The following is a 288,358-nucleotide window of genomic DNA, read 5'->3' on the forward strand; positions in this document are numbered from 1 at the left end:
ACAGTATGTACTAATGAGAAAAGCATGGATGTTAGGGAACTTGGGGAAATAAATATTGATGTCTTGAGGAGTGTACATATTACAGAGAAGGAGGTGCTGGAAGTCTTAAAGCGCATCGAGGTAGATAAATCTGCGGGACCTGATGAGGTATATCCCAGGACATTGTGGGAGGCTAGGGAGGAAATTGCGTGTCCCCGAGCCGAGATATTTGAATCATTGAAAGTCACGGGTGAGGTGCCTGAAGATTGGAGAGTGGCAAATGTTGTGCCTTTGTTTAAAAAGGGCTGCAGGGAAAAGCCTGGGAACTACAGGCCAGTGAGCCTCACAGCTGTGGTGGGTAAATTGTTGGAAGGTATTTTGAGTGACAGGATCTACTGGCGTTTAGAGATGCAAGGACTGATTAGGGACAATCAGCATGGCTTTGTGAGTGGAAAATCTTGTCTCACAAATTTAATTGAGTTTTTTGAAGGGGTAACCAAGAAGGTAGATGAGGGCAATGCAGTTGATGTTGTCTACATGGACTTTAGCAAGGCTTTTGACAAGGTACCGCATGGTAGGTTGTTGCATAAAGTTAAATCTCACGGGATCCAGGGTGAGGTATCTAAATGGATACAAAATTGGCTTCTTGACAGAAGCCAGAGGGTGGTTGTAGAGAGTTGTTTTTCAAACTGGAGGCCTGTGACCAGCGGTGTGTCTCAGGGATCAGTGCTGGGCCCACTGTTATTTGTCATTTATATTAATGATTTGGATGAGAATATAGGAGGCATGGTTAGTAAGTTTGCAGATGACACCAAGATTGGTGGCATGGTGGACAGTGAGGAAGGTTATCTCCAATTGCAGCGGGATCTTGATCAATTGGGCCAGTGGGCTGATGAATGGCAGATGGAATTTAATTTAGACAAATGCGAGGTAATGCATTTTGATAGATTGAACCAGGGCAGGACTTACTCAGTTAATGGTAGGGTGTTGGGGAGAGTTACAGAACAAAGAGATTTAGGGGTACATGTTCATAGCTCCTTGAAAGTGGAGTCACAGGTGGACAGAGTGGTGAAGAAGGCATTCGGCATGCTTGGTTTCATCGGTCAGAACATTGAATACAGGGGTTGGGACATTTTGTTAAAGTTGAACAAGACATTGGTAAGGCCACACTTGGAATACTGTGTGCAATTCTGGTCACCCTATTATAGAAAGGATATTATTAAACTAGAAAAAGTGCAGAAAAGATTTACTAGGATGTTACCGGGACTTGATGGATTGAGTTATAAGGAGAGGCTGAATAGACTGGGACTTTTTTCGCTGCAGCGTAGAGGCTGAGGGGTGACCTTATAGAGGTCTATAAAATAATGAGGGGCACAGACCAGCTAGATAGTCAATATCTTTCCCCAAAGGTAGGGGAGTCTAAAACTAGAGGGCATAGGTTTAAGGTGAGCAGGGAGAGATACAAAAGTGTCCAGAGGGGCAATTTTTTCACACAGAGGGTGGTGAGTGTCTGGAACAAGCTGCCAGAGTAGTAGAGGCGGGTACAATTTTATCTTTTAAAAAGCATTTAGATAGCTACATGGGTACGATGGGTATAGACGGATATGGGCCAAATGCGGGCAATTGGGATTAGTTTTGGGGTTTTAAGAAAAAAGGGCGGCATGGACAAGTTGGGCCGAAGGGCCTGTTTCCATGCTGTAAACCTCTATGACTCTATGACTCTATGAGACTGAATCCCATGTCAGGGGTGAGCGTGGAGACGGAGAGTGCTTCCCATTTTCTCTGGCCCTGACCTCCTTAATTATGCATCCGGATATTTTGTGCTGTCTTCCGTGGTGGAGTGGGCTTGGTATTGTGTATCCCACCATCATATCCAGGTTCTATATTTAAAAGGTGCTCAGAGGCAGTAGTGTAGTGATATCATCACTGGACTAACAATCCACAGGCTCCCACCATGGCAGATGGTGAAATTTGAATTCAATAAAATATCTGGAATTAAAAGTCTAATGATGACTATGGAACCATTGTCGATTGTTATTTTAAAAACCCCATCTGATTCACTGATGTTGTTTAGGGAAGGAAATCTGCCGTCCTTACCTCGTCTGGCCTACATGTGAATCCAGACCCACAGCAATGTGGTTCACTCATGAATGCCCCCTAAAATGGAGGGATGTTAGGATGGGCAATAAATGCTGGCCCAGCCAGCGATACTCACATCCTGCAGAAATGAATTTTTAAAAAATCCCTACAGTAACCACTCATCGAAAGAAGGTGAATTTTTAATGCCCAAATTTAAGTAATGCCTCACCTACCTCCACCCTCACTCCTTCCCCCCACTGAACTATCTTTCACCTGCCTCCAACAAAATATGAAGCCACACTTGCATCCTTCACCCCAGCTGCCTCTTCCTAAATCCAAATGCCTTCACCCCTTTGAATTCCCTTTCACAAACCCCCAGTTTCACCCTTCTGACACCTTCACCACTCCCCCCCCCCACCTCCCAGCTCCACAACCATGACAACTTAATTCACTCCTTCTAATTACACCCCCCTGCAAGACATTCATCTCCCATCCACATCAAACCTTCCTTCCCACCGACCCCCTCTCCTCCTTCACCATATCCTAATCAGCACTTGGCAATGGCCCTGAAGTTCTGAAGCAAATCCAATGGCAGTGAAGTCAAAATCGCTGTGTGGAGACCTGTCACCTATAGAGAGACACCATGAACATGAGGATTCACCCTCTATTCCAGGCGATATGTTCCTCCTGAGTCCGATAGTTGCAGGCCTTTCATCTTCTCCTTAGATGTCCATGATGTGAGCAAGTCCCTCAAGGTAAGTCCAACTTTTTCATGCTACATTGGTCCAGATGTGAACTGGACTTAGTATGGTGTTCTCTCCATACCTTTCACCCTGTACCGTAAATACGTACATAGTTCATAATAAAGACTTCTTTGTAGCTTCAGAAAAAACTACCTCATGGTATCCAGTCTGTACGCATAACGGGTAGCCTGCTGGCATTATGGAGAACTAGACGTGCTGGGAAGATTCTGGTTGGCCCTTCGTTTGTAACCCATTAGCAGGATGCAAAATGGTCTCTTGCCAGTGTCCAGCAGGATTCCTGACCTGCCACGTCGGGCACCACTAAAAAAGCCTTTGGGAAATTCACAGCTGCGTAAAACTGATCTTTGGGCTTCCTGCCAAATCGTCACCCCTGTCCAGCCTGCCACTGAACCCGCCAGGAGGGGCATGGAAGAATTCTGCCCAAACAGTGCAAAATTTGATGTTGCGCACTTGGGATGCCACACGATGAGGGGGTGCCAAGTCAGAGTTCAGGCTTGTGACGAAATGCACAACGGAGTTTCTGCCTGACCGGTTTTTGAAAGAAAAGGCTGACAAAACTGGCTTGTTTGGAGCTTATCTCACCCTGCTGCCTGCTGGCTCTGTTTTGTTGAAGCTGATCTTCCACAGAGATTCAGTGGAGACATTTGTTGAGCTTAAATTTTGTTTTTTTTCTGCTGCTAGGCTCTTGTGACTCTGGAGGTTTTTGGATGAGTTTTCTCAACGTCTTGCTCCTGGAGTGAAGTCGTTTCAGGGTCGAATCATTGCTGGCATCCTTCTCTTGAGCGCTCTTCAGACAGGATGTGAATTTCAATCTCCTGCTGCTACCATGATCTGTTCTTTTGTTGCTACCAGTTACGTGTACAGCTTGGACACCATGAAGTAGTTTTTTCTGAAGTTACAAAGAAGTCTTTATTAATTGTACTGAATTATGTACATATTTACAGCACAGGGTGAAAGATATGAAGAGTTCACCATGCTAAGTCCTTCCTTGCTGCTACCTATCTCTAGACTTGCCTTAACCCTTGGTCATTTGCCTTCTTACATCATTATATGGATGCTACTCTATTCAGTCCCATGTTAACCCTTTAGGGACCAGATTCTTCTCCTACATGGCAGAAGGCAAATTTCCATGATTACACTATCTGCAGCACAATCATCATATCAGGGAGCAGGAGAAGGGTGAGTTAGGAATTGAATATTAAGTATAAATAAGGAATATGCCATGATGCTCATTGTTCTCAGGTATGCCCATTGCCAAGGCACATAGCTGTCCCCCAACATAGAGAACAATCTCCTCCATTAGGCAAAGGAGATGTAGGCATCCTTGTCTCCTGTCAGTACTGCTCTGCTACTTTCAATCATGTACCACCATTCTGTAAGGGAGAAGGAAGACTGTCAATGATTGTGTCACGCTGTGTTTGGATGATGTGCCTGCCACAGCTGAACAGCCGGAAGTTTGTGGCAACAGCAGAAACTCGATATGAAGCTGGAATCATCGGAAAGTTTGTGAGGTATCCAGATGTTTAGGTATAAGATATGAATGGCAAGGCTTCTGGTAGGTAAGTGGTGGGGTGTGGTGCATTGAACAGCATGGGAGGCTGATGAAGTGAGGGATAGGAGATGTCATATGTATATTCATTTACTGACCTTGACCACTCACATGAGGTCATTAGACTTCTTGTGACACTGCAAGATAAACAGGTCGGTTTTCTCTCCAGATCTTACAACAATCTGCAAAAATAAATCAAGGGGGGTGGGGTGTTCCACACCGTCATGTAGAGGGCCGGGGCCTTAACATGCCGGCAAAGCCCAGCTGCACTGAGATCAGGGCGCCATCTTTAAAGGGCACTCTGATCAGAACAGCAATAAGCCTCCCCCCAGTCCACCAGGAAGGTCTCAGAGGCTGCCCTCCACCTCCCCCCCCACCCACCCCACCCCTCCCAAGACCGAAGCCAACATTCACTTTGACCACCACCCACCATGGTCATCGGCCCCTCTACAACCAACTCCCTCCCCACCACCCCCAGGCCACTGCCTGGCCATGTCCCTCTCCCCTGGGGGCTATATTGACCTTGACATCCCCAGGGGATCCCCACGACAGATTCAGGTCAGGGAGAACCTGTTGTAAGCTGCGCTGATGTGGCATGATGTCAGCGTGGTTTGAAAACACGGGGTTGAGGGGGGTCAATAACTGGCGGGGGAGGAGCATGTTGATCACATTGAATGTATTGAAATATATGTATATATGTAAATCAGGATTACTCCCATTATAGACATGAACCTGATGATATTGCTGGCAAAATAGAAACATAGAAAAACTACAGCACAATACAGGCCCTTCAAAGTTGTGCCGAACATGTCCCTACCTTAGCAATTACTAGGCTTATCCATAACCCTCTATCTTACTAAGTTCCATGTACTTATCTAAAAGTCTCTTAAAAGACCCCATCGAATCCGCCGCCACCACCGTTGCCGGCAGCCCATTCCACGCACCCACCACCCTCTGAGTGAAAAACTTACCCCTGACATCTCCTCTGTACCTACTCCCCAGCACCTTAAACCTGTGCCCTCTTGTGGCAACCATTTCAGCCCTAGGAAAAAGCCTCTGACTGTCCACTCGATCAATACCTCTCAACATCTTATACACCTCTATCAGGTAACCCCTCATTCTTCGTCTCTCCAAGGAGAAAAGGCCAAGCTCACACAACCTATCCTCATAAGGCATGCTCCCCAACCCAAGCAACATCCTTGTAAATCTCCTCTGCACCCTTTCTATGGCTTCCACATCCTTCCTGTAATGAGGCGACCAGAACTGAGCACAGTCCTCCAAGTGGGTTCTGACCAGGGTCTTATATAGCTGCAACATTATCTCACGGCTCCTAAACTCAATTCCTCGATTGATGAAAGCCAGTACATCATACGCCTTCTTAACCACAGCCTCAACCTGCACAGCTGCTTTGAGCATCCTATGAACTTGGACCCCAAGATCCTTCTGATCTTCCACACTGCCAAGAGTCCTCCCATCAATATTATATTCTGCCATCCTATTTGACCTGCCAAAATGAACCACCTCACACTTATCTGGGTTGAACTCCATCTGCTACTTCTCCGCCCAGTCTTGCATCCTATCAATGTCTCGCTGCAACTTCTGACATCCCTCCACACTATCCACCTTTGTGTCATCAGCAAACTTACCAACCCATCCCTCCACTTCCTCATCCAGGTCATTTATAAAAATCACAAAGAGTAAGGATCCCAGAACAGATCCCTGGGGCACTCCACTGGTGACCGACCTCCATGCAGAATATGACCCATCTATAACCACTCTTTGCCTTCTGTGGGCAAGCCAGTTCTGGATCCACAAAGCAATGTCCCCTTGGATCCCATGCCCCCTCACTTTCTCAATAAGCCTTGCATGGGGCACCTTATCAAATGCCTTGCTGAAGTGCATATATATCTACTGCTCTTCCTTCATCAATGTGTTTAGTCACATCCTCAAAAAATTCAATCAGGCTCGTCAGGCATGATCTGCCTTTGACAAAGCCATGCTGACTATTCTTAATCATATTATACCTCTCCAAATGTTCATAAATCCTGCCTCACAGGATCTTCTCCATCAACTTACCAACCACTGAGGTTAGACTCACTGGTCTATAATTTCCATGACTATCTCTACTCCCTTTCTTGAATAAAGGAACAACATCCGCAATCCTCCAATCCTCCAGAACCTCTCCCGTCTCCATTGATGATGCAAAGATCATCGCCAGAGGCTCAGCAATCTCCTCCCTCGCCTCCCACAGTAGCCTGGGGTACATCTCATCCGGTCCTGGCGACTTATCTAACTTGATGCTTTTCAAAAGCTCCAACACATCCTCTTTCTTAATATCTACATGCTCAAGCTTTTCAGTCCGCTGCAAGTCTGCACTACAACCACCAAGATTCTTTTCCATAGTGAATACTGAAGTAAAGTATTTATTGAGTACCTCTGCTATTTCTTCCGGTTCCATACAAATTTTCCCACCATCACACTTGATAGGTCCTATTCTTTCGCGTCTTATCCTCTTGCTCTTCACATACTTGTAGAATGCCTTGGGGTTTTCCTTAATCCTGCCTGCCAAGGCCTTCTCATGACCCCTTCTCCCTCTCCTAATTTCCTTCTTAAGATCCTTCCTGTTAGCCGTATACTCTTCTAGATCTCTAACATTACCTGGCTCCCTGAACCTTTTGTAAGCTTTTCTTTTCTTCTTGACTAGATTCATTACAGCCTTTGTATACCACGATTCCTGTAACCTACCATAACTTCCCTGTCTCATTGGAACGTTGCTATGCAGAGCTCCAGACAAATATTCCCTGCAAATTTGCCACATTTCTTCCGTACATTTCCCTGAGAATATCTCTTTCCAATTTAAACCTCCAATTTCCTGCCTGATAGCCTCATAATTCCCCTTACTCCAATTAAACACTTTTCTAACTTGTCTGATCCTATCTCTCTCCAATGCTATTGTAAAGGAGATAGAATTATGATCACTATCTCCAAAATGCTCTCCCACTGAGAGATCTGACACCTAACCAGGTTCATTTCCCAATACCAAATCAAGTACAGCCTCTCCTCTTGTAGGCTTATCTACATACTGTGTCAAGAAACCCTCCTGAACACACCTTACAAACTCCTCCTCATCCACATCCTTTACTCTAGGGAGATTCCAATCAATATTTGGGAAAATAAAATCTCCCATCACGACAACTCTGTTATTATTACACCTTTCCAGGATCTGTTTCCCTATCTGCTCCTCAACATCCCTGTTACTATTGGGCGGCCTATAGAAAACACCCAGTAAAGTTATTGACCCCTTCCTGTTCCTCACATCTTCCCACAGAGACTCCGGAGACAATCCCTCCATGGTGTCCATCTTTTCTGCAGCCGTGACACTATCTCTGATCAACAGTGCCACTCCCCCACCTCTTTTGCCTCCCTCCCTGTCCCTTCTGAAACATCTGAAACCCGGCACTTGAAGTAACCAGTCCTGTCCCTGAGTCATCCAAGTCTCTGTAATGGCCACCACATCATATTTCCAAGTAGTGATCCATGCTCTCAGCTCATTCACTTTGTTCACAACACTCCTTGCATTAAAATAGACACATCTCCAACCTTCGGTCTGAATGCTCCCCTTCTCTATCACCTGCCTATCCTCCCTCTCACACTGTCGGCAAGCTTTCTCTATTTGTGAGCTAACGTCCTCTCTCCCAGTCACTTCAATTTGATTCCCACCCCCCAACCATACTAGTTTAAACTCTCCCCAGTACCTTAGCAAACCTCCCCGCCAGGATATTGGTCCCCCTGGGATTCAAGTGCAACCCGTCCTTATTGTACAGGTCACACCTGCCCCAAAAGAGGTCCCAATGATCCAGAAACCTGAATCCCTGCCCCCTGCTCCAATCCCTCAGCCACGCATTTATCCTCCACCTCATTCCATTCCTACTCTCACTGTCGCGTGGCACAGGCAGCAATCCCGAGATGACTACCTTTGCGGTCCTTCTTCTCAACTCCCTTCCCAACTCCCTATATTCTCCTTTCAGGACCTCTTCCTTTTTCCTACCTATGCCATTGGTACCAGTATGTACCACGACATCTGGCTCGTCTCCCTCCCACTTCAGGATATCTTGGATGTGATCAGAAACATCCCAGATCCTGGCACCAGGGAGGCAAACTACCATCCGAGTTTCTTGTCTGCGTCCACAGAATCGCCTGTCCAACCCGCTCACTATAGAGTCCCCTATTACGACTGCCTTCCCCCTCCTTTCCCTACCCTTCTGAGCTACAGGGCCGGACTCTGTGCCGGAGGCACGGCCACTGTTACTTCCCCAACGTAGGCTGTCCCCCCCAACAGCGCTCGAACAGGAGTACTTATTGTTAAGGGGCACAGCCACTGGGGTACTCTCTAGTACCTGACCTTTCCCCTTCCCCTTCCTAACCGTGACCCACTTGTCTGCCTCCCGTGGCCCCGGTGTGACCACCTGCCTGTAACTCCTCTCTATCACCTCCTCATTCTCCCTGACCAGACGAAGGTCATCGAGCTGCAGCTCCAGTTCCCTAACGTGATCCCTTAGGAGCTGCAGCTCGATGCACCTGGCATAGATATGGACGTCCGGGAGGCTAGGAGACTCCAGGACCTCCCACATCCGACACCGAGAACAACAAACCGGCCTCACACTCATAATTCCCCCTTTCTTCAAATAACACAGGAAACAACTAAGAACTAAACCTACCCTGCCTCGCCCATTTCCGCCTAAGCCCCTTGAGCCAAAGCCCTTCAGCCTTCACTCTGCTGCCTGCTCACTCTGCTGCCTGCTAACGACGCTGCCCGCTGGATAGTGCGGCCTGCTTTTTAAACCTCACGCGCACTACTGGCTGACTTCAGGCACCTGCGCAGTCTAAAAAAAACCCTTCCCAGACTACTCCGCCTCCCCCTTCCGGATTACAGTTTAAAAAAACAAAAAACTCCACAAAAAAGAAAGGTAAAAACCAAGAATAAATCTCTTACCCTCAGCACTCCTGCCACGAATCACTCCCTCTCTGCCTTGCTCCGGTCGAACAATGAGGTAGATCTTCCCAGGTAAGTGACTTTTAAAGGAAAAAAAAGAAAAAACTCTTCCCAGACTACTCTGCGGCCCCCTTCTGGATTACAGTTTTTTTTTAAACTCTGCAAAAAAGAAAGGTAAAACCAAGAATAAATCCCTTACCCTGCCACGAATCACTCCCTCTCTGCCTTGCTCCGGTCGAACATGGGGCGAGAAGATCCGAAATCGCCATTTCGTCAGTGGGATCTGCAACTTCTGGATCATGAGCCCCCGCCAACATTCCCACAGGCAATGGGAGTGGGCTCAAGATTGCCCCCTATGTTACAATAAGGTAAATGAGGAAGCAGCCTTAAATTTGAAGGCTTCCTGGTCAGGAATTGAGACCTCCTTGTCCAAAAAGCAGTGTGGGCCAAATTCTAACCAGATGTTTAGACCATTGTCTGTTCTTCATAACGTACAAACGTCTCGTTTCTTTGGATTATACTGAAATTCATTCAAATTAAAGTTGGGACTGAGATTTAAATGATAATTTAAAAAATCAACATTAAATTAACCTACACTGAGCTGTAAGTACAACTATATTAATGTATCAGTTCTAACTGGTTTTCTGTTTTACAAGTGCCTTTTCTGATTTAGGATTCTTAATATTTGTAATTAGCCAAATTATTTTCTCCAATTTGTCCTCATTACACACAAGACTGAGGTAATCAGAATGTACTGCATTTTAAATGTTCATTGTAAACACAAGTGTTCGCATGCACGCTTTTGTAATGTTTCATTTTTCATTCATTCCCACATATCTTTCTTGTAATTAGAAAAATAAATGTGCACCACAAAAATGTTGATACTATTGCTGCTTGAAATGCAGTCATATAAGTAAGCAGGAAAATGAGACAGGGCAAAAACCAAGCCACATTTTGGAAATGAATGCCTGCAATCTTACTCATAGGTCAGACATGAACCCCAACTTTAACATCCTCCACGCCCAGCAAGAACAGACATGCTGATGTTCAAATTCTCACAGCAATGTATTAACCTGATCCCTTCTGACCTCGCACACGACATTCAATGGCATTACCATTGCTGAATCCCCAGCTGTTAACATTGACTAGAAATTGAACTGGACTAACCATGTAAATATAAATACTGTGGCTGCATGAGAAGATCAGAGGCTTGGGATCCAGCAGCAAGTAACTCAGCTCCTGACTCCCCAAAGCCTGTCCACCATTTACAAGGCACAAGTCAGGAGTGTAATGCAATACTTTCCACTTGCCGAGATGAATGCTGCTCCAACAGCACTCAAGAAGCTCAGCACCATCCAGGACAAAGCAGCCCACTTGATTGTCACCAATTCCACAAACATTTCCTCCCTCCACCACCGGTGCACAGTGGCAGCAGTATGTACCATCTACAAGATGCACCACAGGAACTCAACAAAACTCATTAGATAGCATCTTCCAAACCCATGACCTCTACCATCTACAAGGGCACTCATGGATTGAAATTTTACCGCCCGCCCGCCATGGGAATCGGAGTGGGCGAGGGGTGGACCATGGAAAAGTCCGTTGACCTCAGGCATGATTTTCTGGTTTTGGGACAAGTGAGGCCAGAAAATCCTGCCCATGGGATCTCCACTACCTGGAAGTTCCACTCCAAATCACTCACCAAGCAGATTTGGAAATATATCGCCGTTTCTTCATTGTCCTTACCTCTAAGTCCTGGACCTTCCTCCCTAATGCACTGTGAATGCTCCGTCACCACAGGAACTGCAGCGGTTCAAGGAGGCAGCTCATCACCACCTTCTCAAGGACAATTCGGGATGGGCAATAAACGCTAGCTGAACCAACGATGCTCACATCTCATGAGATGAATTTTTTTAAAAAGCTTTTGATCTGCTAGGATTATCTTTAGACCATGAAGATGAGGCCTTCACTCAAATTTAAATCTGGATCTAAAAATCAAATGATGCTTGAACTCTGGATAATCTCATATGGCACCTCGTGTCAGCAAGGTGACAGGGTGCAAGGGTACCAAAATGAGCAAAATAAATAAGTAAAATACCGTGGAAGCTAGAAATCTGAACTAGAAACAGAAAATGTTGGAAATGTTTTGCAGGGCAGGCCAATAACAGTTGTGACAAAAGGTTGTCTACCTGAAAATGTATCTCTGTTTCACTCTCGACTGTCTGACCTGCTGAGTATTTTCAGCTTTTAAAAAATATTTCCTTTCAAACCAGGGGACCAGGAATGATCTTTGGGCAGCACAAAAAACTGGGCCCAAGGCCTCCTCCCACTGACTACATTTGGGACAAATTGGTTCACCAATTGTTCAACTGGAGAGAGTTCTGATTCCAGTTTGATACCTGATGGACAGTTTAAAAACTGCCCTGCCTTCTGACAAGTCAACTGGTAGCTGTTAAATGAAGGTGGAAATTAAAATATCCCAGCTGGGATCTTACTACCATTCACACCGGCGGGATTTTCCCATCCCATCGCGGTGAATGGGGATTTGGCTGGCTGCCAAATTCTCCGACTTCACTGTAGCGGGAGCATGGCGTGAACGGCAGGTAAGCTCGCGCTCCAGGTGTCTCGTTTTTTGAGAGAGAGTGGGTTACTTCCTGACTGAAGTCAATCTTGCCAATTGCAATGGGCCCACAGTTAGAATCAAGGCCTGAACTTTTGGGAGAAGTCAAGATGAAGCCTATTGCCAAGGAATTGCCAGAGGTTATGACAATCAGACTTTTAGGCTTGTGAGCTTCCAGCCAAACCTGACAAATATGGCCCTAATTTAGCCAATTATATATCACCAAGGGAGGACATTTCTATGAATCGCCAGCTTTGGAGAATTCAGAAGTAAATCTCCTGAAAAATATATTACACTACTCGCTTGTCTATAGCTTTATCAAATCTCCAGGACAACTTGAAACAATTCACAGTCAATGAGTTACATTTTGAATTGTCATATAGACAATGCACACCTCAAGGTCACACACTTTTGAAATGAATGAGCAGTTAATCTATTTTTGTGATGTCAGTTGAGGAAAGAATGTTGGTCAGGATACCAGGAGAATTCCATGTTTGACTTTAAATAGTACTCTGAGATCTTGTATATCCATTTGAACAGGCAGACGCTAACAATTCAAGCCTTCCTTCAGTTCTGCACCATGTGTTCAGCCTAGCTTTTGTGTCCAAGTCTTGGGAGTGGGAACTGAACCTTCTGTAATGTGGTCCCTAAAGAGTGAGGCCCAAAGTGAAAATGCAAAGCAGAATTTTGAGTGGAATAGCAATCTATCCCTGGAGGAACTGGATGAAGTGCGAACATTTCTCTAAAATAGAATGGCCCATCCTCAAAATACTGCACTCCAAATCATAGACAGAGTCAGTGGCATCCTGAAATAATTGACAGCCTGATAAATACCAAACTCCCCCAAACTTAAACGAAGCAAAACCAAAAGCTTTGGTGGACTATATTGAAGTAACATATAAATCATTCAAATACACTCAAGTTTTGGTTTCAAGGTGCTTTAAAGACACTGTCAAAGTTATCTGACAGAAACGCTGAGTGACATTCACGTTTTGGGTCCCAGGGGAGAAGATAGGAATGTCTCTTACATATCATAAACTGGTTCATATGAATCTTGTATGGAGTCTATTTATGAAAGGACAATATTATGACAAATAAATTCTTCCCTGAAATTGCTAAAAGATTACCTTAGACCAGTTCCATATGAAGGATTAAATTCAGGTACAATCAAATTCAAGAACACATTCAACTTTCAAAAGCTGTGTTTAATATTCTGACAGCCCAGGGGAATGTGGATATTGGAAGAGAGGGCTAACTTTCTGTTAGGATTTTTAAAAATGCAGATGCAAATACAGAAATAGCAGATGCAGTCTTTTCAGATATATTGCAAAATAAATAAGGCCAGAATTTTCACAGTCATGCCTATTATTCTATAATCTCTGGCTGCAATGATGTCAGAATAATAGGGCAAAACCCATGTGTCCCTGTAAATAGATATGGGGGTCACAATGTGCATTTAACCTGTGCCCATTGCTTCTGATGCAGGCAGTGTACAAATCCCATTCACCTGTTAGAAGGCAGATGAATTCTAGCTTCAGTGGGTTCTGGAAATGACTGAGGACCAGTGTCTGTCCCGCAGGAAGAGCGAATGTGCTACAACCGAACAGAAAGCGTGCTCCAAGGTTCTGTGGTGCAACACTGGAGGTGTGTTGGATGAGATGGACAGAAGGAAAGACAGGGGTCAGTAGGCCATTCAAGACAAACATTGCGAATGCTCTGGGATGAGATAAATAAATAAAAACAGCATAGCCCCCAGGGTCTGGATGCAATGCCAGCAAAATTTCAATGATCTCACCCAAGTGGTCAAGTTCAACTTCAAATTCACATCTCCTTATAACTGACATCTGTCCTCACAAAATGACTCCCAGGCTGGAATTTTCCGACCATTCATGCCCTGCCGCCGCTGCAAGCGAAATCGCAGAATTTGGCGCTCAGCCAAATCTCCGTTCACCGCAGCAGAATCAGAGAATCCCGCCAGCATGAACGGCTGGAAAATTCCAGCCCCGCACTGCTCAATTCGCCACACCCACTTCACTCACACACCAAACTATAAGTACCATGACTCATTCTTTACATTCATAGCTTTGCGTTGCCCTCACACACTTGGCATTCTTGCAAGCCTTACACCTACCTCTCAAAACTTGCAAACATTGCAAATTACTTAACTGTGACAGCCACATCAATCAAATATATTGCACCACATTCACTGACACATTTCCCTTTTTCTTTCAGGACTAGGTAATATACAACCGAAGGCACCAGAGACCAGCCAGCAGGCTTCCTGCATACTCTCAGCCCAATGGATCAGCTTATGCTGGCCATCTTTGGACCCAGTTGCAGGGCTGAAACCATTGAAGATGATGGTTTATTTATGCTCAATCCCTCTTCTTATATCCCCATTGTCCTCTGCTGGCAATCTCTTCGCACTCAGAAACTGCAGGAGACCTAAGAATGCACATTTTGCTTCCCTTTCCTTCCGTCACCGTAACCTTCCACTTCTGCCTCGCTCCTTCCAGGTACAAGAGAACTGCAACCAGACCAGGCAATGATACAGGAGCAAGACATGTAGCGGAAGAAGGTATTGATGGTGAAAAACCATTATTTGCTTTGATACTGGCAGCAAATAGCACAGATACTGACACTGACGTAGCCGGAGAGGTTCTCCCACACAGGGTCCCACTGCCTGATACGATGGGACGGCCGGGTGCGTTGGCCTTGTGTATCTTCGGGAGGCAGTAGAGATCTCCAACGCAGGGAGTACATGGAATGAGAGCACTACCGAAGATACAGACACCGACCGATGCTGAAAGACGCCCTCGTAAGAACAGAATATGAGGCTCGACGCATCGATTGACAGTTCCAATGCGCCACAGCGAAAAACCGTACCGACCTCCTCAGAAGACAGGACACAGCAGACTGAGTACCCTTCGTCGTCCAGTAATTCCCCGGAGCGGAGAAGCTATGACATCTTCTCCGGAGCCTCCAACATGTCATCGATGAAGACGAACATCACCACACCTCCACTACTTGCCTTCAAACAACCGTGCAACCTCAAACAGACCATTGTACACAGCAAACTACCCAGCCTTCAGGAGAACAGTGACCACGGCACCACACAACCCTGCCACAGCAACCTCTGCAAGACGTGTCGGATCATCGACACAGATGCCATCATCTCACGTGAGAACACCATCCACCAGGTACCCAGCACATACTCTTGCGACTCGGCCAACGTTGTCTACCTGATACGCAGTAAGAAGTGTCACAACACCAGGTTAAAGTCCAACAGGTTTATTTGGTAGCAAATACCATAAGCTTTCGGAGCGCTGCTCCTTCTTACTGTGTTCACCCCAGTCCAACGCCGGCATCCCCACATCATGACTACCTGATACGCTGCAGGAAAGGATGTCCCAAGGCATGGTACATTGGCGAGACCATGCAGAGGCTATGACAACGGATGAATGGACACCGCTCGACGATCATCAGACAGGAGCGTTCCCTTCCTGTCGGGGAACACTTCAGCAGTCAAGGGCATTCAGCCTCTGATCTTTGAGTAAGCATTCTCCAAGGTGGCCTTCAAGACACATGACAACGCAGAATCGCCGAGCAGAAACTGATAGTCAAGTTCCGTACACATGCGGACGGTCTCAACCGGGATCTTGGGTTCATGTCACACAATCTGTAACCCCCACGATTTGCCTGGGCTTGCAAAATCTCACCAACTGTCCTGTCTTGAGACAATTCACACCTCTTTAACCTGTGATTAAATCTCTCTCCACTCGCATTGGCTGTACCTGTAAAGACTTGATTACCTGTTAGGACTCGCATTCCATCCATTATCTTGTAATTGAGTTTGTGTCTATCTATGCCCTGTTTGTGAACCCAACTCCCACTCACCTGATGAAGGAACAGTGCTCCGAAAGCTTGTGCTATCAAATAAACCTGTTGGACTTTAACCTGGTGTTGTGAGACTTCTTACTGTACAAAGCATTGGTGAGACCACACTTAGAATATTGTGTACAGTTTTGGTCCCCTTATTTGAGGAGGGATGTAGTTGCATTGGAGGCGGTTCAGAGGAGGTTCACTCAAGTGATTCCAGAGATGAGGGGGTTTGTTTTACGAAGAGAGATTGGGCAGCTTAGGTCTATACTCCCTGGAGTTTAGAAGAATAAAGGGAGATCTAATTGAGCTGTACAAGATAATAAGGCGGATTGACAAAGTAGGTGTGGAGAAGATGTTTCCTCTTGTAGGGCAATCTAGAACAAGAACTCATAGTTCTAGGATAAGGGTTGGCAGATGGGCGGCATGGTGACATAATGGTTAGCACTGTTGCCTCACAGCTCGAGGGACCTGGGTTCAATTCCGGGTGACTGTCTATGTAGAGTCTGCACGTCCTCCTTGTGCCCGTGTGGGTTTCCTCCGGGTGCTCCGGTTTCTCCCGCAGACCAAAGATATACAGGTTAGGTTGATTGGTCATGCTAAATTGCCCCTTAGTGTCCCAAGAAGTGTAGGTGAGGGAGATTAGCCATGGGAAATGTGTGAGGTTATGGGGATAGGGTGGGAAGAGGGCCTAGGTAAGACGCTCTGTCAGAGAGTCGGTGCAGACTCAATGGGCCTAATGACCTCTTCTGCACTGTAGGCATTCTATGAGATTTGAAACAGAGATGAGGATAAATTACTTCTCTCAGAGAGTCATTAGTCTGTGGAACTCACTACCCCAGAGCATGGTGGATGTCGGGTCATTGAGTAAATTTAAAGAGGTAGATAGATTTTTAATTAGTAAGGGTTTGAAGGGCTATGTTGAATGGGCAGGAAAGTGGAGTTAAGGCTGAAATGAGATAGAACATAGAACATTACAGCGCAGTACAGGCCCTTCGGCCCTCGATTTTGCGCCGACCAGTGAAACCAATCTAAAGCTCATCTAACCTACACTATTCCAATATCATCCATATGTTTATCCAATTGCTGATACTCCCATGATCAGCATGATTGTATTGAATGGTCGAGCAGCTCGAGGGGCTAAATTACCTACCCTGCTCTTAGTTCTTATGTTATGTTCAAACAAATCCAGAGCTTCCTGTATGACAAAGGAGTTAGAAATTAAGAAATCAAGAGCCCGATTTTACCAAAACTTCGTGCCCGTTTTCGGGTGCAAAATCGCAGTAAAGTTGGGCATCGGGCCTATACTGCGATTTGCACCCGATTCTGAGCAGATCGCAGCTTTACTGACACCCGATTGACCCGCGCCCAAATCGGGCGGCCCGACGATTTAAATGCATTTGCATGCATTAAAATTGACTTAATGAACCGCGCGCTCAACTCGACCGCCAAATCCCACTTTACCGTCTTCTGGTCCGAGGTGGATCCGGGCTCTAATGGACCTGCCGAATAAAAGTCCGAAGTCGCCGCTGCAGCCTCCGAAGAGCGGGGTCAGAGACTGCAACGGCTCTCTGACCCAGCTCCTCCTCTGGGTGGGGGAGGGTGGGGGGAGGAGGAGAGGGGGTGTGACCGATCATCCCCTGGAGGCCGGGGGGGGGGGAGGGTGGATGGGAGGGGGTGGTGTGACCGATCATCCCCTGGGGGGGGGGGGGGGGGGGGGGTAGGAGGAGGGGGTGTGACATATCATCCTCTGGTGGGGGGGGGGGGAGGGCGCTGCCACTCTGTGGCCGATCAGTGGGGAGGGAGGGGGCAGGGGGTTCCGCTGCCACTCTGCGACCGATCCCACCTCCCCACCGGAGGAACAAATTCCTCCTCTCCGGAGTGGCCGCATACTTCAAACACCACGACTGTCATTATTCACTTCAGCGTTCCGCTGAGGTGAATAATGGGAGGGATCGGCCGCAGAGTGGCAGCGGAACCCCCCGCCCACCCCCCCAGAGGATGATACGTCACACCCCCTCTCATCCCACCCCCCACCCCCCAGGGGATGATCGGTCACCCCCCTCCCCGCCCCCCCCCACTCCCCGCCCCCCCCCCCCTCCCGCCCGCCCCCCCAGGTGGTCTGTGTCAGAGAGCCGCTCTCTCTGCTTTTTTCTTTCGCGCCCGGGCGCGCTGCTTCAGATTGTTTTCAAACTGCGCATGCGCAGTTCAGAGCTCCCATCGTTCTGGCAGCGCTAAGCCCCGCCCACAGCGCAAATCGGACCGGAGCAGGCAAAAGCATATGGGAGCGCTGGAAAGAGGATTCCGGGCTCAGATCTATTTGACGCCCAGATTCGGCACTTAGACTCAAAATGGTAAAATCAGGCCCCAAGTGTCAGGTAGAAACGACAATTGAGAACTAGACTGAACATGGGAGGTACAGAAGTGGGTCAAGAAAGACTTACAATTAATGACTATGAAGACTTCTTTAGATCTACCAAACTGGAGCCAACACCCTGAAATAGTGGTCAGCTGAGGAACCTTGTCAGAAATCATCATCTGATATCTCAAGCTGAAATGCTGATGGCGGAATGGACTGGTACAAAATAATGAATGCTGTAGGAATACTGAGCACTGATAAGCATAGTGTACCTCAATATGGTCACACACCAGCTACATACTGAGTGGAGTGGAGACCTTTGTATTTGCAGCATGCCTCTGAATTTAGATATAGCACCTGCAAAGCAATGTGTGTGCAGTCAATGGCACCATGCACCACAGCAAAATCCACTATCCATAGCTATGTGCACACTCTGTGTGTTTATCTCTGGAAAGAGATTATGCAATGTACTCCCTTCTCTTTGCATACAGTGCTTCAGCCATTTCCTGATATGGGCAGTGAACTGCGAGATGTTTCTTGGAAGAAGCTCAAGTGAAGAAGTTCATTGTCGTGGTCACCTTTAAAGCTACTGGCTGTGTTGTCCTCACTCAGCTCCTAGGCCTGCAACAGGTGGAAGATTTCAGTGAGCTCATCCTTTGTGAAATTGAAATGTCACACACACTGGGCCCTATTTTACCATTTTGATTCTAAGTGCTGGGCGGACTTGAAACGGGGAGTGTTTCAGATCCAACTTTTAGACCTGTTTTGAGGCGCCCCCATACACACTCTGCCTGAAAAAATATCAGCAATTCTGAATCGTGTTGTTGAAGCCTGTGGGCGGGGCTTAACGCGCCCGAAATCCTGCTGTTCTGATCGGCGCCTCCAACTGCGTATGCGTAGAAAGAAAATGAGAGAATGCTGCTCTCCTGCCACATCGCTCTTGGGCCGGATAATGCCTCCCCCCTGGCCCCCACAGACTTTGTCCCACCCCCACATTACTGACCCCCTTATCCCTCCACACGCTTCGCCACCCAGAGCAATCATGGGCCCGTCCCCCCTTTCCCTCCACCAATCTCAGGCAGAGTGGCAGCGGACCCCTCCTTCCCCCTCACTGGTCTTAAACAGAGAGCCATCGGGTCCACCTTGCCTCCCCCCACCCCACCGATCTCAAGCAGAGAACCGTCGGATGCTCAGCACTTACCTCCTCACTAACTGGAGTGCCCAAATCGGAATTTTGTAGACCATGTCTGTTTCGCGCCAAATCTGGATGGGCGAACGCGGTGGTTGTGGTGAACCATAGATGGTTACCACTATGGGTACTGAACCATAGATGGTTAGCACTATGGGTACTTGTACATATGTTACTGTTGTTACTGTTGGGGTTAGGGTTGGGGTGTTCTACCTGTTGGTATTGTTCTGTGGTACACTCCGGTTGGCTCCGCCTACCTGTAGGAGTATAAAGGTCACTGCACTGCCTAGTGACCCTTTAGTCTGGGATTGTATTGTTAAGCAGTATGCTCCATTCTTGTTACTAATAAAAGCCTTTATTTCCCGGGTACGATCCAGCCTCCCGAGTGATTTAATCGCGCATCAGTGGTAAAGGGGGAAGTGCCGGTAAGATTGGGCGTGCAGCCCATTATGTAAATTTAAATACAATGATGATAAAGTCAGGCCCATTATTCCTGGCTTAGGTTGAGGTAAGAGAATTTCTCTTTTAAAAGCATCGGTAGATATGGCCTCCCACCGAGCGCCATTCTCCCCGTCCTCCCTCTTCAAACAGCTGTCCTCCTTAGTGTTGCTTCTGATTATCCCTATCATTCTGCAGGCTGAGGGAGATAGGAACTCGAAGACCCATAACTTACAGCAAGTCGTCTGAGAATCCTTGAAGTGGAATCAAGGCCTTCACCACCTGGCATTCCACTCCCTGTAGACTTTACCAACTTAAGATAAAAGTACAATACATTAAACACTTCAACTAGCTCAGTAACAGCAAGCAGAAATCAATCACAACTAATCTGAAAGTAATTGATGATCTCTTTAAAATGCACTGATGGGGATTCTACCTGGTGGGGAATGCAGCAAGAACTAAGTCACAATTCGCCTGCACTGCATATTTACAAGGCATGTTCCCAGTGCTCATGCTAACAACTTCATCAAATTGGCATCTGGGCTGGCCCACAGCAGAAGGATACATGCACAGAATGGACAGCTTTCTGAACCCAAAACATCGTATGTGTCTCCAAAAGTAGTTGCTGAGCTTCGGATTCTCACAGCCAATTAATTTATAAATTGTTGCATATCTGAGCTTTATGTATAAACATATCTGAAAAATGAGGATCTCTCACAAATACTCTACCTCTTATTTATTTTGACCTCTCAGCTGCATTGCAGGAACATAGGAGGATAGAATACACACTAGATGGAAATCTCCAATGGACAGTAATTGTCACACATCAATACATAAGTTAGGGAAATGTCTACAAGAAATGAATTGTTTTAGGGAAGTTCACTCCATAAATCCTGGGAGATTACAATCTTTATTTAATCCAGACTGTTTTCTTCAGGGTTAAACTACAAATGAATCTAGATGTACTGTCCATGATAAATCCATTTTTTTTTTCAAAGGAGTTTAGTCTTGGAACAAATATACAGACAGAAATTTTCATACTAAACAGCAGTGTATAAATAACACAAGACAAAACTCAGTTGACCGCTTAAATCAAATGCTGTCGCAAAGATCACACTGAACTCTGGTGATCTTATCACAGATGAGTAGTGTGGGATTAACAAGCTTTATTTCATAGGTCGGATTGTGTGTTAAAAATAACTCTATTGGTTATCGGCACTCACCATTATTAAAGTGCAAATCGGGCTGCAATTCCAGGAAGTGTACATGTGTAGAACACGTGGCATGGGCCATTTGGCTCTGCTGCTATTTGATGAAATCATGGCTAATTTGTGACCCAGCTCATGGAAAGCGTGGAAATCAGGAAGTTGCCCTGCTCCTCAAGAAGCTTTCCTTTGCCCGTATTTTGGCAAAACATTTGCAACAACACACATTTGCAGTACTTATGTTGGACAATAGATACTGTAGTAAAATCAAAGGTGACTCTTTGTGGCTTCAACAATGAATGATTTATTTTTAATACAATGAATATAAATACAAGATAAGGGTCTGACAGAGCTAATACTCAGGTCTACTCTCTTCTCCTCCCTGGCTCCAACTGTGGTTCCTATCTGTCCCAGGATGCGCGACATTGCTCCTGATTGCCTTGGCTTTGCGCATAGCCTCTCCATATGGTTTGGCCTGATCATATGGCCCTCAAAGGATTGCCCCTTTAAAGAGGCCACATTACCACTGATATAAGGGGCTAGCACAGTGGCACAGTGGTTAGCACTGCTGCCTCACAGCGCCAGGGACCTGGTTTGGGTCACTGTACGTGTGGAGTCTGCATGTTTTCCTTGTGTCTGTGTGGGTTTCCTCTGGGTGCTCCAGTTTCCTCTCACAGTCCAAAGGACATGCTGGTTAGGTGCGTTGGCCATGCTAAATTCCCCCTCAGTGTACCCGAACAGGTGCTGGAGTGTGGTGACTAGGAGATTTTCACAGTAACTTCATTGCAGTGTTGATGCAACACTGCAATGTTGCATCTAATAAATAAACATTATATACTAAACTCACCAGAAATATTGGGACATGTCCATTCCAATAATATTTTTATTCCATTATAAATCCTAAGTGCTGCTAAACCACCTCTCTGACACTGAAAATTAACTTTTCCAAGTGTGGAGCTCTGTTCCTTCAAATTTTAATTATTACTGGAGACTTAAAATAAAAATTCTTAATGAAAATGTTTTAAAATGTTTTATTTCTGTCTCTTTTATCTCTCTCTAAATTCTTTAATTTTTTTCCCTCTCTATTTTATTTTCTGTAAATGATTTTCTGTAAATTGAATTAAGTATTATCATTTGCATTTCTTTGTTCAGACTCTGCACTAGTCAGTGGATGAAATGGTGGTGTGGTGGTAATGTCACTGAGCTAGTAACCCAGAACCCAGGCTAATACTCTGGGAACAAGGGTTCAAACCTCACTACAGCAACTCATGGAATTAGAGTTAATAATCTGGAGTTGTGAAGCTAGGTTTAACAGAGGTGACCATGAAACCATTATTGAGTGTTGCAAGTTTATTTATAAGATGTCCACTGTGGCTTAGTGCCTCTGAGTCAGATGGTTGTGTGTGCATGCTCACACCCCACTTCAAAGGTTTGCAAACATGACCTCGGTTGATGTTTGAAAGGAACAGGCACGAGCCATTTAGCTCTTCTGCTATTTGATGAAATCATGGCCAACTTGTGACCCAACTCGATGTATCTTTACCCCATGTCTCTTAATATCTTTAGCTAAAACTCAGGTGGGGCGGGGGTAGCGGGAGGAGAAGGGGGAACAGGACGTGCTGCAGCCAAAAACAATGGTCTCCCCCCCCCCCCCCCCCCGCCCCCCCACCTACCAACAAAGCCCCCTAACTCAATGGGCCTGATGCCCCATTTATCTGATGCAAGGGCAGCATGCTGTCCTGGCGTCCTCCCTGCTGGTGCCATCCCTGCAACGGCCACTGCTCCTGATGGCACTGTTCAGACTGAAGTGCAGTCAGTCCTGGGACAGGATGGGAGTCACTGATAACAGTCAATTAATTGCTGGGCAAACAGAAAATGCAGCTGGCTTCCTGCGAAGAGCCGAGTTGAGACTACCCCTGACTTTCAGGCCAGTCATCCCTGCCCCCCCACCCCCGCCCCCCTCAACAGCTTGTACAAAATTCTGTCTCTTGAGTGCAAACCCCCACAAAAAGGCAATGGCCAAGTGTAAGGATTCAGTGGTTTGTTTCCACTGACTATAAAATAAGGCCATGGATTTACAAATATAGATACGTTGTTAAAATTCAGTTTGTTAGCCTTATGGCCTAATGACACCTCCTTTCTCCATACTTTGTCTCCTAAGGTATTATTACCTTGTGGGGGGATGGGGGGAGGGGGGGGATGCCCCAGTAGTCCTCAAGTTCCTCACCAAGTTACTGGCATTTATTTGTGATGCTGGACAGCAAATTAGTTGACTAATCAGGTCACACATCTTAACTCAGCTTCTCACCAACTATCCCACACGCCCAACTGACATCATTGGGCTGCTCAAAAGGAGAGGGAATGTTTGTCTCTCTCATTCAAAGGCACTAAAATCAATTGTAACCTCTTAAATTTCAGCGAACTCAGCTCAGACATGGATCGGGGTGGTCACCTTCCCAGTGCAACTGAACTACTCGATGAATTTTCTGAGGCAGCAGAAGTGCCAGTTACAGTGGTGTGGGGAGAAACAATACAAACAGAATATGTACCTCTGTGGATATAGCAAATGATGCTTGCAGAATTACTGGTTTATGTGTAGCACATTGTCAGATAGAAATGCTCTATTCGGGGCAGCACGGTAGCACAGTAGTTAGCACTGCTGCTTCACAGCTCCAGGGACCTGGGTTCGATTCCCGGCTCGGGTCACTGTCTGTGTGGAGTTTGCACATTCTCCCCGTGTCTGCGTGGGTTTCCTCCGGGTGCTCTGGTTTCTTCCCACAGTCCAAAGATGTGTGGGTTAGGTTGATTGGCCAAGCTAAATTGCCCCTTAGTGTCCCGGGATGCGTGGATTAGCGGGTAAATATGAGAGTTAGAGGGATTAGCGGGTAAATATGTAGGGATACAGGGATAGGGCCTGGGTGGGATTGTTGTTGGTGCAGACTCGATGGGCCGAAAGGCCTCTTTCTGCACTGTCGGGTTTCTATGGATGTCTATAGAACACTTCCATATATTTTAAAGGAATAATTTGTCAGGTCGAGTATAATTTTTTCAGTGTATCACCATCCCCTAACGTTTTCCTTACACATTGTTTTCATGGATGATGAGGCACGTTGGTATTCTAATTCAACACAAAAGGGGCCTCTTTATATAATTTTTACATGCATTCCAAACAGCAGCTTTAGCAGATGTCTGGAGGTATGTCAACTGCCTAACCCCTCAGCTGAAAAGTACTGTGAACTAATGGACATATGGAGAAAAATACTTGAAAACATAAGAAAATTGAAGAATTGGAAAAAAAAGTAATAAATGGTTGGATTGACAATTTGACTGCAAGGTTGCCTGAAAGAGCATACTATAGATATCAATGTATTCCTTTCTTTAATCTTCCAAAATGTTTTCAAGAGCCAGTCCTTCATAAAGTAAAACTGTTTATGGCGCAAATAAATTACTTGGAACAACACCCAGAGAGAAAAACTTCCCAACCATTATTTTTCTGATTGTTGCTAGGCTGTGCGTGTGTGCAGCAATTATTCAGTCTGTGCTTTGTTCTCCAGTGAATGATTGAGCCAGAGCGTGCTTTTACTTTTACAACAGAGTTCATTTATGTCTACAGTCAGTTCTGGCCATTGAGTGAAGCAAAGAGTAAGGACCTACACTAACCTTTACGGAGCCCTAGCAACAAATATTCCTTCACTGTGTCTGAGCCAAAACAAGTCCGAATAATGTGAAAATGGACCGATTGCCTTCTTTTTAAGAAGTGTGAAATGTTTTCAAAAACATTTTTCTTAGATTGAATGCATATTTCATCAGGCCACCTTGATAGGATCCATTCACCTTGATAGAACCATTTTTACGAAGTATATGTGGATATCCATACATACATAATCTATTATCATTTTAAATCTTACACACAGAATGCATGGATGTAAAGGGCTCCTATCTCCAATGGCTCCATGAGGAACCATAGTAAACAATATGGTGCTGAACAATTACTAAACAAAACAGATCTTGGGTGTATCGCCGGCCTGATTAGTTCTTCAATCTTAGCCAATCTGGACATATTCTACTCTAAAACAGTCTTGGTGGTCTCTGGTGCAAACAAAGGTGCATCTGAAAGCCAGGTGGAGACAAGGCCAGGCTCAGCTGAGGGCTCCACTCAGGTGTCCCACAATTTCCTCCTACCCAAAGAAGAGTAAAAGTCATCATAGTCCCAGATGACCACAGGCTGCTCTCCCCTTTGAGAGGGACAGCTGACTGGTGGTGATTTAACCTGCGGATCATCACATGCCATGCGAGGGGCAAGGTTAAGAAGGCGGGACATTCATGGTACACAAAAACGCTAGCGAAGAAAGATTGCTTGGTGATCTTCTCCGTAAAATCATAACCCAGCCTGAATTAGTGCCCAATAGAGAGGCACAAATACAAAAATTGGAAGGGGGAGAAGGAGAAAACATATTATTTATCCAGTGTTTTGTAAGGTTGAGTTTCAAATAGCAAAGTCACCTATGGATTTCCATGGTCATTTCAAAATAAAAAGAACAGGAGTATGACCAAATCATATTCATTTCAACCGATACCTATCTGCTTCCTTTTTGATCTGTCTTCAGCATTCTTCCCCTCTTTTTCTCTTCAGCAGTTTGCTGCTCTGCCTTCTGTCATTTGTAGTGTATGTTTTTTGCACCTTCTTCACCTCCTTCCTTAAGTATGGTAGCTTTCCATCTCTTCTTTTACCATTTATGTTTACTGTATGTTTTTTTGTATTCCCTTCTTGTTCCTACAGTTTTCAGTTTATTTTTTGCATTCTTTGCCCCTCCCACCTCTCAGCAATCTAATGAGCGCTCCCTTCTTCACCTTCTCCAGTTTCTGTCTCCCTCTTGAGTTGCTCAGTTGGTTGCGCTCTTACCTCTGAATCAGAAAATTATGGGTTCAATTCCCATTCTAAGACTTGAACACAAAGGTCAAGACTGACGTCCCAGTGCGATATTGAAGGCATGTTGTCTTTTGGATGAAGGCCTTGACTTCCATCTAAGGTGGGTATAAAAGATCCCAAGGCACTGTAAAGAACATGAGAGCATGCCCTGGGTCAATACTTTGTTTTATTCATTCATGGGACATGGACATTGCTGGCTGGCCAACATTTATTGCCCATTGTGGTGAACCATAGATGGTTACCACTATGGGTACTGAACCATAGATGGTTATCACTATAGGTACTTGTACATATGTTACTCTTGTTACTGTTGGGGTTAGGGTTGGGGTGTTCCACCTGTTGGCATTGTTCTGTGGTACACTCCGGTTGGCTCCGCCTTCCTATAAGAGTATAAAGGTCACTGCACTTCCTAGTGACCCTTTAGTCTGGGATTGTATTGTTAAGCAGTATGCTCTATTCTTGTTGCTAATAAAAGCCTTTATTTCCCGGGTACGATCCAGCCTCCTGAGTGAATTAATCGTGCATCAATTTTATTAGCAACAATTTTTGTTTTGAAAAAAAAACAACATGGAGCAGATGTTAAAACCCAATCGGCTAACCTTAGATCCGCATGCCGCTGGAGCGTCGAACACTTTCGACCATTGGTTGAAGTGTTTCCAGGATTATATCGACGCCTCAACAACAGTCCAAAATGATGCCGACAGATTGCGGGTCCTCCACGCAAGGGTACGCGACACTGTGTATGCAACAATCCGTGATTCCCAAGACTACAAAGAGGCCATCGAATTACTCAAGAAGCTGTACCATAAACCGCCAAACGAGATTCATGCTCGTCACCTACTAGCCACTCAACGGCGGCAGCCTGGCGAAACGACGGGACAGTACCTGCGTGAACTTCAGCAGCTAGCCAGAGCCTGCAATTGCAAGCCAGTGTCGGCTACTCAATACACTAACGATCTGATCCGAGATGCGTTCGTGGCGGGAATCGGCTCATCCTATATTCGCCTGCGGCTGCTAGAGCAAGGTAACTTGGACCTAGCTAAGACGGTGGAATTGGCTGATGCGATGGAAACGGCCTCCAGAAGTCTTGAAACTTACCCCACTGACCACGTGGGAACATCGTGGCAAGTACAGCCACCGACTCAACTCTACCCAGCGGCTCCTAGGAACTCATAGAAATCATAGAAACCCTACAGTGCAGATGGAGGCCATTCGGCCCATCGAGTCTGCACCGACCACAATCCCACCCTACCCCCACATATCTACCCGCTAATCCCTCTAATCTACGCATTTTAGGATTCTAAGGGGCAATTTTTAACCGGGCCAATCAACCTAACCCGCACATCTTTGGACTGTGGGAGGAAACCGGAGCACCCGGAGGAAACCCACGCAGACACGAGGAGAATGTGCAAACTCCACACAGACAGTGACCCGAGCCAGGAATCGAACCCGGGACCCTGGAGCTGTGAAGCAGCAGTGCTAACCACTGCGCTACCGTGCCTAGCACTGCGCGATCGTGCTTTAAACCTCGGACCTGACGGCTGCGGCAGCTCCAGGAGGCCAACGGTGCTATTTCTGTGGATTGGCGAAGCACCCTCGCCAGAGATGTCCGGCCAGGACAGTATTTTGCTCCACTTGTGGAAAGAAAGGGCACTATGCTAAAGTGTGCCGAGCGAAGCCCCCTTCGAAGCCAAGCAGTGCTGCGTGTGACTCCCCAGGATCCGTCTCCTCGTCTCTAGCTTCGTCGAGGTCTTCAGCCACATGCGATTCACGGGCGCTGCCATTCCTGATGACGACGACGCAAGACACGTGCGACCTGCGGGTGCCGCCACTTTCAACGCCATCGACCACGTGCGATCCATGGGCGCAGCCATTTTGGTCGACACCGGCCACAGACGACCAGCAGGGGTCCTCATCATCGACCATCTCAGCTGCCTGCAGTTGCACTCGGGATCCAACAGTGGCGTCAATCATCCTGGACCAGACCAAGCCTCACAGACTCGACAAGTCCATGATGGACATAGAGGTAAACGGACGCCTGATACATTGTCTGTTTGACAGCAGGAGCACGGAGAGTTTCATTCATCCAGATACCGTGAAACGGTGCGCTCTCCGAGTACAAACTGTCAGGCAGACAATCTCTATGGCGTCGAGGTCCCGATCTGTTACCGTTCTTGGGAGCTGCGTGGTAAATCTAACGGTGCGGGGCACAGTTTATGAGAACTTCAGGCTCCTCGTGTTACCGCACCTTTGCACTCCGGTACTCATGGGACTAGACTTTATGGTCCACCTGAGGAGTGTGACCCTGCAGTACGATGGGCCACTCCCTCCACTTTCAGTGGGAGAACAGCAGCCTCCAAATTGCCCAGCGCGCTCCACGTGCAGTCTTTTGACACTCAAAATTACCCCGCCTTCTTTATTTGAAAATCTCATGCCAGGCTGCAAGCCCATCGCAACTAAGAGCAGGCATTACAGCGCTGAGGATCGGATCTTTATTCGATCTGAGTTTCAACCTAGCACTAGCCCATGGAGAGCGCAAGTCGTGGTGGTTAAGACTGGAGACAAGCCCCGGATGGTCATAGACTATAGTCAGACCATTAATAGGTACACGCAGCTGGACGCGTACCCTCTCCCGCGCATATCTGACATGGTCAACCAGATTGCGCAGTACCGGGTGTTCTCCACCATCGACTTGAAGTCAGCCTACCAACAGCTCCCCATTTGCCCAGAGGACCGAAAATACACGGCCTTTGAGGCGGATGGCCGTCTCTACCACTTCTTAAGGGTCCCTTTTGGCGTCACTAATGGGGTCTCGGTCTTCCAGCGTGAGAGGGACCGAATGGTGGACCAAAACGGGCTACGGACTACCTTCCCGTAACTGGACAACGTCACTATCTGCGGCCATGACCAGCAGGACCGCGACGCCAAACTCCTGAAGTTTTTACGCACTGCGTCTCGCCTGAATCTGACCTATAACAGGGAGAAGTGTGAATTCAGCAAGCACCGCCTAGCAATCCTCGGATACGTGGTGGAAAACGGGGTCATCGGCCCCGATCCAGACCGTATGCGTCCCCTCCTTGAACTTCCCCTACCCACTAGCATCAAAGCACTGAGAAGATGCTTAGGCTTCTTCTCGTATTACGCACAGTGGGTTCCCAATTATGCGGACAAAGCCCGTCCGCTCATAAAATCTACCTCTTTTCCCCTGACAGCAGAGGCTCGCTTAGCCTTTGAAGGGATAAAAGCTGACATCGCGAAAGCCACGATGCACACTGTCGATGAGTCCATCCCCTTCCAGGTGGAGAGTGATGCATCTGATTTCATGCTTCGCCTTCCTATAAGAGTATAAAGGTCACTGCACTTCCTAGTGACCCTTTAGTCTGGGATTGTATTGTTAAGCAGTATGCTCTATTCTTGTTGCTAATAAAAGCCTTTATTTCCCGGGTACGATCCAGCCTCCCGAGTGAATTAATCGCGCATCACCCATCCCTAGTTGCCCGAGGGCAGTTGAGAGTCAATCACATGTAGGCCAGACCAGATAAGGATGGCAGATTTCCTTCCCTAAAGGACATTAGTGAACCAGATGGGTTTTTCTGACAATTGACAATGGTTTCATAGTCATCAATAGATTCCTAATTCCAGATTTTTAAAATATTGAATTCAAATTCCACCATCTGCCGTGATGGGATTCGAACCCAGGTTCCCCAGAACATTAGCTGAGTTTCTGGATTGATAGTCTAATGATTATACCACTCAGCCATCGCCTCCCCAGTATCCCTCAATCAGCTTCCTAAAAACAGATAAAGTAGATTGCTGTTTTTGGAACTTGCTGTGTGTACCTTAATTTGTTTCCCAAATTACAAGAGTACTCTTTGGAAGGACTTATTTGGCTGTAAAATGTTTCGGCTCATCCTGTACGATACAAATGCATCATTTAAAATCAATTTGATTTTGAGGACTGTGGGAAAACGTTTGGGGTTGGGGTGAGATACATAGAATCATAATCACTGAATCATATATTGCAGAAGAGGCCCTTCAGCCCATCGAGTCTGCACCAACAGGCTAGAAACACCTGACCTCCCACCTAATCCCATTTTCCAGCACTTGGTCCATTGCCTCAAATGTTATGACCTGTCAAGTGCTCATCCAGGTACTTTTTAAAGGATGTGAGGCAACTCGACTCTACCATCCTCCCAGGCAATGCAATCCAGATCATCATCGCCCTCTGGGTAAAAAGGTTTTTTCTCACATCTCCCCTAAAGCTACTGTCCCTCACCTTGAAATAATGTCCCCTTGTGACTGACCCTTCTACTAAGGGGAATGGCTGCTCCTTATGCACTCTGTCCATGCCCCTCATAATCTTGTACACCTCGATCTGGTCACCCCTCAGTCTTCTCTGCTCCAATTAAAGCAACCCAAGCCTATCCAACCTCTCTTCATAACTTAAATGTTCCATACGGTCAGGACTCAGGGCACAAGTCAGAAGAGGAACCTGAAAAACCTAAGATCAGCTCAAAGCAAGCAGACAGGGAACATAGCTGGCTGATGCATGGTGAAGTTGGGGGTAACACTGGTTGGTGGTGCGGTTGAGGAAGTATCAACATTGGGGAAGAAAAGCTCAGGATTGAGACTCAAACCAGAAACAACAGCTCGAGGTTGATTAAACTTGTTATAGTGCAGGGAACTGGGTTTGGACTGGCACTTTCCAAACCCATGATCCCTACTGCCTAGAAGAACAAGAGCAGGAGGCACATGGGAACGACCCCAGCCACAAGTTTACCTCCAAGTTACACACCATTCTGATTTGCATTGAGTCAAAATCCCCCGTTAATACCACACCACATGGTTCAAGAAGGTGATTCACCACGACTTTCTCAGGGGCAATAGGGATGGGTAATAAATACTGGCCTTGCCAGCGATATTTACATCCCATGAACAAATAAATAAAATATTGAGTCTCCCCACAAAGGACAAAATCAATTCCAGAATATGGGCCACCCCCATTGCCTCACTTTGTTTTGTTTTATGGCTATGGGACATTAATAGAAAGAAATGGCATCAAAAGAATCAGTCAACTTGCGTCGCAAGTGCTAATTTCTATTTTTATCCTTGTGTTGGCAAGACAGAGTGCTGCTGACATTCCATGGAGAAGATTAGTTCTTTTAAAACCATTAACAAATGATACGTTCATTACAGAGGGCAAGAGAGATGAAAAGCATGATAGAATACGTTGTACTTGTGCAGACTAGCCTCAGTAATGAAATGGTGATAGTAAAGCTTAATCGATAAAGATGTCTCGTGTAAAGTTCCTGTCCCAATATAGTGCCACAGTAAGTACGCAGTTATTATTGCTCATGCCTAACGCCACAGTGATAGCCACACTAAATAAATCTTCAATTTCAGTCCTCATTACTTTTACATGAAACTCCAAAGTGAGCCGGACTGACAGCAACCAGACTGAAATATTCCTCACCTGTCAGCTTCATATATTTGCTTTCAGTGGATAGACAGGTATGACATACGAGTGCTGGCAGTACTATCCATTACAACATAGGCACCTGAGGGCAAATCTCTACTGAAGTTCTCAGCATTTTACCATTAATACAGGGAATCTGTTCCTGACAAATTTCATTTAAAATTTAGAGCAGTACCTATATATTTGCTAATGTTGGCTCTGAAGAACCTTTTAAGTGGATGATATTATACCAATAACTGCATGTGACCAGATTACTGGAGAATCTGTCACATACTAACAGTGAGATGCAATGTTTTATGACCAAGTTCTTGGGAGTGGCAGGGGAGAGGGGAGGTGTTGGATGTGTTGGTGTAAATGCCCACACAGAGGTTATTAAACATTATTTCTCATTGTGAGCCAATCTGATATCTCAACATGAAGGAATAAATGCATACAAGACAAATTCTTTCCTTGTCAACACTGATAAAACAGTAACTCTTCATTGTTGGGTTGACAGTCAATTCAAATGCTCAAATTTAGAATGTAAACAATCATTTTCTCATCATTCCGTGCACCATGCAACATACTTCTTCATGTACTTCAAAAATGATTAAATATTGAATACAACAAGTCCCACACTATCGGGTGGCACGGTGGCCCAGAGGTTAGCACTGCTGCCTCACAGTGCCAGGGACCCGGGTTCAATTCCAGACTCAGGTTACCGTCTTCCCTATGTCTGCGTGGGTTTCCTCCGGGTGCTCCGGTTACCTCCCACAGTCCAGTGATGTGTGATTGGCCAAGCAAAACTGACCTTTAGTGTTAGGGGGACTAGCAGGGTAAAAGCATGGGCTCGCAGGGATAAGGCCTGGGTGAGTTTGCTGTCAGTGCAGGCTCAATGGGCTGAATGGCCTCCTTCTGCACTGTAGGGACTCTATGATTCTATTGACTGAAATGGCTTTGGGAAATCTAATATATAGGAAGGAAAAATTGCATTAAGCCCAAAAACTGGCATGGAGATCGTGCATTGCGATGCATTTGTTGTGATACAGTCAGCACCTAAACTTCATGTTGCCTGTTCAGTGAAATGAAGCCTGGCACTAACCACTCTGCTAAATGGTTGCCTGCCTCAGCAAGTGGTCCAAAATTGTGTGGGGCAAGCAACATTTAAGACTCAGCCTGCTTCTTGAAGAGTGGAGGTGCATTCTGGTGCAGCAGGTGCTGAAACTGGGTGGGGAAGTGTGTCTGACCTGCAAAGAGTGCAGATGGAACTAACACAGGGCAAGGAGCATGCCCAAAGCTCTCTGATACAGCACTGATGATCTTGGTGCAGGAGATAGAAAAGTGGAGAGACATCCTCTGCCCACTCAAGTCAGGAGACCCATCCCACAGACACTGAAAAAGCAGGGAGAGCAGTCAAACCCCAAGGACATAGACGTGGTGCACAGAATGAGTTCAATGACCTTACATCCGGAGTCAATGTCAGTGACTGCACTATTAAATGTCACATTTTTGCAAATGTATGCCTAGACTCACACACTGCTCAACTCACCACCAAGTTTTGCACTCACCTACAAACATTCTCTATCAGGTATGAATATATTCATAGCTTCAACTCACCTTCACATGTATGGCAGCATGCAAGCCTCACACACTGCCAGCTATCCAGTGGTGACAGGACATCACCTAAATATATTGCGCCACACTCACTGATGCACATTCCCACTCTCTTTTAGGACAAGATAATGCATAACTGTAGGCAGCAGCACCCAATCATCAGGGAGCCAATACCTTGATGGGGAGACTGGACTGGCCAGCATTGGAGCAGCCATGATTGAGACTATAGCCATTTGCAAGACTGAAAGAATTGAAGAAGATGGCATGTTCGTACCAAATCCACCTTTACACATTCCACTCTCTTTTTGTCCCACAATATCTTCTAATATATGAGCTGCCAATGGTCTGTGCAGCACCTCTACCTTCCCTTGCTTCCCTCACTGTAACCCAACTGTTGGCTCTTTTTTTCACTTCAAGTACTCAAGAATTGCCACCCAGATAAGCACTCAGGAGTATGAAGTCAACAAGGATCAAAACACCTATGAACACCTTCAATCAATCTGGCTGTAGTGGAAGTTAGACAGAGACGATGAAATACCTGCTTGCTGCCATGAAGGCTCAGATTGCTGGCAGAATGGGCAGTGGATTCAAGTGCTCAAAAGGGCTTTCCAGAGTCTCACAATAATTGAGCAATCTGTCTTCCAGATTACCAGGATTGCTGAGGCACTGCCCCAAGAAAAATGTCCACAAACCTGTTATCCTCTCTTAAGATGGTATCATCCACCCTCCCAGTGCTTTCATACTGCCAGTTGCCTTGCTGCTGTCTGTTATTCAGCTAACCCTGACTGCAGCCATCTATGCCAAGGTGGAGTACTTCGAAGCCAAACATTTAAGGCTTAGAGCTGCTTAAGGTCATCCTGCATGTCCATCTGCAGTCTTCCCCTTCCACCAGCCAAGCTGCAACTCCTGCTGGGGTTTCTTCTGGATCGTTTGTTTGAGAAACTTTATCTGGAATCTTTGTTTCATGATGGTGTTTATTTAAGTGTTGTGACCAAGAGAACCCTCTAATGCTCAGTGGATGAAGCAATGTAAAGTATGTGACTCTTGTAGGACATGGATTTGGGGCTAAATGGAACTGCTGTCAGATGAGGCGATCAGGAATAGGTCGACTGGAAAGGGAATATGTTTTTGCATTTTCTCCTCCTCCTCTTCTTCCTCCTGCTTCTGAGCTGCTTGCAGTAGCTCGGCCAGCAAGGGTTGTGCCCACATGATACTGAGCTTCTGCAGACACAGCAGACCACAATGAAACAGGACCCATGCTGGGACAATACTGCAGGACTTCTTCAGAGCAGTATATGTTAGGTGGACAAAGTGGACTGAAATATTGGCTGGAATTTTACCACCCTGCCCGCCACAGGCATCGGAATGGGTGAGGGGCGGAACATGGAAAGGTCCGTTGACCTCAGGCGGGATTTTACGGTTTTGGGACGAGCAAGGCCGTTAAATTCCACCCACTAAAGAAAAAGCAAAATACTGTGGATGCTGCAAATTAGAAATAAGAGAAAATGTTGGAAATATTTATCATATCCGGCAGCATCTCGAGAGAGAAACAGAGTTAATGTCTGGAATTCTCCAGTCTCAGGGTAGGACGGCACGGTGGCACAGTGGTTAGCACTGCTGCCTCACAGTGCCAGTGACATGGGTTCAATTCCCAGCTTGGGTGATTGTCTGTGTGGAGTGTGCACATTCTCCCCATGTCTGTGTGGGTTTCCTCCGGGTTCTCCGGTTTCCTCCCACAGAGTGAAAGACATGCTGGATAGGTGCATTGGCCGTACTAAATTCTCCCTCAGTGTGCCGGAGTGTGGCGACCAGGGGATTTTTACAGTAACTTCATTGCAGTGTTAATGTAAGCCTACTTGTGACATTAATAAATAAACTTTAAAACTTTAACTTCTCCACTACCGTTGCCAATACGAATGGAGAATTTGGCAGTCAGCCAAATCTCCATTCACAGTTGTGGGACCGGAGGATCCCAGCTGCGTGCGAAGTCAGAGATTTCCAGCCAATGTTTTGATCAGCTGTGACTGAAGAAGAGTCATATTTGACTAGAAATGTTAACTCTGGTTCTCTCTCCACAGGGGCTGCCAGACCTGCTGAGTATTTACAGCACTTTCTGTTTTTATAGACTGAAATGCTGCTGCTTGAGTATTGGCTCTGCCATGTATCATTTGGCTCTAATTATACACTTGGCTGGCTGCATGTCTTTGGATTGGGGAGAAAATCATGAGCCAAGTGTTAAGCAGACAGCCCTCACCACCCAACAGCCACCCTAGTGGTTTGTATTGAGGGAACAATGCACTGGGGCAGAATGAAAGGATCATCACTGCTGCCAGTGTAATGGACATTCATCTGCATGGTGTGTTGAGCATGGTCACGCAGCAACTGCACATTCTATGATGGACAGTGGCAGTGCATCTCAGCATTTCAAAACAGTGCCCATAAAACTTTGCGTGTGTAGCCAATAGTACCCTGCACCATGGGGAAGTCTGCTATCCTGGCAAAGCCACGTGTTCATTTTGCCTGCTTTTCTCTGGTTAGAGAGAATAAAACGTATTTCCATCTATAGAAACACAGAAGCTAGAAGCAGGAGTAGGCCATTTGGTTCTTCGAGCCTGCGCTGCTTTGATCATGGCTAATCTTCAAATTCAATATCCTGATCCAGCTTTCCCCTCATATCATGATCCCTTTAGCCCCAAGAGTTACATCTAAGCTCTCCTGACATAAAGAGCGTCAGTCACCTGCCTCATGTGGCACTGGATGGCCAATTGATAGATATTACAGATATGTCTGCCCTCGCCTGCAGGGATGTCAACCTGAAGAAATTCACAGTTCTGTCACCTTGATAGCTATTCTTGCCCTGCTCTGAAGTTACAGACCTGCCTGAAGAGGTGGCAGATTCCTGCGTGCAAAATGTTCAAAAATAGAAATGATTCACGTGTTGCAGCTGGCTTAGGTTGAGGTAAGAGCGATGCTTCCAGAAGAATCTGCCTGGACAAGGCCTTCTGCTGAGAGGCCTTTTCCCCCTCTCACCCTCTTCTCAACCAGTCTCTTTTCTTCTTTACTGCCTCTGCTTCATCTCCCTCTCATGCTGCAGCCTAAAAGTGATGTTAACTCTAATGCCCATAGCTGAGAGCGACAGAATCCTTAAAGACAGAACCAAGGCCTTTTCCACATAAACCAGGCAGCTATTTTTAAGTTAAGATCCACCTCTATTTGTATGGTTTGTCTCCCTTCCCCCTAATAATCATATACAGTTGAGTTTATCTGATAAAACAAAAATTTTATTTCAATACATTTAAAAAATATATACTTGGGTCACAACTTCTCAATAAGTTTATATCAAAGATGCATTTTGCTCTCTTTGCCAATGACCTGATAATCACGGATTTTGATACCATTGTGTCTGCCATTTTGGTATGTTTCCAGTCAACAACTTCAAACAAGTCTGGAAAGCATCAAGCGCTCCTACAAACTTCGAGAGATCCAACCAAAATTATTCAGCGACTAATGTGGGAATGTTAATGATCCCTATAAATAGTATTGGTTATAGATCCTTCCTGCAGCTGAATATATGTTCAGCTTCGCATGATGAAGAGGGGCGTTGGCTTGGACAATAAAATCAAAAATGGCACCACTGGAATCAAATCAGTGTATCCAGCGCACCTGTTAATGTCCTTCCCAAAATGGCTTCCCGTGTATTCCATGTTGAAAGTATGCATGTGCAGTCTGGATGTGTGTTTGGAACAAAAACATGCTCATAGTACCAAAATGGCAGACACTATGGAGCCAACATCTGTGATCATCAGATCATTGACAAAGAGAGAGCAAAATGCATCTTTGATATCAACTTAATGAGAAGTTATCACCCAACTACATTTTTAAAAATGTATTGGAATAAAATTTTTGTTTTACTGGATAAACTCAATTGTAAGGCAGAAACATTACCACCTCGCACCCCCCCCCCCACCCCCCTCCACTCCCCCCGCTCTCCCCCACCCCCCCCCCCCCCCCCCCACAGAATCAGCTTGGGCAAGTGTCCAACAACAGAAATCTCCATTTACCTCAGGCGGAAATTTCTGGTATCGCTCGAGTGAGGCGGTAAAATCCTGCCCGATATGATTATTGGGGGAGGGGTGGGAGACAAACCATACAAATAGCAGCGGATTTTAATTTACACAACTTGGAATTCATGGAATCAAGATTTTATTAACATTTCAAAATAACTGCCCGGTAAAGCAATTTCCAGGAATTTGCCATAGTGATTGTTAACGAAATATAGGATTGCAGAAGTGAAATTCTGCTGCTAAGCACTCTGAATGCACACATGAAACAGGAAACATCATGAATATTGCAATTTATCATTAAAATAAGGGCACAAAAAGTGTAAATAACTGTTTGGAATCCGTTCACAAATTAAACTGCAGAGAATCATATTACCGGAACATGAACCTCTAATATTGACCATAAATAGGAATTTAATACTACTTTGGTGGATTGATATTTTTGTCATGTTAAGGTAAAACTGAAGAGGAAAATATATCTTAATGCACTCAAGTAGAACTTTTTTTCAAAAGGTATTAACCTTTTGGGGGCGGCACAGTGGCACAGTGGTTAGCACTGCTGCCTCACAGCACTGGGGACCCGGGTTCAATTCCCTTCTTGGATCACTGTCTGTGTGGAGTTTGTACATTCTCTCCGTGTCTGCGTGAGTTTCCTCCGGGTGCTCCGGTTTCCTCCCACAGTGCAAAAGATGTGCTGGTTAGGTGGATTGGCCATCTTAAATTCTCCCTCAGTGTACCCGAACAGGTGCCGGAGTGTGGTGACTCGGGGATTTTCACAGTAACTTCATTGCAGTGTGATGCGCATCAATTGGACACGAGGCTCGAAGCTTCAGTAAAAGAAGGCTTTTATTAACTAACAATGGAGCTATCAGAACTTTAACACACTATCCCAGACTGAAGGGGTCCCGTCCGAGCAGGGAGTCTTATACCTCTCCCAGGAGGCAGAGCCCGACTGGGATGTGCCACAACAGTAACAAACACAGGTGTAACAATCCCACCCTAACCCAACAGCAACATTAGTACAATCCCACAGTAACCTATATACATTCCTGTAGTACTGGCCAGCCCTGGCTCAGTACTATCCAGTGGGAACCAACGATGGTTCACCACATTCACCCCTCCTTTGAGAACAAAGGCCGGCGGGGTACGAATACAGACTAAAATGTCAGCAGATTATAAGTTCAGACGGTCTGGAGGACCGCACCGTCGTTGTGACCTCCTCAATACCGGCAGTGACACCGGAGTAGGCACTTGCGGTGGCGTTCTCCCCAAAACGGCGTCCAGCTGTTCTCCCACGGACTCACAGGCCGGTTGACCCTGATGAGACGGTAGTGCAGGGGATCCTGACACATCCTGCGGTGGCGACCATCTTCGGGGCTCAGGCAAGCTGTGCATTGGAGTAAAACTGTTAAGCAATGGTCCCGATGCTGCCCGCGCTATGTCCGGGGAAGAAATAAGAGATAATGGATTCGTCACTGGGGGTATGGGAGCGGCAGGAGTTGCTACGTCCCCTGCAGGCGCCAGGTCTCGGATCAAAGCTGTGTCCTCTCGCCCGTCAGGATATGCCACATGGGCATACTGAGGGTTGGCGTGGAGGAGGTGGACCTGGTCGACCAAGGGGTCGGACTTGCGGGCCCTTACATGTCGCCGCAGGAGGACGGGTCCTGGGTACGTCAACCAGGCTGGTAAAGATATCCCCGAGGAAGACTTCCGAGGGAATGAGAACATCCTCTCGTGGGGAGTAGCATTGGTTGCCATACACAGGAGGGAGCGAATAGAGTGAAGCGCATCAGGGAGGATCTCCTGCCAACGGGAGACTGGAAGACCTTTGGATTTCAACGCCAATAGGTCAGCCTTCCAGACTGTAGCATTCTCTCGTTCCACCTGTCCATTACCCCTAGGGTTGTAACTCGTGGTCCTACTAGAGGCAATCTAGTAGGACCACGAGAGCAGGAATTGCCTCAAGTCATCGCTCATGAACGACGAGCCCCTGTCGCTATGGATATAGCTGGGGTACCCGAACAGGGTAAAAAGATCACGGAATGCCTTGATCACCGTGGCAGCTGATGTGTCCGAGCACGGGACAACAAACGGGAACCGGGAGTACTCATCGATTATGTTCAGAAAGTACACGTTCCGATCTGTTGAGGGAAGGGGACCCTTAAAATCAACACTCAGCCTCTCGAAGGGGCGAGTGGCCTTGACCAAATGTGCCCGGTCAGGTCGGTAAAAGTGCGGTTTGCATTCCGCGCAAATCCGACAGCTCCTTGTTACCGACCTGACGTCCTCCACCGAGTAAGGCAGGTTGCGGGCTTTGACGAAGTGGTAGAGCCGAGTGACCCAGGATGGCACAGATCATTATGGAGGGCGTTCAAGTGATCCTCCTGACTACTAGCGCATGTTCCGCGCGAGAGGGCATCCGAGGGCTCATTGAGTTTCCCTGGACGATACATGATATCGTAGTTATAGGTGGAGAGTTCAATTCTCCACCGCAAGATCTTGTCATTCTTGATCTTGCCCCTCTGCGAGTTGTTGAACATGAACGCCACGGACCGCTGGTCCGTGATCAGGGTGAACCGCTTTCCCGCCAGGTAATGGCGCCAGTGTCTGACGGCCTCCACAATGGCCTGGGCCTCCTTCTCCACCGCTGAATGCCGAATTTCGGGGCCTTGGAGGGTGCAGTGGCGAGATGCAGTGCGTAAGAAGTTATGGAGATTTGTGTCATGGTCCTGCTGATCATGGCCGCAGATGGTGACATTATCCAGGTACGGGAAGGTAGCCCGCAGCCTGATCTGGTCCACCATTCGGTCCATAGCACGCTGGACGACCGAGACCCCATTGGTGACACCAAATGGAACCCTAAGAAAATGATACAAACGACCATCCGCCTCAAAAGCCGTGTATTGTCGGTCCTCTGGGCGAATGGGGAGTTGGTGGTAGGCGGACTTGAGGTCTATGGTGGAGAACACCCGGTACTGCGCAATCTGATTGACCATATCAGATATGCGCGGGAGAGGATACGCATCCAGCTGCGTATATCGGTTAATGGTCTGACTGTAATCAATGACCATCCGGGGTTTGTTCCCGCTCTTGACCACCACAACCTGTGCTCTCCACGGACTAACACTGGGCTGTATGATCCCTTCTTTGAGGAGTCGCTGAACCTCAGATCTGATGAAGATCCGATCCTCAGTGCTGTAACGCCTACTTTTAGTAGCGATGGGCTTGCAGCCTGGTACCAGATTCTGAAATAAAGAGGGTGTGGTGATCTTTAACGTAGAAAGATTGCAGGCGGGGCGCGTTGGGCAATTTGGAGACTGCAGCTGTTCTCCCACTGCCAGCGAAGGGAGTGGCCCACCGTACTGTAGGATCACACTCCTCAAGTGGACCATGAAGTTTAGTCCGAGAAGAATTGGTGCGCAAAGATACGGCAACACAAGGAGCCTGAAATGCTCGTAAATTGTGCCTTGTACTTTCAAGGTTACCACACAACTTCCTAGCACAGCGACAGACCGGGACCTTGATGCCATAGAGATTGTCTGTTTGGCAGGTTGAATCTGGAGTCCACACCTCTTCACAGTGTCAGGGTGGATAAAGCTCTCAGTGCTCCCGCTGTCAAACAGACAATAAAGCACATGATTGTTTACCTGGATATCCATCATTGAACGATCAAGCCTGTGAGGCTTAGCCTGTTCCAGGATGATCGACGCCACCATTGGTCCATGAACGTCACTGCAGGCAGCTGAAGTCGATGCTGAGGACCCCTGCTGGTCGCTCGTGGTCATCGTCGACCAACATGGCCGCCCCCATGAATCGCACATGGGTGAGGGTGCCAAACTCAGCGACCCCTGGTGGTCATACTCCTCCGACTCCGTCGACAGTAATGGCGTCGTCCTGGACTCGCACGTGGACGAACCCCGCGAGGACTTCGACGACGATGGTGATGATCCCAGTTCCGAAGAGTCGCAGGCCGCACTGCCGTTCCTGGGCTTCGATCTGCACACCTTTGCATAATGCCCCTTTTTACCGCATGCGGTACAGATTACCGCTTTAGCGGGACACTTTTGTCGGGTATGTTTTGCACCTCCGCAGAAATAGCACCGCGGGCCGCATGGGGCTGCAGCCGTCGTCTGGCCCACATGGGAGCACGCCATAACACAGCACTTCAAGCCCGAGGGGCGAGGAGGATTTGCGACTGCTCCTGCCACGTTGTCTCCACGTGGTCCTCTGGATATAGGACTAAGCTCTTCGAAGCCGACTCGAGCATTTCAGCTAATTCCATGGCCTGGGTAAGATTGAGATTCCCCTTTTCTAGCAGTTTGAGACGGATGTATGAAGACCCGACCCCGGCCACAAACGCATCTCGGGCGAGGTCATACATGCTCTGCTCAGCCGACACAGCTTTGCAGTCACAGCCCCTGGCTAGCTGTAAGAGCTCATTGGCGTAGTCCTCCATGGTTTCGCCCGACTGCTGACGTCGTGTTGCGAGGAGGTAACGAGCGTGGATCTCGTTAGGAGGTTTCGTATAGCGCTTCTTTAGAAGCTCGAGGGCCCTAGGGTAAGTGGTGGCCACATGGATCGCGAGGTAGACTGTGTCGCTTACCCTCGCATGGAGGACCCGGAGTCTGTCATCATCTGTGGTGACCGCTGCGGAGGCTGCTAGGTAACCTTCAAAACACTTCAGCCAGTGGTCGAAGGTGTTAGAAGCGCCCACCGCACGTGGATCTAGCGTCAGACGTTCTGGCTTGAGGATTTGCTCCATACTCTCCTTTCTTTTTTTTTCCGTCGAGAGTTTAATTTAAGTTAATAAAATTGATGCGCATCAATTGGACACGAGGCTCGAAGCTTCAGTAAAAGAAGGCTTTTATTAACTAACAATGGAGCTATCAGAACTTTAACACACTATCCCAGACTGAAGGGGTCCCGTCCGAGCAGGGAGTCTTATACCTCTCCCAGGAGGCGGAGCCCGACTGGGATGTGCCACAACAGTAACAAACACAGGTGTAACAATCCCACCCTAACCCAACAGCAACATTAGTACAATCCCACAGTAACCTATATACATTCCTGTAGTACTGGCCAGCCCTGGCTCAGTACTATCCAGTGGGAACCAACGATGGTTCACCACACCGTGTTAATGTAAGCCTACTTGACTAATAAATAAATAAACTTAACTCACTTTTCTAATCATTGTGGAGAAATGTAATGCTACATAATACATAATTTGGTTAGAATTACATGCCTCCCCCATCTTTTTAATTAGAATCATAGAATCCCTACAGTGCAGAAGGAGGCTATTCGGCCCATTGCACCTGCTCCGACAACAATCCCATCTAGGCCCTATGCCTGTAACCCCACATATTTACCCTACTAATCCCCTGACACAAAGGGGCAATTTTGCATGGCTAATCAACCTAACCCGCAAATCTTTGCAGTGTAGGAGGAAACCGGATCATCCGGTGGAAACCCACGCAGACATCTTAGAAGAATCTTAGAAACCCTACAGCACAGAAAGAGGCCATTCGGCCCATCGAGTCTGCACCGACCACAATCCCACCCAGGCCCTACCCCCATATCCCCACATATTTTACCCGCTAATCCCTCTAATCTACGCATCCCAGGACACTAAGGGGCAATTTTATCATGGCTAATCAACCTAACCCGCACATCTTTGGACTGTGGGAGGAAACCGGAGCACCCGGAGGAAATCCACGCAGACACGAGGAGAATGTGCAAACTCCACACAGACAGTGACCCAAGCCGGGAATCGAACCCAGGTCCCTGGAGCTGACATGGGGAGAATATGCAAACTCCACACAGATAGCGATCCAAGCCCAAAGTTGAACCCAAGACTCCTGCATTGTGAGGCAGCAATGCTAACCACTGTGCCACCATGCCACCCTTTGACAAACATCCTTGCTGTAGAAGGAGATAATTGCTTTTTGTTTCCTGCCTTACAAATAGTCTCGCAGTGAGATCTCTGCTCCATCCTGACAGATCATATTCCAGAAGATTTTCCATGTCTTTAACCTGCTCTCACTGTTCCATTTAACATGTTGGTACGGTAAAACAATTCATAAACATAGGACAAAGTTTTGTTTTTATTTTTCTTCATCTATTCATGCATACACTAGCATAATCATAAATCAAATACTGAGTAGAATATGACAACTTAAATTTCAAACACTCATTTCTTCAGAGCAGAGACAAGAAGCAATTTTTCCAGCTATGTGCAAAATAAAGCTTTATTTTTTAGCTTTAAGAATCGACAGTTTGACTTTAAATTCTTCATCTCTTCTACCTTTGGCCCTTCCACAATTGCAGGCTTATTTTAGGGTATTTGCCTAAGTGGAATTTTACTCCAGCTTCAAGCAATCCTTGGTCTGAATCCCAACGGGCGACAAGTTGATCCTCCTTGGAGACTTCAATGGCAGAGTGGGAAAGGGCACAGTCCTCTGGGGAGGTGTAATCAGCAGTGAGGCAGTAGGGAAATCCAACACAACGGTACCCTTGCTTCTGACAAAATGCCTGGATCATGGCCTTATAACCAATACATTGTTCTGTCAGAGAGACAAAAACAAAGTCTCATGGCAACACCTTCACTCCAAACTTTGGCACCTGCTCGACATCGTCCAAATGAGGGATACGAGGACATGCGTATTTTTTTAAAGTTTATTATTTATTAATATCACAAGTAGGTTTACATTTTACAATGAAGTTACTGTGAAAATCCCCCAGTCGCCACACTCCGGCACCTGTTTGTGTACAATGAGGGAGAATCTAGCTTGGACAATGCACCTAACCAGCACGTCTTTCAGACTTTTGGAGGAAACTGGAGCACCCGAAGGAAACCCATGCAGACATGGGGAGAACCTGCAGACGGTTGAGTCACAGACAGTGACTCAAACCAGGAATTGAACCTGGGTCCCTGGTGCTGTGAGGCAGCATTGCTAACTACTGTGCCACCATGCCGCCCTATCACTCATGCCATGACAGCAACTAATGACGACTGGACAGACCACCATCAAATCCATTCTGTGATCAACATCAATGTATCCCAATGCAGTGACAGCAACAGAAACAATGCCACAGGAAAATCAATGCTGGGCCATTCAAAGAGATAAAAGAGCCCTATTCAACCAGTGCCTCACTGCCAACATGATGAATCCCAGTGACCCAGGGATGCAGAGTACTCACAGCACTTGCTCTGCCATCAAGGCCTCCATAATCGGCACTTGCGAAGAGACGCTTGGTCACTCAACCAGGAAACAGCAGCACTGGTTCAATGTGAATAATCTGAAGCTCCAGGAGCTAATAAATCTCAAGCACAAGGCTTTTCTGAACCTGAAACAGAAACCCAACTCGAGAGCAAAAAAGCAGCTCTACAGATAGCTAACGTCTGAGGTCTATCAAAAAAATCTGTGACCGAAGGAACAGATGGTGGGTGGAGAAAGCACAGGAGATCCAGCAGTTAGCCAATAACCATGATGCATGAGATCTTTTTAGCACAGTGAAGACCACTTAATGCCCTAGCAACCATGGCCCCAGCCCACATGCCGGTCAAGAACGGACAGATGCTCATGAAGAACAGAAAGGCAGTCACTACCCATTGGAAGGAATAATTCAAAGACCTGCTTAACAGAGACTCTGTCTTCAATATGAATGTCCTTGACTCCATCTTGCAGCATGCTACCCATCGCTATCTCAGCACAACCCAACCTGCTATGGGGTAGAAAGAGCCCTCTGACAGCTAAAGAACAACAAGGCATCTCGAGCAGATATAATCCCTGCCAAAGCACTAAAACATGCCAGAGAAACACTATTGGTGTCAATACATGACCTAATTTCCCTTATCTGCAAGGAGAAGAACATATCAAGAGAGCTCAGAGATGCCGTAACCATGACCATCTTCAAGGTGAGAAGTCCGACTGCAGAGGAATTTCTCTGCTGTCAGCCAAAGGAAAGGTCATTGCAAGACTCCTCCTCAGTTGCCTTCTCCCTGTGGCTGAAGAAATCTTCCCAGAGTCACAATGTGGATCTGTCCATGAAGATACACAACAGATAGGATCTTCGCCACAAGGTGGCTGCAGGGGGAATGCAAGGGTAGGCACCAATCCTTGTACATGGCCTTTTCCACCTCACAAACATCTTTAACACTGTCAACCGTGAGGAATTATGGAGCCTTCATTGTGCCAATGCAGCCTTCAGTTGCCTGAGGAAGAAAGTGTTTGAAGTCCAGGACCTCAGACCCAGCACCAAGCTCATGGTCTACAGATCATTACAGAATAATGATATCCACCCTCCTATATGGCTCAGAGACATGGATCATGTACAGCAGGTACCACAAAATCCTGGAAAAGTACCACCAGCGCTGCCTCTGCAAGATCCTGCAAAACCATTGGCAGGATAGACACATCAGCATCAGTGATCATGCTCAGGCCTACATCCCCAGCATTGAAACATTGACCAAACTCAATCAGCTCCACTGGGCAGGCCACATCATGCCTGCTTGACATGAGACAGGGACAGGGGGCATATGTCGACACTGTGCCTGGACAGGAAGGAGTTGTGATGAAGAGTGCCAGAGCGGTTTGAGGATGATGTTGGTGGGGGTGGGGGGAGGGGGGGATGGAGGGGAAGAATTGGTTGCTGGAAGGCTGCGGGGTGTCAGGGAGTGGATTGCTGTGGACATTCCAGATGTGACAGATGGGACTGATGCCACAGTGCGACAGATGGACACTAACCTTTGCAACTCGAATGAGATCATTCATTTCCTTGCAGCCTTGGGTGCCAGTCCTCAGTGTCAGGCCGTGGGCACTGACTACTGCAGCCACCACGTCCAAGGTTGCATTTGCTTCCCTGCTTCTACTTGGGGGTACAGGGTGGCCCACCTCTTCTCCACTGCATCCAGAAGTCTTCTGAGATCTGCCTTCATGAAGCATGGAGCTGCCCTTTGTGCTGCCGTGCTCCTGGCGTGGGTTGCTGTAAGTGCATAGGGATTGTTTAAACGTAGTTCCCCCTTGTTAACAGTGCACAGTTGTAAGCCAGTTCGGACGCGTCACACACCTGGGAACTCTGTACCGGCTTGTTTCACGTGGAGGTTCATTCAGTGCACTCAGTGTGGGATGATTACAGTCCGGTCCGTACCGGACAGACTGGCACGGATCATTCCGGTTTTCTCATCCTTATGACAGAGTCATTTTTTGGGAAAAGTCCACCCATTTTCTCAGCATCTACCCTGTCAATAAAGCCCCTTAAGAATTTTGTCTTTCAATTCAATCACTTCTTTTTCTAAACTCCAGAGAATGCATGGCTTGTCTAAGTAATCTCTCCTCATGTGACAATCCTCTCATTCCAGGAACTAGCCCAGTGAACCAAATTGCACTCCCTGAGAATGTCCTTCCTGTGATGAAGAGTTACACTTGTATTTCTTATCTAACAGATTATCCCAAATTTTGTGGGCCTCCACGTTGAATTAAGTCTAAATCAGAACAGAAAGCAACTTGAGACAAATTAAACATGCATTTATGCTTTATAGGGCCAGGTTTCTGAATGTATTATATTGGTGTGTGCCTCTCCAGGCAGCAGGTTCATATTGGAAAAGTCTGAGCGTGGTTACTTTGATTTCAGAGTTGTAAATGTTTACAGCAATTGATGTTGTTGGCATGTGATCAACCAGGTCTCTTTGCTACAGAAATCCAAATTTCATCCCACTGTCCTGTTTTCTCACCAGAAGCAAATATTCTCTGCTTCAAATATTTTTCTCAGGCCTCATCCACAGGAAGTAAAATTGTGAGAAGGCTGTGCATGATTGCCCAAGATGAACTCTTGGTTGTGGAAATCCCTTCCAGGAACAGAGGAAATCTGCTTCATATGGGGGTCCTCCCCGCCCCTGCAAAAAATACTCCATGGTCTGCCCACATGCAACTCAAAAGATCAAAGCTTTGATGCAACGACCATCCAGAGCTGTATTCATCTTTTTGTATTCCATGGAGTAAGTGCATCCAAGCCTATTTCACTCTTCTTTCCTGGCCACTTCCACAGTATTCCTTTCAATTAGGCAGTGGCTGCGAGAGATTTTCTCATTTAAATAGCTCAAGAAACAACATTTGGATGCTTTCTAGTGGTTTTGTCATTTGATTTGTATCCTGCAATTCATTCCTCCAGACCAGCAAATATATGCCCTGCTTATTTTACATTCTGCTGTGGGAATTCATAACATCCTGAATAGCTTACCCAAAAATATTGTTTATTCAGGGAAGTCAGAATTTCCTCTACTGTTTTCAATATATCCTTTCCTGACTTATGACCATTAGATTGCTATCTAAGCAATAACCAACATGGCCCATTTGTAGAAGCTATCCTACAATCTACTTCAAGATGCTGGGCAGCAGATAGGAGAAGAAGGATTATCCTTCAATCCTTTACAGGTGCTTATTGCCAGATACCATTTCAATTTATTAAATAGCTTTTAAGTCTGGGACTAGTAGAACATAATGAAATTCTGCCTTTCAAGTCAATTCGTCTCCTAAATTAAACAAAGATTTTTTGTTGTTGTCCCATGACACCCTTCAGATATACTCCATTCTAATTGATCGAAAGTTAATGGCTGAATTTTCAAGGTGGTGATGGAAAGATCGAGTTGGGCAACTTCCCAACCTGGCAGACACCTCTTCTTTAAAAAGGCCCTCACCCACCATATTTTCATGTCCAAGATGAGGGAGAAAAATGGAATCAAGCCGTCCACCCCTAGAAGAAGCCACCATGCAGCAAAGGGTTTGGGTAGATGGAGAAGCTGGAATGTGGAAAAGCCCTCTTCCATTTACTGGGACATTGACCCAGTTTTAACCTGAATGTCAGGCCCTCAAACCCTCTTCCCAGCCCATATTTGCCCTCCATGCAATCTCATATTCCCCATAATCCCATGCCTGAGTGTGTTTCCTCCGGGTGCTCTGGTTTCCTCCCACTGTCCAAAGATGTACAGGTTAGATGGATCAGCCATGCTAACTTGCCTCTTAATGTCTCACGGTGTGTAAGTTAGGGGGATTAGTGGGGTAAGTACGTGGGGTTACAGGGATAGGGCCTTGGCGCGATGTTCTGTTGAAGACCTAGTGCAGACTCGATGGGCCGAATGGCCTCCTTCTGCACTATAGGAATTCTATGTTTTGATCATTGTCTGATTTCCCAGAGCCTCTTCAAGATCCCCAATATTCCCCTGTCCTCTTCACAATCCACCATTTATCCTCTTTAGCCATTCACCCAGTATTCACTACAGGTAAACCTGAGGAGTTTTTATATATTTTCATTAATGGGATGTGGACAGTGTTGGCTGGACCAGAATTTATTTCCCATCCCTAATTTGCCTTGAGAAGATGGTGGTAAGCTACCTTCTTGAACCACTGTAATCCATGTAGTGATTTAACACCCACAGCCCTGTTAGGGAGGGAGTTCTCGAATTTAGAGCAATGAAGAAACGGTGATATATTTCCAAGTCAGAACAGTAAGCAACTCGGAGGGAAACTTGCAGGTGATAGTGTTCCCATGCATGTGCTGCTCTTGTCCTTCTAGATGGTAGAGGTCATGGGTTTGAAAAGTGCTGTTCAAGGAGGCTTGGCGAGTTGATGCAATGCATCTTGTAGATGGTACTGCACTACATTTTAATCCCTACGGTTCAGAAAGAAGTCATTCAGCCCATCAAGTTCGCACCGACTCTCCAAATGAGCATCCTACCCTGGCCCTCTCCTCTGCCCTATGCCCATAACCGCACATATTTACCATGGCTAATCCACCTAACCTAAACATCTTTGGACACCTGAAGTGCAATTTACTATGGCCAATCCAGCAGATTTGTTTTCCTGAAGGATATTAATGAACCAGATAGATTTTTACAACAATCAGCAATGGTTTTGTGGACACCATTTAACTTGCTTTTGGCTCTAGATTTATTAATTGAATTTAAAATCCACCAGGTTCTGTGGTGGGATTTGAACATTTGTCTCCAGAGCATTAGGCTGGGCATCTGGTTTACAAATCTGGTGACATTACCACTACATTACCATCTTTTCTGTGTTATATCTTTGAAATGGAGATGGACAAATATTAAACTTCTAACAAGCTTCCAGACCTCTCACTCAAACGCAATTCACCCTGAAAACAAACTCTCCTTCATAGAACCCATTCAAAAATGTAAATCCTCTCAAGTGGTCAATCTATTTTAAAAACAATCAAATATCTATTTCACTCATCACCTCAAAGGCAGGCGATCTTGTATTAACTTCTTAAATTGTTAAAATTTGAACACATACCCCTGCTAAGCTAAATGGTTCTGAACCTTTTGAAACTCAGCCAAGCATTCAGATTGAGTTCAGCTAGAATAACAAACCCTGGGAAATGGGAAAAGAATGGTGTCTATTGAAACTGAAAGATCAGGTGGCCTTTTCTTTCTCAGGTACGTGAGCTGCCCTTTAATTTAAAGCATTCCAAGAGGCTTTTTTCTCTATGTGAAAGCTACTAAAGGCTTTTTTTTTCATTTTCAAAGGACTCTGGGCATTTAAATCACTTCAGATTATTACACTAGTGGTATTAATTACTGTAGTAAAAATTATTAACTTACAATACAACATCTAACTATTGAAATGAAATAACTTTTTTGATGTATTTCAAAAACAAGTCAATGAAAGAATTAGTGTGGGTTATCTTAATTTTTAGTTCACCACTTGGGTCTAGGTTTTCCCCATGGCTAACATCTCCTCTGAGAGACTACAAAGCATGTTTATGTACTGGTCGGGCTCAAATCCACTAGAATTGCAGAGGAGAGGTTAAACTACCCACCTCCACAATGGAGCCAACAAGGACAGGGGTATTGAGTGTGGGCAGGCTACCTGCACCCTTATCCCTTGCTGGCAAAAATTCTCAAAAACAGGAATGGGGCGGGAATCCTAGAATCAGGTCAATCCTGCCATTTTACAGGGCTTCCAAGTTGTCCCAGCTCAGGAAAAATCAAGGCTCAAGTCTTTGTGACCTATCAAGTGCTTCCACATATGATATATTATTGATGTGTGGAAGTTAGACTTCTTACCTCTAACCTCAACCATAATCTTACATGGCAGCTTTGTCATTAGATAACTTAACATGTTATCTAGAAATGTTTGATTGAACTCTTTAACTTACATATAAATGATCGCATTGGCCTTCATTGGCAAATATACAAAATTTGCAGTGTATAATACATAAACATCAGAACATTTACAGGATAGAAGTTGGCCATTCAGCCCTTTATGTCTGCATCATCCAACGAACAATCATCCAGTAAACAGGTCTTTAACAGATTCAGCCTCATTCTGCAAACGTTTGTGAACATGGTTCTCTTACTAGTCACTCATACTCGCAGTCAATAATGTCAAGTTGTGCCAAATTAAATCTAGTGATTCAATTCTTTGTCTTGTGCAGTTTCAACTAGTTTATTGATAATCCAAAAATCGATGGTTCAGTTACTAAGAAATGTACTCTCATTCTTTTATCATTAAAGTTATTTGCTTTAAGCTAGTATTGAATTGGACCAATCCTCCCAAACTCCAGAAGCTCAGAATTTCTTCCACTTTATACTGCAGTTCTGGTACTGGTTCCTATGACAACTACTCACAGCATCAAGCTGTATAAACCTTGTCCTCAGCAACAGATTGTCATTCATCGAGACTCACTAATAATGAGTGCACAGCCTGAGGGTATGCACTAAATTTAAGTTTCAATGTGTACGGTAACATGAGCCAAATGTGCGGAAGAAACCAATTGAATAAATGATGTCATTGTAGGCACAATGCGTTGGTTTCTGCGATTAGTATGCATTCTCCAAATGGAACCTTTCTAATTCTAAATGATTTCATTTGTCATAGCTGCCCAGTACCGCCTTACAAATGTTCCTGTTAAACCATGCTGAATGCCTGAATGAAAGAATGCCTTCAACTAACAAGAAACTGCATTAGTATTGAGGTCATATTGATAATAAATTCTAGCCTAAAATTGGCATTTTCTGACAGTTAAGACAGCTTATTTTTTGTTCTTTCATGGGATCAGGGTGTCTCTGGCAAGGGCAGCATTTGTTGCTCATCTCTAATTAACCTTGAGGAGATGGTGGTGAGCCACCTTCTCGAACCATTGCAGTACTTCTGATGCAGGTATGCCCACAGTGCTTTTAAGAAGAGAGTTCAAGGAACTTGATCCTGCGGCAGTGAATGAATTCAAGGTATATGGCTTGAAGGGCAACTTGCAAGTGGTGGTGTTTCTGCTGCCCTTATCCTTCTAGGTGGTAGAGGTTGTTGGTTTAGAAGATGCTGTGGAAAGAGTCTTGGTGAACTGTTGCAGTGCAGTGGCAGTGATGGAGGCAATAGATGTTTAATTTTATGGGTGGGCAGCCATTCAAGTGGGCTGCTTTGTCCTGGATGGTATCAAGCCTCTTGAATGTTGTTGGATCTGTACATATCCAGGCAAGTGGAGAGTATTCCATCATATTCCTGACTTGTGTCTTGTAGATGGTGGATAGGCTTTGGCGGGTCAGAAGCTGAGTTACTCACCACATAATGGTACGGGAACCGTGGTGCACGAAGGTTGTGATGAACCTGGTGAATAAGAAAAGAGAGGCGTACAGAAGGTTCAGAGAGCTAGGAGGTGTTAAGGATTTAGAGGAGTATACGGGATGTAGGAAGGAGCTTAAGAAGGAAATTAGGAGAGCGAGAAGGGGTCATGAGAAGGCCTTGGCGGGTAAGATTAAGGAGAACCCCAAGGCTTTCTACAAATATGTCAAGAGTAAAAGGATGAGATGTGAAGGCATAGGACCCTTAAAAGGTGAAGGGGGAAAAGTTTGTGCGGAACCGTTAGAAATGGCGGAGCTGCTTAATGAATACTTTACCTCGGTATTCACGGTGGAAAGGGATCTGGGTGGTTGTACTGCTGGTTTGCGGTGGACAGAAAGGATCGAGCATGTGGACATAAAGAAAGAGGATGTGTTGGAACTATTGAATGGCATCAAGGTTGGTAAGTCGCCGGGACCGGATGGGATGTACCCCAGGTTACTGTGGGAGGCGAGGGAGGAGATTGCGGAGCCTTTGGCGATGATCTTTGCATCGTCGATGGAGACGGGAGAGGTTCCGGAGGATTGGAGGATTGCAGATGTGGTCCCTATATTCAAGAAAGGGAACAGGGACAGCCCGGGAAATTACCGACCGGTGAGTCTAACCTCAGTGGTTGGTAAGTTGATGGAGAGGATCCTGAGAGACAGGATTTATGATCATCTAGAGAAGTTTAGTATGATCAAAAGTAGTCAGCACGGCTTTGTCAAGGGCAGGTCGTGCCTTACGAGCCTGGTTGAGTTCTTTGAAAATGTGACCAAACACATTGACGAAGGAAGAGCGGTGGATGTGGTCTATATGGACTTCAGCAAGGCGTTCGATAAGGTCCCCCATGCAAGACTTCTTGAGAAAGTGAGAGGGCATGGGATCCAAGGGGCTGTTGCCTTGTGGATCCAGAACTGGCTTGCCTGCAGAAGGCAGAGAGTGGCTGTGGAGGGGTCTTTCTCTGCATGGCGGTCAGTGACCAGTGGAGTGCCCCAGGGATCTGTTCTGGGACCCTTGCTGTTTGTCATTTTCATAAATGACCTGGATGAGGAAGTGGAGGGATGGGTTGGTAAGTTTGCTGACGACACCAAGGTAGGTGGTGTTGTGGATAGTTTGGAGGGATGTCAGAAGTTGCAGCGAGACATAGATAGAATGCAAGACTGGGCGGAGAAGTGGCAGATGGACTTCAACCCGGATAAGTGTGTGGTGATCCATTTTGGCAGATCCAATGGGATGAAGCAGCAATATAATATGAAGGGTACCATTCTTAGCAGTGTAGAGGATCAGAAGGACCTTGGGGTCCGGGTCCATAGGACTCTTAAATCGGCCTCGCAGGTGGAGGATGCGGTCAAGAAGGCGTACGGCGTACTGGCCTTCATTAATCGAGGGATTGAGTTTAGGAGTCGGGAGATAATGCTGCAGCTTTATAGGACCCTGGTTAGACCCCACTTGGAGTACTGCGCGCAGTTCTGGTCACCTCATTACAGGAAAGATGTTGAAGCCATTGAAAGGGTGCAGAGGAGATTTACAAGGATGTTGCCTGGATTGGGGGGCATGCCTTATGAGGATAGGTTGAGGGAGCTTGGTCTCTTCTCCCTGGAGAGACGAAGGATGAGAGGTGACCTGATAGAGGTTTACAAGATGTTGAGAGGTCTGGATAGGGTAGACTCTCAGAGGCTATTTCCAAGGGCTGAAATGGTTGCTACGAGAGGACACAGGTTTAAGGTGCTGGGGGGTAGGTACAGAGGAGATGTCAGGGGTAAGTTTTTCACTCAGAGGGTGGTGGGTGAGTGGAATCGGCTGACGTCGGTGGTGGTGGAGGCAAACTCGTTGGGGTCTTTTAAGAGACTTCTGGATGAGTACATGGGATTTAATGGGATTGAGGGCTATAGATAGGCCTAGAGGTGGGGATGTGATCGGCGCAACCTGTGGGCCGAAGGGCCTGTTTGTGCTGTGGCTTTCTATGTTCTATGTTCTATAATCCCTGACCTCTGACCTGCTCTTATGTGGAAGTTTCAGTTCAGTTTCTGGTCAATGGTAATCTTCAGGATGTTGATAGTGGGGGATTCAGAAATGGTAATGACATTGAGTGTCATTCTGCTCTTGGTGGAGATGGTCATTGCTTGGCACTTGTCATACACAAATGTTACATGTCACTTGTCAGTCCAAGCCTGAATGTTGTCCAGGTTTTGCTGCATATGGACACAGAGTGCTTCAGTACCTGTGAAAGATTTGAACATCCCCACCTTATGATGGAAGGAAGGTCATTGATGGAGCAGTTGAAAATGATTGGGCCAAGGATATTACTCTGAGGAACTTCGATAGTGATGTCCTTGAACTGAGATGATTGAGTCCCAACGACTACAACCAATGTGTTGTATAACTAGGTTGTGGATATACCTCCAACTAATAGAGAGCTTTTCCCCGATTCCCATTTTGCTCTTTGATGCCACCTTGATATCAAGGGAAGTCACTCTTACCTCCTTTCTGGTTCAGAATTTTTGTCCATTGCTGTAATGAAGTCAGGAGGAGTATGACCCTGGCATAACCCAAACTAAGCACCAGTGAGTGGGTTTTTGTTGTGAAAATGCTGCATGTTAGTACTATCAATGACATCTTCCATCTCCTTGCTGAATGTAGACTGCTGGGGCAGTAATTGGCTGGACTTGATTTGTCCTGTATTTTGTATACAGGACATACCTGAATAATTTTCCACATTGTCACATAGATGCCAGTGTTGAAACTGGACTGAAAGAACTTGGTGAGGAGTGCAACTAGTTCTGGAACAAAGGTATGCAGTATTATTGCCAGGATCCAGCTACTTTGGAAAAAGAAATATTTTCCTTGTAATGCTTAGAGCCTGCTAAAAGTGTGCCTGCTGGGAAGGTACTGTACACCAGTGTGACAGGTACACCAAGCTGTCTCAGTTTGTGCTATTTTAATCAAAATTACCAAGTGTTTGGCATTATTCATGATTTCATAGATGTTAGACTGCAGTGGAACTGTAAGAGTTCTTTGCATTTTTTCTGCCATTTAATCAGATGAAACATTCAGTCTAATGAAAATGTCCTGATAAAATAAAGCGAAGACAGTGCTGCCTGAAGCAAATCCAGTAACATGTTTACAAGATGTTTCTTTCCACTTATTTCATGGAGATGATCTGAAACACTTATTAGTTTGCAATGATTTAATTGGGCAATTGGTGAATAGAAACACTCTAATTGACAACAAATAATAATACAAATGTTAATCTAAATGAGCTGCATCTCTCAGCAATTAATTAACCTTCATAATTTTTTTGAACAGTGGTGCAATAACATCAACAAGATTATTTAGCAGCAATTCCGTTGGGGCAGCTATATCCATACAGTCCATACAATCTGAATTCCAGTTACAAATCGCTGCAATGTTTCTGGTTATTGGTGTTTTCTTTGGTACCAACCTAATAAGGAATATGCTTTAGTCAATACATTATTAAATACTCTGCAGATGTAATATATAAATGCATTACATATATTGAAATTCCGGGTAGAATCATAGAATCCCTACAGTGCAGAAGAGGCCATTTGGCCCATTGAGTCTGCACTGACTCTCTACCAGAGTATCCCCCAAGCCCCACTCCCCCACCCTATCCCTGTAACCCCCCTCACAATTACCATGGCTAATCCATCTGAGCTGCACATCTTGGAACACTAAGGGGAAATTTAGCATGACCAATCCATCGAACCTGTATACCTTTGGACTGTGAGGGGAAACCAGAGCACCCCCGGAGGAAACCCACACAGACACAGGGAGAACATGCAAACTCGACACAGATACTCACCCAAGCTGGGATTGAACCCGGGTGGCTGGCACTGTGAGGCAGCAGTGCTAAACACTGTGCCATCATGCCTCCCGTAACTGAAAACATTCTATTAATATTAGGGGGAGGCGATGGCCTACTGGTATTATCGCTGATATTAATCCAGAAACTCAACTGATACTCTGTGGACCAGGTTCGAATCCCACCAGGGCAGATAGTGGAATTTGAATTCAATAAAAAATATCTGGAATTAAGAATCTACTGATGACCATGAAGCCATTGTTGATTGTCGGAAAAATCCATCTGGTTCACTAATGTCCTTTAGGGAAGGAAATCTGCTGTCCTCACCTGGTCTGGCCTATATGTGACTCCAGAGCCACAGCAGTGTGGTTGACTCTCAACTGCGCTCTGAAATGGCCTAGCAGGACACTCAGTTGTATTAATCGCTACACTGTCTCAACAAAGAAATGAAACCGGACGGACCACCTGGCATCGACCTAGGCAGCACATGGACTGCAGCGATTCAAGAAGGTGACTCACCAGTACCTTCTCAAGGGCAACTAGGGAGGGATAATAAATACTGGCCAGCCAGCGATGCCCATGTCCCACAAATGAATAAAAAAAAGATTAAAATTATATAATCGGACGATTAGCACTAACACTATTTCAGTGCACTGTGTTATCATATGATCCACACCTTGTCAAGTTATAATTTCATCCAATGAAATATTGGGAAGACTGAATCCATTGTATATGGCCCCTGCCACAAACTCCATTCTCTCACTAGCAGTTTATCCCACTCCTTATCTCAGGTCCAACCTGATCATTTGTGAACTCAGATCCTACTTACCAAGATGTGAGTTTCTGACACTATATCCTCTCCATCATAAAGACCAACCTATTTCCAGCTCTGCCTTAATCTTTCAATTGCTGATACTCTTATCAATATTCTTGTAATCTGCAGACTCAACGGTTCCAATACTCTCATTGCATGCCGTCACGTTCCAACTTCCATGAACCTGTCTTCATCCAAAACTCTATTATCTGCATCACATTTCATTCGCCCATCAGTCCCATGCTCACTCAATGACATTACTTTCAGGTCTACCTACAACTTTGTCTGGATTTTTGCGACGGCTCCAAGGACGTTCCAAAAGTGAGGCCCTGATCCTGAAGTCCTGTGACCATTTCTGATAGATGCCATTTTGGCCAGGGAGAAAAAGGGGGGAAGCATGGTTCACATATGAGGGAAATCCCAACACAGAAGGGCCATTTGAATTCAGTGCTGAATGCAAATAGATTCCATTTTAGTTGTGGCAGGGGCCTTAACTGGCAGTGTGGAGGTTATAAATTTTTTAAGTAGATGCAAATGCTCTTGAAGGGTGGAAAAGGTTGTAGAACTGTCAAGATGTAAAGTTATTTCAATCTCCAGCCCTTTAAAAAATAAAGAATAGACTGCCTGCGTCAGTGAGAGTTGTAAAAAATCTGTTCTTGCAGTCACAGTAGCTGTTTGATGACATTACTCCGAGGGTTATCCTTATGTCATTTTTAATGCTTGGCTGCTTTCTCCAACCTAATTATCTCAGCAAGGAGTTGTAAGTTGACAGTTTAATTGAAACCTCAAACTGGTTATTAAAGGATTATCCATCTTCGATGTGAGGTTCTGAATACAAGTTTTTTTTAATATGGGAGTAAATACTTGATGCGCTGCTCAAACACGAGGCCTGATACTCGGTAAATGAAAGGCTTTCATTTACTGTAATGAAGCAGCCAGTAATTATATACACTATCCCAGACTGAAGGGGTCCCGGCCAGAGCAGGGACTTTTATACCTCTCCCAGGAGGCGGAGCCCGACTGGGATGTGCCACAATACTACAGTACAAAGGTGTAACAACCCCACCCTAACCCCAACAGCAACAATAGCACAACCCAACAGTAACATATGTACATCCTTGTAGTACTGGCCAGACCCTGGCTCAGTACTATCCAGTGGGAACCAACGATGGTTCACCACAATACTTGAAGGACTTTCAAAAGTTATGAATCAACCGGTAGCTACTGCAAAGAGAAAAATAATGATGTGCCACGCTAGTGGGTTGTAGTAAAACACAATGCAGGTTTATTAAGAAGATGTTGCTTATTCCACGTCTAAGATGGAAGAGTCAAAAAAGCCCATGAATCTCTCTGCTTATGTCACGACAGATCAGGTAATGTTATATCAGAAGAGATGCAACCACTTCAAATCATAACAGTCTTCATAAATGGGAGTTGTTTCTATTATATTAAATATGGTAATAGATATTTATGCCTTTACTTTATGTCATCTCCACCTGACTCCAGAAGTATGCCTATGGGAGATATTGGGTAAATTGGCATGGAGGGTGTAAAGGCAAAGGGTGTTGGATGAGAGGCACAGATTGACATGACCTGGCATTAACTTGGCATGGGTTGGGGACAGATGATAGTATTAAATTGGCACGGGGCATGGGAAGTAGATGGGGATAATAGGCTGTGAAGGTTAAGGGAAAGAGGGCTTAGTATTAAAACAACTGGGATAAAGTACAAGAAAACAGAGGCAGGCCGTTTAAACAGCCCACCTCTTCATGAATCTGCCCCTGCAGCCACCCCTGATCTGCATGCAGATTTGGTGGGCCCGATTTCATCCTATGTCCACCCTCACTCTGTAGAAATGTTGTGTGGCCGGTCACGTTTTCCCCAAGGCAGCTGCAGGGAGCTGGGAAATTTCCTCACTTCGTTCCATCTGCCTCGGGAGCAAAAATCCAGCTCCTTAAGTAACATTTGTGATTGCTGATTACTTTTAGTTTTATTATTGTTTCTACAGCCCATTAAAATGACAGAATCATATTATAGACTTGTCCCTTCTTGGAGTCCAACCGGAGAGAAATTAAAGTTTGTGTACTTACTATTTTCATTAAATGCAATATGTCACCACTATTGCAGCAAATTCAATAAATCTTGGGTGATGCCAAGAATGACGAATCCTGGCAATATTCCTGCTTTGCAGTGATAAAACAAGAGTGAAATTTTCTTCAGCCAACTTACATTTTCCCTTTGAGAGAGAAAGAAAGGAAATGTTATTTAGAAGGTGCACAAATCATACGCTCTTGAAATAGAAAATAACCAGAATATAAATGTTACTTTCTCGAGGTGATAAGCTGTTCACATATCATGGACCATACAGAAAATTACAATTAATTACTTTCAGGAAAAATAATTAAATGTTAAGTATTTTAGATCAAGTTGTTGCTTCTCTTTTATTTTACAACTTAAGTTTAGGATTTACAAAGTCTCCAAACATTTTGGGCAGAATTGTCCCATCCCGCCTGCCACGGGAATCATAGTGGGTGGTGGGGGTGGACGGACCATGGGTGGGATTTTCCGGTCTTAACATGGCCAGAAAATCCCACCCTTCGACTGTGATGCCTCGAGGAGATAGGCTGGTGGTGGTTCTTATTATGAAGTCTGAACTTTGAGGGCAGCATTTTCTCGCATCCCCACCATGTATTTTCCAGCGATGGAGGCGGCCCACCATTGAGCAGCAGGCCCACCGCTGTTTACGGGGTTTTGCATCCTCTGCACCGTCCAGTGCTGGGAAACGCACTGTTGGGTGGGCACCATTGGTGAGAACGGAAGATCCCGCTGGCAGGAAGGGGCGGAAAATTTTGTCCTTAAATTTCTAATTCTCTCCCCATTTTAACTGCTTTCTAATTCTAATCACTTCTCATGTTAGAACATCTAATCAAGACATTCAACAATATCAGTACCTGATAGAAACCAACAGACATCTAAATAAAACTACAGGTAGCACAAAGCCTAAGTAAGAACATTCCTTCCAAACAAATCAGTCCTGATTTTAAAAAATGGATAATAATTTGCTCATCTACTTTGGCTCATGCCCCATTTACTTTTGAATGAGGAACTAAAGACTAAACCGTTATAAAGAGTACCTGAATATAAGCAAGATACCGGTGCAAACAAGCCAATAAGTCAGCAAGTGCACTTTGTTGACATGAAGCAGACACTTGTTACTTAATGAGTTGTATCCTTCTAAGCAGGAAAGCAAGTTACTGCTGGAGATTTAACACTCAGTGCTCCAGGCAATCTTGCAGAAAATCACAGCATAGGATTGATTAGTGCTATAAAATGACAGATGGCAAATGTCGCCTTTGTTTCCTTTAGTAAACAACAGTCCAGTAATACGGCTTTGAGAACAGGTTAATTATAATGTCGTGAAATTGCAAATAATTTTCAATGTTAATTTTTTTGTTTATTTTGTACTCCACAATTTCTGGCCATTCATTTTATGCGTTTCAATTCGTGGGGAGCAAGAGCTCATTGATGGGAATTATTCTGGACAAGAGAAGGAAGCATTGCTTATGAGTTCTACTGTTGAATGTGCATCTGAATGCTGAGCCCTGAGCCGGCACCTGGCCTCCAGCCTTACCATCATTGATCAAGTGAGCTGCGGACTCCTCTGACTGGCATCTCCAGGCAGCTTGCCAACAAATAGGAATGGGGCTGCTGCAAAGTCAACAGTGGCCCTCAGGTAAGTGGTTATTGGGGACTGCAAGGTGGGGAGGTGTAGATGGGATAGGGGGCGGCGGAGGAGAAGGGTGGTGACTGAGCTAAGATGGTAGATAAGGGGAAGGGGAACAGATGCCAGCAGTGGTCCACATGTTTTGAATGTGGGATGTTGAGGTGTTGTGGGGTGTTGCACTTCAAGTTCCACATTTATTAAGTACATTCTGAAATTTCTCTAAGTCATTGATTGAACATCAGAACATGATGCAATGCTTCGGTTTGTTTAATTATCTAAATTGAAGCTGAACTAAGATGTCGAGAGAAAATACACATTCAATGTTTTTTAAAGAGTATTAAATTTGCACAGAAATTGGTAAATTGGGGAAAACATTTATTATATCCAACAGATTCATTGTGGAATGGTGGAAGTGCAAAATGGGCAGGAGCATATTGGCCACACACACTGCCTGATATTCCTTTCCCCAATGTACTCGTGCCAATGATGAATTTTATCCCTACATTCCTGTTGTTAATTTAAACCAGGAACATCCTCGTCTCTTGAGACATGTATTTCATGCTGGCAGATTGTAGAGCTGTGTTAATGGTGATAGTAGTCACAGAGAAGTATACAATCTCATTAAATATCGTGTGATGGGAGGTAGAATGTTGTTACTCAGAAAAGGGGTGAGAGCAAGCAAGTTATTTACTCATTTTATTTACCTCAACTATTTAATCATGAAACTAATTCTGTTAAAGCAGCATTTAAACTTCACTGAAGTTGCACCAAAGCAAAAAGAAACAGATAGTAAAACAGAGTGGAAGAAATAGGAATTTTATTTTGTCCTGCAAATGGGTATCAAACAATTCTTCATCAATTGGCTTCAGAGTACTCCTGGTACTCTGTATTCATTAACTTTTGTTAATTTTTTTGGCGGCATGATGGCATAGTGGTTAGCACTGCTGCCTCACAGCGCCAGGGACCCAGATTCGATTACCGGCTTGGGTCACTGCCTGTGCGGAGTTTACACGTTCTCCCTGTGTCTGCATGGGTTTCCTCCGGGTGCTCCAGTTTCCTCCCACAGTCCAGAAAGACATGCTGGTTAGATGCATTGGCCATTCTAAATTCTCCCTCAGTATACCCGAACAGGTGCCGGAGTGTGGTGCCTAGGGGATTTTCACAGCAACTTCATTGCAATATTAATGTAAGCCTACTTGTGACACTAATAAATAAACTCTTAATCGTTTTGCCACTCTTTAAGGCACTAACTTCATGCTGGGGTAAGGTTATCTAACTTAGATGGTGACCCCAGTAATTAGCATTGGCAGGAGAATACAATCCTGTTTCACCTGATGACTGCACACACACTTCCTACGAGGCACAGACACTGGATAACCATCAGAAGTGGGAAGCTGAGTTGATTTCCCGCACCCAAAGCAAGGGACAGTGAGCTCACCTTGTAGTGTTACTCCTACCTCATCTATTGAGATTAACTAATGCAGCACAAGGCAAAAAATGATTCTGAAACTGTTGGGGCCTGCACAACTCACGTGTTTTTTAATCCAAAAGGGGGAAAGAAAATGAAATGGTCAAAACAGGCTAAATGATAGACACCAGTTAACCCCATTATTTTATAGATGCCTGGATTTTAAGTTTTCACTTTACTGAATATTCTTCTCAGGTATTCTTCTCATAGCACAACAAAGGAAATTCTACCCTGTCATTACTTAAAGCCAATGCTCTCATTCCCTGACACATGCAGTCAGCTTCCATCCTCCTTACAGGCAATCCTCAAATTCACTTAACATTTCATTTCAATTAGAAAATGGTATCAAAATTGATTCTACCTCAGCACAAAGCCAACAAGCCACAAAAGAAAACAGCTAGAGAACATTAAAGACTAAGTTAAGCAGAACTCAAACAATGAGTCCAATGATTTGAAAGTTGAGAAGACTATGGTTGCCTATATCATTTGGCATTGACACTTAGATGACGGTGACGAACTTCACTCATAGCTAACATAGAACATAGAACAGTACAGTACAGAACAGGCCCTTCGGCCCACGATGTTGTGCTGAGCTTTATCTGAAACCAAGATCAAGCTATCCCACTCCCTATCATCCTGGTGTGCTCCATGTGCCTATCCAATAACCGCTTAAATGTTCCTAAAGTGTCTGACTCCACTATCACTGCAGGCAGTCCATTCCACACCCCAACCACTCTCTGCGTAAAGAACCTACCTCTGATATCCTTCCTATATCTCCCACCATGAACCCTATAGTTATGCCCCCTTGTAATAGCTCCATCCACCCGAGGAAATAGTCTTTGAACATTCACTCTATTTATCCCCTTCATCATTTTATAAACCTCTATTAAGTCTCCCCTCAGCCTCCTCCGCTCCAGAGAGAACAGCCCTAGCTCCCTCAACCTTTCCTCATAAGACCTACCCTCCAAACCAGGCAGCATCCTGGTAAATCTCCTCTGCACTCTTTCCAGCGCTTCCACATCCTTCTTATAGTGAGGTGACCAGAACTGCACACAATGTTCCAAATGTGGTCTCACCAAGGTCCTGTACAGTTGCAGCATAACCCCACGGCTCTTAAACTCCAACCCCCTGTTAATAAAAGCTAACACACTATAGGCCTTCTTCACAGCTCTATCCACTTGAGTGGCAACCTTTAGAGATCTGTGGATATGGACCCCAAGATCTCTCTGTTCCTCCACAGTCTTCAGAACCCTACCTTTGACCCTGTAATCCACATTTAAATTTGTCCTACCAAAATGAATCACCTCACATTTATCAGGGTTAAATTCCATTTGCCATTTTTCAGCCCAGCTTTGCATCCTATCTGTGACTCTTTGCAGCCTACAACAGCCCTCCACCTCATCCACTACTCCACCAATCTTGGTGTCATCAGCAAATTTACTGATCCACCCTTCAGCCCCCTCCTCTAAGTCATTAATAAAAATCACAAAGAGCAGAGGACCAAGCACTGATCCCTGTGGCACTCCGCTAGCAACCTGCCTCCAGTCCGAAAATTTTCCATCCACCACCACCCTCTGTCTTCGATCAGATAGCCAGTTACCTATCCAATCAGCCAACTTTCCCTCTATCCCACACCTCCTTACTTTCATCATAAGCCGACCATGGGGGACCTTATCAAACGCCTTACTAAAATCCATGTATATGACATCAACTGCCCTACCTTCATCAACACACTTAGTTACCTCCTCAAAAAATTCAATCAAATTTGTGAGGCACGACTTACCCTTCACGAATCTGTGCTGACTATCCCGGATTAATCCGCATCTTTCTAAATGGTCGTAAATCCCATCCCTAAGGACCTTTTCCATCAATTTACCAACCACCGAAGTAAGACTAACCGGTCTATAATTACCAGGGTCATTTCTATTCCCTTTCTTAAACAGAGGAACAACATTCGCCACTCTCCAGTCCTCTGGCACCATCCCCGTGGACAGTGAGGACCCAAAGATCAAAGCCAAAGGCTCTGCAATCTCATCCCTTGCCTCCCAAAGAATCCTAGGATACATTTCATCAGGCCCAGGGGACTTATCGACCTTCAGTTTATTCAAAACTGCCAGTACATCCTCCCTCTGAACAACTATTTCCTCCAGCCTATTAGCCTGTAACACCTTCTCTTCCTCAAAAACATGGCCCCTCTCCTTGGTGAACACTGAAGAAAAGTATTCATTCATCACCTCGCCTATCTCTACTGACTCCATACACAAGTTCCCACTACTGTCCTTGACCGGCCCTAACCTCACCCTGGTCATTCTTTTATTCCTCACATAAGAGTAAAAAGCCTTGGGGTTTTCCTTGATCCGACCCGCCAAGGACTTCTCATGTCCCCTCCTAGCTCTCCTAAGCCCCTTTTTCAGCTCATTCCTTGCTAACTTGTAACCCTCAATCGAGCGAATAGTGAATTAACTTTTTTACCTGAATGAGAATTACACCAAAAGAAAACCCTCAATAAAACATTAGGGAAACAGATTATTTCTCTCCTTTCACTCCAAGGCAAAAAAGATTTTACTTTTATTATCTTAGAAATGCCCTCTTCACATTGGAGACATATCAAAGAGACAGATTCCATTGCTCCATCTGGCTGATTATCCACTCTGGTCACAGTGCTTACAGATCAGAACGCATTAGCACATTGTGTGCAAGAACACAGAAACCTGATGTGTTTAATTGCAAGGTCAGCTCATTTTAGTAATAATCATATGCACCCTGCACAAATGGGCTGATGTAGAGGAAATGTGCTCTGTGCTCTTCGCAGTAAATGCAGCAAGTTAGTTGATAAATGGGTTAGTTGGGTCCAATGTTAGAAATGCCTGGATAGTGGCCATAAAAGGGATACCTACATTCGTAGGTCTCGCAAATGGGTGTTCAATGCATGTTTTGGGAGGATTTGAGGGGATTGCCAATGTAACAGTGATTGCAATCTGCCTACCTTTTATGGCTGGTCTTAGGATAAATGCCAACAAGAGTTAAATTTCAACTTTGTGCAGCTTTACCATGTCAGAATGCAAAACATTCCTGGCATCCTTTCTGTTCCAACACATGTACCCACATGCCCAAGCTGTGGCAGGGCAGACATTGTTGCTGAAAAATACATAGAGTTATACAGCTCAGGAAAAGCCCTTTGGCTAATCAAGTCGCACTGACAATAACTACCACTAAAGTCATGCTAAACCATTTTCCAACACTTGTCCTCTATCCTTGAATGTTATGATATTTCAAGTGCTCATCCAAATACTTTTTAAAGGTTGTAAGGTTTCCGGCCTTCACTACCTTCCCAGGCAGTGCATTCCAGATTCGCAGTAGCTTATCCAGTCTCTACTTATAGCTCAAATGTTCCATCCGGGCAACATCCCAGTGAATCTCCTCTGTACCCCCTATAGTGTAATCACATCAATCCTATAGTGAGGTGACCAGAACTGCACACAGTACTCCAGCTGTGGCCGAACCAACATTCTGTACAACTCCCAACACAATTTCCTTGCGCTTATACTCTGTACCACGATTGATAAAAGCAAGTGTCCCATATGCCTTCTTAACTACCCTATTCACCTGCTCTGCTGCCTTCAGAGATCTGTAAATAATGACCCTAAGATCTATCTGTTCATCTGGGCTTCCTGCCATTCATTAAATACTCCCTTGCCTTGTTACTTCTTCCAAAGTGCATCAACTCACACTTATCAGGGTTAAATACCATCTGCCACTGCTCTGCCCATCTGACCAACCCATTTATATCTTCCTGCAACCTACAACCTTCTTCTTCACTATTAACAACTCTACCAATCTTCGTGTCATCTGCAAACTTACTTATCATTCCTGCCACATTCTCATCAATATCATTTATGACTTTAACAAACAGTAAAGGACCCAGTACTGAACCTTGTGGTACAGCACTGGACATCCGCCTCCTGTCTCTCAAGCAGCCTTCTACCACCACCCTTTGTGTCCTAATACTAAGCCAGGATCCTTCTTGCCAGGTTTCCCTGAATTTCATGTGCTTCAACCTTCTCAATCAGTCTTCCATGTGGCACCTTGTCAAAAGCTTTGCTAAAATCCATATAAACTACATCAACTGCACTTCCCTCATCCACACATTCAACCACCTTTTCAAAAAAATCTATCAAATTTGTTAGGCATGACCTCCCTCTGAAAGAGCTATGCCAGCTATCCCTTATCAACACATGCCTTGCCAAGTGGAGATTAAATTCTCTCCTTCAGAATTTTCTCCATTAGTTTCCGAACCACTGACGTGAGATTCACCAACCTGTAATTCCCTGGTTCTTCTTTACCACTCCTCTTGAAAAGTGAAACCATATCAGACATCTTCCAGGCCTCTGGAACTTCTCCCATGTCCAGAGAGGAATTAAAAATTTGCACCAGAGTCTCTGCAAATTCCTGCCTCACCTCCCACAGCAGCCTGGGATACAATTCATCTGGGCCTGGGATTTGTCCATTTTTAAGCTGGTCAAAGCATTCACTTCTTATATCAAACTGCTCAAGGTCTTCACAGTCCCTTTCCCTGAATTCCATACCTATGTTGTCATTTTCCTGAGTGAAGACCAATGAGAATTATTCAGTTAGTACCCTCCCAATGTGCTGCGACTTCACAAACAGATTGCCTCCTTGGTCTCTAATGGGGTCTACTCTTTCCCTGGTTAACCTCTTCCCCTTAATGTATTTATAGAATATATTAGGATTCTCCCAAATCTTGTTCGCAAGTCCTTTTTCACGTACCTTATTACTCTTTTAATTACTGTTCTAAGTTCCCTCTTGCGCTTCCTATATATTCCTCAAGGGCCGCAGCTGAATTGTTCCCTTTGGACTTGTTAAAAGCCTTTCTCTTCTTTCTTATCCAGTCCTGAATTGTCCTAGACATCCAGGGTTCCCTGAGCTTATTTCTCCTACATTTCTCCCTATAGGGGACATGTTGGACCTGTACTCTGCCTATTTCCATTTTGAATGCACCCACCTCCACTTCTCCACTGTAGATTTTCCCGCAAGGTGTTGTTTCCAGTCAACTTTGGCCAGATCCTGCCTTATTTTAACAACACAAGCAAATCCAATCCAAAGTCATCTTTTCCTTGTCCATAATAAACCTGAGCTGTACTGTGTTGTGGTCGCTATCACTAAAATGCTTCCCCACTGCCACATTGAACACCTGTCCAACTTTGTTCCCCAGAACCAGATCCAGCACTGCTCCATCCTTAGAATCATAGAATCCCTACAGTGCAGAAGGAAGCCATTCAGCCCATTGAGCCTGCACTGACCACAATCCCATTCAGGCCCTATCTCAGTGACCCCACATATTTACCCTGCTAGTCCCTCTGACCCTAAGGGGTAATTTTGCATGGCCAATCAGCCTAACCTGCACATCTTTGGAGGCCCTTGTTGGGCCTTCTCCATATTGATACATATTGACTCAGCAGCATGTATTGCTGAACACAAATGTGTCATGTTAGGAGTAAAAAACATACTCCAACACAAGCAACTTGCATGGTACGTATTGGCAGACTCAAACCAGGATCTGAATTTCCAGGCCCCCTCCCCAGTCAGAATGGAAGTGGGGTGTGCTCAAAAATAACAGCACCACACCTGTCATGTCAAATATCAAAATGCCCATTTTTCGGGAGGCAATTTCAAGCCCCAGCAAGGCCACTTGTCGCCATGAGGTGTGCAGACAATTAGGCTTGACAGGTGGCAAGAAGATTAACTGCCTGGAGCCAGGCACACAGCAGTAGGCTGCGTTTCAGCACTCCAGGCTAGACAGCAGACCCTCCCTGCCTGCTCAAGTGGGGGTACAGCCAAAGATTTCTCTGTAGCAGTTCTCTCCCCCTCCAAAATTACCCCCAAAATTACCCCCATTTTGATATTTGTTCGCGACTCATCAAAGCGGGTCCAGATAAAAGCTGGAATAAGGACACTTTGCCTGAATGCACGAAGCATTCGGAACAAGGTATATGAGTTGATGGTGCAAATCAGCACGAGTGGGTACGATCTAGTGGCCATTACAGAAACGTGGCTGAAAGGTGACCAGGACTGGGAGATGAATATCCAGGGGTATCAGGCGTTTAGGAAGAATAGACAGGAAGGAAAAGGTGGTGGGGTCGCGCTATTAATAAGAGATAATATCAGGGTAGTACTGAGGGATGACATAGGCTCTGAGGAACAAAACGTGGAATCGTTATGGGTAGAGATGAGGAATAGTAGAGGGAGAAAGACACTAGTAGGTGTGGTATATAGGCCCCCAAATAATAATGTTGAGGTGGGGAGGGCTATAAACAAGCAGATAAGGGATGCGTGTAAAAACGGAACGGCAATAATCATGGGGGACTTCAACATGCACATTGACTGGCAGACTCAAGTCGGTAAGGGTGGAATGGAGGAAGAGTTCTTAGAATGCTGTCGGGATAGTTTCCTTGAACAGCATGTTACGGAACCGACGAGGGAACGAGCTATTTTGGATCTGGTATTGTGTAACGAGGTAGGTAGAATTAAGGATCTTATTGTGAAGGACCCTCTTGGGTCTAGTGACCACAATATGGTCGAATTTCTGATTCAGATGGAAGAGGAGAAAGTTTGGTCCCAAACCAGTGTCCTCTGTTTGAACAGAGGGAAATATGATAGGATGAGGGATGAATTGGCTAAGGTAGACTGGGAGAGCAGGCTGGCAGGTAGGATAGCTGAGGAACAGTGGAGGATTTTTAAGGAGATCCTTTTCAGTTCTCAGCAAAAATATATTCCAGCAAAAAACAAGGATTGTAAGAAAAGGGAGAACCAGCCGTGGATAACGAAGGAAATAAAGGAGAGTATTAAAATAAAAACAGCTGCGTACAGAGTGGCCAAAAATAGTGGAGAAACAAGTGATTGGGAAAAATTTAAGAAACAACAAAGAGAGACTAAGAAAGCGATAAAGAAAGGAAGGATAGACTATGAAGCTAGGCTAGCAATTAATATAAAAAATGATAGTAAAAGTTTTTATAAATATATAAAAAGGAATAGAGTGGCTAGAGTGAATGTTGGACCCTTGGAGGACGAGAGGGGGGAGTTAATAGTGGGAAATGAGGATATGGCTGAGTCTTTAAATAAGTTTTTTGTGTCGGTCTTCACGGTGGAGGACACAAATAGTTTGCCAAATATTAACGATAGAGGGTTGGCAGCAGGAGAAATACTTAATACAATTAATGTTACCAGAGAGGCAGTGCTGGGTAGACTAATGGGACTGAAGGTGGATAAGTCCCCGGGTCCGGATGGAATGCATCCCAGGGTATTGAAAGAAATGTCAGAGGTAATAGTGGATGCGTTAGTGATTATTTATCAAAACTCGTTGCATTCTGGGGTAGTGCCGGTTGATTGGAAAACGGCTAATGTTACGCCGCTGTTTAAAAAAGGAAGGAGACAAAAGGCGGGTAACTATAGGCCGGTCAGCTTAACGTCTGTAGTAGGGAAAATGCTGGAATCCATTATTAAAGAGGAGATAGCAGGGCATCTGGATAGAAATGGTTCGATCAATCAGACGCAGCATGGATTCATGAGGGGAAAGTCGTGCTTGACGAACATGTTGGATTTTTATGAAGATGTGACTAGGGCGGTTGATGGAGGAGAACCGTTGGATGCGGTGTTTTTGGATTTCCAAAAGGCGTTTGATAAGGTGCCCCATAAAAGGCTACTGAAGAAGATTAGGGCACACGGAGTTGGGGGTAGTGTGTTAAAGTGGATTGGGGACTGGCTATCCGACAGGAAGCAAAGAGTCGGAATAAATGGGTGTTTTTCCGGTTGGAGGAAGGTAACTAGTGGCGTGCCGCAGGGATCGGTACTCGGGCCGCAACTATTTACCATTTATATAGATGATCTGGAGGAGGGGACGGAGTGTAGGGTAACGAAGTTTGCAGACGACACAAAGATAAGTGGAAAAGTGAATCGTGTGGAGGACGGAGAAGATCTGCAGAGAGATTTGGACAGGCTGAGTGAGTGGGCGAGGATATGGCAAATGGAGTATAACGTTGAGAAATGCGAGGTTATACACTTTGGAGGAAATAATAACAAATGGGATTACTATCTCAATGGAAACAAATTAAAACATGCTACCGTGCAAAGGGACCTGGGGGTCTTTGTGCATGAGACGCAAAAGCCCAGTCTGCAGGTACAACAGGTGATCAAGAAGGCAAATGGGATGTTGGCCTATATTGCGAAGGGGATAGAATATAAAAGCAGGGATGTCTTGATGCACCTGTACAGGGCATTGGTGAGGCCGCAGCTGGAATACTGTGTGCAGTATTGGTCCCCTTATATGAGGAAGGATATATTAGCATTGGAGGGAGTGCAGAGAAGGTTCACCAGGTTGATACCGGAGATGAGGGGTTTGGATTATGAGGAGAGGCTGAGGAGATTGGGTTTGTACTCGTTGGAGTTTAGAAGGATGAGGGGGGATCTTATGGAGACTTATAAGATAATGCGGGGGCTGGATAGGGTGGAGGCGGAGAGATTCTTTCCACTTAGTAAGGAAGTTAAAACTAGAGGACACAGCCTCAAAATAAAGGGGGGTCGGTTTAAGACAGAGTTGAGGAGGAACTTCTTCTCCCAGAGGGTGGTGAATCTCTGGAATTCTCTGCCCACTGAGGTGGTGGAGGCTACCTCGCTGAATATGTTTAAAGCGCGGATGGATGGATTCCTGATCGGTAAGGGAATTAAGGGTTATGGGGATCAGGCGGGTAAGTGGTACTGATCCATGTCAGATCAGCCATGATCTTATTGAATGGCGGGGCAGGCTCGAGGGGCTAGATGGCCTACTCCTGCTCCTATTTCTTATGTTCTTATGTTCTTAAATGTGCCCAAAACCCTCAACCCCCCAAGTCGGAAGGCCTCGACTTGGCCCCACAGTTTTGAGAGCCTACTGCCTGCCTTAATCAGACAGGAAACCAATCTATATGCCAATTAAGGGACCACTCACCTTATCTTTAATCAGCTACCCCACCCGTGAGGTGGGCGTCTGTCCCAAAGACAAACCGGGTTCCTCTTTCGTGCCTCCCTGGGGACATTTCAGTCCTTGCAGGGTGTCAGATATGCTGGTCACTTGGCTGGCGCTGCTTCTGCCCTTTCAGGTGGCGTTTGCAACATTCTTAAAGACATCTTAGATTTGATATAGCTGAATCCAAAAATTAGCTTCCAGATAAGAAAATTACATTTTCGAGATACATTTCCTCAAGGTATTTACATTTGGTTTTCAAGGCTCATTGATCATTTCAGCAAACTTTCAGTTTCCTTGCCAAGGTGCTGACATTGTAGGGTAAAATAATATTTAGATGCTCTTTACATGGTCCATTTCTATTTTGCTACAACTACTGACCTTGTTTTGCTATAAATGTTGCTGTCAATTCAATGTGAATGAAAGCATGACCATTCCGTTTAGATTTTTAACTGAAGAAGTATTACATAAACAAGGTTTGATGCTATCAGCATTTTGAACACTTTTCACTAAACTCAGAATGAAAGCTCCGAATACTGTGCGAATACTTTGTCCCACTACCAATGTGAATCTGATTGTTCTCCAACCTTACCATCTGCCACAGCCAGCCAGTCTATCTTTCCAGCAGTTTCAGACTATTTCTCCTCATAATTACCGAGGACGCCCATTCGAGCCATTTTTCCATCTGTAGCAATTTGTTTCCCTCACTGCTTGCGTGCATGCTTCTCTTTTGCAAAGAACACAACAATTTAGACATGCTGCGGACTAATTCACCATGCCTTTTCACCCAGATGTCTGCAAATATTCCTCTGTGATCATGCGATCAGGTGCAAAAAATGCAGCAGGCTCTTAATTTCACAGTCAAATATTCCTGAAAATCTGATTCGGAACAGTGGATGAGGTGATGTATTCCTGTGGGGGATGGTAGAAATTTATTTTGTCTATTTTTTTTCTCTAACTGTGAATGATGTGGAGGAGAGTCACAATTCCAATCGCAATGACGAGGTATATACATAGAATCCTACAGTGCAGAAGGAAACATTCGGCCCATCGAGTCTGCACCGATCACAATCTCACACAGGCCCAATCCACATAACCCCATGCATTTACCCTAACTAATCTCCCTGACACTAAGGGGCAATTTAGCATGGCCACTCAGCCTAACCCACACATCTTTGGACTGTGGGAGGAAACCGGAGCACCCGGAGGAAACCCACGCAGACACAGGGAGAATGTGGAAACCCACACAGACAGTGATCCAAGCCGGGAATCGAACCCTGGTCCCTGGCACTGTGAGGCAGCAGTGCTAACCACTGTGCCACCATGCCGCCCTTCTCAAGTATCTGCATGGTTGCACATTCCTTCATTTACCTTGGTCAGTCAAATCTTTCTGGCACTGAATAATGGTTTGTGGGATTGTAAAGTTGTCACTGACACCAGTGTCTTCTTTCCCTAGATTGCCTGCACATTTATTTTCTGAGGTAGAACTCCAGGCTGCTAAAAAATTTTGTCTGGTCCTTGCTTTAGGAAGATATGTTATGTATTACTTTATAATGTCATTGACTAGACATATCTACTAAACTTTTTTGAAAAGATACTTGTACTAAAGAAAGAACATTGGCCTCCAATAGCTACTACATTACACTTGTGAAGGTCACGAGCTGTTTCCTGGAGACACAGAGGCAATGGAGCGCTCAGAGACAAGATATAGGATATAAGCCCTGATTAAACCAGAGAAAGGTCACGTGGTCCATCTCTTTGGTAAAAATTTATTGGATTTGAACTAATCATCACAGAGACCACCACGGGGCAACAGCCGTACCTCAATCTCTCTTTTTTCTCTGAAGCCTCTCTCATCAAAGCTGATCTGTTTGTGATCTGAAAATCCATCAGAAGACCTCATTGCTGCAAACTGAGTGTCCTGAATCAACACCAGTGAAAAAAGGATCAATAAGAAATGACTACCTAAGAAGCCTAAGAGCCAGCAGCTACTGTGGAAAGTGACTCTTCAGCTTTAGACAAGAATCTAAGACTATCCATGATTGTTCCTGACTTTGCCTGTTACTTGGTCAAGTTTTAATATCTGATACTGTGCAGTTTTAATTCGTCTTGACGTCCTTCGGGAGCGGGGGTGGTGAGGTGGGGAGATGTTCTGTGAATGGTGTTTTTGTATTTGTGGGTAGTTGGACATATTTGCACATTTTAAACCTTTTGTTAATAACTGAATGAATTTTAGCAATAAAACTAACTCTTTAGTCCTGGGTCACTGACCGTGTGGAGTTTGTACATTCTCCTTGTGTCTAAGTGGGTTTCCTTCAGCTGCTCCGGTTTCCTCCCCCACACCAAAGATGGGCGTGTAAGGTTGATTGGCCATGGTAAATTGCCTCTCAGTGTCAGGGGGATTAGCAGGGTAAGTACGTGAGGTTACGGGGATAAGGCTTGGGTAGGATTGTGATCGGTGCAGACTCGATGGGCCAAATGGCCTCCTTATGCACAGTAGGGATTCTATGAATTTACTTGTTAAATGAAGAAAGCTGCCTGGCTTATTTCTTACACAGAGCTCTACACAGTTAAGTACATATTAAATTGGCAATTCTATCTTTTTTTTAAAACTCAAACTCTCTTATAACCAACCCTGGAGTGGGACAAAGGAAGGAGTCAGTTCATCCCTCTGAATCTGTTCCTAACACTTGTCAGCATTATTTCCATTGCAGCTTCTGAAAAGTTTGAGCATTGGTCATTTCGAATCTCTCAAGCCCCCGTTGCATTTTCACTGTTCAAGTGTTATTCCAGTGTGGTCTCTCTCTCTCCCAAGTGAACTGCTTTGCATTTGAGCACTTTAGCTGTAGCAGCCTTTTATCATCATTAATAACAATAATTTGCAATCATACAGCAGATAACTTTCGACTTAAATGGGGGAAGAGAGCTAACAGTATTAGATTGGCCAATTTGGTTTTCATTTCAATTGAAGTCAATGATAACGAAAGCTGGGCAAGGTGTAGAAGGATCCAGTCTTCCCATTTTCCCCTTGTATATTTTAAAGGCTATGCACACAGTTCTTCACAGAAACATGTTCCAAGATGTTCCACGTTGGTGTAATTATAAGCAGACGCTGAGCCAGAGAAGCATATTAGGAAGAGCGACCAGAGTTGAATTTTAAGAGTGGTTTTAAAGAAGGGAGTTGATGAGACCAAGGAGTTGAAAAATTACTGTAACTGCTGTCAGCTTGAGGGCACAGAACACATACAATAAATCTGAAGTCTGCTTAGCCTATCCATGTTTCAGTCACAGGCCCAGTTCAAGTCTGACTTTTGACGAGAGTTTTCACTGGCAACAGGCAGATATGGTGGTGGGGGGAATGAAAGCATGTCCCTGCCCCATTGGCCTCCTGCTCCAGTTGGAGAATAGCAACCAAATAGCATTTAGGCCTGAAAACAACCTGTGAATTTGGAAAAAAACACTCCTATCTTTGAAGCCATATTTAGCCTGCATTGTTTGCTAGATAGATTTTCGGTAGACAGGGATTTTTAGAGTTATAGAAACAAGGCAAGTAGACAGAAGAAGCAGAGTTAATATTTATCTCAAAGAGGGAAATTGCTCTGAGGGAGAAGCAAGGGAGTGGGACAAATTAGAATGCTCTTTCAAATAGCCAACACAACAATGATGGACTGAATGGCCTCCTCTGTGCTAAATCATTCTACAATTCATTAAAACATAGATTCATCTTTATCATTTGTTTTCATAGTCTAGTGATATTTAAAAGCAACCATTTGCAAAATCCCACAGGTTTAATCCTTAAGGTAAATGTTGACAAAGGAAAAGTATGAACTTGTTATTTAAATCACTAGGCTACTTCAAAAGCCTTAATAAAAACAAGATGTATTCTTTTCATTAGCTTTAGGGCATTGTCTGTATAGATAGAAACCGGAGACATCAAAACCATCTATAAATAATCAGTTATAGCAAGGCCTAAATGCCACAAATCTTCATGACAACTTAAACCATAGCATATTAAGCTGAACAAATACAAAGAGTGGAGTCAAAGATTGATATGCTACATTACATTGTCAAAGAGGAGGTGGGACTCTATTTTGTTCCCCAGGGTTCTATAACAACATTACATGATCCGTTAAGGACTTTATAGCACACACCTACACAGTTGATAGATGAACTGTGTGTTGTCTATCCATATAGAGGGGCTTGAATTTCAATGGTATTCTTGTACATTTACCAGCAATGTCAAACAACCTCGAAGGACAGCAGTGGATATCATGGCACTCATTAATACTGCAAGGATATAATAACAAGCATGGAGTGTTCCATTTCAGAGAAAAAGTATAAATCAGATGTGCATGTTGTGAAGAGCAGCAATTTTCAATATCTTCTCCAGAACACTACGAATTACACAATTAACACTGAAGCCCAAACTTTTGCTTGTGGATCTGATGTGCAGGGACGGGGGACCTCCTGGCTCCATGAGCCCAACCTCTAAAAATGTCTGCTTGAATTTCCCAATTTTCATGGAGATTGTCATGGTTGCTTCGTTGGAGATCTCCAGGGACTCTGAGCGCCGGTCTGTTAGTGAATCACTGTTAGCAGGTGATAAAGATGGTGCTGATATCACCTTGGCACATGGTGGTAATGGTGGAGGTCATACTGTCGCTTCATTGACCTCAATGGGATGAGAGGGAAGGCAAGGATGAGTTTGTGTCATACAGGCAGTGCGAGCATAGTTAAGGCAATTGTGTGCATCACTGAATGCTTTTGCAATGAGAAGAACTATGCCTAAGCAACTCCTTTTTGTGTCTCACACTGGTCCCAGCTCCCCTTCCTCACCACCATCACCACACCTCCCCCCCTCACCCTGCCCTCACCCCCACCTACCCCGAATAAATGGCCAAGCAGACAGCATCACAACAGACAAGCCCCGACTCCACTAACTCAGATATAACCACTTCAGAGGGATGTAGCACACAATTAGAATCGGTGACACAGGATGAAAGCCAATGCACCAGAGTGCAGGAGGAGGTATCAGAGTCCGAGTTCCTCTTGGAGGAGGGAGGAAAGTCACGTTGATGCTTCAGTGGACAGGAATGTGCGGGTTAGGTTGATTGGCCATGCTAAAATTGCCCTTAGTGTCCTGGGATGCGTGGATTAGTGGGTAAATGTGTAGGGGTAGGGCCTGGGTGGGATTGTGGTCGGTGCAGACTCGATGGGCCGAATGGCCTCTTTCTGTGCTGTAGGGTTTCTAAGATTTCTAAGGAATATGCAGCCTCAGGAGTCACCTTAAGGAACACACTATTTAGATCATCAGCAGCAATGTGTGGAACACTAGTTGAGTTCCCTGAGTTCTCTTATCCCATGTCTATTTAATTCTCTTTGTAAAGTGCTTAGAGACAAGTTTCAACGGGAGAAAGCATAATTATGGGTTGCTGTTAAAATGAACTCAATCTTTGCTGAAAATTGCTTGGAAAATATATCTATCAAGTATGCCAAATTCTAATGTAATTTACATCAAGAAAAATGCACTTCAGATGCATCAATTTAACATCAGTATGAAAACATGATGATGGATGGAGACCGTGCCTCTTGAACATTCATCTTTGCTCATTGAAGCTGAAGTTCAATTTCAGCTATAGGACCTTGGAGACAAAAGCCACAACTTAAATTCAAAAGAACCAGGACTTGTATACCTTCTAACCCATCCTACATGCAACAACACTGAGGTGGATTGATTCACTTCAAAATACTTCACTTTGTTGCAGGTTTGGTAATTTGCACGTCCAAACACTTTGATACAAGAATAAACTCTCTCACTGGTAATAGTCTTTATAATGAAACAATCATATTTTCCACAGCTTTCTATGTTACTGTCTGACAAAGATTCTTCTGATAAAGAGGCTTTCTAATGCTGCTTCATTTAATGTACAACAGACATACATCTGCTACTGTAAAGATTGGTGACACTGTTGAGGACAGTTGGGTAAACACAAGGGCAGGATTTTCCTGCTGCGCTCGCCCCAAAACAGGAAAATCTCGCCCGTGGTCATTGGACGTTTGCATGGTCTGCCCCGCCCCCCCCCCCCCCCCCCCCCCCGCCTGCTCCAATTCCTGTGGCAGGCAAGATGGGAAAATCCCCCCTAAGGAGTATATTTCTTCATTGGCGTCATAATCCACGAAATATATGCCTGAACTTTCGCTCTCCATCTACGTGAATATACCAGCAGGGACCTTAATGCGGAAGTCCAGTGCCAAAACCTGGACCTCACTATTTTCGAAATGAAGGCAGATTCTATAATGCACGTCTGTGGTTCCCAGAGGCAGCTTCAAAAACTAAATCAGCTCCCCTCCTGAAAATTTGGTGAGGTAGGTTTCTGAAATCTGAAGTGTGTGGATTAGATCTGGTAGGAGCAGGTCTGGAGCTTGTGAATTTGTTTGGATTGCCAGGGTACCATTTTGGAGAGGTCAGTAACCCCTTAGGAGATGGTGCTAGGACACTTTTGGGAGAGGCTAGGTGCCCTTTGGTATTGTTAAAAGTAGACATGAATGTGCCTAAAAGTGGATAACATAACTGGAACTGTGAAAGAACTGTCAAAGCTGTCAAAGAAGGTACTGCAGGAGTCCCCTGGGTCTATCTCCCTTTCTAACAGATTTCTCGTTATGGACACTGATGGGGGAGGTGGTTTCTCAGGGGAATGCAGCAACAGTCAGGTCCATGACACCATGAGTGGCTCAGCTGCACAAGGGAGGAGAAAAAAGAGCGCAAGAACAATAGTGATAGGGGATTCTATCATAAGGGGAAGAGATGGACGTTTCTGCAGCCGCAGATGTGACACCAGGATGGTATGTTGCCTCCCTGATGCTATGGCCAAGGAAGTCATTAAACAGGCTGCAGGACATTCTGAAGGGGAAGGGTGAACAGACAGAGGTTGTGGTCCATATTGGTATCAAAAACATAAGTAAGAAGGGGGATGAGTTCCTGAAGTCAGAATATAGGGAACTAGGGAATAAATTAAAAAGCAGAAAATCAAAGGTATCAATCTCAGGATTACTGCCAATGCCACAGGCTAATGTGAGCAGGAATAGGAGAATAAAACAGATGAATGGTGATAGATTGGGACATGTTGACGTATAAAGGGACCTCAGTATCCTTAAACACAGGTGACTAAAAGCAAGCATGCAGGTGCAGCAAGTAGTTAGGAAGGGAAATGGTATGTTGGCCTTCATTGCAAGTACAACAGCAAGGATGACTTATTGCATCTGTACAGGTCTTGGTGAGATCACATTTGAAGTATTGTGTGCTATTTATCTAAGAAAGGATATACTTGCCATAAGGGAGTATAGAGAAGACTCACCAGACTGATTTCTGGGATGGCAGGATGTCGTGTGAGGAGAGGTTAGATTGAGTAGGCCCGTATTCACTGGAATTTTGAAGTATGAGAGGGGATCTCTTTGAATTGTATAAAATCCTGCAAGGATGTTGTTTCTTCTCATGGGGGTGGGGAAGGGGGAGGGAGCAGGGGTCCACAATCTCAAGATACAGGGTAGGCCATTTAAACTGAGATGAGAAGAAACTTCTTCATTCAGAGGGTGGTGAATCTATGGATTTGTCTACCACAGAAGGCTTTGGAGGCCAAGTCGCTGAATATATTTAAGAAGGAAATAGATTTCTAGACCATAAAGGCATCAAGAGGTATAGGGGGAATGTGGGACTATGGTGTTGAAATAGGGGATCAGCCATGATCATATTAAATGGTGGAGGAGGCTCAAACCCAAATGGCCTACCTCTGCTCCTATTTTCTATGATTCAATGTAAGAACTGTCAAAACTATCAGGGGATTTAGCTCTACTGGGTCTTAAATTTGAACAAGTGTGTAGACTTTAAAAAATATCAGTTCTGGCTATTTCACTCTGTTGATATAAGCCGAATGGTTATCGTTATAGGATTTGTGCTGCATGACTGATTTTACCATCCATCATTGTCACAGTCGGGTCTTGCTATCATGATTGACAGTTCCAATATTTGATTTGATTTGATTTATTATTGTCACATCTATTTGTATACAGTGAAAAGTATTGTTTTTTTGCGCATTATACAAAGCATACCATACATAGGGAAGGAAAGGAGAGGATGCAGAATGTAGTGTTACAGTCGTAGCTAGCGTGTTGAGAAAGATTAACTTAATACAAGTTAGGTCATTTCAAAAGTTTGATGGCAGCAGGGAAGAAGCTGTTCTTGAGTCGGTTGGTATGTAACCCTCAGACTTTTGTATCGAGGATTGTTTTCATAAGAGTTTGTTGAAGAAATTTCAATATATTGCATTTTTTAAAAATCAATGGGAGGTTTTTATTTAAATAGTGACATCATCAATCGACACGCAACTCTATTTTATGTCAACCTGGTTCCTCAGCTTTGTTCCTGGTGGATGCTAGTTGAGTTGGAGTAGAGAGGGTAAGGGTTAGTGGTTGTAATTGGGGGGCATGGGCTGTCATGAGTTGGCATAAGTTGACATGGGGATATGGCGGGGTGGATACAGAGGCATAGGTTATGATGGAGCGTGTGGGAGTCCACGAGGTGTCATGAGTTGACATGGAAAGTATGTGGGGAGCTGGATTGAAGAGGGGTGTGGAGAGTAGAGTTGTTTGGATGCTCTTTGTTTTATTATTTTTGTTTCAAATCTTTCACACAGTGCCAGTGCTCAAAGGCAGGCCTTACGGCCAGCCTGCCTCTGTACCCAGCAGCTTCCACACTCATTCCAAAGGTGACAGGCCGACTTCTAACCAACCCATTCTCCCTGCCCACAGGGACAAAAATCCCAAATTCTGGGCCTTTTTTTCCCAGGTTGGGTTTGTAGAGCTAGGAAATGTCCTGAAAACGGAAAGCCAGGCCATAGCCTTCCACTCATTTTTGTCAAGGCACCAGTGAAATTCAGTGTAAAGAAGGGCAAACTTGGGCTTGCACCGTATGGTTCACATACTCAGTATGACCCAAAGCATTTCTCAAGCCAGTGTATTATTTTTTTAAGTGAAATCATAGGTAAATATAATGATCTAGTGTCAGACCTGTGGGTAGTACATTATAAAAGTATAATTCACAGAAAGATGGTTTTAACAACACTTTCCACAACAACAATTGTCAAATACAGATTGAAATAGGGTAAATTGATTAATCTGTGGAACTTTGACTGCAAAGTTTGTCCAAGAGCTGAAACAAAGATCAGAATTGTTTTAATTGGCTCACATGTCCAGTTAGTCTATAAAGAAATCAATATTCTTGGCTAGACAGCTGCACAAGGACACAACGAACATGAAGATAAGAGAAAATCTCATCAGAAGCCAACTACCAGCAATAGTTCACCTAGGTATGCATAGGTCACACTTCAAACAAACAGGCATACTTTGAACTGTTCTTTCAAGACTATCATCTGTTCACCTTTAATTATTCACTTCATTATTGCCTGAATAAAATCAGTCTGATGTTGCACCACTTTTCATCTATGGTACCGCTGTCTGCATTTAGTATCTAGATTCTCCTTTCAGGTTATTTTTACATGAAGCAGAATGCTTTTTGATAATAGAGCATCTGCAGTTCGTCGGAAATGAACAGAACATAGGAATGTGTCTTTGTCACCACTTTTAATTTCAATCCTTTTTTCAGAGAGGACTAGCATGTGGGAGGGGACCAAACAGCAGCTACATGTCAAAAGTACAGGTCCAAAAGCATAAACAGTTCTAAAATAATACTCTGAGGATCCAATTCTCTGAGAATGCATGATTCACTCATGTCCTTTCGGAAAGGAAATCTGCCGTCCTTACCTGGTCTAGCCGACATGTGACTCCAGAGCCACAGCAATGTGGTTGACTTTAAGCTGCCCTCGGGCAACTAAAGATGGGCAATAAATGCTGGCCAGCCAGCGACACCCACGTCCCACGAACAATATTTTAAAAAATTGGTTTCGAATTTGAATTTTGTCAAATGTTTTCTTGGAAGATTTTTGAAAATGTAAAATACCATTTTTTTTATGTCTTGTATTGACGCTTCCAAGTAGTGAGGAACACAAGGAACACATTCTCCTCGTGTCTGCGTGGGTTTCCTCCGGGTGCTCCGGTTTCCTCCCACAGTCCAAAGATGTGCGGGTTAGGTTGTGCAGGTTAAAAAAAAATTGCCCCTTAGAGTCCTGGGATGCGTAGGTTAGAGGGATTAGCAGGTAAAATATGTGGGGTGGGATTGTGGTCGGTGCAGACTCGATGGGCCGAATGGCCTCCTTCTGCACTGTAGGGTTTCTATGATTTCTATGATGAAGGTTATTGCCTAACACAAAACTAGGGCTGGATCTGTGTTGCTGCCAATGGCTCAAATCAACAGCAGATGACATGGGCAATGATTTTGTCAGCAGTTTAAGTCAAATAAAGTAAAGGCTGACAGCTGCTCATCTACGAAGCAGCATACTGCAAAAGTAACTGCAAATAGAAAGAGCGCTGTTAGGCAAGATTGTAGGATATTTATAACCATGCTTGAAGCCTATTCAGGAAAAACCAAAGCTGCGGCAAAGGTAGATCGTGAAGCCAGAAGGTAAATCCGGAAGATGGATCAGTGATTTGCAGTCATCTGCAAGGATGAGCACTTAAGTCAATTATGGTCAAGAGGGTTCTTCTAGTCCAATGCCAGTCAGTGAGTTTGTCTGTTACCCTCTTTCAATTCACAAGATGTGGGGACGCCAGTGTTGGACTGGCGTGGGCATAGTAAGAAGTCTCACAACACCAGGTTAAAGTCCAACAGGTTTATTTGGAATCATGAGCTTTCGGAGCACTGCTCCTTCATCAGGAGAGTATTTTGAATGGAGAAAGTGGACTCCACACTGCAGAGCCCAGTTAATCATAGCACAGCAAGTGTGACCAGCATTCATACTGATGCTTTTTACAGCTGCTGCACTCTCCACTCACCTGATGAAGGAGCAGTGCTCCAAAAGCTCGTGATTCCAAATAAACCTGTTGCACTTTAACCTGGTGTTGTGAGATTTCTTACTGTGCTCAATTCACAAGGGCATCCTTGAAGTCTGGTGAGCGAGGGTGCAGCAAGGATCTATCTGTGTGGGATGTGATGCACAGATTACAAACCTTGATGACTATTTTGAATGGAGAAAGTGGACTCCACAATGCAGAAAGCCCAGTTAATCATAGCACAGCAAGTGTGAACAGCATTCATGCTGATGTTTTTTACAGCTGCTGGAGGCAAGTGGGTGTGAATTTCTCAGCTTGTACTGGAGCCTCTTAAACACGATGAGGGATTTCTGCATGTGCCTGAACCTGACTGATTAAAAGGAATGACATTGACCCGAGATCATGTTAGACATTTCAGATTTGCATAGATATTTTTAAGGTTAATGGCATTGTTCAGTGCCATAAGCAGACCCTGTGTCGTGTGTTCTGGAGTTAACTCACGTTGCACAATATTTACTTATTCGAGAGTGAAACCTAGGGTGTTTGACAAAGTATCTGCCTTGGCATAAGAAATAGAAACCGTATCCTCGCGCATGCCTTTCATCAATCGTCTAGGAGCTGGAACTGATACACACCAGTGAAATGAGGTCAATATAAAATACAGAAACTGGTTTATTTTTTAGGACTGAGCAAGATATAATTTCAGAAGTTTTTAAAAACTTCTTGGGGGCAAAATTCGATAGCTTCTGAAAAATGGGCACAAGGATCATGATGTACAATTAACCCACTCCCTTTTCCAATGCAGGCAACACGCAATCTTTCCAAGAGGTTAGCTCAAGTTCAAGCTAGCCTGCACTACTTAAAGGGAAAAGGTATATTTTGACTGGAAAGGTGCTGCAAGTTACTGCGGCAGTGAGTTAACCTTGGAAAGAGACTGGAATAGCACAACATGACAGACAGCATGCTCTAAAGTTCTTTGAAGTATCATTAGGGGGTTCGGTGCAGAAGGTGGATAAGAGGTGGGTAAAAGGAGAGAGACCCACCAACCAAAGGGACCAGGAGGTCCACCAGGCATACATTGGGAAGACAGTGGGGAGCAGTGAGTGTCACAAAATGTAGTCCCAAGGACTTGGATGCAGTGCTGCAAAAATTGCGAAGACCTTGCACTGATGGTCAAGGTAAGTGAATTCACCTTCAAATACCATATCTTGCAAACTGCTCGACTAGCCCCATACACTGCTGAATCCATCAGTGCTTGCCCACCAACCACAAGTCATACTTCACATGCATAGTTTCACCTCACCCTCCTTGGGGACTGAAATGATGACTCATGACATGTATGTGATCCTCAGAGTGTCTCTGAAGGGAGATACAATGCATCTCATAGCTCAAGCAGATCTTTGGCACCCTGAAGATGCGCTTTGATATTTCAAACACTGAGGTGGGGCTCTGCACTACTTCCCACAAAGGGTTTCCTACATAATCATGGTCAATTGTCCTTCGCAACCTGGCACTTCCAGGGGGCATCTTTTGCCAGAGGGAGACATGGAGGAGACTGAGAGCTCTGGGGATGATGAGAAGTAAGAAGGGCAGGAAGGTAAAGAGGGAGATGAAGGTTAGCTTCCCTTCATCTCATCATTTCAGTCCCCAAGGAGGGTGAGGTGAAACTATGCATGTGAAGTATGACTTGTGGTTGGTGGGCAAGCAATGAGGGTTTGATGGATTCAGCAGTGTATGGGGCTAGTCGAGCAGTTTGCAAGATATGGTATTTGAAGGTGAATTCACTTACCTTGACCATCAGTGCAAGGTCTTCGCAATTTTTGCAGCACTGCATCCAAGTCCTTGGGACTACATTTTGTGACACTCACTGCTCCCCACTGTCTTCCCAATGTAAGGCTGGTGGACCTCCTGGTCCCTTTGCCTTGACCATAATTGCCCTCTGCGAGTGCAGCTGGAAACGTAAGGAAGCCACTGAAAAAGAATGATGCGCAAAATTGATAGCCTCAAGATTCCAGAAGGATTAAGGTGCAGGCACCGGAACACGGCCATATTCCTTCTGTCCCTCAGTGCCGTACCAGTGAACTACAAGAATTTTACAACCAATAATATCGAGAGCAAGTTCAACATTCGGACTTGCAACTTCAACCCTTATGATTCACCAGACTCTAGTCTCTGGAAAGGTCAGTGGACATCCATGTATCCGTGCACTCTGGGCAATGAAAGTTGTCGCAACAGCACAAACGCTCAGTCAACTTGATGAGTATTGACACTTTAATGAGAAAGTTTCAGCAGACATTGAGATGCCCGCATCATGGCCTCAAGACTAGTGTTTTGGCAGAGGCACAGTGAGGTTATGATGGAGATGTATAAGCCACTCATGAGGTGTTCTGGCTGCCACACTATGATTGCACTAGAAAAGGTGCAAAGGAGTTTCACCAGGATGTTACCTGGGCTGGAGCATTTCAGCTGTAAAGAAAGTCTAGTTAGGCTGGGATTGTTTCCCTTAGAGCAGAGAAGGCTGAAGCAGGACCTAATCAAAGTGTACAAAATTATGAGGGCCAGATAGGGTAGAAAGGAAGAAACTTTTCCCCTTAGTAAAGGGATAAATAACAAGGGGCATGGATTTAAGGTGAGGGGCATGAGATTTAGAGGGGATGTGAGGAAAAATATCTTCACCAGAGGGTGGTGGAAATCTGGAACTCACTGCCTGAAAGGGTGGTAGAGGCTGGAACCCTCACAACATTTAAGAAGCATTTAGATGAGCATTTGAAATGCCATAGCATACAAGGCCATGGGAAAAGTGCTGGAAAATGGGATTTGGATAGATAAAAGCAAATATCTGCAGATGCTGGAATCTGAAACAAAAACAGAAAATGCTGGAAAATCTCAGCAGATCTGACAGCATCTGTGGAGAGAGAACAGAGATGATGTTTCAAGTCTGAATGACTCTTCATCAAAGGATGGATAGGTGCTTGATGGCCAGTGCAGATACGATTAGCCGATGGACCTCTTTTTTTGTGCTGTAAAATCTCCATGGGCAGAATTTTCCTGTCCGCCCCCCCCCCCCCCCCCCCCATGGGAATCGTAGCAGGTGGAGGGTGGGGGGAGGTGCCATACAAAGGTACATTGATCTTGGGCGGGATTTTCTGGTCTTGGGGCGAGTGCAGCTGGAAACTCCTGCCCTATGAGCCTATGATGGTGACTGGCACTACCAATGTAGACAGCCATCTCATTCTGAAAAACAATTACAACTAAACCTCCAAGGCAATTGAGCATACCTAACTCTGTTCGGATCCCGGACCAGAAAGCCAAGTTACATTAGGACACCAGACGAGACCACAGTAAATTTTCAGTTTTGACAGAAATGTGAGGAAAGGATATTTCCTTCCATGAATGACTCTACTGACAAAGTAGGGATCTTTATAATGAAACAAACTTTATTTCATAATACTGTTTAAATATAAACCCTAACAAAGGAAGCAACTTCAGTATTAACAGTTGAACAATATTTAAAAATGTAAAGGAAACAAGCTTTCATTTCTAACTTATCACTTTTTCAGTTCCAAATAAGCAACATTCCTTTTACAGACTTAAATGCCACTTTAAATACAGTGAGCAATTATAAATATACTTGAACCTCAGAGTTCTAGAAGCCTGCAAAATCATTCTAACTTCAACCAGACTTCAGCTGCAAAAAAAACCTGCCTACTGCAAAAACTTTTTCTCTCTGCACATAAACCACATCATCACCTGACCCAGTCAATCACTCTAATTTGAAATCCCAGGAGAACTTCAGTGAACAAAGTCCATTAACTCTGCTTAACACAATCATTTGCAAGGTTAAAATTAGTAATTATCCTGCTCTCCCAAAATCTGAGCTGCATTCCCGCCAAACATACAGACTACTTGTAGAATAAAACTAATTTTTAAAAGATTCCTGTTAAACATTAAAAAAATATAAGAGACAATGACTTAGCAGGAGCATGGCTCACTCTCACAATAAGAGGTCACATAGATGCATATGCACAAAGCTTTCAAATGACGAGACCATTCTCATGAAGAGCAAATGTATTTACAAAGCTGGATGATCATACAGTGTTTGAACACCCAGAAGTGATCCATAAGTGATTCATGCCTGCTGTATGTGATGAACTCTTCCCAGTAAGGGCTGAGAATGGAGTCTGTAGAGCATGATAGAAGTGATGCTGGTGTTGCTCAATGTCCGTGATACCATCAGTGCTGATGATATTGAGTGAGATCCTCAAGCAGTGCAAACCTTTGAGTGCATGATGCTGTTATGAGAGTGTGGGATTGGAGTGAGCTGGAGCTTTACTTACGCTGGTGGAGCAGATGAGATAATGCACCCTCTGGCATTGGATGGCACCATTTGAGCTGTGCCCGACAAGCTGACCTCCCTTGTAACCACTTTGTGCATGATTTGCTGTAACTCCACCCAGCAGGATATGCAGTGTGAAACTCACCTGGTAAAAAATCGCCGAATGGACAATACCACCCTCTGTGTGGCAGAGTCAGTGACTCGCAGACTAGATTGATTACACTATGAGCATGGAGCCTGCATGCTTCACATAACGAAGCCCTTTATACATGGGCAGCACTGGTGGTAGCCTGTCCACTGAGATGCATCACCCAGTTCACACTCTGTGAGATAGGTTGGAAAAGTAGAGGGTTCACTTACCCTGGGAGCACAGATCAGATCATTTATCCCTTTCCTGCACTGCAAGGCTGTTCTTTGCTGTGTGCTGTTGGCACTGCCCACCTTGGCGATTGCCTCCCATGCAGAATTGGTGAGTCGGGTGGGCCTCCATCTTCTACCCCTGGAGTACAGGATGTTCCTCCTCTCCTCTACTGCATTCAGCCATACCTCCAGGGATATGTCAGTACATCTGGGTGCCGGTGCAGCTTGCTGCCTGTGGACTGTTGTTCAGATTCGGTGAGAGCAGCCTTGGTCTGTGTTCCTTTTAAATATGGCGCTCAGATATGACAGTGGGGCATACAAAATTCTGCATCAGGAAACCCCTAGCTGTATAAGTAATGAGGCCAGCATCGCACAATTTGGCCAGAGATTTTCAGTAACCCAGAACATTTTCCAACCTGTTTAATTCATCTTGTGACTGTTCACCCCACATTTAAATTCTCCATACAAAAAACAGTTCAGGCATTAAATAGCGGATTGCCATGTCTGAATAAAAGCTACCTCAACATCTTGTTCACTTTAAAGAAGTTTGAGATGAAAGAGCAGGAGAGATACTGGTGGGCTTAGAGGATCTTGACCTGCATGTTCTGATAGGAGACCTGATAGTTCTCTCTCTAAAGTGCTTATTGAGATGTAAGCAGGTTATGATCCCATCTGTTGTCAGACCACAATACTAACTTCCTCTATCTTCCTTATGTGTTCTGCTTAGATGCCCCCCTAAAGTAGATTAAAGAAACTTTTCAGATAGAAGATAAGCAATTTTCTTTCAATGCAGTGCCACTATAGTCTATGTATATATTTATGCTTGAGCCTGTGATCCCACGAGCAAATATACTCTTTTAATTACTCTTATGTGTAATGAGATGACAACCTATTTGGGGGTCTTATGCAGAAGGCATCTCCAAAGCATCATACCTGCTGGAAGCAGGTTTGAATGTCGTCTATATGGACTTTCGTAAAGCGTTTGACAAAGTCCCTCATGGTAGGTTGGTGCAAATGTTTGGATCTCATGGGATAAAGGGGGAGGTGGCTAGATGGGTGGAGAACTGGCTTGGTCACAGAAGACAGAGGGTGGTAGTGGAAGGGTCTTTTTCCGGCTGGAGGCCTGTGACTAGTGGTGTTCCGCAGGGCTCTGTATTGGGACCTCTGCTGTTTGTGATTTATAGAAACGATCTGGAAGAATGTGTAACTGGGGTGATCAGTAAGTTTGCGGACGACACGAAATTGGCTGGACTTGCAGATAGTGAGGAACATTGTCAGAGGCTACAGAATGATACAGATAGGCTGGAAATTTGGGCAAAGAAATGGCAGATGGAGTTCAATCCAGATAAATGCCAAGTGATGCATTTTGGTAGAACTAACGTACGGGGGAGCTATACGATAAATGGCAGAACCATAAAGGGTGTAGATACGCAGAGGGACCTGGGTGTGCAAGTCCACAGATCCTTGAAGGTGACATCACAGGTGGAGAAGGTAGTGAATAAGGCATATGGCATGCTTGCCTTTATAGGACAGGGCATCGAGTATAAAAGTTGGGGTCTGATGTTGCAGTTGTATAGAACGTTGGTTCAGCCGCATTTGGAATACTGCGCCCAGTTCTGGTCGCCACACTACCGGAAGGACGTGGAGGCTTTAGAGAGAGTGCAGAGGAGGTTTACCAGGATGTTGCCTGGTATGGAAGGGCTTAGTTATGAGGAGAGATTGGGTGAACTGGGGTTGTTCTCACTGGAAAAACGGAGGTTGAGGGGTGACCTAATAGAGGTGTATAAAATTATGAAAGGCATAGATAGGGTGAACGATGGGAAGCTTTTTCCCAGGTCAGTGGTGACGTTCACGAGGGGTCATAGGTTCAAGGTGAAGGGGGGGAGGATTAACACAGATATCAGAAGGACGTATTTTACGTGGAGGGTGGTGGGGGCCTGGAATGTGCTGCCGGGCAAGGTGGTGGAGGCGGACATACTGGGGACGTTTAAGACTTATCTAGAAAGCCACATGAACGGAGTGGGAATGGCGGGATACAAAAGAATGGTCTAGTTTGGACCAGGAAGCGGCGCGGGCTTGGAGGGCCGAAGGGCCTGTTCCTGTGCTGTATTGTTCTTTGTTCTTGATATTCACGATTGTGACCTCTGCACTGTGCAGAGTGTGGGAGATTCGAGTCTGAACTCCCACTGAGAAAACAATCATAGAACCATAGAAAATTACAGCTCAGAAACAGGCCTTTTGGCCCTTCTTGTCTGTGCTGAACCATTTTTTGCCTAGTCCCACTGACCTGCACTTGGACCATATCCCTCCACACCCCTCTCATCCATGAACCCGTCCAGGTTTTTCTTAAATGTTAAAAGTGACCCCGCATTTACCACTTTATCCGGCAGCTCATTCCACACTCCCACCACTCTCTGCGTGAAGAAGCCCCCCCTAATATTCCCTTTAAACTTTTCTCCTTTCACCCTTAACCCATGCCCTCTGGTTTCTTTCTCCCCTAGCCTCAGTGGAAAAAGCCTGCTTGCATTCACTCTATCTCTTCCCATCAAAATCTTATACACCTCTATCAAATCTCCCTTCAATCTTCTACGCTCCAGAGAATAAAGTCCCAACCTATTCAATCTCTCTCTGTAACTCAGCTTCTCAAGTCCCGGCAACATCCTTGTGAACCTTCTCTGCACTCTTTCAACTTTATTTACATCCTTCCTGTAACTAGGTGACCAAAACTGTACACAATACTCCAAATTCGGCCTCACCAATGCCTTATATAACCTTACCATAACACTCCTACTTTTATACTCGATACTCCGATTTATAAAGGCCAATGTACCAAAGGCACTCTTTACGACCCTATCCACCTGTGACATCACTTTTAGGGAATTCTGTACCTGTATTCCCAGATCCCTCTGTTCAACTGCACTCTTCAGAGTCCTACCATTTACCCTGTACGTTCTACTTTGGTTTGTCCTTCCAAAGTGCAATATCTCACACTTGTCTGCGTTAAATTCCATTTGCCATTTTTCAGCCCATTTTTCTAGTTGGTCCAAATCCCTCTGCAAGCTTTGAAAACCTTCCTCACTGTCCACTACACCTCCAATCTTTGCATCATCAGCAAACTTGCTGATCCAATTTACCACATTATCATCCAGATCATTGATATAGATGACAAACAACAATGGACCCAACACCGATCCCTGCGGCACACCACTAGTCACAGGCCTCCACTCAGAGAAGCAATCCTCCACAACCACTCTCTGGCTTCTTCCATTGAGCCAGTGTCTTATCCAATTTACTACCTCCCCATGTATACCTAGCGACTGAACCTTCCTAACTAACCTCCCATGAGGGACCTTGTCAAAGGCCTTGCTGAAATCCAGGTAGACAACATCCACCGCCTTCCCTTCATCCACTTTCCTGGTAACCTCCTCAAAAAACTCTAATAGATTGGTCAAACATGACCTACCACGCACAAAGCCATGTTGACTCTCCCTAATAAGTCCCTGTCTATCCAAATATTTGTAGATCCTATCCCTTATCACACCTTCCAATAACTTGCCCACCACCGACGTCAAACTTACTGGCCTATAATTTCCCGGATTTCTTTTGGAACCTTTTTTAAACAACGGAACAACATGAGCCACCCTCCAATCATCCGGCACCTCCCCCGTGAATACTGACATTTTAAATATGTCTGCCAGGGCCCCTGCAAGTTCAACACTAGCTTCCCTCAAGGTCCGTGGGAATACCCTGTCCGGTCCTGGGGATTTATCCACTCTGATTTGCCTCAAGACAGCGAGCACCTCCTCCCCTTTAATCTGTAAAGGTTCCATGACCTCCCTACCTGTTTGCCCTATTTCCGTAGACTCCATGCCCGTTTCCTCAGTAAATACGGATGCAAAAAAACCATTTAGTATCTCCCCCATCTCTTTTGGTTCCATACACAGTCTACCACTCTGGTCTTCAAGAGGACCAATTTTATCCCTCACTATCCTTTTGCTCCTAACATACCTATAGAAGCTCTTTGGATTTTCCTTCACTCTGTCTGCCAAAACAACCTCGTGTCTTCTTTTAGCCCTCCTGATCTCCCTCTTAAGTAGCTTCTTGTACTTTTTATACTCCTCGAGCATCTGATCTGTTCCTTGCTGCCTGTACATTTCATACAACTCTCTCTTCCTCTTAATCAGTGTTACAATCTCCCTCGAGAACCAAGGTTCCTTATTCCTATTTACTTTGCCTTTAATCCTGACAGGAACATACAAACTCTGCACTCTCAAAATTTCTCCTTTGAAGGCCTCCCACTTTCCATTTACATCCTTACCAGAGAACAGCCTGTGCCAATCCACACTTCCCAGATCCCTTCTCATTTCATCAAATTTGGCCTTTTTCCAGTTCAGAACTTCAACCCGAGGACCGGATCTATCCTTATCCACGATCAGGTTGAAACTAATGGCATTATGATCACTGGATCCAAAGTGTTCCCTCACACTCACATCCATCACCTGCCCTAACTCATTTCCCAATAGGAGATCCAATATCGCATCCTCTCTAGTTGGCACCTCTATATACTGATGTAGAAAATTCTCCTGAACACATTTTACAAACTCTACCCCATCTAAACCTTTAACAGTATGCGAGTCCCAATCTATATGTGGATTCACACTGGTTTTCCCACAAATTCAGCACTTCGAACTTTATTGGGAGAATCGCCCCTTATGATTGTATGAGTTGTCTCTGGGAAGCAGATGCACACCTGCAAGATGTGCTTTCGGTGAATGTATGCCAATAGGCAGATGGATAGGTCAGTCAATTCAATAAGCATTCAAAATACCCATGATCATTATATAATCATTGAAATCCGGAGTTTTATATACCTTTACAGCAATATACTTCCAAATGTAGCATTCAATCCAGTTAAACTTACTCATTTGTTTGGATCATGAATCTACATGCCTGGAGATAGTATTAAAATCTTAGCTTTAAAAAAATCCTGTTATTTTTAAGAAATAATTATCTGACCTGAAGAAATATTACATATTGAATTAATAATGCATGAAGTATTTTCTCTCAAATTTGCTGAACATTTGGGTTTTGCCAGAATGTTGTGTCAGGGGAACAAAACTAGGTTTAAAAATGTGACTTGTTTCAATTTAGCTTTTAGTTTGTATGTATTACAAAGGTTACTAGCCAACATCACAGAGCTACATAAAATCCAACAACTGCTTTTCAAAAACTACCAATTATACATAAAGAAGCCTGAAATTTCATAGTGGTTGTTGCTGTAATTTTACTGGGAGAACTGCAGAAGCTCTACGTAGATAATATCAAAGTCTTTTTTGGCTATTCTCAACAAAACACAAGTAAAATCCAAGAACTAAACAAATCAAGTAACAACTGAAGAACAAATAAACGTCTTAGGAGAGGATAATGAAACAGAAAGTTACTACTGGAGCATTATATTAGAAGTTGATGATCACCCCACATAATTCAAGCTAGACACTGGGGCAAGTGTTTCAGTGCTATTATTGAGAACAAAATCAATAAAACCTTGAACATTCTACTCAGATCCGGATGGAGACAAGGTACCAGCAACAAGTAGAAACTCTACCACCACCCAAGTGGAAGAAGTTCCAATTGAACGATCAGAGAGTGGAGTCCATCCTTAAGTCAGGACTCGATCAGAGAGATTGGTCAAGGCACACAGAGACTAACGCTGTGAAATAAGAGATGTTTTGGGAGAGATTTACCAAGTTGGGATAGAGACTTGAGGGGAGACGTAAAGCACCTGATACTGAATAACTGATGAGGTAACCATGATGTAGTGTTACATAACTAAGAGATTGCAAAGTGATGGGAAGCAGAAGTACAACCTTGTGTAGAGCACTGAGACGTACATAGATCATTAAACAATTTGTTTTTCAAATAACGGTCTTTGGTAGTATTCTGATGGTAGAGCCTGTCTCAACAAAATAGTTACAGAATAATAGGAGCTCATTTGGCCTTTATGTTTGTGCTGACGCTCCAAGGGAGCAATTCACCTAATGCCACTTCCCCATCTTCTCCCCATAGCCCACACAATCTTTCTTTTTGGATAACGATCTAATTCCAATCATCGAATTCCATATTGAATGGAATTTGACTGGATCTGTGAGAGAATGCATTCCAGGACCTCACCACTCACTGTGTGAAAAAACGTTTTATCATGTTGTCATTGTTTCTTTTGCCAATCACTTGAAATCTTTCGGCAAATGGGAAAATCTTTTGGCATCAACCCTGTCCAGACCCTTCATGATTTTTACTAACTCGATCAAATTTCCTCTCAATCTTGTCTTCTCCAAGTGAAACAGTCCCAACTTCTCCAATCTATCTACGTTATTGAAATTCTTCACTACAACCATTCTCGTGAATCTTTTCTGCAATCTCTCCAATGCCTTTTCTTCTTTCCTGAAGTGTGTTGCCCAGAACTGGATGCAATACTCCAGTTGAAGCTGAACCAGTGTTCTATAAAAGATAAGCTTCCTTGCTTTTGTACTCTACACCCCTATTAATAAAGCCTCGGATACTGTATGTTTTATTAACTGAGCTCTCAACCGAACCTGTCAGCTGCAATGATTAATGCACATACACCACCAAAGTCCCTCTGTTCCTGCACCCCTATTAAAATTGTATTCTTTATTTTATATTGTGCCTTTGTATTCTTTCTATCAAAATGAATCACTTGACACTTTTCAGCATTAAATATCATCTAATCTTTGTCCGTCCAGTCAATTAATCCATTTATTGTTTTGAAGCTCTACACAAACCTCCTTACAGTTCACAATATTTCAAAGGTTATATAATTTGCCAATTTTGAAATTGTACCCTGTACTCCAAGGTGTAGGTCATCAATATATATCAAGAAGAGTCGGAGTCCTAACACAGAGCTCCACTATAAATCTTCCTCAAGCAATCATGCAGCAACCACTCCTGTGATTCTTGTCACTCAGTGAATTTCATTTTCATGTTGCTACTGTCTCTTTTATTCCACTAGATTTAGATTTGCTCACAAATCTGTTGTGTGGCACTCAGGTCCCCGACACTGTGAGGCCGCAGTGCTAATCACCCTGCCACCATGCTGCCCAAATGTCTTTCTGGAAGTCCCATATACACCGCTCCAGCATCATTACCTTCATCAACCCTCTCTGTTACTTCTTCAAGAAAACTCCAGCATGTTAGTTAAATCCAATTTACCCTCAACAAATCTGTGCTAGTTTTCCTTATCTAACCTGCCTTTCTCCAAGTGACTATTAATTATATCCTGAATTATCATTTCTAAAGGTTTCCCCACCACCAAAGTTAAACTGACCAGCCTGTGGTTGCTGGGCTTATCTTTACACCCTTTTTTAACCGACAGTGTAACACTTGTAATTCTCCAGTCCTCTTGCACCACCCCTCAGTATAAGGAAGATCGAAAATTATGGCTCCGCAATTTCCACTCTCACTTTCCTCAGTATCCTTGGATGCATTTGATCCAGTCCTGCATGGTGCACGTCTCATCAACTTTAGATACGGGGAGTCTACCCAATACCTCCTTTTTATCAGTTTTAATCCTTGCAAGCGTCTGAATAACCTCCCCTTCCACTATGATCTGTGTAACTTTTTCTTCATTGGTAAAGACAGGTGTTGCTCCTGGCATGTTCTCCTACATTCTTCATTGAAGTAGACTATAGTTTGTGGTGGATTACAATTTTCTGTCGGACCACAGAATCTCATTAACTGATTTACTGTTAAGATGGCACAGTGGTTCATGGTTAAGATGGCACTGCTGCCTCACAGTGCCAGGGACCCGGCTTCAACTCCGGCCTTAGGTGACGGTGTGGAGTTTGCACATTCTCCCTGTGTCTGCATGGGATTCCTCCGGGTGCTGCAGTTTCCTCCCACAGTCCAAAGATGTGTAGATTAGGTGGATTGACCATGCTAAATTGTCCCTTAGTGTATAAAATTGTGTAGATTAGATGGATTAGTCATAGTAAATACATGGGGTTACTGGGAGAGGGCAGGGGATAGGACCTGGATAAGATACCCTGTCAGAGAGTTGGTGCAGACTCGATGGGCCAAATGAACTCCTTCTGCACTGTAGGGGTTTTATGGATTTTGCCTGTCTTCCGAGGTGTATTTGTAATTGTCCTGGTGGCTGCAAATGCTTCTCTGTCCGAACCTGTAACCTGACATCAAATTAGCAGATTAGTCACCAATTAACTGTTTTATTGATCTATCTCCTCCCAATTTGAAGAATGCTGAAGTGCCTCTTCCACTCTGCTGCAGCACACACAATCAATAATAACACAAGTCCCTTATGTTTACAGGTTAATAAGTTTAAGAAGCCCCCTGTTCTGTTTTATTGAAGGGACATATTTTATATTTCTCAGTACTTTATTCCTAAGCAAAAATAACAGAATAGATACCAAACATCCTTTCTGTAATTTTAGCATAACATAACCAGCAAAGAATCAGATTGTGTTCGCACCCAAGTTACAAATTGTTTTGAAAAGTGCAAGAGGTTAATGAAGAAAGGCATTGAAGGAAAAATTACTGTTCATTAGCATCATACCACAAGATGTGTTTTTAAAAATTGTCTCAAAGGATATACCCCAATTTTCTATACTGATTGCCCAATAAAGCCTGGTATTGTATTTCACATTCCATTTGCAGAAGCAAGTAACTCCAATGGCATTGTATTCATCAGGACACAGCTCTCTATGTAAATCAGCATTTGAGAACAATCATGGTCTTAGAGTGCTCATTAATTGTTCAGAGAGAATATTGACTAAGTGCTCCTTTGTTACAAACTTTATCCAGAGCCCTCCAAGCTGGAAAGCATCCAGATTGGTCATGCATTCCAATTATCAGCCTGATGAAAGATTCTGGCAGTAGTTCATCTCCCTAGGGAGTTTAATATTAAAAGTTATAGCACCATTGACAAAGTAATAGATTTTATGCTAGTTTTTAAATATTGAAATTACTTCTCCTGCATAATCATTTTAGGAAGGCAAGTAACTTCAAATCCATTCTCTTATAACTATATTGGTATTAAATCAATGAGCCTACTAAAAAGTATTAGTTACACCACTGTTTAATTTGTACTTCAAGTTCACAGGCCATCAAACCTATTATTGAAGTTTGGGTACTACAATTGACTTTATGATAATTTTTCCAGGAAAGGCTTCAGATGTGGTTGCTCTGTTAGTTGCAGTGGCTTCCACAGTCTGAAAAGTTGCTATCCTGCAAAATGCATCCAATTGATGCAGTAGAATTAAGATTCTGTCCCAGTTGGTTTAATTTGGAAAGTGAAGCTTCTGTATATTTCAAGAACTGTCTGTTTGCAATGGAGTCTCAATAAAGCTAGATTCAAATGAATTTTTAGTGGATGATGCTTTGTCAGAAGTACAATTCAGCTGTTTCCATTTTTCAGTTACTTAAGCGCACATATCGTGTTAGCGATATGCAAAATTTCAAACACACTAGGTAACGTCATGACAATGGTTTTGCACTGATAACTGGTTAAAACTGTTTTGTTCAGTTTATACTAGCTATTTATCAGAATGGCCAACTTCTGTATTGTCGGGATTTTATGAATATTTCCATGAATATTTCTATTTAATCTCTAACAAGATTTTGCTAATTAATTTTAACCAAGGATAATTGAGTGCCAACCAATTACTGACAGAAAATAAAGCTGTTTTGATTAAATTTTGAAACCGTTGAGGCTAAGGACACAATCTACAGTGTGTGCTAAAGCATTGCCCAGGCCATGTGTACTTTTGTGAAAATCCGAACATTGTGATTTCCTGATTTTGAGGAAAGCACAGAACAGAAATAAAATTTGAAATGGGAAGGTAAAATTAAAGATTGGTCTATGTCAGTGTCCCTATAGAATCCCTACAGAAGGCAGCTACTTAGCCCATCAATTCTGTACTCAGTCTCTGAAGGAGCATCCACTGGTCGGTAAATTGAAGATGAAAGGCCAAGAATTCAGGATGGGAAATGGAAATATAAAGGAAGAGATTAGAAGGGTTGTTTATGTAGTCACCAAAATGTAAAGTACTTAGCTATCACTGGCGATTGATCCTAACTTAGTTATAACTGTGGCATCAAGAGACCAACCGCCCCCCCCCTCCCCCCCACCCCCCAGCCCCCCAGTAAAACTGAAGTAAATAGGGATCAGGGAAAGTAGTCCAGTGACTGAAGGCATTACTGGCATGTAGGAAGAGAGTTATGGAGACAAATCAGCTAAGCCCAAGGACATCATTATCAGAATTGCTCAGGTGGGCGGCATCTTAGCCCCAACTATCTTCACTGCTGCATCACCAGTCTTCAATACTTCATACTTGCATTGCATTTAGGATCTTAAATTTTCTGGCAGAATGCAAAATATATATCACTGAGCAAATTATTGATAAGCAAGCAATGCTTGATTGCACGACAGATGACTCCTTCAATCACTTTTGAGACTTGGCAGATAGGAAAGTAATTGACCAGGTTTTATTTGTCCTGCTTTTTTGTGGACATGGATTAGTAGGACAATTTTTCATATTGTTGTGTAAATGACAGTGTTCCAGTTATGCTGGAACAGCTTAAATAAAGATGCACCTAAAGTCCATACAACTTCAACCGCAGTATTGCTAGAGCTTGTAGCTTTTGCTGTATGCAGTGCACTCGGCCATTTCTTAGTATCACATTGATTAAATTGAACTGATGATGAAGACGGCAAGAGAAGGCCAAGAAGCATCATCCACTTGGCTACTCTGGCCAAAGATGGTTGTGAACTTTTCAGCCTTATCTTTGTGTTGACAGCATTCAAGGTGGGGATATTCATGGAGCCTCCACCTTCATTGCTTTATTTATTTTTATTCATTCATAGGATATGGGCATCTTTGGCTAGACCAGCATTTATTGCCTATTTCCAATTCTCCTTGAGAAGGTGGTGGTGAATCACTGCAGGTGCAGCAGGCAGCAAAAAAAAGGCAAATGGTCTGTTGGTCTTCCTTCATAGTGAGAGGATTTGAGTACAGGAGCTGAGATGTCTTGTTACAATCAAACAGGGCCTTAGTGAGCCCACACCTGGAATATTGTGTGCAGTTTTGGTCTCCTTATCTGAGGAAGGATGTTTCTGCTCCAGAGGGAATGCAGAGAAGGTTTACCAGACTGATTCCCTGAGATGGCGGGACTGACATATGAGGAGAGAGTGAGTCCATTAGGATTGTACTCGCTGGAGTTCAGTAGAATGAGGGGAGATCTCATAGAAACCTATAAAATTCTAACAGGACTAGATGGTGCAGATGCAAGAAGGATATTTCCGATGGTGGGGGTGTCCAGAAACAGAGGTCACAGTCTGAGGATACAGGGTAGACCGTTTAGGACAGAGATGAGGAGAGATTTCTCTACCTAGAGAGTGGTCAGCCTGTGGAATTCATTACCACAGAAAGTAGTTGAGGCCAAATCATTGAATGTTTTCAAGAGACAGTTAGATATGGCACTTGTGGTGAAGGGGATCAAAGAATATGGGGGAAGGCGAGATCAGGCTATTGAGTTGGATGATCAGCCATGAGCATGATGAATTATGGACCAGGCTCAAAGGCCGAATGGCCTCCTCCTGCTCTTATTTTCTATGTTTCTATGTTTCTAATCCATATGACATAGATACACCCACAGTACTGTTGAGGAAGGAGTTCCAGAATTTTGATCCAATGACAGTGAAGGAACAGCAATATATTTTCAAGTCAGGGTGATGAGTAGCTTGGAGGGGAACTTCCAGGTGGTGGTGTTCCCATGCATCTGTTGTCCTTGTCCTCCTAGATGGTCATGGGTTTGGAAGATGATTTCTACGGAGGCTTGTTGCATTGCATTCGGTGGTGGGAAGGCCGGAGGACGCACAATCTGCTCTTGCGTCAGGGCACCATATTGAAAAGACACCAACTTCACTGGCACACTATTGAAGAAAGAAGATGGATCTCCTGAAAATGAAGCTGGATCTCCGGGAACACTCAAGACCCCCCTGTAACTGCTTTCCCCACCCGCTGCTATGGTATTCTGGGGTCCAGAGTTGCTCGTGGCGTCCATTCCAAACTCCAAAGGTAGCCCCGGGCATTGTTCGGGTGAGTCATAGAGTCATAGAGGTTTACAGCTTGGAAACAGGCCCTTCAGCCAAACTTTGGCCATGCTGCCCTTTTTGTTTTAAACCCCTAAGCTAATCCCAATTGCCCGCATTTGGCCCATATCCCTCTATACCCATCTTAACCATGTAACTGTCTAAAAGCTTTTTAAAAGAAAAAATTGTACCCGTCTCTACTACTACCTCTGGCAGCTTGTTCCAGACACTCACCACCCTCTGTGTGAAAAAATTACCCCCCAGGAATTTTTTCTATCTCTCCCCTCTCACCTTAAACCTATGCCCTCCAGTTTTAGACTCCCCTAACTTTGGGAAAAGATATTGACTATCTAGCTGATCTGTGCCCCTCATTATTTTATAGACCTCTATAAGATCACCCCTCAGCTTTCTACGCTCCAGAAAAAATAGTCCCAGTCTATCCAGCCTCTCCTTATAACTCAAACCGTCAAATCCCGTGTAGCATCCTAGTAAGTCTCTTCTGCACTCTTTCTGGTTTAATAATATCCTTTCTATAATAGGGTGACCAGAACTGTACACAGTATTTCAAGTGTGGCCTTACCAATGTCTTGTACAACTTCAACAAGATGTCCCAAATCCTGTATTCAATGAGTCACAGACATCTGCATGTCACATTGTTCCAGACATGTTTTCCAGCTTGCTTTGTGGAGAATCGGGTATGGGTGAAAGATTCTAGTTGGGTCTTCATTTGCATCCTATTAGCGGGATTCAAATCAGTTTCACACTGGCCTCCAGCAGGATTCCCAATCCGCCATGGCAGGCACCAGCAGAAGATGCCCCAAATTTACGCTAGTGTGAAACCAATTTTTGCACTGCCATCAAATGTTCCCTTTCGCCACCAGGCAAGGTCATGGGAGAATTCAGCCCATTGTCTCCATAGTGCATAAGGATGAGTAGATTTATCTTGGAAAACCTAGGCGATGGTCTTCCAGATTAAAGTTAAAGTTTGAAAGAATCCACAGGTGTATTCCTATTATTGACTTTGACATGGTCTGCATTTAAGATCTTACCTGCTCTAAGTATGTTCCTACATGATTGACCTTGAGTTTAATGGCTCACTTGTTACATTTATTTGAGCAAAATGTGAAAACAAATTAAGGAAAACATTTATAAGTATCCCAGAGCCATGAAACAGATGTCAGAACAGAGTCTATGAACTCTATATCATAGTTATGAATCTAGTAAATTAAAAAAATAGTCTCTGCTTGGAATGCTGAACAGTTATTTTGGAAATTAATTGCAATCCCATGATGTCCTAAGACTAGTCATTGTTAGTTTGCTGGATGAATTCAATTTAGTTACTCTCATTTTGGATATAAAGGGAGGAATTCTGAACATGATAGCATCTGTTTATTCTAGAAACTAACACTGACTTCAGTCTCATGGGACTTTTTTAATGCCTTTTACCAAATGTTCACATTAACAGTCAAAGACAGTGCAAAGCAAATGTAGCAGAAGGGGAAAACATTTTTAATTCTTAAGAACTTTGTGGGAAGTATTATAGTTTCTGAGATATATGGTGGGATTTTTTCAGCTGCGTGCACTCCAAGGCTGGAAATTCGTGCCCAAGGTCAACGGACCTCTAGATCATAGAACCCCTACAGTGCAGAAGTGGGCCATTCGGCGCATCGAGTCTGCACCGACTACAATCCCCCACCCAGGCTCTATTCCTGTAACCCTACATATTCACCCTGCTAATCCCCATGACACTACACTCAATTTAGCATGGCCAATCAACCAAACCCGCACATCTTTGGACTGTGGGAGGAAACCGGAACACCCGGAGGAAACTCACGCAAACACGGGGAGAAGGTGCAAACTCCACACAGACAGTGACCCAAGGTTGGGATTGAACCCAGGTCTCTGGCGCTGTGAGGCAGCAGTGCTAACCACTGTGCCACTGTGCTGCCCACAAATGGTCCACCAGATTTTCTATCCTGCCTACTATGATTCCCATGATGGGCAGGACGGGAAAATTCCACCCATTGAAAATGATTTTTACACCATTGGAACCAAAACCTTAAAAAAGAAGGTTTAGAACACAAAAAGTTTCAAATAATCATGATTTCATTCATTTATTACTTCTATTCAGCAGTCTTTGTCACACCTAAACATGCAACTGTAAGAATTTCCCATCTTTTTACTTTTATCTTTTTACTCCTTTGTCAAGTAAATCTCTAACTGACTTATTTAACTTGGCTTTTGAGATCTTCCTCACTGAAACATGTATTTAAATAATGTATTGCATTTATTAACATTTTTTGTCCAAGGTCGGATTTATTATATAACATGAATGTTACAAACAGAATTGAGTCTCCCTTTGTATTAACATACCCTTTATTCAAAATTAATTTAAACAACACTTGAATTTTAGAGAAGCCAATTAACGATTTACACTTAGCTGGAATTAATGATTTTGCCACATTTTGAAGAGCTTAATTTATCTTCTGCATAGAAAGCGCTTCAAAAAATAAAACATTACTTTGCAAATGTTTATGCTGCAAACTCTGTTCTTGGTTCTTGCTGGCTGCCACAAAGAACCTTGTGAACTAAGTGTGGAATTTTCCCTTCTGGGACTAAGTCCCATGGCAGGGGCAGGAACAGGAAGAGTTTCCTGCCAACGAGGCCACCGGGTATTCGCACGGTGTCGCAGGACCCTGGTCTGATTAATTATGCAGGGGGCTTCCCAATGTTTGCACAGTGGGGTGGGCTAGACAGTGCCATATCTGTGTGCCATATTAAAAAGGCGCCCAGACATCAAACTACACAATGTTGAGGGAGAAGTTGGACTGAAATGGGCCGGGACCTCCTGTGCCCAAATTCAGTGACACCTCCCTGGGAATCCTGCTCTACCCAGTGGAGGCCAGGAGGGATGTCCACTGTCCACAGGACAAGATGAGGAGGCTGAGCAGGGAGACACAAATGGCGTGGGTGGATGTCTCCAGGACAGTCACTGCCCAAGACCTCCAGCAGAGGAATACTCTGCAATTCCACTGTAATAATTCAAAGGTGGCTCATTGTAGCTTCAAGTTATAAAGGATTTGTTACTAACTGATAGATTTATCTTTACAAACAGGGGTCTGACAGAACTGTATACATGTCTACTCTCCACATCTCTCTGGCTCCAACTGAGGTTCCTCCCCGACCCAGGATGCACGTCCTTGCACCCAATTGTCTCGGCTTACCACATTGCCTCACCATAGGGTCTGGCCCAATCATGTGGTCCTCAGGTATCACCCCTTAAAGAGGCCAAGCTACCATTAAACCCACCACACAGGTTGGGGGTGGGAAAGTTTAAGTCAACTCTGCTGCTGTGGTCACTCTATCTTTTTAATCTTAATTCCCTGTTGGTTTCCTGCATTCTTTCATAACCTTGTGATAATATCGTATGGTAGTGACTTCTCTTTGAAATGGTGTAGCCAGAATAATAGAATACTATCCAGGAAGGAATGATCAAACTGCACGATATTCTGGTCAAATCAATTCAAGTCCAATTCTGATGCACAACGTCACTGATAATAATGAGGGAGGTGGCGCATGTGGCATTGTCGCTGGACTACTAATCCAGAGATCCAGGGTAATGTACTGGAGACTTGGATTCGAATCCCACCATGGCAGATGGTGAAATTTTAATTCAATAAAAATCTGGAATCAAAAGTCTAATGATGACATGAGACCATTGTCGATTGTCGTAAAAAACCCATCTGGTTCACTAATGTCCTTTATGCAAGGAAATCTGCTGTCCTTACCTGGTCTGACCTACATATGGCTCCAGACTCACTGCAATGTGGTTGACTCTTATATGCCCTCTGAAATGGCCTAGGAAGCCTCTCTGTTGTATCGAACCACTAGAAAGTCGAATGATGAACATAAAGCCAGATGGATCATGCAGATGGATCGACTTAACCACAGGGAAAGGCAAATTAGCCCTCTCAACCTTGTAAATCCTCCTTTCTAGCATCTGGGGGCTTGTGCCAAAATTGCGAGAGCTGCTCCACAGACTAATCAAACACCAGACTGACGTAAGTCATACTCACAAAATAATACCTTACAGATAATGACCCAGACACCACCCTAATCATCCCTGGATCAGTTCTGTCCAACCGGCAGAGGTGGCAGGTGGTACAGTAATCTACAGTCAGGAGGGAGTTGGCCTGGGAGTCCTCAACATTGACTCCAGACCAAAGCCAGGGGAGCATCCCTGGTTCAATGAAGAGTTCAGAAGGGCATGCCAGGAGCAGCACTTATTGTGGCATACCTATTGAGTCTCTAATCCACCACTTCTGAGTCATCTGATTATAAATAATTGAAAATGATTTTTTAAAAGAAACATACAGAGCAATGTATTGGTTTCATTTGTGTATACAGTTTCTTAGTAAATTAAATATGTTTTAATATTTTAAAATATTTTAAAAGGTGCCTATTAATGCCTTTGCACGAAAAGCCTTAGTTTGTGATCTCAGACTTATGTATCCTTTCCCCGACGGAGGAAGGTAGAAGAGACTATATCAGAGGTGCGTGGGGTCCTTCATTATGCTGGCTGCTTTACCAAAGCAAAGGGAAGTGTAAATGGAGTCAATGGATGGGAGGCTGGTTTGCGTGATGGACTGGGCTACGTTGACAACATAAGAACATAAGAACTAGGAGCAGGAGTAGGCCACCTGGCCCCTTGAGTCTGCTCCGCCATTTAATAAGATCATGGCTGATCTTTTCGTGGACTCAGCTCCACTTACCCGCCTGCTCACCATAACCCTTAATTCCTTTGCTGTTCAAAAATTTATCTATCCTTGCCTTAAAAACATTCAATGAGGTAGCCTCAACTGCTTCACTGGGCAGGGAATTCCATAGATTCACAACCCTTTGTGTGAAGAAGTTCCTCCTCAACTCAGTCCTAAATTTGCTCCCCCTTATTTTGAGGCCATGCCCCCTAGTTCTAGTTCCACAACCTGTTGTAGTTTCTTGCGGTCTTGAGCTGTACCAAGCTGTGAACATCTGGAAAGGATGCTTTCTATGGTGCATCTGTAAAAATTAGTGAGAGCCATAGCAGACACGCCAAATTTCCTTAGCCTCATGAGAAAGTAGAGGTGTTGGTGGGCTTCCAACACAATGTAGTTTAAAACTAGTGAAAAAGATCATCGAAACTTAATTTGCACCAGAAGCAATTTGTGCTTGAATTCCTCAATCTTCTGTGTTGATTTAGCTCATTTTTACCAAATCCGGCACAACCAAATAGAAACTGCGCCCTAATGTTCTGGCAGGGCAATGAAGATAAAAACCATCTTCCATTACACCACAATACTGTATTATCAGAACTTAAAGCAAGTTACTACAACCTGCAAAAACGTCAAGCACATCCAAGAAAATACTTTTGGAGAGGAAATTCAGTTCAAGGTTGTTTCCCCTGCGAGTCCGCCTTCAGAAACATTTATTGGGTTCTCTCATATTTTAACCTTTGTGCAGTTCCCCTTGACAAGAATAACCACCGGTCTATTTTGCATATGTCGAAATTTGAGTTCTTGTCACAACATATCCTGGGTTTGCGCTTATAATGCATGTTATATTAACAAACTGACATTTATTCGACACAGTAGCCGTCAAGATCACCTGATAGAGGGAAGTGACACAGTTCCTGACACAGGAGAGTCTGGAGATTTTGAATACAGATTTCTGCAGCTCTGAACACTTCTTAAACTGGTGTTTTTGTCATTTTTCCTTGGGTGTATTTTTAACTTGTTGCTTGGATTTAAAATACCACAGCACATCAGCTGTCCATTACTGAAAGTCTCCAATTGCTGCATTGAAATTCTATCTTGTCAACATGGACATATTTCCTCCTCTCTTACTTTCAAATAATGGTACATTCCCTCAACTAGACATATTAGCAAATGACAACACATCAAATGACTACATGTTTATTGTAGCTATGACCGTACAAGTTTATTGAGACAAGTCATAGAGTCATAGAGGTTTACAGGCCCTTCGGCCAAACTTGTCCATGCAGCCTCTTTGTTTAACCCCTAAGTTCGTCCCAATTGACCGCATTTGGTCCATATCCCTCTATACCCATCTTACCCATGTAACTGTCTAAACATTTCTTAAAAGACAGAATTGTACCCGCTTCTACGACTACCTCTGGCAGCTTGTTTCAGGCACTCACCACCCTCTGTGTGAAAAAATTGACCCTCTGGGCCCTTTTGCATCTCTCCCCTCTCACCTTGAACCTATGCCTTCTAGTTTTAGACTCCCGTACCTTTGGGAAAAGATATTGACTATCTAGTTGATCTATGCCCTCCATTATTTTATAGACCTCTATAAAATCACTCCTAAGCCTCCTAAGCTCCAGAGAAAAAAGTCCCAGTCTATCCAGCCTCTCCTTATAACTCAAACCATCAAGTCCCGCAGCATTTTAGTAAATATTTTCTGCACTCGTTCTAATTTAATAATATCCTTTCTACAGTAGGGTGACCAGAACTGTACACAGTATTCCAAGTGTGGCCTTACCAATGTCTTGTACAACTTCAACAAGACATCCCAAACTCATGTATTCAATGTTCTGACCAATGAAACCAAGCATGCCGAATGCCTTCTTCACCACTCTGTCCACCTGTGACTCCACTTTCAAGGAGCTATGAACCTGTACCCCTGGATCTCTTCGTTCTATAAGATGATTTGATTTTTCAAATGATAACAAAAAGGAATCAGGGTCAGAACATCAAATAAGGCTGGCAGTAAGATGCACCCAGTGCTTGTTTTAAATTAGGCCTTTCACCTGCTCTGCTGTCCCAGGCCCACTAGATGTGGAAGTACAGAGGAACAATAAAAACAGAAGCTGTGCAATAGACTCTCACTACATAGGCTGTATTTGGCTGAACTTTATTGGGACTCATTCACTGAAAAGAAAGCCTTACAAAATGGCAACTAAAAGACCAATAGAGCTACAGCAAACAGGAAATTATGGAAAAGTGGACTCAAAAAAGCGACTCCTAACCAAACTGTAACAACAGAACAATAACCATAGGTACAAACTACTGGAATGTGAAGTGAGCGTTGAACTTCTGGGTAACATCGTGGAGGGAAATATCATGGAATCATTTAAGATTGGCCAGCAGCTCTCAGAGATTCTGCCCCCAGGGTCCTAAATCCCAGGAAGACCCACCACTGGGTACTTAAGTGCCTGATGGATTAATTCTAGTGGGCCTGGGACAGCAGAGCAGGTGAAAGGCCTAATTTAAAACAAGCACAAGGCAATAGGAGATTTTCTTCTGAAGATGAGGTCTATAACATTACATTCTGCACCCTCTCCCTTCCTTCTCTATGAATGGTATGCTTTGTCTGTATAGCACAAGAAACAATCCTTTTCACTGTATCCCAATACATGTGACAATAATAAATCAAATCAAATCATAACATCTTTAGATATAGGACAAGATTCTCTGGCCTTCCTTCAATGTTTCTCTCAGCGGCGGAAGGCTCTGATCCTCTGGTCCAGTCGCTGTCAATGGGAATTCTCATTGAAGCCACTCCATACCGCTGGAAAACCTGTGGCAGGGAGTGAGCCGTTGGCAGAACTAGAGAATCCCACAGGCGTGAACAGCCAGAGAATTCCTGCCATAGGTTGCAGAAAGCTTTATTTTGCATGTGTCTTGTGCTTGAGTGCTCTTGATTGCCTCAGTGAAATTTTCCCCATTCCTTAGCACTGATCTGCCTCGCCTTTGAGTTTGCAAAATTAATCAATGCAACTTTGTGAACAGAACAAGTAATTACCTGCTCAAGAATCTTCTGTATTGGGTATTTTCTTCACCTCCCATAGTGTTGTAACCACCGTGAAACAGCTGTTCCTGTTTTATTTGTCTTCACCTGTCCTTTATTTTTGTGTCACCTACGATATTAAAAATAAATGACGGTACATATGAAAAGAGCATTACATCAGCAAAATAAAAGCTTGGGAAAGCTTACACAATAACAATATACAGATCAGTAAGTGCTTTTGAGTTGCATCTATTATCTTATATTAATTCCTAAAATCAGTGTTCTGCAATATTTCTGCTAACCACTGTAATTGCATCTCCATAATTGCACAATCATCTGCAGTCATTTGTTCTCTACAAATGTTCTTTTGCAGAAACTTTGAAGAAAATTGCATTGGAGTCCATAAACACGTTGTAAAAGCAAGGAAAGTAATTTGACTTGTTGTCCCAAACCCAACAACCAAGAAATTTACAATCATTGTGAAAAGGTAAGTTTAATAGGAATTAAACCATGTTCAGACAATTATAAGAATTTCCCTTGAAGGTTCTATCTGCACCCTTCGTTAGTTTGTTAGTTTGAGAGCAAACCTTATTTCACCATTCTTCCCAAAATGTACGACTTTGTGAGGGGTGTGTTTCAAATAGCAGGGTAGCCGCCATAATAGCCCAAAGCTGCTGATGTGAGACATGTGTCATGTTCAGGTGTATACCTCATTTCCATAATGATAAGGGTGAGCTGCAAGTGTTAATTGTGCTTGTAATTGGCAGCTCGCCAACTGGAGGGTGGGAAATAGTCCCAGCTCCCATGATTGAAAGAAAGCCTGCACTTTTTAAAGGGGAGATGGCTGTGATCAATGATAAATGTCAGAGCTGCTATTGCAAGCAAAATGTTTGTTAGTAGTGCTCCAATTCAACTCAGCCCCCGTCCTACCCTATTTTTTCAGATAGTATCTTGAAGATTTGGATGGAAGAGATGACCTGGATGAAGGAAGGAATTATTCACCACAGATAAACACAGAGAGCCCCTGCCAGATGTTAGAATGTAACCAATGATAACATTGGATCTGTCGTAGTGTGACCAATGGTAACAAGCTTTAAGGGTCAGCTGACCAGTAAATTGTGTAACCAATGACAAAATGATGTGATAGAAACATAGAAAAACTACAGCACAATACAGGACCTTCAGCCCACAAAGTTGTGCCGAACATGTCCCTACCTTAGCAATTACTAGGCTTATCCATAACCCTCTATCTTACTAAGTTCCATGTACTTATCTAAAAGTCTCTTAAAAGACCCCATCGAATCCGCCTCCACCACTGTTGCCGGCAGCCCATTCCACGCACCCACCACCCACTGAGTGAAAAACTTACCCCTGACATCTCCTCTGTACCTACTCCCCAGCACCTTAAACCTGTGTCCTCTTGTGGCAACCATTTCAGCCCCAGGAAAAAGCCTCTGACTGTCCACTCGATCAATACCTCTCAACATCTTATACACCTCTATCAGGTCACCCCTCATCCTTCGTCTCTCCAAGGAGAAAAGGCCGAGCTCACTCAACCTATCCTCATAAGGCATGCTCCTCAACCCAGGCAACATCCTTGTAAATCTCCTCTGCACCCTTTCTATGGCTTCCACATCCTTCCTGTAATGAGGCGACCAGAACTGAGCACAGTACTCCAAGTGGGGTCTCACCAGGGTCCTATATAGCTGCAACATTATCTCACGTCTCCTAAACTCAATTCCTCGATTGATGAAGGCCAGTACACCATACGCCTTCTTAACCACAGCCTCAACCTGCACAGCTGCTTTGAGCGTGCTATGAACTATGATGATCAGCTGACCAGCTGACTCAGTATAAATAAGAACCTGTTGGGAATTGTTAAGAGTTTGGAATGGCTCAGGGTGAGGCCACAAGTGTTAGAGTAATGAAGTTTCTTTCTTAAACCTTTTTCTTTGATTTATCTATTGGAGTAAGTTTTCTTTCATTTTATTGCCTATAACTGAAGAGTACCTTCTGCTGGATGAACACCAGACAGCATTATAACAGTGGGCAGAGGTGATCACGACATGGCACTGCCTGGAGTCTGATGCCGCAGACACAGCAGCAATATGGGAAGAAATTCAACAACCTGACCAGAACTCTTGAGCTAAGACTCCCATTCATATCTTTCTCATCATCTATGCAGCCACGTACCAATGTCCTCAGTATCTGTACATACACACCTTGCCACTCTGGTTTCCCACCCTTCAGTAACAGAAACAAACAAATGTTCCTCCTTGTGCTTCCTCTAGTGCACTCAGATCTATTTGAATAGTGGAACAGGCTCCAGGGGGCCGAATGGACTAATCCTAACGTTTTTTAGCTTTGGGATCATTTCTATGAGACACATTTCCAAATGATTTATGCAAACAGAAGAGATTTCAACATAGATTGACGAGAAACACCAGTGCCCTAATTTAAATTAAAATAAAATTTCAGATTCTTCCTTGGCTTTTCAATCTTCGGATTATTAATGCCTGCCCTACAGGTGAAATATATTAAATCCTCTAGGATTGTTTCATGATTCCGTTAATGCTTTCATTAACTCCACTAAATTATATTTCTTTGTTTGTGTGAATCATACTTCGCATATCTCTACATGGCTACATTTTTTAAAAATGTAGATGAAGTATAGAAAGCGACAGGTGAAATGTGGCAGTTATGCCATAGTGAAAACAATTTGACACAAATCTGGCTTTTTAAGAGCCAGACTGACTTTTTTTTTCTGGCAGTATAACTATAAAATAACTCAAGGAGTGTTTCTCATTATAGATTTTTTTTGCATCAAATAAACATCAATTTATTAAAAAGTTCCTTCGTATTGACTTTGTACCTTGGGATATAAAAAAAACTGGCCATTCTTCTTACTTTGGCATAACATTAGATTATTTCCAGAACAGTCATTTGGATTCCTTTTTTAATGCAGCTCTTTGTAAAGGAAAAGCAGACTTTGTAAATCTTAATGAACAACCTTGTTTTCACGCACTAAAACCCCACACAGATGGTATTCATAAGCCATTTCCTCTGGGTTTACCTGTAAATGTCGGCACTGGACTGCATCCCAGTGCTCCATTGGAGACCAGCCCAGAAGAAAGCACAGTAAATTGTGAATAAACTGTCAATGTAATTTGCGATTAAATTTCAACAACACTGCATTCGAATCTGTGATCAAATGGAGTTGATCCCTGGAGACGGAGGGCTGGGATGAATCACAGCTTACCATATTCACTATTTGTCTTTTTTAAAACATCATACTATAATCAAAGTATAAGGCACCTGGTGACTGTTAGTCTTTCATTTCACCCACTTTATTGTGCAAAATGTTATTTCAATGATAAGTTTAAGCTTGTCAGTTGTGTACCAGACAATAAAGCAAGCTCTACACTGATTGAATACTGAGAGCGTAGGCAGAGACATTTAATTAAAGTACAAGAATTGTTTATTGCTGAGGTACTCCAGACAAACTGAATTCACCAGCATTACACCAGTTTTAGTAAACACATAAAAACATTTTTAAGTTGCATTTCATGAACCAACATCTGCCACAATTTTTGGGGTTTGTTCTCTGTTGCTTAGAGAACTTTAAATCATTTGTTAAGACCTAAACCGAATTTGAGGTTAATTATTAATATGTGCAATTATTTTGTCCTCAAAGATTTTTGTTCCTTGCATTATTTGAATTTCGCTGTTTTGTTTGCTCCATGTTCCTGTTGGTTGTGAACAGAATAATGCTGACTGGATTAACAGTCAAAACTTCTCTCTTCATTAAGTCTTTGACATAAAATCCCAGGCTGGCAAAGGCATCTGCTTCAATTCTCATCCCCCTGATAACGAAGGCGTTGTACAACACAAATAATTCACTGAACATGAAGGACATATTGTTAACTGTGGTCAGACAGATTTCTGCAATATTAAAAAGTCAGGATAAGGGTCTGAATGGTCAAGCATGGTAGGAATGGTTGCTCCAACTGCTTGCTTCCCTAGCTCAGGTCATTCAAGACTTAACTGGGACGATTATACACATTCTAATGTATCCTATGAACCTCTTGGCCTGCAAGATGTACTCACAGATCTCCTGTTTGTGACAGTATGGCTCCATCAATGCAGCCCACTCCAATGGCAGAAGAAGAGGAAGTTTCTTGACTAAATCTAGCAATTGGCATGACAACAGAAGCAGGTCCTGTCAGAAACTTGGCATCAATGAGAAAGTGCCATCCAAATACTTGAGGGCTCCATTGATACTGTACCAGCCACAAGCCTCACAGCATCCTGACACTAAGGGAGAGCCATTAGAGCCACTAAAGGTGTCACAAAGTTGGGTAGTGGTCAACTCAGAGCAAGGCAAATAAAAGATTCTTTTCTGTTATGCACTCGGAGGGTATCATTTTACTGGAAGATGCTGGCAATAATGTCCAACTCAATACATACTGCTGGTAGTGGTGTGGGTCATGCTACCTCCCTTCTTGCCTCTACGTACTCTTCCTGTTAAAGAGATTGGTTATATCCAGCTTCTTGCTCCTCCTCCTCAACAGTCAGGATGCCCAATCCCTTTGTCATGGACAAATTAAGATAAAGCAGCAAAGCACTACAATTGTTCAAATCCTTGTTGAACTTTATTCGCAACCTCCCACCATCCCTCCCAACACCCACCCTCACCCTCGCCGACCTATGCACCCAAAAGCAATGGGAGAATATCAATAGCCTGCTCGACTATTATTTACACAGCTCTCAGGTACTTTACTGGGCTTGTTTTCGGTTTCTCTCCTCAGGCAGAGGAGTGGAGTCATTGGTCATACCAGGCAAGTGTCCTTGGCCTCAATTTCACCATCCTTTCACATTGCTCTGGCTAAATCATGCAGGAATCCTGGACCCATACAGAGTATAATCATGGCAAAGTTATGTGCATTGTGCATGGACATATATAGTTATGCACATTCAGCAAATAAATGATGGCTATTTATAGCACTTTAAGAGAAGGCCGATGTGGCCATATGGGTGGCATCGATGTCATGTTGCATTTGGGGGAATTCAGCCACTTGAAAGAATTTGATTGCTCTCTCTCGCTCTTTCCCACCCCTCACCCCACTGCTCTTTTGTTAAATCAATCCAATTAATGAAATGTGTACAGGAACAGTGCATCTGTACCTTAAGTGCATGAAAGCACTGCATTGCTGAATGACTGGCTTCACTCCAGTTTACCTACATCCTTGTTTGGAATTCCTCTTTGAATTCCTCAACCCTCCAGAATATCCACACTCATCCGATTGTGGTTCTTTAAGAATTTTGATTTTAATTGCTCCAACATTGGTAGCCATGCTTTCAGCTACCTAAGCCTTAAACTCTCTGATTTTCTATCTCACTTTCCTCCTTTAAGTTGCTGCTTAAAACCTGCCTCTCTGACCAAACTATGGACCATCTGCCCAAACATGAACTTATGTGGCTCAGTGACAAATTTTGCTTTACAATTCCCCTGGGGTGCACCTTGGGATGTCTTATTACATTAAAGTTGCCATATAAGTACAAGTTATTTGTTGTTGTTTTGCATTGGGCTAGCATTGTGAAACATTAATTGTCCAGGTAACCAAAACAAACTATGAACATTAAAATAAATTAAAGACAGTGGTTAGCACTGCTGCCTCACAGCACCAGGGACCTGGGTTCGATTTCCGGCTTGGGTTACTGTCTGTGTGGAGTTCGCATGTTCTCCCCGTGTCAGTGTGGGTTCCCTCTGGGTGCTCTGGTTTCCTCCCACAAAAGGTAGTCATGATGTGGAGATGCCGGCGTTGGACTGGGGTAAACACATTAAGAGTTTTAACAACACCAGGTTAAAGTCCAACAGGTTTATTTGGTAGCAAATGCCATTAGCTTTCGGAGCGCTGCTCCTTCGTCAGATGGAGTGGAAATAGAGTGGAATGGATTTTGCGTAAATGCATGGGGTTACGTGAATAGGGCCTGGGTGGGATTGTAGTCAGTGCAGACTTGATGGGCCAAATGGCCTCCTTCAGCACTTTAGGATTCTATGATTCTATGACATTCTTCTTTACCTGAAGCTCCTTTTACTTCAGGTTGAATTTGAGTGTGATGTCAAACCAACTTTAAAAGTTTAACAGTTCAAGGTTTTGTTTTGTCCTTATTGAGCACAGTTTAATTATTTAAAAGAGGGGACTTGGAAATCAATGCTGTCAGTATCATTTTTTTAGGTATAAAATTGGAGTGAAAATATGAGTCATCACAGGAGCTTGGCACATATGGAATTCACGCCAAGCTATTGAACTGAATCAGATTCCATTGTGTGATTATCAACATATATTCAAGAACCATTGATCTTACGGCCTCCATTTTATTTCTATATAATGTAATAATATTGTGGGCCAGTTCAGATTTCTTAAATAGTGCTGAGTTGGTTAAGGTCATGGCATCTATTTTTGATTCAGTTCTGGAGCCAGACAACATAAAGGCATCAGATTATGAGTTGGGCGCTGGTATATTTAATTCCCTTGTCAGCCTCACAATAAATTGAAAATTAATAACATTGAAAATCTTGATTACATGAGCATTGAGATTATGTCAAAATTCACTTAATACATTTCTTGAAAATTGTGGCATTTTCTTTCTGTACACGCTGAAAAATAACATGGTATTTATAAATGAACATTGCCAGCATCTGCAGACAGAGGTGAGAACACCAGTTGGACACATAATTCATGCATACTGCAACTTTCTTCCTAATGGAAGGTGGGATAGCAGAATCAATGGCATCACCAAGATATGTGAATGGTTAATTAACAGCGAGCTTAGATACTTCCTCAGAATCACCTCAATTGCACTGTGTATCCACGTTCAATGGCACTACAAGAACAAAGACATGCCCAGGCTGATCAACAGCTAGCAAAATTATACTCCCAAGATGCCACTAATTGATTCCCAGGCATTATATACCTACTGAGTGATAGCCACCAGAGTTGGGAGCGATTCTCCCAAAAACATTCGAAGTATCGAATTCACATTAAAACTGGAGTAAGTCCCACTGTTTTTTTCAGCAGGATTTTCAAAATGGTTCTCCCACATTCTGTGCATCACAGAGTGCCCTAGCAACATTCACACGAACAATCAGGGGGCGGGACCTATGCCGGCAGCATAGCGCTGAACGGGCCACTGCGCATGAACCGATGTGTCAGCGCCGAGATCAGCGCATGCGCAGTAGCCGTACTGTCAGCCGCCCAATTACTGGCCAGCCCGATCGCTGGCCAGCCCCACAGCCCAATCACTGGCCAGCCCCATGACCCCTCATCGCTGGCCATGGAACCCCCCCACAGCCCAATCGCTGGCTCCCCCAGACATGTCCGGGCCAAGCTCGCACCCCCCACCCTCCATGCCCATCTTGATCTCTCCCTGCCCCAGCAGTCCTGATCTCCCAATCGCCAGCCCCCCTGGACAGGCCTGATGCCCGGTGGGCAGTGCCAAGATGCCCTCCTGGGCGTTGCCATTTTGCCCCTTGGGAAGTGCCAGGGGGCCAGGCTGGCACTGCCAAGCTGGCAATGGCCGGGGACATCCCCCTTTACTCCCAACCCTCTGGGGGGCCTCAATAGCCCCCCTTCACTCCAGTGGGATCAGACAGCTAGCTCCCCGCAAGTGGGAAGCTATTGTGAACCCCACTGGAGTGAAACACTCCTGGCGGGGTGGGGGTTGGGGGGAGGGTGGCGGAGACTCTAGCGAGACCGGAAATTTCAATCCCAGGCTCACTAATGGGATTCAAATTGTACTTAAATGGGTATTTGAATAATTTATACAATTTATAATTTCTGGTGTGGAGCTGACGATGCTGGAAATATGGCGCCTGGAGACGGGAAGCCCGCTAGGCGGCTTCTGCTTGAGTCTCCCGGCCCACTGTGCTGGCTGGGAGAATCGCTCTTGTTATCTTCTTAGGTTCGAGGTCCACCACATGTAAAGTTGTGCTATCTATTGCTGGGGCATCTACAACTACCTTAAGTACAGTGCTGACAGCCATTGACAATCCCGGTCACTTGCAGAATAATGGCTACCTTTGAGGCCTCCATCTTCTTGTAGGCATTTTACAATGTTGACCTTTGGAAATGTTGCCATGAGGTCGACAATTCTGGCATTCATCACATGGAGCTTCATCTCTCTCGTTCAGTCGTCACCCAGCAGAAGATTAAGTTCGAAGATGTAACATCAGGCCTGCATAGAGAATTTCATTCCCTACAGCCTTGTTTGTTTCTTAGTGCTCTTTACTTAACAAGAATAGCTGCTGGGTAGAATTGCCTGTGGAGCCTTTCGAAAAGCTTCTCTATTTTTGTCCCTCTACCCTGCCACTTCCCTTTAATTTCCCACATCCCTTTAAATTACACTTGCGTAGGCTTTGCCACTTCCAACACAAATGTGCTTGATGCACCCTCAACTATCCAAATCTGTACCTGGTGCTGTACTGATGAGATGACCTCAAAACAGCAGTGCCCCTCCACTTGGGACCATCTCAAACCTTCTGCTAGCCACTCAGACTTCAATCAGGTCAGAAAATAGAGCCGAATCTATCATCAAGGCCGAGAGTGCTATCATTCCACATGATGTGAGTGTTATGACAGTAAAAATCCTTCATGACTTTCTGTCAACATTAAAATAATGCCGATCAGAAAATCTAGGTTGGACTGCCCAAGCTCATTTCAGCTGGGTTCTTTTCAATCTATTGAATATTACTTGAATCAATATTACTTGAACAGCTCAAGGTTTTGCTGAGGTAGCAAGCTACAACAATTCCGTTACAGGAGAGCAGCTTAGATAAGAGCCCATTAGACTCCACATAAACAGTGTAAAGCCCAATTGTTAGACAGACTCCATTCTTATGAGAATGGAATCAGTCACTATGCCTGGAGAAATAAGCAGCCAAATTTAGTAACACAAGTCTGTATAAACACCACACGATTGATTATTAAGAATAATCTTAAAAATGTAAACATAAAATTGTCTTTCAAAATTCAACATTTTCCGTGACAGCTAATAAATAAATCGGAGTAAGACAAGGTTGAAAGGATGTTGAATGGGCGTAGCGCACCAAAAATAGTTTTGCTTTGCAATTATGTTGAAGAATATTTTGGACAACCTGTCCAAGATTTATGAGCAGAAGCAAGATGACAGCTTTACATTCTCTGCATAAGAAATTTCCTTCTATGACTGCGGCATAGTGGAACTAACCATTTATAGAGAATCGGAGGCACGTACAAACATCCAACAGACATTACTGTAGTTCATCAAGGGATGATTATACATATTTTAATTTGAACAGAACCCAAAATAATATGCCCACCGACTATTGAGACTGACAACATTCTGCACATGTTCCAGAAGCTGTGATGGTCGTCACAATGCTTTAATTATACCGTTCAGTTGTCAGTGTTTTGTTCTAAAGCTGATGTTTCTTATTATTCATTGACTTAAGAAGCTTCATTTTCACCAAACAAGTCATCTGAAACAAAGAGCAAGTTACTGAAAATATGGGTTGAGTCATCATTTTGCCGCTCAATTGCATGAAGACAACAGCTTCTTGAGTGTCTCAGCAATAGCACACATGGCTCACAAAGCCTGCTTTATGGAAGTTATGATAAGAATAAACAGTGGAGAGATTTTAAATGTTACTTCAATATCTCTTGCTAGGTTTATGCTGGAACAAAGCCTGCTGTGGAAACAAGATTAGATTTTATTCTATTTGACCTGGGTCCCCAAGAGGCTGCAAATCTGGAAGAACTGCTTCATGCAATCCAAAGGCAAAATACTGCAGATGCGAGAAAGATGAAAGAAATAGAAAATGTTAGAAATAGTCACCAGCTCAAACGGTATCTGTGGAGAGAAACGGAACTACCAGGTGGAATTGAATGCTCTCATCCAAGGTCAGGTTGGAGGTGGGCGTGGCGTTAAATCATGTGGGAGGGTGGTGCAATGACCTCAGTGAGGCCGAGGAGGTGGGCCTCTTGGAGTATGAGCTCCCTGATTGAGGTAATGATTTCCTGTCCACAGTCTCACCTGTGTATAATATGCTGAGTATCAGGTCTACTGAAACTCAGGATTCTGTCTTTGTATCTGAAGCGCTCTTAGGAGTGAAAAATTTGTCAATAATGGGAATATAGTGGAGGGATACCGAGCTCTGAGGGGTTATTTCAGGTGGCAGTTCGGGACCCCGCAGACTTTCCATCTCTGCTCTGAATAAATCTGGGGCAGGAAGGCTTGTGGAAGGCCTTCCTGTCCTGACATATCTTGCCCTAACACATTCTACCCTTCCCCTCAAGCATCCCCTATTTGCTCCTCTGTGACCGCCCCCCCAAACCTCCCCTCCCAGCCTCCCCCCACCCTGTGACTCCCCATTCTGCCATTACTTACCTGTGGCTTGGGTCCCTCAGCAGTCCTGGGTCTCATGTGGATATATTACCAGCAGCTACCACCATTCCCCCAGTGGCGCTGCCAAGCAATGCACAGCTGCCGGCTGCTCTTGGGAGCAGTAGATATGTCTTTGAGATTCTTTATCTTGAGAAAGCCAGTCGCTGCCCAGTTTAGTGACTGATTTGCCTTTAATTTGGTGGACCTTCCTGGAAGGGCTGGGTTTTTAGTTGGCGGGGTGAGATCCCCATCACCTCCATTAAACCTTGCCCAAAATTTCAGGTGAATGGCCCTTCAGCACAACATCAGAATTTGATAAAGGGTCAGGCACCTGAAATGTTAAACCTTTTTCTCTCAACAGATGCTGCCTGACCAGGATTTCCAATATTTCCTGGTCTTATTGCTTTATACAATGCTAGGCCTATAAAGCAGTAGTAATGTAAAGCAAGTAGCTCTTATATTGGGCCACTGGACTGTGATATGTTGGAAAGAGGTTAAAGTGGCGTGCGTGAATCATGCACCACCTCATTATGGCCATTTCCAATCTTATAGATGACATCATAGTGCATGGGGTGGCACGGTGGCACAGTGGTTAGCACTGCTGTCTCACAGCACCAGGCACTCTGGTTAAATTCCGGCCTCAGGAACTGCCTGTATGGAATTTGCATGTTTTCCCCTGTGTCTGTGTGGATTTCCTCCAGCTGCTCCACTTTCCTCCCATACTCCAGGTGGATTGGACATGCTAAATTGCCCCTTGGTGTCCAAAGATGTGTAGGTTGGGTAGATTAGCTATGGTAAATGTGTGGGCCCACAGGGATGGGGTGGGGAGAGGGCCTGGGTAATATACTCTGTCGGAGAATTGGTGCAGACTTGATGTGCCTAATGGCCTCTTCTGCATTGCAGGGATTCTATAATTCTCTGTGTGAAATTAAAGTGGATGGGATTGGGGGTAGTGTATTGAGATGCATAGAAAACTGGTTGGCAGACAGAAAACAAAGAGTCTTTTCCAAATGGCAGGCAGTGACTATTGGGGTACCGCAGGGACCAGTGCTGGTCTGCCAGCTATTCACTATATATATTAATGATTTAGATGAGGGAACTAAATGTAATGGGTGGGATTTTATGGCCTTGTTCCTCCCGAAACCGTAAAATCCCACCCAAGGTCAACGGACATTTCCATTGTCTGCCCTTCACCTGCTCCGATTCTGTGGTGGGTGGGGCGGTAAAATCCCAGCCAATAACTCCAGACTTGCAGGTGACACAAAACTGGGTGGGACGGTGAGCTGTAAGGAGGATTCAGAAGTGCTTCAGTGTGATTTGGACAGAGATGAGGAGAAATCTCTTCAACCAGAGAATGATAAGCTTATGGAATTCGCTGCCACAGAAAGTAGTTGAGGTCAAAACATTGCATGTTTTCAAGAAGCAGTTAGATATAACACTTGGGGTGAAGGGGATCAAAGGATATGGGGGGAAGATGGGATCAGGTTGTTAAGTTGATGATCAGCCATGATCATAATGAATGGTGGAGCAAGCCTGAAGGGCCAAATGGCCTGCTCCTATTTTCTATGTGAGAGAAATTAGTTAAGGCCAATAGCTAGTTAGGACCTGAACAACTTGCCCAATCCCATGTTGCAAACCCATGAAGCACTCATGACTCATTTGATTAAAATTGACAAGCTGACATGCCACTCACTCCGTTCCATGGCAGCTTGCTGAATAGTAGCACTGAAAACCAGACTTCATTGACACAGTTTCAATGCAGACTGCACCTTTCAATGGGGAGGTGGCTGCAGTCAGCTGAATTACAGTTGCTCTAAAAGTGTTGGTGAAGGAGGGGCGTCAGGCAAGTTTCCAGGCACTAACTGAGAGATTTGTCAGAGCAGGCCAAAACTAGAATTGTTGCAGCCAGGGCTGCATGCAAAGGTGAATGCAGATTAATGAGCTAACAAAGATTCCTAAGCTAAGACTTCAAACACGTATCTCTCACTATTCTCCGCTTAGCTCTGCATTACCTGCAGCCCCAGTACTCGAAAACACTGTTTCCGATTATCCACCCACGTCGAATGCCTGTAGAGGATTATCAAGAGCCTTCCACCTCCCTTACCATAACCACTGGGGAATCACATCATAGAAGCACTGGAATAAAAAGTTAGCACAGAAGCCAGACACTAGAGGTTTGTACAAGAGTGATTTTTAGTTCTCTGGGTTTAATATAAGGAATTGTCAAATGAAAGACACTGAAATATGTTGGTGTGTGAAAATTCACTGTGGGTTACTGATAAAGTAAGTGCACACAGTAAGGTGTGCTATAATGCCCTCATGATGTAACTCATCACTTGCCCTCTCCTATTGAAGGACCACAGCCTTTACGTCAATCTAGTACCTCGTCTGAAAATGGTTTCTGAACATCTTCATTATTCTCCTCTCTATGAATTTTTATTGTGTTTTTTAGAAGTCCAAGAAATCATAGAAATCATAGAAACCCTACAGTGTAGAAAGAGGCCATTCGGCCCATCGAGTCTACACCGACCACAATCCCACCCAGGCCCTACCCCCATATCCCTACATATTTACCCACTAATCCCTCTAACCTACCCATCTCAAGACACTAAGGGGCAATTTTTTAGCACGGCCAATCAACCTAACCCGCACATCTTTGGACTGTGGGAGGAAACCAGAGCACCCGGAGGAAACCCACGCAGACACGAGGAGAATGTGCAAACTCCACACAGACAGTGACCCAAGCCAGGAATCGAACCCAGGTCCCTGGAGCTGTGAAGCAGCAGTGCTAACCACTGTGCTACCGTGCCGCCCAAGAGCAAGGGACCGGTCAATTATGAAATTGTGAAACATGCAACACCAGTGTTAATCCGCCAACACTCTCTGGGATATTCAATATTGACTCTCCTGCGGCACACAACTAATTTAGACATTGGTTGGGAGTTTCTGGCCCAACATCGATGGGCACTGTGGCAGGGGGATGGGAAAATTCTGGCGCAGGATCCCACTACTCTGAGATCAGCAGAACAGGCACCGTCGGAGCTGACCACCACTGCACCTGGTCTCAAAATGAGAGATTTCCATCCAATGGCTTTCTAAATTTTCCTGTCCCACCTGCGACAATGCCCACTGATGTTGGAACTGGAAAATCCCACCCTTACTTTTAGGATACCAACAATCTACTCATTGAGACACTCTGGTTGGGATTTCCCAGCCATGTGTGCCCGAAATTCCCACCCAAGCTCAACGGATCTTTAAACCATCTGCCAAATTTTCTGTCCCACCTGCTACAATTACTTCAACGGGTGGGATGGGAGATTTCTGGCTTCTGTAAATAGCCAAAAGTGCTTTGTGTACCTGTTCCGAGGTGTTTGTGAGGGCTTTGACAGGTTAATCCAGTCCCTGAATCCAGTTTTTAAATGACCCTCCTCGAAAAGGTTGAGGCAGAAACATATCTATAAGTTTCCAAGGAGGAGTGCAGCTTGGTGTATGAATTTGGGGTGCACTCTTAGAGCATTTGCACATTTGCGGAGTAGAATATCTTTTTGTTCTTTAATGTGCTGGTCTTCCAATAAAGGCATTGGATTTTAAATGCTGAAGAAGCCATAATAGTCATTAAATTGAACTGCTGATTTTGGGTAAGTTGTTAGAGGGTGGTGCAATATTCAAAATAGGTATTGGGAAATCATCCTGAAGCAATGCGAACAGCATTCTGGCTCATGTCCAGGATCCAACTGCATAAAATCTCAGTTCAATTATTGCCTGACTCAGCCGATAGCTTGCCTCTGAATCAGGGTTACTAAAGATCACGAGCACATAAATCTTGGCTCGCCCCTGATGTGCAGTACGCAGACCAAGTTGTTTGTTGGAGAACTGTTTCTTTCAGATGCAATGTTAAACCAAGGACCTGTTCCCCAACCCTAAAAAGAAATTGCTCCAGTCGACCATGTCACACCAAGGCTCCTATGTCTTACACCTTCTTGTCAGTTGAATTGCCGAATGCTAACTAACCATTTAATGATCCATTTAAAATCCAGCTCTGTAACAAGGATTTAATAAAGATCAATTCTGGAGTGGAAAAAGAAACCAGCTTCCATAAAAGTGACATGAGCAATGAAGATGAAATATGTGCCGTGGTATTAAGCCATAAAAAATTTATGAACTACAGCTGCCTCTGAATTTCCTTGAGCATAAGAACATGAACTGTCTTCGCCTCACTCTACGTTTCCAGGGTCAGAACTCTTAAATGCAACATCAAACATTCCAGAGTATTATATTCAGTTTCCTGTCAGCAAAGTTGAAAAGAACCAAATGAAATACATTTTCCCCTGAAGACGAAGACCAGAACTTACCTAAACATTTGACTATTTGGGGTAACTTCTGCCACGGCTTAAATGCAACCAGCTATTCCATCTTAAACCAGTCTCTCTCCATTAGCTGGAGTGAGGGGGTTATGAGTGAATTAAGAAAGCATGTGTGCCACTTACGAGTGAAAACGCCCCCTTTGGGAAATGAGTTCAAATGCACTGTTAGTTTGTTACTTTGGTTGGATCTGAGTTTGAAAACTGCAGCATTAAATTAGTACCAGAGACTGTCGTATTGAAAAATAGCTCACGGGGATCAAATCACTTCACACTGAACGCAACAATAAAACTTCTTGGTGGAAAAAAAACTTAAGGCAATACAGATTGAAATTAAATCCAGCTATTCTATCAAAATGTCAGGATATTTGGCATCAACATTATAGCCTCCAAATATGCAGGCTTATTTCAAACTGCTTAAGTAAAAGGAAATTATGAATGGAGGATGCCATGAAACCCATCGCACAAATGAGAATAATTTCTCCAAAATAAGAAGCAGAGGACTTAGCAAGGTTCGGATAAGAAAGTAGTTTCACAATGTAAAGATCGCAGGAAACTTGAGTTTGCCATCTTTACTTGTGATTAGTTTTCCCAGTTGTAGGCTGAAGTTGCAAGGGTTCATAATTATATTCGAGCGTTCCATTTCTCTGCAGGGAGTTGAACGTTGCCTATAGACTGACAGCATTAACACCTCCTGTTGACCAATCACTAGACGGGGCCTGGGTCAGGGTTAGATGGGGCGCAGGGGGAGAAAATAAAGAAATGTACAAAATGGGCTAAGCTATTCTAAATACTGGAGGAAGCTCCAAGCAAGTATGCAGCCATTAGGGATTTCAATATTCTGTAATATGCATTTAATAATTTGCATGTGTATAATCAACTCATGAATGAGATTGAAGATTCATTATTAGTTTTCATCACTAAGACCTGGTGAAAGATGTCCTCAAGTTCAGTGACCATGATGTGGAGATGCCGGTGTTGGACAGGGGTGGACAAGATGAGGGGTCACACGACACCAGGTTATAGTCCAACAAGTTTATTTGAAATCACAAGCTTTCAGAGCGCTGCTCCTTTGTCAGGTGAAGTGGCATTCAGTGACATCCTCAACTTGCTACATATATTTGTCAATCAGCTGCCAGTATTAAAATATTGGCTGGAATTTTCCGGCCATTCACACTGGCGGGATTCTCTGGTCCCGTAAGCAGCGCATACCCTGCCGCCCACTCATCCTGCACACCCAAAGACGTGGGACAACCTCAATGGGAATTCCCATTAACAGTGGTGGGGCCAGAGTATCCCACTGCCAGCGAATGGCGTGAGGCCTCCCAACATCGAGAAAAACGCCAAGGGGAGGCCAGAGAATCTCGCCCTTCACTCCAAAATTCCTAGTTAACTTGTATCGAATAGAATAGTTTGAAATTAAAATTTTAATAATAAACTTTTTACTACTTCGGGCCACTACGGCTCCTTATTTTTATTTAGTTAAAAAGCATTGCATTGCCAAGAAAGTACTCTTCAATAACAACCTCCACTCTCAACTAAGGATGTTTCCTACAGAGTGTTATAATTAATCCACACTATAAAACATTGCATTACCGATTGCCAGCTTTAAACACTGGCAACGACACTGAGTTTGATCCACAAAACAAAAGAAACAGGCACATAGAAATACCATAAACTTCTTAAATAATTTAATTGCAAAAGTTTTTTTAAAAATATTTCTACAAATGCAAGAATGCATCATTTTTCACCATTAAATACATCTCAATATTTTAAAAAGTTTGCAAAATACTATACAGGTATGTTTTCCAAAGTGACTGGAAGACAGCCATTAGGTCTTTCTACAAAAGATTAGCCCCTGTAAGGCTCTTACAGAAGTACTAAATGGAAAGATTACTCGAGAGGAAATGGTGGGCCAGGTTATTAAAGCTTGCACCAAATTCACAGCAACATAACCAAATGGATTACCTTGGTCACAGATGTCCTGCAGACACCGTGAACTACTACTGAATAACCTATTACACTAAATAAGTTTGGAATTATTTTTTACAATGTAGTGTTATCTTACAGAACGATTTGGGATTAAAGGTCTACTTTGTGATTTAGGATTGCAGAACATCAAAATTTAACTGTTGCATTCTGCACATTGCTGCCTTGTCTATATACAATACAGGCATGTGCCATTTAGAGTGGCAAAATATACATGGTCTGTATTTATTCTTTAAAGCCCACACATTAACAAAGGAAAATATCTAATAGTATGTACAAATGTACAGTCTCCTCTGCCATATTTTCTTGGAATATCGATTATGGGGAGGTTTGCAGATGAACTAAGAACGATGCACTGTAATACAGCCTAAATTAAAAACGCTTATTGCCTTTTCCATATTTTGATCCACAATTACAGACTCTATGCACTCAATTGTTTACAAAGGTTTTCTCTGTTCTTTAGAAAAAATAAAATTTCCTGTCTTTTGGCAATGACAACAAAATTTAACAGCACTTGATTAAAACAGATGGCCATGAAGTTTCTTCAGTCATGTACAGTCACTCACTTTCCTTGACAGCTCGTACAGCTAAAGATGTTCTAAATCACTTTGGTGATTCAGTCTCTGCTTTTATCGTTCAGAAAGTTCCGTTCAACTCTTCTCCCATAGATGACGAGTTCATAAATTTCAGATGGAAACCAAAGAAATCCTAATAGTGGAGTCAAGAAGAAAGACTCTGCCCGCCCTGCATTACTGCAGTCAGAATCAGTTCGCTGTTGAGGTTCTTGTTATCCATCTATGCCCAGGTATTGCGCAATTGTAAGAGCTGTTTCATACTTGTCTTAGCACAGCATTTCCTTCACATGCCAGGGCACAGGTAGAGCCATTACATCCAGTAATCCATTTACTTAGAGTAACCATAAATTATAAGAACACCTGGGAACTTCAAGTGAAATCTTATATGCATGATCGCTGGACATGTTTACTTTCACTTCCCTCTCAAGGTGTAATTATCTTGATGCCAGTATTCAATGCTCAAGTGCCACACAAGTTGTGAAGAAACGTTCATTTTGAACCAAAAGGTGCACGCACACCTTGAAGGCATTCTTGTTGAGCTATTCCAATCTGGTTTTATTGCAAGTTGAGAATTAGGGACAAACTCAAGAGTCTAGTTATAAGGTTGCCACGCTATATACAGAATCGTTCAACATTTTTATTATTTTTTTATATAGATGGTGCTCTGAAGGAATGCAACACACAAGCTGAATTTCAAAACTGTGATCCAATATTTCATGTGGTATCTTGACACATCGATTTTAAATAATACATCTTCAATATGAAGATTTAATATATACCGGCTTCTGGGCAGACCTTGCCTCTTGTGGCAACTCTTGAGTCTTTGATATTGTCACAGATTTGGTGCAATAGGAGTACGATTCCATGAAGCAAACCAATTGCCCAGAAGATATAACTATTTTCAGACTGCATTCCTCTTTTGGAGCCCTTTCAGACATTTTTCAATTCATGCTACAATTATCGTTGAACTGAGGATTGACTTGAAACAATAGTTCGAGGTGCTCCACACAGGAAAAACTGGAAGCCAGGCACTGCACGCAATTATTCTACTTGACTTCAATCTTAATCAGTTCCAGAGTCTCTTGCTGTCAGACCTGCACTGGAAGCGTCTGGTTCATCTGTAACCTCATGTCCTGAATGCTGCCGAGAATCTTCTTTTGGTGCCCAGCCAATGTGACTCCTATCCTCAGCAAGTCCCTGCAAAAGAATGTACATTTGTTACGTTTTCTTTGGCAAGTTAGTTTGACTGTCTTCCAATAAAAAAAACACAAAGAATATTTAATAATTCAATGCTGATGTCCTCAGAATTTTATTTTTGCCTCTAAAGCCATGTAAAGTACATTTCCAAGATTTATGAGGAATTTAAAGGCAATGTTTTACAAATATCCTAATTGCTGACTTTGGTTTACGACATTTCGTTTTGAGACTTCTCTGCATCTTCTAAGATTCCTCTATTTAAACATTTGCAGTATTTATGTTGCAATAAAAATAATATAGCTATAAATATACATAATGTAGCCTTTAAGTGCATCCCAGCTAGCTGATTGACATATGTCTAAAGAACATTGGGAAAGTAAAATTTTTTGGAAATAGGAAAAATCTTTTTCGACATTTCTTAATCACAACTTCTCACTTATTACGACTGTAAATAATATTCCTGATCTATAAGTTCACTCTGCAGTCCCAATGATGAAAAAAATGTCATTATTTGGTTCCACTGATGGGAAAATACTTCCAAGTATTTGGTGTACTAGAACTCAAGCATGAAGCCAGTTCCCCATCAAGTCACACACTATCAAAACTTGGAACTTCCTTCACTGTCACTGCGTCAACAGCCTGGAACTCCCATCCTAATAGCACTATGGGTGTACCCGCACCAAATGGCCTGTAGTGGTTCAAGAAGGTGGCTCATCACCACAGTCTCTAAGGCATTAGGGATGGGCATCAAATACTGGCACTGACAGCAATGCTCACACCCCATGAGAAAAATATTAAAAAATAGCTTCCACCTGGTATTGTAGGGACAGATCTACATTGCGTAAAGCAAATTGTGGCTAAAATGGCTGCTCCGTTTGTGCATGTTTTTATCTCAGCCTTAGTTCAGAACAAATTTCATGAACAGGCTAGAGAAAGTGATGAGGGTAAATACTTACTCTGCTGTCATCTGAGCAACCAAGTCGAAAGAGGTGAACCCAGCATTAATAAAATTCTCCTTGTACCGACCCATTTTAATTGCATCTAGCCAGTCTCCCACTGTGGTGAATGTGGTGTAGTCAGGAACAGTACGGTCCAAAAGAGGCTGGGAAGGGCTGTGGGGAAGATAAGACAAAATCAGTCCACACCTTAAGCCCTGCTTACATCAGTATCCAGAGTGAGTCTGAAACAAGTCACTTCAGGTACTGAGGATGATAAGGATCACAGCTGCCCTGTTTACACTACTTCTCATAGTGGTTCAGTTCTAACCATTGATAACCGACTGAGCATGTCTATATTGCTTTAAGATGTAACAAGGTGAAAGGGATAACATCAACTGTTGCTGATGTTTCCTGTTAACAATTGCATTGCCTATGTATCTATAAAGCTAATATTCCAATGTTACTTCAAGCCTTTTTTTCTGCCAAATCCTCACTCTGAAGCAGAATTCAAAATACAATTACACGTTACTTGCCCATTGACTAAAAAGACTTGTTTACATATGTCTCTTGTTCCACTAGATCTATGTATTGAATTTTAATTGGATAAAGTACCAAGGAGGAACCAAATAATTCTTCAACACCAATTACATGGTGAGATAAAACCATGGTGGAAAACTGAAAATCTCAAAGACATGAGGCTGATGAAGACAGACGCAATGGAGAGAGAAACAAAGGATTTTATTTTTATTTTTGTTTAGTGGTGTAAGTACTCAAGTCCTGACCAGATGGTAAATGAAATTTTCCAGCATCATGTTTATGTTGCAACCTGCACCCGGGGAGAAGAATTTCTGTGTTGCTTGACTCTGTGTACTCTGGCACAGTTTATTCTGAAGCTGTGTCTGTGCTACAGTGGCAATATTATGCAATACAAAGAACACTGGTTGCCAATAGCTAGAAGTCTTTTGCAATACTTCTCTGTCAAAGTTCTAATTGTACAGTTTTACCTCAAGAGAATTTAGTTATATTTTTACTAAGGCCTGGATTTTGCAGCTGTAATGATAATGGCAATACTGTAAATCACCATTACTCCTCTGAAACTGACAGCAGGTATGATCTTACCAGCCGTTCGCGCCACGCTCCCATGGCAGTGAAGTTGGAGAATGTGGCACCCAGCCAAATATCCGTTCACTGCAGCGGGATGGGAAAATCCCGCCAGCGTGAATGGCTGTAACATTCCGGCCAGCAACTTCTGGAATTTGCATATGAACAGTTAAATGCCGAAATCTAAGAGTTGCTGTCAGTGATTCTACCCTTCTTCAGATGGCGCACTATTAAAGTCCCCCAGGACGCCACCAATTAGAATTCATTGAACTGATGTGAACTTCCACTATTAAGTCATTAGTCAGGCTTTAAAACGCTTGAAAACATTGCACCTATTTAATGAGGTGTAACTCATTTTTAATTACATACTAGTTCAGAATTACTATTCAACAGCCTCATTGGCCCTGAAAGAGTATTTTGAGATTTGTTGAATGTCAAATGTCTCCACTATAATATAATAACATCTTATTCATAAATATATATTTTTAAGTTTGTGATATTTTAGCTTCTCTTTGAATCCCATGTATATACATCAATCTTTTATTTTGTTATTCATAAAGTGTAAATTAAAAGTGAAGGGAATTAGTGGTTGTTACCTCCTGTTTCCCTGTCTGTGAAAATACTTTGTTTTTTTTTTAACTCATTCATGGAATGTGGGTGTTGGTGGCTAGGCTGGCATTTATTGCCCATCCCTGAATTACTCTTGAGAAGGTGGCAGTGAGCCATCTTCCTGAACTGCTGCAGTCCATGTGACGAAAAGCTGCTTTCCCTTCTTGATGATGTCCCTGCTGTTGGATACCTGAAGATCACTGTGACTTTGGTGTCAGACTGAAACTGACTTTTTTTAAAAGTTTATTTATTAGCGTCACAAACAGGCTTACATGAACACTGCAATGAAGTTACTGTGAAAATCCCCTAGTCGCCACACTCCAGCACCTGTTCGGGTACACTGAGGGAGAATTTTAGCATGGCCAATGCACCTAACCAGCACATCTTTTGGACTGTGGGAGGAAACCTGAACAATCGGAGGAAACGCACGCAGACATGGGGAGAACATGCAGACTCCGCACGGACAGTGACCCAAGCTGGGAATCGAACCCGCATCCCTGGCACTTTGAGGCATCAGTGCTAACCACTATGCCTCCACACCACAGAGATTGCTAAACCTTTGTGGGCAGCCTTGTTCAAGGTCAGTGGTGAGTGCCATTGCTTCACAGCTGACTGTGAAATCCTGCCCTAAGTATCTGATCCTTTACATAAGGAACCAAAATCAATGTATTATGTTTCCTTCATAACAAAACTATAAGACATTTGTTTCTTTGTAATAAACATGTCAAAATATATAAATTCAGTGATTATAAATACATGAAAAATACAGTTGTAGCATGTATGCCTGCAGTACATAGTTTAGCTAGAGTATATGTATATCGTACATATACAAATAACTGAAACCTGAAGAAGATAGTTCAGTAAAAGAACTCCAGTTAAACAGAGTGCGAACAATTAGCAGTGAGGACATCAGGAAAGAATTTGAGGCACATTTTAGTTGAATACTATACAAAGGTTAGTTTGCTTTGGACATATAAAGTGTTTTATGAGTGACAATTGCCAAAACGTTTCTACCAAGGCATTCACAGAAACATTCAAAGATAATGTAAAACAGACCATACAGGAAATGGATGAGAATTTCTGAAGAAGCGGATCAAGCGTGCATGATTAGACAGCCCGAGTTAATGACCCATCCTGTCACGTGGGCCAACATTGGAATTAATCTATTAACTGATGACGACACTGGTGATACATATGTGATTAAAAGCACAAAATGTATGAGCCCCTTTGGGCATTTGGGACTGTGAATCACATCATTGACAGCTGAGCTTTCGAGCCAGATTAGAGATACGGAATGAGTAAAGGTTGGAGTAGATACCCTGTTATTTAAATGAAATAATTTGAGGATCTGTTTCTCTTCACCTCCCTGCAAGGGCATATGGTACTTTCTCAAAGGCAAGCCTTGTCCTTAGATGGAAGAATAAATAAAAATGTCCCAACCTCCTCTCGGGCACAAATCCTCTAAAGTTGTTTTTTCAATGTTTTTCCCCTTAAACTTTTAAAATGAGGAAAATAATGTTTGATAGGCACTCAACATCGCATTCCTTACATATGCTAAAGCTGAAATGGCCATTCAAGGCATGTGTTTCATTTATTTTCACCTCCAGCAGTGCATAGATCAAAATTAGGATCATGCGAATCTAATCTGGTACATCTTTTTCACTTATACACAAGAGGTGGAGGAAAAAGAACAGATGTCTTCAATCTTTTATTCTTGAGTAAGCAAACATGTATGAGGCAGGACCTAAGAATCATCTTTTCCACCCCATCTACCAAATGTTGCCTACTTTCCTAATAATAGCTGATTAAAATCCCATTGGCATTTGTAAGCCGCTAGTACATAATTGAGGTGATTATACATAGACAGTGAATTCTGCCAGACAATTCAATGGGTGGTGGGTGGAGAGGCATCATAGCAAACCCACCACAATTCTCACCCATCATCTATGCATCGAGAGGCACAAGCTTTTCAGCAAGCATTGTGATCAGCATTCTGAGTATGAGCTGCTACGTGTGCTTTCGTACCTAACATCAGTTAACTCAGCAGACTCGGGATTTAACGTGAAGACCTAGAAATAGATTGTGCACGAGGGACTTTGTTCACATCCACATTTCTCCAGCCTGAATAATGAAGTTTTCAATGTTCCCAGTAAAGCATGAAAAACTCCAAGCATCACAGCATTCCTCAGAAAAATGGTAGGGAGGGTGGGTGTTGGGGGTGGGGGAAAGTCAGGGATTGGAATGTGAGTTGGGAATTGGAGTCTGAGTTGGGGTTGGGGTGGTGGAGGTGGGGGGAGGGAGAGAGGATGGACTTCAGTCAGGGATCCAGACCAATGTTTGAAGATTGGGGATCAAGGCCAGTGTTGGAGGTGGGAACTGGGATCAAGGCCTGGGATCTGTAGGCCACCCATGCAAAAGGCTTGCAAGGAGGAGGGAACAGCAGCAATGGGGCGTGGTGGTATCTGCAGTGGTGATCTAATCCTTTAATGTGGAGCTGACAGACACACCCCTGCTCTTTGCTGTTCCATTTTCATGCAAGTTACCTACCTCCTTTGTTACAGATGACCCCGAGAGCTTATGACCCTAAATGCAACTAACAATGGTCTTGTAAGAAGTCTCACAACACCAGGTTAAAATCCAACAGGTTTATTTGGTATGACAAGCTTTCAGAGCGTTGTTCCTTGAAGGAGCAGCACTCTGAAAGCTCATGATACCAAATAAACCTGTTGGACTTCAACCTGGTGTTGTGAGACTTCTTACTGTGCCCACCCCAGTCCAACGCCAGCATCTCCACAACAATGGTATAGGCAGTGTCATGGTAAAGCAGCTTGATGAGGGCATCTCAATAGGTGTTTGACACCTTATTTGCATATGCAATGGAGCTTTCAAAATTGGACTTGAAAACTCAAGAGAATTGGCTGTTAAGAACTGGCAGACAATGAAAGAAGAAATTTGCCAAGCAGCTGCTCCCAAAATGGGGAGAGTGGATGAATATACAAGTGTTGGTAAAGACTTTCTTGCTTTTAGTTCTTACCCATTCAGGTTGAGTGGTGTGATTGAGTGGAAACATGTACACATTTCCTACACTGGGACTTCATTCATTCTGGGTAGTACCCAAAAAAACAAGTGCTGTGTGAACCACTTTCTAGACCAGGGTATTTTTTTTCTACATGACTCAGTATTACTTTGCATGGCTTATTTAGAAGATGAGTTACCTGGCAAGCTCTAAGCTCAATTTGTTAATATTTAGCTTGCAAAGAAGAGTCGGAATGGGACCCGAAAGGTTTCTCTCTCCACAGATACTGCCAGACCTGCTGAGTTTTTCCAACTGTTTTTGTTTCTACTTCAGATCTCCAGCATCCACAATATTTTGCTTTCATTTAACTAAAGTGACTTATGTTTGTACTTTATTTTTAATTTTGCTTCTAATACTGCAGTTATAAACAAATGAATGAAAGAATTCAAAGTCGTATTCGTTACATAGGTGGACAGACAGGTTAACTGATTAAATTTAACGCAGAGAAATGCAAAGTGATTCATTTTGGTAGGAAAATGAAGAGATGCAACTCAAATTTAAAGGATTGCAGGAAAAGAGAGGCCAGAGTGTCCATGCATGCAAATCTAAGGAGATGGAAACTCAAGTTGAGAAGGATGTTGAAAAGGTATACAGGAAATTTGACTTTATAGTTTGAGGCATAGAGTACAAAAGCAAAACAATTATACTAAAGCTTCATAAAACACTGGTTGGACACCAGTTGGAGTACTGCTATTCTACTTAAAGCAGAGAAGGTTAAGAGGAGGTGTGATTGTGGTCAAAATGGTAAATGGTTTTGATAAATAAAGAGAAACTGTCTCAAGGACAAAAGGCTCAAAAGGCAGAGGACACAGATTTAAGGTGATTCAAAAAAGAATCAGAGGTGACGTAAGGAGAAAAATAATTTTGCGGTGAGTTGTTATGAAACATAGGAACATAGAAACTAGAAGCAGGAATAGGTCATTCGGCCCTTCGAGCCTGCTCTGCCAGTCATTTTGATCATGGCTTATCATCAAATTCAATATCCTGATCCCACCTTCCCCCCCATATCACTTGACCCCTCTAGCCCCAAGAACTTTATCTATTTTTTTCTTGAAATCAGACAATGTTTGGCCTCAACTACATTCTGTCTGAAATGTGCCAATAGAAAGGGAAGTGTATTCAATTGTAACTTTTAACGGGGAACTGGATAAATACTGGAAGGGAAAGATTTCCAGGACTATGGGAGAAATTTAGATGGCTCTTTCAAAGAGCTAGCAAAGGGTCAATGAGCCGAATGGCCTCCTTCTCACTTCTTTCATTTTAAGATGAAAAGCAGTGGATGATCATGGCTACATGGTGGCAAAAAACCATTCTTTTGTTGCAGACCACAAACACCGAAAAAAAAACTGAACCACAAGACAATTGTCCGTCTGATCAATTTTTACAGCAGTGTCAACCAGGCTTCCTTCTTGTACCAAACCTGAGTGAGTCAGACCAGAGGCCTGACTCATTAATTTTATCTGTCAGCTCACATCAGTCTTGTCATCGATGTTAACCCTCATATCATCCATGACCCTCCTCATTCACTCGAATGTATGCACAGTGAAGGGATTTTAAAAATCCTCGCTGCCTCATGTCACTGAAATTAATTACTTCATACTCCTCAAAACTCCTTAATCATTCTGCCATGAAAGTTTAATTTAAGTTTTGACAAATGATTCAGGTAGAATCAGGGATTTTCTTTGAGTTGAAGGCTTCATCTTTGTGACTAGAAGCAGACTTCAGCTAATAATCCCCCTACACTTGCATATATTTTTAATTAACTTGTCTGAAGCTACTGAAAACTTTTCAGAACTCATTGTTTACTTCCATCGTGCTGATAAGTATTTTTTTTTCTTAATTTTGTGCACCCACTCATGTAACGAATACACCTTCATTTCTATTCTTCCTACATTCTTTAGCTAGGATTCTTATCTAGCTTATCAATTAGGGGTCACCTGACCTCGTGACCTTTAATTCAAAACAAAAAGGTCACTTCATTATTGTTTCCTGTCTATCACTCATCAATAAGGATCGAGACGCACAGACAGAAAGAAAAGATCCAAAGCATTTTGAAAATCCTCCATTTGCTGAAGAGACCATATTGTTTTTTTTGTGGTCCCACAGGTCACCTTACATGGCAGGCTTTATACTAAAGACCATTAGATAACCAGGGTCACGACCTATACGCACTCCACGCTTGAGCAGCAAAGGCCAAGATCAAGATATTAAAATTGATCACTTAAAATGTCAGTATTTCTATTTGTGAAATGAAGGTCCTTTTTAAGGGCATCTTTTAACACAAATGAATAAAGGTGACATTATCTAATATAATGATTAAAGAGGTAGGAAGCTAGTCAAAATCACAAGCTATCAGTACATTTCCATGTGGTCTTGGGGACAAAGAAATTCCACCTTGTAATGAGACATACCCTGGATTCGCAATGGAGACCACCTTCAGGCTAGCTGCATTCCGAATGAGTTTGTCCAGCGTGTTTACAATCTGAGCAAATTTGGGCCGATTGTTACGATCTTTCACCCAGCAGTCCAGCATCAATTGATGTAGGGCAGTTGGACAGTCCATTGGAGGGGGCAAGCGATAGTCCTGTTCCACAGCATTGATAACCTGCAAGGGAATCCAAAGGGTTATGAAAGAATGCAAATACAGCAAAGTCATTTTCCATGGCTCTCCAGATTCTATAATAGTGTATTTGGAATTTAAAAAAACAGCAAGAGTTACTATATTACATGAGGATAGATGCAGATGGAAACCAGGGCCAGAGTTTTATGCTGCCTCAGCGGCGGGTTTTTAGGTGAAGGTACAAAGTGAAATTGAAGCGTTGAGATTTCCCTGGGTTCCCGCCTGCCCCCACCACACTGCAATTTTAAAGGGTGGCCCTCCTTAAGGTCCTCTGGTGCCCAGACTTAGGTTCTAATGTCCTCTTGAATTTGTTTATCTGTCTACTGTGGTGAAGTAGCTGCAGGGTCCAGAGAGCTGTTGGCCAATCGTTCCTCCTGAGTGAGGGCCGAAGATCCCGCCTGTAGCCACTTAACATTCATCTGAGCGTGCAATGGCTGTGTGGAACTTGGAGTCAATGGGATGTGTTCCCCGTTGACTCTTTGTTTGGCAGGAAGTGAGGCCCCGCCATCCAAAAAATTCTGGCCCAGGGTACTACAATGGTGTTGGTCTAGCCTCAATGGTAGGAAAATTTTTGAAATACATCATCATAGCATGGCTGAACACTTGGACAGTCTGAACTGATCAAACTGAATCAGCAAGGATTTGTGAAACGATGTCACTTCCGACTAGTCTGGTTGAATTTTCTGAGGAGGTTACTAGCATAGTAGATAGGGGAATTCCGACGTATGCAGTCTGCATTGATCTTCAGAAAGCTTTTGTTAAGGTTTTTGCACAAGAAATGATTAACAAGAATGACAGCATTGGAACAATGCTGCAGAAGTTCTTCAGGGTAATATCCTAGGCCCAACCACTGCTGAATTCTTCCCTCCATCGTAAAGTGAAAAGAGGGATTGTTTGCTTATGGTTGCATAATGTCATTTCCATTCACAACTCCTCAGATAGTGAAGTCCTCGTCTGCATGCAGCAAGATGTGGTCCGCATTTAGGCTTGGGCTGATTTTTTTTTAATCATTCGTGGGACATGGGCATCGCTGGCTGGCCAGCATTTATTGCCCATCCCATGCAAGTTACATTCACAATGATCATTTCCAACGAGAGAATCTAACCATTTCCCCTTGACATTCAATGGCATTACCATCGCTGAATCCCCAACAATCAACATACTGGGGGCTGCCATCGATCAGAACTGCACCAACTATATCTATAATGTGACTACAAATGTGAGTCAGAGGCTGACTATTATGTGACATGTGACTAACTTCCTGTCTCCCCAAAACCTGTCCACCAGCTACATGACACAGCTCAGGAATGTGATAGAATATTCTCCGCTTGCCTCAATAAGTGCAGCTTTAACAACATTCATGAAGTTAAACACCATTCAGGCCAAACCGATCCGTGTGACTTGCAGTCCAGCCACTTTCTTAAACATTCATTTCCAGCACCACTGGCACATAGTTACAGCAGCATGTACCATCTGCAAGATGCCCTTCACCAACTCATTGTTGGTAGCACTTTCATAATCTGCAACCTCTACCACCTAGAAAGACAAGGGCAGCGGGTGCATGGGAACACCACCACTTGCAAGTTCCCCTCCAAGTCACACACCATCCTGACTTGCATCAATGACACAGGGTCAAAATCCAAGAACTCCCTGCCTAATAGCATTGTGGGTGTATTTACACCATATGCAGCGGTTCAAGAAGGTGCAAAGAAACTGAAGAATGGGTTATAAATGTTAGCCTTCTCAGTAACATACACTCTCCATGTATGCCTGAAGAAATGTTGAGGTAACCTATTGACATAGGATGGTAATTGGCTGAGAAGTGGGAGACCAAGATGTTTCTTCAAAAGGAACTCTTCAAAATGCAACTAATGAAAATACAACAAAACTTACTCCCAACTTATAAATCAAAAAAGGGTTTAATAAGGAAACATCATTACTCCAAACTTGGGGCCTCACCCTGGGCCACTCCAAGCTCCCCACAATTCTACATAGTTCCTTATGTATAGTGAATCAGCTGGTCAGCTGACTATTACATCAAACTGTGATTGGTTCCATGTTTTACTGGGTCAGCTAACCCTTATATCTTGTTCCCATTGGTCACATTACATCCAATCAAAGTTGTCACCGGTTACATTCTAACACAAGAGTCAGGAAAAAGGATTAGTTCTCTGGATGAAAGGATATGAGAAATGGAGTTCTCTAGGAATGTGTACCAGGACTTCAGCTTTTGTTCATATGAGTAATGTTAGATGAAGGAATGGAGAGTTTTATGTCTCTAAGTTTGCGGATGATACTAGTTTAGGAGGCACAGGTGGCTGCAGGATGACGTGGGACCTAAATGCTGAAGGGTATACGACATTTAGGAAGGACATGAAGCGAGGAAAAGATGGAGACATGCTTCTGTTAATTAATGATGGTACTGGCACAATAGAGAGAGATGACCTAAGTTCAGGAAACCAGAATGTAGAGCCAGAGAGGAGAAATGATAAAGGCAAGGAGTCACTTGTGGGCGTGGTGCACAGGCCTCCTAACAGTAACCACATGGTAGCACAGTATATGAAGGATTAGATAATGGGAGTTTGTCAGAAAGGTACGGCAATAATCATGTCAGAATTTAATTTAGATTCGGACTGGAATAATCAGATTGGAAAGGGAAGGAGTTCAGAGAATGTTTTCAGGATAGTTTCTTAGAATAGGACATTCTAGACTCAACCAGAGAGCAGGTTGTACCAAACCTGATATTGTGCAACAAGATGGGAGTAATTAATGACTTCAAAAATGAAGGCTCTAAGTAGCAGCGATCATAATGTGATTGAATTTTACGTTCAATTTGAGAGAGAGAAGAGTGGGTCCAAGACTGGTATTTTAAACTTAAGGGCAATTATGCAGGCATGAAAGCAGAGCTAGCTAAAGTGAACTGGCAAATTAACAGAAAGTCAGTTGCATATATTTCAATGGAATATTTCAGAATAAATAGATACATTTCAAGGAGAAAGGAAAATTCCAAAGGCGGACTATCATCTGTGATTACGTTTAAATTTTAAAGATAGTATCAAACTTAAAGAAAAAGCATTTAATTGCACAAGATTATGAATGACCAAAAGATTAATAAGGAGAGAAAAATAGTGCACAAGGGAAAGATAGAAATATAAAGACAGATACTAAGAGTTTCTATAAGTACTAAAAAAAAGTTAACAAAGTGAACATTGGTCCCATAAAAAGCAAGTCTGAGGAACTAATTAATCGGAAATGAGACAGCAGATGGATTGAATAGATATTCTGCATTGATCTTCATTATAGAGGCTACAAATAACATCCCAGAAATAGCTGTAAATCAGGAATTGGAAGGGAGAACTCATGAAAATTATAATCACCTGCTCCTAATTTTTGTTTTGTTTGCAATTTGTGTAGATGGAAAAAGGAAGTAGCAAAGGAATTAGCCAAGTTATGGAAATAGCTGTGATGGACTCAGCCAGACTAAATGATGGAGCTCAATGTGAGGATATGTGAGGGAATCCATTTTGGCTCCAAGAAAGACAAGTCAGAATATTGCCTTAATTAGGTGGGACTGGGAGCTATGGATAAACAAAGAAATTTAGGTGTCCATATATACAATTCATTGGAAGCTAGAAAATAGGTATAAAATGGAATGAAGAAAGTGAATGGAATCTTATCTTTTACCTCAAGGTGTTGAAATACAGAATCGTAGAAGTAATACCTCAATTGTATAGAGACTTGGTCAGAGCTCATCTGGAGTGCTGTGTTAAATATTAGGCACCAAACCTCATGAAAGAAACACTGGCTTCTTTCAAGAGAGACAGACTTGGTGAGTTACCAGACTGATCATATGCAGATTTTTGAATCAAAATACACAACTTGATAAAATCCAAGATTTGGCAGATATTCTGACAGTCCAGTTTCTCCATTGAGGCTGCATATGGTACAAGATCAAAAGCCTCACAAAAGCTGATAAAAGCAATGGAATTGGATTGCTTCTCAACTGCTTGACATTCAAAACCTTGACCTGCCCACATCATTCCCCATGAGAGCAAAATGCAGCCAGTCCCTTTTTAATTATTCTGTGGGATCAAAAGTATTCAATGAGCATGCCATGATTTCAAACCAAGAAACCATCTTAAGAACTGTGGTTATCTGTGAGATATTAGCTAGCTTTGAGCCTGAGGTTTTTCCTTATTGTGGGGAGTGGATTCTGGAGAATGGAAGATACTCATATTCCATTGAAAGTGAATAAAGTTATAACATTTTACTTTAACATCTCAAATGACTCCCTCGTGCAACATGTTTGGCTGTTCATCAGTTCAAACACTTACATCTTGGTTTGACATGTCCCAGTAGGGCCTCTCTCCATATGACATAACTTCCCACATGACAATTCCGTAGCTCCAGACATCACTGGCTGAGGTGAACTTGCGATAAGCGATTGCTTCAGGGGCTGTCCATCTGATTGGAATTTTTCCACCCTGGGAACAAGACAAAAGTTCTGTTCAGTTTCCCTTCATTTTTAACATATTAATACCAAGCTGCATGCAACATAAAACAAGTTGCTACTTTTTTCAGGAACAAACCTGCTTTAGCAGAAAAGCTGTAAATCACTAACTTCTCCAACAGTTTACATCTTATAACTCTGTTCCATAGTGAGGGTAGAAGATTTCAGTTTTATAAGTTCCAGAAAGGAGAGGAACAATTTTCAACTGCTTCCCTGTTTCTCACCTAACAAATGGAGATTGGCCGAGGAAAATCAAGTAGGTTCCTTGGACGTCCCTTTGTGGCCAAGGCCTACCTGATTCAATTTTAATAGCAGGAGGCTGTTCATCATCATCAAAGGTTTCTTTAATTAAAATCACTTGTTGTCGCAGCCAAAGGCCGAACTGAAGTAAGTTTTCCAATCCATCATTTTAAAAATGCAAATTGGTTTGTATGGACCCTGACCTGCCATTTTCACATATAAGTGTATGAAGCACATACTGTTTTCACTTGTTCCAATTGCAGCAGATTTTGAGTGGTCTAACCAAGTATCATTTAAGGGTTTGCTGAAAGTGGCTCCAAAAACAGCATGGGGAATTACTGAGGAGAATTTCTGTTGTGTGTGGAGGAGCAAGAGTGCTTCTTTTTGACCCTACAATGCCACAGCTCGCTGCTGATGGCCTTTCCCTGTCCACTAACCCACATCAGCTTCCCCTCCCCGAGAAAGGCCTGCTGAATTCAGGGGAAACGCATCTTCATGCAGCCTAACCAGTGGCCGTGGATCCAAAATCCAATTTCATTCTCCCCTCAACTCTCAATCTTCCCTCTCTCTCGATCACCCAGCTCTCTGACCAAAACAATAGTGAATTAAAAAGCCACTTCTAGGCTTTTATAGAAATATTATGTTGAGAAACGATGACACAAAGAGCGGCACGGCTGCACAGTGGTTAGCACTGCTGCCTCACAGTGCCAGGGACCCGGGTTCAATTCCGGCCTTGGGTGACTGCCTGTGTGGAGTTTGCACGTTCTTCTCATGTCTGCGTGGGTTTCCTCTGGATGGTCTGGTTTCCTCCCACATGCCAAAGATGTGCAGGTTAGGTTGATTGGCCATGCTAAATTTCCCTTCAGTGTCAGGGGATTAGCAGAGTAAATACATGGGGTTACAGTGATATATAGGGCTTGGGTGGGATTGTTGATGGTGGGGGCTCAATGGGCCGAATGGGTCTTCTACTGCCCTATAGGGATATTATGATTCAATGAAAATATCTTTAACAATGAATTGGAATGCTTTCAAACCGGGTGTTGGTAATTAAAAACATTATATTAATACAGCACTTAAACCGATTGGCACATCACACAATGAATAGTTTTATCATTTGTATCTTTGGGTGCTTTTATGATTCCTTTTCAGGCAGTATAACATTTGCAATGTTTTCATGCTTCAATTATCTCATTTCATGGCCGGAGTTTTACCATCCCTCCTGCTATGGGGGGGAGGGGGGGGGACCATGGAAAAATCCGTTGACCTCGGGCAGGATTTTACAGGTTTGGGGCGAGCGAGGTTGCAAAATCCTGCCCTATGGGTTTCATGACTTGAGAAAGAATTTGATAAAACATAACCTATTGTTGCCCTTACCAGTGAACTTGTGTAGGTTGGATCAGTTGGATCATCCTCCAAAAACCTCGACAACCCAAAATCAGAAACTTTGCACACGAGGTTGCTGTTGACCAGAATGTTCCTGGCTGCCAGGTCTCTGTGCACATAGTTCATTTCTGACAAATATTTCATCCCAGCTGCAATTCCTCTTAACATGCCAACCAGCTGGATCACTGTGAACTGTCCATCATTCATCTGAGAAGCAAGCAAAATAACAACCAAGAAGGTCAGAAATTCAATGAACAAAATGTATTAAGTATTCTGTTTCTGCAGAGGCAGCGGAAGAGGAGCTCAGGTTTCTCTGAAATTCCTGAGGCAACATTGATGAAAAAAAAAATGACATCCCTTCAATCAGGTGACTAGAAAGAACACACCTGCACTATATCACACAAAGAAATCTGCCAAGTGTGCTTGTATTTACTTACAGGCTCTCAGTGATCATATTAACCCCTGTCATCAAAGCATTTCACTTTAGTTTAGGAAATCCATGCAATTCCATATAATTAAATGTTGCTGTGTCACATTTAATCTAGGTATAGAGAGGAGCCATGTACCAAAAAATTAATCATGCATAATAACATGAGGGGGGCATGGTGGTACAGTGATTAGTACTGCTGCCTCACAGTGCCAGGGACCCGGGTTTAATTCTGGCCTCGGGTGACCGTATGGAGTTTGCACATTCTCCCCATGTTTGCGTGGGTTTCCTCCGGGTGCTTCAGTTTCCTCCCACACTCCAAAGATGTTGGGTTAGGTTGATTTGTCATGCTAAATTGACCCTAGTGTTAGGGGGATTAGCAGGGGAAGTATGTTACGGGGATAGGCCCTAGGTGGGATTATTGTCGGTGCAGGCTCGAGGGGCCAAATGGCCTCCCTCAGCACTGTAGGGATGCTATGAACATGGATAAAGTTCAACTTTGATGGGGTACAAAGTAGCAGCAGTGGATTGGCTACCCCACCTGAGTTTTTTTTTCATGGATTTCAACTAGTGCAAAGGACCACTCAATAGAAAACACCATTATATGTAAGAGGCCTTTAGTTTTTCACATACCCTGAGAAAGGAGTCCAGAGCACCATTCTCCATAAACTCAGTAACAATCATGACAGGGCGGCTTTTAGTGACTACTCCCTCCAAATGGATAATATTTGGATGATCAAATTGTCCCATAATACTGGCTTCACTGAGGAAATCCCTTCGCTGTCTTTCAGTATAGCCAGCCTTAAGTGTTTTTATTGCTACGAAAATCTCCCTTCGCCCTGGAAGTTTAAGGCGTCCTCGACATACTTCTCCAAATTCACCTGCACAAAAAATATTACAAATTAAATTTCAAATTTAGCACTACGTAAAACATTCAGTTTAGATATATTTTAGTATAAGAGATTGTCAATGCCTTTTAGTCTACCTGCTCCAATCACTTCTTCAATTTTTACACAGGATACATCAATTTCCTTGGCAAATTCTCTTACAGCTTCGTTTGGATCTTCATAAGTGAAAGGATCGATGTATACCTTCATTCCTGGTGTGACTATTATTGCATAAAAAAATGATAAATAGCATTAATGGAGAAATATGCATTATACTTTTTGGAATAATGGTTCGCTATGAAAAATAGAAATTGGACAGTATTATACCCATTTTACAAAAACAAAATGGGAGGAACTGAAGTCAGTTTTCAGCCATCCCGAACACAATGTAAGGCCCCTTCTAGATATTTTTGATGGAATGGAGAAAGTGCTTAGGGATGAGCAGAGCAGAAATTGGTCCTGCTCCAAGTCGGATTCTTCAGATTTCAATACGGCGACCAACAAATGTTTTTGCTATTTTTTAAAAAGGTTTTTGTAAAATTGTACTGCGGAGACAGGAGGAGGAGGAATGCTCTCCTTGGTTCCACACTCCGTGACCTCCACCCCCCTCCCCCACCCCACCCACTCCTGCCTCACCCTACCCAATGCAACTCTATCCCACTCTGCGCTTATCAACACTTACAAGAGGCTGTTGCCATTGAATAGCCAAATTTCAAAAAGCTGAAATGTTTGAGATGCCTAGGGAGGCACAACAGATGCTACAGATGGGGCACTACAGTGGTTAGCACTGCTGCCTCACAACACCAGGGACCCGGGTTAGATTCCCTGCTTGGGTCACTGTCTGTGTGGAGTCTGCACGTACACCCCATGACTGCATGGGTTTCTTCTGGGTGCTCCAGTTTCCTTCCATTGTCCGAAAGATGTGCTGGTTAGGTTGATTGGCCATGCTAAATTCTCCCTCAGTGTAGCTGGATGAGTATTTGGCATGCCATAACATTCAAGGCTATGGGCCAAGTGCTAGCAAATGGGATTAGATGGGCAGGTCAGGGCCTTTCATGCGTTGGTGCAGACTTGACGAGCCAAAGGGTTTCTTCTGCACTGTAGTATTCTGTGGTTCTGAACTCGGATAGGTACCGGAGTGTGGCGACCAGGGGATTTTCACAGTAACTTCATTGCAGTGTTCATGTAAGCCTACTTGTGACACTAGTAAATAAACGTAGCACTTAAAAAAAAATCACTAACCCTACTGAAATGAGCCTTGAAGCTCAATTTTGGGTCAGTTATGAGCCCTCTGGTTGAGCCAGCTGTTGCCTACGCAGCACTGATTTTGGGCCTAAAATCATTTTGAGACAATTTTCTGCCTCAATGTGTTTATTGTGGAAAAGTTTCATGAAAGAACTTACGGTGGCCAGTGCTATATTGCTGGAGTTTCTCGGTATATTCTGACTCTGAGCTACTTCCACGTTTCCTTTGTAAGAAAAAAATAATAATTTTATGTAAAAACTCAATTGTGTGTTTTGCTAAAAGCATTGACTATGAACAATGAGAATTCTTACAAAAGAGTTTTTTAAATAAGAGAAAATATTTAATTACCTGATGCACACAAATGCAATCACAAGCACAGCTACTATAAAAACCAGGCCTGCTGTGGCAGAACCTACAATCAGGGGCAATTGTTCCTGGATACTTTTCCCACTCTCACCTAAATGAAAAACGACAGGTTTTAATTAAGAACCCAACCAATAAAATAGTGTTTCACAAATAGAAATAAAGATCAAAGAAATGCAAAGCCTTTGACAACCTGTGAATTTTCTTTTATTTGCACCCGCTAACTAAAATCTAATCCTAGTTTTAAATAATCATCTCCTTCCCATGGTTCTACATAGTATCTGACTTCTCACAGATTTATTCATTACTTTCCTTAAATCATTCAACCAATGCCACTATTAAATCACAACAAATGTCTAAAATCCATTGACTCCGTCTACATGTTCTGCTGCCCCGGAAAAGCAGCCAGCATAATCAAGGACCCCATGCATCCTGGACATACTCTCTTCCATCTTCTTCCGTCAGGAAAAAAGATACAAAGTCTGAGGACTTGTACCAACCGACTCAAGAACAGCTCCTTCCCTGCTGCCATCAGACTTTTGAATGGACCTACCTCATATTAAGTTGATCTTTCTCTACACCCTAGCTAATACTGTAACACAACATTCTGCACCCTCTCCTTTCATTTTCTATGAATGGTATGCTTTGTCTTTATAGCTCGCAAGAAGCAATACTTTTCACTGTATCCCAATACGTGACAATAATAAATCAAATCAAATCAAAAAAGTCAAAAATTAAAAGAGATTTAGATTACATGCAATTTTTTACAATATTGATAATGCATTTGACATGGTGTTAATATATTATTAGCAACTAATTTAACATTATTAATGGGAGATTCTGGTCCCTGCGGGGCAGGTTTTCCGACGGTGGAGCGCCCACAATTGGCCAGTGGGTAGTATTTTCTGATCCCACCAAAGGCAATAGCATTTTCCATGGCTCATCGACTGCACCATTGAGGAACCCACCAGTCGATGGCAACCTGCCTCCGGCAAACCAGCCGGCGGCGGGGCAGGAGTCCTGGCCTATATATCGAAATACATTTATTGAATACTGCCAGCCAAACTCAAAATAAAATAGACATACTTTCCATCAGTGTCTGGAGGTCTACGGATTCGCTGTACTTTCCATATCCCGCCACTGTCCTGGCGCGCACCTGAACTCCATAAAAAGCAGCTGGCTTTAACCCTTCGATGCGAATAGTGTTTTTCTGACTTGTGATGGTCGATGCTGTTGATTCATCTTGGTCCTGGATTAAAATAAATGTAAAGATATTGAGATGAAAGTATAACAGCACGGAGTTAATAATTATTGTCCAATCCACAACTCAGCAACCACATGGCTCAAAGTTAAGTTAATGAAAAAGTTCATTTTCATGTTAAAAGCATAGGATACATTGTTTGGTGTATTCATGAGAAGACGATGCTACAAATGACTGGAAATAAAATGTTCATATTCTCTGAAATCCTGTTACTCTGAAAATAGATTCCCTCATGAACAGTTTGAAAGGTTCTACAATATTTACCCCAGTAATCAACAGCACTAAGCACAGATAAACAATTGCAAACAGTTGGTAGGAGAATGCATCAGTGGTCTAGATTTAGTGTTATCAAATACCATCATGCCTGATTTTTTTCAGCATTACACCATACTGCACCTTTTCACGATATTTCAGTTCATAGTCCAGAATTATGCCATTGGGTTTTTCAGGTGCACGCCACGAGAGAGTCATGCTGTTTGAAGTGGCACTCAGCAAATGCACCATAAGCACAGGAGAAGGAGCTGAAAAGAACACACAACATTGCTTTTTAGTTCCTGCCACCAACAGAACCACAGAAGTTTACAATATTGATCTTTTGACCGATTGCATCTCTCAATCCAAAACAAAACCCATGTTCCTTTTCACCCCCACACCACTCCGCCCCCCCCTTCCACCAGATTATTGTATCTTATGTTGCCAATTTTCCATTATAAAGATGAAATGTCACTACCTCAATAACTCCCTATACAAAGTATTCACAGATAAAGCAACACTTTAAAAGCATCTCCTGCCACTGTCCTCACTCCCATGGTGATAATTTTAGAGTCAGTCATAGATGTATACAGTACAGTAAAAGGCCCTTCAGCCCATTGCATCTGCATCAATCAAAGATAAACCACCTACCTATTCTAATCCCATTTTCCAGCACTTGGGCCATAGCCCTATATGCCTTGGCATCACAAGTGCACATCTAAAAATTATTTAAATTTTATGAGGGTATATATCTCTGCCACCCTTTCAGGCGGTGGGTTCTAGACTCCCCCTACACGTTGGGTAAAAAAGTCTTTCCTCATATCCCCTCTAAACCTCCTGCCCCTCACCTTAAATCTGCAACCCCCAGTCATTGATCCCTCCACCAATGGAAAAAGCTTCTTCCTGCCTACTCTAAGCCCCTCATAATATTATACATCTCAATCATATCCCCTCAGTCTCCTCTGCTCCAAGGAAAATATCCCCGGTCTATCCAATTTCTCTTCATAACTTAAACTCTCCAGTCCAGGTAACATCCTGCAAAATCTCTTCTGCACCTTTTCCAGTGCTATCCCATCCCTCCTTTCAATTGGGTTCCAGAACTACACACAATACATTTTATACAGTTGCAGCATGACCTCCCTGCTCTGAAACTCTATGCTTCGGCCTATAGCATATGCCGACTGAACCACTTCATCCATCTGCCCTACCATCTTAAGGAACTGATGTACTTGCACAACAAGGTCCCTCTCATCCACGGGTTCTGCCATTTTAATTTGTTGTCTCACTGAATCCTTAGCTAGGAAGTAATTGTTTGCCATACACTTTGTCAAAATTGCTTAGAGGCCATAGACGTTTACAGCATGGAAACAGGCCCTTCGGCCCAACTTGTCCATGCCACCCTTTCTTTTTTAAAACCCCTAAACTAATCCCAATTGCCCATCGTACCCATGTAACGATGTAAATGCTTTTTAAAAGACAAAATTGTACCCGCCTCTGCTACTACCTCTGGCAGCTTGACACTCACCACCCTCTGTGTGAAAAAAGTGCCCCTCTGGATACTTTTGTATCTCTCCCCTCTCACCCTAAACCTATGCCCTCTAGATTTTGACTCCCCTACCTTTGGGAAAAGATATTGACCTTACCAGCGTCTTGTACAACTTCAACAAGACGTCCCAACTTATAGTTGCTTATAGTTTTAAAAACCTCTACTAAATCTCTCAACATCTACCATTGAGCCAAGCCTGATACCTAAAAAGTACAGGAACATCTCCTAGTTTAAAGCCATACAGAATCAAAACTGTCTCATTTGTTCAACCATAAGGACAGATGTCTAAAAGCATGTCCTGAGCAGCTGCATACTTTCATGAGTGATGAATATGATGAAGTCTGTGGTGGGATATGTCGTGTCTTGTGAGCGCAGTTATTTATCACATTTCATTGCACTCATGGCATATTCTATTTATAACACCCCTACTTCAGCTACAACTTAAGAAAATAAATTCTTCTCCTTTATAAACCATACTATGTACAAGTTTTTCCACTAATTTCATTCTAAACTCACTTGTTTAATAAAGATTAAATAAATTAACTTTCCTTTCTTTGCAAAGGATAACTAGAAAACATTTTCAGACGCGTTTTAATTATTTTTCATCCAAGATTATTACTTAAAGTAATTACTCAAGATAATTAATTTTTAATCAATCTCATTCTTAAGACCATCTAGAACTGTGTATGATTCAACCTCTGCCTCAGCTCATCTGCTACTGAATCCTTCATCCAATGTCTTTGTTATTTCCAGACTTGACTATTTCAATACCCTCCTGTTCAGCCTCCCACATTCTACCCTCCATAAACCTGAGGTTATCCAAATCTCAGTTGCCCATGTCCTAAGTTGCACCAAGTTCTGTTCAGCCATCACTCCGGTGCTCACTGACCTGCACTGATTTCCACTTACAGATTCTCACCTTTGCTTTCAAATCCCTCTATTGTCTCGGCCCTCATTATCAGCCTCACAACCCTCCAAGATATCCGCGGTTCTCCACTTCCAACTTCTTGAGAAATCACAATTTTAATTGCTCCACCAAGGCCACCATGTGTTCAGTTTGCCTTGGTCCTGAACCCTATAATTCCTTCCCTAAACCTCCCTTTCCTCCTTGAAGACATTCCTTAAAAGCTACCTCTTTGACCAGGCATTTGGCCACCGGCCTAACATCTGCTTATGCGGTTTAGTGTTGAATTTTGTTTTATAATGCCCCTGTGAAGTGCCTTCTGCTGCTTTCCCATGTTAAAGATGCTATATAAATACAAGTTGTGTTTTTGGTGTAAAGAACACATATGCTTGCTTGCTTTCTAATTTATTGGTTTTGCTGTATGAAGATGGATTCTGTGGCCGGAATGTTACGGCCGTTCACGCCGGCAGGATTTTCCCATCCCCCTGCCGTGAACGGAGATTTGGCTGGGTGCCAAATTCTCCAAATTTGCTGCAGTGAGAGCGTGGTGCAAACGGCTCGTAAGATCGCGCCCTGTATCTTTGCCTACTCAGGTTTCAAGTGGATTGTGAGTGCACAGAACAAGTTCCATCGTCCTGCTGCAGTGTTTGAACCCAAACTATTTTAAAAGATTTCGCCATAGAGTGAAAGACTTCAGATTTCCTCCATTTACGGCTCCTGCTGCCCAACTCTTCTAATCCAGTCACGCAACAATAGAAACTAATACCGTCCATTAAACACCAATCAATGGACAAATTACATACATACTGCCTGGAGGTAAGATTCCCTTAACGGCCTGACCCAGAACACAGTCATCTGTCTCTCAGGGCCTAATTACAACTACGCCATCCAGCACCTGGACTGCCAGTGTGAATTCCTGTCTGACAAAGCCTGATGGCATCCCACCAGCTGCTTCAGGCTGTGACTTAGCAGGTCCCCTAACACCATTTCATTGTGTCAGACTTATAATATAGAAAGTGCCAGATGAATGAATATTCAGGCTCTAATCACTGGAAGATAAGCTACAGTACAAAAGGGGAGCTTAATGTGAAAGTCAGACAAGTCCTAACCTCAAGGATGGCCACCCTCAAATAAATCCTCTCTTCTCAAGGGTCGAGAGCTTTCAATAATTGGAATCAAGAGTTTAAGAAACCTACAGGACTGTTGCCATTGCAACACACATCCTTTGTGTGGTAACAGACTCAACAAACAGAACATAATCTTTAAACAGATATAAAGTGGGTATGTGTGTATGTGCTTGTAAAACACATATAAAAAAACTTACACAATGTATTGCAAACTTGCTGCAAATGTAAGTTTTTTTGTGTAACAAATTTGTGTCAAAACTGCATTTTACAACATGCATGTTTTCTTTGCAACCAGAAGATGCATTTGTTCGGGTGCATTTTACTTTTAACAATGTTAAAATAAATATACTTGTTTTTCTTTACTATATAGGAGTAGTAAATGATGGGACTAATTGTCCTGCTGTAACAAATTGTCATTTGCACAAGGACAAAATCCAAGCATGTTGGCTGCAACAACTGAATTTTAATCTTCCTGCACCAGTTTCAGGTAGCACACAAAACTGTTTTCCAGCTGGTGTGACAGACCAACCTGGAACCGAGCAGAGCTAGGAGGGATCAACTCAAGACATATTAAATTGCTCGCATTCATAATGCTAACCCCCAAAAGTTAAAGGAGACAAGAGAAAGGTTTATTCAGAGTTTACCAGCCCCGACTTGAGTCATGCTGGAAAACATGAACATTTTAAAAATTGACAAGAGAAAAAATGATCGAGGAAAAGCATAGCATTTAAAAACTGGCACTCTGGCAACTGGTACAAAATTCTGCACCTGCCCACCCAGCGCTCGCCCCCATTGGAGCCTAAATATTCACCTCATGTTTTTGAAGTTAGTGCCAATTGTGTTTACTTTAATTGAGAATGAAAGGTCCAGATTTTGTGGTTGTAATGATGAAGAAACTGTTGGTGTTCAGCATCATTACCCTGTGAAACAGATGACAACTTCTGGCATCCCCACTTTGCCATCAGTGGTATCTTGCCCCTCCACAGGGTGCACTGCTGTAGCCTTCACTGATGCGATCAACACAGAAATCTGTGACGTCTCTGTACCGCATTACAAAGTGTACAGCACACTGATTCACTGAATTCTATTTATTCAGGTACTGAAATATGGAAATGTTTAGCTGTCACATGGATATTACAATCTTGAATGTTGAAACACTATTCCACTTACCAGCCTGGTTTGTAGTAATGTTAACTGCTGCAAACTGAGGTGGATATGGATTCTTGCTGGAGACACCATTTACTGCTTGGATTTCGAATGTATATCGGGTGTGAGCCAAAAGATTACTGATAAACACCTGCCTTTCCGTCAGACCCAGCTGGCGTGGGACAAATTCTACATTGTCATCGCATCTGGAGCAGATTTTGCCTTCCACATTGCACTTCTTGCAGATGATATTATAGAGCAGGTCGTCACGGCCACCAGTATCCCGTGGCTCACTCCATTCCAGGCTCAGGGAGGTCTTGTTCACATTTGAAATAACACTACGTGCAGCCGAAGGCACACCTTAGTAAAATTGAAATTGAAAGTAGAAGTTAGGATGTACGTTGAGCATATATATATACTCAACATGTATAAAAGTTGAATATGCACTGTTTATAATACATAATGTTGTGTGTTATATTGTATGTAATATAACAAACACTGCAAACACTGAACTAAAATAAATAAAACCTGTTTGCATTCTATTTCACAGATGGCAATCTTTTCAATGAATTAATCGATTAAAAAATCCAAATGTATAAGCAGACTAGCAAGAAGTAGACTGCAATATTTACTTGCTTGCTTTATTGTAAAGTAAGAATAGATTTGGAACTACTTTTTAAAATGAAATTTCACTCTGAGACAGGAGGAATATTATACAGGGCAAGTTGAAAGGATAACACCAGCTTTGAAAACAGTCTGTGAAGGTGACTGGAAAGGCAAATTAGAGTTTGAAAAGGAAAAGTTATAAAATGCAATTAAAGCCTGTTCTCAGAGAAGGCATCTGGGGTTGGGTTCTGCTTTTACTGATAAGCTGGCCATGGAAGCATCTGAGACCCTAATTTTATAGAAGGCAGAAGGCAACTTCAGATACACTTTTAACAGCCAGACTGTTGCCTGCATTGTGCTGATAAAAGAAATGGAAGGCATCCGGAGATAGCGACAAACCTTTAAATGCAAGGTAGATGTTGTAAAGTGCTTTTTTTTTCACCAAATGTGTCGAGTGGGGGGGAACTATTTGCAGAGAATCTTTTTAGGAAGGATAACATCTGGTTTGAAAGAGGATAAATACAATATTTCTTTCCCAATTATTCAGCCCTGAGGTCGCTATCAAGCAAGAATCCTATACACTGACCCTATCTGAAACTGCGATCCAAACCTACTGGTCGCCAGCTTTGTTCTGCAAACAACTCAGGCTCATTGCTCACTTATTTGGTTTAAGGCACATTGAAACAATGAACACTTAAAGTGCACGATACAGAAGAAATATAACAAATCCAGAAAAAACAGCAATTGAGATTCTCTCACATTAAGATCTTCAGAGACACATTGCAGGTTCTGTACAGAGCAAAGACTTTTCTGCAATGCGACTGCTTCCTTTATAGTAAAATTTATTCTCATAATCACAGGATAATTAAAGATTAGGAAGATCATTCAACCCACATTAAGGCATCCATTCAGAAATATACTAATGCTTCCTCAGTTTAATATCCATCTTGTTTCTGAAATAATTAGTTTCTGCACAGGTCTTATCACCTTTTCTGACAAACTTCTTAATGGTAGGAGTACAACACCTGGTGTTGTGAGACTTCTTACCATGTTCACCCCAGTCCAACGCCGGCATCTCCACATCAAAACTTCTTAATATCAGGCCTTTTCTAGTTTGAACTGCTGTCCTGTTGTTATATTTTTACTATTTAGTTTAGATACTCTGGATTAACTTTTTTCATTCACAACTATACTGCTATAAGGTCACCGTGCCATTGCTTCTTTCTGGGCTGAAAAGCCCAAATTTCTCTAGCTTTTCATCATGTTTCAGACCCCAGGCACAAGGGATCAGCCTCATGGTTCTAATGTGCACTGGTATAGTAAGTATCTGAATTAATGTTCCAGTTGTCTCTTGGTGACCAGAACTGGATGTAGGGTGGGATTCTCCGGCCGCACTCACCCCAGTACCGGAAAATCCCACCTGAGGTCAACAGACCTTTGCCGGGTCGTGTCCTGCCCACTACGCTTCCCGTAGCGGACGGGACAGGAAAATTTCGCCTGTAATATTTAAGATGGGATGTAGCCAGAACCGCTGTTTAGTTTTATCATGAATCTACTCCTCTGATGTATATTCAACTGTTTAGGCTGTCTGCTTGAACATTATACTGGTTTTCTTGATTGCTGCTTTCCGCAAGTTAGCCACATTTACCAACAAATCAACTAAAACTCCAATTTATCTCTGAGTTTCACCTTTAGCTATTTCGATAATATTCACATGCGCATGATCTCTTTTTGACTGCATTTGCTTTACCTGCTATTGACCCATATGTTATCCAACTCCCACAGTTTAGAAGTGGCCTATTCTCATTGCCCTGTCCTTCTTAGTTTGGTATCGTACATTAATCTTGCTATTTTGTTTTGTATTCCTGAATCTAGCTCATTTATATAAATTACAACCAGAAGTGGTCCCAGTAACGTGTCCCCCACTCAAACATAACTCCTGTAATGAGCACACACTGTTTCCTAGCCTTCAGTCAGTTTCCCCTTCATTAGTAAAGATTACCCACAATACCCACAGTTTAATAGCCTTTCATGGGAACTTTAGCAACAGCCTTTTAGAAGTTAAAAAAAAGTTCATACATAGGGTTTTCAACTGCCCCACCTCTGATGTTTTCCCCTTATGATGAGGCTGTATGCCTAAAGTCTTGCTATATTGTTCCATGTTGCCAAGCCCTGCCCTAGGACTGCTGAAGATGAAACAGCAATTTACAGCCAGGTATGGTTCCCTGGGTGGCAGTGTTTTGGCACTTTCCCTTAATAATATTTCATGATTTGAAGCTAAGGTAGTGGCAAATAATTTGATAGGATTTATTCACAAATGTTTTTGACAATTGTAGTACCTTGAGGTTGGGGTCCTCCTAGTACAACTCTTGTCACATTATAGCAGTGCATTGATTCACTGAAAGAATTCATTTTCTTCCAACACTCTTGTTGAGATACAAATGGTCACGTCAAAGTCTGACCCCCCTCTCCATAGACAATTTAATCGAAATTAATGCAATTATTGAGTTCTGAGCTAACAGCATTGAAAATACTGTATAACAGGAAATATGAAGGCTAATTCAATAAGTGACAGCATTTACCTCAGTAAGATCGTGCAAATTATTGTTATGAAAGGTATCAAGTTTTAGTTTGATTATTTACCATTTTTTCTCCTCATGAAATTTTTGGGGAAATTTGAGACTATTGATTTTTATATGTCAAGTTCTTTTAAAAGTAAAAATACATATTTTGACAAGAATATTCAGTCAAGCTAATAAAATCACATTTCAGTACTAATATGTCAAAGGCCCCTACAGCATGCTACACTGGCGTTCTGAGATTTACTTACAAATAGATTATTTAAAGTATATATATATTTACATGTTTCAACAAAGGACAAGAATATTTGAGCCTAAGCACCCAACGGCAGCTTAAACAGTGTAAAACATGCTCAGTGATCAGCTGAATTATTTCGTATCTGCACTAAGGCTACCAACATGGATGCAATACACATGTAACTACTTTGAATAGTGCTTAGGCTTAAAATTAATGTGCAGTAACTACACACAGACATGGTTGCTTACGATTTACAGACTAGCAGCACGGTCATTAATGTGTCAGAGGTGCCTTTACTATTCCAGATAATTAAACTGCAAATAACCCAAATGGCACTATAAAAATATATCTGTCTCAGACATGTTCCCCCTAGTGCCATAAAAAGCAGAAACTAATGGGTTTGGGATCACAGGGAAAACAGAAAGAAGATTATAAAAGCCTTGGAAGTGGTTTAAAAACTGCTGTCTTTGTTCCTGTAAGTCATTGTCTGCTTTAAAGCCCTTCTAAAGACAAACTGTTATTTAGATCTGTAAAATAATCTATGTGAGTAAGATTATATCCTGGCCTAGGCAGCTTAGGTCCTGCAATTATTGTACCAATGCTGAGAAGACTGCACTTGATTAGTGTTTAACATCTTTGGAGCTTGATTGGATGCAATGTCATTCTTTCAGATGTGTCTGAAAGTACCCACTGCTTTACCGGTCATGTTCATTTGGTTACGCTTCTGTTTATATGTACAATGTTGAACAGTATGATAACCTGTTTTTAATTTTTCAACTAATGGGAAATAATGGCAGAGTAAGGTGTCTGATCATTGTAGCTCTGAGTATTTTGACCTTTAACTTTGGGTGGGTAATGAAAGGTGTTAGGGTGTATGTAAAGCTTTACCATGGTCTAGCTCAGCATGATTCATTATTATAACAGCATTTATGATTTTAAAATAGGAAAGAAGAATTCAGACATAATTATGGCATTGAAATATAAATAAGCTCCACTGATTTATAGGTTAATGGTGAGGATATAACATAAAGCACGTTATTTCTAAGCATCATTAGACTTAGCAAAGATTTGGAAATTGGTTAATTTGCCAAGTTGCTAGTGTTGGCATTTTTAAGATACTAGGAGCAAAAATTGAGACATATTGTGAAAGCGTAGGAGATTAGGACACATATTTGTATATCACAATAGTGTCCTGGAATCATAATCAATTCTGTGAGAATAGATCTTTATTAGAAAACAAATTGAGCTTAATAGGAATGGCATGCTGTACTAAAAACGTATATTTCTTGCTGACATAAACAGTTAGGGGCCAGTGACTAACTTGTGCATCCCATCTCAGGCTGGTCACTGTCTGCTCGGTAGAATCCATTTTTGCAGGGACAGATAGTGGCTGCTTCAGAGTTGATCCTGCTGTTAGATGGGCAAAGGGAGCAAGGTTCCTGCCCCTGTTTGGATTTGAACTTTCCGAGGCCACAAGCTGAAAGCCAAGAACAAACAGTAATTAGGAACATAATATTTTTTACAGTTAGATACATTTGGATCTCTAAACATTGCGAGCAAGTCATTAGAACAAAGAGCTCTCCTTACAGGGACAAAACCACATTTGGAAAGAACATCAGTAAATTTGCCTTGGGAAGGAAGTGATCCCACCGACGATAATCCCAAAAATGTTTGCGATTAAGTCTACAGAAAAGGCAGATCTAAGATTGCAGTCAAACACACACAAAGACGCAGATTGTTCAAATTGGACAGTGAACAAAGAACAAAGAGCAGTACAGCACAGGAACAGGCCCTTCGGCCCATCCAAGCTTGTGCCAATCACATTGTCCTATCTATACCTGTATCCCTCTATTCCCCGTCTGTTCATGTGTCGACCCAGATAAGTCTAAAATGTCGCTAATGTATCTGCCTCAGCTACCTCAGTTGGCAGCGCATTCCAGGCCAGCACCACCCTGTATTAACATTCAAAGATAATAATGTTAATGCAGTGCACTGCTATTCTGTTGTTTGATGCCAGAAATACATTGGTTGCTTTTTTTTTGTTTCCCCCTCTCCCTCGTGTTACATGGGGTTGCCTCAATGGTGGTTGATCACCATCATATCATCTATAATTGTTTGTATTTGGTAGGTGGTTTTGGATGCCTTTCCTGCCACCACCCCTCCCCATTTATCCCCATTTATCCAGCCTGGGGACCACCACTAATACATGCTGGTTTACTTGCACCAGTAGCTGGGCCCTTTCATAGCCAACAAGTCCTGAATTGGGACTTGAATCTCTGGCCCAGAGGCAGGAGAGCTATCCAGATACTTCTCTTAGCAATTAGCTTATTCTTCCATATTTGCAAAGCATGTAAAAGGCATCTCAGGATAGGACACGTTGGCTGGAATTTTACCGTCCCGCCTGCCACGGGAATCAGATCGGGCGGTGGGCAGACCATGAAAAGGTCCGTTGACCTCGGGCGGGATTTTACAGTTTTGGGACGAGTGGGCCGTAAAATCCCACCACTGATTTCTTGAATTCAACAACAAAAATGTTCAAAAGAATCTCTTCAACTCTGAAAAGGGTTAAAGGATTATATTGAAATATCACCCAACAATGTCAGTTGGTACAGATTTCTAATATTATTTGATAATGGCAATCTGGCATATTTTAATAGGCTAGAGTTTGCTGTAGCAGGACATGGAATGGTGCCTACCATTCATCAGAATTGCTCCTTTACTGTTCAGCACACATTTTATTCACAAAGTTGCTGGAAGTAATAATGGAGGTAACAATGCAGCGAAGCAAACAGGGCACCGGGGACCTGAATGAACAGGGCAATGAATAGGGCATATCCTTAACCAATGAGGCTTAAAAATTGGGAAATAAGCCCTGAAGGAGGGAAGAGTTAAATGGAATAAATCCAAGGTCAAATTAGATATGGAAAGAGAAATTAAGGAGGAAAACATTGGCATAAAAGAGAAAAGGAGACAGAAAGGAAAAGTAGACATCAGATTTTCCCTTCCTGCCGCAGAAATTCCCACCCAAGGTCAATGGATGCTTGACTGTCTCTCTGAATTTTCCCTCCCACTCACAAAGGGGTGTGCCGAGAAAATCCCAGCCATCATTTTAAAATACAACATATTTTAAATGATTCAAAAAAATTCAAAACCTGAAGGAATGAGACTCTACACTTATAATAGTTGCATTTTGGTGTCGGGAAGATTGAGTTGCAGTAAATAACACGTATCATGTCAGTAAAAGGGTACTTACGCTGTTAATTACTGACTCTAAATACCTGTGGTGAGTTTAGTTTGTATCTATTGCACAAATACAGTAGTTTCATGATAGTCACTGCATGTCGATGGTAAGAAAATACCAGAGTCAGAAAATACCATTCCCCTCAAGCTGATAGTGAAGTGGTGCAATTTGAACAGCCACTTTAGGATATTCACATTTAACCATGCATCTGTCCCTCACCTGAAGTTGCTGTATCGTTTGTAGATAAATAACAGCAAATGCCATTAACAACTCAAGTTATTTTGACAGCAAATTCCAGCCCACTGTATTATTTTACTGCACTATTGCTTCAGCATTGAGGGCCAACCATGATATTGATGAACATCTGCTCATTGTTTTTACAATTTTGACACTTTTGCTTTCTATATCAGATAAGAGAAAATTCACCTTAACAAATTATATTCTTTATGGTACTACTGACATAACTTAGAGCCACCTGATATACCAGAGACAACACAACTCCCTACCCTTCCAGAAACTGGAATTTCGTCAAAGGTCTACTGCACAGAATGCAGTCATTGCCTATTAACTGTGCAATTTCTCAAGGATGTATTAATATCAAATATGAACATATAGGCCACAAAACAGGTAGGTCATTCAGCTTCTCAAGCCTGCTCCACCATTCAATAAATCCATGGTTAATTTGTGTTAAATTGTGTTTAAAGTCCTACATTCCCATCTATCCCTGATAATCTCTGATTCCATTCTGTAACAAGACTCCACCGACAACCATCTTAAAAATATTCTATGGCCCCACCTCCATCACCTTCTGAAGCAGAGAGTTGCTAAGTCGCACAGCCCTTTGAGAGGAAAGAATTATCCTTAAGTTTCAAGTTTAAGTTTAAGTTTATTAATATATGTTACAAGTAGGCTTACATTAATACTTCAATGAAGTTACTGTGAAAATCCCCTAGCCACCACACTCCGGCGCCTGTTCAGAGAATTTAGCTTGGCCAATGCACCTAACCAGCTCCTGGTACAAAGCATCCAGGTAACTTTTACCCGCCCTGATGTGTCGCACTGTCTGCAGCTCAGCCTCCGGCTCAGTGACTCTGAACCAAAATCCTCGAGCTGCAAACACTTCCTGCAGACCTGCCTGTCCTGAATCACAGTAAGAAGTCTCACAACACCAGGTTAAAGTCCAACAGATTTATTTGGTAGCACAAGCCACAAGCTTTCAGTCAGACAATCACCGGGCAGGAGTGTTCCCTTTCTGTTGGGGAACACTTCAGCAGTCATGGGCATTCAGCCTCTGATCTTCGGGTAAGCGTTCTCCAAGGTGGCCTTCACAACACACGACAACGCAGAATTGCTGAGCAGAAACTGATTGCCAAGTTCCGCACACATGAGGACGGCCTCAACCGGGATCGTGGGTTAATGTCACACTATCTGTAACCCCTACGACTTGCCTGGGCTTGCAAAATCTCACTAACTGTCCAGGCTGGAGACAATACACATCTCTTTAACCTGTGCTTAACCCTCTCTCCACTCACATTGTCTGTACCTTTAAGACTTGATTACCTGTAAAGACTCGCATTCCAACCATTATTTTGTAAATTGAGTTTGTGTCTTTGTATGCCCTGTTTATGAACGGAACTCCCACTCACCTGATGAAGGAGCAGTGCTCTGAAAGCTTGTGGCTTGTGCTACCAAGTAAACCTGTTGGACTTTAACCTGGTGTTGTGAGACTTCTTACTGTGCTTACCCCAGTCCAATGCCGGCATCTCCACATCATGTCCTGGATCACACAGGCTTCCAGAAACTCCAACATGCAGCAACCTTGACACTTCAGCTATCCTGCCATCTTTAGTCTGTTTTTGGACACTATGAAGGTTAGACATGTCTGTCTAACCTTTCCTTATGATATCCCATGTATTCCAGATATCAAATACCAGCTATCCCACAAATTGGAAAATCACAGGAGGATTGCTGCAATATTCAAGCACAGCTGAGGAACTAATTCTGTCCTATTACAGCATGACTTAATGGACAGCCACAATGGCCAAGCTTCTTGAGGTTATCTGACAATGCGGTGAGTGGGGAGTTTAACGTGTCAATCTTCTTCATGTAAAATTTAGTCTAGTCTGTAATTAGCTTTAACTGCAAAGTACTAAGTAAGTAGACTAAATTTCTTTCTTTCTTCCAGCCTTAGACAGATAAACATACTGAGAGAACTGAGTAGTTAATTAGCTAAATGGTTTGAGTCTGGTTTATATAGCCCCAGTTTAGTTTACTTTAAATTCAGGGTTTTTAGTGTCGCTAAAGCACATGAGTGCAGCTGAAGAACTGGGTGCATACCTCAGAGTTTGGTGAGTGGGGGAGTTCAGTGAGGGATGATGGACGATGAGTTCTGGGATGGTGGTGGGAAGGAGGTGATCATTTCCTTTTGCTTTTTTACCTTTCTCACCCTGCAAGGATTTTGTTTTTACTGTACTACAGGGATATCAGCTAGCTGTTTCTGGTAAGTGGTTAAGGTCTGTTCGAGTCCTAAGGCTTAAAATAGTACACCAACTGGTGGTAAAGTTAATAAAATATATAAAAAGGCAACATAGATAAGTGAATAATATAATTAGGTAATTAATTAAAACACCCTAAGGTTGGCAGGGCAGTTGAAGTGTCAAGGCTGCAGCATGTTGGTGTTTCTGGAAACCTGTGTGATCCAGGATAGGCAGGTCTGCAGGAAATGTTTACGGCTTGAGGATTTTGGTTCAGAGACACTGAACGAGAGGCTGAGCTGCAGACAGTGCGATACATCAGGGGGGTAAATGTTACCTGGATGCTTTGTACCAGGAGCTGGTCACACCTCTTAGGATAGTGTCTTCTGATTTGGTCAGTGATATAGGAAGCCACTCAAGTGAGTGGGGGAGCAAAGAGGAATGAAGTGTAGTAGGGGGCAGTATAGTGAGGGGATTGACATTTTTCTCTATAGCAAAGTGTGAGAGTCGAAACAGCCATGCTGCCTGCCCAGTGCCAGGGTTTGGAATAAAAAGGCAAAACTTAAGACTCTGTATCTGAACGCATGTTGGATTTGAAACAAAACAGATGAACTGATAATGCAAGTAGAGATTAATAAGTATGATCCAATAGCCATTACAGAGACATGGCTGCAGGATAAATAGATTGGGACATAAATATTGAAGAGTTTGTGACTTCTAGGAAAGATAAAAAGTTAGAAAAAGTGGAGGGCTGGTTCTATTAATTAAATACAACATTAACACAATAGACAGGAATAACCCAAGTTCAGGACACCATGATATAGAAGTGGTTTGAGTAGAGATAAGAAATGATAAAGGCAAGGAGTCACTTGGGAGAGCGGTGTACAGATCCCCGAACAGTAATCATATGGTAGGACAAGGTAGCAAATAAGAAATAATGGGGGCTTGTCTGGAAGGTATAATGATTATCATGGTGAATTTTAAACTACCCAGGAAAAATCAGATAGGCAAAGGTAGTGTAGATGACAAATTCATTAACTGTTTTTGGGATAATTTCTTAGATTAGCATATCTGGAAGCAACCAGGGAAGGAGCTATACTCGGTCTGATATTGTACAATGACTTTGGACTAATTAATGATCTCACAGTGAAGAGTGGGTCTAAAATTGGTATTTTAAACTTAAGCAAGGCAATTACGAAGGCAAGAAAGCAGAGCTAGCTAAAGAGAACTGGCAATTTAAGTTAAGGGCAGGTCAATGGAGCTGCAATGGCAGACATTTAAGGAGATATTTCAGAATACACATACCAGATACATTCCAATGAGAAAGAAAAATTCCAATGGTAGGACCCACCATTTGTGGTTAACTAAAAAGAGTTAAAGATAGTATCAAACTTAAAGAAAAAATATACAGTTGTCAAAGATGGGTGGCAGGTGAGAAGATTGGACAGGAAATGAAAAACAGCAAAGAATAGGGTCAGAGTGTTTTACAGCATGGAAACAGGCCCTTCGGCCCAACTTATCCATGCTGTCCTTTTTTTAAAAACCCCTTAGCTAATCCTAATTGCCTGCATTTGGCCCATATCCCTCTATATCCATCTTACCCATGTAACTGTCTAAATGCTTTTTAAAAGACAAAATTGTACCCGCCTCTACTACTACCTCTGGTAGCTTGTTCCAGACATTCATCGCCCTCTGTGTGAAAAAATTGCCCCTCTGGACACTTTTGTATCTCTCCCCTCTCACCTTAAACCTCTGCCCTCTAGTTTTGGACTCCCCTACCTTGAATGACCAGAAGATTAATAAGCAGGGAAAAAGTAGAGTACACGAGAAAGCTAGCTAGAAATAGAAAGATAGATAGTAAAAATAAGAGTTAACAATGTGGTGAGCACTATAGAAAGTGAGTCTGGGGAGTTAATAATGGAAAATAAGGAGATGGCAGATGAAGTGAGTAGGTATGTTACATCGGTCTTCATTATAGAGAATACAAGTAACATCCCAGGAATAGCTGTAAATTAGGAGATGGAAAGGAGGGAGAAACTCAAGAAAACTACACTCAATAGGGAAGTGGTACATGGCCAATTGTTGGATCTTTGGGTTCACACATCCCCCTAGGTCCTGATGGATTTCATCCTAGGGTTTTAAAATAAGCGGTTAATCAGATAGTTGATGCATTGATTTTAAATTTCCAAAATTCCTTAGATTGGGGAAAGTTCCATAAAGATTGGAAAATAGCAAATGTAACTCTTTTATTCAAAAAGGGAGGGAGACAGAAAGCAGAACTCTATAGGACAGTTAGCTTACCTCTGTAATAGGGAAAATGTGGGAAGCTATTATTAAAGACTTTATAATAGGATGTTTAGGTAAATTCAAGGTAATCAGGCAGAGTCAACGTGGTTTTGTGAAAGGAAAATCATGTTTAACCAATTATTGGAGTTCTTTGAAAAAGTAACAGGTGCTGTGGATAAAGGACAACCAGCAGATGTACTATACTTAGATTTCCAGAAGGCATTTTATAAAGTGACTCATCAAAAGTTCTCACAAACAATAAAGCTCATGGTTTAAGGGTAACATATTGGCATGGATTGACTAGCTAACAGGGAATAAACAGATGAGCAAAAATAGGTTTTTTTTGGTTGGCAGGATGAGATGAATGGTGTGCAACAGGGATCAGTGCTGGAGCCTCAACTCTTTCCAATTTATACAAATGATTTGGATGAAGGGATGAACGGTATGGTTGCTAAATTTGTTAATGACACAAATATAAATAAGAAAGTTAGTTCTGAAGAGGACATAAGGAGGCTATAATGGGATATGGATAGATGTGGTGAGTGGACAAAGATCTGGCAAATGGAGTACGATGTGGGAAAATATAAACTTGCTAATTCTAGCAGGATGAATTAAAAAGAAATATAAAATGGTGAGAGAATGCAGAGCTCTGTGATGTAGAGGGATCTGAGTGCCCTAGTGCATGAATCATAAAAAGGTTAGTCTGCAGGTGCAGCAAGTAACTAGCAAAGCTAATAAAATGTGATTGTTTATTGCAAGGGGAATAGAGTACAAGGGTAGGGAAATTATGCTTTAGTTATACAGGATATTGGTGAAATCACATCTGAAGTATTGTGTCGAGTACTGGTCACCTTATTCAAGGAAAGATGCAAATAAACTGGATGCAGTTCAAAGAATGTTTACTTGATTAAGATCTGGAATGGATGGGTTTTCTTATGAGGAAAGGTTGGACTGACTCGGCTTGAATCCGCTGGAGTTTAGAAGAGTACGAGGCAACTTGATTGAAATATATAAGATCCTAAGCGGTCTTGATAGGGTGGATGTACAAAGGATGTTTCCTCTTGTGGGAGAATCGGGAACTAGGAGCCAGTGTTTGACCCTTTAAGACAGAGATGAGGAAAACACTTTTTTCTCAGAGGATTGTGAGACTTTGGAATTCTCTTTGTCAAAAGGTGGCTGAAACAGGGTTATTGAATATCTTTAAGGCTGAAGCAGATAGATTCTTGATAAGCAAGGCGGTGAAATGTTTTCAGTGGTGGGCAGGAAAGTGAAGTTGAGATTAAAATTAAATCAGCCATGATCTTATTGAATAGCGGCACAGGCTCAAGGGACCCAGTGGCCGACTCCTGCTCTTAATTTATATGTTTTTTTAATTGTGTCACAAGTAGTCTTACATTAACACTGCAATGAAGTTACTGTGAAAATTCCCTAGTCGCCACACTTTGGCGCCTGTTCGGGTACGCCGGGGGAGAATTTAGCATGACCAACGCGCCTAACCAGTACATCTTCCGGACTGTGGGAGGAAACCGGAACACCTGGAGGAAACCCACACAGACACAGGGAGAACGTGCAAACTTCGCACAAACCAGCGACCCAAGCGGGGAATTGAACCCGGTACCCTGGCACTGTGAGGCAGCAGTGCTAACCACTGTGCCACCGTGCTGCCCCAAGTATTTTTATTCCAAAATGTACTTGCAACAGGCAAGACTTCTGACTGCCAGTGTGCTCTGAGAAAATTATCCTCATGTTTTAAATTTTAAAAATGAAAACTTTAGTCTCAGGGCACAAGTTCCATTCGTAGATCTAAGAGGTCAACTGATATTTTTGTTGTGGCAACAGTTTAATCAACTTTGCCAGATTGAAGTAAGTGAAGTAATGCAGGAAGGCTGTTAAAAGTCTGATCCCTTACCTGATTCCAGCTGCTCCTCCAGCTCTGCCTTCCCTTCCTCCCCGGCCCGTCCAACTACCAATGTGTCTCCCATATTTCAAAATCTGGTTGTGCTCCTCACCTCTCTCTGACTCCGACAAAAGTCCTCAGAGATAGGTGAGCTTCCAGTGTAATTAGAAACGACTGAAGCAAAGTCACACTTTAAATCAAAATCAGAACTATTTTCCACCTCAACTGAAAGCCTTCGGAGAAGTGGGCCAACTTTTCATGGCCCCACACTCAACACAGAGTCAATCTGACGCTGGGAGGAAATTGTAAAATTGTGCCTATGTGCCCAGAACATTGCAGCTTCAATTTGTGGTGAAGGAATCTGGAAACTACTGCCAAAAACATGTTACATTACAGGCTGTGATCATTACTTGTATAGACCCCGCTCTACATTCCTTTGGCAATTTAAAAAAAAGTTACTGGCCTACTATTCCCTCAGCACTAAGCTCACCTTATAAAACCAGCACATGACTAATCCTTTGCTCTGGCCCACTGACGTTGGATTATTGCAACAAAAAATGAATGGAAACTTTAAATAATCTGATACTTTCTTGCTGTGTTTAGTCTTGGTTGCTTCAAAGTGTGCCATTTTTTTGTAGTACCTTCTGACGGTAATGTTGCTTGCTGCTGCAACTCATCTAACAGCAAACAATGTGTTGAAGGTACTGTCCGGAACTTTCCGGCCATTCATATCAGTGAGATCTTCAGATCCCGCCAACAGCACACCCCCACTGCGGATTTCACAGCAACGAGAGATGCACTTACAGGAAACCCCGCTGACAACAAGATCAGAAAATCTGTCCACCGAACTCTCGATGTGGAGATGCTGGTGTTGGACTGCGGTAAACACAGTAAGAAGTCTCACAACACCAGGTTATCTAGCATAATAAGGACCTAACTCTCAAACAGATCTGCCAGGCTGCTAAAGATACAAAGTCATGCTCCGCCCTGCTCCATATTAAAGTAAGAAAACAAAAACTTGCCCATTATTTTGCAGCCTAAGTGATCTCTTTAAATTCCTTTATTTAAGCCACAGTAGATCCAGAACCATTTAACAGAGCATACACAGTTTCTTTTCTAATGTAGCACTGGTGTTCTAAGACAGGTATTAGGTCCTGATTAGCATATTCACAGAGTCTATCACCTTATTTAGGTGGGTGGCCAGGGCACTCAAAAGCTTCCAGGTGCCAACTGGCAATTGGTACGCTCTGGGAAGTGTAGGACACGGAAGAACTGCACTGGGCACCAGGTGCCCACAATTAGTTTTCAGCCAGAAATCTGGCATTATAAGGACCAATTCCTTCCCCCTTTATTTCAGGCTCTTTATTCACTTCAGGCTGGATTTTCCATGCCTCCACTGTGTGTGTTTTCAGTGGAGGGGGCACAGACCACCACCTTCTCACCCACCCCTGAGCTCGCCCCTGTAACACGGTAAGTGGGTGAGCACTGCTGGGCCTGGATCTGCCAGCAAAACCAATTGGCCAGCAGTTCCTGAGGGTGGGACTTCCTCCACAGTGAGAGGCTAAAGTCCCACAATTTAGCCCACACGCATCATGTTATGCTGCAGGACGGACTAGCATGCAGTGAGTCGGCCTCCTGCCAACTTTCTTCCTGAGGGGGCAAGCTGCCCAAAACCCACCCACCCACCCCCTCCCTCGCAACACCTGAAATATGCAGCTGGCTTTTCCACTCTCAATTCTTTCCTCAGCCCTGTCAAAGGATGACCAACATTTTTAAAACATTCTGAAGATTTCCGAAGGCTGAAACAACAGCTTTTCCTATCTTCAACCATTTACCTTTAAGTGGGTACAACCCTTTAAATTTAAGATTTCAATTTGGTTACCTGCTGGTATAAAATCAAAGCTCTGTTGGGAATTGTTCAAATGACCTAACCCTGAAAAATTAAGTGCAGCAATCTCAGTGTATTATAGGTTAGCTTGAACGAGCTAGTCAGCCCTAATTGGGCTTCCCGAATTTGGTGATAATATGTGGTGATCTTCAATGTTTCAGTTAGGCAGTGAAATTTTAATGAGTGCTCTTCTGTGATATGAGACTTTCTCCAACTGTTATCACAGCAGTGAAAATAGAATGTATCTTCAAAGAGCCTCTTGGCAAGCAGAATCTGACAGGAAACTCATTCCTTTCTAATCTGACCAATGTCAACACGGATCTCTTGCAGCAGACTAGTCCCAGAACACTCCAAGATGGTGAAAGGACGTCAATGTCAAAGTGATTTAACCAGCCTCTTCGGTGCTGTGACACAAAAAATATACCTGTGCTGTGCTATCTACTAAGCTCACAATATCTGCAGGGAAAACATCATTTTACAATAAGCATTTTGACAGCTCAAAGAAAGAAATCCACATTCAGAAAAGGGACTGTTTTGGAACAGCTTGCTTACTTTCTCCACTGAAATCTGGGTAATGATTAATTGCAAGTGTATTCCATGAAATCTCGAGTTGAATACAACAGATTTGAGATTATATGTTTCACAGGTGATGGGAATTTTATTTAAGCTGATATGTGGGGTGGTGAGGGATAGAATTCTCTCTGTACAGCACATGGAATTATTTATTATTTAATTGAACGCAGAGGAGAAGAAATTTCCCCACAGGGATGGAAACTATAGTTTTGAGGACAGACTTGAAACACTGGAACCATTTCCACTAGATACAGAAAGATGAGAGAAGAATCAATAGAACAGTTTAAAAAATGTTTTGATTAGTGACAGGTTAGTCCCCTCAGTTTACAGTCAGTGGCAGGAGTTACCTAATTGAGGAGAGAGAACAGGAGAAATTTCTTCACACAGAAAGTCATGAAGAATGGAATGGAATGCTTACTAAGAGGGAGCAATTGAAGTATGAAAGGAATGATGTACAAGTCGCTGACAAAAGGAGCACACACAACACTGAAACATGTAAGAAAGCAACATATTCATGGCGTGATAGACGTACTTTCTCAGTGCTGTCACATTGAGGCTAATTATGAATTCGCAAGTTATGAAGTAACACGAACACTACAGCTGCCCGGAGTGAGTTGACTTCATCCCAGAATGTAAGGATCACTCTGGAGAACTATCCTGTGATGTTCCCAACATATAGTCCATGTTCCATACAGAAAGCGATTATAATTTGGACATTAGTAGCTGGTAAAAAGCTTGTTGGTTATCCTTTAAGCAGAAGTGGTATTTTAAAGGCAGGAGGTGGTGACTGGTTGGGGAGGGGCGGGGCGGGGGGGGGGGGGGGGGGGTGTGCGGTAGGCAGGGGGAGGGGTTCAGGGCAAAGGCTGGGCCTTTAGGTTTGCATGCTCTACTGATGGTTCTGTACGTGCTAAAATGGACAAGGACAGCAATCCTCTCTGATCCAAGGCATTTGTCTCCAAATGTTTTATGGATTTATGGATCTGACATCCTGGCTTTTGAGGGAGAGTTGTATGCTTCAATCCCATGGCAACCTGGTAACGTGAAAGACCAGCTCTTCACGTTGACCCTTCTCAGAATCAGACTTTGGCCATCACTCAATTGATAGCATTCTAGCCTCTGAGCAACAAGGTTTCAGTTCAAATCCTTGAGTGTTGAGCACCAAAGTTCAGACCGACAGTGCTAAGGAAGTGCTGCCTTTTGCTACAAATGTTAACCTAAAATGTTAAGCTGTCTGATCTGCTCTCTCAGACAGATGTAAAAGATCCCATGGCACCATTTTGAAGTGCAGGAATCGACTATACAGAGCCCCAACATGCATGGATACAGAATTTTCTGATCTTCAAATATGTCCTGGCTTTGTTAAGTTCATCCATCCTATATTTCATTTGCCTATTTTGTGCTACATGTTCAAATTACAATGTTTTGATCCATTGACTCCCTTTCATGGAAAGGATTTCATAATTCAGCATTTGGAAGGTAGTGGTATAATCAGACAAAGTCAGCATGGATTTACAAAAGGGAAATCATGCTTAATGAACCTATTGGAATTTTCTGAGGATATAACTAGTAAAGTTGACCGAGGAGATCCAGTGGATGTGGTTTAGAACATAGAACATAGAAACAATACAGCACAAATAGGCCCTTCGGCCCACAAGTTGCACCGGTCATGTCCCTACCTACCTAGGCTTATATATAGCTTACCTATAACCCTCAATCCTATTAAGTCCCATGTACTCATTCAGAAGTCTCTTAAAAGATCCTATCGAGTTTGCCTCCACCACCACTGATGGCAGCCGATTCCACTCACCCACCACCCTCTGAGTGAAAAACTTATCCCTGACATCTCCTCTGTACCTACATCCCAGCACCTTATAGCAGCCATTTCAGCCCTGGGAAAAAGCCTCCGAGAATCCACCCGATCTATACCTCTCAACATCTTGTACACCTCTATCAGGTCACCTCTCATCCTTCGTCTCTCCAAGGAGAAAAGACCGAGCTCCCTCAGCCTATCCTCATAAGACACGGGGAGGTGATGGCTTAGTGGTATTATCGCTAAACTATTAATCTTGAAACTCCGCTAATATCATGGGGGAATGGGGTTCGAATCCCACCATGGCAGACAGTGGGATTTTAATTCAATAATTTAAAGGGCGGCACGGTAGCACAGTGGTTAGCACTGCTGCTTCACAGCTCCAGGGTCCCGGGTTCGATTCCCGGCTCGGGTCACTGTCTGTGTGGAGTTTGCACATTCTCCTCGTGTCTGCGTGGGTTTCCTCCGGGTGCTCCGGTTTCCTCCCACAGTCCAAAGATGTGCGGGTTAGGTTGATTGGCCAGGTTAAAAAAAAAAATTGCCCCTTAGAGTCCTGGGATGCGTAGGTTAGAGGGATTAGCGGGTAAAATATGTGGGGGTAGGGCCTGGGTGGGATTGTGGTCGGTGCAGACTCGATGGGCCGAATGGCCTCCTTCTGCACTGTAGGATTTCTATGATCTATGATTCTATGACATGCCAACCAATCCAGGCAACATCCTTGTAAATCTCCTCTGCACCCTTTCAATCATTTCCACAATTTAGACTTTCAGAAGGCTTTCGACAAGGTCTCACATAACAAACTACTATGTAAAGTTAAAGCACATGGGATTGCAGGTAATGTCTTGAGATGGATAAAAAGCAAGTTATCAGAAAGGAAAATAAAGAGTTGGCATAAATGTGTCTTTTTCTGATTGGCAGTCAGTGACATAGAGGAGTTCTTCAGGGATCTGTGCTTGGATCTCCTCTGTTCACATTGGTAGCAATAATAGGAAGACATATTATTACTTGAATGGGTGTAAATTGATCGAAGTGAATATTCAGCAAGACCCTGGTATTCTCGTGCATCAGTCACTGAAAGTAAGTGTGCAGGTATAGCAGGCAGTAAAGTAGGCAAATGGTATGTTGGCCTTCATAGCGAGAGGATTTGAGTATCGGGAAAGGGATGTTTTGCTGCAATTGTATAAGGTATTGGTGAGGCCACACCTGGAGTATTGTGTACAGTTTTGATGTTCTTATCTGAGGAAGAATGTCCTTGCTATAGAGGAAGTACAGCAAAGGTTTACCACGCTGATTCCTGGGATGACAGGTCTGTCATATAAGGAGAGATTAAGTTGATTAGTATTATATTCACTTGAGTTTAGAAGAGTGAGAGGGGATCTCATAGAAACGTATAAAATTCTGACAGGGTAGATTCAGAAAGAATGTTCCCAATGGTGCGGCAGTCCAGAACTATGGGTCATAGTTTAAAGATAAGGGGTAAACCTTTTAGAACTGAGGTGAGGAGAAATTTCTTCATCCAGAGGGCGGTGAATGTGTGGAATTCACTGCCACAGAAAGCAATTGAGGCCAAAACATTGTCTGATTGCAGGAAAAAATTAGATATAACTCTTGGGGCTAAAGGAATCAAGAGATTTGGGGGAAAGGGGGAAATCAGGATATTAAATTCGAAGATCAACTATGATCAAAATGAATGGTGGAGCAGGTTCAAACGGCCAAATGGCCTACTCCTGCTCCTAGTTTCTATGTTTCTATGAAAACATATCTTTTTAGTGCTCAGTAATGACTCCTGAATGACTGAAATGGGAGGTACTTGGATCTCACAGGAGTCTGCTTGGAATTGAGGTAATTACTTTTGCTGAGATACTTAGCTCGGGTTAGCATCCATACCACTAATGGTTCAGGCTGTAAAATGAGTATGTATAGCAAGTAATTAAAATTGTAAAGTTCCATGCTTGCTTTGCCTGCAGCAACTCTGTCGCAGATTTGAAAGGTACATTACATGGTGTCATCGGCTGGAATTTTACCAGCCTTTGGTGATGGGTCGGGAGACGGGACGACTGGCAGGATAGCACGGGGAGGTATCGGAGGGGATGGGGGCGGATGGGTGAAGATGCCTGATGTCTTCTCACTGCCATTTTGCCAACAGCAGGAAAGTTGGAAGATTGGCCGCACGCTGGGAGCCTAACAGAGCCACTTAAGTGATTCATTAGGGCCACTTTTCAGCTCTGGCGGCACACTCTCTTTATCGCTGGGGAGGAACTCACCACCATACGGAGAGACCACCCACTGAGGCCTGGCAGTCTCCCCACAGGCACTGGAGTGGCAGCCCTTCGTTTTGGACTCCCGATGGCCCAAGGAGGGGTCCCTTTTATAGCAATGGCTGTCAACAAGGCAGCGTGCTGCTGTGCCGCCTGTGCATTGCAAACCTCCCCGACTGAGAAGTGCGTGGCGCTGCTGTGGCTGCCAAGCTGCTGGCATCAAAATTGGGCACAAAATTCAGCCACTGTGCTATCATTGCAAAGACATTGAACTATTATTTAGTATGGACAGTTTAATCTTGGCAGCCTACTGCCTGTGAATACTGAAAACAGCATTGACATCGTCTGTCACCTTTCCCTGGAAATGCAACACTGTTATCATCCAGAAATGGTGCCCTGAATGTCACGAAAGGACAGCTCACTTCCATGCATTTTATGCAGAACCACCTTCATTTCACTATCTGTAACTTTGGGGATTCTGTTCCTGCGGCACTTCATGAATTGTACAGAAATTGTGAACAAGAAGTTTTTCATCTCCCAAAAACCATTTCCTTTAAATGGTCGTTCTGGGTAATCCCTGTGTGAGTAAAAGTTCACAATGAATATTCAATGAGGACACAAACCTCGCTGTTAAGGACAGGAACAGGAATTCACACTGTATTGGGTGAATGTTCTGTCACATACAGTTCAGTACCGTGGATGCACACATCAGAACATCCATCTTAAAAGGCAGAAAACTAATTGAAGCATCCGAGTTAAATTATTCTGCTTGTGAAAGATGTAAGAAGACTGCGTGGCAATGACAAATGAGGGCAAAACAATGCCAGAACAACGTTTGTTCAGAGAGTTGAGAAATGGACAACAAAATACTTCAGGTATGTTCAACAAATAGCCACAGATAAATTGCCAATATGTGCAATAAACACTCCCAGATACATTGTTAACATATGCATTCATTGCCAATGGTACTAGAAGACAGAGCAAGTAATGCAGAGAGAACAAGAATGAATGACAGACAAGTGAGGCTGCGGACGCTACAGTGGCATTATGTGATCTCTACTAAAACATTCTTGATCCAATGTGGATGAGAAATGAAAACTGTGAAAGGGAATTTGCTTGCTTTATCTCAGGAGACTCAAATAATGTTTAAACTGTAAAAGTAAAACATGTACCTCTTTGTGTTGAGATACTTTTGCTGGAATTCTACGTCCCACCCGCCACGGGAATCAGAGTGGCTGAGGGGCGAACAAGGGGAAGGTCCATTGACCTCGGGCGGGGTTTTCTGGTCTCAGGTTGAGCGAGGCCGTAAAATCCCGCCCTATGACTAAGTTTAGGACCTAGGACCTGCACTGCTTGATATGGTGGTGGAAGCAGGTTCAGCAGTAACATTCAATTAGGAGCAATGGGGAAAGAGCAGGGGTGAGGTATTAATAGGACAACTCCACCAGAGAGCTGGCACAGGCATGATGGGCTGAATGGCCTCCTTCTACGCTGCATCACTCTTATGATTCTATGGCCGATGCTGCAACTGAGTCTGTTCAGCTGCTCCATCGAAGACCTGGTGGCTACAAGTACTGTCCAGTAAAACCATTTACAACAGAATGTCTTACATATTTATTTCAGGTCTGTGCCTAGTCAATTGATCTCAGCAGGGGTAGCACTCGTAGTGTTACACTTGGGTCCCTGCTCTGTTTAGCAAGAGTTCCTACTCCTGATTGTTATCCAGTGACTCCTGAGGCAAAGTGCAAACTTGTGGATGCTGGCTAGGAATCAGATTAAGATGATCTGTCAAGACCTCCATGGTTGAACAACCTGCAGGTTTTCTGTGTTGGTGTATAAAGCATGAACTAACTCCTCAAAAAGTATCACCTTCAGGGAAGGAGATGAGAAAATTGTGAAAAGCAAGTTTTGGAAAAATGTAACTTCACTTCTCTGTCACTTTAAAGGAGCAGCGCTCCGAAAGCTTATGGTATTTGCTACCAAATAAACCTGTTGGACTTTAACCTGGTGTTGTGAGACTTCTTACTTTAAATTCCGCCAAACAACTTTGCAGCAATGGAATTAAATCTTTTATCTTTGCTCTAGAAGGTTTCCTTAAGTCTGCAGAATAACTGTAAGTTATTACTTCATGCAATTCAGCGAGCGTGTTTGAATTAATGTTCCTGTGAAGTGTTATTTGCATTCTTTTATGTGATCACCTTCAGGCTTGCCAGTAGCATTGTATAATGTAGTTACTTGAACATTGCTCAAAGCCCTTTCCATACATTCTTCTGAAAATGAGTACTTGAAAGACTACAGCAGAAGTCCTTTGTGTATTGAAAATAACAAACTCGGTATTTTTAAGTTCAGAAATATCAGGTTGCTGTGGACTTGCTGCCTGAGTAATTTTTCATTTTGGGATGGGACAGTTAATATCAGAAAAAAACAAATCAATGTTCCTCATCGAACCTGTCCTGCTCTGCGGTTTAATAAGGACATGTAGATGTTTTAATGAATAGCAGATGTCTTCAAAATATGCCCAAAGCAATACATTCGAATAGTAGTGTAATTAAAATATCTCAACCATTCTCTTGGTTATTTTAGTACAATAAAGGTAATAAAATAGTCTAATGAATATATGTATACCATGTTGAGGAGAAAATGCCTCAGGCAACGTATCTTGTTATAGTGAATTTGTAGCTTCTATCTTTAAGTTGCATGAACAAAAAACAGAGGGCTGCACACAATATCAGCACTTTCAAATCAGCAGGAAATTAATTCATCAGCAAACCTGAAATGAAACTCTCAAACCAGCAACATGTTGTCAAACCTTTAGATTGAACCACAACTGGTGAAGGTCCATTATGTATGCGATTGTTTGCTGCCAAAGGGCTCCATTTCCCATTTTATACATATACTGACTGAATATTACCCCCCTCTTTGACTGCCAAACCGACCACAAGAATTTTAAATTAGTAATTCCTTCAATAATTGTTCAGGAAGTAAAACTTCCTACTCCCTCATATGCTGCACGCGTACATTTTGATGTGTGTTCAAATGTTTCCATTCGCAAAATGGAAAATAATCAAAATAAAAATATGTAGCATTACAAGCAAATTTAGTAGTCTGACCTTTTACAGAATTTAAGTCACCATTTGGTTCATTGGTTTTCAAGCTGCGATGTCTGGACCTGAGAGATTCTTTCTATGAGGAGGTTCCTGGGTCCCAGAAATCATCAGATTTCAGAACTCCTCTTCATTTGAGTCACCAACATCTTGCCCAGTATTTACAGGGAGATTGTGCAATAACAGTCAAAGAACCCATTGAGCTTGGGACAAGGAGATCTCGGTGACCTTAATGATGGGGCCTCTAACATTTTGTAGATGTATCTCACACCAAAAAAGAGACTTGAAGACCAATAGCTTGGTTAACAAATAAAACTTTTGCCTTTTACTCTATGTTCACTATCACAAACACATTATACTATGGTAAGAACTTTCCAGCGTTCACGCGGACGGGATCTTCCAGTCCAGCCGATGGTGCATCCCCACCACAGATTTCCTGGCAGCAAGGAGTACATTCAACGGAAAACCCTGTTGACAACAGTGGGATCAGCATGTCCCACCTTCAGCCAATGGTGAGCTGCCTGCACTGCCGCAAAATGCACTGCGGGTTGCGTGGAAAACCCCGCCCAACTATGTATTGATACAAAAGGCCAAAATAATGCAGGTGCTGGAAATATGAGGGCAGGAATTGTTGGAAATACTCAGGATATCAAGCAGCACCTGTGGAGAGAGAAGAGGTGGCAACATTTCAATTGTGACGAAAGGTCATCGATCCGAAAGGTTGAACTGAATTTTCCTGACCTCCTGGAGGTTTTGGAAGCAGATGCCAGGAAGGTAGTGGGAAACCCAGTCAGGATGGCTCCTCAACACAGCCCCCTCCTTCCCTGCAACTTTGCCTGGGTAGGTTGCCAGGTGGATTGGCAGACAGCTCAATGGAGGGGAGCAGCCATTAGCTCCTATTAAGACCCCAATCAAGGACCATTATCCCACTTTTTCATCACTGGAGAGGCTCCAACACTGAGTTCGAAACCCAGCAACTGCCTCTGTGTGGCAACACCAAAGGTCACTGGAATTCCTCTCAAGGACAGCAACACAAAGCAATTATGGCTGCAGCCACAACCAATGCCGGAAAGGGGCACCCCCTCCACAGTGAAAGCCCCTAAAACCTCTGGGCCTTCTTTTTTTTCAAACATGTTCAGCAAACAAGTGAAAGGAGTTCCATTTTGAGGCACCCTTGCACTCATCTCAGTCCCTCAGCAGTGCCCAGTGCTCTCTGAGTGGGACTGACAGCAATTCAGTGCTGTGGAGCCTCTCATTGGGCCTCCCACATTGTGGTCCCGCACTCTGTCCATAATTGATAGCTCACCTCAGGTGCCTCAGGGCGCGTGCAGGCTCGGGTCAAAATTATGGTCTTGGTATTGGGGTCCTGATGCCCATGGGGAGAAATCAACCCATTAACTGTTTCCACCACCACAGGTGCTGCCAGGCCAATTGAGCATTTGTGGCACTTGCTGCTTTTATATAATAGGTGCTGATTGTTCTGGCCACTTAAGACAATAACAAATACATTCTTTACTTTCTTTAACTGGAAACATAATTCTAAAGTAAGGATAAACATGTTGGGGATAATTTAAACCTAACAATTCCAATTGAATGCTGAGAGAAATTGATTAGCCATTGTTCTTATGCCCGTCTGATTTTGCTTTCCAATGGTTTCAATGGTGTGGGAAATGGGCAGGGCAGAAAACTGGACGGGATAGAAAATGGGCAGGATGGAAAATTGGGCAGGATAGAAAATTGGTTAGGATGGGAATTGGGCAGGATGGGAATTGGGCAGGATGGGAATTGGGCAGGATGGAAAATCGGATGGGAAAGGAAATGGGCAGGATGGAAAATTGGGCAGGATGGGAATTGGGTAGGATGGAAAATTGGGTGGGGTGGGAAACGGGCGGTCGATCAGATCCCATCAGTTTTTCAATCGGCAAGCTAGACTAAAATTACTCCCAGTTGTATCTGTAAAAGATTTCTGAGAAGCAGGAACTCTAAACCTAATAAAGACTAGTTTAATTTAAGGCCTGGCATAGGTGGAGTTGAACTTTACAACTCCAAAGCCTGTGGGATTAATAAAGTGTACTGAGAATAAAACAAGAAGAAAGTAATGGGAAGGGATCGCTGTAATTTTCTATATTTTTTTTAGCCCTTGGTTCTTTCTTGGACTGAATCCCAGTTTGAATTAGGCTTTATTTGAAAAGAAGCAGAGTATATTTCTGCTCTTTTGTACCAGTATGTGTTTTTTTTATTGCAGAATGAAGGGACACTTTATCCTATTGGTTCACCAATTCTGCATTGGCTATTCAGCATGAACTCTTTGACCAAAGCCTTTTGTTTAACTTCTCATATTATTCAGTAAGTGAGCCCCAGGCCTTGAAGTTTTTTAACCTTAGTTACAGACAGATGAGTGATACTGTACTCCTATAATGTATAAATTCCAGCCATTACAACATCTTGCCAACTACAGTATTTTTCCTATGTAAAGAAGTCAGTAAATTGTAAGTAGCACTGCAGCTACTTAAGGCTAAAGTAAGAATCCATTTGAAACTGGTTCATGCATTTAATGAATGAAAGCGACTAGATTCAAAACAAGTATTTCTGGAACATATTAGTAGTAACTGTAAATCAGAACATTTAACACAATTTATCCGAGCCGGAAAATTCTTCAGGGGGTTTCACCAGACTCACGCCATTTCTCCAGCAGGAGACCAGCAGCATCCATTAGAAAATGTCTGTACCCGGTTGTACCTGGTCTGTTGGTTCTTGCATTTTGAGGTCTGCTCTATAAGGTATCTTTACAAGGCAATTGTTGTTGGGGGGGAACGTGGAAGATGATGGGGGATGAGAGAGCGGTTGCTTTGTGGGCTGCTGGGCCTGGGACCTTCTGTGCTGGAAGTTTCCATTTTCCAGGTTCATTTGGGCGGCATGATGGCAAAGTAGTTAGCACTGCTGCCTCACAGCAGCAGGAACCCGGGTTCAATTCCAGCCTTGGGTGACTGTGTGGAGTTTGCACATTCTCCACATGTCTGTGTGGATTTCCTTCAGGTGCTCCGGTTTCCTACCACAATCCAAAGATGTACAGGTTAGGTGGATTGGCCATCCTAAATTGCTCTTAGTTTCCCAAGATGTGCAGGTTAGATGGATCAGCCATAAGAAATGCGTGGAGGTTACAAACACTCCAAGGTCCCTTTCTTCAACAGAACTTCCTAGTGTCCTATCATTCATTGAGTACTTCCTTGTCAAATTACTCCTTCCGGAGTGTATCGCCTCACACTTTTCAGGATTAAATTCCATCTGCCACTTATCTGCCCATTTACCCATTCAGTCTATATCTCCTTGTAGCCCAAGACACTCAACCTCACTGTTAACCACCCGGCCAATCTTTGTGTCATATGCAAACTTACTAATCCTACCCCCCACATAGTCATCGATGTCATTTATATAAATGACGAATAATTGGGGCCCAACACAGATCCCTGTGGTACGCCACTGGGCATTGGTTTGCAGTCACTATGTGGAGATGCCGGCGTTGGACTGGGGTAAACACAGTAACAGTTTTAACAACACCAGGTTAAAGTCCAACAGGTTTATTTGGTAGCAAATACCATCAGCTTTCGGAGCTCCGAAAGCTAATGGTATTTGCTACCAAATAAACCTGTTGGACTTTAACCTGGTGTTGTTAAAACTGTTATTGTAATCACTAAAGCAGCCTTCTGTCATCACCCTCGGTCTCCTACAACTGAGCCAATTTTGAATCCACTTTACCAAGGTACCCTGTCTGAATTTACCCATCTGAATTTACCTTCTTTATAAGTCTCCCATGTGGGACCTTGTCAAAGGCTTTGCTGAAATCCATATAAACTACATCGGCTGCACCACCCTTGTCTACACACATGGTCACCTCCTCAAAAAATTCAATCAAATTTGTTAGGCATGACCTCCTTCTGACAAAGCCATGCTGACTATCTCTGATCAAGCTTTGCCTCTCCACCTGGAGATAGATGCTCCCCTCTAGATATTTCTCCAAAGTTTCCCGACCACTGACGTGAAACTCACTGGTCTGTGGTTTCTGGCTTATCATTGCAACCCTTCTTAAATAGCAAAACTACATTAGCTGTTTTCCAGTCGTCTGGCACCTCCTCCGTAAGAAGTCTCACAACGCCAGGTTAAAGTCCAACAGGTTTATTTGGCAGCACAAGCTTTCGGAGTCTCGCTCCTTCATCAGGTGAGTGAGGACTTGTGAACTCCATATCATGACCTCCTCCGTGGCCAGAGAGGAATTGAAAATTTGTGTCAGAGCCCCTGCAATCTCCCACAGCAGCCTCGGACACAATTCACCTGGACCTGGAGATTTATCCATTTTTAAGGCTGCCAATACCTCCAGTACCTTATCCTTTCCTCTGTCAATTTGCTCAAGAACATCACAGTTTCTCTCCCTGAATTCCATACCATCGTCCTCATTCTATTGGCCTCAAGATGCATTACATTACTATCCATCTTTGCAGAAACCCTTGATTGCCCTGAAGAAACTTCAAGTTCCACACTAAAGATCCTCTGCTCCTGCCTAAGTAGTCTTCTTCCCTTCACAGTTGCAAGATTCTCGACAACATGTCTATTTTTGTATTAATTTACTTCAGCATATCTATAGTTTTAATTAAACCACAAAATGGATTTATATTATGAAGATAGGTTTCAGTGCAGGAACTATTAATACAATTAGTCAGGTCAATGAACCTTTCACCATGAAGTGATTAATCTCTAAAGACAAAAAACTCAAGTAGATTAAAATCAATATGGTTGGAGGTTACAGCAATCCAGGACTTCCAAATCAAGTTTGTTGTTAGTTGATTTCAACTTGAATTTGGTTATTTGCCATAAAAACTGCAGGTAATAAAGATAATTGTTAAATAAGATTATTCCCTATATTAATATTCCATCTCTAAAAAAACATTATAATCTGTTTCATTATTTAGGCATTATTTTGAGAAACAAAAATCAAGCTTATCATTTGAAAGTTGCAAAAGATTAGTTTTTAAAATAATCTTTTCATTTGGCAACTGCTAACTCAGATTTTATCATTAATTGGAGGAATGAACAGTATAATGATACATTGAGAGAATCCTTTGACTGAATTATTTTTGTCCAGAGGTATGTCATCCTCAGGTGCTTCATTTTCAGATCTGCTTGTGCATGACATTGTTTTCAAGATTCACCTGTAAAATTACCTTTGATTGACGTCACTTCCTGTGACGTAGCGTCACTTCTAATCTGTACAATGGAGCATTTCCCCTCTCATATTTCATCACTTTACTCAATCCTCCGATTTCAATTGTTGAATTATCACTGCGACTTTCAGGTTAAATGGTCCATTTTCATGGACAAGGCCATTCTGTGCACTCTTCCATCTCTAAGAACTTAAGCCAAGAAATTCCTCCACAACCACTTTTTGTTAAAGTTCGAGATGGCATTGAGTAAGGCTGGAAGAACACTCCTTCAGTCACCACTTTATTTCCTATTACACTGTAGCTTTAATCATTTCTATTTCCTTTGGGAAGAACAAAGCCTAAAAACTGGTAATCATTCCCTGGGCAGGAATGGGATAATCTATGATTAATATTCTACCAGTCTTTGTGATGAGGTGGAGATTTATGACATTTCTCCAGCAGCATTTAAAAATACTTTCAACTTAATATGACCCTGCAAGAATTTAATGTTTGTCAAACTGAATCACAGGTAAAATAACATATTAATCAAGCCAGATGAATTTAAGCACTATATAACGAGACAAGATTTTGACTAAAATTGGTAGTCATGCGCACTTAAATGCTAAGAGATCTCATTTATCTGGATAGCAATTTGACTGTTCACCCCCGATGATCTCTAAATAGAGACTCAAATTCAGTTGGTGCTATGACCGGAGCCACAGATGGTACATGTTGGAAAAATGAATCTCCAACACATTTGACTAAGGTCAACTTGTTTCATTGAAAGCAGTCTCACTGACGTTTCACTTCAAAATAAAACACAAATAAAGTTTTTCTTTAGAAGTTCATACTAAATCTGTGCCCAGTTATTGTAAAAATCCACACAAGATTGAAAAAAGCACTTAGTTCATTTTGTTATTAGAATAGCAGCTAACATCTTTATCTCTGCCCTTTTGGAAGACAGACAGATTTGTATTTTTAATCAATTTATATTTTATTGTGTCCATCCAATGCATTGCTTTATCTGATTATTTTGTGACTGATTATGTGTCCAGACCTATAATAGCTGTGGGAAATATTTGCCCAACGTATGCAAATATACTTACTGCTTAAACTGTGGTCATCACTACCAAGCTCCATCTTAGATGAGTGGTTTCTTATAACTGATTTCCACCTGGGCAAGTACCAATAAATAAACTCAAAAGTCAACTGTAACAGCAATTAAACCTGCCAACATTGTATACCGTAGAGCAGTGTTTTTCAAACTTTTTTTCCGGCAACACACTTTTACCACATGGCCAAATGGCCACCCCTTGTGAACAACGCTACGTTCCCTTACTATTTGTCTCTGGCCCTCTCTTTCACTTCACAAAACGATCCATATCTACAATCAACTTACTAGAAGCGGAAAGAAAATTGGGGCAAAGTACACATACTTTGCAGCACTAATCTGTTTATTCTGGTCTCATGTGGTCATATTCCATACTGCAGTGAGAATTTACCCGGAGAGAAAAAGGGAAAAATGGTCAGGCAACCGTTGGAAATCATTTTTTGTTTACGATGCATTTTTCAACATTCCATGACTAAGCCGCAGATCATGACCCCCACCCCCATTTTGAAAATCACTGCCGCGGATAGAGACAGAAACATGCTGGTGGTGTGGACTTTCCACAAATGGGTAAAAGGCAGGATTTCACAACATGATTATTCCTCTCTTTCATGAGAACAAAATTCCTCTTCCTCCAAGCAATAGAGTGAGCAAAGTCAGGCGCTAGAGAATCAGAAGCGACCCAGCAAACCATCCATTGGCTTTTCCCATCCAGAAATCCCAGGCAACATGTTTTCAATTTTGCCAGAAAGATGGTTGTTTCAATCCAAATCAAAGGGAAGATATTAAATACCAGCTTTTGACATACAAATTCATCTCCTGGAATAAACAGGATATTGTGACCTATCTCTCTATCTGCTCCCAATAGGTGAAGATCAGTGGTTGGATCATGACTTGGTAAAATCCACCATGAAATATCATATTTGATCTAACTATTTTACTGAAACAACTCAGTGAGCCTGTGTGCATGCATACATTACCTTACTGGCTGCGCTTCAACATTAATACAACTGAAGCCGCCTTGTTAAGTCAGTGCCTATGAGCCTCTAGTTTAAAATCGATTACCTCCTGTGGGTTTCTCACACAGGGTGAGCCCAATAGTGTGTAAGCTCAGCATCCTGTTGAACTATAGCTGAGCTTTAAACACCCACCTCTTCCATCACTCGACATTTCTCCACTTATGCATACTTATCAACCAACTATACTGCTCAAATCCTCATCCATCATTACAAGTTCTCCGATTCTCTCTCATCTGATCTCTTCCTCTCCATGTTCAAACTTATGTGGAACTAATCCTCCTCCCTCACAACTTCCCTCACTCGTTTGGCCTTCATAATTAACTTGTTCCCAGCAGATTAATTCCAAGATTCTGGGTTCTAGTTTTAATTTCCCTTCATGGCCTTTCACCATCCAAATTAGGAAATTGCCTTTGGCTATTTGTTTGCGTCCTCATTGCTTTGAAACTCCACATTACTGCATGTTCCCTGCTTTCTCCCAGAACCATTTTGTCTTGCTACTTCTCCCTCTGTTTTTCAAAGGCACCAAAGAAACAACCTTCAGCTGTGCCTTCACACTCACCTCTTTATTCCCTGTTCAGCCTCTGACACTCTTTTATTGTGTTGTGAGATGTTCTCCTACATGAGAAGTGTTTAAGTGTAAACAGTTTAATCGTAATCCTTAGTGAAACATTGAAGTGCTGCACATTCATTAGTTTGAACCTGCATAACATTACTTCTTATTTTCCTCAATTAAAATTGAATGAATGAAGCACTATTCAAGTTTCCTCTCAAAACTTCCTGCACCTAATAGACCAGAATGTCTTTATTTCTTTCATTCCTTACACTTTCCTATTCATCTGCCTTGTTGGAGTTAATGCTGTATCATTTGTTAGCTTTAGCTCGGCTCCTAATTTGTCAGGAACTAATTCTTCTGTTACCCCTTGCAACGCTGACACCTGCAAGAATTCTCTCGTAACAGATGACTGCAATTAGTCACAAGTTACTGTTGATGTGGAAAGAATTCTTCTGCCTGAAGTAGTTTGTGTGAGAAATAGCCATCTGTGCCATGTCCTCACCGCAGGACACTATAGTCACAGAATAATTGTCTTGGCCAAAGTTCGAGGACGCTCAGCTGCATGTTACCTTGTTGGTACTAGATGTCATCAAGGATACAAAACCAATAGGTCACCAAAAACTTCTGTGAAGCCAATTCCCATGCCTGCAAGAGCAGAATTTACATGAAGACATTTTCATTGTTAGAAATTATTTGGGGCTAATGATGTATGTTACCTCAGCATGAGTTTTTCTGTGAGTAACCTGTTGCCATTAGCACTGGGTTGACTAGTTGCCGAGATATTTAAAGTCTAATTCATGAATACAATTTGAACACACCCTTCTAAACTTCGGAAACCTTGCACAGCGAGTGTGATTTTTACATTGAGTATAGAAGGCAATCGTAGTCTCTCTCCCATAAAGCTTGCAGCTTCAAATTAAAGGAAACAAATCGAAGTAGGTTAGAGTAATCTGTGAGTCTGTGATATGTGATTTTTGTTAAGGCAGCCTTGAGAAAAAGAAGTGATATGTAATGGCAAAAACAACACACAAAAGAGTATTGACGACCCTGCTAATGCCTGACATCGTCGATGTGTTGAAGTCGGAGATGCACTTAAAGAGGACAGGTGGAAGGAGGGCTGGTGAATGGAGGGCTGGTGAATAGAGGGCTGGTGCACGGAGGGTTGGTGTATGGAGGGCTGGTGTTGGAGGGCCAGTGTATGGAGGACTGATGTACGTGGACTGGTGAATGGAGGGCTGGTGTATGGAGGGCTGGTGTACAGAGGCTTGGTGTATGGAGGGCCGGTGTTGGAGGGCCGGTGTAAGGAGGACTGATGTACTGAGGACTGGTGTATGGAGGGCCAGTGTATGGAGCACAAGTGTATGGAGGGTTGGTGTACGGAGGGCTGGTGTTTGGAGGGTCGGTGTATGGTGGTGCATAAGAAAATCACTGGCCACTAAACTTTTGAAATTTGAGGTTTAGACTCAGTTCAACAGGACGACTCTTACAGCTTATTGATGCATTATTTGTATATTTGATATTAATTTAAAACAAAATTAAGGCAGCCTGATTCAATGCTGACAGTAATACCTGCAGAACCTGAAAACAAATATGAGAAAAGACAGGAACAACTCTCTTGGACAGGTCTTCCTGGAGAGTGCATTTTGGCGACCACAGTGACAAGTCATGCCTCCTCGCTGGCCCCGCTAGAATCTCAATAGTGTGCAGAACTGGCTACTGAGGGACTAAACGACTGCAAAAGGTATAAGATGGCTGTGATCTGTGCTGATCAGATATTACTCCTGAGACAATATCAACCACCAAAAATGGAAATCCCATGTGAGAGGGAAAAGACCAGTTGGGAAGTGCGTCCCAAACAAATAACTTCACTGTAGTTGTGTCAGTAGCAACACACTACACAAAATGCTAATGCTACTCAAGCTGTAGCCCCGCACATGCCAGGCTAGTTAAAAGATCCTCCTCTACATGGACTGAGGAGGAGGATATGAGACCATCAGACAGAATTACCTAACCAATTGGGAGAAACTTGCAGAACACCCAGATGGCGGTCCAGATAAGATCAATGGACAGTCTTGCAGAAAACCTCTGAACTTGAGCCACTAGGGGAGACCACCAACCCTGATGAGTCAGTCCCACATCCAGTGAGAATTATTGGACTTCCAGTCACCATGCTGAGACATCGAGATGTGGACGACTAGCTCACACAAGCTGAAGAACTCATGGACGCAAAGGACGACTCTGACACCCAAACTCTGGGCACTGAGCCAGTGGAAAATATCACTGAGTTATTAATGGGCAGGGGAAAATCTCCAAAAAAAGTTAAAGGGCCTCCCTGAGATCAGCAAAGTAAGAATAAGACTGAAAAGTACAATTGTAACATAGGTACAAAGAGATGCCAGGCAAAGCAGAAAGCACTATGTTGAGTGACTCAGTTGCTCTAAAACCAATAGGCCCCAAACAAAATCCTAACCCACATTTCTGGTTGCTGCCTGTTTGTTAAGAATGCAAGGATCAAACACCATACTGGAACAGCTGCACCTGTATGTTGCTAAGTGACTGGAGATCATACCAGAAGCCAAGGCTTGTGGCCAAACATGGCTCCTTGTGGAAGTCTGGTATAATTTTCAGGAAAGATCAAAAAGATGCAGTAGTTGATGTCACAGTCCGGTACAAAGACAACAGCAAGGCAATTGAGATAGCGTGGAAAGAAAAAAAGTGGAAATATGTACACCTTGGATCTGAGATTAGAGAATTGACAGGAGGCTCAAATGCCTACACATATTGGCTTTGTGCTGGGTGCAAGAAGAAAATGGCTCACGATGAACAACAACCAATTTCAATTCCTCAAGGTTCAGAGATAGAAGTCATTCACCCAGCAAATTTCCAGGCTCACAACATCCTGGACGCTCCAAATGCTGCAAATCTTCAGTGACAGAGAGTAAGTTGGATTACATCTCTATAGTCCAGCTCCCTGCTGGCGGTGACAAGCCAACCCTCAGTTCCAGAGTGTGGCATTCAGAACGATGACAGAGTGTGGTGGGCACCAACACAAGGTGCAAAAATCGTGGTGGAAAAACAATATAGTAACATATAAAAACAAAATGGAAAAAATATATGTAAACAGTAGAAAACCCCAGAAATGAATGGCGATGGATAACTCATGCAATGAAGGACTAATGAATAAATGGTGCATGGTTAATTACACTGATGCGCTATCAATAAGGCGAAAGACTACCGATATGCCAATACAAGTGTAGGCTTTTATTCACAACAGAATCAGGAGAAGATCCCAACAAATAACCAACCTGGACTGAACAAGGGGGAGGAGACAGCCACCTTTGGTTCCTCCCCTAGGTGCCGAGGGGAGGAACCAAACTGGAAGGGGATGTGTCCAGGTATGACAAGCACACACAACGGTGGTCCATATAGGATAAAGGCACAACTAAGGTCCACCACATACACACTGATGGGATGTTGCAGCAACACTATCAAAAGATGAATTCTTTGCAATAGTCCTCACACAACAAACTAAAATGGTACTCGGAACAACATGCTTGGTAACTTGGAAGAGTCGGTCCCAAAACAATATGACACCAATGACCCCAGTCAACCCCTGTCTCAACATAACACCAGTAAAGACCCCCTGTTGTGGTAACACTAGAGGTTTCAAAAATGTGGACAAGCCACGTAAAGGCTCAGATAAGGCACTCGCATTGTTTTCAAATAAGCCTTTGTAACAATACCCTGTCCCAAACAGGTAAACGGCCACTGATTACAGGGCACAATATGTATTAAGCTTTCATTGTTTTTATCCTTGAGAAACCTTATGGTTCATTCATTGTATCTCATGCATATCCACAACACACCAGGACACACAATCAAGATGTAAATTACAATTAAAATCTCCTTCACTATTACAGCATCTCAAGCGTACATTCCCGCTTGCAGCAAAATTTCATGCAGAAAATTGCCTGTGAGTGAAATCGAAAAGGATGCAAACAATTAAAGAGTATGACAACTTGCTGTCAGAATAGTGAAACACAAATCCTTACAGCCTTAGGAGGACTTCAATAAACATCTCAAACCATGACTTTTCTTTGGCTCAAGGGGAAGAAGGCTAAAAAGTGACAGGTAAGAATGAAGTAAAAGGAAACCAAGATACCGGCACAAATCTACAAAGAGGTGACAGCAGCCCAACCCCCGCACTTGATGGCTGCTGAAGTGAAGATGATGTTGCCTGAGGTAGTTAGGTAATAAGAATGGCCTGTTTGGAGTGACCTTTTATGCCACTTTTTGCCCATAGCTGTATAATTCAATGGGTGGTATTTTATGGCCTTGCTCGTCCTGAAACAGTAAACTCCCGCCCAAGATCAATGGGCCTTTCCATTGTCCAACCCCTCCCCCGCTCCGATTCCCATGGCGGGCGGTCTGGTAAGATTCCAGACAATATATCTCCAGAGAGAGAGAACCCAGTGCTTCAGTGGTGCTACCATTCTATGTTGCATGGTAGCTGTAAGTATTCTCACATCTCTACTAAGCCAGACCTCTGAATAAAGCTCCATATAATCCTTATTAGGTTGGCACAATGAAGCTTGTAGCCATAGGTGGTGGCATCTTGGTGGAAGTAGCTAAACAGGCTCTGTCGGCTGTTGTTTACTCAGGTATGTCTTTCATGGAGTGTCACTTTAATAGTTGATATCCGGTGACTGGAATGTTTCTGTTGCAGACATGTGAAAGCCTGACTAGTTGCATGAGCAAGATGGAAGGGGAAAGATGAAGGAGAACCATCTTCCCCATATAACTAGTCAGGTTTCACATGTCTGTACCACTGGCTTGGTATATCATTACTTAGGAACCGTAGGCTCTTTGTGAGCATGAGGGTGAACATATAACATCTGAGATGCTCTCTGACCTTCCCAGCAACTCAACATTGCTTCTGACCTTCATCAAGAGTTCAGAGATGCATGGAGTTCCCAAGGGGGCAGCCAATGTGTACAGTGCTAACTGCAGAATGATTGGAAGGTTGACACACATCAAATGCCAGATTCTAAGATGAATACAGAGTGGCAAAAGAAGAACAAAAAGATCAACTAAAAGGGTTTAGAAATTACCTCAAGATTTAAGAAATAATTTTCTTGTGAGGCATCACTAACCTAGCTTTCATATTCAGCACAGCAGCTATTCTAAATGATTAGGACCATGAATGAGCATCCATCCTGCATAACATCATTGGAAACTTCCTCATAGGATGCTCCCCATTATGTAAATATTTTAACTTGGCTCCATTTCCAGCAGCTGCTCTCGACCTCAACAAATATATGCAGCACACAAAATGCGCTTAACCAACCAGCACAACAGATTTCCATCTAATTTAGTTATCAGGTTTTCCCAATCTACATGGCAGCATGGCGGCAAAGTGGTTAGCACTACTGCTTCTCAGCTCCAGAGACCTGGATTTGATTCCCGGCTTGGGTCACTGTATGTGTGGAGTTTGCACGTTCTCCCCGTGTCTGCGAGGGTTCCTCCGGATGCTCCGGTTTCCTCCCACAGTCCAAAGATGTGCAGGTTAGGTGCATTGGCCATGCTAAAAATTGCCCCTTAAGAGTCCCGGGATGCGTAGGTTAGAGGGATTAGCGGGGTAAATATGTGGGGTTACGGGGATAGGGCCTAGGTGGAATTGTTGTCAGTGCAGACTCGATGGGCCGAATGGCCTTCTTCTGCACTGTGGGGTTTCTATGATTCAGTGGACTTGATCAGAAAATCTCAGCCTACATATATAACGTTGAGCCTCTACATGTTCGTGAACTGGTTTAGAATGAGTCTAGGATTATTTCACTGTACTTCTTCAGCAAAGGTACAGATTTCAAGCAAGAGAACATAGAAACTATGGGCCAAATTTTCCCATCCTGCCAGCCCGCTACGGAAACTGTAGCGGCGGAAAACAGACAATGTAAAGGTCCATTGACCGCGATCGTGATTTTTTGGTCGAGGGGCAAGCGCAGTCGGAAAATCCCACCCCCATCCCCTCTGTCTCCAGCCTGCAATTTCAGGCTCAGGGCATTATTTTACTGCATTTTCCAGGCATAGGTCTGCCTCAAAAGGATCATATGCCTGGAAGGCAGGGGAGCAAAGCCAACCAGTACAGGCCTGCAGTCTGCAGCAGCTGTCATGGCAGTCAGTCCAAACATAGCAGCCAGCTAAACTCTGGCTAAAAAAATGCCATGCAACACCTGGAAAACAAGGCTATTCATCTATTTTTACAGGTTAAATGTTGCTTCTCAAACCCTCCAACTTGCAGGGGACTGGGTGCAAAACCTAAGGCCCATTTCCTGTCACTGCACCTTAATAGAATATTTGGCATGTGAGCGGGAGGCACTGTGTTGTCATGTTCACAGTAATTTCAATGCAGTGTTAATGTAAGCCTACTTGTGACACGAATAAATAAACTTTAAACTTTTTCCCCTGTGTCTGCATAGGATTCCCATGCTTGCTGTAAGTGTCCCCAACTCCCTTGGGGGAACTACTAGGATTTACATAGCTAAAACAAGCATGGTAATGCTAATAGAAAGACAAAGTGAAAATTCAGTTTGGAATATACGTGCTGCCTTTGAAGTCCACAGTGAAAACATTAAACACACAATAAACAAGTTAAAAACCTTTGCTTCCAGCAGGGAGCTCTGTTACCTGGGACTGCAGGCTGTGAAATGATAATGTCCATGAGGGCCACTACAACGAGAGATTTTTCTTATTGAGCAATTTAAATATGCATGTCCGACTGCCAATCAACTCGATTCTCTCCTCATAGTATCATAGAATCTACAGTGCAGAAGGAGGCCATTTGGCCCATCCAGCATGCACCAACAAGGTCCTATCCCCGCAACCCTCCATATTTGCCCTCCTCATCCCCTGACACGGAAGAGCAATTTAGCATGGCCAATCAACTTTGGACTGTGGGAGGAAACCGGAGCACCCAGAGGAAACCCACGCAGACATGGGAAGAACGTGCAAACTCCACACAGACAGTCACCCGAGGCCGGAATTGAACCGGGTCCCTGGCGCTGTGAGGCAGCAGTGCTAACCACTGTGCCATGACTCACCACTGTCCACCTCCCCAATCTTCCCTTGACAACCAACCTCTTTCTCTCACCCTGCTGAGAAGAAATGCAGGTAGCTACCCTTCATCCACACTCCCTTTTCCTTTCTCCTCTAAGGACAAACTGTGGCTTCTACCTTGCCTGGATCTAATATTGGCCTCTTCCCGCCTCCACCTCACAGTAACCTCCCGACAATCCCTCAAAGCTTCCCTTAGCCATTGACTTTTGCAGCTCCCTTCAGTGGGGGAAAGAAAATCAACCAATTTCTCCCACCACATTAAGATTAAAACTTTCCCTCTGCTCCTTTCTAACCCCTGCACTACTGAAGAGAAAACCAGTGCTCTACCACCTAATCCCCACCCTGCATGAAAGCAAAAATTGGCTCCAAGCTAGGACAACTCCCCCACCCCCATATGGTGAAAATTAACTTTGCTTCACAGCACACTGCTTCACTGAGAAGAAAATCAGCCTTTGGCCGAGGGCCAACTATTCTTTCCCTGTGCCCTTTTGTGAGCTTCCTGGCCTATTGCAACCATCTTTCCCCTTCTCCTTTCCTCCTCACCCTCCTGCACTCGTGTGAAGGATGACCCATTGCCCCCACCTTCACTTTGAAGAAAATAATGCAGTGCGACCCATCCTCACTGCCCCAACTCTTTCTTCCACCGACTTCTCTTCCCTCTCTCCCAGTGCCTACCTCCCTTCCATCCGCCTGCCTCACCTCACTCTGCATCTACTTACAATCATAGAATCCCGACAGGGCAGAAGGAGGCCATGCGGTCCATCGAGTCTGCACCCACTCTCTGAAAGAGTGTCTTACCCAGGTCCACCCCTCCATCCGCGGAACCCCCCACATTTATCCAGCTAATCCCCCTAACCTAAATATCTTTAGACACTAAGGGACAATTTAGCATGGCCAATCCACCTAAACTGCACATCTTTGGACTTCCCATGTCCACTCCTCCACATGCTCCCCAACTTCTACCCTCCTTCTATGCCTGAGTGCAGTTATTCAGCCCATCTTCAAGCTCTGCTTGTCACCAGTGCTAAAACTAATCTCGACTAATCTAATGTTACTGTTCAGACAATGCAGCTGGTTTCATCTGTCGCTGAGTTACATTGTGCATAATGTCTGGATTCAATAATTATACGACTGCAGCATTCTGTTTCCAATGCACACATCTTAAGTGTTTGCAGAGAGCAAGCAGCAGGAATTAATTTTTTTTTAGTTGGTAAACAATTTCATCAACCTCTGTGGGTGATCAATGCTACATTCAGTCAAGCGACAGCTGCAGTCAATATTTTAGCAATGAGGATTCAGACATAAAGTTATCTATCAAGACACCATGGGGTATAAATCTGCTTTTGTAAAGAGAATGCTAGTTATGTGTGATCAGGGTAGTGGGAGGTCCAACGCACCCACAGGACAGTAAAATCAATCTTCAGCTACAACAGGCGCATATGGGACATTTCTTCTGATGCAATTAAGTATATTCCACCAGTGGGAGAGGATAATGTATGACTGAGGCCAGATGTTGACACCATAAGGGTCTATAGTATCCACCTAACTAAATATAAGGTGATTTTATACTCCCAGCAGTATTTATCACAGGCAATTCCTTCAAGATAAAAAGGTCAAATTTGCATAAAAAGTAAATTAATATTTTAAATAAAATAGGAGGGCAGTAAGTGGGGCAACCTTACATGGAAAAAATCATTTATAGCACAGGCATGGTGCTGCATATAAAGTAATTGCCTCCAACTATATACATCACCTGGCCTTTTGTTGTACACACTATTAAAAGAGAACGAACAATGAATATTAATAAACATCAATGAATTCTCTAGTTTGTGCTCAGATGAAAGAACTCAACCTTTTAGCTTTACTCAAATCCTACATTTTACAAATTGTAAAATGAGCTTCCAACCATTAAATTACCATCAGCAACTAGCAATTTCCATTATTTATTTACCTTGTGTACATTGGTTTGGAAAAACAAAAGTGGCATCAAGGTAATGCCATTCAGAGAGAAGACATTTCACATGACTTTCAACAGCCAGCTTTGTTGTAGTGACGATAGCAAACTGTCAGCATGAAACCTTCATTACTCCTCTGAAATTTATAGCAGTCTATAGTCCACACATGCACACTTAAACGTGGAAATCCAGAAAATGCTATCAGTGATTCTCAATTGAACAGGGCTGTGGAAATTCCTCCTGAGAACTCCAGAGTTCCTTACGAGAACTTTCCATTTTACATTAATATACCACAATAACAACTTTTGAAAAAATTATACCTTGTCTAATGAAGTGTAACTTGGCTTCTAACACTGCACAATGTTAATAATTATTGTTGAAAAACCTCTCTGGCCCTGAAAAAAAGAATTTTATATTTGTGAAATGCCAAAAATACTTATTTTAAGCTTAGTTATGAAACTTTAGCTTTTACTTTAATCCCAAGTGCATTCCCCAAACATTTACTTCATTCTCGTGAATGAAATGAGTAGCACGTTGGCACAGTGGTTAGCACTGCTGCCTTACGACACCAGGGAGCTGGGTTCAATTCCCGGCTTGGGTCACTGGCTGTGAAGAGTCTGCATGTTCTCCCCGTGTCGGTGTGGGTTTCCTCCGGGTGTTCCAGTTTCCTCCCACAGTCTGAAAGATGTGCTTGTTAGGTGCTTGGCCATGTTAAATTCTCCCTTAGTGTACCTGAACAGGTGCCGGAGTGTGGCGACTAGGGGATATTCACAGTAACTTCATTGCAGTGTTAATCTAAGCCTACTTGTGACACCGATACATCAACATTAAAAGTGAAGGATATCATTGCATTTTACTTCTCGGTTTGCTGTCTATCAGAATACTTTGATGTGATTGGCTGCTTCCCCTGCTTGGCGACTTGGATACCTCGAGATCCCCTTGACTTGGTACCTGATTCAAATTCTTGTCGGGAAAAGGGAAGTTGACGCTACAGAGGTGGCTGGTTCTTTGTGAGCAGCTTTCTTCAAAATCAGCAGCCAATACCATCACTTAGCCGATGATCACAAAATTTAGCCTTCTATCGTTGAGGCCATGGCACTAATCGGACACGATGATGCTCACATCATCAGACAAAATTTTGTTTTGTGTTTTCACAATCGTACTTCTTTAAAGGACGTTTTAGCTGAGGGTGAAATGTTCCACGCATCTCGGCTTGGGTCACTCACTGTTTGTGTGGAGTTTGCACATTCTCCCCGTGTCTGCGTGGGTTTCCTCCGGGTGCTCCAGTTTCCTCCCACTATCCAAAGATGTGTGGGTTAGGTGGATTGGCCATGCTAAATTGACCCTTAGTGTCTCAGGATGTGATAGGTTAGAGGGATTAGTAGGGTAATTAAGCGGGGATAGGGCCTGGGTGGGATTGGTGTCAGTGCAGACTCGATGGGCCGAATGGCCTTCTTCTGCACTGTAGGTATTCTATTCTATTCTATTCTATTCTATTCTATTCTGTTCTTCTTATTAAATGTAATTTATGACACGCAGCAGTGAAAAAACTATGCCAAGAAAGCACGCGATTTATATCATCTACATGAACGGGGATTTATTTCAGCAAAAAAGCTGAATATCATGCATTCAAATGAAGACAATAGACTCACCAGTGCCCTTTGTTTGGCAAAAGGAGTTAAACAACAAGAAAATCCAATGATGCTGTACAATATGCAGATTCCCATGCACTAAACAATTCTAAAGAAGTAGTATGACAGGCGAAGCCGGATAAAAAGGATTTCCAGTTATTTCTCTTTGGCTAGAACTGTCCCACCCTGGAATTCTCGCAGATTTTCTCAAAGCAACACAAAAGCTCTATAGAATGAGACCGAAACCTCTGGCTGCCTTGCAAAAGTTGCCTTTATATTTAATATACATCACCAGGTCATTTTTCTTTTCAAATAGCACAGCTGTCTCTCTTTCTATTGTCTCACCACACTATAGATAAAGCCAGAGGACTTCTATCTTTTTCCATATTGTGGTGGATTTTCCTTTTCACTGCCTAGGTGGTGGTCTGGTGGGCCGCCACCTAGATGATGAAGGCAAAGCTCCACCCCAGTGCGTGTCAAAGTCAACATGCTTGGTCACAACCGATGTAAATAGATGGTGACATGAAAAAAAGTTTAAAATGTCTGATTGATCATTCCTTGCTACTGCTTACATGTACTGAAAATTCTAACACAGTCATTCTTGCAGAGATAATCTGTGAAATTAGGTTAGGTTGTGTAAATCACATCAGAGCCAGCAAAACAGTCTGCCTCATCATTTGCATTTGATGTGCGTACTAAAATCATGAAAGTGAGTATCAATCTTCACTCAAAGAAATCTTTGCCTATTACTTGCAGTATAGAGATATGCCAGAAATAAACTTGTAAACGTTTCTTTTGTTAAAAGAAACATTTTTTTTGTTCATCCTAATTAAATAACCTGAAAGCGCTGCTGAGATATCCTGTAATTCTGAACATTGTCAACAGAGCTTTCTCTGAGTCAAGCTGACACGGGAGCTCTTTGAAAATGGCCGCCAGGATTGCAAGGGTTCTGATTTTCAAGTGTGCCTTTGAAGAGTGCGGGCTAATTCAGGTCAAAAGCACGGGCCCTACACTCCCAACCTGACCGACTCCACTGAATGTCTGAGTCCTTTGCAACTTTCATGAAGTCGGGCCAAGTTTTCAGTGGGTCATGGGCACCTCTCAGGTGGATGGTAGACTGCATGAGGGGAACTTTTAAAAGGTAAGTTCAAAATGTCCTCCTCATGCCCCCAACCACATTGCTGTGGATCTGGAGTCACATGTAGGCCAGACCAGGTAAAGATGGCAGATCTCCTTCCCGAAAGGACAGCGATGTGGTTGGCTCTTAAATACCCTCAGGGATGGCAATAAATGCTGGCCCAACCAGCAATGCCCACATCCTATGAATGAATATTTAAAAAATAATAAGGACCTCCAGCTTCAATTCACACACGTTATTTAAGCCAGAGTAACTGGCTATGTAAGACACATTTGGAACATGGGTGCACAACTTAGGACATCTTACTTTAAAAAGCTAATGAAGCATTTTGGGTGTGTCAAGAATATGTTTTGGGGTTTTACTCAATTAGCTTTTGAGAATCAAGGGAAACCTAATACAGATTTACCTTCTTGGATATTTACTTTGGTTTTATTGACTTCCTCAGCAGACTAAATGGACTGGGTTAAGTTCAAGTCAGAATGAACTTCACAGGTCACAGGGTCTGTGGAAGAAATAGACCCGATTGGCTCAATAGTCTCTTTTGATCCATGGTGTATTTTTCATATGGATCAGAACTCGTTAGAAAATCTAATTTCCCCACCAAAAACCATAACATGTATTTTTACTTCCTGGTATTTATCCTTTTATTTTGTGGCGGCAGATATTCTGAAAGCAAAGTATGGCCGAAGCTTCTTAGACTGGGGAATCTGCATCCATCAAATACATACACATAACAAATCTCATTCATCACTTACAGAGGCCTTTTCGAAACAAGAGCATTCTCAATTTCCAGCATAATTTAGGTTCCAAAGGACTGCACAGCCAGTTAATAACCTGCCTACTGAAATCTAAACCAATTTTCTGACAGATTTTCCCGTCCATTTTATCAATAGATTCTATTGAAACAATCGGTGCAAAAGCTGCAGCCAGCTTTGAGAAAGGAACATGAGAAAACCTGGAATGGGAAAGGCATTCCTGACCATTCATTTTATTAGACTATAAGGGCGGCATGGTGACACAGTGGTTAGCATTGCTGCCTCACAGTGCCAGGGAACCGGGTTCAATTCCGGTCTTCGTAGAATTTGCATGTTCTCCCCGTGTCTGCGTGAGTTTCCTCCGGGTGCTCCGGTTTTCTCCCATAGTCCAAAGATGTGCAGGTTAGGTTGATTGGCTATGCTAAATTGCCTCTTCGTGTCAGGGAGAGTAGGGTAAATACATGGGGTGATGGGGATAGGACCTGGGTGGGATTGTTGTTGGTGCAGGCTCGATGGGCCGAATTGTCTCTTTCTGCTCTGTAGGGATTCTTCTATGAACGTCCTGCCCTATCATGGACTATCGTGACATATTTTCTAAAAGGTTTCTGCAAAACCTTACATTGTCACACTCAGAAATAAATTAATCAGCACTTGAAAATAATGATTTAATCATTCCTACTACATAATTCATTCAGTTGCAGCTGTGTTCCTGAGCATTATGTTCCTGTGGTGCCAATTGTTCAGGTAAGACCAAGTTTTATGAACCAACATTTTTCAATACTTTTAGACCTAAACAAAGCCTTACTAATGACTTAGCCCCATGATTCACCAATTGTTCAGGAGAGGAAATTAAGAAAGATAAGGATAACTAATGAGGAACAAAGGTACAACTAGCTAAAAAAAAGAGAATTTAAAATTAATGTGAACATTTTGTTGCATATGCTGCATGGTGACAAAGTCCACTCAAGTGAGGCCATAATTAACAGATTGGCTAAGGTTCTCCAGCTATCCACCATCGCTGCCAACGAGGATGGAGAATTTGGCACTCAGCCAAACCTCCGTTCACTGCAGCAGGACAGGAGAATCCTGGCTGCGAGTGAGGTTGGAGAATCCGGCCCATAAGTTTGGCTTCATTTGGGTCTGACATGGGGGCAACACCATGGCACAGTGATTAGCACTGCTGTTTCACAAAGCTGGGGATCCAGGTTCAATTCCAGGCTCAGATGTCTGTCTGTGTGGAGTTTGCACATTCTCCGCTTGTCTGTGTGGGTTTCCTCTGGGTGCTCCCACAATCCAAAAATATGTGGGTTAGGTTGATTGGCCGTGCTAAATTGTCATTTACTGTCAGGGGATTAGAATGGTAATGGCCTGGGTGGGATTGTTGTTGGTGCAGGCTCAATGCGCTGAATGGCGTCCTTCTGAACTGTAGGCATTCAAAGATTCTATGCAGAATAAACCATTATCACCTTGCTTCAAGAACCAAAATGTACACAGCATAAAAAGTCCGAGCACAACTTTGCAGCTCGGCCAAGCTTTTACTTATTCCAGTTGTGAAACCCTGGGAGAAACAATCTTGTGGAGGGGACTGGGGTCTCAGCTACCAGTCGGCAAGCCGGAAAAATATCATATCCCCTGCCACATTTTGTACCACGTAGGCACTTGACAGGCCAATGGTGAGCTTTTCCCTGGAGTCAAGAATCCAAGGAGTGGATGTCCCACCCACCTACAGCTGCTGGCCAATCTGAGGCCAGCGGTTTTTCTGTACTCAGCAGCACCAGCACGGAGACGATGGCTGCTTCCGGTAATACACCCAACGAAAGTTTCAGATCAAGGAGGGCTCAGATGAGTGAAGGCAGGGAGGGAGGTCTCAGGAAGGGGGTCACGGGAAAGGGAGAAATGCAGCGGGTGGTTCTCAGTGGGTGATCCCTTCCTACCTGGCCCCTCGATCAGGCCTGAGTGCCTTTGAATAAGGATCCTGGGAGCCCTCAAACAAAAATGCCAGGGTTTGCTTGTCCTGCCCCCTGCATGATGAACCTCCTGCTCGCCACAGCGTTAATACCAGTGGCAGCAGGGTGAAACCCTTAAGTGCGCATTAGTTCCCAGCTCAAGGGCTTCAATTGGTAATGGGATGGTCAGGTTGTCCAAATGCCTACAAGTCCTGGACTGAATTGAGATGGAGGTGAAGGTGGCAGAGTCCCTACCCATCACCCCTCCCCCCCATCCAATTAAATGCCCCCACCACCAAATTCATCAGAAGGGAAGGCACAAGATTCTGCCCAATATTTCTATCTCCATCGATGTGTCCAGTTTCCATCAAATTATTAAATTGTGTGATTTTCTAATGATTATGTTGAGTATTGAAAGGAACACACTGGGAAACATTCCAAAAAAATAGACCTAAGTGCCATGTTCTCATGAGATAGGCAATCTCTAAAACATTGAAGTGAAAAGAGGCAAAGAAAAAGGACCAGAATCACTTGATCATTTTCCTACCTTGGCAAGCTGTATCCTTTTCAGCAGGTTCATATCCAGGAGCACAGGTACAAGCTCCAACAGGTACCATCCACTCCCCGTCCCCATTACAATATAGCTTCAGCGGCACAGATAGTTCAATAGCGTTACTGAGACAGGTACCAGGAGCAATGACAAGTGACGTAGGTTCTGCTCCAGTAACCGTTTCTGGAAAAACGGCAACATTTGCGATCACAGATGGGCATTTCTTGTAGAACACTCGCAGGGAAATGAGTGACATGCACGACCCCAGATCCTGAAACGCTAAATAGAATCCATTCTTGGCCAATGGACCAAAGCTTCTGATCTTTGTGTTGACTCGCCCAGTCTCCAGTTTGGAAAAACTCTCATCTGGTGCAATGGTGTCCACTTTCACATAAGGGTTCTCCATCCAGAATGGTGTTGACGCTGTTGCTGAGTCTGTGTCAGATTCGTAGTAAAATAAATTAAAAGTTTCCTTACAAGAACCTGGGATATTTGGTATGCTGTTGCAGTCCCGCACAGTGAATTTCATCTCCACATATACTCTCTGAACATCTTTACGTGCTATGTAAGTAGTTCGAAGCCAATTATTCTGGTTTGCTTCCATCACATTACAGACCTGGTATGTGCGAATAGGATTTATTGCATCATCGTATCCACTTACTTCTTCCCACTGAACAAAGAAAACAAATAATATTTGTTGTAACAGTAAAAAAAAACCATTATTTTACAATTGAATATGTTTCTGATATCATCTATATATTAACTAGAAAGTCATTAAATTGGGAGTCAAATTGTTTAGTAGTGTAACACTGATAGATGGCATTCTGATCAGTAGCTTCTAAATCATTTAAAATAATCCCTTTGTTGTTATTCAATCCCTATAACATTGCTGACAGCATTCCTATGTATATTATGACAATTTGTGATACATGTTTTAGTGCCATTCTGCTGTTCTTGTGTATATTATGACAATTTGTGATACATGTTTTAGTGCCATTCTGCTGTTCTTGTGTATATTATGACAATTTGTGATACATGTTTTAGTGCCATTCTGCTATAACAAAATATTATCAAACATGCAACACAATTACCGGCCCACGGCACTGTTCCAGTGAAGCTCAAACCAAGTTTGAGGAACAACACCTCATCGTTCAACAGTCTTCTAAATTGAATTCAACAATTTTAGACTGTCGACCAGGATTTTCTTGCATTTCCATGGCAGGCTCCCCCATGGTGCATGCGGTGAACCATCCAAATCTCCATTGACTTCAACGGGACTGAGAGATTCCATTGGTGGGAGGGACCAGAAATTACCACCCATTGGACAGAATTTTGCTATTTTTCGGCAAAGTCTGAACCCAGTTGGGAAAAGCAGTGTTTAGCCCACTGGCTGCACTGCCAGCTTTTGACGCCACATTTTCAAACACTTTGCCAAAAACAAAATCAGGAGGTGGGTCCCGCGAGCTCACGTTGGTGGGAAAGATCCATCCAGAGCCCGCATCGCCAGTAACTGTGGCTCTAAGAATGCCTCAATGTAAAAAAATAAAAATAGAAATAAATATGGACCCACCCCATCACCACAGAACACGCCCCTCCTCCCCCCCTTACAACCACCACGTATCCCCCCCCATACTACGTAACTCCGGGCAGCTCCTCCACAGAATCCCATGCCCTGCGCAGTGCTGAGGGCAGTGCCTGAGGAAGTGCCGGGGGCAGTGCCAGCGTATTGCCCAGATATGAGTGTTTTGGGATTCCTCCCCCACCCCCCCTCACCCGCCGCCGATTCTCCACCCCTGCCTCCATTCCTGCCTTCCGAAAGCGGAAACAGAAATCCCCCTCCCCCCCCCCCCCCCCCCATTGTCTATGCCCCATTTTGTTTGCAGTCAGCAGCACACATGCCTTAGACACATCTTTTGTTTCACTGTTTCTTTTCTTGCATCATCTCCTTTCCCTTTGGCCCAGTAAGACTAGCCTTCCTGTCTTCCAATCTCTCCTGTCTTCCACCCTATCACAGGTCTTCTCTTTGTCATTGTCCCACCCACCCCTCACTCGAAACCTATGTCATCTTTAACTTTTCCCAGTTCTGATGAAAGGTCATGGACCCGAAATGTTTAGTGTTTCGCCCTCTGCAGATGCTGCGTAACCTACTGATTATTTCCAGAATTTTCTGTTTTAATTTCAGATTTCCCGCATCTGCAGTACTCTGCTTTTCAACTAGCACCCAACACAATATTTAACTTACCTTCTAATCGGCTTTTGTAACATTTTGAATAAACAACTTTCTGTGAATAGAGATGTTATGTGTACAAGACAATTCACGGTGCAATATTGTGTGATCTTTACTGATTGACTTCCGAGAACACAGATTGACATTTGAGGCTGCTGGTTCAGGCAAACTAAAATAACTGTGAAGATTTGTTTTCTAAGATGTGATTATAGATGTCTAGGCTGCTAGATTTACTAAGTAGTTAATAGCTGTTAAAGGTCAGAGGTCCCATCAAGTCTAGTCATGTCAATATAATAACCAAAGCTGCTTTTTTATTTTAAGTAGTTGGACCCTCTCAGGACTCTGAACTTAAGCTTGCTGAAGGTGAAGGTATTTTTTAAAGGTGAGATTGCATTATTGCTTGACCTACTGAACATCACTGCAGCTTACAATATGCACAACCACTGTTTGGGGACAAATTGCAAATTAATTTAGTTCTTTCTAATCACCGAAACAACTTCAAAGAATCTAATTAGATTTTTTTTCTGCTTTATGAGCTAATTTAAATTAAATAATTGTCATTGTGGTCACACAGTGCAGCTAATTACACTTTTCTCAAAAGAAAATGACCTTGAAGTCGAGATACATTGTAGTACTGATTCCAATCTATGCTTTGGATCAGAGAACTGAAGAGGAAGAGGGGACAGCATGCAATGCTACTAAAATATTTGTAACTGGATGAGGTACAATCAACAGGTTAAACTGCCTCTTCTTGTTCTACTTCATACATCCTTATGTTTATCTTTCAGAGCTATTGCAAACACATCTTAAGAAGTAACTTGTGTGGTTACAGTAATTACTTAATGCTGCAAGCTTCGAAAAGGTTGGCAACCACAATCTGTTTCATAGGAATGTTTGTACACATATATGAATTGAAGAGTTGCCCGACTAATTTACGAACACAGATTAGGCAAAGATAAACACAATTGAGGAAGGCACCTTGATGCATTTATCTTATCCAAACACTGTCCTTCTGGGACTTTTATATGAAAGAGTGTTTGTTTTTAAACATTTGAAAAATATTTATTGGAAGCAAAAATAAAGTGAAACTCAGACTTTGCTTATGACGAGAATGCTTTCCACGGAAATATTGCCATGTACGTTAGGCATACAAGAGTCATGTGATGGATAAGGTGGGAAAATATATACTTTGCACACATGTTTCCAATGCAGAAATGAAATCTATAATATTTGTCAGACTGAATGATGAAAGGGCAGAGAAAGATTAATGATAATTTCACTCATTGCCCAATTTTCTTTTTCTTTTCAGAAGTTTCACACCTGTTCAAATATTCCTACTCATATCGCTACTGACAGAGATAAAATGTTCTGCGTGGTACTCATCACCAGTTTATTTCACTTGTAGTTTAGTGCAGTCTTAATTCAAATATAACGCTGAATTCGGCAGAATTTCTATCGTGGCAAATTAATTATGTATGTACCAGGATTTGGCTGTATTTAGTATTCCTTCTAATTAATTCCCATTCTTGCAAACAATCCTTTCAATGAATTACTATAACTCTTGCCTTTTAACATTTTTACTGACACATGCTGGAATATTTGATTTATTACTTGACACTGAATAGTTAAGCCAAGTTGTTTTATGTCCTCATATGATTCCAAGTCACTTTGTAATTGTCCACTATTATTCAAATGTTGGGGATCTTGGACTGAATTCTTACTCTGAAGCTGTGCAAACAATGGCACTTGCAAGATTTGGTGGATAATTGGAAGATTGGAAAAAAGAACATTTTTTTCATAATGTACACATTACCAATTATATATAGATAAAGGGGACATTTTCCTGGACCTGTGCCCAGCTGCACTGTATTGTATGGGCTGAGTGAATATCAGGAATTCAGCCAGGTTGAAACTTAGGCCTGTAAGGTAATTTATTCAATTTTCATCCTCAAATTAATTGAAATTGTAGAAAATTGAGCAGGCTTGGTTACAGCAGTATATTCCCACTTGTCCAATACACCTGGGCCCAGATCCATGAAAATCCCTGCTCACAACTCTTCCCGTTCCGCTGACTCAAATGTAATATTTCAATTGAGGAACGACGTTTTCAAGGCAACTAACACCTTTTTCTTAATTTTGCATTGCCTTATGTTGAAATATTCCAAACTGTTTCACACAATTAATTACTTTAGTAGTGCAAGGAGTATTATAAAGTAGAGAGAAGCAGCAACCATTCTCCATTTGCAATGTCCCACAAACAACAACGAGATGAACGTACAAATAGTCTGTTTTTAACAATATTAATTTTCCAGGATATGATTCTTAACCTTATTTATACAGTGTTAAAATATCTTTAACAATTTTAAGGGGCAGATCCTCAGCTGAACAAAAAGGGCAACAGTTCCATCAATGCCCAGTACCTTTAGCACTGCAATATTAGATCACTAACCTGAAATGTTAACTCGGTTCCGCTGTCCATAAACATTGCCTGATCTGCTGAGCATTTCCAGCATTTTCTGTTTTGATTCCCTCATTACTGTACCAGAATGTCAGCCTAAGTAATCACCTCAAAGTACTTACAAGTTCTGAGAAGTTGTTTTATTGTTTTCATTGTGTGAGTCAATGATCTATTGTGTAAATTATCCTTACCCCTGAATCTGGGTGTGCAGTCCATCCCAATTCAGCAGTTGCCCATCTCGAATCCATAAGAGTCTCTGTGGACCAAAATGGAGGCATTATCAATGTGAGATCTAACAATTAAAAAAATTGTGGTAAAATACTGAGACTAGCCACAGTAACTCACGTATTCCCAGAGCCCAAAAAATAAATCAGAGCCAACTTTCCCCTGTATTTATAACCCGAATTTCCCATTCACGCATGGAGAAATGAACTGTGCAAAGGGTACGTTTATGCCTTTTGAATCAAATGTTTTGCGCTTTATCCACAGAATTTTTTGATTTATGCAGAATACAACCTGAGGGTCTCAGCACATAAATCAGCACTTTAAAAGACAAAGGTTAAGGAAACCAGGGGCACAAATTGCTTGGGAGGGAGGACAGGGTCAAAAGCACAGAAGGGTTTTAAAATGGATCAGGATAATTCGCATTAAAGATGCCCTACAGCAGAAAGCGACTGTTACAAATCAGTGAAACAGGAACGATTTCTGTAGCCATCTATGATGAAGGCCAGCTGCTCTGCAACTTGACTATTATAAAGGGCTATTTTTGAATTAAACCTGTGTAGATAAATAGATTTCTCAAAATATACTGCGAGCATAAACAGTTAGTTTTGACCCATACAGAGGACATGGCAGATGCAGAGATGACAAATGAGAAGGATGGAGGTAAAGGCAAGTTTATTGAGCTGTAAAGGTATGGGGCTAGGGTTAGGATCTTCCAATCCCGCCCACAGTGGGAATCGTCGCGGGAGGGAACGGACAATTTAACGGACCATTAAAAGGTCCGTTGACCTCGGGTGCGAATTTCTGGTCTCTGGCAGGCGGGACCAGAAGATTCAGCCCACAGTAACTAATGATCCATTGGGGCTTGTTTTGAGGTTATTGGTATTTACTCCACACATACAAAAATGAATCTAACTTAGAAATTAAAGAAACAAATTCATCAAAATTTGCTGAAGGCATCAATTTGAAATAATGGGAAACTATGACCAGGACTGTGAAAGACCAAAGGGACCAGTATCGGCAGCAGGATGGGCAGATACTGACAGGGACAATTTAATTCAGTGAAAAGTTTAATTATACATTAAATTATAGGGAATTCGGAGTGTCCTGTCAATTGTAAGATTTTTGAAAGGGTAATGAAGCCTTGGTCCACAGATACATTGGGTGCAGATTTGTGCCCATGTCTGCCATGAGTGCAGATGGCAATGCCAGCAGAAAACCTCACGGGAATCAGAAAACGGCGAGATCTCAATTTCTGATTTTCCCACCCCTCGCTGGTGTTATAACAAGGTTCTGCCCTTTCGTTCAATACATAAGATTAATGTGTGCTTTCCCACCACATCATCCTCCTACATTTAGAATTCTCGACATGACAGTTTGCAACTGCTTTTTAAAAATATTAAGTAGTCAAGGGGAACCAACCAAAGGTGCACAACTAAGTATAGCTCCTGGAAGGGAGAGGCACATGCCTCCCCAGTGCCCTGGCACTGCCCCCTGGTATTTTTCTAAGCTCAGATCAGGGCACTGACCCAATCTCTGTGAAGCTGGCCTTGCCAGCTCTATCAGACCCTGACCCACCACCACCACGGCATGGGCAATGCTTCCAGACTTTTTGTGCACAAAGTGCCAGATTATCTGGAAGAGAACTCGACTGTGCAGCTGGAGAGCTGCACGCTGGTTTTCTTGCCTCAGCCAACACTCTGAGCGCAGAGTGGAAAATGCTGCCCATGGGTTATTATAGGAGGCAACACAAATAGAAATGAAACCAAATGTCACCACTGCCCCAGAGGCTGCTCTCCTCTTTGAGGGAGAGCTGACAGAGGCACCACACCTCAGGTGAGGGGCAAGGTTGAGAAAGTGGGGTCTTCATGATAACCTCAACCGGTACAGGAATTGAACCTGCGCTGTTGGCGTCATTCTGCATCACTAACCAGCTGCCCAGCCAACTGAGCTAACTGACCCCCTTAACACAAGCAGATAAGGCCATCAAAAGCATGTTAAATTATTTCTATTGTATCAACAGGCACATAAAAAACAAAGTAATAAGTAAAAGCAAATAAGATTAAGCCTAATTTACACTTCAGTTTGATACTTGTCAGCTGGCAGTTGCAGGAAGCACACAAAAGCAATGAGAAAGTAAAACGTACCTTCACTAAGGTGTTATCAGGCATTAGAGATTAGTTATGAAGGAAAATTTGAGAAGTTTGAGTGTTTAAGTAGAACTAAATGGATTTAAGGTCTTCAAAATATTGAAAGTTAAGTTTATATTGATCAATGAAACAATGATAAGAGAACAGAATTTTAAGACAGAAAATATGATTTTATTGCAAAAAAGAAGTAAAGTTAGAAAGAAATTCTTCATGTAGATGATGGTTGGAATATGGGATTCATTGATATAAACCTTTGCTGAAGTGATGTTCACAATTTTTTATAAAGGCAATGACATTGTTGTTTTTAAGGAAGGAACTTGTGTTTACATAGCAATGTTTACATCCTCTGGGGACCTGAAAGTATTTCACAACCGATGGATTATTGATGAAGGACACGGATGATAAGTCGGCATACATGGCAGCCAAATCACATGCATAACCGACAAACTAGCCAGTTTATCTGCTTTTTCATGATGTTGGTCAAGGGAGTAATATTGGCAACACATCAGGAAAATTCCTGCTCTTATTCAAATTGTATCGTGGGATATTTTGCATTTGCGCTACGAATCACAGAATCATAAACATTTACAGCTGAGAGGAGGCCATTCTGCCAGTAGATGATGTGTTCTCTCATCCAAAAGGCAGCCTTTCCAACAATGAAATGTTGGGTCTAGGTTATATCTATAGCGCATCTTGAACCGTTTACATACTTTGAATCAGAAGTAGATAGGTTCTTGATCAGTAAGGGGATCAAAGATTACTGGGAAAAGGCGGGAGATTGGGGCTGAGAAATATCAGCCATGATCGAATGGTGGAGCAGACTCAATGGGCTGAATGGCCTAATTCTGCCCTTTTATCTCATGGTCTACTGACTTGCAGGCAACAGTACTACCAATTGAGTGAAGCTGCAAAAAGAAAATTAAAGAGTATAAAACTGAATAGGTTATGTATCGGATCAGGTGGCCAAAGGGGGAAAAACACCAGGGCAGGTTCATATGGCCTTATTCTATCCTGAAACATTAAAACAGAGATAAATAGGTTCTTGATTAATAAGGGGATCAGGGGTTATGGGGAAAAGGCAGGAGAATGGGGATGAGAAAAATATCAGCCATGATTGAATGGCAGAGCAGACTCGATGGGCCGAGTGGCCTAATTCTGCTCCTATATCTTATGGTTTTAAACATTGTGTGATCCAAGATTATATAATGTTCTACAGAAAATTGTATAGCCACACTGATTTCAAAACATTCTTTTTAATAAAAAGTTAATTATTTCCTGCTTTACGTCATTGACATACCTTAGTTCATTCTGGAATTAAACATTTTTCTGATGTTATTTTATCTTATATTTTAGGGCAGTTGCCACCAAATAAACCTGTTGGACTTTAACCTGGTGCTGTTAAAACTCTTACTGTGTTATTTTATCTGACAGTAAAAAGCACACCATTACTGGTCAACTCCTGGCTTCAGGATCACAGGTAATTGTGCTAATAGGTGATTGAGCAATAGCTGAATACCAATGAATAGGGATGACAAACATTCAAATATTAACAAATGCACTTGTCTAATTAATGTGGATTGTAACTCACGAAAAGCCTTTGCCTAATTTGTTTGTTGCCTAAACAAATCAATTAGTGCCATAATTAGATGTAAATCGACAGGAGCTCTTGGTCAGTGGGATCAAGTGACATGCCAGTGTAAGCAAATTTGAGTACATCAGGCTGCTGCTGTTTGTTTGCTCAGCATTTGCTCAAACAATACAGATAATAAAAAAAACATGGATGACAGAAGATAAATGATTCTGGTTTGTTCCAGTGAATTTAAAGTAGATAAATAATATTGCCATTAAAGTCAGCTTTAACATGCACAGCATCTGCATTTTTTCACAGCCATAAACATTAAGCTGCCTTTGTGGGTGATGTACTGTGTTGTTTAATATGAGGCATAATGTTACAGACAAAAGAAACCCCTGCAGGGTTTTTTGATGTCCTAAAATTGGCTCTCGATATTGGTCTCCCTTGGTTTAAATCTTTTACAAAAATGAACAAGAATAAATCAAGCTAATAAACGCCAGTGCTCTTAAAGTATGCAACAATTAACTGCGAGATTGAAAGTTTGCCTGTCTGGACTATTTCCTTTCAAATACTCAAAGAACAAAAAAAAAATCAAATTCCTAATGATGAATACTAAAAAGCAGAAATAAGCTAGACTACAGAACATGCTTTAACTCACAGCATTATTGAAATAAAATGGAAACATTCATCATGTTAAAACATTCAAGCATAGAAATGACTGATCAATACTTATAGCTTTTTTGTTTTTAACAAGACAGTGATCTATGTCATTGCTACAGTATGATCTGTGATTTAAAATGTATTATGAAGCAGACCCATTCCTTATTTTTTTTTACAAATCACAAGGTCATGGTATCAGTACAAATAATCACAGTTGCAGAATCATTTGGTCGCTATCCACTTTTAGTTACTTATATCAAAGTGATCTATAGAATTTGAAGCTGCGTGCCTGACAATTTTTTTCCTCGGAATCAATAACCCTCACCCTCAAGAGAAGTAGCTGTTGCACAAATCACAATCCAAAACCATTTACTTCTTGAAATATTGAACTGGAAAGTTAGCCGAATGGAATTTAAAGTAATCTTTTTTTATATTTCTACGCTGCTATAGACCAGCATGTCAATCACAAAGTCATTTCACCCTATATTGGGAGATCAGAACAAGTAACAATAAGTTTAAAAACTGAATATAGGTTGCAGGTGCTGGGTGTCTCTCCAGCTTTCTTTGTCTCAAGTGGAAAGGAGAGTTAAAAGGTGAAAGGGGATCATGATTTCTGGCAAAAAAAAAACATGTTCAGTCACATGATCTTCAATATTATCCATGCCGACCAAAAATATTGATATGTTGACTTCAGTTAATAGCATATTTGGTTCATCTTTAGAAATAAGTTCAGCCTCAACTAGAAATTGTATGGCTTTGGAATGAATTTCAAAACTTTAACAAAGGCCATAACTAACAAAAAACATCTGCACGTTTGGATTTTAGTGTATCACATGCAAAAACTAATCAAAGAACAAAGAACAATACAGCATAGGAATGGTTCTTCGGCCCACCAAGCCTGCGCTGAAACACGGTTTCTATCACTCCATTCGCCTCCTGTTCATGTGTCTAACAAAATACACTTTGAACATTGCTAATGTGCCTTTTTCCACCAGCTGAACTGGCAGTGTGTTCCAGGCACCCACTACTCTCTGTGTGAAAAACTTTTCCCCGCACGTCTCCCCTAAACTTACCATCTCTCACCTGTCCTCTTGTTCTCAACCCTTCCAGCCTGGGAAAAAGCCTCTGACTATCCACCCCATCTCTGCCTCTCACAATTTTGCAGACTAATTTTCTAGACTAATCGTAGAATCCTACAATGCAGAGGGAGGCCATTCGGCCCATCGAGTCTGCACCAACCACAATCACACCTAGGCCCTATCCCCATAACCCCATGCATTTACCCTAGCTGGTCCCCCGACAGTTAAGGATATTTTAACATGGCCATTCCATCTAACCTGCACATCTTTGGGCTGTGGGAGGAAACCGGAGCACCCGGAGAAAAGCAACGCAGACACTGGGAGAATGTGCAAACTCCACACAGAGAGTCATCCGAGGCCAGAGTTGAACCCAGCACCCAATGTGCTGTGAGGCAGCAGCGCTAACCACTGTGCCACCGTGCCAGAATCAGAATGGTGATCTTGCTGATGGCGTTCATTGCTGAAGAGGATAACTATTTTGGGCAATGGTTAAGAGGGGAAGAAAAGAGAATTGAAGAGGTGGTTGTAGATTCCCATTGATGCCAGAAAGCTGTAATTGTAATGCACAAAATCATACTCTGCTTTTAATTGTTGTTTTACAATTCAACTCAACAGATCTACAATGTTTTTGTGAAGTGGTACGGCAATGCCCCTGACTGTCTCCTCATTTCTTACTCCTGAGATGTAAATTCAATTTGTTGTTATATTGATATTGACACCACTCACTCAAAAGAGATTGTGAAAATGGGTTCATTTATTTAGAGTAAACACATGGGAACATTTATATAGAGGTAGGCAGTTTGAAGCAGCAGATCTGTGTGTCTGTGCTCTGTTCAAAAGCAAAATTGAAACTAAGACTGAATTACATGACACACTTCCTTTCTAGTGATGTCATGCTGCTATCCCTTCAGAGCATATTACAGTACCCCCCCTTTCTTTGTAAGCACACTGCCCCTCCCATAGACGAATAACTATTTACAATACATGTTCATGTTTAGTTACCATTATGTAAGTGTAGAGAACTGATAAATTAATGAGTCTCTAAAGCGTAGAGGTAATCTTCTGATGCACTGAGATCCTGTAACAGTTTTCTGTAGGTTTTTTTAAAATTGCTCTCAGTGATTTGTGGGATTATCATTCTTGGATATTGATCCTGGATGCATTTGGTTTCTTGTCCAAAATGCATTCGGACTGTATGCTAGTTAAAGAATTGGAATGGATCTAGTTTGTCCGTGCTTATGACTCAACATTGCACCTTTGTGTGTAATGACGTTATAGCAACATGGTTCTGAACAAATCATTGTCACCACAGCTGGTACCCTCATATTTTCTGTGGGATCTTGGGTGCAAACTTGTTGTCCCAACTATAACTTTGGCAATTCTGTACCCATATTTTTACCCTTGGCCATCTTCATTTGCAGATTGAAATGTTGTTCACTAGTTCCTGGAGAGAGTAGAATGTTTCAGTGTACGTAAACTGTTTCACATTGGTCTGCCAAACATGAGCTCTGCTGGTGATGGAATAGTGCCACTTAAAGGTACTGCTGTCAGATGTAACATTGCAATGTGTAGATCTTGCTTATTCTATATACATTTGAGAATTAGGAATTTCACCATGTGTATCATTCTTTCAGCTCGGCCATTCGGTCTAGGATAACAAAACGAAGATGTAGTGTGATCGATATTCCACTTCTGACACCTATCCTGAAATGGCTTCCCAATAAAATGCAGACCATTATCCGTAATTGTCTCTCTAGGTACATTAAATAATCTGAAACTAGCACTTAGAGTGTGCAACAGTTGTGTTTGATGTATTCTGTATTTTTTGAATAATGGAATACTTGACAAAGCAGTTAATGATTAAGTCAGTACCATAGACATAAAAGAGTCCAGATGCGATTTTGGACCAATGATGGGAGAAACTTTATATGGAATCAATGGTGCTTTGTGCTTGTTTGCCAAATGCTCTTGACATGCCTCACACTTTTTTATTTCTACTTCAATGTCATCATTCATTCCCGGCCAATAGAATGTCACTCCTGCAAGTCATCTTGTCCAATCTATTCCCATATGTGAGTGATGAAGTTTTTGAAGAATATCAGGTTACAACGATTCTGGAATAATGATCTGGATGCCTTTAAAAAATACTCCCTGGGAGATACTTAACTCACTCCAGTAAGACCAGAACAGTTTCACATGTTCATGAATGTTATTATTCATTAAGTATTAAATATGTTCAAGATTAAGATAAACAGATTTTTAATCAGTAAGGGTTATGGGGATAAGGCGGGATAGTGGATTTGATGATTATCATATCAGTTCAGCCATTTTCTCATTGAATGACAGATGGGCTGAATGGCCTACTTCTGTTCCTATTTTATGGCCTTCTGTAGCCCTTAATTCCCAATTGCAAGGCAATGTTTTATGGCTTGCTTATCTGGTTCAGGCATGCCCGAATCAAGAAACCATTGTTCTGAACGCTGTTTGAACATTGATTTTGGATAGTGGGTCAGCTGCATCCCAACTCAAACTAGGAAATTTTGATGACATTTTGACATATTCTTTTGTTCTTCCTTTTCCTATTGTACCTGGGACGAGTGTTGCTGTAGCCGCTTTCATGTGCTTTTCTGAAGCTACGCGAGTTATAATCACAACCTTGGCCAGAATTGTCCGACACATCTGTGGTTGGTAGTCTCCAGTCCGGCTGCACTGAATGGAGTTTTGGCTGAGCGCCAACTTCTTTGTTCTCGCTGGCAAGGCAAACAAGATCAGAGAATCCTGACCCTTACTTGGCCAGATTTTAATAATGGTTGTTTCGGGGTGGGGGGGGGGGGGGTTTTGTTTGACTCTTCCTGGCTTGCTATCGATCTGCCCCACATCTCGGTTATTCACCTTTCTCGATGAAGCTAACCCTGTGTTGGTCCTCTCGATGCACTATCGCATTCACTAAACTGACAGGCTATGCACTGCAATCTGACCATGATGGATCCATCTGCTTACCAGCTCTTTATCTGAGCACTATCCTGGCACCGTGTCTTCAAAGCTTTTTTGTGCAGTCATCATGCTGCAATTTCAACACTCTCCGACTCCGCTGCAGCCTGACCAGAATGTTGAGGGTCACCTCACGCCACGTAGCATGATCCAAGGCTGTTCACCATTCATTCCTGTTCTTAATATTGCTGCAAGACTATTTCACCACCACTGAGCACCATGCCATGTTGTTGCGATCATATAAACATCAATCACACATAAGGGATTGTGTAAGCATGTTGCAGGTTCATTTATTTAGACTAGGCACATAGGAACAATAATGCAAAGGTAGAAAGCTAAAAGAGTTCAATAGCAATAGTATGTGTTCTGCTCAAAAGCAAAAGTTAAATTAAAACTAGACCCCATGGCCCACTTCCCTTCTAATGATGTCGTGCTGGTATTCCTTAAAGGCACAGTACAATAATAGGTATTGTGGGCAATGATTAAGAGAGGGGGGCAACAGATTTGGACAAGTGGTCGTAGATTCTCATTGATGCCAGAAATCTGTAATCCACAAAGTTACATTCTGATTTAATTAGTGTTTTACAATTCAGCTCATCTATGCTTTTTTGAAGTGTTATGGCTATGCCTCTGACTGTCTCCTCACTTGTTACTTTCTTTCTTTTTTCACAGATGTAGATTAAATATTTTTGTCGCCCTTTTTGCTTTCACATCCTCCTTCAGTTATCTTTCAATTTATTTCAATTCAGGAATGTTTAAACAGATTGCTTGTGTGCTCCAAAGCTTCTCTGCAATATCTTTTCCCCTAATCTGTTCTGCGTAATTTTCAAATTTATCTTTGACTTCATCTTGCTACTCTGCATACCTCACACAACACATGGAGGCATGTGCAGAGCATGTTTTGTTATAAAGTGCACAGTAGCCCATTCAAGAGGTAGGCTTGCGAGAATTTCTTTTAAAATGGTAAGATTTTAGTCAGAACCACTTTAGTGAATGCTCTGGGTCAAACATGATGCAGACATTCCTACATTGCTGCTGTGACACAACTGGGCTTTGGCTAATGTACCGAAAACTGTGAAAGACTTGAAAAAAAATTGAGCTATGCACGTCCTGCAAGGAGCTGTCTTGTGGTTTTCATCTTATTCCCTACAGATCTATGTAAAACCCAAGTGTGCCATTTTGTGCAAATGGTTTGTGACAAGGTTCAGTTCCTGTACTGGAAGTCATTTATCTTCATCAGAGGTGATGAAATGATCCCTGACTCTTGATTATACTTACCATGTGTCTGCAAAGGCATCAGAAGGTTGAAAATTCAAGCAAAAATATAATGAGACTTGTGTAAAAGATAGCTCACAACTATGTGCTCTAATTTAAGAAGGGCTTGACAAATATTCGCCACAGAATAGTTGCTGATAGAATTAAAGCAGATTTTTTTACTCACATGCCATGCATAAGCTTGGGTGAAATTTTACACCTCAAACCTAATGAGGTTATAATTTGAAGGCCCATAAACCATGCTCAGCTATTTATGATGTAGATAAGTTGTATTAATTATATTGTTTAGCATCACTTTGTAAGAACAGATAGAATTAGACTAAAGACATCCAGACCTTTCATAAACCCCAGCAACATCTTCCAGATGTTAACAGATTGAATTAGTATGATCACTTATAAAATGCACCACATCTTCATAGATTTACTTTGCAACTAAAGTTATGTAAATTCCTTTGTCGTACAGTAATTGAGTAGCCTTTTCTGATTAAATCTTACAACACATGCAACAAAAGAACTACCCCCGATATTGTTTAGCAAGTGACAGTCTGAGGATCATAACTGAGCAGTGCATTCAGACTGTAATGACTATGACACTGATACGCACTTGAGACTGGGGTTGTATCACTAAAGTACAAAAAATACAGAAACTGAATGGCCAAAAATGAATGAGATATTGACAGACATGTCCTCTATCTGAACAGAATACTCATAGATTAACTAGGCAAAGATATTGATTTCCAAGTGGCAGAGGAATACCTGGAAACTCAGAGCAAGGTCAATCAGCATCTGTGGAAAGAACTGCTGACATTTTCGGTCATACCCTTCATCAAAGCTCTGATGGGTATGAACCAGAAGTGTAGATTGTCTGTTTTTTTCACAGATGCTTACTATCCTACTATATGATACCAGCTTCTGTTTTCTGGTTTCAGATTTCCAGTATTTTCACTTTTACTTACCGAGTGCTTTACTTTTTAAATTTTCTGATGAGGTGGGATGGGGAAATGGGGGAGGTTGGTGGGGAAGGGGTTGGTGTTTAGGTCCCCAGATGTTCCAGAAAGACTGGAAATCTACCATATTGGAAATTGAACTTGAATCCAATCTCTCCGTCTCTCTGTGTCCAGCCAGCTGTGACAACAAGCTAATTCGAATCCACAGGGGTAAATTTTCATCCGCCGAATGCCTAGCAGCCTGTCATCTGCTGAGGATATACTTCGAGAACTGGGGCACACATTTATCCCATTATTTCTTAGACTCTTTAGTCCTAGAAATGCCAATATTAACACGCCACACTTCACAAGCCCATAAGACATTCCTCACCCTGCCACTTTAACAGAGGCACTGACCTATTTAAAACGTGGTAGATGGATGCCTGCAGGTGAATGCTTATATTAAATTAACAGAGGCAGGCCATGCATTTGTCTGCTAATAATGCAAATTACTAATTTTGAGTATACTGCTCCTAGTTGTTATAACAGTCTTAAAACTAGTCTTTGAAATGCACGGTGATAGGAAGAACTCTTTTGATGGTCGAGGTAAAGAATGAAGCAGCTCTTGCTTCCATGCAGATAGGAATACTGGGCCCAAACATTCATGGGTCAAGGGCAGGCATTCTGGAGTAAAAGCTAGGATATGCCCTTCTGCCACTGGCCTCCCAGAACGAAAAGCAAGTTCAGACCAGATCTGGCCTGAACTGGCGGGAACTGGCTTTGAACTGGCCTCAGCTGGATTACACTGATGACTCTGAGTCACACAGTTGGTGCCTCTTAACTGGTAATTCTACTGGACTCATCAAAAATCCAGCTGGGTCTCCCAGTTGGTGAGTTGGCACCAATATTTTGCAGCCGACTTCAGCTGGAACCAGTTCAGCTGTTGCTAATTTTACAAATACCAGTACACCGGTGAAAACCCTCTCTCATCCCTCCGTCCCCACCAGCGGTCCCTCCTTCCCCCATCCGCATTTCTCTCGCAGTCTCCAGCCTCCCTACTCCTGCACCTCTAACTTTTATTTTGTACTGTCTCTTCCTATGATTGGGCAAGTTCTCTTAATGAAAATCCATTTGAGGAGCATGTTCATTGTCTCATTTTTAAATGCTCTTTTTGTGCAGAAGCAAAATTGCAAGAGTTACATAAGTGACAATTTCAAAGGAGTTTGCAAGTGTTGAAAGGTAAACCGGATTTTAATTGGCTCATGACAATAAATGCAGTATTTATGTGATCTAATACATTGGCAAGATTCCATATCACAAAAGCAAAGAAAAAGATTATTTCATGATTTTAATCATGGAATTTGTTTTCTTTATTCCATTATTACTCATTAGGATTGGACTTTACCATGCACCCACCAGTTGTATTGCAATTTCTCTAGCCAACCAGATACACCAACTTCCCACTCCCATCCACCCCCCGACTGCAGCAACCCCCCTCTCTTTGACCCCTCCCCAAAAATGCAACACGTCCTCCTCGAGCTCTCCACCTAAGTGCAGCATCTCAACCCCCAGCTCTCCCCTGACAGTATCACCTTCCACACACACCAGTCTCACCGTCCCCCTACAATGGCAGCATCTCCCCCCTCCCCGCCCACAGATCCACTCCCCACAGCTATCGCCAGCCCCTCTCCCCTTCCCCCACCAAATTGCAGGAACTTCGACCCCAGTTCAGCCCTCCAACTTGCCCTCATGATCTGCTCCCCCCCCCCCCCCCCCCACCCCCCTCAGGTTGCAGCACCTCCCACTGAGCTCCCCTCCCAGATTGCAGCATCTCCACCGCAGCTCTCTCCCTCACCACAACCCCGGATCTCCCAATTGCAGAATCGATCTCCAGCCAGCTAGCAAGGCTTTCAGGGGGCAGCATGGAACAGTAGATTACAGAAAGAGATCAGGGATGTCCCAACATCCCGGCGATCACAAGGATCCGGATCAGGGGGTGGTCCCTTGATTTGCAATTGACTGGCAGGTGCTCATGGCACTAAGGTCTTATCTGGGGTGACCAATGATTATGTACAATTTCGACTATCACTTTCTAGTATCACTTAAGTGATCACTAATATTACTTAAATGGCTGTTGAATTTCTCCATCGAGAGATGTTTAAGGTGCCCACAGTGTAAGAGGGCACATTCATGTAGTTAAGAAACCCCCTTTTCCTGTTTGTGTACCTGTGTGTGCATGTGTGTATGTGTGAGGGGAATTAGGGGGACAGCTCATCAACTGGCTTAAATCCCAAGATGGGGCTCACTGCTGCCATCTAGTATGCTGCAGTGCCATACTGCCATTGGCCATATTCACCTTCTGATCTATACTAACAAGAGGCTCTTTGCTCATGAGCCCAGACAGAAAATCCAGAGTGTTTGCCGGGTGCTGATATATTTTACATCCACACTGTTACAGTCCAGCCAGAGTTATGCAGCAGTGCATGAGAAGTGTCACAAATGGCCAGTCCCATATTGAGTAACATCAATGAAACTTTGTTACTGCATGGTTCAATGCACGGGACCTGGTCTACTTTGAACCTTTCTCCACATAGAGTGATGTGATTGCATTTTGGTCTTATTATTTTGAAAGTAAAGGTTTCTGTGAGATATTTTCTCTCTTTTCAATATATCTCATTTCTACAATTCTATAAATTTGAGTTTAAATTTAAAATATCGGTTATGGGAACAGTACATTGAATGCATGTTGAATTAACTGGCTGTTTTGGAAAAATGATTCAATAAAAATGGTTTTGGCAATGTTCTTTCCCCTTTAGAATTATTTCAAAATATTTTGTCGGGCATTTTAACTTGAATATATTGGATGTTTCAAGTATTCAGTCCAAAGATGTGCAGGTTAGATGGATTGGCCATGCTAAATTGTCCCTTAATGTCCCAAGATGTGGAGGTTAGTGAGACTAGTGGGGTAAGTATGTGGAATTATAGGGATAGGGCAGGGGGGATGGGACTGAGTAAGATGCTCTGTTGGAGAGCTGGTGCAGACTCGATGGGCTGAATGGCCTCCTTCTGCACTGTAGGGATTCTATGATTGTTATTCTGTATGTTTTTTGATGCAGAACAGATGTACATATATAACAGATATGTACATATATAAACATACAGGAAACGTATTTTTCATTACTGGAGGTAGAGCAATATTGCAGATTAAGATATTTCAGGCAGAATCAGATCACACAAGTCACGATTGATGCTCTACTGGTGCACTGCACTGTCTGAGGTGCAGTGTTTTGAATGAGAAGTTAAACCAAGGTCTTATCTGTCTTCTTGCGTGGACAGGAGAGATCTCACATCATTATTTTGAAGAAAACCAGTGGAGTTATCCTCGGTATCCTGGCCAATATTCATCCCTCAATCAACGTTACAAAAACCGGCTTATCTGGCCATCATCGCTTTGCTGTTCTTGGGAGTTTGCTGAGTGAATATAGGCTGCAGTTTTTCTTATATTGCAACAGTGACAACACTTCAAAAAGTACTCAATTGGCTGTAAACCACTTTGAGATGCCCAGTGGTCATGAAAAACGGCATATAAATGAAGTCTTTATTTTAACAAATGATGGCAGGTTAGTGATTTTAATCATTCCGAATAGGATCTTAAAGCCAAAGAAGTCAAAAGCATTTGTTTCAACATCCCTAATGTCTCAATGGTTCACTGCTTCCTGCGGTATTTAGCCAGGAAGGTACCAAGTTTGATTTCCAATATGTTCCAAGTTAGCTGATCTCAGTTGGAAAGACAGTTAATGTGATCAGAATGGTCTCAGCATCTCTAGAATAATTAGAAGCAAAACAGGCAGGTTTTCTTCCCATTAATTACTAACATGTAATACTGCTGGCAAATGTGTATATTAATAAGATTTGTGGGAAGGGTCATGTTCACTGGAGTTTTTAAAAATTTATTTATTCATGTAACAAGTAGGCTCACATTAACACCGCATTGAAGTTACTGTGAAAATCCCCAAGTCGCCACACTCCGACGCCTGTTCAGATACACTGAGGGAGAATTTAGCATGGCCAATGCACCTAACCAGCATGTCTTTCTGACTGTGGGAGGAAACCGGAGCACTCGGAGAAACCCGAACAGACACGGGGAGAACGTGCAAACTCCACACAGACAGTGACCCAAGCCGGGAATCGAACCCGGATCCCTGGCGCTATGAGGCAGCAGTGCTAACCACTGTGCCACGGTGCCAGCCCTGGGTCTTCTATCATGGGTCTGGGTCTTCCACCATGTGAAGAAAATTGGTAAGAGAATTGAAGAGAGGAAAATAAACATTTTGCTTTCAAATAATTTTGGTGTGCTAAGTGGAGATTAATTTTACCCCGGACCCTATATTTGTATTATTATTTCTACCCTTTTGATACTTGATCAGCAAACATGCCAGCACATTGGCACAATGCACTTACTGAACATGATCTCTGCCACTCAAACTTTAAGCTAGGTGAATGCATGACCATGATCTTTGCCAAGCTCACTGCCGGCACGCAGTGTGTGACTGCCTCTTAAGTACTAGTGAAGGAAGATGCCGCAGCTACGCTTCTTGACATTAGTTTGGGACAGGCTTAGTTTGTAAATTAGCTTGAAAAATATTGAGCATGGGCCAGGCTAATCCACATCTCAAACAATAGGTTTCAGATCAGATTTACTGTTAACAGCATATTTGTGAAACCTCATAATATGCAGTATTCATAATATGACAAATTTACTCATTTACTTTCATGGAAACATAGAAACTAGAAGCAGGACTAGGCCATTCGGCCCTTCAAGTCTGCTCCACCATTCATTTTGATCATGGCTGATCATCGGATTCAATGTCCTGATCCCTCCTTCCTCCCCCATATCCCTTGATCCCTTTAGCCCCGAGAGCTATATCTAATTTCTTCTTGAAATCAGTCAATGTTTTGGCCTCAACTACTTTCTGTAGCCGTGAATTCCACACATTCACCCTCTGGGTGAAGAAATTTCTCCTCAGCTCGTTTCTAAAAGGTTTACTTCTTATCCTCAAACTATGATCCCTAGCTCTGGACTCCCCCATCATTGGGAACATTCTTTCTGAATCTACCCTGTCTACCCATGATCACAGGCTCTACGAATACATTGTGATTTCTATTTTCAGAAGACTCCACAGTCAGTGCTTCTGATTGTTGATTTGCTTCTATTAAGATTCTATCATTATGTTGGTTAGTTTAAAGTGTTTTTCATAACTATAGGTTTGATAAAGCCATTAAAGCTAGTACCAATTTCAAATATAGTTGAATTCATGACTGTGCCCTCAGATTTACACTTGAATTACATTCCCCTGGTATGTTAAAATATTCTAAAAGCATCGGAGGAGCATTCGGTTTAAAAGTATTGAGGATGGGCATGGAGGGAATGTACACAGCATTCTGTGTGTGGCCTCTACTACTCTAACATTTTGCTTGTATCGTAACAGAATACAATAAGGCATGAACTTCTATGAAGGCAACAGAGAACTATGGGCCGGGAAAAAAATTGCACATTGACTTCTGAGAATGGACTCAGGCATGCACTGGCCTGGAACAAAAGCATCTGACAGGGGTTAACAATGGTGGCATCGTCCACCTCCTAAAGAAAGTTGATAGTTAATTGCACAAGACAGAATTATTTTTTTTTACACACAGCAGCCCCTTGCTTCAGTTGCTGCATGCAGAGTGCAGTCAGTTATACAAAACTATTCTTAAGGAACAATTACACGGAGGGAAAAAAAAACTGTGAAAATGGTAATTTCACCAGCTAATGAGCTACAGGCTGCCCTGCTTGTCTCTCGCCTGCCAATCTGCAGTGAGCCTTGACTCAAATGAAAGAAAATGCCGCAGAGTTCAGGAGAACTTGAGCAACATCTCAGCAGGCAGTAATTCATCTGAGAAGAAAGAAAATCACAGTATAGTCAAGCCATGCAGTAGGTCTTAGCATGTTAAAAGTAGCAGACTCCTGGATCCCTTTTGGGTTTTTCCTGGAGTTTGATTAAAAACTGGATATTTCCTAAAGTTTATTAAAAAAAACCTCCCTTCACTAAGATATGCTTTTCTCTAATACAAACAGCTATTTATCAGAACCTGTACCATAATTATATGTATATATGAAACCACTGTGTTGGAACATGAACTTTGTCAAGCTTCAGTATATGTGGGGCATACCTGAATTCAAAACAAATTGGCTCTGTTTGCGCACACAAGGAGTTTAATTATCTGGCACTAATTTATTCAAACTAGTTTCACTTGGTTTAAAATATTAGTGTCTTCAGTGCCATAAATTTTAAATAATGCAGTATATGGGTGGTCCATTGCTTCAGAACACCAGATTTATCCCTGGGACCTAGTTCTGAATCCAACTCTAGCTGACGATACGAGTCTCCTTCTGATGGCAATTACAGAAAGAAATCTGGATTATCTTAACCAAATTCACCATTCATTCACTGTCTCACTCAGAAAAACTCTAGGGATGGCTGGCATTGAAAGTGGAAAATTCACACTGCTCCAAAGAGAAATGCCCAATTGAGATTGGTGTTATATATTGTTGCAAAAAGCACTCAGAAGAAGTCGCTATACATAAATTATTTGCTCTGCCCGATCTAAGGCAAATTAATGCTGATATCAGTTACTAAGAATGGAAAAAAGTGTACCTGTCACCAGTCCTAGTCAGCAGCCTGCATAGATCAATAGATGAATGTTGAAATTAGAAGGGATACGTAACTTTGGGTAATGTTTTACCTTACTGTAATTTAATTGAGTGAGCATTATCAGTTATTTTGCCCATAAAATACACAATCAGATGTCTCTTCTACCCATGATTTACTAATAACCTGAATAATATACTTTCATTTTCCTAATGAGATCTTATTTCCAAGGCTATATCCTGCCACAGCCATGTACCCCATAAGCCATTCATTCATAAATCTTAAGCACTCCCGGTCAATGCACATAGGGCTAAACTGTTCTCCTATGGTCATTGCAGAAGTGTGAATAATTAAACAGACAATGAACAATTTACAGACCATGGCTTTCTTCCTTCCCAATTTATTCATTTTGGAATGAAATAAATCTACTGTAGATTTATTACCATGGTATGGTCTGTCTGGATTTTCTTTCACATAGACATTACAATGCCGTTGCCAATGGTACAATGTGAATTCCTGCTAAATGACATACTGTGATTAATTAACATTTAAAACCGAGCGCAAGTCCAATGCAGCTCTTTTCTGAAACTGTTTACTTGATTATATTGTAATATCAAGGAAGTTGGGATATAGATAAAATAAATCTAAGTATCAGAAGCCTCATTCTGGCTCCTGCTGGTGCAAAATAGTTAGAATGTAGCATTCAACTAAGTGCTTCTAATTCTTGTCAGCAAATCAAAATGTTTGCATTTAAAATAAACAGACAGAAGTGGATTTACAGTAAACCAGTGAAACTAACATATACTTATTCCGCAAGATCATAAAAACAACTGCAGTAATTGAATCTACACCCTGGAACTTAGTCAGAAAGTTAAAGAATGTTGCAAAGGGATGAGTCGCCTTAATTTGGTTAGGTATGGGTGATGGTGTAGGTGCAGTAACAAAGAAACTACTGTCTAAGTTTGGCATTGGTTTTCTGAAATGCACAATCACTAACCAGTTCTTGATCACAGAGGTAGCCCTGGGCAAAAAAAGCCTGTGAAACCTTGACTCATACTTTACCCTGTTTAATTAATACATACACCTTATCTTCTACTTTGCATGGTCTCTTTTTATGCAGTCAAAGTTATAAGCAACTAATTAATTTTCACTATGCTATGTAAAAACAATAGTTCAATCTGTTATTAAAAACAATAAGAATTACATTTGCTTTGAGTGCTGAAAGCATTCTTGTTTTATCAGTGTAACAATTGCTTAGACTATTTTCCATTTTTTGGCCCAAGGGCCAGAGTACAGCTGTTTGCTGTTACCTAGACATTTTACAAGAGTTTTGTAATTTTCTTCTATTATCTTTATAGACTGTTCTTATCTTCTGTCTCATCCATAAAAAAATTATAGGCCTGTGGTTTAACAGGCGTCTACTACAACTGTTACAATTGGTTTACCTCTGAACGCACAGATATTTAACTTCTCGGTAAAGCCCAGATGGTACCTATTCATTAAAGGAGATTTGCCATTTAGTAAACTGTCCTGTGAGGAAATTTAGCCAGCACGTTATAATCAGTGGTGGTAAAACTGTATCACTGAATGCACAAAAAATGTAAAGTATAGTTGGTACTGTGGAAGTGGCATTGCAAAATTCTAGCATTGAAGTAAATAATGCATCTGTCGTGACAGTGTTCCAAATGGACAACATGGTTCTGCAACAGTGGTTTTTTACACTTGCCCAAGTTCTTACCAATGGAAGCAAAATACTAGATTCCTCAACCCAATTCTACAATAAACATATCATGATGCAACAAAATAAAATTGTCACCAATAACCATTTTAGCTACTATCTGCATCTAAAACTATTATCATAATTGGAATGTTCTTTTTAAATCTCATAATCAAAACTGCTATCAATATTAAACTGAACTTACTACACCCTAGCTTTAGTTTTCTTTTACTATGTAAGGAAAAATCCTGAAATTAACACATAATCCATTAGCCCAATAAGTATTGGATAAACTGTAGTCTACATAAAATGAGTATTCATCTCACAAAGCAACCAGTGGTTACTTCAGAATAAATGAGTATAAACTTTTCAAGAAGACTTTTTCTGACATTCTATTTGTTGTGTACTATCAAAGTTCTTTTGCAATGGGGTATTCTCAATTGCACGCAAAAATTAATAAATATTATTTCTTTCCTTCTGAACATAATGAGAAAGTAAACAGAAATATTGTGCCAATGTTCTATTTAAACAAAGTATCTAGTTTTAACTTATAGAACTAGATGACTTGTGTGTGCATTTGGAATTTCAGTGATTAGAATCTTTTTCTCATTCACCATTTTTCTATTAGTGACAAATTCTAAAAGATTTGATGAAACAAAAGTGGACATATGGGCCAGACCTTTCCGGCTGTTCACGCCCCGCTGCCACTGCTAGAGAGAACGGAGAATCTGGCGCTCAGCCAAATCTCCCCTGACACGCAGCGAGACCGGATAATCCCAGCGATGGGCGAGATTGGAGAATCCAGCTCATGATTGGATATAGATGGGATGAGAATATTGCACACAGGCCTCCATAGACCCCTCTGAATCAGTCTGAGGAGAAGCTTGTTTTCTCTTTGTCCCATGTAATTCAGCACTCAAAGATTCATAAATCATGACTCTCTGCTACCATCAAGAAAATTCAACCCCTTTGTATGTACTGCAATGTTCATGCAGTGGCTTTCTGATGATTAGGTTTTGAATATTTATTTAGCAGAAACAGAAATTTTCGCACACAGTATCAGCTAATAGGATCCTCAATGCTGGTTACTTTTCTTGGGCTGAAAATGAAGAAAGATCAGAAGCTCAAAATGTTACGTTTCTACTCTTTGGAAACATTGAACATTTTGGACAGGAGTTAAAGGACAACCACAGATTATGTCGCAAGATAAAGCCCTAAACGAACACAAGCATTATGAACGACATTATTCAAAAAACCTGTTATAACTCTTCAAATTTTCCATACATAAACAAGAAAATGCCATTGTAACTATGATTCTGGAATATTCTTTGATTGGTTAGACTGACATTTTTGTGAGTACTCAAAAAAGCCAGAATTCTAAACCTACAAATCATGAGGCACCAGTCGCTAAATTTAAAATAGACTTTTTGAACAGGTGCAGTTTCTCTGACAAGTCACTGGCTGTGCTTGCCATTTTGTCTACTGCTCTATGTTCATATTGAGGTCGACAGTATGCAACAGTGGAAATATTTTTAATGCTTCATTTTTTAATTCTTAGTTTCCTGCCTCACTTGATGCTCTGAAAACTGCAGCTTTCAATTATTTAACAACTGCAGCTACTGGGAATGCAGTTGCCCATAAACTTAGCATTTTCAATTTCTGCTAATATCACTTTCAAAATGGTGAATATAATCCTTCTGGAGATTTCAGCTGGTAAATATTGTGACGCTGCCATACGTCACCTCGACTAAAATCAAATATTTAATAGCAATAATATTTTATTTTAGTTTCATTTTGATACCATACTTTTGGTATAAACAGAATGCAGAGCATTAATTAATTGCATAATGTATCCCATTCATAGCTTATACAACCTACAGACGCACAAAACCAATTTGTACAAGCAATACTTGTAAATTATTTGTTCTCTTCTAACCTCGACCAGATTTTGTAATCAGTGGTTTGCCACAGAGCATCCTCCCTCTCCCAGATAAAACCGCCCACAGTATAGATTTTATATAAATACACTAAACACACTTATACTTACACACTCAAGAAAGATTACAATACATGTATCTTAAGGCCCCAGAGGGGTTCCTTAGAGTCAAGCAGCCCCAGAGTGACACCTAACGTCCCAGCAAAGCACACCACTGCCCCCTTCAACCTCTGACCCCCACCAGCATGCACATATAGAAGCTGCCTGAATGTTCTAGTGTCCAACCAGTCTACATATCATCTGGCAATACAGAGAACTAAACATACAGTTGAGTATCAAACTCTTCTATTCTCATCGGCAGTTTTGTGACTTGAGTCATTTTTGTGTCCAAATTCAACAAACTTTCACACAAATGCATAAGATAAACACACCGTGCATATGACAAATACACACACACACATATACTCACACATACATATATATATACATACACACATATACAAATATAGACACACATATACATGTACACACAACACATACCTTTGCTCAGTGCAATCCATTACAAGGAAGAGATATTTCATATCAAAAGCTTGTTCTCAGCACTAAGTATAGGAGCAATAAATAAAGTAGAACGAAAAATGACTTTTTGATTCGAAGCTAAACCTTTCTTGTGATGATACTGTACGATTTGTTTTCAAGTGCAATAATTTGTAGTAATTGGGAATTATTGGGGGTTTTCGACTCACAGCAATTATTCGTTAATCTTATGCATTCATTTTCCAGATTGGGAGACGGTGAATGTTAGCAAGATTTTACAGGATTTGGCTGCCTGCATTACCACTGCGCAAGTCTCAACAAAGAACCAGCAAAGAACCAGCACAGCAGCGTTATGTGATTTCCTGGAGTAGAGGCAGGTAGAGACAAAGGAGAAAGGATACACGATACAATGAAAGGGTTCTAAAAAAATAGGAACCTTTATTTCCATCTCGAGGGTAGATGCAATACACAAAATTAAACTGTAATAAAACAAAGTTCACGCTGGCTCCTGGATGGGACAAATTGAACCTGGTTATACCTGACTATAAATTGCATTTAGCGTGTTATAATTTTGCAAATTTTCCATTAATTCTTATTTTGACAATCAACCTAAAATTATTTATACTATTAAAAATAAACTGGCTTGTTGAATACACCCATTGATTTACACCGATATTAATTACTTTCTTCTTTCAATTTCTTTATTTAATTTTTCATGCATTTTCTGTGTGATTATAGAAAACTATTCTTGATGTTAACTTATTTTAGTGTCCATAGTTTCACCATCAGATGCTGTATTCCAGCTCAATAAGCCCTCTTCTCAGATCTCATTGTATATGTCCCTTGTTGTTCTTTCTCTTTCATTAATTCCCTTCTTGCATCCTTACTATTTTTAATCAAACTATCACAATGTTGTTGTATTCATTCTCCCCACATTAACTTCAAGTTCTCACTGACTAAAGATGTTCATCAAAAAAAGCAGCAGACATTGACTGTAAAACATCTGGCCAGCTGCACACACCATCGATCACTAATTGCTGCCCTGCAAAGGGAGGAATCAAAAGCTCCATTAGTGATGTGGAGTGCCTCCCCATCCTCAGTGAAGCACACTCATGCTCATTGTTGTCTGGGAGGGCCCTTGACAGAGGGAGTCATTGACTTTTTTCACAGGCTTTCCTGCAGAGTGGGTTGTGTGAAGTGCTATCAAGGCGCTGGTTGTGCATGTGTATAGTTGACGGTTAAACGTGATCCTTTTCCTACTCCAAAAAATAGAAATCACAGCCAGTTTTGGGAAATTGTGGTTTTCTCACACCTTTTCTCATGTAAACGGCAACGCAGCTCGCCACATGTTCCATTCTGACATTGATACATTTATGATTCATTATGTTCACTATGCAGTCACAAAAAACAGACCATCTCTATTTATTTAAAACATCAACTTGGGCAGAAGCTATTTGAAAAAAGTCAAACATACTGAATTGTTTCTTTTGACCTAAAATATTAGGTCAAAAGAAACTATTATTTAGATCCATTGACTTTCAGCATAAAGCAGGCTTTATATGTATATATGCATATTGTCAGCACCGCGTTTTTGAGAAATGAAGGTACAAGGATTAGCACTAAAAGCAAGATTGCAAGATATTTTTCTCATAGCAAGTCAAAGATGGCACACGAGGGTTCAGGTTAAAACTTTGCCCCTTAGCGTGGTGGTACTTTCCAGTTAGATTGTATGTTGTGATTTCTGAACTTTGATTCATGTAATATAAGTGTTTCTTTGATATTCACTGCAGTCTTAATTCAATTCAGCTCGAATATTAAAGCAGCCAGAGGAAGGGCCACCAATGGTCATATTAAAGAATCAAGGGAAAACCTAACACATTTCAGGACTTCATGCTGTATTTTAAAGGCAGCATTTGCATCTTGATTACATTTGAGGACCAAAGTTAAATAATTTTTAAAAATGTCTTGTTACTATTCAGAACTACCTAAAGTTTTAGTTAATGGCTGTACCGTTGGTGAGGCCATTAGAAAGTGCTGCCTAACCTAAAATCACCCCCCCCCCCCCCACCCCATCTAAGTCCGATATCCAACCCATCTCTACAATTAATTTGACTCTTAGCATTTATATCTGGTAAAATAACGTTCTCGAATATATCCTATTCTTGCAACTACTACCTTACACTACTACCTCAATCATCAATGTACGGCCTGCAAATTCCACATAATGGTGCAGCAAATTTCCTTGAAAGGAAGGGACAGAAATTGGTTCAGGAATTATGGCACAAAAATGAAAAAAAAAACAATTAATAAAATATGAACAAGACGTCCTTGTGATGTTAAAACAACTTGTGGTAGAAATTATTGTGACCTTTTTTTCCAGCAGCCTCCTGCACTGCCAGGACTCATCATACATTTCAAACCTAATCCAATTTGCCTGTCGTTTTCCCAATAAGGCTCTGTGGGTATTGCGCCAATGCTATTTCTGCTTTCCCATCAGCAAGTTCACGACCTCTCTCTGCCCTCTTGATGACAGTTCATGCCTCGGGATTAAAAACTGCAAGCTCTCGGTGCATTAAATCTGCAATTCATCATTCTAGTGCAAAGGGACAGTGTATATGCACTGACTCCCCCCCCCCCCCCCCATTGATGTTTCATTGGCTTCCAGCACATTGGCCTTAAGTTAATATATATTCAAAGTTAACCTGGCTCAACAGGAAAGAAAGCAAGGCAACGAATGTACATTAAAAATCGAAGACCTATGTGATCATTCAACCTTAATTTATTTCTGTTATTATTAAGTAATGTTGTCTCCTGTCCTGGCCAGAAGCTGAAAGTTCTTCAAGCCAACTAGAAATGCAATATCAATTCTGTGAGAGTCTTAGCTAGCTGAAATTGCTTTGATCTGTGTTAAGTCTGTTACAGCACCCGGGTATGTCATGATCTATCCACACATATAACCACCAAACCCCGAGATGTGTGCTCCAATCCACTTGCGTGGCAATCCACAGTGCTGCTATTATAGACAACTCACTTTCAATAGCTCGAGTTGTTCTGAGGATTTTTATTTTAGTCACACGAAAATGTATCCGGTTGCAAGCGAGCTACCATTTACTTTGTGTCGCTGCATAATAAAAATATTATCAAATGACTGGATTAGAGATGAGCTGTTTATAAATAACCGGAAGTTTGCCTTGTATTATACTGCCAAATGTTGTAAACTGAATCCCCAGTCCGTTGGTTAGAATGAGGCGAGAACCACACCTCAGGAAAGAAAACCCGTGAAACACCAATCTTCTTGCCGTTGTTTACTTAATGTGCTGTCATGGTATCTGGGGGATTTGCTTCCTTCTAAAACAAATCCACTGAAAGGAACTAAATCCGCCAGCCCTTGTGCTGAAAACGCCACAACAAGCAGGCACGCAACTCTGAAACCAGAGTCTAAACCGGACTGCCACATGAGCAGCTTTTAAACCAACAGCCTGTGTTCCATAGACCGGCTTCCTTGATGGGAATGCATAGGGGAAAGGGAGGGAAGGGGGAGGAAAAGCCCAGAATAATGTGCGAAATTCACTTCAGACCAAAAAGATCCCAGGAGCATAGTGAAATTCACACCGTCCAGCCTCCTTCCCTGTCTGCCTTGGATGAGGGAAATGGTGCAGAGCCCATCAGCAGCTAACTGTGCGGCTGGGACAGCGGGGATGCAGACAAGAGAAAGCACAGACCTCAGTGGCACAATCCCCAATAACATAGTCCCCAATGATAGTCTCCAATCCAGCTCCCAATACAATCCCCAATGACACAGTCCCCAATAGAGTCTCCAGTTACACAGTCCCCAATGTCACAGTCCCCAATGACACAGTCACTAATGACACAGTCCCCAATAACAAAGTCCCCAATACAGTCCCCAATGAGTCTCCAATACAGTCCCCAATATCACAGTCCCCAGTAGAGTCCCCAATGATACAGTCCCCAGTAGAGTCCCCAATGATACAGTCCCCAATGTCGCAGTCCCCAATACAATCCGCAATGACACAGTCCCCAGTAGAGTCCCCAGTGACACAGTCCCCAATGTCACAGTTCCCAATACAATCCCCAATCACACAGTCCCCAGTAGAGTCCCCAATGACACAGTCCCCAATACAATCCGCAATGGCACAGTCCCCTGTAGAGTCCCCAATGACACAGTCCCCAATCATACAGTGCCCAGTAGTGTCCCCAATGTCACAGGCCCCATGTCCCAATGATAGTCCCCAATACCCCAATGACACAGTTCCCCCAATGCGCGGGCCAACACATGCAGGAGACCTGTCTCTTTCGAGCGAGTGGCCCAACCAATTTGCTAATCGGTTCCCATTTACAAACCCCTTTATTGAGCACTTCATGTCTGCTGTTGGCAAATCTTAGGAATCGGTACCTGAAATTTCAGCAATTCCACTTTAATCAATATTGCCAAAGTCCAGAGCTAAATATCAGAGCAGGGAATGCAACTGCGTGGTAGAAAATTGTGTTTTACATTGTGTACATTTATCAATTTCATGATGGAGGGTTAATTTATAATTCCAGAATCAAATAAAAGCATCATTCATATGAATTTGAGCATTTATTAATTATTAAAAATAGTCCAACTTTAGGATTATTTCCATTATAGGACATCTTTCGAGTAAACTGCAGCGAAAATAAGAAATGTGATGTTTTGAGTTTTATAAAATGAAATCTTGAAAAGTCCTAGGCGATGCATTTGCTGCTGAATGGGATATTAATTATCAAAATTCCTGTGATTAATGTTAGCGCGTTTGAGTTTGCATAATACATCTTTTAACATGGATACCAAATTATTTAGTTCACGGTTATGCTGAGGTCAGAGTATCTCATGCACTTGAATTCTTTAGTATTGTATTAAATGTGCAGAGATTGGATCACCGGGGTAACCTTTGCTTTAAATATCATTTTCCCCAAATATGCACTGGAGGCATAATATGCACAAGTTATCTCCAAAGCAGAAGATGACAACGCAGAGGATTTTTTTAATGTTTGACTCAGCTTTTTATGAATATTTAAATTATATACTGAGGTTGAAACACTCAAACTGTGCATACTTTCTGTGAATCCCGTAGCAATCTAGCACTGATGATGTCTAATTACAGGATTCCGCCCTAGAAAGCCGGCTGTTGTTTGATGAAGTTTTAAGGGAAAGATTAAACAATGAAATAAAACACCCCGCCGATTTGCGGGAGCAGCGGTAAGTAATAGGGCTGACTGAGGTCGAATTTGATGCAGGGTTTTATCACGGGAAGATTTAGTCTGAAGTAAAGCAATGCTCTCAAATGACCGAGCCTTGTTACCGTCACTGGGAAACAAATAAGCCCCTTGTCGGCTCACAGCTCGCTTCACCCGGTAACGCAATTGCTCCTCTCTCCTGTACTGGCAAGGCGGCGAATTTAGAACGAAAAAATAACATTGTTCTAACTGGAGCGATTGTGTTCATGGAGAGAATGTTAATTGTTGCCCTGTTAACCAAGGGCCCAGTCCTACTGTGACTACCCTGACAGTTTTAACAGAATATGAAATATAGAACAGAACAGCTTCTAGCTGTCACGGGCAACCACGGAACATAGCTGTTTGATGTGGTGGGGGTGTGGAAGGTAATTACAATCTATGCTGTAGCTCACCATTTATAAATCTAGAACCGGGATAGCTATCTATCTTTGCCGCGGTAAAATGTCATTAATGTCCCTGTGAAGTCCCATGTCCATCGACTGACTAACTTTTATACTCTGTCTGCTTGAAAGCTTGAGACCAGTTGAAGGTTTTGGAAAACAATGTGGACGCCAACATCCAAACTGATTTGGGGGAACAACAAATGGTTAAAAAGACATCCTGACCACTTTATTTTTATTTTGGCGTCCTCAGTCGAAATGTAAAGTGGCCGAACACTGAGCACAAGCTGCAATGTTGTCCCGGGAGTTGCAATGACTGGAACTACCCGAGAATTTCCCTCCTATCCCGGGTTGTAAGAGGCAGCAGCAGCTCCCACATACGGGTTCAGCAGCTCTCGATTTCCAGTCCATACACATCCCAATCAACCTGGTTTCTCCCCAACCCCGGCCAATCGAGACCAGACTTGTTACTGATGAATATTTATTCCTCGGGCTACCAAACTTTGATTGACATTGGTTGTGGCCAAGTTGCACAATTGGTTAGATACCCTCAAAGTCTTGGCATGACTCGGGTTTGTAAACCCGTCCCGTGGAAATGTGAAAGGGGACGTGAATGCTTGCAGATAAACCCCTTACAAAACTTCATCTCAGCTCCCTCCCCCCCCCCCCCCCCGCCTCAAATTCATCAGTCCTTAAGAAGTTCCCTTGTTGCTTTGTTTACTTCCAAACTCGGTAATTACACCCCCAAAAAAGAGAAAATCCCCGCACTTCCGAAATTAAAGATCCGGACTCCTTTACTTTCTCACTCACTGCTTTGGTTTAAAGTTGCAGCGGGCGGAACATTGATGCAGCGCAGGGTACACAGCACGGCGGATCGTGAACATGTTGTGCTGGCTGGTCCCTGTTACTGATTAGTGGCCCCGACATGGAAGAGAGAACTCCGGGAGGTTGGGCTTTTGCCTGCCAGGTATAGGGGCAGCTTTGGCTGATCGGCGAGCGGGGCCGATCGCAAACTTGGTTCACGAGATTTTCCCAGAGCGTCCTCCCCCCACCACCAATTACCCAACCACAATCAGTGTAGAATCAAATCTCAGAATCGCAGTATCCCCACCGCCTCTCCCTCCACGCAGTTTCGGCAGTACAGCTGCCAAAAATAAAAAGAAATCGCTCTGTATATTTGAAGATCATTTCTTCCGAGTGTAAACTGCACACGGGGGCAACTATCTAAACGTTAACTGTGCGCACCCTTTCTCGTATTAACACACAAAACCATGCCAGAAAGCAAGAAAATGTGAAGTAATGAACTCGGAGACATAAGTTTATGCAGCAACCGTTTCCATACACACTCTAGATCCGGAATGGGCTGTGTTGGTATGTGAATACACTGGGAAAACAGAGAAACATATCTCGATCTCTCTGTTTTCCTATCAAGTGGACTCAGAGAGACTTGCAATATAGTTGCCGCGATCTTGTTGCCTTCTCCGTTCCCCCCTGTTTGACTCCAAATGGAAATTGCTGGGTTTTAAAGAGCAATGAGACCTCTGAAAGGCTGCCCCTACCTTCAACAGCCATGGCCAGCGGGCAGAAGAAATAGAAAAACACCGAGATATCCATAATGTTAACGGTGGCCACCTTCCCCTCTCCTCCTCGCCTCGTCTTAGTCCAGTGCTGAGCTCACACTGCTCTCCCGATCGTTCTGGCACTTGGTCAGGAATCAGTAGTGAATGAGTGCGGCTTGCTGGGAAAGCCACTCACACACTGTCAATCAGGGGAGGCCAGTCCGCCCACAGCCTCTGCGATTCATTGCTGCAGCCTGCTGGATTGTGTGCGCTGAGCGCCTCCTAACGTCCCGTAGCAGCCTGAGCCACACAAGCGACACAGCAAACTGAACCCAAAGCGGACAAATGGACACACCAGGCTCTCTCTAACAATAAAACACCGTTGAGCACGGATATATTGATTTATTGCTCAAATTACTGAAGGTTGTGCAGATATTACTAATCTCTTGACTACAACGCAGTGTATAAAAGGTATTGACAAATAGGTCATTACACAGGGATACAGGTGATTATTCATCGATCGTCCAGTCTGCTTGTCATAGTGGCATCTCACCAAATTCGGAGACATAGTTGCTTCGCCAGACTGCCAGAGTGCTTCTCTAACGTGTTTTCAAGTACCTTTTATGGATATAAAAATTACATAGTCCGAGATGTTTTAAAAAACCCAGTATTTTTCTGAAATATATATATATATACTGTATTATAACGCTGACAATAATCAGACCTCAAGCCTGAAGGCTGTGATTACTGCAAAACACAAAAAGTGCTGTTTTAACAAGGAACGCACATCTGTTCAGGTGTAAAACAGACCTGTCGCTCCTTGACGCTCGATTTAATTATAGTCTTTAATAGATGAAAACAGCACAACAGAAACTAGTGCAGGAACTGAACATTAACGTTCTGTTACTGTTCAATGCGCTATCCTTGCCACAATACTTTGCGCCTTTCATTCAGAGACAGCATATTGTTTATAAATGACATTGCAATTACATAAACACATATGAAACACAATTTTGACAGTAAGTTCACGCTTGGTCTTGGAGGGGTTGGGGGTGGGGGGGGGGTTCATCATCACATTGAAACAATGGTTGAGCGTGAAACTCCTGAGAGCTATGTGATAAAATCTTGATCATTAGGAGAAACAATCACATCACACCTATGACCGTTTGAAATAGTTAAACGAATTCGCTGGGATAGTGAATGAAACATTCTCCGTCCAGTGGGAGACTGTGATTTACTTTGTATGTCGTGGCTCCACAAAAAAATTGATAACATGTTGATTCACCCTGAAAGTTCCCGCCTGTGTAAGAAGAATTCCACTATACTTGGCTTGGCCTCTTTAAAGACTTCTCTCTGTGTTAGGCTAATGCAAGCGGTGTTGCTTGTGTGTGACTGTATCTATGTGTGTGTGTGCGGATTGTAGTGTGCACCGAGGCATGCGAACTTCACAGGCATTTGGTGACAATTTGGGCACCATCGATAGTTTTACAAATTACCCTGTAAAATACAAACAGCCTGAGCCTGGACACATCCTGTGGGTGAAAAATAAGCACCTTCATCCCAGCATTACTGATCGTCACAGCAATTACAAGGAAACATAATTAGCTGTCAGCGTCCAAAACCCTAAATTCGCCCGGGTAAGAAGTCTGATGAGGGAGTCAGACCCGTGTTGTTTCGTGTTAACAATGGGGACAGTTCAGAATTTGAATCCTTGAAGTATGAGTCTGGGCTGAGGTTTGGCAGGGGGAAACATAGCATAATTTAAAACAAATGTGGGAGCTTGTCAGCAAAATACTTCACTAGAAAACATATTTTATTGTACAATTAACAAATGGGAGTTATAGAAATAATAGAGGTAAATTTGACTTTTAAAGGTACATGCTTAATGGGCACACATTTAAGTGCAATCGGCTGAACAAACAATTTATCGCAACTTTCAATTTGCTTTCAATGTATTAAGTGCAGTGATTTCACAAGCGTGGTCAAGTCCGCCCCTATTAACCAGCAGCAAGTTTACTTAGAAGTATATTTTTCTCATTCTAATCCAGTGGTTCCCAAACTTTTTTCACTGGGCCGCACTTTCGGAATAAAAATTTGCTTGCGCCACACCGAATCTTTTATTGATAAGAAATACATTCAAAAACAAAAAAAAACAACTCCGAGCAGTGCTTGATTCATAACATAGAACACAACTACTTTATAATATGATCACGGGACATCCAGAAAGTATAAAACAATCACTTTGGAAAAATATCTAATCCATGTTTAAATGTTTCTTTGATTGTCCTTGAATCTTCCCGCCACACTTGCCATCCTCTCTTGCCGCACCAGTGTGGTGCGCCTTGGGAACCACTGTATCCAACCCACCTAAACAGTCCATGCTCTGCATTTTGCATGCTACATTGTAGCAATACTGTTTATTCCCACTTTAATGTATCACGGATGTCATTTCAAATGTTTAATTTAAATATAATAATACTGTATGACCAAGCCCTCACGCTTCGTTAGCTGTTTGTTTTTTTCCCCAAGTTACAGTATCACTGCACAGGTATGCTCACTGAAACAGGTGTCCAAAAAGACCCTGTCTTCATCTTAATCGCTAATGTGGATTCTTACAGTTCAAAGCTGAAGCAATTCTCCATTCGAGTTAAAATACTCTTTCTGTGTTTAATCTCCACACAGGCCATGACTTTCTCTTCATTAGTTTTTAGCAAAATGTCTTTAGCAAGTATTTTCTTACGACCTTTCTCACGTTCGATAATGGGGGGGGGGGGGGGATCTTAACTTTTCTGTTCATCCGCTTAGTCCCATCTACTGTTTCATCAGAAGCGACACACCGCGGAGACTGTCCCTGGAGTAAACAGAAGCTTAACTATGTGATGCCATCTCTGGGGAACATATACTTGTAAGGCCTGCATTTTTAGACTTTCATTTCAACTGTTGAAATGTCCTCTCATACTCTGGTGGAGACGGTAGTCCCTTTCACTAATTAAAACAGAAAAATGGCAACTGTTTCGCTGTTAAATAAAATACTTCACGGGTTCATTCAGGAAAAGGAAAAGCTCAGAGCAGCTCACAAGTGCTTTCCCACCTAAACATCCCTGAAATCCCAGCATTGACTTTTTCTTCAGAAACATGTTGTCCATATACATCCAAAATATGGCCCTACTGTTATTGACACTGTAAATTATACATGGCTAGAGGGTACATTCATCTGATCAAATTTTATTTTACATGAACACATCATACTGGATGTTCATTTTAGGATATGTCACAGTGGATGGTGCTGTTTTCTAATTCATGGGCAAGCATGTGTACATAAGCTACAATGTGACGTTCTATTTTTTGCAATGGGCAATATTAATATTTGCACTTAAAGATCATTCTTTTCACTTATATTTCCAGTAACAACATGAATTATTGGGGGGGGGGGGGGGGGGGGAATCACTGCTTCCAGTCATGAATCAGTGACTGCGGTTTCTGCTGATTCTCGGAATGAATCAGACAGGTGAATGAGCAACAACCTGGAAACGACTCTGACTCACCTGAAAGCTGTATTCTTCCACAAAGCAAAATGCTCGTCAGATATCTCCTGACGTAAGCAGTTGGTCCCCGTATAATCTCTATCAGGTTTACAAACCATTTTAAGGCATAAACGTATCAACTGATAATTTGACACTTTCCTATTCAAATATATAGTGAAAGCCAGGCGTTAAAGATAAGGTTGAGTGCTTAAACACTATTTCCATTCTAAAGGTTAAAGCGAGGTTTGACTTTAATAGCTTCCCCTTTGCTGGTGCAGATACTATAGTGCGTCTACAGTATTGGCGGCTTTATAAAGTACAAACAGCAGTGATCAGAAATTCTGAGGGTAACTCTGGTACCGTTCCTTCCCCCCTTTTGGATGACTTGGTTCCCCGCTCTATCCTGTGAGTGCCTGTCTGTCACTAGAACCCGACATCGAAACCACACTCCAGCCAACACCTTCCCAACACTCGGAGCTGCCACAACTCATGCACACTGTGCCACTTACATAGCAGGAAAATGAGGGGCAGCACATTGTGACCAAGGGCACGATATTAACACCCAAAATAGGCAACTTCAACACTCCGCCGTGTCATGTTCGTGTGTAAAGTTGTACACCAATAACACCTGCTGATTAAAGATATTTACATTCGGATATTCAATAAAGAAAACATATTTCTACAAAAACAAGTGACCCGCGCTCTTTAAATAATATCCAACAAGTGAGCAGATAATTTATTATCAGTCACTTTACCGAGCTGAAGGTCAGATAGAAATGAACTGAAAGCGAATGGATTGAGCAGAGAGTTGTGAGTTTAATCGGGTCATTTTCCTCTGGTGTTGGGGGGGTTCACTCCTGATTTTAAACATCCACATTAGAATTCACAAAATATTTGTCGGGGAGGGGGGGGGGTGGAGCCACTGATGTTGCAGAAAACAAGATTTAAACCCTTAAACTTGCCGAGTAAAAAGGAGAAAATGAAGGGGTTAAATGTGCGATCCACTGTAAGCGAAGCGAGTTGCGGCCACGCCAGTTTTTGGGAAATGTCCTCACTGTCAAATCTCATTTTCAAACCCAATCGGCTCTTTGTCCCGCAGCACGGGTCCAGGGAGAATGAAGTTCACCACCCCCAACCCCAGCCCCGCGATATCGTGGCTCAACTTTCGATCAGAATAATTCGGTAGCCATGCATTCTCGGATCGGATGGGACATGCAGTAAAATCAGAGTTGACCAACTATCGATTAAACGGCTCCAGGGAAATTTAAAAAGATGTGGTTTTCAGTTGAAGCGTTGACATCAAAGTGATTAAGTTCTCGGTTAATTTAGCTGAAATCGGCTTCAGACACTTGTGCTTTGTGAGTCTTGAACCACACAATGTTAAATTAAAGATACCAAACTTTGCAAGAAAAAAAATGAAGGCAACTATAGTTGAAAAGTCATGTTTATTCGGAGTCCGAATTAAATGAGTAAAAAAGTCAATTTTGCCTTTGTTTTCTTTTTCTTCCATCAGTCAATTGTTTAATGATACATTTGAAAGTCGGTATTTCTCCCAGATTGGGCACAGATTAAGGAGAAATATTAAACCAAGCCAAGAGATTTCACAATTTCATTGTCACTTCATTGTCATTTTCCCGAGCACCTGAATTCTCTGGAAATCGGTTGCTGAGCCAGAGCGAAATTGCTTCTCAAATACTGAGATTTTATTTATATGTTGTACGTGTCGACAAATACACAATTATTTAAGATAAAACAAATAGTTGTGGGAAAATGTGGTGCAGCGATCACTGCGAACCTTTTTAGCAAAGTAAACCTTCAGGTGTGTATTTCTATTGACGTTACCAAGAGGCAATGTGTGTACTCTACCCTTTCTCCGACCCTTTATTCACGGCTAGTTAGATATGTGTGATAAATGCATAATCCTCCCATTTGTTGTGTGTGTCCAGCAATCTATATGCTAATACTGGATGGTAATAGGTGAGTCGTCATTGGTAACTCATAGACAGGCTTCAGTATAACGTGTTCTGCAACACAAGGGAAGGTTACATCCGGTGCATATTGTTAATGTGTTGCCAAACGTGTTATTTGTTTCTTGTCTGTATCCTGAAGCCAGTTCATGAGAAGGGGACTGAAGGGAAACGCTGGTTCAAAGCCAAGCCTGTCGCGCCACCTACGGGTTAATACATATACCACAGGAGCGAGGCAAAATCTCAGGAAGTCCTTATTTGTTCTGCAAATACAAAATGCCAAAATAATTTTTAAAAACACTCGTTATGTTTAAAGTTTATTTATCAGTGTCACAAGTAGGCAGTGAAGTTTGTGTGAAAATTCCCTAGTCGCCACACTCCAGCGCCCGTTTGAATCTTGCCTTTATAGGACGGGGTATAGAGTATAAAAGCTGGAGTCTGATGATGCAGCTGTATAGAATGCTGGTTAGGCCACATTTGGAGTACTGCATCCAGTTCTGGTCGCCGCACTACCAGAAGGACGTGGAGGCATTGGAGAGAGTGCAGAGAAGGTTTACCAGGATGTTGCCTGGTATGGAGGGTCTTAGCTATGAGGAGAGATTGGGTAGACTGGGGTTGTTCTCCTTGGAAAGACGGAGAATGAGGGGAGATCTAATAGAGGTATACAAGATTATGAAGGGTATAGATAGGGTGAACAGTGGGAAGCTTTTTCCCAGGTCGGAGGTGACGATCACGAGGGGTCACGGGCTCAAGCTGAGAGGGGCGAAGTATAACTCAGACATCAGAGGGACGTTTTTTACACAGAGGGTGGTGGGGGCCTGGAATGCGCTGCCAAGTAGGGTGGTGGAGGCAGCCACGCTGACGTCGTTTAAGACTTACCTGGATAGTCACATGAGCAGCCTGGGAATGGAGGGATACAAACGATTGGTCTAGTTGGACCAAGGAGCGGCACAGGCTTGGAGGGCCGAAGGGCCTGTTTCCTGTGCTGTACTGTTCTTTGTTCTTTGTTTGTTGTTCTTAGAAATCCTACAGTACAGAAAGAGGCCTTTCGGCTCGTCGAGTCTGCACCGACCACAATCCCACCCAGGCCCTATCCCCATATCCCTACATATTTACCCACTAATCCCTCTAACCTACGCATCTCAGGACACTAAGGGCAATTTTTTTAGCATGGCCAATCAACCTAACTCGCGCATCTTTGGTTACACCAAGGGAGAATTTATCAAGGCCAATGCACCTAGCCAGCACGTCTTTTGCACTTTGGGAGGAAATCACAGCACCCAGAGGCAACCCATGCAGACACGGGAAGGACGTGCAAATTCCACACAGACAGTGACCCAAGCTGGGAATCAAACCCTGCTCCCTGGCACTGTGAGGCAACAGCGCTAACCACTGTGCCACTGTGTCATCCCATGTTTCTACAGGAGAGTGAAAGAAGCCAAGTTGTTCTTTATTTATTACATTTAACATGGGTGTAGCCCTATTACTTTTGAATGTTCCAACCTGGTACCTGATTCCGCAGCCTTGTTTTAACCCAAGTTTTGCAAGAATGTCACTTCACAAATGATGCTGAAAGCTACCTGGAAAAAAGCGTCAGACACCCTTTGGGCTTGACACTGCATGGTGTATGACTTCAATGTAGTCTCAAAGTGGATTTTAAAAATACAATCTCAGAGCAAAAAATTCACATAGAGGGATGTTCCCAATGTTTTAAAAAGAATTCAATTCATGCCTTGAAAACATTTAACATTTATCTGGAACATAGCTTTTCCTTTGTGCTGCACACTCTGGCCTGTGGATTTTTAAAAATTTGTTCAGGGGATGTGGGCATCACGAGCTGGACCAGCTTTTATTGCCCATCCCAAATTGCTCTTGAACTGAGTGGCTTGCTAGGCCATTTCAGAGTGCAGTTAAGAGTCAACCATCCATTGCTATGGGTCTGGATTCACGTGTAGGGCAGACCAGGTAAGGATGACAGATTTCCTTCCCTAAAGGGCATCAGTGATTGCTACAGTATAAACACGGCCTTAGGGGTTCAATATGCATTCTTCCGTAAGAAATAAAGATTTGTAACTATATAGAGCTTTTCCAGACCCTCAGAATGGAATTTTACCTCCCGCCCACCAGGGGAATCGGAGCAGGCGAGGGGTAGATCATGGAAAGTTCATTGACCTCGGGCAGGATTTTATGGTTTCAGGTCGGGCGAGGCTGTGAAATCCCACCCTAAGAATCTCCCAAGCTACTTCACAGTCAATGACATTTTTTTTTGAAGCGTACTCATTGTTACAATGCAGGAAATGTAGGTTTCTATAGAATCCTACAGTGCAGAAAGAGGCCATTCGGCCCAGCGAGTCTGCACCAACCACAATCCCACCCAGGCCCTGCCCTATGTGGCAGCCAATTTGCATGCAGCAAGCTTCTACAAACAGCAAAATGATAATGACCAGTTGTTTTGTGATATTGACTGAGGGATAAATCTTGGCTAGGACACCAGGGATAAATACCATTCTCTTTTAAATAGTGGCACATGAACTTTTTACATCCACCTGAAAGACAGGCAGAATCTCGGTTTAATGTCTCAACCAAAAGACAGCACTGCCAAACTGTAGCACCCCCTCTGTACTGCACTGGAATATCATCAGATTTATGAGCTGTAAGTCTCTGGAGTGGGAAACCTATTCCTTATCGCTCTGGGGAAAGAATGCTCCAGAACATGGAGAGGCAGTGGCGTAGGGGTATTATCACTGGACTAGTTATCCAGACACCCAGAGTAATGCTCTGGGAACCTGGGTTCGAATCCTATCATGGAAGATGGTGAAATTTGAATTCAATAAAAATCTGCAATTAGAAGTCTAATGATGACCATGAAACCATTGTTGATTGTTGCAAAAATCCATCTGGTTCACTAATGTCCTTTAAATCTGTTGTCCTTGCCTGGTCTGGCCAGGTAATGTGGTTGATTCTTAAATGCCTTTGGTATGAGCCCAGCCAGTGATGCCCACATCCCATGAATGAACATTAGGGTCTTCGCTACTGTAGATATGGCCACCATTGGAGCTGTAAAAATCAGGGCCAGAATTAAAGAAGTACAGGTAGCTTGGAGGCTTTGGAGGGCTGGAGAAGAAACAGAGATGGAAAACAATGATGAGAATTCTAAAATAGAGGTGATTAATATCAGCCAGTCAGATCCATGATGTGGAGGTGCCAGCGTTGGACTGGGGTGAGCACAGTAAGAGGTCTCACAACACCACATTAAAGTCCAACAAAGTTTATTTGGAATCACAAGCTTTTGGAGCGCTGTTCCTTCATTAGGTCATTGGGCCCCACTCACCTGATGAAGGAGTAGTGCTCCAAAAGCTTTTAATTCCAAAAACACCTGTTGGACTTTAACCGGTGTTGTGAGACTTCTTGCTGAGTCACTGAGAAGGGGGGGGGGGGGGGGCGGGAGGGGGGAGGGAGAAGTAAACCAGACTTGATGTAAATTTAGAAACAGGATAATACTGCTTCCTCTGAGGATCAAATGATAATTTCCCTAAAGAATTTTATAATGGCATGTCTATGGTTTAAAGCATTTATCATACAGGGCTGCTCATGGCAAATCATAGAAAAGAGGACATTAAGTGGGACACAGAACCTCAATAGGGAGCTAATTGATGAATAAGAAAGAGATAAGTATTCAAATTTCTCAGGCTGATCTAAATTTGGAATCCCACCATTCCCAATAATACTTGCCTTATATCATTTTAATTTTAAAAATTAAATAGATTTTATGCTCACCTTCTGTAAAGAACAACTTAAGATTTCTTTACTTTCTTCCAATCATCTTGTGACTTAATGCGGAATGAGTGACCCTTATCATGAACATTCTCTTATCAACCTAGGAATAAATAATTATAACTTTTTTGTGCCCGTTGCTATGTTGATAATTCAGGTCTCTTGCCTATGTTGAGGATACCCCATTAACACTGCTGAGCTGTTTCATTAACATACCCACTAACAATGCACCTACCTGTCAGCTTCCTTCTTCTACCCTGCACAGAATTCAAATAGATTTCATTGAACTTACCCAATATAATCAAATCAAGGCAAAATATTTTGGTTGCTGGAAATCTGAAACAAAAAATGTCCAGAAAACACTCAGCATTTGCGGAGAGAGAAACAGATTTAAGATTATTTTCTATCTTCACACACACTTCTATTCCCCTTTCGTGATAACAGGGAAGTGTTGGAAAGATTAGCAGGCTGATTTACCAACCTGTTGAACCATATCATGAATAGTCATTGTATAGGCAACAAGTTCCAGATTGGGACTAAAACCAGAGTTTCAGGCTCAGAGGCAGGGCCATTATTTACTGAGCCACAAGACTTCCATAGATATATGTTGTTATTGTCATTTCTCAAAAAGGAAATTTTAAAATAAAGCTATGCCTAGGTCACCAATGCAAATAGATTCTAAACAATCAGTGATGATCATTCCTTCTGATTTAAATCTGTGGGCTGTTTTGATGTTGTAAGGATCAACCAGAACTCCAAAGGCATAATTGAATTGCCAATCTGTTTTACCTTATTGATAACAAATCTCACTCGATATGTCCTTAACATTGTTGAGATCATTGAACTCTTCATTATCTTCCCCTTACTTTAATTGGCTTTTTGAACATCAAATAGTGATATGATAAGAATAGTAGTTTTGTTACTAGGGGCCAGTGGCGCAATGGCTACCGCGTCTGACTGCAGATCAGAAGATTCTAGGTTTGACTCCTGGCTGGCTCAAAATTCTTTTGGGGGAGCATAGCGGCACAATGGTTAGCACTGCTACCTCATAGTGCCAGGCACCCAGAATCAATTCTCACCTTGGGTCACTGTCTGTGCGGAGTCTGCACGTTCTCCCTATGTCTGTGTGGGTTTTCTCTGGGTGCTCTGGTTTCCTCCCACAGTCCGAAAGATGCGCTGGTTAGGTGCATCGGCAATGCTAAATTCTCCCTCAGTGTACCCGAACAGGCACCGGAGTGTGGTGACTCGGGGATTTTCATAGTAACTTTGTTATAGTGTTAATGTGAGCCTACTTGTGACACTAATAAATAAACTTTAAACTAGACCAGTAATCCAGAAACCTGGACTGAAGCAACATGAGTTCAGTTTGCACCAAACTAAATAAGTATGGAATAAAAAGCCAACATGAGTAATGGTTGCCATGAAAACTACCAGATTGCCTTTCAAACTCATCTGGTTCACAATTTGGAAGGTAAGCTGCCATTCTTCAGCGGTTTGATCTAAATATGACTCCAGAGCCAAGGAATGTAGTTGACTCTTTGCAAACCCTCTGAAATGGCCTGGCAAGTCACTCAGTCGCCAAGGCGGCAGCCTCACCAACACCTGCTCAAGGGCAATTAGGGATGGGCAATAAACACTGGACTTGCAAATAATGGCCACATCTTGTGAATGAGTCAAAAAAAATAAGGCAAGTCACACTGAAACCACTCACATTACATCTGCCATAAAAATAAGACATAGATAGACAGTGAGCGGCTCCCAACCTTTTACATTGTGGAATGCAGAAATTTTGGAATAAATGAAATCAGCCAAAATAATGGGATTTTGTCACTTTGAATCCTCAGTTTTTTGCAACAATTTACATTGATACAATGTGAAACTCACATTGAATGAATATAAAACCTGCAGTGCAACTTTAGCTATTTCATACTGGATTCAGTTCAGCAGATGCAGTCAAAATGTTAGTCTCATGCCACAATGGCTTTGCACCGGTTGCAATGTAACTGAAATTGAAGTGAACTGAATATTGAAATGTTTACAAACAGTCAACTTGGAATGTTTTAAACATCACTTCTAAGATTAAATGGATGTTCTAATTTTGCTAAAATCAGTATTTGGACACTTGAATAAAGTACTTCGCATGCATAAACATGCACGCATACACAGCTTTTGCTTTGAGACTGGTGTAGCCAGAAGTACTGTGACAAGAAAACATTGGTCTTAAATTATACAGCACTCAATAACTGTAAACATTCTTGTCCAATTTTGATCCAATGATGTTTCCTTTTTAATCCTGCTCAGGGCAATTTTAAAGCAGTAGACTGAAAATTGGTGATTACCAGGTGGTTGGAACAAAGTGGCATTATGGACAGAAAAGCAGTGGCCGCAATTCTCCGGTCTCGCACGCCCTGCTGCCTGTAAGAACAGAGAATTTGGCGCTTAGCCAAATCTCCATTCACTGCAGTGGGACCGGGGAATCCCAGCTACAGACGAGGTTGAGAATTCTAGCCAACATTTCAATATTTTAGACAAAGGGGGCAATTCTCCCATCCCACTGCTTTGCTTTGGTAATGCAGTGGGCCACGAGACTCGAGTGGAGGCCATTTAGTGGGCTCCCCGCTGGGCGCCATGATCACCGTGTGTCTCCGGATGCCAGAATTCCGGTGACATCAGCTGCGCGTGGGAAATCGGTTATTATTTAAATCCTCATCTGCTTTTCTTTGAAATATAATTAGCCTCTAGCCTCTCCACCCACCACCGCCCACACCACCACCACTGCCAGGAGTATTTCAGTCCAGTGGGGTTTACTATAGCTGCCCACATGCAGGGAGCTAGTGGCACAATCCTGCTGGAGTGAAGGGGGGGCAATCGTGACCCCCCCAGAAGGTCGAGCACCGAGGAGGCGGTGCCTCCTGGGAATTGTCACCATGACAGTGCCAACCAGAGCCCCCTGGCACTGCCCAAGGGATAAAGTGTCAACGCCCAGGGAGCACCTTGGCACTGCCCATCAGGCATTGGGCAGTGCCAAGGGGGTGGGGTTTAATAGGGGTGGGGCCTGATGGGGGGGCTGGGCCTCCGGTTGGGGGTTAATCTGTGGGGTTGGGGGGATCTCGCTGCCACTCTGCACATTTGGGCTGAGTGACAGAGCGAAGGAGGCCAGCGATTGGGGCTGGCCATCGGGGTTGGGGGAGCAGCCTACTGGGGGATTTGGGGCTGCAGGGTGGGTCGGGACTGCGGGGGTGTTGGGGGGAAGGTGGTGATTGGGGGTGGGGATCTGGAGATTGGGGCTGTGGAAGCTGTGAGGGGGTGGTGGTCGAGGCTGGCCCGGGCATGTTCAGGGGGCCAGTGATTGGGCTGTGGGGGTGGGGGGGGGGGGGGTGGGGCTCACACGGCAGGTGAAACGGGGGCCACGGGCTGGCCAGCAATCTAGCTGGCCAGTGATTGGGAGGCTGGCAAATAGGGGCCACTTCACATGCAATGATCTCGGCACTGACAGATCTGCAGATGTGCAGTGGCCCCTCAGCGTTATGCAGACCACCTCATCAGAGGGAGTAGGCCCTGCCCACTGGTTTCTGGAGTGGATCACACTAGTGCACTCTGCATTGCAAAAACAAGGTGAGAGGATTCACGTGGGGGAGAAAGTCTCTGAAAGTCTCAGAACTTTGCAGAGTTAATTGGGCTGGAATTGCCTGAGATTTGTCCTAATTTGATGCCTGAATGAGTTACAATAAACCTACATATGATATTTATCTTATGATTTTACTTTATCGTAATTGCTAAGGGGCTTCAGTGCACATTAAGAGTCACCCAGATTTTGTGGGATTGGAATCATTGTGGGCCAGACTTTGAATGGATGGTGTACTGCCTTCACTCTTTTTACAAGTGCTTGATGGTCAAGTTTTTGCCGAAAACAAACCAGATGAACCCACAAACTCTGGGTAGTTTCACCAGTAACACTGTGCTGCCATACACCTGGACATTCCTTTCATCAAATCAGAAAATTATTGCTTCAAATTCTCTCATTCCTTCTGTGTCAGTTGAATATTTAGGCTGTAGTTATGCTGTCATTTTAAATAATATATTTTTTTAATTTACCACCCAGGGAGTGGAGCTTTGTCACGCATCCGAACATGCTTGCGCAGGACTTTGCCGATTTGGGCTGTCTATGTTGAGTTTGGCATCTGAGTAATATTTAACCTTAAATAGTAACATGCTATATGTTTTGCATTCTCAGGATGTGGGCATTGCTGGTTAACCCAGCATTTCTTGCCTTTCCCTAATTGTCCTTGGGGAAAGTGCTGGTGGTGAATCATTGCAGTCCATGTGGTGTAGGTACTTCCATTCTCCTGTAAGATAGGAGATTCCAGGGACTAGATACAGCACTAAAGAAAGGGCAACGTATTGTGTGTGATGTGTGACTTAGAGGTGAATTTGAAGACGGTGATGTTCCCATGTACCTCCTGCCTGTCCTTCTAGGTGGCAGAGCTTGCAGGTTTGGGAGGTACTGTCGATGAAGGCTCGACAATAAGACCATAAGACATAGGAGCAGAATTAGGCCACTCGGCCCATCAAGTCTGCTCCGCCATTCAACCATGGCTGATATTTTTTTCATCCCCATTCTCCTGGCTTTTCCCCATAACCTCTGATCCCCTTATTAATCAAGAACCTATCTCTCTCTGTCTTAAATACATTCAATGACCTGGCCTCCACAGCCTTCTGCGGCAAAGTGTTCCACAGATTCATCACTCACTGGCTGAAGAAATTCCTCCTCATCTCTGTTTTAAAGAATTGTCCCTTTAGCCTGAGGTTGTGCCCTCTAGTTCTAGTTTTTCCTACTAGTGGAAACATCCTCTCCACGTCCACTCTATCTCGGCCTTGCAGTATCCTGTAAGTTTCAATAAGATTCCCCCATCATCCTTCTAAACGCCAACGAGTACAGACCCAGAGTGCTCAACCGTTCCTCATACGACCAGCTCTTCATTCCAGGGATCATTCTTGTGAACCTCCTCTGGACCCTTTCCAAAGCCAGCACATCCTTCCTTAGATACGGCAAGTTGACAAGTTGCTGTAGTGCCTCTTGTCGTTGGTACACGCTGCAGCCACCATATGTGCCAGTGTCAGAGAGAGTGAATGATTAAAGTAGCAGATGGAGTTCCAATCAAGTTGGCTGCTTTGTCCTGGATGGCATGGAGCTACTTAAGTGCTGCTGGAGCTGCGCTTATGTAGGCAAGTGGAGAATATTGCATCAAACTCCCGACTTGTAGCTTTTAGAGAGTGGGCAATCAGGATGTGAGTCACTCACTGGAGAATTCCCATCCTCTGACCTATTCTTCTAGCTACAGTATTTATGTGGCTGATCCAGTTCAGTTCCTGGCTAATGGTAACCCTCTAGAATGTTGATGGTGGGGAATCTGATAGTGGTAATGTCATTAAATCTCGACTGGAGGGACTTAGATGCCATGTTGTTGGAGATGGTCATTGCCTTGTGTCATGCAAATGTTCCATATCACGTTACCCAAGCCTGGACGGTGTCCAGGTCTTGTTCCATATGGGAACAGACTGCTTCGTTATCAGAGTAATTGCAAATGGAACTGAAAACTCTCAATCATCAGCGGATATCCACACTTCTAAACTTCTTTTGGAGAGAATGTCATTGATCGAAGTACCATATGGTAGATGGACTGACCACAGGAAGACAAAGTTTTTCATAGAATCATAAAATCTACAGTTCAGAAGGAGGCCATTTGGCCCATCAAGCCTGCACCAACAACAATCTAACTCAAGCTCTATCCCCATAGTTCCACATATTTACCCTCCTAATTTCCCTGAGACTAAGGGGCAATTGAGCATGGCCAATCCACCTAACCTGCACATCTTTGGAGTGTGGGAGGAAACTGGAGCACCCAAAGGAAATCCACGCAGAGAACATGCAAATTCCACACAGACAGTGACCCGAGGGCAGAATTGAACCGAGGTCCCTGGCGCTGTGAGGTAGCAATACTGTGCCACCATGCCGCTGTAAGTTGCTGGTAGTACATAGTGAGTGGTCCAACCTGTCTCATAGGAATCTCTAGTCATCTCAAGTATTCAGTTATACCAAAATATAATCAATGAAAAGGTGGAAATTTGACATCTGAAGAAAAGAATACATTCTTAGGTTACAACTCTTAAGTCAGAACCCTGTCAGTAAATGTTATTGTGTGGAGCATGTGGAAAATCACCAACTTTAGAACATACAAAACCTACTCAGAACACTTGGCTTCTATTCACTGAGCACGGAGCTGTGAGAAATATTTACACTATTCTGATGAGCAATCCTTCAAAAATACATTTAAGGGGGGGAGTTTTCCTGTCCAGCCCTCCAAAGGAATCGTAGTGCGTGGGGCGGGGTGGGGGGGGGGGGGGGGGGGGGGTGGGGGGGGGGGGGGCAAACATGGAAAGGCCCGTTGACCTCAGGCGGGAATTTCCGGATTTGGGGCGAGCGTGGCCGGAAAATCCAAAGCTGTTTCTCTTGATTGACTGTGAGAAATAATTTGTTTTAACGTGACTTCACAGCCCAAGTGCCTGGTGAGAGTAGAATTATTTAAAGGCATCAAAAATGAAGACCAGCAGATGGGTTATTTAAATATTTCTGTAATATAAAGGAGTGGCTGAAAGAAAGAGAGGGATGAGTATTTATTTAATACCGAAATAATTCAAAATATTACTTTTGGTCATTTAGTACAGTAAGAAAGGAGTGTACTCTCATGGCCTGTGCAAAACTACAGAACAAAAGATAGTGGAATTTATATCAAGACAGTAAGTCTAAGATAATTTCTGTAGAACACAAAATATCCCAAAATAACATAACCTTTGGCAAAGTGAGACCAGCTAATCCTTCTCAGAACACGTACAATTGGATGAGAATTGTCGACAGCACATTATTCCTGGTTTCCATTACAGTTTTAGCTTCATGCTGCATTAATTGTCCCAGTCAGCAACAATTTGCTAGTGCTTCAGTACACAGCCTCAGTCACCGACTTGGTTGTAAATTTCAATTGATAGGAGAGAGAAAATAATTTGATTATGAGCGGAGATTTTTAAAATGCCAAAAATCAAAAATCAAATTCCCAATTGGCGAAATATATGTTTCAAAATTATATTTATTTATATAAGAAAAATATGTTCCGAGAACAAATCTAATAATATGGTGGGAATTCATTTCGTAACTTTTTTCCTTGAAAATGAAAATAAAAAATTGTCCAGAATAATACTTTGATTGATTAATCAGCATTGAGAAAAAATGTATCTGTTATGCTGCAAAAGAATGCCAGATTTATTGGGAAGAAACAGAAAGGCAGTAGGAAAGTACAGGTGAAGAATTTCTTATCCAGCCAAAGGGCTGCAGATGCTTTTACATTCTGTAATTTTCTATATTGGGGAAATGTTTGAACTTAAACGAAATACTTCAGTAATCACATTAGCATTCTGACAAGGTCATTCTACAAAACTGAGTGCCCTTATTTCACAAAATTAACCTGCTCCCTACCTTGAAATACTGGTGGGAGAAACTTTAAACATTTTTAACGCAAATCCCAGTTCCAGCACCTTTTTCACCAAAATACCTCCAAATGTTAATATCAGTCAGTTGTTAACTGAGGGCCTAATTCTCCTGAGCCCCCGCCGGCGGGTTTGATGGTGGGCAGGGTGGGAGAATATGGCGGGAGGCCCAGAAATTGGTTTCATACCGGCGTGAATTCACAGCTGGATCTTTCGCTGGTGCACTCAATGGCGGGTCAGGAAATCAGCCAAAAGCCAGCCTGAACCTCATTTGTGTCCCATTAATGGGCACTATCCTCCCCACACCAGATTCTCAGCGATTCCAGTGAGAAAACACGCCAGCATGAAACACGTTCAGAACAATGTGGCGTACAGGTGTTGGGACTCACCTAAGCAATGCCAGGGGCTGCCTCCGGAGTTCAGGATTATGGCTGCCTATCACCCTGGATTCTGGAACATCACAGCAGTGGGTCACGGGTGCATCTGCAGATGGACCTTCCAGATTAGCGGTGGGGGGAGGGGGATATGGGAATTCTCTGGCATCCCCGTAGTGTGTTTCTCACGGCAGGATTTTCTGATCTTGCCGCTGTCAGTGGGATTTCCCAATGACAGCACACACCGCAGGGAGGCCCAGAAAATCCTACTGGCATGAACAGCTGGAAAGTTCCAGCCAAGATGCCCTGAAGATAGTAACTCCAAAATTAGTTGTATTTTTTATTGTACTTCAGGGGCTCTATTTTAGCATAAAAGCATTTTCAGCAGTGGACCTTTGTGCTGGATCCTTTTCTGTTGCTTTCCACCCAATTATTGCAGGGACATAACTTCTGATTGTACTTGGCAGTTCCACCATGGTGCAGCCACTGATTCTGCAAGCAGCTATTTTAAATAAATATCAATGCAGGAATCTGATATTAACAGAATAAAATCCTGGAAGTTACACCGGCAATATATCAGAAGTAAGTTGCAACAGTATAAATGAGATATGCTTATTGCCAGTAGCAGCTGAGATTAGCAGCGGGGTTTGACTTTGGGACCTACACTCTGTAGCCTGAAGAAACCTTCATGAGAGATTGCCAGAGTTACAGAACTTTTAAAATGTTTATTGCTACTTTTGTTTGTATGAAACTGGACTTGAAACTGACAGCTTTCGAGCAGGTGGGATCAATGGAAACAGTTCACATCTACTAAGGTAAGAAATTCCGAATGCCGATATGACATTCCCCATAGGCATTCCCTTGTTTACAATTATAATGGAGGCGGAGGAGCACTGCACAATGGAAGAAGGAAGAGTAATACAATGGCCGGAATTCTCCAGCCGTTCACATTGGCAGGATCCTCATAGGGGCGGCACGTTGGCACAGTGGTTAGCACTGCTGCCTCACAGTGCCAGGGACCTGGGTTCAATTCCTGGCCTTGGCCACTGTCTGTGCGGAGTCTGCATGTTCTCCCCGTGTCTGCATGGGTTTCCTACGGGTGCTCCGGTTTCCTGCCACAGTCCGAAAGACGTGCTGATTAGGTGCATTGGCCATGCTAAATTCTCCCTCAGTGTACCCGAATGGGCGCTGGAGTGTGGCGACTCGGGGATTTTCACAGTAACTTCATTGCAGTGTTAATGTAAGCCTTCTTGTGACACTAATAAATAAACGTTAAAACTTTTCTGATCCCACCAATGGCACACCCCCTTTTACGGGTTTCCCAGCGGCATTGGGTGGCTTCAATGGGAAGTCCCAGTGATAGTGGTGGGACCAGGGGATCCCACTACCAGCAAATGGCATGCCACCTCTCGCCATCGAGAAAAACGCTGGGGAGGCCAAAGAATCTCACTCAATATTCATTGTTCTTATTTCCCTTCCCCAGATCATTGTGGATACTGTGAATATGTATATATATAGTGGATCATTGAATATATTTAAGTCTGAAATCAATGGATTTCTGGTCTCACAGGGAATCAAGGGATATGGGGAGAAGTTGGGTAGGTGGAGTCAAAGCCGAAGATCAGCCATGATCACATTGAATGGAGGAACAGCTTCAGCAGGCCAAATGGTCTACTCTGGCTTCTGTTTCCTTTGTTCGTATTTGAGAAAGATGCACCCGTTCTCAATGAACTTATATGCCAATCAGATAAAATGAGGATTCCATTCAGGAACTCTGTACTTCACAGAGAGCTGATGGAGGGCAGTGCATAAAAAACTGTGGCCAAACTGAGTCGATATTCTCTGGAGTTTAGAAGAACAAGAAGTAATCTCATTTTAAAATGCAATACTATGGAAGGGCCTAAACAAGATAGACATCAAGAGGTTGTTGCCCCTGCCTAGGGAATCAAGGACATGGGGGACACAGTCGCAGGATGAGGAGTCGATGATTCTGGAGCCTGAGATGAGGAGAAATTTCCTCACTCAGAGGGAGGACTGTTCCCGTCCCGCTGGAGAAACTGAGAAGTAATGGTTCACGTATTACAAATCTCCCACATAAAACACTGTGCAGCATGGTGGCACAGTGGTTAGCACTGCTGCCATGGGAATTATAGACCATGCAAAGGTCCGTTGATCTCGGGCGGGATTTTCCGGTCTTGGGACGTGCATGGCCAGAAAATCCCACCCAGAGAACCTTTGGAATTCTCAGCGCCAACAAATGCTTCAAAGTTGAATGCATTGAAGGCTGTGATCAATAGATTTTAGCTCTCTCAGGGAATCAAAGGAAATGGAAAGTGGTGAAGTCCAGACCAAAGATCAGCCATGGTCTTATTGAATGGTGGAGCAAGCTCCAGAGGCCATGTGGTCGATTCCTATTCCTATTCTCTATGTTTAATCTGCCCCAAGAACTCAGCCTGTGGCTGTGAAAGTGATGTTACTCAATTTGAATTCTAATTGTTCATTTCAACTAACCATGCACGTTTAATATCACCTGAGGTTTCATTGGGCAGATAATCATCAAGTAACTAATAGTTTTTAAAAGTAGGCTTCAGCTTGGTTTGCTTCAAAGGTTTTTCATTTTTCATGATTCGTGTTTGGATGTGGCAATCAAGAAAAAGTTAAATTCTGCATGGCATAAACTGGAAGAAAATAACATAACTTTCAAATTGCTGGAGACATTGAGAAATAATGGTTCACATATTACAAATCTCCTACACAAAACACGGTGCAGCACGGTGGCACAGTGGTTAGCACTGCTGACAGTGCCAGCAACCCAGGTTCAATTCCGGGCTTGGGTCGCTGTCTGTGTGGAGTTTGCACATTCTCCGAGTGTCGGCGTGGGTTTCTTCCGGGTGCTCCGGTTTCCTCCCACACTCCAAAGATATGCAGGTTAGCTGGATTAACCATGCTAAATTGCTCCTTAGTGTCAGGGAGATTAGCAGGGTAAATACATGGAGTTACAGGGATAGGACTGGGTGGGATTGTTGTCGGTGCAGTCTCAATGGGCCGAATGGCCTCCTTCTGTATTGTAGGAATCCTGTGATTCTATGAATGCAGTCCATTTCACTTTCTTTGGGGTTAAAAAAGTGATGGAAAAGTTACTGTTGACAGTCCTGATCATTCTGTGGTTTACTGTAATATGTATTGATTACAGGATCGATGTTCAGTCGAAACAGTGTAAATAAATCATGCGTGTTAGTTCAGCAGATGTTTAAACAAGAATGAAGTTGAAAGGCACAGTTTTCACCAAACGATAGCAGGATGATCTATGGATGGCTAATTGAGTCTATTGTACTTTACTGCCCACTCCCACACATACACCACACAGGGGTGGAATGCAGACTGAAGTTTTACATTAACGTGCAGGCAGCACCTTATGTTTCAAATTCTTTCCATTCTCTTTCAACCAGAAGTTGATTTGTTGTCTGTTCTGTTGCTGAAGTGGCACATTCTTCTGATGGTTCTTCTGATGAACGTTTTATTTAACCTGTATTAGCTGTCCACCTACGAATACTGCTGTCACCACACAACCATCTGCTGTCTCAAGCACATGCCATTGTATTCAGCAGCGCCTTCTTACTGCCACTCATTTTAACATAAACTAAAGGTCAGAATAGAAACCAGAAAGGAAGTAAATAATAAGGGTTCGGGGATGTCGCTCCAGGCATGGTTTATTTTCTTTTTTTCTTATTTAAAAAATCTTTCCAATTCAAGATCTTAATGACAGCAATGAGTAGAGTGCCCAGCCCCATCCTGTTCTGGGCAAGGCAAAAACTGACCATCCACATCCAGGTTACAAATGCCATCAGGAGAAAAGCTGCTTTGTATCATTCTCAGTGTTTAAATCAGAAACAATGGAAATGAACTTTGGATCACAGCTATTATTAGTGGGAAACAGCCACCAGTTTGTTTTAAAATGGTAGCCATAACCTCTGAAATCATTTTCCTGTAATTAAAAATAGTTTCACACTTTTATCAGGAAGGCATGAGATGAGTTGTGCTTGCATTGAAGCACACGGATTAATTTTTGATACTTGTGTGTAAATTCAAAGCCACTCCACGCAATATTATATTAATTTCTATGTATAATAATAAATAACACCTCTAATTAAAAGCATCCTCAGTTAGAAGCATTAGTGCATTTAACAAAATACTAAATTATTTCCTATTAACTGTCAGGGTCAACTTTTACACGTTGATCCCTGACAGTATAAAGCTGAACAACAATCAGACTAGTTTCAAAATGAACACTCAAAAAGATTTAATTCAATCCATTATCTATCTTGACTCCCTCTGTCCGGACAATCTTCATTAGAATGGTACATCTCACACAACATTTCAAACAGATTTCCCTCATTACATTATCCATAACTTTAGTAATGTCTCTCTGTAAGCTCCATTTCCTATCACTGCAATGGTGAGAATTCCTTTGCAAACACATGACTATGTGACATTTGATGGTGGCAGGTGTGATCATTTGCATGTCTAACTCTGAGGTGTGATGATGGACCCTCTCTGTGAGGATCTTTTCAAAACGGATTTGTAACTGTTTTGTGCTAACAGCCCCTCATTACGAGTTTCATTCTCCAACCGCTTTCTGGCAGGGAAAAACACAGGAAACTACTCATTCAGAAATTTACAGCATGCATGTGCCCCATTAACTCCTTGAGAACTGCATTTTCTTTGAAGCTTATTTCCTGCAGAATGTTAACAGTCATCAATCAATATACACGTTCTGTAATGTCACAGTTTATTGCAAAAAAAACACTGAAACCCGTGAGATTAATGATCAGTTTTGAAAAGACAAAGCTGCGTAGGCAAAAGGGAGAGAGTGCACGTGGGTTTGACTTCAAATACAATAACGCAATGTAAATGGGTTTCAGACTGGGCTCTTTGCTACATCTGAGTAATTTAAAACATAAAACATTCAAGCTATAACTGTATTAAACAGGTAATTGCTTAAATGTGCCTGTATCATAATTGAATAATTTTAAAACCATGATTTGCTTCCTAAGCTCATGGAAACATAAATGAATACAATATTTAACGGGTGTAAAGTGGTAGGACTTTATCTGTTCCTGTTCAAGCACTGAGATTTTGGTACAGTTTTTTTTTGGTACAGTTATTTCAGATCGACACACACACCAATTTGGATGAGTCTCTTTATTTCTGCATCATCCTGTTCACATTTTTTGGCAAACGGCTTTTCTTTGACCCTGCATATCTTTAAAAATCAACCTTCTCACTATCAAAAAAATAATTTGCCAAATAAATGTGTGGTAATACCAGAACTTACAGGTTTATTTTACCAAATAATAAAATATATGTTTTTGTTTCATAGTTGATTATCAAAGTCAATTTAAATTGAAAAATGTTACCTTTTGTACCATGCACATTGGACCTTTATGGGGAGGTGATAGCATGGTGGTAATATCACTGCATGGGCTAGTAATCCAGTATCCTAGGGTAATGCTTTGGGGATATGGGTTCAAATCCCAGTAGGTGGAATTTAAACTCAATTAATAAAAATCTGCAATTAAAAGCCAGTCGAATGGTGACAATGAAGTCACTGTTGATTATTGTAAAACCCATTCATTCATGTCCTTTTGGGGAAGGAAATTGTCCATGTCTACCTGGTGTAGCCTCCCCACCGCAATATGGTTGACTCATAGAAATATAGAAACTAGAAGCATGAATAGACCATTCGGCCCTTTGAGCCTGCTCCACCATTCATTTTGATCATGGCTGATCATCAAATTCAATCTCCTGATCCCCCTTTCCCCCATATCCTTTGATCCCTTCAGCTTCAGAGCTTTTTCTCATTTCTTCTTGAAATCAGACAATGTTTTGGCCTCAACTACAGTCTCTAGTTGTGAATTCCACACATTCACCACCCTTTGGGTGAAGACATTTCTCCTCACCTCAGTTCTAAAAGTTTTACCCCTTATCCTCAAATTATGACCCCTAGTTCTGGACTCCCCCACCATTGGGAACATTCTTTCTGAATCTACCATGTCTAACCCTGTTAGAATTTTATAAGTTCCTATGAGATCCCCTCTCACTCTTCTAAACTCTAGTGAATATAATCCTAACCAACTTAGCCTCTCCTCATATGACAGACCAGCCATCCCATGAATCAGCCTGGCAAACCTTTGTTGTACTCCCTCTGTAGCAAGGACATCCTCCCTCAGATAAGGACACCAAAACTACACATAATACTCCAGGTGTGGCCTCATCAATGCCCTATACAACCGTAGCAAAACATCCCTATCTATCTACTCAAATCTACTTCAATGCAAGGAGCATCCGGAACAAGGTAGATGAACTTGGGGCGTGGATTGGTACTTGGGACTACGATGTTGTGGCCATTACGGAGATGTGGGTAGAACAAGAACAGGAATGGTTGTTGGACGGTCCGGGGTATAGATGTTTCAGTAAGTGTAGGGAAGCTGGTAAAAGAGGTGGAGGAGTAGCATTGTTAATCAAGGATAGTTTAACGGCTATGGAAAGGCACTTCGAGGGGGATCTGCACACTGAGGTAATATGGGCTGAGGTTAGAAATAGGAAAGGAGCGGTCACGTTGTTAGGAGTTTACTAAAGGCCCCCAAATAGTAATAGAGATGTGGAGGAAGAAAGTGCTAAGCAGATTATGGATATTTGTGGGGGTCACAGGGTAGTTGTCATGGGGGACTTTAACTTTCCAAATATTGATTGGAACCTTTGTAGGTCAAATAGTTCGGATGGGGCAGTTTTTGTGCAGTGTGTGCAGGAGGGTTTCCTGACACAAGATGTGGATAGGCCGACAAGAGGTGAGGCCACATTGGATTTGGTACTGGGAAATGAACCGGGCCAAGTGTTAGATTTGGTTGTGGGAGAGCACTTTGGAGATAGTGACCACAATTCGGTGTCTTTTGTTATTGCAATGGAGAGGGATAGGGCCGTACGGCAGGGCAAGATTTACAATTGGGGGAGAGGTAATTATGATGCGATTAGGCAAGAATTAGGGAGCATAAGTTGGGAACAGAAACTGTCAGGGAAAGGCACTAATGAAAAGTGGAACTTTTTCAAGGAACAAATACTGGGTGTCCTTGATAGGTATGTCCCTGTCAGGCAGGGAGGAAATGGCCGAGTGAGGGAACCATGGTTCACGAAAGAGGTGGAATGTCTTGTGAAAAGGAAGAGGGAAGCTTATGTAGGGATGAAGAAACAAGGTTCAGATGGCTCAATTGAGGGTTACAAGTTAGCAAGGAACGAGCTGAAAAAGGGGCTTAGGAGAGCTAGGAGGGGACATGAGAAGTCCTTGGCGGGTCTGATCAAGGAAAACCCCAAGGCTTTTTACTCTTATGTGAGGAATAAACGAATGACCAGGGTGAGGTTAGGGCCGGTCAAGGACAGTAGTGGGAACTTGTGTATGGAGTCAGTAGAGATAGGCGAGGTGATGAATGAATACTTTTCTTCAGTGTTCACCAAGGAGAGGGGCCATGTTTTTGAGGAAGAGAAGGTGTTACAGGCTAATAGGCTGGAGGAAATAGATGTTCGGAGGGAGGATGTCCTGGCAGTTTTGAATAAACTGAAGGTCGATAAGTCCCCTGGGCCTGATGAAATATATCCTAGGATTCTTTGGGAGGCAAGGGATGAGATTGCAGAGCCTTTGGCTTTGATCTTTGGGTCCTCACTGTCCACGGGGATGGTGCCAGAGGACTGGAGAGTGGCGAATGTTGTTCCTCTGTTTAAGAAAGGGAATAGAAATGATCCTGGTAATTATAGACCGATTAGTCTTACTTCGGTGGTTGGTAAATTGATGGAAAAAGTCCTTAGGGATGGGATTTACGACCATTTAGAAAGATGCGGATTAATCCGGGATAGTCAGCACGGATTCGTGAAGGGCAAGTCGTGCCTCACAAATTTGATTGAATTTTTTGAGGAGGTAACTAAGTGTGTTGATGAAGGTAGGGCAGTTGATGTCATATACATGGATTTTAGTAAGGCGTTTGATAAGGTCCCCCATGGTCGGCTTATGATGAAAGTGAGGAGGTGTGGGATAGAGGAAAAGTTGGCCGATTGGATAGGTAACTGGCTGTCTGATCGAAGACAGAGGGTGGTGGTGGATGGAAAATTTTCGGATTGGAGGCAGGTTGCTAGCGGAGTGCCACAGGGATCAGCGCTTGGTCCTCTGCTCTTTGTGATCTTTATTAATGACTTAGAGGAGGGGGCTGAAGGGTGGATCAGTAAATTTGCTGATGACACCAAGATTGGTGGAGTAGTGTATGAGGTGGAGGGCTGTTGTAGGCTGCAAAGAGACATAGATAGGATGCAAAGCTGGGCTGAAAAATGGCAAATGGAGTTTAACGCAGATAAATGTGAGGTGATTCATTTTGGTAGGACTAATTTAAATGTGGATTACAGGGTCAAAGGTAGGGTTCTGAAGACTGTGGAGGAACAGAGGGATCTTGGGGTCCATATCCACAGATCTCTAAAGGTTGCCACTCAAATGGATAGAGCCGTGAAGAAGGCCTATAGTGTGTTAGCTTTTATTAACAGGGGGTTGGAGTTTAAGAGCCGTGGGGTTATGCTGCAACTGTACAGGACCTTGGTGAGACCACATTTGGAACATTGTGTGCAGTTCTGGTCACCTCACTATAAGAAGGATGTGGAAGCACTGGAAAGAGTGCAGAGGAGATTTACCAGGATGCTGCCTGGTTTGGAGGGTAGGTCTTATGAGGAAAGGTTGAGGGAGCTAGGGCTGTTCTCTCTGGAGCGGAGGAGGCTGAGGGGAGACTTAATAGAGGTTTATAAAATGATGAAGGGGATAGATAGATTGAACGTTCAAAGACTATTTCCTCGGGTGGATGGAGCTATTACAAGGGGGCATAACTATAGGGTTCGTGGTGGGAGATATAGGAAGGATATCAGAGGTAGGTTCTTTACGCAGAGAGTAGTTGGGGTGTGGGATGGACTGCCTGCAGTGATAGTGGAGTCAGACACTTTAGGAACATTTAAGTGGTTATTGGATAGGCACATGGAGCACACCAGGATGATAGGGAGTGGGATATCTTGATCTTGGTTTCAGATAAAGCTCGGCACAACACCGTGGGCCGAAGGGCCTGTTCTGTGCTGTACTGTTCTATGTTCAAATCCTCTTGCTATGAAGACCAACGTACCATCCTCTCAACTTTCCTCTGAAGTGGCCTTGGAAGCCAATCACTTCGAGGGCAATTAGAGGTTGGTGACAAATGTTGGCCTTCCCAGAAAGAATGAAGGAAAATAACCTTACTACCACTGAATTCAAATATTCAATCAGTCAAGAGGACAGAACTATATGTAGTGATATCCAAATGCCTAGCAACATGTGCTGCTGGTACAAATGTGGTTTGGGATCTGGAGCCAGTTTGGTGTACAGTCATTTCAAAGTATAACAACAACTTTTGTTAACCTTTTACATAATGAAGATCTGGGCTTTTAAATGGTCTTCTGTTAAGACCATTGTTATTTGATGCAAAAAAGCATTTTCGAGTGAACTTGCTCTCTTCTTTTCTCATTACTAAAATTTGTGATTCGATATGGTGTGGTCTTCATTGTGCTTTTTTGATCATCTTCATTCTGTAGCTTTTGATATTATCAACTTACATTGGCACAGGTCAAGTGGCTGATTCCTCATTGTTGGGTCAGTTGATTTAAATCATTTTAAAACTAACATTAATCTGAATGTCCATCTATTATTTTCATACATTTGAAAAACTTAATAGTTTTTAGTTAAAGAAGTTTGTTCTATAGGAAGCAATATACAACAAGAACAAATTTTTTTAATGGATGGCGCAGTGGTCAGCATTGCTACCTAACAGCACCAGGGACCTGGGTTCGATTCCTAACCTGGGTCACTGTCTGCGCGGCGTCTGCACATTCTCCTCGTGTCTGCATGGGTTTCCTCCCATAGTCTGAAAGACATGCTGGTTAGGTGCACTGGCCATGCTAAATTCTCCCTCAGTGTACCCGAACAGGCACCAGAGTGTGGCAACGAGGAGATTTTCACAGGAATTTCAGTGCAGTGCTAATGTAAGCCTACTTGTGACACTAATAAACAAATTTAAACCAATATAATTTCTTTAGTAACTAAAAGTCACAGAAAAGGGGCAAATGAAGCAAAGAGGCAAAGGGGCAATCAAAGCAAACTTTAATCTTATAACATATGGACAAGCCGCTATTATTTCATGTCTTCTTATTTGAATTAGGACAGTTCTATCCCTTCGATGGTTCCAGTGCATCAGCATTTGATTAAAAGATTAATGACGACAAATTCCTGCCAACACTTCACTATTTAGTGTGCAAGGAACAGTTTATCACAGATTTAACATTACAATGCAATGGATCTTAAAAGAAATTCAGGAGTATTGGGGACGTTGCAGTACAGAAGTCTTTTACTTTTCACCCGTGGAATACTGCATCTTGTGTTTGGCTTGTGTTTAAAAAAAAATACAGACAAAGGGAGCAGTGTAGTTGCCTAAAGCAAAAGGCGACTTTATAGAGGAAATCAGTCTATATAGCAATATTCACTACAGTGCTTCAAACCATCCCCCACATCTAATATAGTGTTACTAGAAAATTTCACGAGTATCACAATGTGGGAAACAACTTCATACTCCAAAGACAAAAAGGCACTTGTTCGGTGATTCAAGTCTATAACCCATCACTGATTCTCAGAGAGCAACAATTTTGTTCATATTAAAAAAAAGGTTTAAAATTACATTTTTACATTTAGGATATTCCCTAGAATTTTCTCGGTCACACTTATACTAAAAGTATGGTGGCATTTACATCAGCTTCTATAGAAAAAAACAATTTCCCAAGATGCTTCACAATGTATGACGCCAAAACCACCAAAGGAGATTCTGGGCGGGATTTTATAGCCTCACTCGAGCGAGACTGGAAATTCCCACCCGAGGACAACGGGCATTTCTGTTGTCCGCCCCTCGCCCATTCCGATTCTGTGGCAGGCGGGGTGGTAGAATACCAGCATGTAGGTCAGATGACCAAAGGTCAAAGAGGCAGGCTTCAAGGAGTGTCTAAAAGGAAGAAAGCAAGGTAGAAATGTGGAGAGATGCAGGGAGAGAATTCCAGAGCTTGGAGCAGAGGTAATTGATCACCACTGGTGGAGTATTTACAATTGGGAATGCACAAGAGACCAGAATTAAAGGAAAACAAATCTCTTGGAGGGTTTTGGGGCTGGAGGAACTTATAGAGATAGGGAGGGGCAAGATCACGAATGAGGATTTTAAAGTCAAGGCATTGCTTCACTAGGAGCCAACACCGGTCAGTGAGCAAGGGGTAATAAAGGAAGGGGACTGAAGACATGCACAGCAGAGTTTTGGATGATCTCACATCTATGGAGGGTATAATGTGGGAGATGTTATATATTTAAAAGGGTTGCAGGTTGGTGTATGAGCTGATCACATGATTTGATGGTGATGTTATTAGGGTGTTGGTAGAGGCTGCTGTTTTACTTTCAGTTTTGTGTGCTGTGCAGACCAGGGAACATCTCTTCCAATAAATCTGTTTGGCGAGATCATAAGCCCACTCTCTCCGTCCGTGGGAATGGCAGGGTGGGCTCAAAACATAAAGAAAGATGTAACTCTCGCCAGTGAGATTACGTTTTACGATTTTGAACGAACCTTTCCCATGGAGTGATGGGGAACACATCGGGGAAGGGCGGGAACCTAATTTGAATGCGTCAGCATATAATTAGCGAGCACTCATATTGAGGTCACATTGAATATTCAGCTGACACTGGCAATGACCTCAATCTGTGTCATTTACAACAGCTGTACGTAACCGTGAACCTGGCACCATCACTTCTGAAGGGGATATTAGAAGTGAGTGCTCAGGCGGCCATTACTTCTTGCACAGTCCAACACTCAAGGGACATCAGGGAGAATGCTGGGGATGCACAGAAATGCTGGGGATGCACAGCTCGGGGCTGGGGATAAAGATCACCATCACCATCAGGTGAGGGTATTGTTTGGGGGTGTGGGTGGGACGCTCAGAGGCTTAGTCTTCCTTCAAATTAGGTTACCCCTTGCTCTGGCTGCCAAGCAGGCATTGCTTCCCAGTTGCTCCATGCTGGGTTACTGTTCAAACAGTAGCTGAGTGGGTGCCCTTCCTTGTTGGGAGCTGCAAACTAGGTGGGAGGCAGCCACAACAGAGGGGCTGTACTGGGTGGTGACTGTGAGCTCCTGGGGTCCTGCTTTGTGAGAGGTCAGGCTGCAAGGGCAGTGTGTGGGTATCAGTGATGGGAAGCTACCCTGCCTCATGAGGCATAAAGATCCTCTCACTTGGGGGGAGGGTGAATTCAGTGAAACCTACAACCCTCACTCTGTCAATGGTGTGAGGCCAGGGGGGATTACTAAACAGGAAGTTTGAATCCACTTCTCTGCGAACTCTGACTGTCAATTACAACAGTGCAAAGGCGTTTAGTGCTCTCATGCAAGGCTGCTTAACTGCGCAGCATTGAAGACCCCAAAGAATGAGGCCGTCCTCTGGGGAATTGCTTGAAAAGCTAATTGCAAACCTCTCAGGATTCAGCTGTGTATCATTCGGATGAATGTCATTGCCAGAGCGACTAACTAATGATTCTTTGAGGAGTCCAGCATGCCCGTTTAATATCCAGAGCTAGATCAAGTTGCACAGTCCGGAGCAAATGTTAACCCTTTGGAACACCAAGACCCAAGAAGGTAGATGCGTCTTTCAATTTAAGCCTTAGTAGTACACAGCTTGCATTGTGGAGAACCCCCAGGCAAGGAAGGATGGTGACACCATTCCCCCTGCTCAATATTATGGCTGGTAACAATTTTGAGCTGCCCTGTCAGAATGCAGGCCTTGTTGTTATGCATTCTCTCAGATGCATTATGATGCTATGCAAGGTCAGACTTATGCTCTTCGGCTGGTGGTGGTGGCGGGGTGGGGGGCACAAGAGGGGGTGGTGTGGAGGGGGGTGGAATGTGCAGTTCAAATGCCATGGGACAATAGAGGCTCAACATTATCATCCTGCTGGAGTGCAGAGGAAGCTATGTGGGGACGTGGCTGTAGTGTCAGAGGAGGCACTGTGAGGGAGAGCAGAAATTCACACAGGTTATGGGAAGAACTGCGGTGAAAGTCACAGGTGCATAGAGCAATGAGGTCAGGGCTGTGTTAGGACTCCTCAGCGCTCACTGAGGTGTTCTCACTCTTTCAGTGTATGATCCATCAGAATCCTGGAGCCTGTTGAGTTGGCCTTTCTAAAGATCAGGATTGACCAGCATCAGAGACAATGACGTGCTGCTACGTGTAGCCAGGGCAAGTGGCCTGTAGCTGCTCAGGGAACAGGACCACACGTGGAGCTGCCACGTTAGAGACAGTACCAACCAAGAATCAGCTGTCCGAGCTGCAGTGCCGGAGAAGCCTGCATCTGTCCTGGGGACAGTGGATCACCTCTGCCACATAGCGCAGGAGCTGACACCACATGGTACTGGAGGACACCCAATGCCTGTGGCTCTTAAACTTACAACCACTCTGAACTTTTATGCTCGTGGCTTGTTTCAGGCCAGCTGAGAGTCACATGTGGCATCACCCAGTCTGCCACTCACAAATGTATTATACATTGATACATTTATTTATTAGTGTCTCAAGAAGGCTTACATTAACACTGCGATGAAGTTACTGTGAAAATCCCCTAGTCGCCACACTCTGGCACCTGTTCGGGTACACTGAGGGAGAATTTAGCATGGCCAATGCACCTAACCAGCACGTCTTTTGGACTGTGGGAGGAAACTGGAGCACCAGGAGGAAACCCACGCAGACACAGAGAGAACGTGCAGACTCCACACAGACAGTGATCCAAGAGGGAATTTGACCCGTGTTGCTGGCACTGTGAGGCAGCTGTGCTAATGACTGTGCCACCATGCCACCCATGTTATGTATTGGTGAAGTGACAAATGCTCTTTATGCCAGGGCTGAAATGTTTATTAACTTTGACTGGGAGCAGGGGAGCTAGGATGCCAGGGTCATAGGCTTTGCCTACCTTGCAGGGATGCCGCAGGTACAAGATCTGATAGACAGCATCCACATGACTCTTAAGTCACCATGGCGGCATGCGGCGCCATTCAGGAACAGCAAGCGATTCCACTCCCTCAATATCTAACAATGCGCATCACACATGTGCATGCCCATTCCCTGGGGAGTGCCCATGACTGTTACACCATGGACCTATTTTATGTTGCCCTCATCAGTGTGTGGGGCTGCAGGAGTATCAGTCACAGAAAGGGAGGGCTCAGATAGGCTGAACATCCCCCAGGTGGAAGGCCCCGGGCTGTTGCACCAGACAATCCTCATCCCTTTGAATGCCTGATGGGCCCAGTGCTCCTCCACGGGATACAGGGGCAGCTTGAGTGAGGTCCAGAAGCCCCACCGTCCTCTGGTGCAGACACTCATGGATTCCCAGCAGTGCCTGCACCATGCAGTTGAAGTCCTGCACCATGGAGCTCATCCCCTCAGACATGGGGGTCATGAGCTGAACCATGGTGCAGCCATCACCTGCCATGGAGTTCTCATCCTGCGCTACATTCTCCTCTGTGGACGCCACCCTTGCAGTGTTGGCCTCAATGCACTGGAGTGACAGCATCATCTCCTTGGACAGAAGGTGATAGGACTCCTCCTGTCAGCCCTGCAGTCCAAGAAGAGACGCTGTCATCCCTTCCTGATGCCTTTACAGTTCCATTAGCTCTGGGATGACCGGACCCAGGGCATGTCATCAGCCAGGGGCCCAGTAGAGTCCTGGCCCTCCATCATCCCTCCAATTCTATGGGACGTCTCTGCCTCCATCTGCCACAGATTTTCAGTTGTGAGTGCTTACCAGTGAGTGACCCAGAAGCCTGTCTACTTAGTGATTCCACTGAGGTGTGAGTATCTGCACTGGTGCCAGGTGTGGGTGACAGCTGTGACGCCTCTTCAGTGGCTGGGTCCAACAAGTCTCATATCTGGTGGGTCCAGGGGACGTGAGGATGTTCCAGCCTGCTTGGCTGTTTTGTAGGCAAGAGAAGGGCGATGGCATTAATGCATCACAGGGGATAAAGGAGAGAACATTGATTACTCACTTGAGACTTGGAGAATGACTGTGGGTCTTGGGGATTCTCACTTTTGTCTGCTGCCGCCCCTTCACCATCAGTGTAGGTGTTCTCTTCCTTCACCTCGGCCAGTTCGAGTGCTCTCTGCTTGAATGATGCGAAGGTTCTAAGCGCCAACATTACTCTGGCTGGGTCTGCTTTCTCACACTTGTGGTTTATTTTGTCCTTCAATGACACAGATAGGGAGAGTGTAGATGGGACTGCTGACATTTAAGATTATGATGAGTTGTGGCAAATGTGGGTCATGAATGGGAGCTGGAGTGTGAGCAGCATGGCAGCAAATAGATGGGGAACATGGTGATCTGGGGAGGGGGGAGAAGGGCCTCCTTACAGGTGTTGGCAAAGTCCAAAGTGGCTGGGTGAGAGATAAAGGTGGAGCTGCAAGGAGCTGCGAGGTTGCCCAGAAAAAAAACAGCAGGAGGCTCACTTACCCTGGCTGGGTGCAGAAGATCATTCATTATGCAGAACTGCTGCCCTGTCCTCTTTTGCAGCGAGCTTGCACTCACCAGGGCTGCCACTGCATCCCAGGCCGGCATGGCGACCTTGTGGGAGGCCTTTTTTTGGAGTGGGGGTAGAGTGCATCCTGCTTCTGCTCTACTCCATCAAGAAGTCTGGCCCAGGCTCCCTCTGAGATACATGGTGTGGGCTTCCTGGCTGCCATCCCCTGCTGTCACGGTGGAACAAATGCTGGGGAGCTGTTTATATGGATCCCCCCAGTGTTCAGCGTGATTAATTGGAACCATAGTGGGTGAATCAGAGAGAGGCCGCTGCAGGCATGGCGTGATTCTTGTGGCCATAAAAACTTTTGTAAATGAAGCTCAAGATCTGGTTAGAAATTATGTCAGAGCCATCGGTGGGAATCACTTCATTTTTCAGCAACATGTCTGTCACAGATATGCCAAGATGGGACATTCATTGAGTGATTGCTGGAGCAAGGATCGTCCATGCAAGAGTTGTGGTAAAATGGGTCGCATTGTAAAAGCCTGTTGGGCTGGACCAGCTTCCCCCAAGAAGAATATTCAAAAGAATCATCTGGTACTTTCAAGAAGAAGAACAAGTTGCATTCTGCAAAGAAATTACCACAGAAGAAAAGAATTACGACTGTGAGGAATAGAATGTCTGGAAATATGATGAAGATCTCCGACTGAACGTCTTATCCATACAGGGTGAATCGCATAGATTCTGAGTGATTCCAAAGTTAAATGGACAACTTATTAGGATGGGGGTTGATTCTGGTGCTGCTGTATCTTTAATTCTTGAGACTACACACCAACAAAAAGTTGATGTATCTTCCTTTAAAACCAGCTGCTTTAATTTTAAGGACATACATGGGTGTGATTGTGCCGTTAAAAGGTTACATCATGGTCAACTTAGAGTTGAGTGGACAAACAGTGGAGTTGCCTCTCCACCTGGTCCATGGTAATTTTCCAGCTCTATTTGGAAGATAATGGTTGGAAAAAATAAAGCTTAACTAGAGTGCCGTCAACAGATTGGTCGATGCCAAAACAGACCTACAGCACCTTCTGGATAAATATAAAGATGTATGCGAAGAGATACTTGGCTCAACGAAGGGAGTTCAGGTGAAACTCAAGATAAAGCTGAATAATCAACTAAAAAGTCTCAAAGCAAGAACAGTGCCACATGCAATTCAATGTTGAAGAAGAATTAGTACGACTTGTTAACACTGGTGTGTTAGAGCTGGTTACAATGAGTGACTGGGCTACTCCATTGAACCTGCCATGAAACCAGATGGTTCAGTTTGTATTTGTGGTTATTTTAAAATAACCATTAATCCAGTGTTGTGTGCTGTTCAATATCCGCTTCCTTTAATTGAAGTTTTGTTTGCTGGTTTATCAGGTGGGCAGAAATTCAGCAAGATTGAACTTTCACAAGTATATTTACAGATGCATGTCACCACTGAATTGCAAATTGCTTACAATTCTTACTCATAAAAGGTCTTTTTTGTTATAAAAGATTACCTTTTGCAATAACATCCACACACCACCACCCTTATTCCAAAGATCAATAGGTCAGATTTTAAGTGGTTTCTCTGGTGTACAATGTTACCTGGATATATTTTAATTATAGGGCCCAGTCAACAGAAGCACTTAAATAATTTAGAAGAAATATTGAAACATCTTCTAGCACATGGTCTGCATATCAAGAAAGAAAAGTGTGACATTTTCCAGATGTCAATCCAGTATTTGGGTCATGTTAGTGAAAGTAAAGGCCTACATAAAGCACCTAAAAAGATGGATGCTATTTTAGAAGCACCGCACCCAATGAATGTGACACAATTAAAGTCCTTTCTAGGATTAGTAAATTATTATGGAAAATTTGTTCCTAACTTTGCTACAGTATTGAAGTCATTGCATAATTTACTAAATGTGAAACAGTCATGAGACTGGACAACAGACTGTGAGAAAACATACATGAATGTCAAAGATGCTTTGCAGAAGTCTGAAGTATTGGTTCATTTTAATCCGAAGCTACCATTACTGTTTGCTTGCGACACATTACCTAATGGAGTAACTACTACTGTTGGGCAGTATAGCTGCTTGTTGATTGCAAAGATGATCACTGATCTTATCTGCGCACTCATAAGCTATAAAGTATCGTCAATCAGAGTGCCATGCTAATGCTGATGCATTATCACACTTACCGTTACCTATTGAGCAGATACTGCCAACAAGTTTTGCTAATATTCTTTATTTTTTGCTAATAGATCATTTGGCTATGACATAAAGTTCAGAGACATACCAGAAATGATCCCATGAAGTGGCAGGTGATGGATATGTTACTGAAAGGAACGCTGGATAGAATGCTTTGTCCACATCCTGATTTGAAACCATATGTGTCAAGAAAGCTTGAGTTGACCATCCAAGGTGGGTGTCTATTGTGGGGAATCCAAGTGATCATTCATCCTAGTCGGCCTGGAAGAGTTTTTGAAAACTACATGAAGGACATCCTGGTATAATCTGAATGAAGAAATTAGCACCAAGTTATTTTTGGTGGCCGGGCCTGGATGCTCTGATTGAAAAAAAAGTGGGACAGTGTCAATCCTGTGCTTAATAAGAAATACACCACAGTTGTCTCCTTTACACACTTGGGAATAGCCAAAATACCATGGCAATAACAGCATGAGAATTTTGCTGGTCCGTTTGAGGGTTACATGTTCTTAATTGATGCACACTCAAAATAAACAGAGGTTGTTATCATTACTTCTCAAGAGTTTGAAGGCTATCTCAAAGTAAATGGTATTCAACATATAAAACTGCACCTTATCATCCATCAACCAGTGGATCAGCTGAAAGATTTGTACAATCCTTGGAACTTTCCTTAAAAGCTTCAAAAGAACTAAGTTTGTTATTATGTCATGTGAATAGCTTTTTGGCATCTTATAGAAACACCACACATGTGACTACCCAAAGTTCACCTACATTTCTACTCTTAAAGAGAAAGTTGAGGACTATATTTGATTTGTTATTACCTCCAGAAACTTCAGTGATAGTAGACCGTTGGTATACTAGTCGCTACACAAGAAGTGAAGGCAAAACAACACTCATTTCAACAAGGATATCAAGTGTTAGTGCATAATATTTCACAAGTGAGAAATGGGTACCAGCCATAGTTTTAGCAAAAAACAGGTCCAATTTCATACACGGTTTAAACCAAAGATGAGCTACTTTGGTGACGTCATGCTGACCAATTGTTGTCATCTTGAAATGATTTCTCAGAACCAGGTCCAGAAGTATCATAAGGTCGAAAGCTCAAATCAAGATCAACTGTGATGTCAACGTTGTGAACAGTTAACCTTAGGCAAAGGAGAGCGATGGAGTTGATAGCTGGGGAATGGAGGTTAGAGCAGGGACCAAAAATAATGACTTCAATCTTTGCAATATTTAATTGGAGAAAAATTCTGCTTATGTAGAATTGGATGCTAGATAAGCAGTCTGGCAATTTAGCTACAGTGGATTAGTTGAAAGATTTCTACCCCAATCTTGCCGATGACAACCTATGCCAACATCTCCTGAAAATATTATTAGCATCCACTAAAACGTACAATCTGGTGTAAAAGAAGTAGACATCAGTATAAATGAACTGGGCCAGAAAGAAATATGAAACATATAACATCTCACTGGTTTCTCTTTATCTTATTGATATTAAAAACGTTAAACGTGTGAAGCCATCAAACTATCAATTGTGCAGATTATGGATATGGGGAGTTAGAGGTTGTGCTTTGGGTGCAATGGCACTCCAAGTTCAAATATGTCCCAAATTGCGCTTGTTTTGAAAAATGCTTATTTTTCTCAAGTTTCCATTCAAAAATGTATTTTTGTATCCCTAGAGTGCAAAATCCGCAATGCACCAATGCAATTGGGTAATGCTTAAAAACATATTTTCTTTTTAGACTTTTGCTTCAAAAATATTTCTAGATATATTTAATAATGTAAGTTGGAGCAGTTTGATTAATGCAGGTGAAAATAAGTCGATCAAAAAAAAATTCAGTTATAGAGCGGAATATTTCCATCCCGCCCGCCACGGGAAGTGTAGTGGGTGGGACACGGACCATGCAAAGATCCATTGACCTCAGATGGGATTTTCCAGCTTTTGGGTGAGCACAGCCAGATAATCCCGCCCAAAGTGTCAATCCACCATCCGAGAGTAACCTGATTTTAAACCTGAAAATGGCTTTAGAAAATATATATACATGTGCTGACACAACTATTTCCCAGTTATACTGATGGTATATTAGTTAATTTTGGAATTAAAAAAAATACACTCAATGGAGGCGATTCTCCCATCACGCTGTATTAATTTTTTTGTGCAGCGAGCCAGGAGATTCCAGCAGCACTTGATGCACAGGATCCACCCTGGGCGTCCCGGCCCATTAGCATCCCAGGTGCTAGATTTCTGGCAGTGTCACATCTGTGCTGTAAATCGGCAGGGAGGTGCATAAATTATGTTAATGCGTATCACCATACATTTTAAATGTGATTAGTGGGCCCAAGACTGAAGTCAGCCGGGGGCTGGTGTCTGCCTGCCAGAGTTGGGGGGGGGGTGCTGGAGATTGGGGCAGGCCGGGGAGGGAGAGGTTCAGGGTATGGTCGGGGGGGCCACAATTGTGCCGTGGGAGTGTTGGGGGGACAGCACTGTGGGGGCCACGGGCTGGCCAGCGATTCAGGTGTTGCTGAGCCTCAGATTCTGGATGTAAATGGATACTTATGCAGGACAGGGAGTAAAAGCAGGAATCTCATCTCCTTTGTGTGGGAAATGATGCTATATCAATAAACTATAGGGTGTGGGGACATGCATTTCAGTAAACATAACTCAGGAATGAGGACATCGCGCAAGCCAATGTTTTGTCATAAAACAAGCATAAATCCTTGAAGGAACCCAACTCCCCTCTCATATGAAACCTTCTTATGTGGCTTGGTGTCAAGCTTTGTGTTACAATGCTCCTGTGAATTGTCTGAGAATATGTCATTATGTTAAACGCTACATAAATATAAGTTGTTGTTGCTGAAATCTTCCAGGAAATTTTGAGCATTTTAAATTGCAATCTTAAAATTCAAGCACTCTGCATGAACCATCTGATCACAGTAACATTACTGTAAAGCAGTAAAGTACAAGTACAGAAGTCCATTTACTATCCATTTGAAACTCTAAACTGAAGACACATCATTGAAAACAATAATTTTAGACTAAATAAAAGAGAATAAATAATATAAGTGAAAATGAAATAAATAACTGAATGAAAGTAACATGGCAATCTGTCTGCAATAGCATTTGGTATGTTGTGTGAATTCATTTCAAAGCCTGTTGGGCTTTGTAAGGAATCCTCAGTGGACATAGCCTCCATAACTGAGCACTCAGGATGAAATGGGATTGGAGCTGCAACAATATTGCGTGACACCAAAGCATCACCTTCAAGAAATTCTACTGAACCTTTGAACGTCTTGTCATTCAAGTGCAGTAAGAAAGAGACAGAATCCTAAAATTCTTTGCTTCAACTGAATGATGATATAACATGACAACCAAGCTTAACAATACAGTTGCTGTCATATGCTTTTGATATGGTAGAATTTTATTTCTGGTCTTGCACATATAGCTGTATCCACATAACATAATGTCCACCACCCTATCTTGGCTCTGTGACATGGAGTTAAGTCTTTTCTTCAACATAAAAAAAAGTTTATTTATTGGTCACAAGTAAGGCTTATATTAACACTGCAATGAAGTTCTGTGAAATTCCCCCAGTCTCCACAGTCCGGTGTCTGTTCAGATCAATGCACCTAACCAGCACATCTTTCATTGTAAGATTCTAGTTTTTATATGCTCTGATGTCTCTTCTGTGTGTTTTTTCCCTTGTGAAGGGTACTTTGATATATTCAGGTGTCTTTTCCCCTTTATGGATTTCAGAGCACCTCTTTGGTTTCCACATCTTCCTCAGACCTATCAGTTTTTTGTATTCAGCAGAGACCACATGGTAAAATTTCCACTTTGGGGTCTGGAAAATATTGTTACATGTCAAGCAGAATGTCAATTTGGTGTTAGTCTTGCGGGGCCATTCCTAGCTTTCCCACTTTACTTTCGTAGCATCCATGCAAGGGTGACCAAAAGGCTGATTAAGAGATATTCACCAGGAGTTTATTGAGGGTCTGTGAGGTTCTTCTATGAAGATCCTAAAAATGCAGCCCTGTTCAAGGTAAAAACTCTCACTTCTTCCACAGCAAAATAACTACATTTTGGGCATTTTTAGTACTGGCTTTCAGCTATTCAACAGCACCCAAAAAGACTTTGAGGGCAGAATCGCAGCAAGAAGCCTCAAAGGCCTTCAACTGTTCTTCCTGTTTCCATTTTCCCCCCACTCCGAGCACAAAGCTCTGCCAGGGGCTCCTCAATAGAGCTCCTCAACAAGCTCAATAGGGCTTGTTGGGCAGGGAGTGAAAAATCAGCTTTTAACTCTTCCCTGACATTACAATAGGTTAATGCAGGAAACATTTTCTCTATGATGTGATGTGCCAGTGTTGAAACATTCCCTGTCATGGTGCAGTGCTTTGGGGCTTGTGTGGGGTTTTTGTAGGTGTGTGGCAGCTAACCTGGCACTCCTTCTGAGTGCATCCACGACTGAAGAAATAAATAAGTTGTCCAATTGCAAGGTTTCATTGACGGATTGCTGGAACTGTATCAGCCTGTGCACTGCAAGAGCTTTCATGACACCCATATCTGGGTCTGTGGTGGTTTAAAGTTGTTGATTGGTTTTAACCTGTTTCACTCCATATCTGATGCACTCAGTAATATTAGCAGATGGGAAGGGCGACCATCAGTTCCCTATATTTTCAGCCTTCTTTCCCAGGGTCCTCTGGGTTAGCAACTCATAGTCAGCTGGACATAACATCCTCACTCAGTAGCTGTGAAATCTACAGCACTTTGGTGAATGATCAGCCATTTTGGACACTTAAGGGATAAGTTAGCAAGGCCAATCCACCCAACCTGCACCATCCCAGACTGCAGGAGGAAACCGGAGAACCTGGAGGAAACCCATGCAGAGACGGGTAGGACGCCACAATGGGCGGAATCGAACCTGGGTCCCTGGCACCGTGAAGCAGTAGTACCAACCACCACAGCACCCCTGTGTGTTCCTACTATTATTTCAGGTAGTTAGCTGACTTTGAATTGCAGTTTTCAGCTGCTTCAGAGGATTTATTGCACAACCCTGTTCATTGGCTGGCCAGCTGTGTGGAAGAGAATACTCATTTTTATTGCGCAGATTGAAAGAGCGAATCCTGGAACCAGGTAAAAGTTCTCCCTAAAACTAACCGTAATCCATGGTAAACTCCCAATTAGTACAGAAACAGCAATTTCTAGACTACTAACTGGAAACTGTAACTGAAGCCACGATCTTAAAAAAGTAAGGAGCATTTTTATAATTATTCGTACCTGGTGGGCCAAAAAGGCTGTTTGATTTCTGGTGGTCTGTGTCTGGATCCCAGTAGGTTATTGGCAACATATGCATTCAATTGTTTTTTATTTTATAACTAAATAATTTTTTTTATCTCTGACAGACCAGTGTCAGGAGGTGGGGTTGCATGATTCCTGGCATTCTAGCTGTATCTGCATTCAATTATGTGTCTAGTCACTTTTCTTCCTTTTTAAAACCTTTTAAATCAACAAATATTTACACCCTGGAGCTCAAGTATATGTGTGTACATAAGTGGCAAAGGACAAAGCCAAAAGAATATTAAATTACAAACCAAAACAGTGCAGAACAAGTCAGAGGAAGCAGTGATCAAACATGCACAGCGCTTGGGTCAGACATCATCTTGGGTACTGCATCCGGTTCCGGTCACCCAGAAATGAGGGGGACAGTCAAGCAATGGACACACTGCAGAACAGAGTCATGCGCCTTAACCCCAGTGCCAGGGCTCTGAGGAAAGGCTGCATTCTTCACCCTGGAAAGCAAGGCTTGCATTCTCACTGAGCTGAACAGCCAGGCGTGTGTGGGTCTGAGAATCATAAAAAATCCAGAAGTTGGGATTCTCTAGCACACAGTGGAGTTTTAACCCAATCATGGATTAGATCCCCTAGAAACCAGCTTGATTGACAGTCGTTTCTGTGGTTGAACAGGGAGTCAGTCATTGTAGGGATTGGGGGTGGGTTGATCCCAAAGTGGTAAATTGGTGGGGAGCACATTCCCGGGAGGGCTGTCAATCCTGGGGAGCTGAGGGGCTTGGTGGTTGGGGAAGAGGTTTGGTTGGGTAAGGATCGGAAGAGAAGCTGGGGTGAGGTGGTGAGTGAGAGTTCTGAGGACTTGAGGATGAGGGCTGGGGCTGGGGGTGGTGGGGATGGGAGGTGCAATGTGTTTAGAGATCCGGATAGGAGGGAAGATCAGTTAGAGGGGTGGAATGATTGAAGATCTGTTTGAAAGGAAGTCAAAGGCCTCTAAGGGGGGGGAGAGGCGGGTATAATATGCCTGGGCGGTGGGTTGAGGGTTGGTTTGAAGGCTTCTCTGGGGGTGGAGGGTTTTGGAGGATACAGTGGGGGTGAGGGTTGAGAGGGAAGGGTTCATAGTCCTTAGTGAGGTAGGTGGGGGGTGCTACTGGCACACTGGCAAGGAACATAAATAGCAACTGACTTCGGCAGGACTGGAAGATCCCACCAGCTGCCAATGGTGAACCGCCTCTGCCACTGGAAAACCCTTTGCAGTGGGGCTGGAAAATCCTAGCTCAGATTTGGCTTAGGAATCTGATTAACCCCCTTCCTGACCCAAACCTGCACCTTTTATGGTTAAATTCCCACTGAAGTGTCTGAATAATAGAATCATAGAGAATCACAGAATCCCTAAAGTGCAGAAGGTGGCTATTTAGCCCATCTCGTCTGCACTGACTCTCCGACAGAGCATCATACCCAGGCCCTATCCCTGTAACCCCACATATTTACCCCACTAATCTCCCTAATCTATATATCTTGGGACACTAAGAGGCAATTTAGCATGGGCAATCCACCTAACCTGCACATCTTTGGACTGGAAAGTGCTATTATAGAGGGATATAAGATAGTTACCTTTATGGAAAAGGTCGATCCAAGAATGCTACTTTATGTTAAATTGTGGGAATAAATAATGGTTCACAGGTTCAAACTAGAGAAATATGATTTTAGGATAGATATGAGGAACCTCTTCTTTAAACTGAGTATCTGGAAATCAATTTCCAAGAGTTAACTAAAGCGTCGGAGATAATTACCTTAGAATCGTCTTGGAAGCAATTAGTTGGTAGAGCAGAAGCAATGTAGCATCTTTCTTGCTGGGTGGGTTAAGCCAGCCATAAGTATCTTTTGAGCTTAGAATTGATTGCAAGTACCCAGTGGTAGTTTACATCCAACACTTTCCTCATATAACAAATGTGCCTCCACTGTCTCTGGTCGCCTCAGCAGTGAAGGAAGTCCACAACTGATTCCTGCAGGGGGGAGTTTAATGGGGAACAATCTGTCTTTGTTAATGGTGTCAAACAACTCACAGGCCAGTCTAGTATTCATGTAGCAAGATTTTAGAGTTTCTGAAGTTGAAACCACAAAAAACAAAGCCCCCAAAAATCCCTTTAGCTGATATCATTGATTCTTACTACCACTGTGCGCTTGCTGATTTTAGCATTTACAGAAAACATTGAGCCAGTGTGTTTAGCTGTGCAGTCCATTATTTGTTTTATTTGAATAGAATTAACTTACTGCTGCTCTGCACCAACAACAGTTTAGTGAGAGATTCCCAACAGCGGACAGTAATAAATAATAACCAAACTGTGCGATTACTGATGGTACTGGATGTTGATGGTCACAACAGTAATTCCTGTAGCATTCATAATAAAATAGATGAATTGATGGCACAAATAGAAATAAATGGCTACAAAGATGACCAAGGTCGGGAATTGAATTTTTATGGGTGTTTAACACCTCAAAATGAGAAACAGGAAAAGGAAGTGAGGTAATTCTGCTAATAAAGGATGGGATGAGTGCAGTAGTGAGATCTGGAATTCTCCAGCTATTCACACCCCACCATCGCTGCATGTGGCATTCAGCAAAATCTCTGTTCACTGCAGCAGGACCAGAGAATTCCAGCCATGATCTTGGCTTAGAAGATCAAGTTATTGAGTCAGTTTGGGGTGAGCTAAGAACTAGCCAGAGAAAGAAATCTCCGGTGGAATAGTTTATAGCCCCCTAACAGTAATTGCACCTGGGCTTTTTCTTATTACCTTCTTCAGGTAAGAGCTAACCCAGGTCAAAATGGTCCTTTTGCAAATGACCGCAGTCTACCACAGTGCCTTCTGTGTCTGTCACCTCTGGCTTAACTTTGTAAAGAACTGACAGACTCATAACTTCAATATCCACCCAGGGTTTAGTGGACGGTCTCTGTGAGATGGAAAGGAAATCAATGATGACTGAATAAACCTCCTCATTTGCTGTAAGGTGAAAATCCACAGGTTCTATGTAACACATTGAAGAAAGTTCTGCGAAAGGTGTCAAATGATCAAAATGCTGTTTTTTTCTGGAATTGCTCATAGTACACCGAGATATCCATTCAATAAGGATGTGCACTGATTGTGAAAGAAAATCAATGATCTGTTGCCCCTTGTAACAAAGGAGCCTGCCTTTTATTGGAAGGTTTGTACCGCCTGGACCTTGCAAGTTGAAATCTGATGGATAAAGGGGTATTAGCTGAAGGCAGTCAAGATAATCAGTGAGTATGTTAATGTCAACTCCAGTGCCAATTTTAAAGTTGTTGGTGAAACCTTTAACTTGCATTGTTACAAACTAATTGTCTTAGTTAAGACCATTTACTTCCCCTAGAAATTCTGTAATTTCACTCTGTTTTGTTTCCCAATTTATTGATTGGAGTTTATCTCATAAGTATTTTCTTGTCTTCTCCCTTGGTTTAAAGTTAATGGACTTGCAGAAGTGTTTGAAATGTCCAGTCTTCCCACGCTGGAAGAATTCTGTGCCCCCTGGTGGGCAATCTTGGCATCTGTATTGATGTTTTGCACCCAACATAAGCAGCTGTCAGCACCTTCATAATTTTGAATATTTCAATGAGATCACCTTCATTCTTCTAAACTCCAGAGAATATAGACCTAATTTACTCAACCTCTCATCATAGGACAACCCTCTGATCCCAGGAACTAACCTGGTGAACCCTCACTGTACTTTTTTTTCTATTCCTTCACTGGCTGGGCCAGCATTGATTACCCTTTTCTCATTGCCCTTGAACTTAGTGACTTGCTAGACCATTTCTGAGTCAAACACATATTGTTGTGGATCTGGAGCTGCTGTGGAGCTGTCTTAGGGAGCTGCAGACCCATGAAAAATAAATATTGATGGTAAACCCAAGCCAGGAGAGTCTAGGAAGCACAATCATACACAAAGCTCAGTTCCCAGACAAGTTTGTTAATTTTATTTGAGCCCTGACTTTTCATCCTGCCCTCGATCGAGGTTGCAGCTGAAATGTAAATGTTGCTTTACCAATTGGCCTGCCCGCCAACAGTAAAGGCAGACGGGCAATGTGAAGTTCCAGTCAATTGGTGTTTAATTCATTTAAATTGGCTTCTTGATTGTTGGCGGGTGCATTTCTGACTGTCGTGTGTGCCCATCCTCCGAAATATAGCGTGAATGCCAATTACATCAAAACACGCACCCAACATCTTCTCGCACAATTTCACGCATTTCCGGGCTGGGCACTTGCCCGAAATTTGGACGTAAAATTCTGGCCCGTGTTTCTGCAATACAATTAAATAATAGTAATAGTTAGATGACTTAATGGAATACATGAACTGCAACAGTTAAATTCAAACATGAAAGCTCATCAATGCAAAATAAATGTCTATGTGTAGGGTATTATAGGCAATATTTTAAAACATGGGACCATTCTCAAGATAACTACACTCCCAGGGTTTCAAGAGTATAAGACATTGAAGGTTTGGTGTTGTGGATCTTAATATTATACGCCAAGCTACTGATGTTCTCCTCTGCAATATATATATGGATATTCTGATATATTAGTAATATAGATTGTGTAATTTTCAATAAAGCATTCTCTTCTCACTGAAAGCAGTTATAAAGCTGGTCTAATATTATAAGTGGTGTAAAATCTGATCATCCTGTCACATAATGCGAGCAAACAGCCATCTACTCCAAAGACTATTAGATTATAGACATCAAACAAAACACTAACAGTGTATTTATAATAAGAAGTCATATTAAAGCATTTGAACAATAAAAGCTTCTCATTGCAAGTACATTGGAATGGAGAGATATTTTCCTTTAATGTACTCCATATAAAGTGAGAAGAAGATTCAAAAAGATTTTGGGTAGATAAACTACACATGGCTGACTTTAATAAAATTAATTTCTCTTTCAGACACTGCAACTTTAAAGGGCTAGGATGAAGAAAAGTTAAATTTTGTAACTTTATATCATGAGAATGCATCACAAGCAGCCTAACTACATTAGCTGATTTAATGCTTTAATTCCATTACTGCAGTCTCCTCAATATATGTGTGCAGTTAAGTTCAGTATCGTTGAGTGCACATCATATAAGATATGTTTTCTCCCATATTTTTGTATGCATTTGGATGAAATATTTCTGTTTGTGTATTGTTTCACATTTACATACAATTTCTGCAACAGAAAATGAACCTATTCTCACATTAATAAATCAGAAGTCAAATTAATTCAGTTTAACTTCACATTTTTATCTTCTGGAGTCCAACCAGCATAAATCTCAAAACTTTTGGGTCATTATTGACAGCCCTTTTGTATTATACATAAAAATGTGTGCAATTTTTCTGTTGGGATAGCATTTTTCCATTTACTTCTGAAAGGCAAAATGATCTCACAAAAAAATAAGCAATCCTTGTGCCAAGATCAGAATTAATAGACTGCAGCGACCACTTTTACAGTCAGTACTAGGAAAAGCAATGGAAGGAGTGGGAACAAAACCTCAAGCTGAGGTCATCATTGTTGGCCTGGGCAGTCATTATTGCAGGGGAGGTGACATTAATTTGATCTGCTCCCGTCTCCATGATGGAGCCGCCATGCTGACCCACCTGTTCCTACACTGAAAATCAAGATTCCTGGTTATAGCCCTTGATTAGCATTGGAGCCAGGTGCAAAATGAATTTATGCTCGGCAATAGCACCACTCCTGGCTAACACCAATGTAAAACAAACTTCCTTTTTTAAAAACTGCACAGTTCTTTGTAGCTCAGTTATTGTGCACAAACGACTCTGTTTCCTTCCCTCATACACGCAAGTGTCTCAGTGAAACACAAAAATAATGAGGTAATGAGTCATGACAACCAAGAGGGTGCTGCATACAAAGCCTGGTCTGTACTAAGTTAGTTGGAAATTGAAGACTATGTACTTGGTCTCGATGTCCTCAGGCTAAGGGAGGGGAAGTGCTCAATTGTGGTTCTTGACCAGGACCCTAGTTGGAAAATGCACGAGTGAGTGGAGATCAGTTACAGCTGTGATGCCTCCCCAGCGCCATATAGGCCATCATCTGTCACTCTCCAGAAGAGTGAGCAATCATCTTCCAAATGTCCCAACTTGTTGAACTCTATCACCGTTTTGCTTCCCCAGCACTGGGCAGTGACAGGTGAGGAACAACTGGAGCTACAGCGTAAACTGTGCTGAGCAGCTGCCCCTGTGTATCTACATTCACATTATATTAATAGGAGCCATAATGCTACTTGTATGATCAGTCATAGAAGCAAAGGGCCGACATTTTAAAAAAATGGCAGCCTGCCAGCATTTCTGCATGGTGTTAATACACATCCTGCACCTGTTAAGTTATGATCAATTTTCAGAATGTAAAATTGTGCAATAATGAACACAATGCCTCACTCTTGTGCATAGTCTGTGGGATCATTCCTGCTTTGTGAGATCATTCTGTCTCTGTGAAATCATTCCTGCTTCGCTGCAGTTATAAGTAGCAATTTAAAATCCTAAAAGTACAATAGGCCACGCAATGTTTCGAGCACCTCAGCTCAGTTTTGGGAAAAAGTGTAGACTCGCAGAGTTGGAATGAATCCAGATTTATAGCATCACTTCCAGGATACACCCAGAGTGGTGGTTAGCTTTCCAAATCATTCGCAAAGAAGTAAAATAAAAGGATGGTTCAGAAGCCCTGGATATCAGCACAACATTCCTTCTTCAACTTCAACGAGATATAAGTAAACAAGTAATTATTGATTGATATTAGGAGATTAAAAAGGATTTGAGATGTTCAGTGGCCAGATGGAATGCTTCATCTGTTGGAGGTTAGGTCACTGCTGCCATCCTGAGTTTCCATCAGAACATTTACAATTCACTGATAGGCAAACACTGCAGGTACACTGCTGGGTGTCTGGTATCACAACCACACCAGTAAAGAGAGATGGCTTTTTTATGATCAGTAAATTGAAATCCTTTCCATTTCACCATAGCAATAACAGCTGGAAACTGTAGAATGTTATTATGACATTCCCAATTGTCCAGAGTGCCAACAATTGAACAAATGTAGCTCATTTCGCAATAGTAAGTGATAACATTCACTAAGTGTGTAAGTGGTCTATGGTGAAGGACAGCAAATCAAAATGTATGAGTAAGTACTCGTGGAGATCTGCGGTTCTTAAATTGTGAACTGGAAATCATGTATGACCTTGGGACTGATCAGTAATTTGTACATAAAAATTGTAGAAGTTATGATCAGTGCACATTCGCTTGTAAGTAAGACTCAATTATTATTCCTTCACATGGTGTTAATGGAAGTAGTCCTATTCTCACAGGTAGAAATGTTTCCACTCCCAGATCCTGTGGTAGAATCTAAATAGAACAGATTTCAGTCTGCTCGCCCTTATCAGAATATTGCCTTCTTGAACCTTAACTTCCATGCCAGTAACTCTATGTCTGTTCCTACAGACAATGAAGAACCAAATAGCTGATGGAATACCTATTTATCAGATACTAAGCAGCTTCCTGAGCATCCAATATGGTGCACAAGGTGGCATTTGAACAATTACAAGGGAAAGTATGGGCACCATTTTAGTGACATTATTAATATGCGCATTTTCCAACTGCCAACAAGATTCGGAGCTGGGACACAGTCTGTTGAGCTGTTCTTGGCTGAAAGTAGGGCTATAGCCGCATCACTGTTAGACACCGAGTGCAGGAAGCGCCAGTAATTAGTGGTTCCGGAGGGAGGTGGCAGAGGATGTCAGTAGACAGTCTGCACCATCCCAAGAACCGTCATGTAATACAGGAAGACATTCAATATTGAAATTCGGATATTGTGCACAATTTCCAGAGATGTGCTAAGCCTAGTTTGAGTAGTTTTTCAGGCTCTACAACAGTCTAATCCTTAAAGGATTGCTGAAGATACCATTAAAAACATATATGCTATTTACCTTAAATTATAGAGCCAGAAGGAGCAGGTGTGTTCCTCCAACTTCCACATGAATACTGAGGTCCACTTCCCACACCTCATTCTTACCTGGGGACTGGTACAGCAGTTCAGCCTGGAGCAGCCTGAACCTCCCTGTATAGATGGATTCACAAGAGAAGTTAAGGTGACTTTTGTGCCTCTCTTTTTTTGGTGCATGAATTCAGCAAGCAGACCACTTAAAACTCAAAATCAGGCGTTGTAGGATTGAAGGTTGAAACTATTTAATTGCAAACCAGGACATCATATCATTGGCAACATACGACTTACATTTATCCTGTGTTCCTTGACCAAACTGTGGTGTTTATAGCACTTGTTACTACTTATCGTTTCACACTTATGAAATAGAAACTGGAATGCTTCACTGTTTATAGACAACCCTATGGATAAGGAATCACAAAAAAATCTTGCATTCTTAAATCTCTGAAATATGATTAAAATACTTTAAGCCTATTATTGAGAAATAGGCCTTTCAGCTCATAGTCCTCGCTTTCTTCCTATCAGTGACCCTATGCTATATCCTTCCCAATAAATCAATGGATGTATGCAACCTTTTTGAAAGACCTAAAAAATGATCCATCTTATTAACAATAATTTTGAAGAGAAGGCACAATGACAAAAATGACAAACATTTTCAATCATTGCTTCAACTTTACATCACCAGTGTCCCATAGCTGACCTGCAACTGCATTGTTCCAATGTAAGAAAGGAGTTAAGCAAGCCTAGCTGTTAAAACATTTTCATCTTGGTACCATCCGTTATGTAGAAGTTTTTGCAGCTGAGATCAATTTTAGTAATACGCAGCTTGTTTACTTTTCCCACCGACCTTTGCCCTTTGCCCTGGGTTCCAACATAGTGATTAGCAGGATCCCAGGGACGAATAGTACAGGTCATCAGTTAAATAAACTGCTCGATCCGAAAGTTGACCTGCAGTACAAAACTGAGCATACTGGTCAGGGAAATCAAATGAGCAAAAGCAAATCAGTGCCTAGCCCCACCTACATGTCAGAAAATGCCATTGCAGAGCAACTGAGGGAAACTTGTCACATTTGCTGAACCTGTCCAAGTTGCATCACCAATTTAACAGCAATCTATTCTGTTGCTTCAATGAACATTCTTGCGCATTCTCTTGCATGATTAAGTTACTGAAAGTAAATTCATTCTTTACAACACAGATCTAAAATAAGATGATCACTAATTGTAGCGGACAAATGAGTGCAGTTTATCAGTGGCCAAGCTAGTTAATTATGTATAAATTCCTGTGCTTGGATGAATTGGGCTTTACAAAAGTAAACATTTTTTTCAAGCATTGTATACTGCATATCATATGATCAACAGTTTAATGTCAAACAGTCTTTTGTTGCCACCTGCATAAAATATAATTTCACATATTTGAAACTTATTCAATGTTGAAGCTAAATCACAAAGGTACAAATATACACGTGAAATTATATGAACAGATTTGAGATGTACGCTGAGAAGTGTCTCATTCTATTCTTTAATTGTACAAATTTATATATTCACAGCAGAAGCTTCAAGTGATATAGCAATTTAACATCTACCTCCACTGTCCCAATGAGGAAGGAGAGCCCTGATTATACATTGCTACCATATTTTAATAGATTTTGTCAATTTTGTATAGTTTTATAAAATATTGTAAGAACAGACAGTGACAAAAGGCCGGATTTTCCAGCCGCACTCACCCCAAGACTGGAAAATCCTGCCTGAGGTCAACAGATCTTTGCATGGTCCGCACCCCCACCCCCCACCCTGCCACCCGCTACGATTCCCGTGGCGGGTGGGACGGGAAAATTCTCCCCTAAATATTTAAGTATTAATGCTACAGAGTTGTTCATTTTATTCAGTTGGAAGTTTTAAAAAATCGGTTCTTGACTTCCAACTTGGCCTCAGTTATGGTGCAAGAAATTACTCGCTCGCTGCAAATATCCTCTTTTATCCAGGAAAGGATGAGTGAGCACAATCGAGCACATTTAACACAGTTCAATCCATGGACTGATATTTCAGTCATCAGAATGCATAAATTGTGGGAATTCATAAGCAGGGACATTCATCACAATTTCAATTGAATGCGTTTTCTATGAAAACTAACATGTAGGTACGAAATAAAGTTTCTTTCTTGCTAAATCTGCTTTATTTTTAAAACATTTTTCTGAGAACGTAATTGAGTTTAAACTACCACCCAAGATTGACAACCTCCAAATCACTTCTTTTGTCAATGAGCAAATGTGCAATTTCTGCAGGATATGTTTGACGTCTGAGATGTTCAATGTTGTCACGTCAATATTAAGCTTTAATGGTGCAGGGTGCAGTAAAGAAAACCTGGAGGGGAGGATCACATGGAAGTAACAGAGATCACCTGCTTTTAATTAAGTAAGGGTGTGCAATCCTTTGTTCCAGACTTTCTTCCTGCATTTCACTCAGGCATCAATGCTTAATATGTCATGGTAAAAATAAAAATCTATCCCAGAATTACCCGCCAATCGATTGAAGGTTGTTCGTCAAAACATCTGCCATAATCATGTCACCTACCTTCATTCTTTAGTGTGACTCATCAGTTTAAAGTAAAGTTTATTTTTTATTAGCCACAAGTAAGGCTTACATTAACACTGCAATGAAGTTACTGTGAAATTCCCCTAGTCGCCACACTCCGGCGCCTGTTCAGGTAAATGTATCTAACCAGCGCGTCTTTCAGAATGTGGGAGGAAACCAGAGCACCCGGAGGAAACCCACGTAGACACGGGGAGAACGTGCAAACTCCACACAGACAGTGACCCGAGTCCCTGGAATTGAACCTAGGTCCCTGGCGCGGTGAGGCAGCAGTGCTAACCACTGTGCCACCGTGCGGCCCACATCATTAGAAATTCAAAGCATAGGCCTAAATTTTCCAACCTGGTCAAAGTCCCACTGAAACCTGAGTGGCCACAAGAAGATCACCCACCGGCCACTACTTGCTCTTCCAGGATGACCACACTTTTCACAATCTGAGGAAGCTTCCAGTATGGTGGCACAGTGGTTAGCACTGCTGCCTCACCGCGCCAGGGACCTAGGTTCAATTCCCAGGTTTGAACAACTTCAACCCAAACCTCCCAGAACTTGCTACCTTTAAAAACAAACACACTGCTCCCTCTACAGCCACACGCATTCTCAATATTTGTCATGTAAATTTAACACTAGTGGATGCATGATCAGTGAGATGGTTAACAAGACTATTAGATGATATGAATGATCATCAGTTAGGTGATGGAGAGAAGTAAAAGGGACAATGTTAAGATTCAAATTGTTTGAAGAGTAGAAAGAGCTGGAAGAAGCTCACACAAACAGAAAGTTGAGAAAAGGAGGGAATGGAGAAAGAGAGAGAAAAAAGGGCTACAAATGCATTAGATCCAAACTTAAAACAGAACCTGCAGGCAAAAGACAGTGGATCGATCAGTCTTGGGAAGAGCAAATGGAAATCGCACCATGGACTCAGATGGTATCTATCCCAAACATCATCTTGCTTCCTTTCCCCCTGAATACTGACAAATTATTACCTTTCTCTCTGTAACTGGTGTAGCTGTTGATGTTCTCATTGTTTCTTTCCTTCCCCTTTTGCCCTCTGTTTCTCTAACCTTACTAAAACCTATCTTTAATTATGATGAAGGATTATACACCTGAAATGTCTATAACAGTCTTTTCCACTTACTCATTTACTGACTGAACCTGCTAATTATCCTCTGGAACCCTGACTCATGCCATCTCCACAGTATCCCAGGATACCAACTGAACACAAATGGAACAATTGCATGCCACCCAGCGAATCATCTAATACGCTACATGAATATTGAAAGTAGTGCATGGATAGGTCAAGGGCATGCTGCAATACTGTCTGTCGAATGGAGGGGGCAACATGGTGGCACTGCTGCCTCACAGCGCCAAGGACGTGGGTTCAATTCCGGCCATGGGTGACTGTCTGTGCGGAGTCTGCACATTCTCCCCGTGTCTGCGTGGGTTTCCTCTAGGTGCTCCAGTTTCCTCCCATGCCTCAAAGATGTGCAGGTTAGGTTGATTGGCCATGCTCAATTGCCCTTTCGCGTCAGGGGAACTACCAGGTAAACTACTAGGGGACTACTAAATAGGTGGGGTTACAGGGATAGGGCTTAGGTGGAATTGTTGGTGGTGCAGGCTCAATGGGTCGAATGACCTCCTTCTGCACTATAGGGATTCTATGATTCTATCCTATGACTCTAATGATTCGAATAATGTGCTATATGCTACCTCAGCATTGTGCTACAAAATGGCATCATCTCAAAGGTCCAGGTGGATCAAAACTTTCAGATAGAGTGAGGGGATCACAAAGAAGACCAATTAGAGACAGAACAGAGCTTGATGCTGGCTGAGAGAGCTGTTCATTAATTCAGTTCAGGAGACCCTCTCTAAACCTGGATATGTGCTCGCTGATTTAATATTCCTTCTACATCTTCCCCTGTTTCCACAAATATGCCATCACCTCATTCCTAAATCTTCCAGGCAACCCTTAAATCTCCCATTCCTGTCAGCTGCTCAAACATGTTTGCAGAAATACACTCTACATTCACAATAAATTGAGAACAACCAGAATTTTAATAACCAAATATGTCACTTGTCTGAGCCGCTAGTGTTTTTTCCTTCTTGTTCATCTTCTTGGCGGCAGTGTGCAATGTATTTGCTCTTAAATTGAGCCTTGTGCTTTGTCTAGTTAAAGTAGCTGAGGTGAGTGTTTACTGTAAATGTATAAGAAGTGGCCTTTGCCTTCCAGTCCAGAAATATGGACCATATGCAGATTCCTTCCTTTCTATAATTGCATGGCCAGCCTCACCTTGGTCAATTTCTATCACATATCCAGCCGTCAAAGAGAGCTGGTGATGGGATTTTGCTATTCTGAGAGAAAAAAAACCTTTATCTATATTTATTCAAGTTGTTTCTCTCCTGCTGAGCACTCTTCACCGTAGTCACTGATCAGCATGTCAGCAGAACTAATACTATCATCGACATCAGTGAACCTCTACCTCCTCATACTCTACAGCTGATCCCCAAGTCTGTCGAAGTTCGAAATATTGTTTTATCTAATTTCCAGCTGAGGTGCCATGGACAGATTTTCACTGGAGATGACAGATCGTTTGACGGATCCCCATGGAACTACAAACCTCCATGACAGTAGCCTGCGAACTTATAGGAGAAGAGTTGACTCTCCTTAGAGCTACTACATTGTAGACTGCAGTGTTGCAAAACCATCAGGCAAAGCTGTGTTCATGCGGCTAGTGGAGTCCTTCTCACAGTCTGTCATCTCCGATGTGGCAGAGCACAGCATGACTGCAGTAATACCTCATGTTCAGAATACTAACCTTGTGAGGTTCTAATCCCTGGGTTCATCAGCCAAGAAGCAGTAGGAACTAGCTTCCAGGTAGCAGCTTTCTACTCCACCTCATCCAGTGAACTCCATTGTACCTTTACTATGTAAATCTCTGACTGATCTGACCAGATGCTTTGGTCAGATAGAGTGAGGCAAAGCCCAGTGCAATTGGCTCAGTGCTATTGGGACCTCACTCAGATTCTTCTGGACGTGCAGGGAAAGAGAAGAGGGAGGTCAAATACAATGTACCTGTCACTGCTGTAGAGTGTGAGTTACGCTGAGAACATTCAAGCGCCTGAAGTGTGGAACTTCGCAAGGAAGTCCCGGGGCTTTACAGACTGTGCCCCAGTTTGCCATGGGAGTAGGACAGGCATGACAGTGGCAGACTGAAAATCCATCCATCCCCTCACTCCCCCGGGTTAGAAATTAGATATCTCGTTTAAATAGGACAGACTTCCAGCAGAGCTGAGATCCAAACCACCCTAACATAAACTTAATTTACACGTCCTCAAGACACAAGTGTTTGAGGGCCAAAATTTCACCAGTGAGCTCCTAATCACAAAGATAAAGTTTAAAGTTTATTTATTAGTGCCACAAGTAGGCTTACATTAACACTGCAATGAAATTACTGTGAAATCCCCGAGTCGCCACACACTGGCACCTGTTTGGGTACACTGAGGGAGAATTTAGCATGGCCAATGCACTTAACCAGCATGTCTTTCAGACTGTGGGAGGAAATCAGAGCACCCGGAGGAAACCCACACAGACACGGGGAGAATATGCAGACTCCGCACAGATAGTGGCCCAAGCCGGGAATCGAACCCGGATCCCTGGCGCTGTGATGTAGCAGTGCTAACCACTGTGCCTTTCTTTAATGAACAGCTTGAACTGCAGGGATGCAAAACTAATAATGCACAGCTGAACTAATCCCTGATATCAGTCAAAACTTTGTCCATTGACCTTTACCTTCTGATTGCTATTTCTAAACTGATTTGAATATAATTAGTTGAAATTAACATGCATAGGATCTTTTAATATCTCACATCTGCAACTTCATCAAATCAGTTCTGAAAATTCACTATGCATTATCTTACAAATATCATTCCATATTGTGCTTGAAATTAAATTCTCAGAATGCATGTCTGACCAGGAGATTTGCTATTCCTTTAGATTATTTTAATAAACGCGCCACAATGTTTACAGTGCATCACTGCCCCGTCTTCTCAACCTGGCCCCTCACCTGAGGTGTGGTAATCCTCAGGTTAAATCACCATCAGCCACTTCTTCCCCTCCCCCCCACCCCCCACCCCACCACCAAAAGGGGAGAGCAGCCTATGATCATCTGGGACTCTGGCGAGTTTTACATCGAAACATATGAGTTAAGAGCAGGATTTCTTTTATGATAGGATAGAAAAGAAAGCAACCATAAGGGTCAAATCAAGACAGAAAAATGCAGAGAGACACTGAAGAAATCATATCATGAAAGAGGTGGAAAGGCAAAATGGAGCTTTTAAGTTCAGAATTAAGTAGGTGAACTGATATAAAGTTCAGTAATTAGTAGTGGGAGTATTGGGGGAAAAAAGAACAAGGAAGTATTGAAGGCCATTAGTTAAAACAGATAGGAGAAGTTGAGGGAAAACATTGAAGGCAGAGATTCAAGAGAAAAGAAAAATTACCAGCAGCAAAATGTAATGGTTCTGGTGAACATTACAAGTTTGAGCATTTTGTTATATTGCTCTCCCTGTTGGGAAGGTGTAAGTAAAGTCAGTTCAACAATGGCTGCCACCATTGTCCACACGTCAATCTTTTCTCAGTGCAACAACAGATGAAAGTTCTGGCTATCATTTAACAGTCACTGAAAGCATCCAATACAAGAAAGGGAAAGAACAGATGAATAAAACAACGGACAACTTATAATAGAAGACAAGCAACCTTTCAGGAAGCAAAAACCAATTACAGAGATGACATCACTTTATAGCCCATTTTTAGGTAGGTGACCAGATTTTCAAACCCAGTCAAACCCAGGACACATTGAAAAGCCTTTGGAAGGTGAGGCTCCATGGTGATTGACATGTTTGGTGACCAATGGCAACAGTCTGGAAATGGCAACTGAAGGTAGGGTGTCATGTGATGGCACCTCCCGGAATATGTTCAACCAGAGTTAGCAACCATATTAAGATCCCCATTATTGAAGACATTAGTTACGAACCACAGATTGTTTCAACGACATTTCTGCCTCATTTTTTCAAAAATAAAACCTGACCCAAGGCTTTGTTTATGAGAAGATCCCAGTCAGAATCCTCTATTCCATTCCAGCTATTACTGGACAATGCAGAATGGGCAGACCGATCTCCATTTAAAAGCCTCATTTATTTTCATTTGCACTCTGGATTCCAACAATAGATATTTTTGGCCAGAAGCTGGATTTTAAAATCACAAACATGCCTCAAGTGTGGGAGGTTTTGTTTGCACACAGAGCTGCAAACAGGAAAGCACACGATCTTTTGATGAGAAGTTTGATTGAATGTTCCATGGCTTAACCAAACTTGCCTTCCATCTTTGTCAGCGCTGAGTGGTGGTTTACCAGTGAATGCTGTCCAAATATCTCATCAATATGGGTTGCGGTTGGCAGTCACCGCTGCCAATCATCCATCATCACTCAGAGAATCCCTCCCAGATCCCAAATGGTCATGGCATTCATTTGCAGGAGGTCTTGAGAATAAATTGCACCCATGATCTCCCATAAATCACCCCCATGTCCTCCTACAAAGTTATCCCAGTAAATCCTATGAATTGCCCTCAGTAACACTTTTGTGTCAATGCCTCCCCTGCTGACCTCCCCGTCTCCCCTGCTGGAAAATAACCAATTCAGGTGAAACAGAGGAACAGCACAAGTCAGTATGAAGACCATGCTTGCATTTATCTGGGCATCTCATCATTGACTTTGGCACAGGCCGCCAACAGGAGATGAAGAGAGCAGTGCCATTGCACCAATTGGTTGACTTCTCCAGGATCTCCAGTGAAAAGCCTAGTCTGTCCTGGTGAAACTGGAATATCTGATTACCCTAATTTTGGGGGATGGAAGAAATAATACATTTTCTTGTTCTGTAATTAAGATTTCCCGTGGTATACAGCTTCTAATATAAAAGTGCTCTCTATTTATTTTAAAGAGCAAAGTTCCTAAGCACACCATACATAAAATTAATGTAATAACATGAATAGCATATTGTTGTACATCTGTTTCATTATTAAAATAAAACGAATGTCTGATAAACAATATAACTTATACTTTCAAGAAGAGGTCATTTTTGTGGCAATAATCACGTGTTCAATGATCAATGAGCTAGGGAACTAAGATTGTCCACATATTACAAATGAGAAGTCAGTATGCTTGAAAGGGAAATGCTACCCATACAGAGGCCCAAATGGTAGCAGTGAACAGGAAAAGGCTTGTGCAACTCTTCCCGCAGGATAATTTAAGAAAAGTTGCCACCGAATTTAAAATATATGACTTAAACATCAGAGAGACACAATGCTTCACTGATGTCTTCATCTATTCACCTGACAGTGAAGCATTGAAGGCCAGTGTGGTTTTAAATACCTAATTAATTAGGGGTAACTCAATACATTCTACTGGGTAAATGGTGGGACTTAACCTTTTGCCTCTACTTCCGTCCTTTCTTCTTTTCCCCGACAAAAGTGCCTCTATTTCAATTGAATTTGTTCATTTCAAGCACAAAGAAATACTCATACTTTCACTTAGAATGCCAAAGAAATGAGCAGCAATAAAGAAGAAAAAAGGTTTTCGGACAACAATGTCTTGATGGTGGCAGGGCACATGACAACCAAATCAATAGCTTCATCTTCACTTCCATGGTTGGTCATCACACAGCCTGTTTTCATCCTGAGGACACAGCTGCTTACATATAGCACCATATCAAATGTGATGGTCGGGCAGCAAGTTACCTAATTGCTTAAAACTGCAATAACAACCCAGATGAGGTATGTCATACATCGAAACAATACTTGTCTTCACAAATTGTTGACCTTCTTGCAGCGAAATTCCATTCTTCGTTGGCGTAATTATGTGAGGTTATTACTTGCCAGAATGTAATAAAAAAGGTCCTTAATGAAAATAATCCCGTTATTTACAAATATTACACAAACTGGAACATTCTTTACATGGCAGCTACTCATGTGTGAGCTGTACAATAATTCACTTCAACAAACACAGGGATTTACTCCTATCATAATATATTCAACCCCATTCTTGTCACTGATGTGTGTGGAACTGAAACTAGGGGCACAGCTTTCTGTTTGGGATCAGTACGCCAACGTTGGAATCAAATGTGTCTCCCGACCCAGCACCCTGCATGTAAGCAGTAATAACCAACAGCATATTTTGCAGGATTGACCAACTAGTAGCCAGAGGGCATCCCATTATTGATGACGGGCAGGCTCTGGAAACTGAAGGGCCAGTAGGAGGCCTTAAGTAGCTGTAGCTTGCCGTTACTATTAAGAGAGGAGAGATTGTCTCAACCTTGAAGTACCCTTTCAGCACTTCTAAAATATTTGAAATCAAAAATCATCATAGATGTCAAGCCACAATTGTGGAGAGGAAACCCCTCTCACAGTGGCCTGTAGCCACAATTGTAGCCAGGTAAGTCTGGTCATGAGGGGTCAGGCCTCCAAGCGATGCTGAATTGTTGGAGCCCATCCGTCTGCTGCTATGTGGCTTCCGCCAAGCATTTATCATGCTCCCTGTGAGGTAGGAGAAGATAAGCTGACTGAAAATTTCAAGTGGCCTCGGATCAATGGCCTTTAATTGAGTTAACAAGCTCTCTTCCATTTAAATGTTCGGTGTCCATTCCAACCTTCTGGGAAATGGCCGGTAGTTGGGAACTTGGCGGGGAACTGACCAGCTGTCTGGCATCTGGAAATTGCCCGCCTGCATATTGGCACCAAATGCCACCCTAGATGCTGCTACATGCAGTATTCCACAATTTTCAATCAGTGTTAAGACCAATGCTAATATTCAACTGATCAAGGCAGGTAAGCTAAATCCAAAATGATGAAAGTGGATGTTTTGGGTTTAGTGGCAATGTCTTTACATGAGGCAATTTTAAAAAGTATATGCAGGAGGATACAGAAATCACCAAGTTTCCTTTGATTTACTGTCCAGCTTGTTATAAATTGACTTAATTTGCAGTACAATGATTTACTTATGCAAAAAATGCATTGGCGGTTTATGTAAATTACCTCATTGCAATGCTGGTTTATAAATTAAAGCTCTTCCATTTATCCCTCTCATTCTGGTTTCTGTTGCTTGTCACCATGTTGACGGTTTTCACAATATATTATTCCCTTCTTGTGATGAAGAAATGATGTAATCTCATGGATTTCAGATCTGAGGCATACATGTTATTTTTACATTTTATTTATAGAAGTATTAAATACAGATAATATTGGCAAATGAGGAACAAATATGTAATTAAATGTGTGATTAAAAACTAAGGGTGCAAGAGAAAATTGCATTTTTCAATGACCACAAGATAAAGTAAGTTAGGCAATCTGCATTAGTGGTGAAATGTTGCCATCCTTCAAGTCAGCAAGATATAATACAGTAACAAGAACCTTTCTGAAGGTCTTTGTATTTACTCTACAATCGAATGAGTTCTGAAGTTTAGACAGGTGGCATGATATGTTTCCTGCAGCAGCAGGTTAGAATGCCGATGGGATCCAGATTTTAACTCATTGTCTTTGCCTGGGTGTTGATGGAGTATTTGTAATTGAAGGTAATTAGCGATCCACATCCTCAGCACTGCAGTGCTACAGTGTTATCACAGGTGCAAGTGTCATTACCCATTCTTCAGCAAGGTTCCTTTATTTAAAAGGTATTGTGGAACATTAATGTAAGATTAGGAATTATAATTTAAGAGACAATTTCCATCTAGAAACCATGAATAGGTATTACACAACTTTAATATTATGGGAAATCTAATGCGGTAACTAGTTAGGATGCTTCTCATTTTAACACAGTCACTCGCAAGGTCAAGACAACTTATCAATTTTGCTATAATAGATCAGCCCTATCTTAGCAATTTAAACAAAACATCAATTCCACAAAGATGTTTAGCAATGTTCCTATGCAATTGCTAAGTGTGTTCACCAAGGGGCCGAATTTACACTCCTGAGACGGATGTGCAGTGTTGGAAAGGTTCCCGACTCCCAAACCGACTAGTGAGACATTTTCCCATAAGGTCAGATCCTCATTCCAGCAGGTACAGGTACTAACTGGAGTCGAGCTCGCTGCCCCCAGAAACTGCAGGAACTGTTTAAAAAGGCCTGCCTCGCCGCTCTCGGACATTGTTTCAATTATCACAAACATAGTAAGGCCCTTTATATCTCACCTCTCAGGTACTCTCACTGCTACACATTCCCCGTGCCAACTCATGCCACGTCATAACCCCCACCCAACTTCCGTGCCTCTTTGTACCCTCCATGCTACCTCAATTCCTTTGTGGGAAGTAGGAATTTAAAATGATAATACTTCGAGAACTGAAAATTCATGCAGATGGAAAGGCTCCATGTCTTACCCAAAATGGCACTGGAGTCCCTTTTCCGCATCCACCGTGATCCCTGGCATGGGAGGAATGATGTGAAGGTGCCGGCGTTGGACTGGGGTAAGCACAGTAAGAAGTCTCACAACACCAAGTTAAAGTCCAACAGGTTTATTTGATAGCACAAGCCACAAGC

The 288,358-nt window shown here is 42.8% G+C and overlaps 1 protein-coding gene and 1 non-coding gene across 5 annotated transcripts; one reads left to right on the forward strand and one right to left on the reverse strand.

Moving 5' to 3' along the window:
• Positions 1 to 122,579: 122,579 nt before the first annotated feature.
• Positions 122,580 to 228,009, reverse strand: ephb3b (eph receptor B3b). Of its 4 annotated transcripts, none has more exons than XM_078207881.1 (16): positions 227,876 to 228,009; positions 199,093 to 199,157; positions 194,214 to 194,886; positions 153,044 to 153,199; positions 148,324 to 148,659; positions 143,721 to 143,845; positions 143,150 to 143,312; positions 142,049 to 142,157; positions 141,859 to 141,923; positions 140,554 to 140,676; positions 140,202 to 140,449; positions 139,133 to 139,348; positions 137,343 to 137,492; positions 132,800 to 132,993; positions 125,621 to 125,776; positions 122,580 to 124,664 (listed from the first exon to the last, which is right to left on the reverse strand). In XM_078207881.1, exons 1-16 carry the CDS (start codon positions 227,928 to 227,930, stop codon positions 124,556 to 124,558), a joined length of 2,943 nt encoding a protein of 980 aa, XP_078064007.1. In that variant the 5' UTR covers positions 227,931 to 228,009; the 3' UTR covers positions 122,580 to 124,555. The 4 variants fall into 4 exon arrangements, with proteins under 4 accessions (XP_078064007.1, XP_078064001.1, XP_078064020.1 ...); XM_078207875.1 differs by having other exon boundaries at positions 140,542 to 140,676; positions 227,876 to 227,996; XM_078207894.1 differs by lacking the exon at positions 125,621 to 125,776 and having other exon boundaries at positions 227,876 to 227,996.
• A 10,057-nt stretch (positions 228,010 to 238,066) lies between these two features.
• trnac-gca (transfer RNA cysteine (anticodon GCA)) lies at positions 238,067 to 238,139 on the forward strand. Its single transcript has one exon. It is a non-coding gene; the product is annotated as a tRNA-Cys (tRNA).
• The last annotated feature ends 50,219 nt before the right edge of the window (positions 238,140 to 288,358 follow it).

The sequence above is a fragment of the Mustelus asterias genome, chromosome 3, assembly GCF_964213995.1.
Source record: "Mustelus asterias chromosome 3, sMusAst1.hap1.1, whole genome shotgun sequence".
Classification (NCBI taxonomy): Eukaryota; Metazoa; Chordata; class Chondrichthyes; order Carcharhiniformes; family Triakidae; genus Mustelus; species Mustelus asterias.

Coding starts and splice junctions, on each gene's coding strand:
- ephb3b (XM_078207875.1), bottom strand. CDS start 227,930: ATGGATATCTCGGTGTTTTTCTATTTCTTCTGCCCGCTGGCCATGGCT. Junction 199,158..227,875: donor GCTGGCCATGGCTGTTGAAG/GTAGGGGCAGCC, acceptor TTTGGTCCACAG/AGACTCTTATGGATTCGAGA. Junction 142,158..143,149: donor CCTCCAGACACTGATGGAAA/GTATGTCTATTT, acceptor TTTTTCATTTAG/GTGAGAGTGGGAAAAGTATC.